This window comes from Centropristis striata, chromosome 3 (genome assembly GCF_030273125.1).
Source record: "Centropristis striata isolate RG_2023a ecotype Rhode Island chromosome 3, C.striata_1.0, whole genome shotgun sequence".
Taxonomy (NCBI): Eukaryota; Metazoa; Chordata; class Actinopteri; order Perciformes; family Serranidae; genus Centropristis; species Centropristis striata.
This window is the reverse complement of record NC_081519.1, coordinates 17,775,148-18,062,033: the sequence shown is the minus strand read 5'-3', so window position 1 is coordinate 18,062,033 and position 286,886 is coordinate 17,775,148. Positions and strand designations below refer to the sequence as shown.

The 286,886-nt window shown below is 40.3% G+C and overlaps 18 protein-coding genes, 1 long non-coding RNA gene and 2 other non-coding genes across 32 annotated transcripts in view; 7 read left to right on the top strand and 14 right to left on the bottom strand.

The window, feature by feature from the left end:
- Positions 1 to 2,253, top strand: part of LOC131968639 (protein LSM14 homolog B-like) — a 2,580-nt gene extending 327 nt beyond the window's left edge. Inside the window, exons 2-8 of one of the 2 annotated variants that reach the window (XM_059329609.1) lie at positions 33 to 196; positions 304 to 433; positions 574 to 756; positions 855 to 932; positions 1,177 to 1,317; positions 1,412 to 1,541; positions 1,632 to 2,253. In XM_059329609.1, coding sequence (XP_059185592.1) covers positions 33 to 196; positions 304 to 433; positions 574 to 756; positions 855 to 932; positions 1,177 to 1,317; positions 1,412 to 1,541; positions 1,632 to 1,788 — 983 coding nt within the window. In that variant the 3' untranslated portion in view covers positions 1,789 to 2,253. Of the gene's footprint in view, positions 1 to 32; positions 197 to 303; positions 434 to 573; positions 757 to 854; positions 933 to 1,176; positions 1,318 to 1,402; positions 1,542 to 1,631 lie in introns of both variants that reach the window. The other variant, XM_059329608.1, reaches the window with a different exon arrangement.
- A 266-nt stretch (positions 2,254 to 2,519) lies between these two features.
- On the bottom strand, positions 2,520 to 11,081 carry cdh27 (cadherin 27). The gene is made up of 16 exons (XM_059329606.1): positions 10,816 to 11,081; positions 10,527 to 10,676; positions 10,086 to 10,227; positions 9,833 to 9,996; positions 9,362 to 9,493; positions 8,378 to 8,560; positions 6,014 to 6,318; positions 5,791 to 5,933; positions 4,138 to 4,362; positions 3,832 to 4,053; positions 3,623 to 3,744; positions 3,448 to 3,540; positions 3,186 to 3,272; positions 3,045 to 3,092; positions 2,890 to 2,973; positions 2,520 to 2,770 (listed from the first exon to the last, which is right to left on the bottom strand). The coding sequence occupies exons 1-16, from the start codon at positions 10,993 to 10,995 to the stop codon at positions 2,573 to 2,575; spliced, it is 2,478 nt and encodes an 825-aa protein (XP_059185589.1). The 5' UTR covers positions 10,996 to 11,081; the 3' UTR covers positions 2,520 to 2,572.
- Positions 4,298 to 13,389, top strand: LOC131968641 (uncharacterized). Of its 2 annotated transcripts, none has more exons than XR_009394049.1 (2): positions 4,298 to 4,419; positions 13,062 to 13,389. It is a non-coding gene; the product is annotated as an uncharacterized LOC131968641 (long non-coding RNA). The 2 variants fall into 2 exon arrangements; XR_009394048.1 differs by having other exon boundaries at positions 4,323 to 4,419; positions 13,059 to 13,389.
- On the bottom strand, positions 11,763 to 28,753 carry LOC131968640 (dysbindin-like). Its single transcript, XM_059329610.1, has 4 exons — positions 28,562 to 28,753; positions 14,623 to 14,775; positions 14,386 to 14,529; positions 11,763 to 13,268 (listed from the first exon to the last, which is right to left on the bottom strand). The coding sequence occupies exons 1-4, from the start codon at positions 28,602 to 28,604 to the stop codon at positions 13,009 to 13,011; spliced, it is 600 nt and encodes a 199-aa protein (XP_059185593.1). The 5' UTR covers positions 28,605 to 28,753; the 3' UTR covers positions 11,763 to 13,008.
- A 3,903-nt stretch (positions 28,754 to 32,656) lies between these two features.
- LOC131962791 (uncharacterized) lies at positions 32,657 to 40,157 on the top strand. The gene is made up of 3 exons (XM_059327873.1): positions 32,657 to 32,796; positions 37,471 to 38,645; positions 39,798 to 40,157. Exons 2-3 carry the CDS (start codon positions 37,605 to 37,607, stop codon positions 40,155 to 40,157), a joined length of 1,401 nt encoding a protein of 466 aa, XP_059183856.1. The 5' UTR covers positions 32,657 to 32,796; positions 37,471 to 37,604.
- Positions 40,158 to 43,167: 3,010 nt separating this feature from the next.
- On the bottom strand, positions 43,168 to 54,916 carry LOC131968575 (bone morphogenetic protein 7-like). Its single transcript, XM_059329519.1, has 7 exons — positions 54,520 to 54,916; positions 48,209 to 48,398; positions 44,811 to 44,959; positions 44,306 to 44,512; positions 43,621 to 43,694; positions 43,410 to 43,520; positions 43,168 to 43,317 (listed from the first exon to the last, which is right to left on the bottom strand). Exons 1-7 carry the CDS (start codon positions 54,914 to 54,916, stop codon positions 43,168 to 43,170), a joined length of 1,278 nt encoding a protein of 425 aa, XP_059185502.1.
- A 3,879-nt stretch (positions 54,917 to 58,795) lies between these two features.
- rae1 (ribonucleic acid export 1) lies at positions 58,796 to 65,105 on the top strand. 2 transcript variants are annotated; one of them, XM_059329382.1, is made up of 13 exons: positions 58,796 to 58,910; positions 60,233 to 60,351; positions 60,485 to 60,589; positions 60,800 to 60,892; positions 61,320 to 61,406; positions 61,491 to 61,577; positions 61,843 to 61,914; positions 62,026 to 62,133; positions 62,316 to 62,422; positions 62,863 to 62,938; positions 63,554 to 63,748; positions 63,867 to 63,952; positions 64,506 to 65,105. In XM_059329382.1, coding segments are annotated over exons 2-13 (1,107 nt in total). In that variant the 5' UTR covers positions 58,796 to 58,910; positions 60,233 to 60,261; the 3' UTR covers positions 64,507 to 65,105. The 2 variants fall into 2 exon arrangements, with proteins under 2 accessions (XP_059185365.1, XP_059185364.1); XM_059329381.1 differs by lacking the exon at positions 64,506 to 65,105 and having other exon boundaries at positions 63,867 to 63,956.
- Positions 65,106 to 66,894: 1,789 nt separating this feature from the next.
- On the top strand, positions 66,895 to 79,119 carry LOC131968972 (RNA-binding protein 38-like). Its single transcript, XM_059330067.1, has 4 exons — positions 66,895 to 67,316; positions 69,408 to 69,531; positions 70,768 to 70,822; positions 77,313 to 79,119. Exons 1-4 carry the CDS (start codon positions 67,104 to 67,106, stop codon positions 77,653 to 77,655), a joined length of 735 nt encoding a protein of 244 aa, XP_059186050.1. The 5' UTR covers positions 66,895 to 67,103; the 3' UTR covers positions 77,656 to 79,119.
- A 19,499-nt stretch (positions 79,120 to 98,618) lies between these two features.
- On the bottom strand, positions 98,619 to 103,665 carry tada3l (transcriptional adaptor 3 (NGG1 homolog, yeast)-like). Of its 4 annotated transcripts, none has more exons than XM_059329378.1 (8): positions 103,338 to 103,665; positions 101,801 to 102,042; positions 101,442 to 101,689; positions 101,204 to 101,309; positions 100,827 to 101,066; positions 100,604 to 100,710; positions 99,309 to 99,500; positions 98,619 to 99,192 (listed from the first exon to the last, which is right to left on the bottom strand). In XM_059329378.1, the coding sequence occupies exons 1-8, from the start codon at positions 103,342 to 103,344 to the stop codon at positions 99,000 to 99,002; spliced, it is 1,335 nt and encodes a 444-aa protein (XP_059185361.1). In that variant the 5' UTR covers positions 103,345 to 103,665; the 3' UTR covers positions 98,619 to 98,999. The 4 variants fall into 4 exon arrangements, with proteins under 4 accessions (XP_059185361.1, XP_059185362.1, XP_059185363.1 ...); XM_059329379.1 differs by having other exon boundaries at positions 101,801 to 102,051; positions 103,171 to 103,662; XM_059329380.1 differs by lacking the exon at positions 103,338 to 103,665 and adding an exon at positions 102,969 to 103,161 and having other exon boundaries at positions 101,801 to 102,051.
- A 641-nt stretch (positions 103,666 to 104,306) lies between these two features.
- LOC131967563 (actin-related protein 2/3 complex subunit 4-like) lies at positions 104,307 to 107,370 on the top strand. The gene is made up of 6 exons (XM_059328654.1): positions 104,307 to 104,405; positions 105,121 to 105,239; positions 105,916 to 106,027; positions 106,129 to 106,224; positions 106,523 to 106,693; positions 106,850 to 107,370. Exons 1-6 carry the CDS (start codon positions 104,403 to 104,405, stop codon positions 106,853 to 106,855), a joined length of 507 nt encoding a protein of 168 aa, XP_059184637.1. The 5' UTR covers positions 104,307 to 104,402; the 3' UTR covers positions 106,856 to 107,370.
- A 744-nt stretch (positions 107,371 to 108,114) lies between these two features.
- Positions 108,115 to 123,608, bottom strand: pfkfb4a (6-phosphofructo-2-kinase/fructose-2,6-biphosphatase 4a). Of its 4 annotated transcripts, none has more exons than XM_059328650.1 (14): positions 123,456 to 123,608; positions 117,706 to 117,822; positions 117,469 to 117,565; positions 117,314 to 117,380; positions 116,921 to 116,995; positions 116,778 to 116,834; positions 116,565 to 116,686; positions 114,705 to 114,912; positions 114,458 to 114,604; positions 114,266 to 114,370; positions 113,398 to 113,527; positions 112,136 to 112,198; positions 111,970 to 112,034; positions 108,115 to 108,886 (listed from the first exon to the last, which is right to left on the bottom strand). In XM_059328650.1, the coding sequence occupies exons 1-14, from the start codon at positions 123,508 to 123,510 to the stop codon at positions 108,827 to 108,829; spliced, it is 1,368 nt and encodes a 455-aa protein (XP_059184633.1). In that variant the 5' UTR covers positions 123,511 to 123,608; the 3' UTR covers positions 108,115 to 108,826. The 4 variants fall into 4 exon arrangements, with proteins under 4 accessions (XP_059184633.1, XP_059184631.1, XP_059184632.1 ...); XM_059328648.1 differs by lacking the exon at positions 123,456 to 123,608 and adding an exon at positions 119,070 to 119,321; XM_059328649.1 differs by lacking the exon at positions 108,115 to 108,886 and adding an exon at positions 109,949 to 110,783.
- A 3,713-nt stretch (positions 123,609 to 127,321) lies between these two features.
- Positions 127,322 to 145,891, bottom strand: mapkapk3 (MAPK activated protein kinase 3). Its single transcript, XM_059328652.1, has 10 exons — positions 145,118 to 145,891; positions 136,910 to 137,049; positions 134,003 to 134,067; positions 133,671 to 133,750; positions 133,439 to 133,565; positions 133,202 to 133,277; positions 132,295 to 132,419; positions 131,724 to 131,809; positions 131,508 to 131,588; positions 127,322 to 128,519 (listed from the first exon to the last, which is right to left on the bottom strand). The coding sequence occupies exons 1-10, from the start codon at positions 145,415 to 145,417 to the stop codon at positions 128,364 to 128,366; spliced, it is 1,236 nt and encodes a 411-aa protein (XP_059184635.1). The 5' UTR covers positions 145,418 to 145,891; the 3' UTR covers positions 127,322 to 128,363.
- A 338-nt stretch (positions 145,892 to 146,229) lies between these two features.
- Positions 146,230 to 181,610, bottom strand: dnah1 (dynein, axonemal, heavy chain 1). The gene is made up of 79 exons (XM_059329353.1): positions 181,457 to 181,610; positions 180,800 to 180,979; positions 180,598 to 180,679; positions 180,317 to 180,491; positions 179,936 to 180,086; positions 179,707 to 179,839; positions 179,450 to 179,617; positions 179,086 to 179,341; positions 178,797 to 178,954; positions 178,484 to 178,695; positions 177,956 to 178,254; positions 177,041 to 177,191; positions 176,668 to 176,861; positions 176,337 to 176,562; positions 176,058 to 176,177; positions 175,880 to 175,962; positions 175,588 to 175,729; positions 175,262 to 175,417; positions 174,909 to 175,107; positions 174,556 to 174,809; positions 173,735 to 173,947; positions 173,457 to 173,621; positions 173,214 to 173,335; positions 172,907 to 173,012; positions 172,626 to 172,805; positions 172,350 to 172,490; positions 171,822 to 171,985; positions 171,605 to 171,718; positions 171,326 to 171,514; positions 171,131 to 171,236; positions 170,526 to 170,639; positions 170,282 to 170,431; positions 169,896 to 169,982; positions 169,579 to 169,765; positions 169,394 to 169,485; positions 169,165 to 169,319; positions 168,900 to 169,077; positions 168,630 to 168,824; positions 168,394 to 168,513; positions 166,634 to 166,792; positions 166,419 to 166,520; positions 166,181 to 166,321; positions 165,792 to 165,952; positions 165,529 to 165,686; positions 164,643 to 164,816; positions 164,514 to 164,543; positions 164,035 to 164,213; positions 163,528 to 163,758; positions 162,869 to 163,065; positions 162,546 to 162,681; positions 162,246 to 162,454; positions 161,927 to 162,098; positions 161,002 to 161,193; positions 160,780 to 160,890; positions 158,750 to 158,935; positions 158,464 to 158,655; positions 158,142 to 158,309; positions 157,856 to 158,047; positions 157,311 to 157,442; positions 156,855 to 156,980; positions 156,571 to 156,690; positions 156,070 to 156,219; positions 155,812 to 155,972; positions 155,089 to 155,314; positions 154,723 to 154,918; positions 154,420 to 154,571; positions 154,102 to 154,298; positions 153,853 to 153,997; positions 153,395 to 153,553; positions 152,065 to 152,196; positions 151,764 to 151,934; positions 151,458 to 151,637; positions 151,031 to 151,207; positions 150,306 to 150,476; positions 149,983 to 150,113; positions 148,171 to 148,315; positions 147,414 to 147,620; positions 146,959 to 147,193; positions 146,230 to 146,534 (listed from the first exon to the last, which is right to left on the bottom strand). The coding sequence occupies exons 2-79, from the start codon at positions 180,974 to 180,976 to the stop codon at positions 146,413 to 146,415; spliced, it is 12,639 nt and encodes a 4,212-aa protein (XP_059185336.1). The 5' UTR covers positions 180,977 to 180,979; positions 181,457 to 181,610; the 3' UTR covers positions 146,230 to 146,412.
- Positions 181,611 to 191,884: 10,274 nt separating this feature from the next.
- Positions 191,885 to 198,155, top strand: si:dkey-202e22.2 (netrin-4). The gene is made up of 10 exons (XM_059329804.1): positions 191,885 to 192,403; positions 193,479 to 193,972; positions 194,058 to 194,360; positions 194,657 to 194,783; positions 195,989 to 196,177; positions 196,321 to 196,537; positions 196,629 to 196,756; positions 196,882 to 196,950; positions 197,047 to 197,217; positions 197,707 to 198,155. Exons 1-10 carry the CDS (start codon positions 192,313 to 192,315, stop codon positions 197,841 to 197,843), a joined length of 1,926 nt encoding a protein of 641 aa, XP_059185787.1. The 5' UTR covers positions 191,885 to 192,312; the 3' UTR covers positions 197,844 to 198,155.
- Positions 198,156 to 198,321: 166 nt separating this feature from the next.
- chchd4a (coiled-coil-helix-coiled-coil-helix domain containing 4a) lies at positions 198,322 to 202,619 on the bottom strand. The gene is made up of 3 exons (XM_059329805.1): positions 202,475 to 202,619; positions 201,923 to 202,021; positions 198,322 to 200,550 (listed from the first exon to the last, which is right to left on the bottom strand). The coding sequence occupies exons 1-3, from the start codon at positions 202,494 to 202,496 to the stop codon at positions 200,174 to 200,176; spliced, it is 498 nt and encodes a 165-aa protein (XP_059185788.1). The 5' UTR covers positions 202,497 to 202,619; the 3' UTR covers positions 198,322 to 200,173.
- Positions 202,620 to 203,673: 1,054 nt separating this feature from the next.
- Positions 203,674 to 209,498, bottom strand: LOC131968788 (protein transport protein Sec61 subunit alpha-like 1). Its single transcript, XM_059329813.1, has 12 exons — positions 209,383 to 209,498; positions 208,465 to 208,532; positions 208,288 to 208,353; positions 208,118 to 208,196; positions 207,757 to 207,888; positions 207,461 to 207,570; positions 206,714 to 206,867; positions 206,449 to 206,609; positions 206,129 to 206,326; positions 205,022 to 205,213; positions 204,850 to 204,926; positions 203,674 to 204,754 (listed from the first exon to the last, which is right to left on the bottom strand). The coding sequence occupies exons 1-12, from the start codon at positions 209,387 to 209,389 to the stop codon at positions 204,568 to 204,570; spliced, it is 1,431 nt and encodes a 476-aa protein (XP_059185796.1). The 5' UTR covers positions 209,390 to 209,498; the 3' UTR covers positions 203,674 to 204,567.
- Positions 209,499 to 221,856: 12,358 nt separating this feature from the next.
- On the bottom strand, positions 221,857 to 227,304 carry LOC131969193 (inositol hexakisphosphate kinase 2-like). Of its 2 annotated transcripts, none has more exons than XM_059330371.1 (5): positions 226,818 to 227,304; positions 225,596 to 225,767; positions 224,567 to 224,736; positions 223,972 to 224,147; positions 221,857 to 223,215 (listed from the first exon to the last, which is right to left on the bottom strand). In XM_059330371.1, exons 1-5 carry the CDS (start codon positions 227,080 to 227,082, stop codon positions 222,622 to 222,624), a joined length of 1,377 nt encoding a protein of 458 aa, XP_059186354.1. In that variant the 5' UTR covers positions 227,083 to 227,304; the 3' UTR covers positions 221,857 to 222,621. The 2 variants fall into 2 exon arrangements, with proteins under 2 accessions (XP_059186354.1, XP_059186355.1); XM_059330372.1 differs by having other exon boundaries at positions 224,002 to 224,147.
- A 30,398-nt stretch (positions 227,305 to 257,702) lies between these two features.
- Positions 257,703 to 257,775, bottom strand: trnaf-gaa (transfer RNA phenylalanine (anticodon GAA)). Its single transcript has one exon. It is a non-coding gene; the product is annotated as a tRNA-Phe (tRNA).
- A 2,980-nt stretch (positions 257,776 to 260,755) lies between these two features.
- On the bottom strand, positions 260,756 to 260,828 carry trnaf-gaa (transfer RNA phenylalanine (anticodon GAA)). The gene has a single exon. It is a non-coding gene; the product is annotated as a tRNA-Phe (tRNA).
- A 1,032-nt stretch (positions 260,829 to 261,860) lies between these two features.
- On the bottom strand, positions 261,861 to 279,801 carry LOC131969204 (G-protein coupled receptor 22-like). The gene is made up of 2 exons (XM_059330382.1): positions 279,417 to 279,801; positions 261,861 to 265,880 (listed from the first exon to the last, which is right to left on the bottom strand). The coding sequence occupies exon 2, from the start codon at positions 265,767 to 265,769 to the stop codon at positions 264,246 to 264,248; it is 1,524 nt and encodes a 507-aa protein (XP_059186365.1). The 5' UTR covers positions 265,770 to 265,880; positions 279,417 to 279,801; the 3' UTR covers positions 261,861 to 264,245.
- A 3,334-nt stretch (positions 279,802 to 283,135) lies between these two features.
- The window catches only part of cidec (cell death inducing DFFA like effector c), a 6,416-nt gene continuing 2,665 nt past the window's right edge, over positions 283,136 to 286,886 (bottom strand). For both annotated transcript variants that reach the window (XM_059330071.1, XM_059330070.1), the window contains exons 4-6: positions 286,448 to 286,597; positions 284,527 to 284,717; positions 283,136 to 283,584 (exon numbers count right to left, since the gene is read on the bottom strand). In XM_059330071.1, the coding sequence (XP_059186054.1) occupies positions 283,404 to 283,584; positions 284,527 to 284,717; positions 286,448 to 286,597 (522 nt within the window). In that variant the 3' untranslated portion in view covers positions 283,136 to 283,403. The remainder of the gene's footprint in view (positions 283,585 to 284,526; positions 284,718 to 286,447; positions 286,598 to 286,886) is intronic.

Genomic DNA, 286,886 nt, shown 5'->3' with positions numbered 1-286,886 from the left:
CATGCAGATAAATGACACTTATTTCCCAACAGTAAAATCCTATGGGACAGAGGACCGGCACACAGATTGTCCAGTGCCACCCAAAGATGAAATTTATGAATACATAATCTTCAGAGGAAGTGACATCAAAGATATCACTGTGTCTGAGACTCCAAAACCACACCATGGAGTTCCTCGTGACCCTGCTATTGTGCAGGTGTGTGACTTTTTAAAGTCCACTTTGAAGATTTATTTGCCATTAATCAAAATACTCAGAATTGGTTAAACATGTTCCTTTGTCTTAATTTTTTCATTTCGTTTCAGTCCTCCCTTGGCAGCTCCCCTGCTGCGTATCACCCACGCTGGAGTTCATACAGAGACATGATGCCCACCTACAACCAGCTGGCTGCAACTACTCTACTCAACCAGCAGTACAATGCAGCACTGGGTCTAGGTACAGTTAATGTGTTTATAGATGCATCTCAGAACTGTCCTATTTAGGGTTTTTTATTCAGCACTATGCAATATCAGTGACGGTTTCTCACATGTGTCTGCCATGGATTAACTTCTTTGTTTCTTCTTCCTGAGTACCAGGACTCCACGGCATCCCAGCCAGAAGAGCTCCCATGGTGGAGCAGGCTGTCCAGACCGTGCCTTTGGCTGGTGCTGCCCAGAAAAGGGGGAAGACTTCAACTCAGCCACAGAGCAAACAGCCTGCACGTCCAACCCAGCGCTCTGGCCAGACTCAGAAAGAGAATATGCCCAGCAGTAAGCAAAGTCAGTGGCTCAGAACATACAAAAATCATTCTTTATTGCATTGCTTCCATTTTTAATCCACCAGAAGAAAACCACTTAAAAAGCTTATTTACATTTAGGTCGGACACCATCTCAGCCGAGTGCAGCCAAGGTTCAAAGTCAAGGCACTGAGAACCAGAAGCAAAGGCAAAAACCAGGTATGAAAATCAGAAATGTACTCATAAGGCTATTTCTGACAGCCAGGCTTGGAACATTAGTTTTGCCATAACTGTTTGAGGGCAGAAGTACAGCAGTTTTGTCAAAGTAAACACTATTGCTCAGCTGTCTATAAGAAATGTAAATATCCAAGACTAGATAAGCCTGCTCTAAATGGTCACTAAGACTTTTTTTACAGTAATGTTTGTGATATTTATCTGAACTTTTACTGGTGCTTACATGCAGGTGGTCGCAGGCCCAGGAACCGAAGCAGAGGCCAACTTCTGGTGAAAAACTCAAAGGCCACTACCCTGCAGTTTGAGTCAGATTTTGATTTTGAAACCGCAAATGCTCAGTTTAAAGATGATCTTACAAAGGAAGTTGTGGGTATGTTTATTTCAGAGGATATCTGTCAGTTCTGTTTCAGTGCAAATTGTATATAACACTTTAAAATGTGTTTTTGTTTTGTGAGTTGCTGCAGTTGAAAAGGAGGTTTCTGCCGAGGCCCAGGACATTAAGGGAACGCAGCAGGAGGATGACGCTCATGGAGAAAAATATTATGACAAAACCAAATGCTTCTTCGACAACATCTCCTCAGACCTGAAGCCCAGGTGATTATGTAACTTGAGCCGTCTGTATTTGTGTCATCTCAGCAGTTTGACATGTTCTAAAATATTTTTACATTCTTTGGACATCTCCAGGAGAACTACGTGGGCGGAGGAGAAAAAGTTGAACATGGAAACTTTCGGAGTTCCCGGCCGCTTCCTGAGAGGCAGAGGATTCCGGGGAGGAGGACGCAGAGGGCAGAACCCCGCTGAGCAGCGACCCCTCCCAAAAATTGGTAGTGGGAGGGTGTGAAAGCTTTTCTTTCAGTTTGTCTTTTTGTTAAAATCTTCTGTAAATATTGTAGTTTTGTATTTATTTAAAACAAAAAAGTACCTCCCTTTTCCCCCGTTTGAGTAAAGATTTGTTTTTTTTCCTCATCTCAAATTTGCATTTAGGGAATTTTGTACCTTGAAACCTAATTATATGAAATGGGAGATCATTTTTATTTTATCAAGTGGCTGTGTGCTAGAAGCAATTCTATTAATTGACAGTTTGGCAAAATACAATATGGAATTTGTCTTTTGAACAGGCCAGCAGGTACATATATTTTTTCTTTTTGCTGAATGTATTCAATTCTTCAGTCTACTTGACTGTCCAAATGTAACTCCAAATAGCTTTTGGAGGACAGCTGTACTTTGTTTTTCTCCCCTACTTGTAAAATGAAAAATGTGGAGGACTTTTTGTATCAATGTTATTAAATAACATATGATTAACAGATCTGCTTTCATCTCTGGTGTATTTTATCATTAGCACCCATCAACCTTGAAACTACAGTTTACAAAATGTGCTTTTCACAGCTTGATAACAAACCTGTTGGCGATGGTGGAATGTAACTAAGCAGATGGACTTAAGCTGCATAACTTTTCCATTTATGTAACTTTATACTTCTACTCCACTACATTTTAGAGGTAGATACTGTACTTTTTACTCCATTACATCTAGCTGCCAGCTTTGGTTACTTTTCAGGCCAAGATTTAACAAAGAAACGATCAATTTAAAATTACACTTTTTTCCTATACACAATTCTGAATACTTCTTACTGCGGTGGATTGCAAATAGAGGCCAGTTCTCTGAACTTGGGGCCCAGGTCTTCCAATGCTTTCTGGAATGAATACCCATCAAGAATGTCTATGCTATCCAACTCTGCAAGGGAGTAAGGGTTGCCCTCATCTGCGTAGATTTGAGGTTCATAGACCAGCAGATCTTCTTCTGTCTCCTGGAGGGAGGAGAGCCTCTGCAGAAGCAGTGGAAAAATCAAAATCAAGCATAAATACAGTAATTTTACTCCTGCAGGTACGTACTTGTTTTACAGTGTATGCTACAGAGTAGACCTGATACAAGTGCACTACCAACCTGATGAAGCAGAGCTAGGAGAGCTGCATCTGTCACATAGCATGAGCTGCTTTTGTTGAAATTCATTGTGTTCATGTTCTCAATCTGTAAAACAAGTTTACATAAGTTTCTTCAGCTTCTGCTTTAAAATGAGCACAAACCAAGCAATGGCTTACCTGGTGGTGGTTGTGGTAGTTGCCTCTGGTTATTAGAGAATTCCAAGTCTTAAGATTGGAGAAAAGAGTTAATGAAGCTGAAAATTATTTGAATGCACAGTTGTGACTTTACGCTTTTGACCTTCAATGAGGGCATATTACCTCGTTCCAGTTCTCATTGAATAGATAGGAAACATGTTGCTCTCTGTAATCTCCAAAGTGTTTGTAGATAAAGTTTTGCTCCACGCCCTGTTTAGAAATGAAAAACATAGCTAATTCTGCTACAGTAGGTCCACACATTAAAGATATATTTTTTGTTTGAACAAGCCATGTCTTCAAAATATGTGTAATTAAAAAAAAAATCTGATTACACAGCGCCTAGTTCATGTCTTGTGAAAAAAGTTTGTCCTATACGATTTCCCACCTTTGTTGAAAAGTTGTGTTGCATTCCATCATGCCAGTCAGATGGGTCTTGGTGTATCTTATCAGTGGACACTGCCAGGACACAGTCAGGCACCTTTGGAATGAAAATACAATTTCAGATTTTTGCATGAAGAGAAACCTAGAAATGTATCACTGGTTTGTTGCAAAATTGTAACCTTGCAGTCTGTCCCTGGTTCCTCAGTGTTTGATGGGAGGAGGGTTTCTCCGGAGGAATTACTGGTCGGCAAAGTGGTGAACTCTTTTTTGCAGGTCACGACCACTGCCATCAGTACCAGAACTGTCCACAAGACGAAGAACAGGATTGTAACAATTGATATTACAGTATACTCTGATCCTAACTAAAGATAAATATTTGGTTTCTTACACAGGAGTAAAAACAGTGAGGCAAACACTATGCCTAGGGCACCAGAGGGTGCTATTGTGGCAGTGCCACGGCGACCTCTGCAATGGTGTGTCACAGAGCAGTCGCACGCGGTGACACTGAGGTTGTAAACACCAAACTCTCCCTGCATGTCAGAGATCTTGATAGTAATTGTGTGTGGGCCAGCATACACACTGGGCTGCGTCACCAGGCCAGCTGCATATCCTGTGAGAAATCATCACAAAATTAATATTGTTTTTTTTATTTTACTTACTCCAATATTTCACTACAAATCATAGCTGTGTCTACCATATGAGGGATTCAGTGTCCATTTTCCATTGACATCTCCTAGAAGTTGAAATGTGAAAGGTCCTCCAAAGGGATTTTCATCCAGGTCAAAGGCTGTGACGTTGGTGGTTGTGGGGCTGTCAGACACACACACATCCACATAGTCCACTGATGGTTTAGGCACGTTGTCGTTCTGGTCAACCACATGGAGGTTCAGTGTGGCCGTGCCTGTTAATGGTGGCTCACCTGTCAAGACAGAAATACAAGAATACGTTTCTACAGCCATGCTAACAGCACTTTGAGGTAGGTGCTAATGTCTACATGCTCACAATGACGATGCTTAAATGTTGATGCTAAGGATTTTTTATGTTCATACCATTTTCACCATCTAGCTACTCCATACTCTGATTCTTTACATTACTAATGCTACCTATACACCAGAAGACATTGAAAAGATTTGGAAAAGACTTCTGGAAGACTACCAGCTCACACCTGCTCACATCTAAAGACAAGTGTTTAGAGCTTTTAGTCCCAGTCTAGTCTCACACTGAGATTTTAGACAGACTGTGAATATTGCAGTGTCACAAGACTACAACTAAATTCTTTTAGCAGTTTTTCCCCATCATGCTCTTAGTAAAAAACTTACAAAATGGAGGAGAAGCAGCTTTAGCCTCCAGCTGCTCTAGTGTATGCAGTGATTTGTGTTGAAAAAAAAAAAAAAACAACAACAAAAAGAAGAGGAGAAGACGCTACAAAATGCCCCCTCACAAAGCTGAAAAGGGGCTGTTTTTCTGACATGAAAAGTTGACTATTTTACAGTAAAAATAGATATAAGAAAGACGGGAGCGCCGTGACTCCAGTAAAACTCCTAGATTTACTGAAGATTTTTAGTCTGGGACTGAGAAAATCTTTTGGTGTAGGCCCAGCATAAGTGAATGCTTTCAATATATATATATATATATATATATATATATATATATATATATATATATATATAAAAAAGATCAAATTCAGACCAGGATTATAATTTATATTTTTAAATTTAACTAATATTGTTTCGAGAGCATCAACAGTATAATGCTTCAGCAAAGTCACTCTTTTAATTCAATTTTATCACACTGAAAATAATACATACATCATAATAATACTTACTGACTGTGCTGAGTGGCTTGTCACAAAAATGAGAATGGATGATCCATCTCAAGGATCAGGCCATCTAAAGTAAGCCTGAACGTCGGAGCTAACTCCCATCACTTTAATCAGCTGGTGGCAGCAAGACACTGGAAGTTGTGTTGCAGCCTGGGTCTCACAAGTCCCCAGGAAGAGTGCCAGGCTTTGAAACCAGTTTTACATAGTGGCCAAATTCTGGAATTACACTTTCCAGCTCCGTCACATGATGTCATTGGGACCAAAAATACTTTTTCATTGGGGAAAAGAGATGTCTGTATGTTGTGTGGAATTGTTTTTTAAATGACTCATTTCATTATCAGAATTAATTAATTTAGTCTTCAATACCTGTACCATAAAATCACTTCTTCCCATTCAACTAGCATAGCAGTAAACTGAAAGTATCTATTCATGTGAGAGCCCTTTTATTACCAGGTTCAAGTACCCCAACAAAAAAAAAATTAAATGTTTTTTTTATCAGTAGCAGTCAGCAACAATGAGTTTTACCTTCATCCACTGCATGCAGTAAGATGGTGTAGACACCGTTAACCACATGAGGAGATTCTCTGTCTACTGTCTTGACTGTTGTAATGTCTCCTGTTTGAGGATCCACTGTCATCCAGCCAGCAGGATCATTTCCTACCTTGTACCTGTGAACAAGTAAAATTTATATCAGTGCAGAAAGTCCCAGATTACAGCAAAAGCACATTGAAAAAAACATCCTACTTACACAAAATCTTTTGCGTGACTGGAGTCAGGATCCACAGCAGTCACTTTCTCTATCCAGGTTCCAATGGGTGCGTTCTCCTCCAGCACAGCCTCTTTAACAGTCACACTGAACACCGGGGAATCGTTGACATCCTCAACTTCGATGGTGACTTTTAAAGAGTGAGACTGATGATTATCAGCTTTACTGGTGTCAACTTTCCAGAGGCCTGAGGACGTGCTCTCCTTCACTTCACAGGAGAAATATGGCATCTCGTTTTCCACTGAGATGGTCAGCTCCCTCTGTGCGTCCTCCTCGAAGTCTAAAGGCTGAAATTGTACAGTAGTTATGTTAAAATGTTTTATGATGACCTCACCAAGAATTACCCCCTAAACATGGTCAAGGGGTTTGTATGCCCCTGTAACCCCAGGAGCTGTGTTATTGGGGGCCTGGTAGGGTCTTTAGGGGCCAGATTATGAGCGATTCACTGATTAATTTTACCAGAGGAAGGAGTCGTAGCCCCTATCTGAGAAAGGCTAACTGGAGCTAGACTTTGCCAGCGAGCATCTGGTGGCCGGGCACTTCCCTGTGGGCCACTCACAGGCATAACCATTAAAGTCGTGTGCATTGTGAGCTGGATGGCAGCCAAAGACGGCAACGCAGGTGAGTTGATCCCTTGCATTGCAGAGTGGCTTTCAGGATGTGGAACGTCACCTCTCTGGATGACGGAACTGAAACTCTTGTGGGAACTAGAACAGTATCAATTGGGCTCACCCCCACATATAGCACTGATTCTGGAACCAAAATGAGGGGGTGGTCTCTTGCCTTCACTGGAGTTGCCCTGAGCGAGAAACTATAGGCAGATGTGGGGATACTCAGAAGCACCTGCCTGAGTGTTGCTGTACAGCTTCCCCGGGAAAGTTTATTCCAGGGTGCTGAAAAGGCTCGTAACGATCAAAGAACCTCAGATCGAGGAGGATCAAAGAGTCCTGTCGTAGAACAGTAGACAAACTCTATCTCTGCAGATAAATCAAATGCATCTCTGCTCTGCAGATGATATGATTCTGTTGGCTTCATCAGACTGTAAGTACCTCCGCTATGCCTCTCTGCTGGGAAAAAATGGATTTGTCCCTCCAGGTTGGAAGTCAGTTTCTGCCCTAAGTGAAGGAGTTCAAGTATCTTGGGGTCTTTTTCACATGCCCGGCAGTGATGTGAGCATTGTACTGGACCACTGAGGTGGAGAGGGTGCTGAGCCGGAAGGCAAAGCTCTCTGCAAATCAGTAGAGATGGATGTATTGATAAGCTCCAACATTACTGGTGTAATTTATTTTTATGCAGCAACCTCTTCCCTCTTGTCTATGCAGAGCCACAGCTACTTCTTGTCAAAAGGGACTGGTTGAGGTGGTACCTCCTGGGTGAGTCCCATAGCATTGTTGTCTGGGTACATGCAACTTGTAAGAGGCCCCAGGGTAGACCCGGAACATGTCAGAGAGATAATATATCTCCTGGGAAAGCCTCACGCCTGGATTCCACTGGATGCGTAACGACTCCGACAGGGGTCTGTCCGCAACGGCTGCGTATCTACGCAGTCCGTCAACACCCACCGGATCCGTCTGTGTCGGAGCTGTTGCGGACAGCAGAGTCCCGAGGACGCACGAGATCTCGCGAATTCACGCCTAATCAATTGATATAACTGGAAGATAATCAACATCTCCTCGTTAATGACTGGAGACAAATCCAGCGACTCCGTCTTAACGAGCGCTAACGAGGTCGGCCGGCTTGTTAACGAGCCGGCCGACTTCGTTAGCGAACCCGAGGTATTTTATTTTGAAAATATACCGGTGTTTTATTTTGTGTCTGTGCAAGACTTCCTGTCCCGAACGATCTGCTCTGTGCTGAATTTATGCGTAGTGCTCCGTCGTCCGACAAAAATAGAAGCTCTGCGCAAGTGTTGCGAGGGCTGTCGGATGGCCCTGCGTTGTCGGACTCATTACGCAGCGGATCTGCAGTCGGTGGAATCTCACACATTGATTATAATGGATGCGTAACGGCTCCGACGACGGATCTGCAGCCGTTACGCATCCAGTGGAATCCAGGCGTCAGGGTTCCTCAGGAAGAGCGGAAAAATGTAGCTAGGGGGTTTGGTATCTCAATACTTGCTTAGTCTACTGTCCCCATGACCTGGCCCAGGATAAGTGGATGAAAATGGAAGCATGGATGGATGTTCATTTGCTTTGTTATTCATAAAACATTACTAAAACCATTAAAGTGCTTAAACACATTGACTTCAGGAGTGAGCAGACGTTCTATGACAAACACATAATTATACATATTATACAAGAGATGGGTGTTACAGTAATGTAAAGCATGCAGCAAAGCAGCACTTACTTTTACGACTGTCAGGATTCCGTCATTGGTGTCTGGGTCAGTTTGTATTTTAAAGTGCCCTCCCTCGTCACCATGAATGGTGTATCTGGCTCTCCATGCTGGGCTGTTTTGGGTGTCTTTGTCTGTCACATGCAGCCGCAGAGGAGACGTCCCAGTTTCATCTTCTTTAACTCTGCCAGAGCCCTGTAGTATGAATCCAGGGTGCAGGGGTCAGGGGAAAGCAATCGGTAGTATTTTCTACTGCTAGTGTAAAATATGCTACACCCTGAGTTAATAGCTGTACATTTTTTCCCTACAATAAGTTGACAAGATTCATTGATACTGTTTTTTTTTATCTATTCATAGAGTTAAAACAGCTTTTTTAAGTGTAAAACTAACTGAATGACTTGTATCATGTAAATTTCAATGTCAAAACAGCACTGAAATTATCAGTTGTTGCATCAGTTGTATACCATGCCCTAACCTTTTTCTTTTCATAAAACAATGTATTTAGGGGTTAAACACCAATATTAAATATACAGGCAAAAGCATATGAAAAACATTGCATCCACTTCTTTTAAATAATTATGAAGTGAAAATGAAAAATCATATTATATTTTCTATTCTATTAACTTTGTCTCTTTTATTTTATTCGTTCCTTTACTGATCAACTTTTCTGTTTTGGTTTCATCCCAGTTACATTGAAATCAATTTTATAATTGTTCCTATGTACAATTATAATGTTAAAAAATAAGTTAATTCAAACTTGGACAATTTATAAATTTCCCACATTGATGTTTTTTATTTCAGGTTTAATATGTTGTTGTTTTTTAAAACATTTTGTCCCTTGTACCCATCATGTTTTGACTAAAACCTGACTTTTACGTTTTTGAATGGCAACAGCAATATAACATGTCTAACATACATCAGCTTCATTGATCAGTATTATTAGTGCAAGTGTGTGTGTGAAAGCATGAAGAACTGTGTGGAGAAACTGCTGCTTACTGTTGTCCCGCTGATGGTTGGGACATGGTTGTTGCCATCCTCGACACGAATAACAACAGTGGTTGAACTGGACAGACTGACTACATCACCATGGTCCTTGGCCTCCACCACCATAGTGAACCTTTCGGCCACCTGAACACAAGCAAATGAAAATGATTTTATTAGATTAACAGGATACAGAAATGGGTTACTAATCCAGTAATGGTAATGTTTTTCTTCTATCATGAAAAGTATATCCTGCATCCTCAAAATGTAGCTATCCATTAAATGTGAAATCTAAATATTATTATAAACTACTAAATTAGATTATTCTTTTTGAAAAGTTGGGGAATGTGCTTGACATACAATAAGTGTTTTTTAACAAAACCTCATGTCACATTTTATAATCTCTAATCAGTTGGAGGCCTTGCAGAACAGGAAGTGATTCTATAATTTGATCTACAGTGCAGTATGCACTCTACAGATACCTGCCTCATGATCCAAACATCCTTTGAATGAGATTACACCAGACTCTTCAATGAAGAATTCGATGCCTGGAGTGCTTGGAGAAACAGACTTAATTTCATAGTGAAATGTTGAGTTTGGTGTTCCTCTCTGGTCTCTATCAAAAGCTACTACAGTCAGGAGATGGGAGCCTGTTGGGAAATAGAAAATTTACAAAATGAGTGTACGAAATAAAAAGATATATATCCTTTTGAGGTATATTCTTTACTATATTCTTTACCTTGAGTGGCTTCCTCGTCAACGCTGATTTCATACAGATCCCTCAGAAAGCGTGGTGGGTTGTCATTGATATCCAATATAGAAATCTCAACCCCTAATCTGGTGTCGGTTGATAAATTTGGATTTTTAGCCTCAAATTTCAGCTACAGATTGAAAGACTGAATGTTAGTCACAGTGAAAAGAAACAATTTTCCCCCTTTTTAGGTGGCTGAAGTGAAAAAGTCATTTTATATAGTCAACCTTTGTGTTTCAGAACAATTTAAAATAGTAAATTTTGTGATGTAAGGTTTTGAAAAATAGTGCATATAGCTGCTGTAAATGAGGGGGGGGGGGTCTCTTGGGTTGACTACTACTGTTATAACATCTGGCTCTCTACAGTATATCTACAGTATAGATAAGAAAGTGGTTGACTGGTTGCTCCCAGATGTTGGTGTGTACTAACCCTAAGCACTTGCTTCTCCTCGTAGTCCAAAGCCTTGTGGACGAACACGATGCCAGAATCTTTATCAATGGACAAAACTCCCTTTGGCTCCTTATCCACTCCTTCCCCATAGAGCTCAAAGCCAACTAGATAGTCCCGCTCAACTTTTATCTACAACACAAAACACTTTTCAGTTGGCATGGGGGAGCCTGATACTTTATTTTCATCCTTTATAAATTTTCATGATAAAAAAATATATTTGAGTTTGAAAATGAATACATAGACTTTATTTGCTGACTGGTTTTCTCACCTGGCCCAGCTCATAGGGGAACGGCCCTGGATGCCCCTCCTCAACAGCGAAGGAGTCAATGATCCAATGCCTTCTGTGACGGTTCAACAGCTCTGAGCATGTTGCACTTGACAAGCAATAAACCTGAAAGTCAAGCAGCCAACCAAACCTGAAATGCAGCTTCTTCATAAAGAAAGCCATAGTATGCAAAGTAGGAATGTTTGTCTGAGGCGGGAGCTCATCAATTATGTCACACTTAAAAATGAACTTGCTTTAAACATGCTGCATAGATGTTTAACCAGTTGAGAAGTGCACACACAAGCATTTCCTCAGAAACAATAATATCACAGCGGGATACCGTACTTTGACCATACAGAATTTTTTTCTGTGGCATATAAGGAAACATGAGTTTAAAGACCAGCAGAGTGATGGAAAATAATATAGATTTTTTTTTTTAAGTGACTTATTGTATAGATAATAATCAAAATTCATCTTTTCTCTGTAAACACTTAAGGATTGCGGGGGCTGGAGCCAATCCCTGCTGCGGGGCACACCCTGGACCGATCGCCAGACTAACACAGGGATGACACATAGAGACAGACGACCACTAAGCTCACATTTACACCCGCAGGCAAGATAGAGTCAACACTGAACTTAGCCTTCATGTCTTTGTACTGTGGGAATAAAACACTCTACACAGGACAACATGCAAATTCCACACCACCACTGCACTAGCCAATACTGCAACCTTATCACAAAATTTTAATTAATCGTGTCACATTTATATTACTAAATTAGGGGAAAGAATACTTTCCATACCCAGGTAGGGGTACAGGTGAGGGTAGACAAAAAAAGCCTATAACAAAGGAACTGTAAGGTCAAAATTCATGTAGACGGTTTTATTTTAAGAAACATCTATATTTCTAAAAAATGTACTGGTTTGGCATTACCTAAACTATATCAGTCATGTTATGTCGTGTTTGCCAAACCCTAACCCTAACACTACCCACCAGCAAGTAGCTGGGTTTTAACAAGTTTGGAAAACAGAATTTAATAAAAAATGTGCATCTATCAAATGAAGTAATAGCGCTAAAAGATTTAAAGTCAGTGTTGCTACATACCAGGAGGACGAAGCTGAGCATGATGTTGGTTAAGTTCATCCAGTCCCGAGTGTTCGAGGAAGGTTTTTCTTTATTTATGTCTGAGCAAAGGAAGACGAGACCCTCCCCTCTCTTCTTTACACACCCATACACTGTATGCAATAATCACAGGTTGCGGTGTGTGTATGTGTGTCACTCTATAACCGTAGACACTTCACTCTTTGCTTATGAGGTTTCATTCAGACCTAAAGAAAGCTTGCACTTGAACTGCCTTATAGTCACTGGGACAAATTATGCAGTGTTTGCTAAACAAGCGTCTATCTTTACAAGATTGTGAGTCAGTAATGGCTTCCCATGTTTCTACACTTGATTTATGTGCCTCAACATACCTTACATGTCATGGTCTCGTCATGTGATTTTTTTGTTTTTTTGCGTTTTTTTTGCTTTTTATGACGCTGCCCTTCAGGTTCTGTTTGTACTGTCCCCAGGAAGCAACTAAGCACATATTTACGATCTTCAAAGTGTCTTGGAATAACAGATAAGAGGTCTGTTGGTTTTTAGAAACACATGAATACATTTTCCTTTCTTACTTTATTGTTAAAACAAAAAAAAATCTTGTTAGAGATTCATTTAAAATTGGAGCTAGAAAACAGAGAATCTGCATTGGCAGGACAATGTATTGCTTTCAAAAACAGCACATTTATGTATGAACTTTTCTATTCTAATATTCTGATTTGACCTCAAGTAATCCAATTTTGTTATTATTCCAGTCCCTGCTTTAATACATTGGGTTTTGTTAATACTGTACAAAATTCATCACAAATCTTGTCGGTCAAAACATGCCAAAATATGAAAGGAAACAGGTGAGAATTAAGAGGAAAATCTCCATATTTACAGTTCATGGTCCCCACCTCAAAAACATACACACAACCCAACCTACAACTGAGAAATCAAAGGAAAGGTTGAAAGCAGTGATAAGAGCCAGTGTGTGGACGACAGTCGCAGCTGAGAGGTCTTTTTCAATAGTTCCCATCACAAAGTCCACCTTTCACCCTTGGCCGAGGTGTCAACTCCCGTGCTGCAGGTGGACGATCTATTGAGGAGAGGGTGCATCCTATGAAGAAGTTGATGGAGTCTGACTTTTCTTCATCTCCTTCTCCGGAGGAGCTGGTCTTCGCTTGACCGTGCTGGTGTGTGTCTCCTCGTCGTCTGACCTGAACACAGGAGTGTCTCCTCCGTTGGCGTTGGTGGCCTGGCTGTCAGAGGAGGAGTTTGAAGATGTGGAGGACATGCGTGACTTGGCATCAAGACCCTCGAGGACATGTTGAAAGAGTCCATTACTGATGACTTCCTCGTTGTTGTTGTTTCCTTGAGCTGTAAGTCAGAAACAAAAAAATGTTAGGGATGTAACTGTGCAGGCTGTTCACATTGCTGTTTGCAGTTACACCAACAAGGAAAAAAAGATGTGTGATGACGTTAATAAAGTTCAAAAGAACAGGACACAGGTGTCTGTTTCCCCTGTGGGACCAAAAGTCAAAATTGTTATTTTAAGTTAATATGTAAATTGACAACACATCATGTTCCATGTCATCTTCCACTTCAACCCTTCCGGTGCCCTTGTCTCAAAGTCAATTGGTTTGTCAAATAGGTTTGTAGTCAGCTGCCTGAAATAAGCTCTGTGGCTATCTTTAAGAGAGTTTAACATAAATATAAAATATGTCAGTAAATTGAAGCTTATTTTTCGCAATAGTCCCATCGGCTTTTTGTCAAGGGAACAAGGGCAATGTAACTTCTGGGTTTGCCAACAAAAATATGTCATCCATACAACAGTGTATGTTGGCCCCACATTATAGGGCAATTGGGTCGATGTAGCATATATTCCGCCCTCACCAACAATCACAGGGGTGTTTCTCATTCAAGGCTCGTCCGGTCTGATTGTCTGCTCAAAATATTCTGTAGTGTGAGGGGTTTACAGACACAATCTTAATGTTACCAAATGGATCTCACTGATGTCGGATCTTGACTGTCCCTATGAGTAAGTTAGTATTAGCTTGTTGCATTCGCTTGCACAATCCCCCACATGTTGATTTCTTCACCTCTGCCAGGACTTCATCAAAAGTTATTTTACTCTGTAATTTTTTTGTAGTTGTTGCAAAACAGAGTACACACACAACTGCAGCTGACTGACAAGTCTACTCCAACAAAGTCTTGTGTCTTTTAAATATTTTAAAGATTAAGGTACTAAAAATATAGTAAATCTGTCCTTATGTTTGTGGTCTCCCACATTTTAAAATCAGGTAAGTTTTCCTTTAGTATGAACCAGGCTTAACCTTGAGCAAGTAATTTTTTCGCCTTAACCTAATCGTTCATAACATCGTACAAACTCTTGTGCATTGGCTTTCTTGAGATCTCATACAAACAGTTAATGGTAATACGATGAATTGCACAGTGTGTCTTGTAGTCTTTGCTCTTTTCTCTGTTGTTTCCACACCTGGCAGCGGGGAGGTCAGCACACCCTCTTCTCCTCCAGAACTGAAGAAGACATCCAAGGCCTCCTGATCAGAAATGTCAATCAGCTCCATCTGGTCCAGCAAGTCCACGTTCACCTCCATGGATGAGATGCTGCCAATTGGAGCTGCAGGAGAGGGGAAGCAAATAAATGATGTGCATCTGTGTGTGAACATGTATATCTGCGTGAGTTTACAAACATATCACCAGTCCAACTCACGTCTCTTATAGTCTCGGATACACAGGTGCGCAGAGGATAAGTAGACGTCCACATCATGCTGGAAGACCTCCTCAAAGAAACGCTGTCTCTCCCTCAACTTGAGCTGCTGTGCTGCATCCACATCTGGGAGCCTCTGGCCACGCTCGGTTTCCGCTGCAACCACAACAGGGAGGACAAGAAGTTAGATACCAGCTCAGGTAAAGTTTGGAGGCCAGATAGCATGCAAGGCTGCATTCAATTATATGCCATGCTTCCACCCAGTGAGATCACCTGCTGTTATATAATATGACACAGTTTGAGATTCATTCTGCAGTCACACAGGGGTCAAATGATGGTAACCAGAAGGGGGAGACATTGAGCTGTAAGTAAGACACAAGGAGGTGGATTCCTCTTTTTAAGGATGTATGGAGAGGTATTGAAAAGCTGACCAAATTGTTTAAAGATATTTTTGAGCATCTGTTTCCATTTTCCACTGAACTTTTTCTGAAGAAAAAAACAAAACTGCGGCTTTTATTAGGACAATAATGAATCAAGCTCACTGTACAAGCATCCACGCTGTATTGCACATTTACTAAATGTCCACGGATCCAAAGACTGATTTGCAAAAGCAAGCTGTCAAGTCCTTTACTAAGTTAATCTTGTTTGAGATACCATGCAATCCCATTTTCTCCCTCATCAGCATCACTGTAATAAGGCTGAGTGCAAGTCCAGTGTGTGCAAATGGAGGAGTGAACTGCAGCAATGTGACTGCAAGAGGAATGAGGAGAGGGGAAATGCTGGACTGTAAATGTCTGAGACTATATATCCTTTAAATGACGAAAAGGAAACAGCGCTTACAGTCCTAAGACTAAAGAGACAAAGTAAAATCTCTCAGAGTCTAAGAGTGTATATTATAGTATACAGAAAGGGAAACAGCTTGGTTCTGTCTAGAGGTGAGAAAATCTGCTTAGCAGCACCACTAAACTTACTATCCACTTACAACAATAAGTTGTATCATAACTCCTGAGCTATAATGTGTAAATTAGTGAGCTTTAGAGGTTATTGTAGGTGGACGGAGCTATGCTAGCTGTTTCCACTGGTTTCCCAGTCTTTGTGCTAAGCTAAGCTAAGCTAAACGTGTCTAAGATGTTGGGTCATTGCAGATACATATGAGAGTGGTATTGATCTTCTTATGTCACTGTCCGCAGGCATCTACCTCCAGGTCTGAAAAGTGAACAGAAGATGCAACTTGCTAACAAAGCTTGTTAGCGAGCGCTATCATTAGTTGAAAACTTCCTTCTCATCCAAGCTCCACCTTCTCATCCAAATACTGTAGAGTCACTTCTGATTTGAAAAAAATAAAATAAAATTCAGCAGCTGAAATGCCAAACTTGAAACTTTAAAACCGTAGTCTAGAAACCAGTGGGAAATGTAACAGTGGCTATGTCAACATAGTAGCAAATCCAAGGATTCGGAAGTAGCTGAAGCACTCAAGTCACCATTACTATTTTTCCTTTAGTGCTTGTGAAGCATTGCTTTGGCTAACGATGTCTAGTAGTTGTGGCAACGTTACGCTATGTTACCACTGCTTAGCAAGCTAATGTTAGGGGACTAACAGTCTCGAGGCTGCGGTGCTCCCACACAAAAAAAAAATTAAGTCAATCGACCTATGGTGGTGATATTTTGAAATGTAACATTAATTTCTCTTACTGACCTAATGAACACAAAGTAAACATCATCCGGTTGGCATCACCAACAGAATGCGTACAATGTTGTCTGGTGTTTCAGCGAGTTACCGTGACGCTCAGCTGAATGTTTCCCTGGTTGCTTGTTGTGTTGAAAACACAAACAGAACATATTTGTATGTGTCCTTGTAAAAGCCTTGAGTTTTAGTGAAATCAATTTTTGTTCCTTATTTATGCTTATTATCTACAGCAGCTAAGTTACTACAAGCAACCATGAACGCTTTTGACTGAACGTAACTTATTTAATCAAAACACTAGCCGACCTATGATGGGATAAGTAGGAGTAATAGCATAGAATGATAACAATTGAAACCCTATCTGGCATTCAGTAATGTCTACACTTTATGCCAACGTTTATCATCAATTTAACTGAGGACATTTTTTGTCAGTCTGACTATTCATGCTGCTGTCACTGTCAGCAGGCAGTTGCACACATGACTTGCCGCAGCAGCGGGCTAATTGGGGCAGCGCAAGATGATTGAACACACAAAACAGCCACTGGATTCATCTATAGGAAAAAGATCATTTGCATCTTTCGGCACATTCGGAGTATGCACTGACAAATGCTGCAGTACTTTATTATAAAGTGTATTTCTATTCTGTTTCCCCTTCCATTTAGAATTGACAAGTTGCATGAGTCATAAGAGCAGTGTCTAAGTTTTGAAGAGCTATTACAACCTGCAGGCAGGGATTGAGCTAATTGGATGAGGCTTTCAAGCCAAGTCTAAACTGGGGGAATGTGAAGATTATCTAGCCTGTGTTGAGAGCAGCAGTCACAGCAACTCTATAAATACACCACTGGGTGATGGAGAACAGGACAACACAAAGTCAGCTCAGGATGTTTACATTTCCAGGAAAGAGCAGGATTCCAGGGATTCTCTGTTGTCTCTGACATTATGAAGTGACTCCCACTGACGTTTATACTGCTATAGTCAGAATAAAGCTGCAAATCCCAAAAATGTAGATGATTTTAAAAGCAGCAACAGGTTGCCATCCTCAGAATGCTGCATCAGCACAGTTGCCCTACAGGTCGTGTCCGGGCACACGTCTGTGGTGACACAGGGACACGCGCCTGTCTCTGCAGCTCTGCACTGCCCTGTTTGACAGCCTGCCTCCTGGGTGCAGGGACCTCACTGAGACTGGAATCAGATAGACAGCTTTGGAGGGAAGAGGAGAAGAGGACAACTCAAACCTCAGGACTGGAGCAGCTGACAGCACCGATGGGCATACAGTATGTGTGCATAGGCAAAATTATAGACAGGATTTCCCAAAGACTGAAAAAACAAACATCTACAAGCAAAGCGATGCCAAAAAGTGATGAGTTCACAATATCAACCCTGACACAGTGATCATACCATCATTGCATGTGTTTGGTTCAAATAATGTAGCTGAAATGATTAATGAACAATCAACAAAGTCTTATTTTCCTCACATTGATTCCTACTGACATCAAAATGACATATATATTTATATTCTTTCATATAATATTTCCTGGATCATGGACATAAATGTGTTACTTAATGTGTTTTATTTAGTTTCAAAGATCCAGCCTTCTCTTATCTACTCTTCTTTTAAAGGGATAGGGTTTTTTGTTTGTTTTTTAGAAAAAGCTTTGTAGAAAATGGAAACAAATGTTCAAAAGTATCTTGAAACAATTTGACCAACTTTTCGTTACCTCTCCATAAGTCCATAGAAAGAAGTTTCCACATCCTTGTGTCTGTCACTTACAGCTCAAAGCTTCCCAGCAGACTGCTTAGAGTGTATTTTAGTACAACTGAATGCTAATCAAGACATTTCAGACATACTCTGCTTTATCATGTATTTTACTCTAAATGGGACCATAATTTGTAAACTGAACATCATGCTGTACTGGAGAAGACTTGAAACTAGCGATTGAGGTAAACTTAGTTGGTAAATGTTTACTGAGGTAATAAATCAAATGCGAAGTAGGGTAATTTCCTCATCGACCTCGAAACAATCTGACTTCTTTTTGCAACCAAAGGAGTCGCCCCCTACTGGCGAATAGACAGAATGCAGTTTAAGGCACTTCTGCATTGGCTTCACTTTACAGTTCTGGGGGTTGCTGCTTGAGAGTGCAATGCTTAGCCTGAGTGATGAGGAGTGATTGCACTGCCTACTAAAGTAACATCACTTGAGGCAAATTATCAGATTTGTTCAGTTTCCTCTGGAAGAAAAAGGGGCTTTATAGAAACCCTTTTTTTTTTTTTTTTTTTTTTTTACATATATATATGCAGTTTTAGGTTCTCGAATAACAGATATAGAACCCCTGCAGGAGGTGATGTTAAGGATTATAATTATGCAATGAAGGAGTCTGATGCTACAGGCAGTCAAAGGGTGTGCGACTGCTTTTTTGTAGCTGCAGTCTTCCATAAGGGAAAGTGATATCCTAAATTTGGCAGGTGGACGATTACAAGTTGTTTATCTTTTGCCAGACGTCTTTATGGCATTTTTTCTCTACAGCTTCTCTGTCTTTGTGTGTATGTGATGTTGTGAGTGTGCGAGGCTCTCCTCTTCTTGCACTGTTACACAATCAGAAGCACTATTGTCTCCAGAGTCTTTCGAAGCGAAGGGAGCAGCGCTGACAAAGCAAGATGTCAGTCACAATCAGGAGCTTTCTATTTGACATGTGTGTTAAAATGAAAAGAGTTTAATGTGACCAGCAGAGGACATCATGTCAAACAAAACGATGGATTTGTACCTGATGAATGACTATTCTTTCTTTTCTTTTCAAGAGGAGAGCAGACATGTTTGTGCTGCAACAAAGAAAATAATTATTTTCATTACAGGCTACAAGTATACACAAATTGCTTATCTTGGAGGTTTTTCCCACTCAGTTAAACACTGATTGATCACAGCATCGATTGTTTCTACTTAAAGTCTGAGGCCTGTGAGAGCTAAAGGTTAGCTACAGATGCATATCCTCACATTGATTTTGCTTCCCTATCCACTTCTTTTTTCCATCGGATCACCTTGATCGATACGGCTTCCCTGGCCGCGGACGACCCCGCTGACCTCTGATTAGTGCAACCACTCACACGGGAAAATCTTTTGGCAACATCGTCCGCTGCTGATGAGATCACATGTCCAGTCTGCTACAGCCCCAAAGTCTTTAGTTTCATACCACAAGATGTCTGAGAGGCCTGTGGCTGCACAAGAGACAACCAGCCTGCAGGCTTCAACTCAACCTCATCTTCTTTCTTTTATTCTCTCTCTTTCTGTCTTTTTTGTCTTACTTTCTCTGATTATTCTGTATATTTCTGTCTTACTTTCTTTTTCTCTTCTTTCTGTCTTTCTCATGTGTGTTTCTATCTCTCTTTATATCTTTTTCTTGTCTCTCTTTCTCTCTATCGCTACTCGACTTTTTTATTGTGCTTTTTCTGTCTGACTCTCTGTCTTTCTCTACATATGTCCTCCACTGTTTTCTGTCTATCCTTCTCACATTTCACTCTTTCTACCTTTTCCCCTCTTTTTTCCTGTTGCTTTATCTCTTTCTGGCCATCTTTCCTGCCTTTGTTTTACTTATTTGTCTGTCTGTCATTGTCTGTTTTCTATCTCTCTCTATGGCTTTCTGTCTTTTTTTCCCGTCTATTTTCGTCTCTGTTCTCTCTTCTCTCTTTTTGTCAAATTTTGTCTCTTTTATCTGTCTTCTGCTCACTCTCTCTCATCATTTTTCTGCCTTCTTTGCCATTCTATCTCTCTCTATCCTTTTTGTTTACTTTTTCCCTGTCTCTTTTTTTGTTTTCTACCTCTCTCTTTTTCTCTTTTTCTTTCTTTCTTTCTTTCTTTCTTTCTTTCTTTCTTTCTTTCTTTCTTTCTTTCTTTCTTCCTTTCTTTCTTTCTTTTTTTCTGTCATGTTGTCTCTCTCGCCGTCTCCCCCTCCAACCTCTCTGCCTCCCCCCTCCTCCCTTCCTCCCTTCTTTCCTTCCTTCCTCTGAGCACTCAGGGACGAAAGAAAGAAAGAAGAGGTCACAGATCAGGGTTCAGAACCAGCTGGACATGTGGAATGACTGGAACAGACAGAAAGACAGAGACAGACAGAGCGTGTATGTGTATGCAACTCCACCTCCCCACATAAAGACAAACCCAGATCCTCCGCTCAGGGGGCAGAGAGAGAAAGAGCCCATTCAAAGGCGGACAAAGGCTCAGATGTACGGGAACGGGACTGGCCTGCCCTCCTTAGACTTGATGCCATTTACAGGAAATCTTTTGGGATGTAGCGGAGGGTGAATACACCTCAACTCAGCATCTAACTTGTTTGGTAGAGTCCGATCACTAATAAGCAGGAGATGTTTGTTAAATTCTTCCTTTGCTGCAGTTTATTATTATTATTTGCTTTTAAAGGAATTCCCATAAAAACTGTGTCATGACTTCTCAGCAGACCCGACACAGCTGACGGCAGATATAATGCATCATCCCCACATGATGATGCCAAGATTGTTCAATGCTTTATTGTCTTCAGCTTGACTATATGATATCTATATTCCAAACTGAGTAAACCCCACAAATGCTAAGAAATGCTAAGACTTTCTGCTTCTGTTAAGTATACATGTCATGTGCCTCTTTCCACTAAGGACAGGACCCTGAAACTCTGCTTTAGAAGCACAAGAGCAGAGGGAACACGTTGATCTGAGGGCTAAATGAAGGGAGAGGAGGGCTTGGTGTCACCCACAGGCTGCCATTAGCCCATCACTGTGCTAAATGAAAATGTGACTCCCCTGTGACGGGGGAAACTGAAGGTCAGGGCAGAACCGTGCTGTGAAAACTGTCTCTCCAGATGAGCCAGTTGTTTTTACATTTGTTGGTTGAAGAAGCAGCTCTGGCTTTAACCCCTCAGTAAACAGTAGTTAAACAGAAACCCCAGTGGGATTCATCTCTTCCTCCTCTGCTTTGATGAGGAAGCAGTTTGCCAGACTCTCAGCTTGAGTCTATTCATTTAAGCCAAGGCTTTTTCTGAGAAGTGGTTTCCTTGTATAAACTGATGAGATCATCCCTGTTTAAATGGCTGTAGTGGTGTTACATACTTCAGTGTGTTGCCTCAGCCATCCCACCATTAGTTTTAAATAGCTCAGTGCCAAGAAAATACACCAAGTGCTGTGGTGTCCCTGGTTTAAGCAAAAATGTGTCCTGACTGTGTTTTTCACAATCTCTGTATGGAGAACGAAAAAAATATGTATTCATCCATATATAAATACATCAATAAATTCTGAAATATATGAAGAAAAATAAATAATTGTGGCAGTAAATAAATACAATTACATAAAGGTGGCATTAAATTAATTAATTAATTAATTTATTAATATAATATAAAAATAAATACATTACATTTTAAATAAATAAATATATAAGTAAATAAATAAATAAATTAATTAATAAATACAATTAAATGAATGTGGCATTAAATAAACATAGCAGTAAAAAAAGAAATAAATTAAGTAAATAAATGTGGAATTAATTAAATAAATATAGCCGAAATTAATGAATACAATTAAATGAATGTGGCATTAAATAAATAACCATAGAAGTAAAAAAAAAGAAATCGATTAAGTAAATAAATGTGGAATTAATTTAATGAATATAGCAGTAAAGAAATATAGTTAAATAGATGTGGAATTAAATAAATAAATATAGCAGTAAATAAATAAAAACATTTGGCATTTAATATAATAAATGTAGCCATAAGTAAATAAATAAAAACATAAGTAAATTACATAAAAAAGATATATGAATAAAAATAAAATATGAATGACATTTTTTTCCACATGATTTAAGAATGTATTTATCTATTTATATGATGAATGGGTCATGTTTTGTCATCCATAACTAGTTTTGCTGCTCTTCTCTCTCTGTTTTTCTCAAACACACTGTGGTTGTATAATGAATAATTGAGACATGATCAGCTGTTGGCACTAAACTGACTCTAAACACTGGGACAGACATGAAACTTGTTTCAGCCTCTACGAATAGACTGGCTGCCCTTTCTACCCAGACACATTTTGTCAGAGGAGAGATATTTTATTTCACCTATGGGCTTTTAAGACAGAGAGGGAGGGAGCAAAAGAAGGAGCGAGTGGCTGAAAACACAGAAAAGCAGCAAGAAGAGCAAGGGAGGAAAGGTCAGGGAGGAGAGGAACAATTACAGAAAGGCTAAAAATGAGGAGGATGTTTCATTTTAAATCCAGAGTTTGACAGGAGAAAGGCTGGCCAAAAGTGAGTCAACACAAGGGTGTGGGGTATAGATATAGAGAGGATAGAGAGAAAGGGCTCATTAGTTAAAGAGGATGTCTTGTTATTTTTACAGACAGTCTCTTCCGTACCTTCCAGCAACATTGACCCCAGCAGCAGCAGCAGGCTGTTAACAGTCTACAGCTGGTCATTAGTGGATCAGTCTCTTTGCTGAGGCTGTTACAGTAATTAATGGTGTCTCAGTGCTCATGAAGAAGAATGGTGAAGCAACTGCTTGGCTACAGGTAGAAGATTTATCCTGCTCTAACAGTAAGAGCAGAGGTGCAACTTTAAATGCATGGGCTAATTTATCACTAACAATAAAGGGGGGGATTCAACACATCCTGAGAGTAAAGTAACTAGTGATTGCAGTTCCATCACATAATGCTTGTATCTTTTTCTTACAACACATAGTGCTTTGAACTAAAGTGGAACAGACAGGTGGCCACGCTTGTAAAGTGGACAATAATATCTCCCTGGAGACGATGCTCTTGCTCTGTCTCATACTTTTATTTTTGGTTCCCTAAAGTCCCTGTTTTCCCTCCAAAAAGCTGCCATTTACTGGGCTCCAGTTGCAAGGAGTGTAAATTATTTATGGCAGCTGTTGGTACGTGGTTGCCCGTCTAATCTATATTTCAGTTCATGCATGTGTGTTTTTTATATGCATATTAGATGTGGTTGTTTTTGCTGGGACAAAGCAGTGTCCAGCTCCATCAGCCCAGTCCGTCAGGACAACAATGACATCAGTGTTAACCCTCTCCATCCTTCCCTCCTGACTGGATTTCACCCAGACTGACAATAGGACTGTTTGTAGGTCAGTGTCCCACTGCCCTCCATAAGCCCGAAAACAGACTGTCATGAGTTCTAATCAACACAATAGGCTTAAAGCTGCTGAAAAAGTACTGTTTTTTACATTTATAAATCCTCTTATCTGGAATAACTAAGGTTCCACATTGGAAAAAGGGACATGTCTTTTTTAAAAATAAATCAGGGCTTTATTAATAATGTGAAAGTATTAATATACTAAATTCATGGAAAAATGTACGCAGTCAATATTCAGAAACTTTGCCATGACTTCAGTGAGGTTGTGATGTCACAACTATACTATATATAGGTAGAAAATGATGCTTCAGTGCCATTACAGTCATTCCCGGATGCAACCCAGAAACACTGACTAATCAGAGCAGACTGGGCTCTTTCAGAGAGGGGTAAAAGAGACAGGCACTAAAATGAATAATTCTGACAGAGAGTGACTACAGGTAAATTCAGACAAACAGAATGATAAAAACAAACTATGTTTATTATATATAATACTATGTATTTTTTAACAATAAAACATGTAGTATGAACCCAATAATGAGCATAATACGCTCCCTCAATCAGAAGACTCAAGCCACATGACTTGGACTCAAGCCAGACTTGAGTCACAGTTTAAGACTTGCAGCTCAACTTGGACTTTAAAACCAGTGATTTGTGACTTGACTTTTACTTGAGACTTTCGACTTGAAAATACATAATATGTTTACCCTAACCCAAAGATTAAAAAGTATGTTGTATTACCTGAATCAATTCATTTCCTAAAGCAACTCACGTTAAAGCAATTTGTTCAGAGCAAGTCATTACTTAATTTCACAGATGCACTTTGTTTAAGTTACAGGAGAGAAACATGAAGAAAAATAGTTATTCTAAAAAGAAAAGGCATGTGACTTGCAAAACAATGACTCGGTCCCATCTCCACCTTTAATCGACAGTCGAATAGGATTACTATCTATTATTGAAGCAGTCCAACCAGCTAATTCTGCTAATCTGTATGGGCAAGCGAATGAATGCTAAAAGCAACAAAATTGAAACCCTTGACCTGGGGGATTAATTGTTATAGATAAAACAACAAAACTCCATGATTAAGAAATATGTCAATGGTTCCAAATGGGGCATTAAAATGTAATAGACTTAAATTTGTGGCTCTCAACAGACAGATAACACTGATACTGATGTTTATGATCTCCAATTAACTCATAAATATTTGATTATAAAGGTTAACTCTCTCTCTCTGTCTAAGACAAAGAGACAAAAAGGGAAACGGTACTTTCCCCATCATATCCTCACATGCTGATTTCTCTCGTTGCAATCACTTCAGCATTCACACGACTCCTTGTTCTTCTTGGAACAGCAGCCTCTCCCTGTGTTTGTGAGGGAGGTTTAAAGCTGTTTTTCCTTCAGCTGGGAGAACTGTAGGAATGTTTGCTTTGACTCAACACTGCGTCTCAGACATCTCTGCTCTGTTTGCAGAGGCTGAGGCAGGATGGCCTGCAGACGCTGCTGGCTATAATTTAAAAAAAGAAAAAACAATTTTATCATGATTTATTGTTTCACTCACTGGATAGAAAGATTAAATTATCACTTCCTGTTATCATAATCACAAGATTACAGTATTTAAATCATATTACAGCAGATTTTTGGTGCAGCTGTAAATTCTGACTATAATCTTGACTTTCTGACATGAATAATGTCATTATTTTACTGATTTTCTCTACTTTTTTTCTCCAGCACTTTCATTTCTTTTATTAAATTTTGAGGGAATAAATAATGCATTGTTACTACAGTATAACTGTATTTCTTGTTTATTACTTGGTCCCATTTTTTAGTCTCAATAATGGATTTCTTCTTCATTGTGCTTTGAAACAGTCCTTGCCACCCACACACCTCTTTCACTTATTGGCTAATTCGACCTCTATTGGACGCAATTGATTGTTAATATTAAATTATTGATTCATTTTAACTTCCCACCTTTTTTTTGTTTTGTGCTTTTTCATTTGGAAATGTGTTCACATGATAAACTGCTCTGAACTCTCAGTGTATGCTGGAGGCGTTGGCTCTGTCTATACACAGAGGATTCAGCCTAACAGTGCGTAGATGGATGTGTTAGAGAACTAATGAGACGAACTGGTCTGTGCCCCAGGGCTGCACAGCTTACACTGTGGAATTGATGGGAACCTTATTCAGCCACCCATGCAAGGCTGTTTAGTATAATCACACACAAACACACAGACACATATAATTAGCCTTAAGTGCTGACATGGACACAAGGCATTGTTTATAACAGAATAACCTGTGTATTTTACCATGTGGGCTTTTCTCACATTGAAGTGCATTGCAAGCAGTGACCCTGTCAGTATTTCGTTTGTTTCTGAAAAAGTAAAGTATTAACTCTTTCCTTTCAATAACAGCTTCTGAATTTGCCCCCTCAAAGAAGTTCACCATTTTTGGGAGCATATTAGTCTGACAGCTATATCTGTTAACACAAAATATGATACATACTCTGTTTTAACCTACATCAACTTACATGCGAGCCTGGCTACTTACATGCTGCTGTGTCCAATTTATTTTTCTGGCTCTTTTATGAAGATAATATCTCCATCATCCAAATTCGATTCTTATGATTCCCATAAGTGTGGGCGAGTAGGAGTCCAGTAGGTTGTTATCTGCACATTCAGTGGGCTGCTATGTTAACATGTGTTGTTGGTGAAGCCCAAGCAATCGTACTAATTATGAATGAGGCAAAGGCAACAGCGACGTTACGGAGTGTGAAAGCAAAGATGGAAGCAAGGAAACAGAGTATACAGTACAAAACGTTGCTCTAAGTGTGGTAGGGAGGGATCAAACAAACACAGGACTTTCACCCAGGAGACCAGGGTTTGTGTCCAATTTGAACACAATGTTTTTTGAAGTATCGTCACTTAACTTCTGTGTTTCACCTTTTTGCATTTCCAACTTAACTATGTCACTTCAGGTACTCACGTCCAGATATTTAGATACTCAAGATACTCAGGAGGTAGTGAAGACCAAAACAGAGGAGGAAAAAAGAGTGAATATCGGACTCACATTTATCATGTGGACAAAAACGCAATTCCCATTAAATGTTAATGTCTGTATGTGTAAATAGGCAACTGTACACTAATAAGTTCACCATAGCAACTTTATGAATCGATATTATGTCAATGTTGTGTTTGGCGTTTGTCGATGCTGCCCCTATGTGGTCAAGAGATAGACAGAACGTAACCTGCCTCAACGGTATTTAAACATGACATTGTTTTCAATGGTAGCCCAAGCTGTGCATACAGAGATGAGCACAAATACATTTTAAAAAATTATATTGTTACCAATGACTAACTCGTTAAATGTAAAATGCAATACAAAGTACTGGTATGAGAAAATATATTGTCATTTGAAAATATAATACATTTATACAAGCTGATATATTCATATCATATTATCATTTAGCCAAAGACTGTGATTAAACCTGGGGATAAAAATGTATGAAATGTATGAATTTAAGAACAAAATTATATATGAAATAATATTTGAAGTAATTGAAATACACATATTCAAGCTTTTCTTATTACAATTTACATCTTTTTTTCTTTTCAGCAAAATACAAATGACAAAACCCTTAAAAGTAATTAAATGTGCATTTTAAACCCTGCCCATCTCTACGTCCACAGGTGCTCAAGAGAAACAAATTAGAGAAAATGTGTGAATTCAACCACCAATTCAGAAGAGATGAAGATAAAAGAAGTAAAAAAGCACCCACATGTTCATCTTCTTTAGTATAGTCCCATTTGCATCTCCTCGAGCTCAGCCATTAAGCTCCAAAGACTAGATAGCAGAGCAGCAGAGCAGAGATACATACTATATCCCTCAGAGTGTGATCAATTAAAGATATACAGACAGTACATGATATGGATTTTTATCCTCTAATTTGCTCATTAAACAGAATCTACTCCTCAGTCCTATCTGGGTCAAGTCCAAGGGGACTGAGCTAAGAATACATGGAGAATAGAAACAAATCCTTCTCCAGCCAGTACCCTTCTGTCTGTAACAGGCTCCCAACAGCTGGCTACTCCTTCACTCCACACACACCGACGTGCCGCTCTTTGGCACACGCCCACAATAATCAAAACATGACAGAGCGGTCCACACAGGCACAGAGGCCGTGGGCAGAGCAACAGATGGGAGACGTCTTCTCTGGAGTCACAGCCCTGATCCTTTTTAGCCTCCCGAAATCACAAACTGATCTCACTGGGACTAATTCAATTTTTAGCTCTCTATGTGTGTGTGTGTGTGTGTGTGTGTGTGTGTGTCCTATCTGGGTTGGTGTGTCTGTAGAACAAGCTGCAGTCAGTGGACTCTGATGAGATCTGCAGGCACAATCCCATTAGAAAGAAGAGATCCTTGTCTGGAGCTCTGTGGTGGCCCCAATCCAAGCCTGACTCTCTCTCTGTGTGTGTGTGTGTGTGTGTGTGTGTGTGTGTGTGTGTGTGTGTGTGTGTGTGTGTGTGTGTGTGTGTGTGTGTGTGTGTGTGTGTGTGTGTGTGTGGGAATGCATCCCTGTTCCTGTACAAAGAGAGTGTGACCTATTCACTTGGTATTAGTGGACATTACTCAAGGTGATGATTCAACATTCCTGTCTGATTTTTGGCTGGCGCAGCACTTGGACCTGTCACTTCAGGGAACATCAAGACAGCCATTTAACACACCGGCTGAGCTGTCACACCGCTTCTATATTGTATCACACACACACAGCTTATGCCTTATTGTACTGGAGCAGCAAAAAGATGTGTATCCATCATAAATAAATAAAACTCTGCTTATTTGACGCCAATTTGACACCAATTAACATAATATAGACACATAATTCAATCTAAAAACAGATTTCTGACACATTAAAATGTGGTGCATGAAGTGGAACAGTGGAAACAGCTTTCATTGTATCTTTAGTTCCTGTTTCTTTGCCTGCAATCTATTCTCTGCGTGTGATGAACTTCTGACAACTAAATATAGTGTCCTCTCTAATGCCCTGCTCTACATCTAAAAATAAAAACTGTGTCAATGGAGCACAACTTCTGGCTACATCCTTCGCTAAAAAGTGAGTTTCTGCAAAAGGGTTTAAAAGTTTGGTAAATAAGACTCACAGGGCAGGCGTTTGCTGTGAAGGTTGGCTGATGAGGAGCTCATGTTGCCGGAGAGTCGTGGAGATAATCAATCAGAGATGATGTGAATGAGAGTTGAGCGGAGAGGATGCCGATCATCTCCCACCTCCTCTGCTCGCTGGGACTGCTCCAAGGTGACTGATGCTGCCGGGGCGGCTGCCTGCCACACTGCTGCTCTGCTTCCCCTCTTTGGCTCAGTTGGACTCTGAGCCACTTGGATGAGGCGAGAACAAGTTTGTGGCTTTGTGCAGCCGACCGGCTGACCAATGACAGGGAGGGAGGGAGGAGCTGAGGGAGACCGAGGAAGGGATTGAAAAGAAGGAAGGAGGGATTTTATGTAACAGAGTGGAAAATACCAAGGAGAGACAGGCACATGCCTTTGTTATTTCTGTCTTCTTACACCCCCTCCCTCCCTGTCTCTTGTTCCCTGTCTCCTCTTTTTGTGGAGATTTAAACCCTCTCTGTTCTGTGTCACCTTCAGAGGGCCAAGTGATGTCAACTAATGTGACATTAACAGACAGTACTCTTAAATAATATGTTGTATAACTGTATTAATAATAATTGTTAAAGCATTGATGTTCCCGAACAATTTCAGGTTTCATCTTCTCAAAGAACATTTTGGTCTGAACTGAATAGTAGATTCATTCTAAAAATAACAACAATTAGAAAAAAACTAAACTTACTATTAAATGTGGATACAATGTGAAACTATGTCGAAGAAAATCTCTAAATATATTGTACATTCAAACATTATCAGCAATGCTTTTACACAAAAAAGTAGGATTGCTAGGTTTTTTAAGGTTGTTTTTAATGGATATCCAACTGAAAGCCTTTAATGAAAGTTGTACTCATTTCACATTAGAGCTGAACTATTAAAAGTTATTTAACATAACAGGAAAACTAATAAAGAACAAAACTATTAAGCTCAAAATTCATCCAAATTGCTTGTTTTTTCACAAACACATTCACTATTTTGTATAATTGTACTATTCATTAATTGCTCTGTTAAGTTATGTCTTGAATATAATATTGCCTGGTGAACCACATCATCCTCATGTTACTAATAAAAACATCTAATAAATCAATAACATATTTAAACAACCAAACAAAACAAAACAGGAGTAGATTACCTTTATGAAAATGTACTGACAGACCATATACCTGATAATCCGTGTGTCTAAGACACCATCTAGTGGACTACAGATGACACTTCCAGTTGTTCTAAGCTAGAGGTGCTGATTACACAATGTTTGCATGCAAAGGCTTTACAAAGCATCATTACATCACTGCCTATTTCCAAAACACTGCATCTGTATTTAAGAGTTGCTTTTAAAGAGAGCGGTGTCTCAGTTGCAGGCAGGAAGAGATGCTGGTGTGACTCATTTCAAGAATGTGTGTTTGTGAGAGTCAGCACAGAGTGGGTTTACTTGTTGATCATCCACTATAACATGGCTCAACAGAAGATGTATATGTTTTCCTTTAGAATAAAATTTGATTGTTCATTAAATACTTTACAATAACCATGGTAGGCCCACATGGTTTTCAGATAAGGCCACACATAAATAACAAAGTTTTATATGTTCTGATTATGTGCATAAGCATGGAAACTTTCACTACTGAAACTCACACTTGTCTTTGCCAAGCTGAAAAGTGAAACTCCGGAGATATACTTTAATGTAGCAGTTGGGAAGTGGTGGGAGTGACTGGTGATTTCTATCAAAATAAACACAGTCTTTGTAAATGTCAGTGGTTGTGGCGGTTTAGCCTACACATGCTGGATGTGGCAAAGGTTGCTGTGATGGGTGCAACATCTTACCATGCTGTGAAACTTATCTATGGCCTGTGTCTGTCTGTCTGTCTGTCTGTCTGTCTGCTCCTTACTGGTTATTATTCATGTGATGAGGACATAAAACTGTTTACACAGTCACATTGTAGACATTCGCATTCCTTGTGGGGATGAAATGCAAGTCCCCATAAGGCAAATCATTACATTTTAGAATGAAGACTTGGTTTAAGGTCAGGATAAGGGTTATGATTAGATAACTAGAGTATTTCGGGTTAGTGTAAGGAAACTAATGTAAGTTCACCCTCTGTAAGGTTTACACCTTGTCAATTCTGCTAGCAAGCAAAAAAAAAAAGAACCCAGAGAGTAAAGAACCCAGAGGTAAGTTTTTATTAGTCTTTAAGAGGACAAAAGTAGATAACACATGTCAGACATTAGTGAAAATGGGAAAACTGTAGGATCCTGACACATAGCATAGCATAAACATGCGCAGCAAGCATTTTGCCACTAAATCAAATATCCTTATTTTAGTTTTAGGCTGTCTCTATGTTAAGCTAAAGCATTTTGACTATACTTAACTTGTGTTATACAGGAATGTGGAAAAGTCACAAAGATGCAGTATTACCTTTGCAAGTTCCTTAGCTTGCTAAGACATCGCTATTATTCGTGCATTAGTTTGCTGACAGCTAACTTTTCCTCAGTAGACATAATCCTTTGGCTTACCTAAAATAAATGTTTTTTTAGCTAGCTATAAACATTTTGTCAGCATTTCAGCTCTTTGTTGCACATTGTGGTTTGCGGCTGGGTGTGGTTTTCCGAGTATTGACATATTGCTACGTTTTTAAGGTTTCAGTTAGGGTTCTGAGCTTCGAATGGGATTTTTTTTTGCACTGACCTACAGATAAGGCTCTGAGGGAAGCTAAGGAGAGTGTCCTTTTTGTCTTGCCAAAAGGGTAAAGGGCAAGACCCATATGTGGTACGGACTAATTAATACACAGTATAATTAGTGTTAGGGTTAGGACGAGGGGTTACGCTGTCTAAATGAATGGAAGTCAATCCAATGTCCTAAAAAGGATAGTTGCGTAAACTAGCTCTGTGTGTGTGTGTGTGTGTGTGTGTGTGTGTGTGTGTGTGAGTGAGTGCGTGCGTGCGTGCGTGCGTGTGTGTGTGTGTGTGTGTGTGTGTGTGGACAAAAAAGACAGAGAGAAAACAAGAGAGATAGTTTCAGAGAGAGAGAGAGTGGGCAGAGGAAGCATGATGTGACTCAAAGTGAGAAATCCTCTCCACCTCAAACTAGATTATGCGTGGGCTTTCTCATGACTGGGGGTTCACCTGCTGAGGCCCTGCAAAATCAATAGATGAGAACTGGGCTGCTGTGCTGCTGAGGCAGCCATGAAGCAAAAGCCAAGTCCTCTTTCTTGTCTTTTAAAATGAGATGAAAGAGGGGAGGCAAGAAAGCAAGCCAGAAGAAAGTAAGGAAAAATGTATAGAAAGCAAGCTGGCAGCGGGTTGTGGGTGATGAGGTCACGGTTTATGTTGTCTGCACAAACATGAAAGGCCTTCTTTTGCTGCAAAGGGTTGGCTAATGTTGACCTTTAAGCGCTTTGCTCAAAGCAATTACCAGCCGTTTCAAAGCATTCATAAGGTATGGTGTCTAGCTCATTCAGGATGAAATATTATTACTGAAGTGTGGGAAAAAAACATCCTGAAGAAATAACAACAAGTGAGGGCTATTTGGTATCTGCTTGCAGATGTGATATCGAGATTTCTGTTTCACAATCCCCTTTTTTTGCTTGTGTGTTTCCACGCTATAAAGCAACGGTTTCCCGCCCTCACTACGCCAGGCAAAGCGCCAAAGCCATCAGGCAGTCATACGCCTACCATCAGCTGAGGAGTTGCACAGCAGTCTCATTTCTAATTATACACCCAACAACAGAGAGCGAAGGAGAGAGTGTGTGGAATATGGAGAGAGGAAGAGGAGTGTGATTACAAATGGAAGAGAGGCTGAGAGTGCTACTCAGCAGCAAACACAGGGTGGACAAGTTCAGATGGGAGAGATTGAAAGAGAGAGAGAGAGAGAGAGAGAGAGAGAGAGAAAGAAAAGTAAGAGAGGAAGAGACATCAAATCTGTCTGAGAAAGGTTAACAGGACTGACTGACTGAGTAGAGTGGGAGTGTAAAATGTAAAAGCAAGTAGGAGGGAGGAGAGAGAGAGGAGGAGGAGGAGAAGAGAAAGGGAGGAGAGCGTGTCTGACAGACAGTCTGTTGAGCTTGTCTGGATGCTTCTGATCATTCTGCTCTGCTTTTGCCTTTTTACCTGCAGCCTGGGAGGGGACACAAGCCAGACAGGTGTGTGAGGAGCGTCTGTGAACATGGATTCATGAAGATGGGTCACACAGAGAGACGGATATATGCTTGGATGGATGGAGGGACGCGTAAGTAAGTCTCCAACATTCTCTGAAGATCTTGATTTATGTAGAATGTAGTTGCCTGTAAATCCACCAACAGAGCCAGTTACGCATTAGTTTAAGTCTGAGTGCACGTTTGAGGAACTCTTTGTGGGATTCAGCAGAGGTGACATTTGGTTGTGTTGCACTAGAGCTCCATAAATAGATACATCAAGCTGACTAAGTGCAATATTGTCACTACTGATATGCAAATAATTCCGTCGTCAGTGCAGATTATGATTATCACAATGACACACTAAACACTGCTGTGTATACAGTACATTTCCATAGATGAGCCACCTGTGGTGAACTCATTGCCTCATAAGGTTGTTCAGCCTAGATAACATTACAGTATAGGGCTGTTTGGTGATATGAAGATATATATAGGGGGAAAAAATTATATAAATATATATATATATTTTTTTTTTATTTTTTTTTTATTATTATTATTATTATTATTATTTTATTTATTTTTTTTAATTAGGTCATATATATTTTAGATTTAGATTTTTTTAACTGTGTTTTTTGTTCTGATCCTTGGACGCAAAGCTGGAGTAAATCACAAAGGGTGCTGTTTTGCTAACATGAAGTATGGAATATACACAAAGTTTATTAAAAGCAAAATTCAAGCACTTTTCAGGCGCACCGAAACGTAAAATGTCCAAAGCCTTTGTCAACACATATAAATTGTTACTATAAATATATTTGCGAAAAATTGCAGGGGAAAAAAAGCTGATGGGCGCTAAAGTTTTCACTGATGAGATAGCTTCACTTCAAATATTAAAACATTTTTGGTTTACTTGAGTGATTGTGTAAATGAGGCACCAGATTAGGCTGCAAAAGTTCCTCTTTAGCGTCAGTTTAGAACATGTCAGGGAACATGTAATATGTAGTTGCTAATTAAAATAAACTTCCTTGTTCACCAGAAACATTTAACTTTAGGCAATAACAGCACTGCACTTACATTACATCAGTAACTCTAAGCTTCAAATCTCATACAAACGCCAAGGAGTGTCGGTATCTGATGAGTTGGAAGGGAGAAGGGACTGCAAATTGAAATATATTAAAACATAAAGGTTAGCAGTTGTTTTTTAACTGTTCATATAATTTCCTATGAAAAGTAATGCACTGCAATTCGAAGGTATCCCATAAAATTTGGTCCGCTGAAGAAAAACCGTAATGTTAACAGCCACTTAGTTTGCCTATCAGGTCGGTTGAAAACAAACCCTGGACTTTCAACCAGGAGACTGGTGTTTATGACCTTTTGTTGGAATTTTTTCCCTTTTTTCCAACCATGGGAGAGTGGTTGGTGCCTCAACTATTTTCCAACATTAACAATGTATTTAAAATAACAATCATGATGTCATGTTCTGAAGAAAAAATATAAACCTTATTTTGAAAACACCAAAAAATATGCTTTATTGTGTTATATATATTTATATCGTTGTCAGGATATGAAATGACCTATATTGTGGATTTTTTTTTCACACCGCCCAGCCCTCTTTGTGTCATGATGTAATCATGTCTGGGCATTGGTCACTGCAGCTCACACGTCAAAGCTTTTTGAATGAATTTACATTTTCACTGCAGCTGACAAATACTTATCTATGTATGTGTCATGGTATACTGCTGATTGCTCGCACAGGAATGTCAGTGTGAGGGTGTTGTCTGATCCCACACACACACACACACACACACACATAATAAAGAAACAACTCATATCAGAGACATGCCTGTCGGGCAGAGTGAAAGAGGTCCATTCAGCGGCGGTGCTCAGCTATGATGATGACATAATACAGAGCATTGAGATGAGCTTTGCATTGACAGGCTGTAAAAGTCCTGCACTGCTCTTCACCTCCCTGCATCACTTTGTATAAATGATGTGTCTGCAGAGTCTTTGAATAGGCGAGAAACTGTTGTGTGGCCACAAGGTGCTTATATTTAGCCCCCTTCAGTGAACTGACTCACTATTGTGCATGCATGTAAGGAGGATGATGGGGTTTCAATAGCTTGAGGTGTTGGAGATCACTGCAGTCCCATGAGAAAAGATGCAGGGTTTAACATCCTGCATGTACTAAATCACTGAATAAATTAAAATCTTAACCTTATGATAAATCTAACCTACATAATGTTACAGCCCCAACCTTTTACTTACATTGTTCTCACCGTGTTCGTTTTTTCACAACCACACTCTCCAGAACAGTGCTTTGTAACCATAGTAACTTTTTTCTTTTTCCTTTTCTTTTTTTTGCAAAGGAAATGTTAGATGTCCATCAAACTAAACCCCTTCAGTATAGCAATTGAGATTGGAAAACCAAAATCCATGCATTTTTACTCCTTCAGTACAAATGTGTTATTTACAGTTTTTCTCAGTCACTTTGGTGCATTTCTCACATCACTATTGACATTTACACAACAGTTAGTTCAACCTCCACAACATTTAGTCATTTCTGCACATCATAGTAGCAGTTTCTCATTCCTTACAACAAATTACAAATGATTTTGGACATGCATCCATTACTTTCATACAACTCTCTGCTGTTTTATAACATTATGATTTGCTTATGTCATGTCAGTCAAAATTAACTATACTTGTGAATGCTGAATAGTCATTCCATATAAAACTAATAATCCCCATTTAATTTCTTGAGTCATCACATACAAAAATGTTGAACTAGTTGTCAAAATCTGTCAAGCAAATTTTATACATTTTTAAAATCCTTTTTTCCCCTAAAAAATGTCTCCTAAATTGAACAATTTCTCAGGTGATCCTCAGATTTCACTGATGAGAAGGGCTGTGTGAAGCATTAGTTGCAACCAATGATAAGCCACTTCTCTACAATCACTCAGAGCTAAATCCCATGAACCCATAAACACTTTAAAAGCATATATGAATGAAACAGGACATAGTGTGGACCATTTCTACAATACTGTGACACAGAAATGAAAGCTCAGCCTCGTGGAAGTGGGGTGAGGGTGTGGGGGGGAAGGGGATGACATGTGATGACATCACAGCAGAGTCCTGCAGAGGGTGGATTCGCCAATCAAGGAGATGCTTTCCTCGCTGCATTGGATGATATTGGCAGTGATGTAGATGAAACTATATGGCCAGACAGAGAGGAACATCTGGATGTGCATGCATGATTTACAGTACTATGTATGTTGCATGTTCAGTTCCAATATATACTGCAATATTGTTTACAGTTGTGCACAGCTCTACCCAAAGGGAGTTTATGTTTGTTGTAAATAAGGGTGTATTTTTTTTCTATTGCACAATGCTGTGAACAAAATAGAATTGCAAAGAGCATATGCAGTAAAAATGCGAAACATACGTATTCACTGTCTTGTACTCAGTTACTCAGTACTCAGCATATAGAGCTGTCTTGAGCATTTTCAGGTCGTGTCACCAAGATCTGACTTTTTTGTATTGGAAAACATTTATAGAGTACCTGTCATAATGAAAACATGACAGAGACATTTGACTATCTTGTTCATAAACAATGGTGTCAGGGCTTTTCATCTTGATGACACTGATTGAGCAAGTATTGACATGAATACTTGCTTTTGAGGAATGAGCTATCCTTTTTGAGCAAGTGACACGCTTTTTCAGGTTATCAACTAGGTTTTGCAGCTTGTACTAATTGTTTTGAGAAATGCATTAACTGTTGTGCAAATGTAACAAGTGATGTGAGAAATGCACCAAAGCGACTGAGAAAAACTGTTGTATTTGTATATTTCTGCATACTGGGGTCCCTAAATAGTCTTGGAATTGCATAAAACTGAGACACTTTTGGATTCAATTGGCCCAATTCTGTGTGATGATGTTAGTCCCCCATAATAGTCATTTCTTTGTTATGAGAGCATTTGACCTCCCTGTATAAAATTACCTGTTGTGACCTCTAGGATATTCACAGCCTGACAGCCAACTTTACAACCACAAACTACCTAGAGACCTAGAGCATTCAGAGGATGGCTGACACTCCTACCTACATTGACAAGAAGCAACTCAACAGTTTTCCAATTCTTGCCAAAATCTCCAAGATGGGCAAAGCTTTTGATACTAGATCAATGCAATAGTTTTGTTCCACAAGTTCTGAATGTCTTAATGTGTAATTTTGGAGGTATTTTTGACCATTTTTATGAATTCTTGACTTGTAAAAAATGGTTGAATTTAGCACCAAATCTGTGTAACAAATGGTATAAATCCCAAAAATGCTGCAGCAATTTATGAGACATAACATGGGAATGACCCTCATCTATTGCCATCATAATATTCTAAGCCCTTATACCTCTAAACTTTTAACATTTAAATAACCGCCTAATTACGGAAAACACATTGTTGATGGATAGATAGATAGATAGATAGATAGATAGATAGATAGATAGATAGATAGATAGATAGATAGATAGATAGATAGATAGATAGATAGATAGATAGATAGATAGATAGATAGATAGATAGATAGATAGATAGATAGCTTTCAGATGGTGCCTACCTATATCTACTGTTGACCTGCTGTTCACCTGCTGTTTAAGGGTTAAAAAAGACTAGGTGACAGACAGAGAGAGAGAGAGTCTGAATAGAGTAGGCAATATCTCCGGCTTGACGCCTTGTTTGTGAAGATATTAAGTGCACTGATATTTGTTTCTTTTACTTTTCAGCTCGTGACGACCTTGGACCTAACTATCCTCAAGCTTGCCAAGATACTGGAGTCTGTGTCACATGACCACAACACCTCCTCAGCTTCTGCAGGAGGACATGCAGTGCTGGTGCGAGTGAAAGGCAGAGTGAGCCAATGAGCTTCACACCAACCCCAGCTCTAGTCCCAGACAGGGACAGACTCCCACTAAAAAAGAGGGACCAAAGGCCGAGCTCGCCGCTGCCACAGCAGCAGCAGCAGCAGTGTGATGCTGCAACATTCAAGGCGCCCTACCCTTACAAGAGCCACAGTGAGTTTAAGACAAAGCACACAGGCCCATTCCAGCCCGTACCAAGACGAGTTCCTGCTCTGTATCAGCCCTGGATGCACTCAACCACCAGGTCCAAACCTCACGACCTCTCTGCATTCAGGGATCATCACGGCTGGGCGGACTGGAGAGGGTTCAACCCCCTGCACCCTGGATGGGTCTTTTCTCACCACAACCACTTGACTGGCACCCCTGCACTCCACCTGGGCCATCCACACCACCCCTCCAGATTCAGCCCAGTCTCCCTGGTCCCCGAGGGTTTCCAAAGGGTGGGAGGAGGGTATGGCTGGGAGCAGCTCAAGACATTAAGGGACAGGAGTTTAAGCACAGACAGACAGAGCAATGGGAGGAATAAGGGACCATATATGAGGAGAAGAGACAAAAAAGAGCATTTTCCCAGGGTTGAAAAAGCAAGTCCTCCATCATTGAGCACATGCCTACCTCTCTCTCCACATGAAGACCTTACACAGCAATGTGATGTGTTGCACAAATCAGCAAAAGCTGTCAAACATCACACTTCTGGACATTCCTTCATAAGAGGAATTTCCCCTGATGTAAACTCAAGCAGAACCTTAGTTAAGGATGATGCACCAAGATCTTCTACTCTCCCCTCTCCTGCTTCCTCTTCCTCCTCCTCTCCAAACCATTTCCCCTGGCTGCTCCCTCACTTCGTGGCAGGCTCTCTGATCGAGCTCAGGGACGGGCGGCTCAGGAGGGTGGAACACCTACAGACGGAGGACTTCCTGCTGGGATCACTGGCGTGTCCAGACCTGCGCCTGAGCTGCTGCACGGTGCAGAACATCTCACCTTCAGCCTCCTCCTCCTCCATCTCACGCCTCCTCATCTTGCTTCACGACCAGCAGTCTCAGGTGAAGGATAATCGCTTGTAGTATTCACCATTCACAGCAGACCCATCACACTATTTTTCTTACATAGCTTATCTACCAAATATTGCATTCTGGTCATATGGGAGATGATCTTTAAACTTGACTTTTAAATACCACTGACTGAATGGTGTTAAGATACATAGGCTGTATTGGCAGAAATGGAATATAATGTTTATGTTGCCCTCGGTGTAAAATCACATGAAACTAAGAGGCACACCTGAGCTGTTTGGTCCGTTTGAAACAAACTCGTTTGAAACAAAACTCAGGAAGACTGTTTAGTTAGGTATTTGCAGACCAAAGAACGGAACCCTGGTCCGCTAAAAAATGTGGGTCTCTGTTTACTCCCAAGTGAACTCCAGAGTTCGGTTCACTGCATGTGAGAACGCATTCCGAACCAAAGGAAGGAAGCACACCAAAACACAACGCATTCTGGGTTGAATTCTGGCGAAAATGTGAGAATCAACACCAGGCAAGGTAGAAGCAGGCCCTTATCCAAATATGGTGATAATAAAGTGTGAATGCAAATCAAACCACATGAAAAATGCAACAATGTTGCAACTTCACCACTGAATCACATCAAGTCCACCAGACTTTATATGTGAATGATTGTGTTCTTGTATAGAATGAGTCCTTAATGCCTACATAGGGAGGGGGTCCTATTCCATGGAGCCTGCCATGTTGCACCAGAGAATAAAATATAAATCCATAAAATATAAGATCTCTATACATCTCTAAGTATCTCAAAAATAATTAGAAACCTCCATACAATGACTTACTTATGTTAAAATAATGCCTTAGCATCTAAAAAAATACTCTGAATCTCAAAATAATGACTAACAGTAAATGACCTAATATCCAAAATAAGAAACTTTCTCAAATGACAATAATTCATTATTTAAAGATAGTTTCTCATTATGAGGACATATATATTATTTTTTCCATCACATTGGTGGAAATGGGCTTCCATATCAAATAATTAAACAGGTTTCTCTCACTATATTGCTATTGGATTGCTACAGGAATCCAGTACAAATGGAGTCTCCACATTGGAATAGTAGCACCCCCTAGTGAACAAGTGAGTCAGCTGCATTTGTGTGTCTAATCTTCCTGTATATATGTAACATCCTCCTCCAGGAGCTGGTGGATGTCTACGTGGAGTACCCGTTCTTTGTGCGTGGGAGAGGCTGGTCCTCCTGCAGCCCTCAGAGGACGGCTCGTCTCTGTGGCCTGCACTGCCGTCAGCTCAGTGTGGGGGACATCTGCCTGGCTCTCACCCCTATCTCACCCCCACAGCCTGCACCATCAGCCACCCTGGAGCCTAACACCTCACCCAGTAAGTCAGTGGGAGGGTGTGAATCCATAAGGCCACCACCACCCCGGGGTCCCACAGGACAAGAGCGGCTAGCAGGGGGAGGGAAGAAGGAGGCAGAGGCGGTCCGCAGGAGACACTATTCAGCCCCTGAGCTGAGAGGGCCAGGGACTAACTGCATGTAGTGAGGAGGGACAGGAAAGCATGTCAATCTCTTTAAGCTCGGCTATATTCAGCTTATATTTGCTGTCTTTCTACCTCCTGAATTATATTTCTGTGCTTCACTGTTGTTTTTTAATTGTATCAAAGGAGTAAAAGCTAAAGAGGAAGATAAGATGAACTCTCAGGATTTCTCCAGAGGTAACTTATATTTGCATATATGTCAAATCAGGGGTCAAACACTGGCTATATGAGCTGAGTTAAACATGACATTTTAAAAGTCAAAGTCAAATGATTACACAGAATTCAGATCTTATGCATGTGAAAGTAAAAGTGGAGAACCAAAGTGTACATCTATGTTTCCACCGGGAGCAGCTTAGTGACTGTGAATCTGAGAAAAACTCTTGTTTAGGTTCTAAAGTGTGTTTCAAAGAAAGCTGATATATTTTCAAGCAGTTCTGACAAATCAACCCATGTTCCTTGAGAAGCACAGAAAAATACTCCCTCAGGTCCTTCACTGCTGATCACATCATTTAAACTTAAATCTCTTCTGTCAAATATTATGTAACACTTTAAGATTATTTAATTCCCAAATCCTACATATCCTTAATGCCAGAAATGTTTCTGTTAATATAGCCCTCAGTTTGAGAGGGAAGTCTCACATTGACAATCGACACCTCCAAGTTTTACGCTTCTACCTCTATTTTCTATTTAAGCTGACAGATGCATATAATGTGTGTTTTTAACAGTGTGGGCTGTGTAATATGTAATATGCTACGTTGGAAGCTCTCAGCTTCTCAGTGAATGTCAGTGTGAATGCCTTTATTTGCCTGGTTGTTACAGTATACAGTATAACTGCTTTGCTTTTGTACTGACGCTCTTTTTCTGTCTCATTGCTGAATGGAGAAGCTGCCATTCAAAGTACTTTAAAAGCACAATGTGTGATTTGGTGTACAGTGCAATATGTAGGCACTGCAATGTGATTTCCTCCTGAGTAAACATATATATACAAACAATTAAAGGTCCCATATTGTCAAGTGAGATTTCAGTGTTTGCTTTCATTATTAAGCAGGTCGAGGTTTAATATAAATACTGTGAATATATCAAAATGTTTAAACTATGGCAAAAATGAACCCAGCCTGTATTCAGAAACTGTCCTTGAAACGAGCAGGAAGCAAGACTTCCATAAGGTTGTGATGTTACAGCTATACGACATATAGGTTGTTTGCATTCACATTGTCATTTTGATGTGCAAAATTCAGGAGGGCAGGAAAATATGATGTATGACATCATACATTATACTTATTGGGATTCTGTGTTGAACATGAACACTTATAGTGATATTCTATGCTACAGTGTAGTTTGAAGCCGTGTTTCCATTAAAGTTGAAGCGAATTTTGAAGCAAAATTTTGAAATGTTGCATTAAAGAGAATGCAAATATGGAACGCTTCCATCAGCTGGTTTAGAGAGAATAAACAAAGCTGCATGAACATACTTTCGTCAGCAGATGTAATGAGTTTCTGTAGGCTCATCCGTCAGTAAACAGTAGAAGAAGTAGAGAATGCGCGAGAGAGTAAACTGTAGAAGAACAACAGGGGAAAACCAACAGCAAAAACAACTTTGGCCACCCATGAGAGAAAATGGAGAGAAGAATTAGATTTGATTGGGCAACTTGTCATTGTTCTTTCATGTTAGAGCAGAAAAAGCTAATCAGTCATGTGAGTTAAATGTTCGCTACGTCAGAATTTATTAAGAAAAAGCATTTCCATCTCCTGTTTAGCATATTAACTATTTATCGAAAAACTACTGACCAATCAGAACAGACTGGGCTTTTTCACATTGAGTGTTTCACGTTGAATACAGCTATGTATAATCAGACATTGTGATAAAAGTGTTTTTCAAACATTTTCTAGTAGGAAACCAAAATACAACAATGAATGGAAAATAAAAATGGGAAGAACGAGTCCCCTTTAAATTGGAAATATGTGAAATAAAGATCATCTGGACTCAACTATAGTATATGATGTCTTTACAGTTTTCTCACATTTAAATAAATACTTGAAAATAAGAACCTACTACAAGGTGTGAAGTCACTGTAAGGAATATTACTGTGGCCAAATTAGGTTTTAAAAAAAACAAAAACACACAGCTGCTCCTTGTTTTATAGTTTCCATTTATTCAACAGCTTTAATCTGACAAAATAAAATTACAACTTCCCTTTGGCCACCTGCAGCTCTGCTCCTACACCAGCTGCGGTCGGGGCGACGGTGCACGCTGTCCCTCCGTCTCGTGAAGATGAATCCCTGACATCCTGCAGATTGCATGCCTCTCACAGGCCTGGTGATATACTGTATGTCTGCACCAGACACTAGGTCCAACAGGCAGGCCTTTCAGTCCCACACTGTTATTTGCACTCACAGCTGCCGTTCTTCACTGAGCTCCTCAGCTGCCAGATGTCTTACACCTGACCTGGTCCAAATGGCCTGCTTCAGACATCAAGTTCATCCAGCTGTTTCAGAAGAAAAGGTGCAGCGGTTCAACAGGAAGATGGAGATTTAAACTTTTACGAGCTGTGAAATCAGTTGCCAAATGCACATTTCCACCCAGGCAATAATTTATAATCTGATGCCTGATGGTCCGAGCCTGAATTTAAATGCAGATAGATATGTGTTGCACATTAGGGAAACTTTTTACTTTCTGTTTCTGGCTCTGTCTGAGTCTTTGAAGTAACTCCACAATGCCCGGAGTCTTTTTAGTGCACTTTTTCAGGCAAAACTCAAAGGAAAACAAAAGAAACCCCTTTGTTCAACCTTTCTCTGTTACCAATAGTTCCAATTGGTTTGTGGTAATGGTTAATACTGCATGGGAGGCTCAGCTGCGGCTCATTAAAACAGTACACCAGAATAAAAGCGTGTTCTGTGGCAGGAGCTCCCTGATGACCAGACACTCAATCATCTCTTGTCTCTGGTCCTTTCACTTCTGCCTTTTCTGTGTCACTCCAGACTTGCAGAACTCACAGGAGGGGGTTTGAGCAGTCAGTGGCAGCCACAGGATCTGACCACCATGTTGCGGTACTTCTTGAGGATGACGTTGGAGCTGTCGTCAAAGTAGAGCACTGAGATGCCGTGGAGCTGAGTAGGGGCACAGCAGGGCTTGGGCACCGTGCCCGGGTTGATAAAGTGCACCTGTGATTTAATAGAGAGAGCTTAAATCAATCCTCACAGAAAGTAGAGGTTGCAGTGAAAGTGCCGTCATCTTGGAGCTGCGTGGGACTTACCAGAGTTTGCACGATGGCGTGATTTGTGGCGTTCATGTAGGAGTTGAGAGGGAAGGCACATTCTCCCTCGCAGTAGTACGCTGCATAGCCCTCTGGTGCTATGATCCAGTCCTGGTCAAGTTAAACACGTGCAAATGTCACTTAAGTGTCACTTTTGGATGTAAAATGAAGTAAAATTATATTCAAATGAGATTGAATGAAAGCTATATACCTGCCATCCCAAATCTCTGAAGCTGACATACAGTTCATGCTTTTTACATCCTTCTTTGGAGAGGCCAAGATTATCTGAAATTGAAAACATGCAAGTATGAGTACCGAAAGTATAACGTACAAAAAAGTATTAAAAGGATAGGTTTTTTTGGAGTGGGGTTGTATGAGTTCATGGAAGCAAGCAGGAGGACAGGAACAGAATCAATGTACTGTTGAAGTAATGAATATCACTTTAAGTGTTTGCTATATTTAGATTATATTCACCATCAGACAGCCTTGTTTGCACAACGGGAGTTAAAGGCATTATATGCTCTCCAAAGCCACCAAACTCCATTGACAAAAACATCTATTTTAAATTTGCAGAACACGTGTGTTGCTGGTCTACTGCTGCCACAGTGGATCAGTTTGTTTGTTTTATTGTGTGACTTGATTTTTAAAATATGTTATGCTGCTGCCCCCATCCACAGCAGTACATCGCTTTGCTTCTGTGTCTGTACTCCTGCCTGCTTCTCCAAACTTTGGGAGTGCTGACCGCCATCTACTGTAGATAATACAATAACTGTGGAGAAGTACCTCATACAACCCCGCTTCAACAAATGTGAACTATCCCTTTAAAGGCCATTGAGTTAAATTCATTAAAACCATGATTAGAGTAAAATATGGTGAGATCTGAAGGGTTCAGGCACCTGTTGCAGCCTCTACTGCCTTTAGTGCATCTTGGACAGTCCTCTGGGGTTTGGAGCGGTTGGATTGGCGTCCTTTGTGGCCGTGAGCAGAGCGGATGCTACGGAAGCGCACCTCATTGGCTTTGAAGAAGGCGACCATGAAGGGCTGCTTGTCCTGAGGCCCACTGCCTGTCACCAGGCCTCCAAGTCGGGGGTTCCTCCTCTGGCCTACAGAGGGAGACAGGGGGAACAAAACCAATGTCTCAACCATTCGCTGAAGATGACAATAACACACATATATCTAAGTCCCTACTAAACAATAACTTGTTCATCATAATTTGACCACAATAACCACAATCATAACTTTAACTCTGTAAGGACCCTCTACAAATATTTACTCAATATGTGGTCGTTCCTGCATTGGATTAAAAGAGTATTAAATCATTACTGCAGACAAAGACTTATTCTTGCTGTTGTTACTTTTATAGATCCTCTCTGTGTTAGTTAATGTATGGCAGTTACTGACCGAGGCTGTCCTCCAGGACCAGGTGCAGGCCGAGGTTCTGCTCAGGGCTGAGCAGCCAGAGGTTACTGGTGTCGGTCAGGTCAAAGATCAGCCAGCCCTCCTCTGCAGCCCACACTTCTCTCTGCTCCAGTAGCAAGAGCTCCACTTCACTAAGAAGAGGACAGTATGTTATTAAATTCAAGGCATTCAAAGCTAAAAGCACAGAGTGTTAAGACACAGGTTTCCAGAGAGGTATCCTTCTTTGGCTGCAGGCTGAAATATTACAAATTTTCCTTTTTATGAACCATCAAAGACTTTTAAATCGCTACTTGCAAATATGTTTCAGTGTTTATGAAATATCAAGTGTGATTTGTTACTCATGCAAATTGATTTTCATTCCTGAAATAATGGAAAGCAACGTCTGTCTGGGATGTATAACAGCAATCTTAAACTGTGTGGTAAGCTAAGGAAAATGGTTGGCAGCCATAAAAGGTACTTAATGAGCTACAAAATGCAAAACTACATGTGTGGTCCTGTAATTGCTACAGTAGTTAGAAAGTATTTGGGCAACTTGTTTTAATGCTGTTTTGGCAAAATACACCAGCACATTGAGTTTAAAATGAAACAAGGATTTTGAGGTTAAACTGCAAATTTTCTGCCTTGTGTTTGGAGGTGTTTACAACCATACTATGGGAACAGTGTGGGAACTATAGCCTTTTTTATATACATATTCTTCCAATTTGAAGACAATGCTACAGGAAAATAATACATTTAAGGCATCCAAGAGTTTTTTATGGCTGAACCGTGGAATGTTGTTGATAAGCCAAGTCAGACACCTGACCTGAGTTCAACTGAGAATGTGTTTCATTTGCTGAAGACTAGGCTGAAGGCAACAAATAAGCAAGATAATAAATAATGCTTCATGGTTGATGTATGTACACTGTGTTACCTTGAACTTGTCAGTAATATAAAAAGGGATGGTGACAGTTCCTACATTGTTCATCAGATGTGGCTATAAACAACAAATGAAAACTGAGCAATTACTGTTGGGAGACACAGGTGACTAGGGTAAAATCCCCAAACTAATAAATCTCATCACAGAACTTCCTCAATTGGTTATTTACATTATGACAATTCATTTTTGTATAACACGTTTTCTGAAACGTTATCTTGAAGATGCAAAGGGGTCATTATCCTATTAAATATGTGCTTATTTGCACACATTTCCAGAACAGAAAGTTGAATATTAGAAAAGGAGGTTGAGCGTTCTTCTCATTTTTGTTGACATATTTGAGTCGAAGGTTTTTACAATGGGAATCTCTTTTTATCACTCCAGAAATCTGAAATCATGTTTTTAGGAATAAAATGTGAATGAAATATAGACAAAACTCTCTGTAATAACCTTCAGAATATAGATAGAAATTATACTGGAATGTTTTGTGTATGTAGGTGCTCCTGAAGTGGAGATTTCTGACTTTCTGCAATTTTATCTAATGCCAAGCAAAATTTACAGACACAAATAGACAAAGTATGGGGAAATAAACACTTAAGTGTGTATTTTGGATGTTTTCTTTCCACTAGTTTGAAAAAAAGACATGTTATCAAGGCAAACTAGTCTAAAAATCTCAAAATAGACCAGTGCATGAAAAAACACTGTTTAGGCCTTTTGTGTTTCGCTTTAATCTCCTGGCCATTGTTTGATTCTAAATTACTTCAGTTCTGGAGCACTGAGCCAACAAAACAGGCAATGTGTCACTGTCCTTCCTGACATTTCTGACTGCACTGTACAATATATTTAAACAGGATAAATGATGTTCAAATCAGAGTAACAAATGATAATGCAACATATTGTGCAAAAAGAACACTATTAACTGTTAATGGACGGATACATTGCAAGTAATAGATTACAACAATAAAGCATGATTAAAGAAGATTGTTTGCCTCAGAACAATATGTAGCAACCTTAAAATCCAGGGCAAGTCCTCATCATCATATAACGCCTTGCATCATGTATCCACCCACAGCAAACAGCCATTATCAAAGGAGCGCTCTGTTAACATCCCAGAAGAAAACTCCTGTACTGATATGCCTTGTCTTAAGGGCAAATTTCACAGACAATAGCTTTGTTTACAGACAGAGTTTCAGACCCTCGGGCAGACGTCTGTCGCCTGCCTGTCTGTGTGGAGGGGTTTGTGTGTGTCTGTGAATGACAATGGTGTTGCCCTTAACACCATCGTCAGCCCCACTGTCACCGGTGAAGGACTGCCTGCACATGATCAGCTGAGGCAGTTTATAATTTGGGGGGTAGAACTTTGATTTGTGAGAGATCTAATTATTCTAGAATCAAATAACCAGTTGTTTTGTTCTCTAATTCTACATGTGGTTTGAAACAAGAAAAAAAGTGTGAGAGTAACAGTGGCTGTGTAAGAGAAAGCGAGTAAAATGACGTCTCAGGGGTTGAGAGTGTTATTTGTGGCTGGAGCTGCGTGTTATAAATGCAGGTCTCCAGGGGACTGTCCTGTTCTGACTGTGTGAGAGTAAACCTGCTCTGGAGAAAACGGCAGTGTTTCTGTAATTGACACTAATGTCTATGTAAACAGCTTGGGTGCTGACACTAACATCGGCAGAAATAACCTGTGAGGAAATGTAGACGGACAGATCCAAAGCAGACAGATCTGTGTGCACGTACAGCAGTTTAACAAGCAGCCAGAACAGGAAAACACACAGTGGGTGTTTGTTTAAACTCGACCACACGATGCATACTATGTCACTAGCACAAGAGGATAATCATATGTAGCAATGAAACCAACTACTATGAAGACTGATAGGGCCAGTGCATCCAAATAAAAAAATAAAACTAATTGCGGTTTGGTTTTATTTATCTGGGTTTTGAGATATCTGTCTGTGACACTTCTGGGTGAATGGGATTTTATACGCATGCTACTAAAAATTACATTAAAAATATTCACCAACAGCATGCCTTTAAAACTTGTTTCTACCAAGTGTCAACCGCAAAAGAAGCCAATGTGGTGGTACCTTAAACCTGCATTCTTTCTTATGGCCAGCAGGGGGCGACTCCACTGACTGCAAAAGGAAGTGTTATTGCATAGTCTGTGGGAAAATAACCCACCATTACCAGCTGCTACATTAAGTATATTTTTATGTTTATACTTTTGTACTTTTACTTGAGTACGGTCTTCAGTACAGGACTTTTACTTGTATTATTGCTACACTATACTATATAAGTGTTACTACTTTTACCTAAGTAAAAGATTCAAGTACTTCTTACACCATTGCCTTTATGCTAAACACTGAGGAGGTTGAGCTGATATATATGGCACAGGATAAAAAAAATCAAGGGGAAGCAGCAGTAAATCAGCAAATAAGTTTGAGATATGAAGGAAAGAGAACAGACATACCTGTTTGGAGGCTCCTGCAGGACCTGGTATACACTGACATTAAATGTCTCGTTCTCGAAGCGCTCCTGGATGAAATCTTTATAAATCCTAAACTCTGCAGCTGTCACTGCCTCTCCCTCTGGAATACGGGAAAGGTCAAATCGAAATTCTCTTCTGTGCTGCTGAGACAGAAGATCCTGATCCTGATCAACTATGAGGAAGAAAAAAAAAGAGACAGCAATAGAGGTGATAAATCAACATGTGATTGATGCGTTCATGATCAGAATGCTTCATTCATAATGTACCGGGATATGATACCACTATGAGAAATTGTTGGCTTCATCAGCTGACACATATAGTGAAATATTATTTCTCACCCTCAGTGGGAAAGTTTGTACATCTGAGAGAAAAGGCAAACCACTGTGAGTACAATCAGATGGTTAAACCGGCCGGTGGTTGCATATCTGTCAAAAACTGTCGCCAAATCAAACGTTGCTCTGATGTGTGTCACTCTGCCCACATCTCGGAAGCACTGTGTCAGAAATAGGAAAAATCCTGCTTCCACGAGTGAAGTGATTGATCTAAACATCACTTAAGTCTACCATACGTGCCAATGTGGGGGAGAAAAAACACACTCAAGGCTCAGTTTGGCTCCCTGTTTAAATTGCACACATGTGCTGACCACAAGAAAAGGCCTGTTAAGGCACTGCCCGGAAAACCACAGCTGCCAGTGAGCTTTTACAAACACACTCACATAAAGTAGAAAGACACACAAATTCATGTGCAACTCAACGTACAGTCCGTACCACCCACACCTCCCTGATCACTTTGCCATGTATCACTGTGTATCCAGTCATTTCACTCTGATTGCAGAGGATAAAGTAACGCAGCTGATGGTTTCCAACCTGCCCCGCGCCAGCTGAAGCTCTCCACCACTCAGACTTTCCAGAAGAATGGTGGTCAGAAAGACCCCGGAGCTTCCTGAAGCTTTCCAGTGTCGTGTTTTCACAGCGTTGTGTTTGTCCTTGGAAAGAGCAGCGGAGGTCTCTGGTGAAGGTGTGCAGAGCAGGGCAGCGATTAGTCACCTTAAAACACATCCTGCCCACTGACATACACCATGACATCATCATGACATCAGCCTGATGGTCCACTATTGTTTCAGTGCGCAGACAACCACGCACACAGCTCTTCAAGACTGGAAACAGAACTCTTTTTTTCTCACACTGAATCAGAGTCTTTTAAAAACATTTCTAACGACACAAAAACACACACATCGTTAAGAGCCGTGCATTCTGAACCCTGCTAGTCATTTGTTTGACCGCAATTAAATGCTGGAAGGGAACGAGGGGTGTTTTTATGAAAGCAATAATTGCTTGTAAGGACTTGGTGTGTTTACGTTAGGGACCATTAGCTGCAGAGATCAGACCTCAGATATGCAAACTTCCCTCTGGGAGGCATTTCAACACTTCAGATTACTCCTGACACTGCAGGGCCACACAGCCACGAAGCTTTCATTAACCTATTGCAATTTTATTTAAATGTTGTTGTTTTTTTGTTTTTTTAACAAATCAGCATGGGTGGTTTAGAGATGTATCACTTTGTCTGCACAAAACAAGTTAAGTCTCTGAATAATAATACCTCCTTTAGATATGATTTATATCATTCTCTGCATCAGTCAACCACTGACTAAAATCAGTTCTAAGTCTATTACTCAAGTAAACATTTTCCGCCCTTTCAAGTCCACGGATGTCTGCATACATTGACAAGTTTGACAGCACAGTTTAAAGCAACTACATGCAGATTTCAACTGGTTATTAAACAGTCTGGATTAATACTGAAGCCTCTGTATGACCTACATAAGCAAACAAGACCATCGGCAAGAAGATTGGCTATTTCTATGTAGTTATTTTTGATGCCTGTCAGTGGGTCCAACTCACTGCAAAATCATATGAAATCAGACCAGATGAGCTTATGTTTACATTTTCCCAGGCAAAGTTTGTAGTACTAGAGGAAGGGCTGACGATGGATGCCCAGTTTTTAACTGGGAGACCAGTGTTCATGTTCCATTGAACGTTGTGAACCTTAAGCAGAAGTTTTGGTTCCTACACCTTACAAAATCCATATGTTTTACTGGTCATATATCATAGTTCATCTAACAAATTCCTGATCATTACTTTTCATAAGAAGTCACACAAACCTGTTCATGAGAATACGTTTCAGGTGTGGTTACGGCCAACAAGATCTCCAACCTAAAAGTTTTGTCAATACCCATCATAACAACACATATGAGCGTTTCACGGCTTGTGGGAAAGAGCAGAGTGTTCTAAAAATAGCACACACTTTCTGTGAATTTTGGCGACAAACCATTGACCTAAGTTTAGGGCAAAGCACGTCCTGGTTAGGCATTATAAAAGACAGTTTAAACAGTAAATAAATATAAGCAAATGCTGGAAGTGAAGCAGTTACGAGAGTTATGTAAAAAGTGTAACTTATGTTTAAAAAAATGGGATTCACAAACCAAGATTCACGGAAGTTACGTAAAAAATAGTTTACTTTTGTTTTCACATGGTACATGAACCCCGTTCTCACAGGTGAATGTTCGACGGTGCTCTTCAAACCACCACCGCTTTTGACCACAGGGGCCACCAAATCAACACAAAATGAAAGTCCCTTGTAGTTGCAGATTATTAAAATCACTAAAGATTTTTGCCAAACAAATATTGCACTTTTGCATACATTTTTAATCAAGAATCTAGCACCATGACATCTTTTCTGCAGAGATTTTTTAAAGAAACTGGCAACTTAAAGTGTCTTCTCAGGACAGCTCAGGAAAGGATTATTTTGCACATGAATGTATAAATAATGAGAAGGTTAATGTGATTTTCTGGTGAAATTCTTAGCATGATCTCCTTATACTTTCTTCAGATCAGCTTAGCAGGACAAACACATTTCTTCCTGCTTGTTCTCAGAAACACAATACACCTTCTGTTCTCCAGCAACACGGCCATTCCTCCAACTGTTAGGAGAGCATTTTGTGCTCTTTCTATTTTAATGAAAGCCAGTGACATTTCTGGTCATTAAGCCTTTTCCCATGCTCTGCAGGTGTGTTGTGGTCAATGCAAAAAACAGCCCATACTGAACGCATGTGTACTCGTCTCCAGGCAAAGATTTCAGCAGCTGCAAACAAGACGGTCGACAGCAGAAAGGCTACAACTGATAACAACACAGCAACAGACCTCTGCAGTGCATTCAATGCATTTCTTTATAAATAAATGTACAAGAGGAACTACAAAGTTTAGAGCAACAGCAGCTGCCCTGTGTAATGTTGCATGACAATGAGATGAATGCTTCCTGCTAAAGTATGACCTGTGGTTTGGCATTCTAACAGGAGTAAACATATGCAGCATATATGTGTAATGACATGTGCACAGTGACGTTTCTGTATCCTTTCCCTCTAACATAATTTACGTTTCGATGGCCCTCCGGCAGACTTTCTCTTTCAGAAACTGTAGTGGGCTCAAAGCTACGAAGAAGATCCTGGAATCATGTGAAACTAGTACCAACCATGTCGTGATATCATGTTTGGGAACAAAACATTGCCCCAAAGTCCTCTGACCTCAATATATCTGAGTGAAAATGGGTTTTATGGGTATCCACATTTGCCGTTTATGGACATGCCCACTGTATGCCAATTCCATGCAGTTTGGTGCAGGAACAGTGCAGTTTTAGTTTTGTTCTCATGAAGTGCAAATTTGTTATTTTCAACTATTGCATTTGAATATTTCTGCAGACTGGGGATCTCAACAGTCTTGGAATTGCATAAATCTGGTATGTCTGCACTGTTGAGGCACTCACCACCCAAATGCAATTTTCCAAAATGTCTTAAGTTTTTAGTACCAAATTACAGCATGGCTTTTTCTATGGTGTTCATAAAGGTCTTGGTGTCTTAATGTGGTATTTTGGAAGGATTTCTGACCACTTTTGGCAATTCTCAAGTGGTTAAAAATTGGTTAAATTAGCACCAAATATGTGTAAATAATGGTGTCAACCCAAAAATAGCAGCAAAAAACTAAGAGACATAATTGATTATAGGAATGACCTTCCCTATAATGTTCTAATTCCTTATACACTGTCACGATATGAGTCAATCAATTAATTTATTAATTTACGAATTTAATTTTACATTTTAAAAACTGATTCATGACGAGAACAACTCAGGCTAGACCCCTTCACATGATGATGTATATCACTTTAATCTGGCATCTACTGTTGACCTGCAATCTCCCCCTAAAGACCCCCTGTCACCCACCCTTCTAAAAAAAGGATCTACCTGGGTGCACTGGGAGAAGGGACTGTGCAGCTCTACAGCAGCTCTCCCTCTCACTGGAAGCTGTGGTCTTTGGAAGGGAAATACCATAATCCAGTTCGGTCTTGAAGCGATCATCCAGGGACCACCAAGACAGAGTCGCGCCAGCATATTGTGGGAGCCTCAGTTTAAAACTCTGCCAATCATCAGCACAGGAGGTCATGGTGGGCTCGAGAGAGAGAGAAATAATACACACTCATTGTGTCCTTTTTTGTCCTCCTTCCTCTTTGTAATCAAACTCTCAGATGTGAAACCACACAAATCTGCTATGAGTTTTCAGAAACAATGTTTCCAGATCTCATTAGCTAAAGACCGTCAGTTAAAAGTTCAGGACTGAGGACATAAAATGTTACGTTATCCAAATGTTTTATATTAGCTACACATTTGTGGGCTGATCGAAAAATAACTCCCTTCATTTAAAGACTCCAGTTCAATCTCAAAGCCATGCAAACAGACAGGAAGGTTAAAGGTTTCTTGGGGACGTATCTATGGTGAATAAACTTCATCTCTTCAGGTTGACCTATGACCCAACTCCTGAGGCATAAAGAAGACATGGGTTGGTTTTGGATGTAACCACATCCGGATTAGAGCCACAGGCACCGTGCCGTCTGCTGTTTCACCATAGTGATATCAGAGGATCTCGAAGGGAAACAAAGGCAGGATTTGCCTTTTATAAATTCAATAATGTCTGAGTGAGCCCAAGCTCCCACCTGTGACCCATGTGATTTGCGCCCTCCCAACAAACACACAAACAGACACATAAACGCAGGAATGCACACACAAACACCTGCACTAACAGAGATCACCACTGCAATAACACATGTTTAGATGCAGTTTGTATCTTGATCTTTAGGCAACTTGTTTCTTGCTCCCCGGGGGTTTAGAAATACCCGTTCAACTCCCAGTCATGCGAAACAAAGCCATGCTAAAGCCTCTCCCCCAGAGCTTTGAAGGGATTCTGGGGAAATCGGATACAGGCATGTTGTCATAACATTTACAGCTCGGAATGCATAATGCCTGATTTTAAGTGAAGAAAGTGACCGAAAAGCCACAGTGTCAGAGACACATGGCACACACACATACACAAACACACACACACACACACACACACACACACATACACAAACACACACACACTTGACTAATGCGCTGTGTTGTAGTGGCTTTGGAAGACTGGAAAACAACATGGAAAGCAGTTAAACCTTGAATCCAATCAGATAACAGGGATGACATTTCATTGGTTGGGACATTTTGAAAAGAACACTATAATAAAAAAATATAACTCATAAACACAATGAATCAATTTCTTGTACCATTAGTGCAGCCTACATTTATATACATGGTCGCTCATAAAGTTGGAATAAAAATTTTTTTTACCTCTTTTCATCAATCTCTTCCAAACATATCACAATGAAGATGAAACCACAATCAACAGAGGATTGTGTCTGAAAACAAAATTATTCCAACTTTATGGGCGACCGTTTATATACAGAGTTCCTACACCTTTTCAAGTCATATTCAAGCACCTTCCAAACATCTTCAGTGTGCATTTTCAAGATTTCCCAGCACCACCCAATGTGGTAAATTACATAAATATATTGAGTACATAAAGTATACAGTGTGCTGATTATTTCACTTCTTCATCACATTAAATTAGTTGTTATTGTGCTATAAACAACCCAAACTTTGTGACAGAAGGGGGATAAAATAAAGGAACAGTTTAATTTAACGTTTTAAAATGTGTCACCTGTTTGGAAGTAGACTTGGCATCCTATATTACAAAGAAAATGGACCAGTTTCAATAACTTCATGCAAAAGACAATCACTTTTAAAACCTTAAAACACCACATTCAAGTGTTTTCAAGGATTTCAGAACCCGTAAAAGAACTACTAATAAGACCAAAGTACATATTAAATACATATTTAATGTTTAAATTGGGGGGAAAGTGTCAGATTGCAAACTTACCGAGATTGGCGAAACTCATCACCATGTCTGCGTCATCTAGGAAGCGGCTGTCCTGTGGGGTCACCATCGGGGAGACGTGGGTCGGCAGAACGGGCTTGTAGTAAGAGTATCCGGGCGGCTCCGGGTCTGTGGAGATGGTGTTGTACAGGTCCAGCATAAACATCGGAGCAGCGTTGTTTTTGGTGTGGATGTGCGGCCGCGGACGATGCGGCAGCCCGAGGATGGAGAGGATCTCCCGCTGCATCTCTCTGCGCTCCTGGCTGCGCAGCCGCCGCTGGATGAAGCTGGAGCGCACTTCGTTGTCCACGGAAAAGTTGGAGAAGGTGACCTGCGTGGCTAACACGCAGTAAACCCACGACAGGAGGGTCGTTAACGTCGCCAAGGCGCTTGGCACCATTTTACCCAAATTTTTACGCGCTGCTGGAACGAGTCGAAAAATTAGACTGGATGTGCGCTTCCTACATAAAGAGTCCCCCTACTAGTCTTAAGAGTAAATCACACTAACCTCTATTTACTCAGAATATGATTCACTCATCATCTGTTGTTACGCAATGTCTTGGAGTAATACGGACGTGCGCTCCTTCTGATGGCAACTTGGGAATGTATTTTATTGAGGCGCTGTGTCAGGGGAGGGGCAGGCCGGGGTTAGAGTGGGATAAACCAAGACTGGAACTATTGGGAGACTGTGTGGGGGTGAGGCAATGAAAAGTAGGGCGAGAATAGCTCAGGGTCCTATCATGAAGTGCACTTCTCTATCTTGTTAATAAGATAGGTGTGGACCTTTCAACCAGAGTGTCCCATCACTGCGTCCTTTGTTTGGACAGGATTGTTTGGCCACTGATGAAAGTTGACTTAATATCTGATTAGCACATCTTTTCACTGGTGGCCTGATCCTTTTCTTTGTCTTTCTATTGGGACCATCACATTTGCTTGTAAAAATTCTCGACAATTTCTTGCCACTGGGCCTAAAAGCTCTGCACATGGAGATACTCCAACACTAAAATAATGATCAGTCTAAAAGTAAAGAGGGAAATCCCCTAACCCCTTCTTCAACACACACACACACCTTTGAACTCAAACAATAAACTCAGCCCACCCTAATTGTGGAGTGATCAGCAGTGCAGGCACATGAAGGGACATGCCAATAGCCACAATGAGTACAACAATGTTTAAAGCACTCCACTGTGACCATTTTATTAGAGAGGTAATGGGAGTGGGGGGTGGACAATGAATAACAAAGCAAGAATCCGACACTGAGGTAGATTACACGTGGGCTTTGAGTTTGGAGGACAGCGGTGACTGGATCAGCACGTAAAACTCAAGGAAGGAAGTTCATGTGTCATAGCCACAAACTGAAAGAGCCTTTTACTAATGTACTTCTCTGTTTTTCCAGTAAACTCATAAATGAACTAAACCAAATGTCCACAAGCACCACAGCCACTTGAGATGATTTACCCAGTAGAGGTCACTTTACATGGCTCATCTCTGCAAACTCATATAAACGACAAGAGTCCTCCTTATCCATTACAAACATCTGTAAACATCTCTGTAACTATTTAAGACCGTAAAAATCTATTTTGCTCAAGGACTCCTGCATGGCAGCAGGTCTTGTAACTGACGGTCTATTCCATCCACGTCAGCATCCCGCACATTACAAGTGAAGGAGGTTTTACACGGTTGCACCATATGATGCTAATTTGCTAAATGTATACTGACTTAGTTCAATAAGAATACTAGGGCTACAGCCATATTGTGTGATATCATGTTTCACTGCACATAGCAGATGAATAAGAATGACTAAAAGTAGTGTGAAAGGGTGTGTGAAGGGTTCGTATTGATCCTGCACTATAATAAATCTTTATAATATGCACTCTGGTCCTCTTCTTCCTTTTTTTCCAATTTCATTCACATTTCAGTGCCAAGAAAAATGAAAGAAACCCCTTTGGAATGACCTACATTTATGCACAATGTATGCATAAAATGTGGTCTGACCTTTAGCAAAGTCATTATAATAGACAAATATAGTCTTTGTAAACTAATAACAGATGACAGTAGATGACAGAACAGAAGTCAGATTTTCCCAACAACGAGCTGAAAGTGTCCTTAGATGTTAGTTCTGCACAAAACACATTAAAAATATGTGTACAGATTGTGTCTCTTGAAAAATATGTCCTTTGAAACATTTTTGTTTTGTTAATTTTAAAGAAATATATATTGGTTTTTCATCTCAAGGCTGCCGTATATTATCGGAACTTCAATACAATTTTCAATCTATTTGACCCAAAAAAAGAAAAATCTTTAAGCAAAAATGTTCAATCAAACTGCCATATTCTGTTCATTATATCATCCAAGGGTAGAAAGGTGCAGTGATGGACATTAAGTTCACACATTGGTACATGGATGTGTAGTAGGAAACCTATTAATGATTGCAAAGAAGTCCCCAATCTGATGACTGAGAGTTAGCAGCTCCAACCATTAAAGCACTGTCGCCCTAAAAACAAGCGGTCCCGAAACCAGGGACCTTTAGATCTTCAGTCTCTCCCAACTGAGCTATTTTGGCATTAAAGGTAAACGTGTGGAGGCCATTGACAGAAAAACAAATCAACACAACTCTCAAAGACGTGACACATATTTTAAAGAAAACAACACTTTTCCACAAATCGTTGGAGAGCTGTTGTGCTTTTACTTAGCATTTAACCTTGCTGAAGTTTACAATTCAAGTTTAAAACAAAGCAATTTTTTTCACATGTCAAATTAAAATACAAAGCTTGCAATATATATATTTTAGAAGACACCCCATTGCAGTGTTGTTGTTTTTGTGTTTTAAATGTTTTAAATGCTGTTAAATTTTCTGAAGGGGTGTCCCTTCTGTTTTGTTGACTAGCTTAAACACATCTAAAATCTCAAAGCAAACACTCACACAAGTTAATTTACCATCCCAATGTAATGCACTCAAATTTAGAAAAAATAATTTTACATTTTTAAGTTTCAGGGTGGCTGTCAATAGTTTGTTCATGATCAAGATATTCCTGTTACATTTATATGATTAAACAGTTTTGTATGGGGTCTAAAATTCCTCCTGGCCATCAGCACATGCAGGAAACATTTGGTTGACGTCACTGTTGTCATATTTGTATAAAACATATATAAAACCCTAATTGCATCAAATTCAGAATGAGAGTAGAAAGAAAACACAGGCAGCCCAGTTGGAGCATTAAATACCTTGTCTTTGTACTGTATGCAATTAGATGTAGGTAGCAAAGGATTTGCAAAACATTACATTCTGTTTTGCATGGTGGATGAGTTAGTTTTTTTTTTTTCCAATGCTTTATTGAAAATTACAAAAATAAACATTTCTGGCACGTTTTTTACAGTACATACCTTGCATAAGTGTAGAAAGAATGCTAAGTGAACATCAATAAAAAGTAAAACATGTAATTGTAAATTCAGAGCAGTTGAAATAAAAATATATATATAAATAGACAAAAATAAATTACATATGAGACAGTCTGAATGTTGTTTTCAATAAGGGGGATTCGAATTAGTTTTAACTGGTCATTTCAGTGGGAATTTTTTTCAAGATATCATATAATTTTTTTGTGCATTTGTTATTGTTAAAATTTTTAGAGATTCATTGTTATAATTTTTAGAGATTGGATGAGTTACATTTGTGAACCATGACAACTTATCCTACACTTTTTTTTTTAGAAGAAACAATTTATCTAAGTGTGAAATAAAACTGTGTATAGGACAAACTGTTTGCATACATCAACAATGTAATTTGCCATTAATCCAAATGTCAACAGACACTGAATTAAACATATTGACCACATAAAACCTTACTAATACAAAACATCAAGGAAAAAGCAGTTGTATGTGTCTCTTTGAACAGCAATAGACACTCAAACACACACAAAGCTAAGCCAAAAGACGGAGTTTGAGTTATTTTTAAGATGAAGTAAATTCCCTTTTTAAGTCAATTAAAAGTATGCACTTGTGTCATAAAAGCAATAATGCTTTTAACGTCGTAAACCAACAGCAGCACTTACTGCAGTAAGAAAGTTACTGGTAGTGTTAAGGTTTTGTGCAAAGTCTCTCATCATTCAATAATAAAATGATGATAAAATGGCTGTTAATCGAGATACAGACTTTCCATTGAAGAATAAATGTGCTTCCTGTGCCCATAGATATATAAACACTTTCTTATAGCTTATGTATGGCTGTGACGCACTGCCTCCAGGCGGTTACTCGCGTCATTGCATGCTTTTACCGGGGCCGAAAACGTCACCAAACTGCGACACACCGAGGAACAAGCGCCACATTTCTGCTGCGCCAAATTGTTTTGGCACTTTCGGCGTTACGACTTATACCCATAGTTTAACATATTTGCGGTATGTATATCCATGTATTCATAAGACGGCTTTGTCAATGATGTGCTGTTTGAATTCGGGTTTTGAAAGTGTTGTACTGTAGAGTTTTTAGTCCAATACATTAGCTCAGCTAACGCTAGCTAGCGTTGAATTATCATGTTATTTTCTGACCCATATGATGCCTTGAATAGTCCTTTAACGTCTTAAATGTATTTTAAACAGTATAAACGGCAACCTGCTCACGTATCCTCATGTTAGCAATTCAGTTTACGCTAGCGTTTATAAGCTAGCAGCGATATCTGATGTAAGGTTGATTAGCGTTAACATTAGCTCTCCCGGCTAACAGTACGTCTTATCCATCGTATTGTCAAGTGTCACGTTTTGATTTCCGTGACTCACGTTTTCCAGATATCGAACCTATATCATTAGTGATAACCTTGTTAACTAAGTGCTTGATAAAGGACTGTTAGCAAAAGCAAGGCTTCAAGGTTAGCCATGTGGCGTTTTACACATAACGTTACTGTATTTGTGTGGTGACACGCCTTCTTATATGTATTACTTCATCCCGTTTGTATCAGCCAATGGATCTTATCTGCTCCCACGAATTTGCTTTTGGTGAAAATATTCAAATTGTCACACTGTTAAAATAATCGCCTAAATCATCTCCTCATGACATCGGCCACCGATGGTAAAATCGCCTACATCACTGGATACATCAGTTGATCAGATCATGTGATTTTACCCCTTTAAGATAATCATTTCTTTGACAATTTGCCACATTCATTGGCATCAGATAAGACCCAGCAAAGAAGAGCTAGAGGGAGATTGTTCAGTTATCAGTTTAGTTTATCAGCTTTTTATTGTTGACACTAATATTGGTAACACTTTACTCTAAGGTGTCTACATAAAAGTGACATGAGCGTGTCATAAACATGACATGGGATGTGTCATGAACATTAATGACACTTTGAAGTAACATTAATGCTCATGATACTTGTCATGTCATGTTTCTGACAGGCTTGTGTGACTCTTATGTAGACATCTTCAAAATAAAGTGTTACCATATCTTGCTTAAGTCACAAAGGCATGTTCAAAAAATTGCCTAAGTCATTTATTTCTCTTAAGTTACATAATTTACACACAGTGTTATTACTATGCCAATAGCCATCTTTTGTTACATCCTTTTTGAGTGAAATGATCAATAAATGTCATATGTTCCACTTTTGGTGAAGTTTTTTGTGTTTCCTGCAAAACTTGAAAAAAATGAGTTAGGCGATTATTTTAACAGGGTGACGAAATATTATATCGTGTTACTTACCCTGTGCCCATGTCTTCTCTCTCAGGTGCACATCAGGTATAACGTTAATGCAGTATGAGTTTATTTGGGACAACCTCCGGTTTTGGAGCAGGAGGGACAGGTGTCTTTGGAAACGCAACAACGGACAGCCACAATCCCATGAAGGTAAACCAGCGGACTACAGGAAAAAAGAGTTTGACATGGCTTTTAAAAATTGTTGTTATGACTCACTGAAAACCTGTTTACTTAAAAGCTTAACAATTTTCTCTGTTTTTTATGTCCTCGACCTTTCCTACAGGATGTTGAAGTGACTTCTCCTCCAGATGACAGCATCAGCTGTCTGGCTTTCAGTCCCCCCACCATGCCAGGGAACTTCCTCATTGGAGGATCCTGGGCCAACGATGTGAGTTTATTTATTTATTTAATCATCATTGTAATGGTGTACACAATAGCAGACTGACTTAGTCAAGGTTATGGATGATAACTTTAACTTTAATTTCAAGGTGTGGGTGGTACAGTTGAGGTGTCCATGACGGACTACTTCTGCACTAGTTTATGACTATGTATCATGATAACAATTAAACCCAGTCTTTTTGGTGTTATGTGACCTTAGGTCCGATGCTGGGAGGTTCAGGACAATGGACAGACGGTCCCCAAAGCCCAACAGATGCACACAGGTCCAGTACTGGATGCATGCTGGAGCGATGTAAGTCTCATCATACGAAGGAATTTAACATCTGCAAAGGCTATTTGCTAAGAATGGGAGACATCAGTCTCAAAGCAGAAAAGTAAATGGGAAATTTAAATATTGAGTGTTTACATTTTCCAAATAAATGAAAAAATGTTTACATCAGTAAACCAAGTTGTGACTAACTAAACAAAAATGGAATTAAATGTATATGTTTACTTTAATTAAGGATATTTACAAATGCACTTTGTTTTAAAAATATCAAGTTTTCTGGGACAAAAATAAATAAAGTATAGAAATCATAATTCTGATGCATCAATAATTATTTTATAAGCGCACCATAGCCCTCTAAATCAGAATCTAATTGTGAAGTGTCTAGAGATTCCCAACCTTACTATCTGCTGGGCCATGGAATAATTTATGATGTGCTATTCTTTTTTACCAGGATGGGAGTAAAGTCTTCACTGCTTCCTGTGACAAAACAGCCAAGATGTGGGATCTTAACAGCAATCAAGCAATGCAGATTGCACAGGTTGGATGAGAGTTTACAGATCAACTATGTGGTCATAAGAATGAAAAAGATTCATCTTACACCTCTCACCATTTCTCTTCACAGCATGATGGTCCAATCAAAGCAATCCACTGGATAAAAGCCCCAAACTACAGTTGTATCATGACTGGCAGCTGGGACAAAACACTGAAGGTACAACAGCACATTTCACCACATCTGTTGAAAAGAAATGCATTCTGTTTTTGCATTTATAGTCCCAAGCACATCTGAATATGAAAAGAAGACAGTAAATCAGCACATTATCTGTCGGTGATGACCACATTTTTTCTTGATGTATTTGCATTAACACCCATGTGTAACCATAATTGTCACTAACAAGAGCTAATCAGAGAGTGACATATCAAACTTTGCAATGTAGCACTGAGAAACATGGCAACTTTTCTGTTCCTTCCTTCAGTTCTGGGACACCCGCTCTCCCAATCCAATGATGTCTCTGCAGATGCCAGAGAGATGCTACTGTGCAGATGTTGTAAGTGGTCTATAAGCAGTGTGACATTATATCTGTAATACCTGGTGAGTAGATAACTGAATATGTGACTTTGTGGGCTTGTTTTTTAAACTCCTTGACTGTAATGTGTAGGTGTACCCCATGGCAGTGGTTGCCACAGCTGAGAGAGGTCTGATTGTGTACCAGCTGGAGAACCAGCCCTCTGAGTTTCGAAGAATAGATTCTCCTCTCAAACATCAGGTGAATTTTCCTCCCCCATTAAATATTTTCTTTAACGTTTCCCACTATTAAAAGCTATTTATATATTGCACCATGCTAAATCTATAGTCAGACTTCAGATAGATGTGAGATATTTAACATTTTATGTTTGACTGACTGTTCAATTTTTTGATCCAATGTACTTTTTTGTCCTGGACCTGCAGCACCGCTGTGTTGCCATATTCAAGGACAAGCAGAACAAGCCGACAGGCTTTGCACTGGGAAGTATTGAGGGCCGAGTGGCCATCCACTATATCAACCCTCCAAACCCGTGAGTGTCTTAAACAATCAACTTATTACTGCTCAATTAATTTAGATGTCCTTTTGCTACAGGTGTCTCTTTAATTTAGTTAAGTGCAAGTGTATTGTTGATTATAACCTAGATTCCAAAAAAATGTGACGCTTAGAAAAATGTCTTTGAAGCAGAATTTAATGATTTGCAAATCCTTTGCAACCTACATTAAATTAAATATAGTACAGACAATATATATTTGTTTTTTCAATCTATACACTCATGCTGAATCTGATCCATTCTGTTTTTTTATTCATGTTGTACATAGTATCCCAATTTTTTTTGATGCTGTGTAAAACGTAAATCAAAGCGAATGCGTCAGATTCAGCATGAGTGAAATTGGAGTTAGAGTATTTTTATTATACTGTTTATGACCTAAAGCAAAATATGGCATGAATGTGTTCCCTAATCCCTTTCAGAGCCAAAGACAACTTCACCTTTAAGTGCCACAGATCAAATGGAACCAACACAACCACGCCACAGGACATCTATGCTGTAAGTTGAATTTCTTGTACAGTGTTGACATTGTGAACGAAGTGTGTCCTTTGTGCTACAAAATGAGATTTCATTATCATATTTGTATTGGAACATAGACAACATTATGAAATAGACATTCTTCTTGTTATAGTAGGAATCAACCTAAGGACATTAGAAATGGATGCCTTGGAAATGACTAGACTGCAACACTTGCATAATCAACAGCATGCATAATCAACGCAACCTGTTTCCTGAGACCTTTACATAGAAATGTTATAGGCAACTTAAAAAGTCATGGAAGGTCTAAGTTTTTAAGTTTTGTTACAATCTGTCAACAGATTGGCAATATGAAGCAATTAATATATGTTAATTATTCTCATAGTACCTTGATGGCTTAACATTAATGACATTTGCATTTTTAAGTACACCCAATACGAATATAATTGCTGTGTCCTTTGAGTGGATGGCATGTTTCCTCTTGTATTTCTGTTGCATTTGTCATATCGGATTATTTTTAATGCAGTTTTGTAGGCACCATTGTGCATCTCCATCATTCCAGACTCCATCATCACAGTATAGTCACTCTGATACACTAAACAGCCTAGTTATAATGTTTGATGTCCATCCCATCAGGTGAATGCCATCTCCTTCCATCCTGTCCATGGCACGCTGGCTACTGTGGGCTCAGACGGGCGCTTCAGCTTCTGGGACAAAGACGCCCGCACCAAGTTGAAGACCTCAGAGCAGCTCGACCAGCCCATTACAGCTTGCTGCTTCAACCACAATGGCAACATCTTTGCATATGCTTCCAGTTATGACTGGTCAAAGGTGGGAGATGTAAAATATTTACAAACATTGTGAGCTAGTGTCTGTATTTTTCTACGTGCACCTCAAGCTGACTTTCTCTCAAATTTTGCAATATTGTGTTCTCATCTAAACTCCTCAGGGCCATGAGTACTACAACCCCCAGAAAAAGAACTACATCTTCCTGAGGAACGCTGCCGAGGAGCTGAAGCCTCGGAACAAGAAATGGTGAGAGAAGGGCAGCCACTGTCTGTAACCCTGGAGACCGCGGTCGCCGTACGGGGCTGCCCCACTTCCTCAATACTCCTGTGACTCGGACTGGGGCCTTTTGAGGCACTCCATGATCCCTGGCATGCATGAATGTGGGCAATGCCAGTAGACATGAGTCAGATCTCAGTACTGCCATGTACTGCTACAGTTAGTCATTTTGTAATGGTGCTGTACTGCTCATTTTGAAGGCTTGTGTAGTTTTTGCTGTAACAGTTTATACAAGCAGCATTTGCACCTGCACACTCAAGAATTCTGGGAAAAAGCTTGTTGGCTTTTTTTTTTTACAGCATATAACTTGTGCGCAGTGAGCCTTTGCAGTGTTTCCATGGCATTTTATAGTATTTAAGTATTATTATAGTATTTAACAGTGAATGCAACTGCAAGGATTGACTTTGTCAGTGATATTGTACAGTTTATTCTGTGCTAAAAAGGAGAAAACCCTTTCAGAAATAAACAAAACAAAAATGAAGAAAAAATGTTCCTGTGACTGACTGCTCCCTCCTGTCTTTAGATTCATCGTGCCAAGTCACATCTCTTGTGGGGAAATGCGGAAGACCTGCTGCTTTAGTGTGTGTATACGCTCGAGACAGACTCCTTCCTTTCGGCAAACACCTGGACCAATGCCGCGGCGCTGTGTACTGTGCATGGACCAATCAGAAGGGCCTTACCTACCTGGCGTTGATGACAGCTGCGTGACAATTGGTTGTAGAGGTCATCATAGAAGGGGAGGGCTTTATGTGTCATTCATCTTGGTGTTTCGACTCTTTTTTTTATGTGTTCAGGTCCTCATTTTTTTTACAGCTTTCCAAAGACTTTTCATTCTCTTTATAAATTGCTGTTACCTGTGGTTTAGCTCCATGAATGAAACTGGGATGTAAAATAAATAATGCATACTATTAGATTTGAAGATGTTTATTCCAACCTGAGGGAATAGGTTAAAGGTTAACCTATTGCGTTTGCTGTTTAAATATTTCTTGGGGATTCACAGAACTGTATTGTGCATGCCAACCACTATCTCATGTTTCAGCTGTAAATCTTTTCATGTGGGTCTCTGATTTTAGGATCATCACAGCATCAAAATGATAAACTTTGGTCAATATGCGTATCACAATGACCCCTCCTGTCTGCTTGTTTTAACCCAAGTTAGCCAGCAGGTGGAGCATTTTGCCCTTAATTGTCTTAACTTCAGCAGTTACCTGTGTGAAAGTCAATGAGCTGCGGTCAGAGAGCTGAAGCAGGGAGGAATGAGATCAAAGCAGGACAGTGGGGTTCTTCGTCCAGGTTAAGTCCTATTGACAGGGATACACAGCTGGAAATGGGGGGATTTATCAAGAGGATATGAATAAGGTAGCATGGGCAGCTACAAAGGCCATGTGTGAAAACTGAACCAGTTCATAGCAGTGAAGGTGTGAATTAAATGCCTGTTTATTGAGGTCATTAGAGTATCACCTCACTGTTAGCTAGACCCTCAGTACTTAGCAGTGGAACTCAAGGCACCGGGGGCGGGAAGATCTGCTGCTGCCACAGTTCACCGGCTCCTCTCAGCTCTCAGGGGTGACACTGGTACTACTCTCTAGACCACTGTCTCCTGTACTGTTCATTGAAGCTGCACTAAGTTTCTTTTAACTAATCCAGGTTGACTGCGCTCATGATCATAAATAAGGCTGGCTCCTATAAGCACCAGCAGAGTAATATTTATTTGGACAGTCAAGCGCTTAGAAGCTTAGTGCTGCATTGACCTGTTGCTTTGGACCCTTGGATGTGCCCTTTCCTGCACAGAGGTTAAGAGTGTTGTTAGTGAGTAACATGTAGGGACATGTAGAAAGCTTAACTATGGCACTTTTTTGACAAGAGCTTTGAGCTGAAGTGCATACTTGCTCCTTTTTTTTTTGCTAAATATGCCAATCATTTGCTTTTATGACAGGGTAATAAGAGGTGGCCTGTTGTGGCGGGCCCAATGAAATTTGTCATACTGTACTTTAACCGGTCTCTTTCCCAAAAGGACACACACCTACAGTATATGCTTGTCTGAACTTCAATATTGCCTCTCAAAAAGGGAGTCAGAAAGCATTAATATATTTTATAGGGCAGCTCTCAACAAAAGTCTACAAAGAATAGTACAAAATCATGTTTTTAAATCTTGTGTTTCCATGTGCTTATACGTTCATAAAAATAAGTAAATTAGCATATAAAAGACTAATAGACTAAATAAAAATGAGTCAACTTAGACAAAAATATTAGTCGACTAAAAGGGGACATTGCTAAACTTCATATAATTATACTAATTTTACATTTATCTCCTGTGGCATGTTATACTGTAAAATTGTTCTAATAGATAGAATAGATCATATTGGGGAGACCACGTTAGGAGGATTTTCAAAAAGAGGTGTCCATTTATAATAAAGTAAACTGCGGTGGGATTACCCTTTAGGTACATTAAGTGATAGGGCATTTTCAAGTGATAAGAAATACAGCATAACAATTAGAAAGCAAGCTTTAAGTTTTGTTTCAGATGCGCTGTGAGTTATTACTGTATTTTATTTTTCAGGGTATATGTGCAATGTCACAATTATAGAGTTAAGTCACGGCAAAATAAGCAAACTCTAACGGTTGCTTTTGAACGTTTTCAGAAGGTTAAATTAAGTTGGGACAATTACTTCCTCATTACAGTAGTACCATGTGGCAGAGCCGCGCTTTCAGTCGTACAGTACGGGCTTTTCTTTGTGTCGTAAAGGACAAAAGCAGGTGCAGCTCAACGCCGCGGAAGGCGGACCAATGGGAGGAGCCGCTACCCAAGTTGGCACTCAACGGCTATGCTGATTGGCCAAGAGTTGTATGCGGGCGTGGCCTCAATCATGGCATATAAAAGCTCCCGGCACTTTTTCTCACAGCGGCAAAGAAGCAACCAGTTTGGACGCAACCAGCGGAGCTCACTCAGCGTGAACCATAGTTGTCATCAGGTTGCTACAACTTTGAGCGAAGGTCATAACACAAGAGGGGAGAACTGCTGCCTAATTTCTATTAATTTCTGTTTTTACTGATGCTGGGACGTTGTTAAGCGTTAAGTGTATATCCAGCGTGCCTCTGGTCTTCTCTCCCCGGCTGACCAATGCTTCTGCATCAGTTCATGAACGGAGCCCTGGAAGTCATGCATCCCTCACCGCTTCAGAAAGACACTACTTTTACCAAAATCTTTGTCGGCGGGCTGCCGTACCACACGAACGATGCCTCACTCAGAAAATACTTCGAGGCCTTTGGGGACATTGACGAGGCTGTGGTGATAACGGACAGACAGACCGGTAAATCCAGAGGATACGGCTTTGTGAGTACAAACAAGACAGCCACGCACCATAATACCCACCATGACACCAACACGTAGCTCTCATTCACAACTTTTAACTCCATAAAACCACATTACAACTTATTAATATCTCCGTGTCAGCTTGTTTTACTGTCTGTATGCCTTGTATGTGTTGCTGTCTTTCCCCCTCTCTTCAATTTATATGAAAACATATCCATACTGGTTACATCTACTGTATGTAATAATTCAGATACATGACACAGCTAATCCTCCACTGAAGCTTACACACATAATTGCACAGCATGTCTGTTTTTTTTCGCCTGGCTGGCTGTTATTTTAGCTTAATAAGGATGAGGGATCACACAAGTTGATGGGTAACTAAGAAGATTATATTTCAACATATGTCTGATGTCCACCCCCCTAAACCCCCCTTCTCAATGGAGTCCCCCCTCTTACTCACCTCTGTGCAGGCCCAGCTTATGGCTTTGGAAGTGTGTGTGTGAGTGTGAGAGAGATAGAGACAGTGTGCTCTCCTTGCTTGCTTTATATGGTTATTTTGGAGCTGTGGGGAGGTTGACCTTGCACACCCTGCCCTCCATTGTCAAGGACCGGAGCAGTCAGCCGTAGCACATGATTTGCATCACATCTTGGCTGCTGAGAGAGAAATTCCTACATCAACAAATTGGCTCTCTGGTATCTTACAAATTTATGTTAAACTTCACTTTGATCTTATCTTTGTAAGTGTGGACAGTCCGAGTTATAGAAAATACTTTGAAGTTCATAAAAGATAAACTGGGCTGTACATGGTCGAGCATGTGGGAAAAGTGCTGTTTACCGCTACATTAATCACAACTTGTTCCTAGGCCACAGTTTCTGTGAGTCAGATTAATCTGATGTCTAATTTAAATCTACAATAATAGGTGACTTATCCTGTTCCAGGGAAATAAAGGTGGTTATTCTCTCTTTGACATGAAGAACAGAAGCAGCACAAGAAATGCAAATATTTACCAGAACTTTGAAAAGGCACATCAGCACTAATGTACTGTCAGGCCAAAGAAGGAATGGAAAACTGTAATGTGTGCATGTTTACTTCTAAAGGCAGAATTGAAAGACAATTGCTCTCGGTGTTTACACATCAGCTCCCTAACTTCGAGAGGAAAGCTGTCCTGTGAGTCTAGCTGGTATCCAACGGCTATACGGAGGCTGGTGTTACAGGTTAAACAGGCTCAGGGCAATGTTGGTGCTGCCAGGGAATACACATGCAAACTCATGTTAGATCAGCACTTTATACATGGCACACTTTTTTTTTGCATGAGGCAACCTGTGTATTCTGTTTCCTGAGCGTTCCAGTTGGAGAGGTAGCTGGCAGCAGGAGGGGAGGGAGGCGCCCCAAAGCTGAGCGCACCTTTTTTCTAAACACACTTTAGAAGTGGATTAGCAGCACCCCCCCACCCCACAGCAAGGCTCTTCACAGTGTAAACACAGCCTCGTTCCTTCCTGTGTGTTCACAAAACAGGCCCTGGAGTGGGCTTTGTTTCGGATCCTTCCACTATGAAGAGGCATACTGCTTCTTTTTTTTTTAAACGTCCTCTTAAACCATGCGAGCCATGGCCTACATTCACTGCTCGGCCCACACTCCGAGGTGACTGAACCCTCTGAGTTGGCAGAATGTGGCAATCAAAACAGAAGGACTCGTCTAATGCCAGGAGGGAGAGAGGAGGGGTGGACTAATACCAATCTCCTTAATATTTTGTCCCTAATTGGATAAGCTCCTTGTTGCTCTTCCCAGAACCATATTTCAGCAGGTCTGCCCGCGGCTGAGTGGCAGTCAAGTGGCTGGCTACTGCTGCTGTGGGCAGTTTTCAAAGCTTATCATTGTGCTTTGTTTGTAGTTTCCCTTCTTCTTCAGACAAACAGAGTCTTAACAGTGGAAAGCCTGCAGGGGGGTGGGGGTTTATAAGACCAACAGCCCAGTTTCTTGCATTTTAAGTGTTTTTGGTTTTGTTTTGTTTAAAAAGTTGATGTGTCACCAGCCAGAGGCGCTGTGCTACAGTCATGAGATCATGTTTTTGTTCTTGTGAACCTAGCTGACGTGTTTGACTCTGTTACCAGGTGACGATGACAGACCGGGGAGCAGCAGAGAGGGCCTGCAAGGATCCCAACCCCATTATCGATGGCAGGAAGGCCAATGTGAACCTGGCCTACCTGGGTGCCAAACCCCGCAGCTTACAGTCAGGTGAGATATATGTTGACAAGCTTAGATCGGGGCAATAACCATCTTTCCATTCTGTCTGAGAAGTCAACTATAGATGCACTAAACATCCTAAACACCCAAATCTGATCTTACCGAGCAGTGCTGGATGATGATACTCACATGATCCTTATTGATTATTCGCATAGGTGATTTCCCCCGAAACACTATGTTAGGGCAGGTGCTGTGCTGTCTGCCAATACTCTGGCACATGATCAAGAATTGGAGAGATGCCATAAAATAAAAAGCTGTAAGACAAAGAACATTAGTAGTAGTGAAATTGCCACACTGTTAAATGAATTTAAACAAACTGATTTTTACAGAGCAACAGTACTGGTGTTAAAGGAACATCAAATGTGTATATAAAACATACACAAACAACACAATTATAAAATATGAAAAAATGTAATTATAATGATCTGAATTTAATTCTAATATTCATGTATTTGTTTTATGTACCTCAATGCTTAATTTGAACCATTATGTTTCCAAGGTTCGGAAAGTGCTTGAATTTCAATTTTTTTTTTTTTTTGAAAAATGCTTAAATATCTACACACTCTGGTGTTTCATCTTCACAAACACTCATGTAAATAAAAATATTTTAATAATTTAAAAGAACCAATCCTTTTGTTACATTTGTTTGCAGTCTCCTGACTTCTCCCAGCTGATGAGCTAAACTAACTAATGGCTAGATAAGTCTTCTGTTGATCCCTGCTCTGGAAATTAGCAAGCGTTGAATAATCATAATCAAAATCTACAACCAAAGTTTAATACATAGTGTCGGTATACATTCATTGCCGTGCTCTGTAAACTGTATTCTTTAGCAAATGCATTATAGTAACAATTTAGATGTAGTGATCAAGGTATTAAGGTACACTGAAAGCGCTTGAAAAATGCTTGAATTTGACTCTTGAAAAGCTGCATGAACCGTGGTACTAACAAAATCAAAAGCAGGTACACTGAGGCCCAGGCAGTCTCTATCCAATAAAACCCCACACTGTCAGTATGCAGCATTTTATTTTCACATTCCAAATAACTCAAAGTTATGTCAGTCATGTTTGACTGTTGCTTATTGCACATTTGTAACTGTTGTTCCATTTGTGTTGGGTCTGAAACAGGCATTGCCTCTGTCTGCGTCTCCATGCCCTCTGTGTATTGTTCTCTGGTCCTCCTCTGTAAATGCAAATGTGTGTGTCTGACAGCCGGCCTCCTATCTTCCAGGCATATCCATCGGAGTGCAGCCCATTCACCCAGCACTCATCCAGAGGCAGTATGGGTAAGTGAGCGGGAGTGGGCGCTTGTATTACCCTCTGTGGGACGCCACTGGGCTACTATTTCTTTGACAAACAGGGCCTCTGGAAAGTACATGTCAGTTTCTGTGTCCACATGCAACTCCACAAGGAGCCTATTAGCATATTTGAGTTTTGTAAGGCTGGGTGATGTTTCACATATCTGTGGTAATAGAAGAGCATTCCAGAGGTGAATGTGTGACTCACTTGTGGACTTGTGTCAGGAGCATCTTGGCTCGTGTACCTGCCGGACTCACTGTGAAGGCTTCCTACAAGTGGCTGTGTTGTAGAAACAGACTGGGTAGCGTCTCAAAGCCATGGTCTGCTGAGCAGTTAATGAGTATCCAACTGCAGTAATGAGTCTTTGCACCCCCTGCAGCTCTCTGATATCATCTCTCACCACTGTTCATATCATATACAGGAAACCTCAGATCAGTCCGGAAGGTTAAAATACAACGAGAAGTGGTTTTAGTGTACGGGTTTTGACACATAGTGCTTATAAAAATACATACTGAAACACAGCACTACATGAAGATATAAGTAGAGCTAGATCAAATGGTTGATTATGATTTTCAGTCCTTTTTACGAATGTCAATATTCAAAATGTCTTTTCTGTTTCTAGTTTGAATTATTGTAAATCGAAGGTCTTTGGTTTACCATGGACTTTATCCAGATTTTACAGACTAAATGATTAGTCCATTAATTGACAGATTTTTTCATCAGGGTACAGCTGAGTTGTCAGTTAACTGTTTGAGTCATTTTCAAGCAGAATCATGAATAAAATGATCAACCAACTAATCAAAAACATGACAGATGAATATAATGAACAGGGTTCCTACAGGTGCTAGAAATCCTTAAACGCTTGAATTTTAATGTAGTGTTCTCAAGATTTGAAAAGCTGCCTGGGTTTTGAATAAAGTCCTTGAAACGGCTTGAAGTTTAGGATTCACAATCAGTAGTTGCAGCCCTGTCCAGTCTACAGTTGTATGACTCCAGAGCATGTGAGTGCTTCTTGGAAATCCCAGGACAGTCCAGAGGGACGAGGGCAAAAGAAGAAGCATTTGGTGGTTGATGAATCTAAAAAAAACATGTGAGAAATATATATTTGCCTCACGAAGATCTTACTGTGCCTCAGTGATAAATCTCAGAGTCCACTAGGGACATGTCCCATCATGTTCCAAGACCTTGGAGGGGAGACAGGGAAGTCCCTTCAATGTCCGTGCTCCTGCTACCATAGTGAGCATGGTTGGCACCAAAACCCTGAGGGTTTGAAAAGTGGAGCACAGTGCTGCTTTAAGGCATGCGCCTGACAGGTGCGGGCTCGTATTACAGCCTGTTACACCCCCTTAATCTCCCATGACCACCACCCCAGGGACACACAGAGAGGCGCACCGGGCACCTGTTGGCCTGCCTTGAGTTTCCTCTGTGTGGCGGGTGACAGACGCAGGCCTCCCTAAGATGCAAGTGGCTTTTCATTCAGCCTCTTTCACCCCCAACCCCCCCCAAACCCCTTGACAACATATGGTGTGAGGACATGTATGGTCTGAAGTAGGATTTGTACCGTGCTGGAGTGTCGCATGTAGCGGTGGTGTGCTGGTTCAGACTTACTGCTGTGTATGTGTGGATATAGCTGTGGTCAGCAGATGCTGTGGACTGTGAGGGCCAGAGGGGGTCACTGAGGCCAGGAACATTGTTTTGATGGGGAGAGGAGGAGTTGTCAGTGCGCTTGCAGATTCATCTGCTCTCATGCATCACCTCCTCCACTCCATTCATTTCCCTGCACTTCCACATCATTCCCTTTTTATTTCTTTTAGCGCTGCTTTTTTAAGCTTTAATTCTTCCATGAAAGTGCTGTCACAACCAGAGTGTCAGATACAGACTGAAAACTGACACCTCTGTGAGAGTGGGAGGGACGAGGCAGGGGGAGGGGGTAACAGAGGAGATTGAGGGGGAGGGTATGTGAGGGTGTATTCTGGGACTAAAGCTTAATGAGCCAGTGTGCTCCCTAGGAAACTCACCTCTACAGGTGCCAAACAAAACACCTTTTTTCTCCCCCTCCTGCTTTCAAACAATATTCACAATCCTCTTGAACAAAGAAGTTAGGAAGGAATATCAAGTCGCCATACAAGTATTGTGAGGTGTTGTTTAATTTCCCCAACCAGTCTAGTCCCGTCTGTTTTCACACTTTGTGTTGCAGTGAGTCATGCGCTGAAGGTCATTTGTGTTATCGTGTAGAAATATTTAGCTGCTCGGCGTGATATCGCCCAGGATTTTCACATTAGCTCATTATGCTGCCTTCATGATAGCCCTGGGTAATTAATCAAATAGTATTTTAAATAAGGTTGTTGTCTTAAAAACAAAGTCACTTATGATTGATTTAATGAAATAATTTTTTTTTTTATGTATCTTTGCTTTATACAGTCAGTATTTGATTTGATTTGTATTTATTTTACATTTTTGGGGTGTGGTGGTTCAGTTGAATCATGTTTAAAGTTTGAGGGAATCCAATTCTAAAAAGACAATTGAGCTAAAAAAAAAAATAGAATAAGAAAAAGCTTAAATGCCTGATATTTAAGTCTGACTGATTTTCACTGGAATACACAAACTTTTTTCCCTAAATCTAGCATTTTTTTTGAGATATCTAATCGAAACAACCCATCACCAACACCCATCATAAATATTTCATGAACGTAGATGACTGTTTTAGATGACCTCTTCGCCTTGTTAAATTAGTGTTAAATGATTTTTTGCCATAATGACGACTTGGGTCTGTATCTGAAATGTTTTTTGGTGAGTACGTCTCTCTGGTATCTAAGGCTGCCATCCGCAGAATGTTGCTGTGTCAAACACACACAGACTGACCGTCAGCACAAAACCAGCTGACCTATGATCTTCTGGCCGTCATCCACATCCCCCTGCCACTGCTCACCAATCCACTTGGCATATCTGTGGCCCCGGGAAAACGCCACTGTCCTCAGCTTGCCATGGTCCCGGTCCCTCTTCTCTTTAGATAGAAGCTAAAATTACAGCTCCATCTCTGTGCACATTAAAGACGCAATACAGGAGAGCTTTGTCTCTCCTGAACTCCCTTCAGGCTCACGTTATTTACATTATTTTCTATTCAATTTTACCTAAACAAGGTCACTCCATTTTAAGTGTAGATTAAGGCAAACAGCCTGTGGCGACACACTGCCAAGGCCACAGAGAGGGCGGGCTCATTATACATGATGCGAGTGAAAGCACATATGCCCCACAGCATTAATGTATGGTCATCATTGAAAGCTGTGTGCCCGAGTGAAAGCCTCTTTGTACGTTGCTCAATAGCACTGTGAGGGCAGAGTGTAGATTGCACCCGTGGGTGGGGGTTACCTTCATTTGCTTATGCTTACTTGTTAAATGCCTCTGTTATCTGGTTTTATGTCCGTCACTCTTTTTTTCCCCTCTAACTCCCCAGATGTCTCAGTGAGCTTCTGTGACTTGTTTCTATCAAACTGTTGTTTGTCAAAATGTTCTCCTCATGGTGGTAAAACAGGGCATTTATGCTGGTTTCTTATTTAAAGCTGCCTTCAGATAGGACTGGGCGATTGCTCCAATTTGGTTTTTCATTATGATTTTGGCTTTCAACAATTATGAAAACAAGATAGTTGAGGTAGAAGGATTATTGTGCCATGTTCCATTTCACAGTGCCCTGGTTTTATGTTTTATAAAGTCAGAGTACCCTTTATTTATTCTATCTATTTTTATTTATAATATATTTTACATGTTTAAGTTTTAAGTAGGTTTTGCAATAATGTTACAAAATAGTTTATTTTAATGTATTTTTATGTTTTTATTCTTTTAAATGGTGTAATCTAGGTATGTTTGTGTGTTTACATTCATTTTTTATCATTTTTTTTAATTTATCTAATTTCTTACATTAAAGAAAATCAGTTAAGTTATGTTTAATGTGGAAAACCAACCCTGAGTTAATGAGTAATCATGACATCATTATGACTTAGATAAGAAGATAGATTTCCTTTCTTATTATGAATTTGATGGGCTCTCCATTTTTAACAGTGACATCTGTATTGACTAAATGAGGACCTTAATGTTACTGCTGACAATAACCACTGCCATCCTCCTCCAATCTTCTGTCACGGTTGCTCTCTGCTGCCAGCTGACCAGTGTACCAGCAGAGGATCAGAAGATGCCCACAGTGCAGGACTAGTCCCAAGGAGGGGTCTGACAGAAAATGTCTGCCCGCCCCCCTCCTCCTCCCTCAGCCAGCCTCTCTCCAAGGTGCCAGTGATGGCTTGAGAGTGCAGTGCAGTGTGCTGTGATGGACTGAAGTGCTGTTTTTATCTTTTCTCTTTTGTGTGATATGAACTGAAGAGGTTTTGTTGATTGCGGTGTGACTCTTTCCCTATTATGGCATGGTTTGGGGTTTGCAGTTGTAACTGGTGGGTGGGTGGGTGGAACAGAGGGGGGTTGGAGTGTGTGTGTGGTGTGTTGAGAGCGTGACGACATCCCTATCCATGCATGCTTCCGTCCTTTGCTGTGTTGACCTCACGGCTGCCTCTCATTACTGATCCTCTTCTTCTACATGGATTGAATCTGTCAGGAGAAAAAAAAAGCCCTGGACTGAAATTTAATACAGCCTATGAAGGAAAGATTTTCATCAGTACTGAGATGCAGCTGAGGAGCGTGTGTCAAAGTGACATCTTGTCTTTGTCTCAGGGTCTGTGTCTATGGATGTTTTTCCCTAAAATGGTAGTGTCTAGGGCCCAACTGATATGGGATTTTGGCATCTGATACCAATTTTACAGGGGGAAAATTCAACAATTACAAATATGGCTGCAGATATATTGTGAATTTTTAAACTGGAATGAAAACAGACATTTTCTATGTTTGTGTGCTGATTTTGCATCAATATGACTGTCATGGTAACCAGAAATCTGCTGTCTCAGACAAATAATTTATTAAAGAATATTTTTCAGTATTATACGTTATACACAATTTGTAAATCATCCTCAGTATTGTTTTTGACTATATATTGTTTTAAAAAAGTTCTTATCCGTGCGTATTGGACAACATGTGCCAATACCATTAGATACAAGAGCCCCACTGATATAGGAGTTTTAAAACCTATACTGCTTTTGGAGGAGACAAATTAGATGACTAATATGGTGGCTATTTTATTTGTGCACCAATTTTGCACAGAAATTACTATTTACTTATAGGTACTCAGAAGCTTTTTTTTTTCTCAAATAAATATAAATAGTTCTATATGTTCAATATCAATTATGACCATTTAGATGAACCCTACCTTAATAAACATCAGTGTATGTTTGATGTAATTTAATTGTCCAAAAGTCCATTTTTAAAATAAAACATTTAAACAGCTATGCTGCGCAATTTCTAAATCACCCAGAGCATTGTTCTTTGCATTATGTTCTGTAGAAAAGGTAGAAAATGTTTTTTTGGAAAACATAAGCTAATACATACTGACCTGCTTGTGATAAAAATGGCGGACCACTAAATCGGTCAGGCTTTAATAGATACCAATGTGTCTTCGATGGGCCAATATCCAAAAATTCAAGAGCTCTAGTAGTATCAAACAAAGGTTCTCAAAAAATAGTCAGTTACATCATCCTATTAATGGAGGAGGGGGTCTTCTTCTCTCTGCCACAACCATCCCTCCCTGTCGACAACAAACCCAGGAGAGATACTTCAAGTCCTGACTAAAAATAGACTCCTCTAACACCCTCTCCCTGTCCCTTTCCTACATGGATAAAGCAGCAAAGCAAAGACAGAGAGAGGAGACACAGCACAGTCCCCAGACCCCACAGCTCTAATCAGCTACATTTTAAAGCCGGCCCATGAGGCCCCGGCAGAGCCTGGCACCCAACCCTGATGAGCTCCCCCGCCACCATTACCTCCCCCTAGCGAGCATCATCACCTGCGATAGTCTGCACAAGATTTACACACCAAGTGAGAACTAGTAGACTGCAACTTCTGCACAGCCTTCGTGTACTTCCCTTTTTTTGTCTGAGCGTTTGTGTGTTTGTGTGTGTGTGTGTGTGTGTGTGTGTGTGTGTGTGTTAGCGAGTGAAGAGCAGCAGCTGTTAAAACACTCTGTTGATGCCTGAGCTTGAAAACCTGCCAGTAACGGCTGACTCTGTCATTCACCCCCCACACTCCTCCCCTCCCGTCTACCTCAGGAGGCCCCACCTAACAGGTTTTGTAGGTTTCTCTAACTGACACAGACAGAGGGTTGAGTCACCTTCGCCACCCAACCTCCTTTTTCCCTCTCGTCTAGTTAGTCTTTAATAACAGTGGATATCCGTGTGAGAACTCTCTAAGTTCAGAACACCAGCAGAGAGTTTATATTCCCAACATACTCGCCCTCTGGGAACAATGTAAACAAAAGAAGCCCTGAGATTTCCCAGCTCTGGTGCTTCAGTGTCTAATAACCCCCCTCTTTGTGTCTGTGTGCAGGTTGGCCCAGCCATACGTCTTCCCACAAGCCTATGTGCAGCCTAGCCTGGTACTGCCCACACAGGTTTCCAGCTCCGTCAGCTCCAGCCCTTACATGGACTACAGCGCAGCCTACACCCAGTACGCCCAGGCCGCCTTTGAGCAGCAGTACCCGTACACAGCCTCCCCAGCTGGCTTCCTTGGGTATAGCTATGCCACCAGCCCAACAGCCAGCGCCGGACCGGCCGCCGCCGCCACAGCTCCAGCAACCGTCCACCCGACTCTCCCCTCCGCCGCCGGTCCGGCTCAGGCCTTCCTGCACTACGCCCCGCAGCAGCACATCCAGCCAGACCGCATGCAGTGAGCCTGTGAAGGAGGAAGAAGGAGCGTTATAGGAGGAGGAGGAGGAGGAGGAGCGAGGTGGATGCGGACCTTAGGATGGAGGATGGCAAAACACCCAACAGGGTGACCCAGCTATTAGCAGGGGCTTTCAGGAAAAAAGGGTGGGACTATTGCACTATATGATCAGGATGAGCCGTTTGCTCATTGGTAAAAGGGTTAGGAGGGGTTGGAGGACTGTCAGGTCGGGAAGCTAAACAGCATAAAGTATGTGGTCGCTTCCAAGGGCTTCCAGAAGCTGACACTTCATTTTTTTAATTATTATTATTATAATTATTATTATTTTTATCGTCCTTTATTATTGTATTAATGTCATTGTCAATGTTTGTTTGTATGCCATTTATTGTCAATGCTATCATGTTTTGGGCTCAATCAGTGGAAGTTATGTGTGTCCATGGTACATATAATGACGACTGGAGAGCTGTCTGGGACATGTCACACCTCTTTCCTCCCGACTCCAGAGCATCTGGGGCGGATGTGAAGGGCACTGCTGCTTTAGGACACCTGGGACAGTAGAGATGTGGGGTGCAGGGTGAAGGACTGGGTGGTGATTTGGGGAGCCTATCTGTGGTCCCACCCTGGTGCCATCCAGTGAGTTAGAGCACTGACTGCCCTATGAACAAACCAGCTCCACAACGCAGGAGGACGATGAGATTTCACCTCAAGGACAAAACAGAAAGACAGTGGGAGCTCTATCCTTTTAAGACTGATGTCAGGACTTCACATTTTTTTAATTCAATTAATTAAAGAGGCCTTAATAAAAGAGAAACTCCTTTTTTTTAATCTCTTGAATTTTCAAGTGCTCCCCCCACCACAGAACCAAGTGCAGAGAGCCCTTTAACTGTAACTGGCCTTTCAGCAGTCAGTCACATTAATCTGGCTTACTTGGATCTTGATAATTTCAAATGGATGTAGATAATCACATGCAGTATGTGGGCGGCGGGGACCAGGAGTACTGTGTATCGTTGAAAGGTAGCTGACACTGAGCTCAAACACCAGTGTATTTTTGTTTCCTCACTGAGATTGTCACAAGTTGTTGCTCTCAAAAGGACATTCATGTACAGCAATTTAAAATGTTTTCAGTTATCAACTACATTTACAATATTTATATGTAGGTATTTATATGAGGTACTAAGTTAAAATAGCTTCATTTTTTTGTTACTATGACTCTAGTTGTGCCACTGATGTCATTTAGCCTGCAGAGGCATACCTGCAGATCCACAGGTGTCGTATTCATTTTGTTATTTGTCCTGTCACCATGTCAGTGGATTTGCCCGGGTGCACAGCAACTACAGTAGATGCTCCTTTGTAGATCCTTCACCGGTTGCATCAGAAATTATCTAGATTTTTTCAATAAAGATGTCTTTTACAGTCCCTTCAAAGAAGCCATACCAAAAAAAAAAATAGAAATAAAGACTTTGTACTTAAAGATGACTCTTGACTGCTTACTATTATGTAAAATTAAGCACCAAAATAAAAGTCAAAGTACCTTAATCCAGAGTTCAAAATATACCACTTGTTCTTTGTGTTAACAGTATATGTTCTTGCAGTGTCACTGAATTCAAAACAAAACTGAAAGGCAGATCCTGCTTTGATGGGACTGTGAAAACCCTGTGGGGTTGTAGGGTTCAGTTATGTGTGTGCATGTGCTTGTTATCAAGGCTGCATGTGCTGTTCGATCCTGTACAGAAGGGGAGCAGAGGGGGGGGGCGAGAGGCCCAGACTTTTATCAAGCCACAACACCACCACCTGCCAGGGGTGCTGGGTGTTCCCTCGGCCAACAATCTTACATTCGTTCTTTCTCACAGAGTTTTGTGTAGAAAAAAAGCAGTTTGTCATAAAATGGTTTGAAGCCCGTTACCCAGGGTTTTTTGTTTTTGTTTTTTTTACTGCTAAACAAGCTCAACTAGCTCTGTTTGCCAGTGGCGTCTCTACATGTTTGTGCTTACTTCAGCTTCTTTAGAAGATGTGTCACTTCTAAACCTAACTTAGGCCCGGAGAACAAAACACAGGCAAGGTTGTTGGAAACAAAAACACATCAATTATCTTTTTTGTCCACACCAAGGGTGTAATCTATCCCCCAGTAATGATTTACAGTACAGCCTTGAGTTCAATAGATGTTTCTGTGGCTTTGTTTGGGTTTAAATCCATTCAGACCTCATTTACTCTTGAAATTCTGACTTTGTTAAAGGGGTACTCCTGCAATTTAGCATTGTGTTGGCACATACCTGCTCTATGAAGCTTTACTCAACACAGCAGTGCTTTGAGCAGCATTCACAATGACAAGAGTAAGAGGCTGATGTTTAGCAGTTGCTATTTTTGCCATGTCTTAGTTTAGCCCATTAGCATGCTAAAATCTGCTTATTATCACTAAACACAAACTAGTTTTGCAGGTTCTTGATCATAAACATCCACCTGGTGAAAGTCACAGGATCACTGAAGTCATTTCAGTTAATCCTGGGGCAATGTGAATGTTATTGATTTTAGTCTGGACCGAGCCGACATTGTCAGAGCCACACCGTTAGCATAGCTAACAAAAATTGTCAAAATCAAAGCAACAGAGGCAGAAGGTGTCCTGGCATGTACAGTATGCCACGTTAGACTGACTCAGCGGATGTAGAATGTGGCTATAAGCCTGCCATTGTCCACATATTTCACACAGCATTCTCCTCCCCTTCCGCTATCTATTCTGGCTGAGGCTAGATGGTAACCCTAGATTTGCAAAACTCTCAAGATGGTTGAGCTTAAGCATTGACCTTGAGTTGTTAAGGTCAGGTTGGTCGTCGGGTAGCAAGTTTAAAAGGTTTTCACAATCAAGGGTAACCATCTACAGGCTCTGTGCAAAGTGTTAATAATTTCTTGACTCTGTTCATGTGCTATGAATTACACATATGATGGTTATCAATTTCAAAGCCAAGAGAAGCAGTTATTGTAGTAATGAACTACACACAAGCGGACATCCCCCAACAAAACACACGGGCATCTTAGCTTTAGCGAGAGAGAAAGTCATGATATAATTTACATGACTTTTGGGTTGTCTGTCTTATGTCATTTTTACAGTCTTATATTTCAACAGTTTTAGGACGAACTCACTTTCTTGTAAAATTATCTTTTACATTGATAAGCATAAATGTGTAATTCTTGCACAATTTCCAAAAATATTTGTCTCTTATCATTGACAATTTTTTTCCAAAAATAATCCCATAATGATCTGGACTTCGCCTCACGGTAAACTCCTTCTGAAATCTTTTTGTTTAGTTTCGAAAGTTTTGGTTGCGGTACCTTAAGTGTTTGAAAAGTGCTAGAGTTCACTCCAGAAACATAGGAGAAGACAAACAACTATTTTCACAGCTTGAGTGAGATGAGTCATCTTTGAAACAGATATAGGTAAGGTATTAAATCTATTACTTTATTGATTAATTATTAAGGTATGTTAATGTATAGAATATATCACCTGTTGTTTTCCACTGATGACAGTGTTTTGTTTTCAGGAGCTGTATCAAGAACAAGACAGCAAATACAAGTTGTTTTTAAAATAAAAAAAAAGGCTTGACAGACTGCAGCACTTTTTATAGCTGAATCATGTCACAGATTTTTAAACACACTTGCGTTTAACAGAATTGATGTCGTTGCTGTTGCTGTGTTTACTGGTTGTTACTGTAGTGAGGCAGCTCTGGTCCCTCTCTCTTCTCTTCACTTTGTCACTGTTTATCTTTCACTATCTCACCTCCATGTTCTCTGTTTGTAATCTCCCTCACACATTTATTTACTCAACTTTTCTGCTTGTCATTTGTGTTTTTTCTTCCCCTAACGTCTCTTCTTGTCTTCCCCACTTCAGCGCTTATGGTCCTGTTTCTCCTCACACGCCACTGTCTCTCTCTTTCCCCTTTCTTCTCCCTTGCCTCTCACCTCTTCTCCCTGTCTCCCTAGCCCTTTCTCCTCCTCTTGTCTCCTTGACCAGAGAGGAGCAGAAACAGAGCCGGGTGTCAGCTTGATGAACGAGGTCACGCAGGCCCAGCAGACCTTGTTATGCTGAGTCACCATAAGGCCCCTCTCTCAGTCTCTCACTCTGCCTCTTTTTCACATGCACATGCAAAGTAGGTCCAGTCAAATCTCACTCACCACACGCTTCTCACTCTGTCGTGCAACTCTGACGTCAAGGGATTCCTCAGAACCGTCATAAAAAAAACAACCCCACCTTATCAGACCTTAGCTCAACTTTAATCACAGCCAGGCAAAGACACCCCTTGTTTTCATGGTCTGAACACAACAACTTTGACTTGGCCTCAGTTAGCATCACGACAAAAATGTATTATCGTTACATCATCAAATTAGTTTAAAATTAGTGTAAAATTATCCAAACTACAATTCGTTTAAGGTAATGTAAGGCAAACATAGCTACCTTGGCAAGGTAGCTAGCTATGGTGGTTAGTTATCTTTAAGTGTAAATAGCTAAATATTATCAGATAAACCATAGTTAGATAAGCTAGTTTTCTAACTTGATGATTTAAGCTACAAAGCCAGGCATTGTAATCACAAATTTCCCTTTAAAAATGTATGAATGTAAAGTCCCCCTAATATTTTATTTAACACAGTTTTCCCACACATGAAGTGGTGAAAACAACTGACTCGACCACCATGCTGATAGGTTGTACGGTGAAAGAGCAGTGAAAGTCGGCCATGGAGCTCCCAGCGAGCGGTCTGCAGTCAGCTGTGGTAGTGTCGCTGTCTTTTTCTCTGTTAGAAAAAACACTGGTGAGCCTCCAGACTGAGAAGGAGTCTGTGGTGCACTTGCAGCAAAATCAGCCACTAGCGTATTAGAATGGTTTAGTGTAGTTAGCATCTTTAGCTTGTTTGTTAGCTTGTAACTGACAGTTGCTGACAAAGCACGTGTGGTTCTGAAACATACAGCTTAATAACATCTGCTACAATGTTATAGTTTGTTTTTGCTCTCTGCACTGACAAGTCCTCTCGGAGGTTTCTTTTAGAACTTTTGATTTGAAAGTTGTGATGTACCTAAGTTAGCTTGCCTGGCACACATTTGAATCTCCCTTTAGTAGAGGAATGGGAAAACATCTCTACAGTGATAAACTTTGCACAGATACAAGTCAGTATAGTCAACTCATACTAGTTTATTTTCAGAATCCAATAAAAAATTCTTCTCTTTACATAGATGTATAAGAAATATTGTGCCACTTAACAAAATTGGTTCTCATTTAAAGGGTTAATTAGCAAAATTGCCATTATTATTCATAATAAATACATACGCTTTGGAACTTAATTTGCTGTGACTTTGTTTTGTTTGGCTACATGTTTGCTGTGTATATAGTAAGCCAGTGGTTCTCAACCTTTTTTCAGTGATGTACTCCCTGTGAAATATGATATAATATAATAAACTTTGGAACTGATAAACACATACAAAATTGAAACATTTCAAAAAAAACATTTCAAACATTTTAAATGTTAATAATCCATGACTAAATGTATTGCAAATATTTCTCAGCACTAACATGTAGTGATTCAAACTAATGTAGTAAAAACAATGACCATATAACTATTTAAAACTATAACTGCTACGCTTCAACCACGACTCCATCTTTGAGTTTTCAAGTGATTGACAGATGATACCAGGTGGCATATGACAGGTTGGGTCGAACCACCCTGGTATGGGGGATACTGGGTTTTTAGGATAATTAAATTGAATAGCCTACTGAATTTAAAATTAATTTTATGAACTTATACTTATATTTTCCTAAAATATTTATTAAAAAATATTTTTAAAGGATTCTTGCATGGATGCTACTTTTTAAATGTATATTTTAAAATCTCACATACCCCCTGGAGTGCCTTCACGTACCCCCAGGGGTACGCGTAACCCCATTTGAGAACCACTGCAGTAAACAATCACATCTAAACAAAGCAGTGTAAGATTTAATGTATGATATAAGATATGATTTATAAGTTATGAGCCCTATTAAGCCCCTTTTGTTTAATCTGATTTTGAGGTTAATGCTTTGTATTGAATCATTAACAACAATTTTATCTACTTACTTTGCAATGGGTTAGAATGCATTACCAAAAATCCAAGACAAACCATTTAAACCCAAACCAAGCAGCCTTGTCTCTTGATCCTCCTGTGTCTGTGTGGCACGATAAAATCCAGTCCACCATGGGTTTGTCTGGGCCTGGAGAGTGTTGGTGCTGTGGTGTCAGATAGGCCTCAGATACAGGCTATATTTACCCAGGCTCTTAGAACAAATGACCAGACCCCAGAAACCCATCACATGCTTTTTTCCCATGGCCTTTTCTCGCGTCAATAACCCATTCAGATAATGTGGTCCAGTCTGGAAAGAGTCAGATCGGAGTGAGAAGTAGAAAAAGTAAAAGTCCCTATTCTAACAGAGTGATGTGCAGGATGAGTTAGTAAGAGCAACTTTTTACTTGGTGTATTGACATTGTTTATTTATTACACCATAAGCTAACAAGGTAGAAGTAGCACAAATGAGATTAACTGTTAGCCAGAGGAACTGGGCCTGATAGAGTCAGCAATGAAGCATTTACACAGCTGGGATAGCAGTGTTATGCTTTGCTGTGTTGTGATTAACTACGATCTTTGTCTGAGATGCCGCCACAGTGTAAGAAATGGCGCTAGAAGGTATTGCTTACCTTGGTTACGTGGTGGACGTTTAAGATTTACTTAAACTACAATAAGTGGAGGAGGAGGAGGAATGTAACAATGATGTTACAAACCTAAACAAAGGGTTGTCAGACGAAGAGAAATGAGGAAATGAAGATTAAAAGCTGTTTCAACTTGTGCAAAGCTGCCAAAAACCTCAAGCTGAGTAACCTGATTCAACTGAACAATTCAGCTGGTTCAGCCAGTAAGACTGGGCACATAGCAGAGTCTTTAACAAATATACATACACATGTCCCTTTGTCCCTGCTATGGCCTGGTGGTGATAAATGAAAGTGAAGCTATGTGCCCACAGTTATAAAGCTAAATGCTAAAATGTACTGTAACAGTAGTGTAAGTAGAAGTAGCAGTAATCCGTATTTTACTAACATTAGCTCCGTAAGCTGCTGGTCATACCAACACAACTCAAGCTGAAATTATACTTTGCGTATCAGAGTATGATAGGGTCCACATGACATAAATTTCATCATGAGAGGGTCCTTGGTCCATGGCCTCTGCAAACCACCCATTTGTTGTGGCCGTGCAGACTTGTCCAGACATGGTAGCACAGTGGTCTATTGCCAGTGTCACTAACTTACTATCTTTTTCCAGAGATTTTGTGACTTTATTTCTAAAAATTCTCTGCCTCTGCTGCCAACAGCACAGGGACTCCCGCACTCCTTTCGCCACGTGAACATGCAGGCAGTCAGCGCACACAACCACTAAGGCTAATGCAAAAACTGCGTCAAGAAGTCACAAGTATGCAAACTAGTGTTTAAAGTAATCTGGCAACTTTTGGAGCTAGTGCTAGCTAATTTCATTGGAAAAGAGCTGGCAACACTGTCTACTACGCATGTGTGAAATGTGTCCTTCAAGTGGTTAGTATAAACAGAACTACTATGTGTCCATGGTGTCTGCAGCTGTCTGTGTACGATTTCAACAGACAGTATAACCAAGGCCTAAGGCTGTAGGAATAAAACCAATGGATGTACTGATTTGAGCAAGGATGCATTTTATTTCTTATGAATTAAACCTTTTTATTTTTTAGGAGAATAAATGGGCTATCTCTTCTTTTTCAAAGTTACATAGTATCCCTTTAACTGGTCAAATATCAAAATATATTGCATTTTATTCACCATCACTTAGTCCCTTATGAGGAAACAATAAGCCTTTGTCTTAAATTCAGTGGAATCAGATCATGATGATACTCAAAGTGAAATAAAAAGTTTATCACATTAATCAATTTCTATCACTTGTAGAGAATGTATCTCTGAAATACAGTACATACTATATTGACCTAACGTCTGATACCTGGAAATTTAAATGTGCAAGCAGCTTGACATCTTTTGTAAGCCAAGCAAATGTCACTGAAAGAAACTAGGAGAGTGTACAACCAGGGCTGTGGAGTCTGGGCGTGATAAAGATTGAGATATTTGTGGATCAGTGTGAGTTTTCAGGGCTCTGGCAGAAACAGCAGGCCTGTAGCCTATCAGCTGCTCTGATGGACCTACACGCCACTCTAACACCTCCTGCTCCTTCTGGCACTTCTGCTGGGGCTGGTGATAATGAGGTGAGCCAGAGGAGATAGCCCCATACAGGACTGATACTTGTGGTAAAGTTTATCCAAGTTGATGGGGGTGAAGAGGATCTAATTAGATCAGGAGAAAGAAAAAGACAGACGCAGGAATAGCTGGAATAGCTGGAATAGGTTGCACTCTGAATGAAGTAATTAACCGGATCTCATGGGCATCTGTGGAACTGTACTTTATAGTTTGTGTGTGTGCCTGTTTGTGAATTAAGAATTGCGTCCCACATTAGCACAGTAGTAGTTCTCTTCACCCTGTGATTTCCCTCTGATCATCCAAGTCTCCAGCTCTGTAATGTGATCTGAGTTTGTCTCACTCCAGCAGAGCCTGGAGAGGCCCATCAGAGCCGCGCTGTAATCACAAGCCCCAACACCCCCTGTCTCCCCTCACCAACAGCCCCCATCCAACCCCCAACGGAAAGCAGAGCTGAGGCGCCACAGACGCTTTCAGCCTCACATCCTCTTCTCATGTCCATTTCACACCACGCCACACCAGTCCACCAGTGTGAGCATGCTTGCACAGAAATTATTTCTCCCCCAGGAAAACAGAGCAGGGCTTTGCACAGAGAGGGTGTTTGTTCATTTGTCACTTAGTGTTGTGTCATTCTGCAAGTGAGCAGCTAATGTGCAAAGTCTGGTTGAAGAGACCATACACAGATATAACGGCTTCAGTTTCCGATCATCTAGGACCGTCTGACAGCAAGGTAAAACAGTAAAAATATTCTGAATATAGGTTTCAGGAAGGCCTTTTTTAAGGTGGCTTAAATACATTTGACTCCTGCCTGCCTCTTCAAACTGTTGGCGTGCCGCCTGCTATCACTCTACAGTCTCTACCCATAAAGTACCAGTCAATAAAGTAGCTAATTGTGTGGGAAGCGGGAGGTGGGTGTTTTGGGAGGTGAGAGGTGGATGGTGGTGGGAGGGAGGGTTGGGTTGATCTGAAATCTATGTGATCCTGATTTTGTACAGTGTTACATTGTTCTATATTGCAAAATCAGTAAAGACAATGTTTAAAAAAAAATGTAGCTAATTATGCTAGTTAGCGTTATCTGAGGCCACTTCTTGAGGTTGTCCTTCCATTCCTTAGTAGTAGAAGGCAGGGGTATAATCACGTATTTCAAGGCGTAACAGGTGGTGTTTTCCCATGTCACTTTCCAATCGATATCGGCTGTGAATTGATCAAACAAACTTTCAACTAGAAGACCAGTGTTCCTGTCCTGTTTGCGTCTCATTAGAAGTTATGTGCTTAATTAATTTTTTGCAACTCCAACGCTGTCCTTTTTTCCAAACAACAAACAAGTATTTTTGGTGCCTTGTCCTTATGAAATAATTCAGTTCCACTATGTTAACCATGTGATTAAAACGGCTACCGGTCATATTTCATAGGATATTATATGTAGTCCTGTGCATTACTTTTAATAGGATCTCAGTCATGAGAATATGTTGAATGTAACATGTGTAACACCCTACCCATATTAAGACAGAGTCGTGCAAAAGATAAGAGAGAAGGTGAGTCGGTAAAAAGTGCTAAATCCATGTGAAGCAAGGTCAAAACCCTGTTTATAATATCACATGTCACAGAATAAATGCCTTGACTTTTGACCTCGATATTTCTGACACTTCTTTGCTCTATGTTTGTAAGATGTTCAGCCCAGAGGGAGGTTTGTTGGTCCTGTGACACATTTCCTTATCTCAGGCCAACATGCTTGCAGAAACCAGCGCCGCCACCTCAAACGCAGCCAGCCACTGTTGGGGGGCAAAAAGAGGAGGAATGAAGAAGAGGAAAGAGGGAGGAGGGGTGAGGTTAACTACAACAGGATCAGCAAAGAAAGAGAAAAGCAGAGGCCCAGCGCCTGACAACTACTGACAGCTGAGCTTCCTCTCTCAGCGGGGCTTTCACGACCACAAACTGACACAGTCACACACACACAGATCGATCCACTTCAGCTGTACACATAGCAACTGAGTGGTCACGCACGAATTATACCCATTTTCTCTCTCATGCAGAGTTTGACATTGACTCTGTCAGACTGTGCTGTGGAGTTGTCTGTGTGGAAGAGGAGCTCTTATGTAACGAGTGCTGTGAGTCTGTATATGTGTAATATTATTCATTTTTCTTGCCTTTGGTGCACAGTCATAGCTCAAACAGCCACAATGAAACCATGTGTGTGTGTGTGTGTGTGTGTGTGTGTGTGTGTGTGTGTGTATCCACAAGCGTCTCGGTGTGTGGCCACAAACACACACACACTGCAGGGGACAGTAAGCAACAGGTGTAAAAGAGGATGTTAAAACACACACTGAACCTTTTTTCCCCTGTTTGACTTTTGAACTTTTGCTGTCACCGCTGGCATACGAGCACAGCTGTGAAAATGACCTCTTGTTTGCTTCACACATTATATCTGTGTCTGTGTGTGAATAGAAGTGACCTGCTTCTGCATCTGAGTGTTGAAACACGTCTACCTGTGGTTTATGTTAACCACCACATGACCGGTATATAACCTATGTTGTTATTTAATGGTTGAAGGCAGCTGCTGATTTCACAGAAGACAGCAGCAGAACACAGAGCAGGCTGTTACTGATAACTGCATTTCAGACGGACAGCAACAGTGTGTAGGATCTGGGAGTAAATAACATTAGCCACGTGCACTGGTGACGCAGCTGTTAGTTTAATTTGTTAATTTGTCATGAGGGGAAGGTTCTGAGTGAAGAGGTCACCTTTATGTTGCTGACTGAAGCCTGATCATTGACAACTGATCAGGCATTTTCTCTTTTGAACAGTGAGGAGCTTATTTCAGCGGTATTTCAGGTAGAACAGGTTTTTCTTTTAAACAGCTGCAAGATGGTCGGCCTACTCTGGAAAGGGCCAGCAAATCTCCGTCATGGTTTTCATTTTTGGGGGGCTACATTTTCTGTGGCAATCTATAACAAAGTTTTGTGCTTATTCTACATAAACTATAAAACTATAAAGTAACTATTTAAGTATAGTAATCCTCCTGTCAAAAATCATTCTCTTATTTTTTGTCCCCTAAAATGTTTGACCTGGACAATACTGACTTGTGTCAGTGCAAAGTTTGCAGTTAGAGTTGTGTTGTGTTTTCACATTCCTTTACCAAAGGGGAAGTTCAATTATATGCTGGGCAGCTAGATTAGGTACATATAGGGGTAGGGTAATATGTATGTTAATGTTGTGCAATGTCAAATCTCTATTTTATCACATCCCAAGATGATAAGATACTATACAGTACGGTAGTAAGTTGAGGAGCTTGATACTAACAATCGTGCGATGGGGCCTGACGTAACTACCTTACCACTGGAGCTGCATGTTAAACAACTGTTTAGCCTAGATTAGCACAAGGACTGGAAACAGGAGAACAGCTAGGCTGGCACTGTCTAAAGGTAACAAAACCTGTAAAGCTCACTAATTAACCTTCTATATCTCATTTGTCTAATACATACAAAAACTTAGGTTTAAAAATAAGTTGGAGTTAATGTATCTACTTTTTTCCGTCTGGGAGCAGTGATTTTCTGCAATCTATAAATATATATATATATATATAATTCCTTTCATCTCTGTCATCTCTGATAAAATCATAAATATGCCCAAAACATAATCTGTTTTGTAAAAGTGAGCTTAATATACATACACAAAATATTGATTTTGTTAATTTTTTTAACAGATCAGTCTTTATGCTAAGCTAAGCTAACTGGCTGCTGGTTGCAGCTTCATATTTACTGTACAAACATGAGTGTGGTATTGACCCTCTCTTGCAACTGACAGCAAGAAGTCAAATAAGCATACAGTATTTCCAAAGAAGCCAAACTATTCCCATAAGATCAAGCCAAATATAGAGAACGGATGTCTCTTTAGATAGACATAAAGACTATAAGTGAAATAGGATAGAAAAGAGACAAAAAGGGCCATCTTTGGACGGAAGCTGGAGATTGTTGATATACATTTAAATGTATATTCCATCCTTTAAGATATTTTTGGACATAAATGAATCAGTATCTTCCTTCCTAATCTCCTCCAATGTCTTGAACTCTCAGGTCAAGAGCCGCCCTCCATACATACACACATACACACACACACACACACACACACACACGCTGATTTCTCCCACCATTTCTTTGTGGAGGTTTCCTAAAACCTCTCCTATTTTAGTATGTTCCACCATGATTTGCCCTCTGGTGTAAAGAAAAAACTCACTAAGCCCCCTGTCTTCTCTCTCTCATAAAACAACGTAGCCGTGTGTGTGTGTGTGTGTGTGTGTGTGTGTGTGTGTGTGTGTGTGTGTGTTTCTATGCACCAATAGTTATGTTCCTGATCCTGGAGGGAGTGATCAGCTCTTGGTACAGTGAGGAGGATCGTCCACCCGGATTCACCAGCAGCTCTTTATAAGGACAAGGGAAAAAAGGCCCTGATGCCTCTATATTTAGATGGACTTTATTGGGCCTCTTGTCTTCGTTTTTCTCCCCCCTTCCTCCTGTGCTGCCGCTGTTAGAAATCTCTCACCAAAGCCATGTGGGCGGTCGGCCCTCCTCTCCATCGCAGCGAGGGGAGAGTGAGGCTGATAATGATCTGGGTGATAATAACAGGGGAGAGGAAACGAAAGAGAGATGGGGAGAGGATGGAGGGAGGATGACAGAGAAGTAGTGGGTGGTGAGAGAAGTGTTTTTCACGGTGTCTTCTTCGCTTCTCAATGACTATTATCCACAGTGCTGGTGATGTCCTCCCTCTGCCCTACCATGCTACAGCTCAGAGGAAGTCCCACAAAAAGGGCATTTTATCCATCCAGTCCCCTGATGTCCCACAAACGATGGATGGGTCTTTTCCAGTACCTTTGCTCCAATTAACACAAAATATGGAGAGAAGCTGAAGTGGCAGACGCTGTAGAATTTGTGTGATAATATGAGCATAGAATCCGAGCATATAAATCCATACATAGTCGTATAGGTCCCCTCCTCATTCCTCAGCTAACTGGCCTTATCTCCAAAGTGAAGCATATTTCTCAAGAGCTTTGACCTCTGCTGTCCAAATTTTCCACCAATGACAAACAGCGCTTTAACATGGCACACTCTTATCCACCTATCTCTCTCCTTCTTATCTTACTTATTGCCTGGTGATTCTCACAAAGTATAGTCAAACACTAGTGGCACCTTGCCAGCTCTCAGGAGACTTTGCTGCAGAGGTGAAAAAGGAAAAAAATAGCTTTGGCATGTATTAGCATCAGATGGGGGCTAATGGGCTTGGCATGACTTGAGCCTTTACAAAGAAAGGACTCATAAAACCTTAAGCAAACATGTGCTGAGAATTGCTCTTCTGAGTAATAACAACTCATGATATCGACTTGTGTTGCAGACCGAGGTCTCGGGTGTAACAGCAATTAAACATAATGCCTGTCTTCAGTCCCTAATCCTGATCTCACAGATCTTAACAGATTTGTATCAAATTTACTTTAATCTTCTTCTAAGATAGCAAAAAGGGTACACCGCTGTGCTAGCAGCTCATTGAGGCTGCACATAATTAGGCAAAGTAGTGCTTTAAGCTAAATTCTAATGCTAGCACAGCACCATGCTCACAGTGAAAGGTTACATGGCCTAGTTTCTGCAAATTATGGCTGTTTAGCCTGTGGCAAAAGCACAAGCTAAACTACATCAGTTGAAAGCAAAAAAGGGCTATTAGCCAACGGGCAAATTGGTTTGAAGAAGTTAACTAGTGTGTTAGCATGCTAACTAAGGCTGTCAAAGTTAACGCCATAAAAAAGTGTTAGCGCCACTAATATAGCACCATTCAGCAGAGTTAAAGCTAATATCGTCTCCGCTAAAATACTAGGAATTGCTTGATGTTCTTAGCAATATACCTGTATGAAGTCGATCAGATCGGATGAACGCTTGTTAAGAAAATTGATCAAGCTGATCCATGAATGGGTAAGTGTGGCCGATGGTTCTCATTACAACAAAGCAGAAGCACACCTGACTCAACTCATTTAACAACCTGAACTGTCTTCACTGAGGTGATTTGTTGTATCAGGTTTACACTCTTGCTTCGTTGGAACAAAAGCCTGCAGCCACATGGCCCCTCTGTGGATCAGTTTGACACCTCTTATCTAGTAGATGTTGAGATATTTCACAGAGGTAAGGGAAAATTTTGACTTGATAAACAGTCTTCTGCCAGACTTTCATGACAAGTGATCCAATAATTGTTGAGATATTTCAGTCTGGGACTAAAACGGCAAACTGACAAATCTACATTTCCATCTATAGAGCTAATGACTTGACTACACTTGTCTATGTGGGTGTGCTCTAATACAGTAAGTGAATGGCTTGTCTGTGGCTGATTGTGCATTATGTTGCACAAACTACCGTGGAGTAGAATGACAGGCTGGAACCGGGACCCAAGAACCTTTAGCTCACCTATGAGTAAAGCCCAAACAGGTGGGCTGATTGAGGCAAAACAATTTGCATATGAGCTGCCAAATTCAGGAGACACACAAGAAAAGCATCAACTGCCATGCAAATGAGAGGCAAATGAGATTCAAACCAGAACCTTGGTAAAGGAGGGGGGGAAAAAGGTGAGCGCACAGTCATGTTTTTGTCTATGTGCGACTATATCTCCATGCATCCATGCAGTCTTTTGAGCCGATGACTGAGGGCTAAAAGGTCTGTCAAGTTTTACCACAGCAGCAACAGCAGCCCTCTGGGGACGGACAAACCATGACATCAGAATAGTGGAAGCAGCATTGAAGACAATAGTTCTCTGTGCAGGAGTAGAGCTGAGGCGTGGCCTGGCTGGACAGAGGGTCTTCTCAGTGGACCGACCAGCTTCAGCAGCTGTCTCAACCTCTGTCTGTATCTCTGTCACACATACAATTTCAATTTAGCATGAAAGCTGACATAGCATTAGGACAAAGGATCGACAGATTTATGGTAAATCACTTCACTTCTATGTATCTGTGTGTGTGTGTGTGTGTGTGTGTCAGCCTCTGTCCACGCTCAGTTCTTTCTCAGGAACGCAGAGACGGAGGTGGAGTAGGAGGAGAGCCCCAGAGAGAGAAACATAGTTCGAACTGGCAAAACAAAGAGCCGATGGACTGAAAAAGGCCCCCACTGACATAAGGTCTGGAGTGATAGTAGCATAGATAAGTGTGTGTGTGTGTGTGTGTGTGTGTGTGCGCTCATGTAAACACATAACACACAACACACAGTCTGCCCACATGATAGCACAGTATTTATACTCGATGTCTTCTCATAATTGCCTGAGGAGATACAAAAAAATCTACCGGACATGCAGCCGCTGCACGTCTCGTGCCAGAAGTTCAACATTTACTCAGACCCTTCAGTGGAGAAGCCCTCTACTTAAACAGCAGTAAAAGTTTACAGGCCATGACAGAGAGGAGTGAAGAAGCTCACCACGTAGCTGAATTTCACATGAGGAGAGGAGAGAGGGACTGAGTGGAGCTGAGGCTGAAGTTAGAGCGTCACAGATCCCTCTGGGACACAACACCTGGGTTGTCAAAAGCAGTCTAGCCAGCCTTCAAAAAACAGCTCAATAAGGGATGTGCAAACAGCAGACGAGCATCATTGAGCGTGTATGAGCAGTGTATCAACACAAAACCCACCTGCCCTTCAGTTTAGGTCTAATGACAACAAATGCAACAAAAGCACTGTGCAATACACCCAGCCTCGAGGGGCCGCCACAGCTATTTATTCAGCCTCTCATTCACCTGTGAGGCGGATTCAATAGGTCTGTGTGTTATTAAAAGCTTTCATACACACGGGCTGATGGCATTATGAATTTGTGTAGAGGACATGGACCTAAACTAAGGGGGTTTTAATTGATGATTGGGCCATTGTTGCAGCCTTCAGTCGGGCTGTAAGCTCTGAGCTCTGCACAAGGACACTAAACATGAGCTTTTATTTTGAAGCAACCCATTCTGAAAAATGCTCTAGCTGTATTATAATCAATTTAGTCAGTTTTCACTAATGGACTAACCAACATGTTGTGTATATACACATGTAGGAAATCATACCTGTGCATACATGTCTGGTGATTTAAAATCAAATTATTGTAAAGGAGAGACAGTCTACAGATTACAGTTAAATAAGGTAACATTTCTAACTAAACGATATCACCATGAAACTTCTTCCACAGTTGATAAGTTGCATTAAGACTATAATTTTTCTGTATGACAAGTTTTCGACAAGTGTTGTGTTTTAAAATGCAAATGATACATCATTTTATTAAATATGTGCTTATTTGCATACATTTCCACAGCAGAAAGTGATCATTGGATAAAGCCAGGTTAAACATTTCTTGTTTCATTTTGTTGACATACTAAAATAAAAGTTTTTTGATTATCTCTTTTAATCACTACATAAGCCAGAATAATACTGTCAAAAGCTATGTTTTAAGAATAAAATGATGTATAAATCAGTCTATTAATGACATAAGAGCAAACCCCTTGGTAAAAACCTTTAAAATATAGATGGGAATGAAAAGTCTGGTATATGTAAGTGCTACAGAAATGAATATTTCTGACTCAGAGTCTGAGAAAATGAACTCATTTTGAGAAAAAAAGCCTTTAAAATGTATTGTGAAATTGCATACTTTTAGTAAGACATTATAGGTGGATAGAGTAAAAATGTTCAACAAATAGATATCACCATGAGACTAGTTGATTACTAACATAAAGACAATTACTTTTGTATTACAAGCTTCCTGTAAATATGCAAGTGAGGCATTATCTAATAATACCTTTTGTTGAATTTAGGAGAAATCTACAGACACAAAGAGGCAAGGAGTGGTCAAATAAACCCCATAATATGTATTTAGGATGTTGTTTTTTTTCCACTAGTCTTAAGAAGTTAACAAGTTATTCAAGCAAAATAGCCCAAAATTTCCAAAATTGACCAGTGCATGAAATAATGTTGTTTTCTCTGTACTGTCACACCTATCAGAGGTGCTGCCTTATACTATGATATTAGAAATAAACATATTTTCACTTAACATGTTGGACAGTAGCTAGTACTCCACTATACTTATGATTTTAAAAGTCACATGATTTCTTGGGCAGAGGGAGTAAAACAAACAATGAGGTGATAGAGAAAAACACTTTCACTTTACTATAAGAAATATTTTCAAAAAAAAGATTTTGAACCACTGACACTGCTGTTAAAACTTTGACACTGGTGGACACATGCCTGCTGTGACCATGCGCTAGTGGGTGAAAGAGCAGTGTGACTGTCTGTTGTGTGGTGAACCGAGTGACCCTCACACACAGCTGCACACTGTGAGACACACAGTCTCCTGCTTTATCCTGGGATCAACATCAGTGAGGATATCTACAAGTGAAAACTGGGCACACACCACACTGACACACACTGTGCTGGGCTGATGTCAACCACAGGAGCCTTTGCTATGTAAATGCTGTGGGCCGGCTCAGTCAGCAGACAGTGACTGACATCTAGTGGTGACTCAGTGAAGAGGAAGAAGACTGGAGACATTATTGAAAATGTTTCTCAGAAATGGGAAACAAAGACTTGCATCCAGATGTCGGCATAGTATGAAACCTCTTAAAAATTAAAATAGAAGATAAAACAGTGGAGTGATACATTCTTGGGCGCTATGTTTCATATTTGCACATTAGATTTTGTCACTTTATACATAATAAGTAATGAGCAATCAAACTAAATGTTTTTAAAACACATGACAATATATGGCTGGCAGTTATCTTTGGGTTACCTCTCAAAATGCTCCCTCCAGCTGTTGTAATAATGTCACTGTAATATCTATACACATTATTCTAATGGCAATACATAAACAGTGGAACAAGTTGAACCTCTGACTTAATTTACCTGAGGCATTTGGTTCACTTTACCCAATAACATGGTCCCCATGCTGGTTTACATCCTATATCCCATAGAAAGGGGACGTAGTAAATAAAAACCTGAATCAAAGAGGGTGCCAGGGCCCAGTCAATGGTTTGGTGAGTGTGAAAATGATTTAAATAAAATGCTATGGCCTTTACAATCAAATCAAATCAAATCAAATCAAATCAAATCAAAATTACTCTATTCATCCCCGAGGGAAATTCAGTTAGTCTGGTAGAATCTCTTAAAGAATGAGACAGCCTGATGGTTGTAGGAGCAAAGGATCTTTTGAATCTCTCCGTCCTGCAACGGAGAGAGAGGAGCCGTCCACTGCGGTTTTTTTGGTAGGTTTTGTGTAGCGGATGATCCAGGTATTTCAGGATGACCTCGAACATCTTGACAGGTCATCTCTCCACCACCTCCACCAGTGTGTCCAACCTGGCTCCAACCACAGAACCAGCTCTTTAGACCAGTCTGTCCAACCGCCTTCATCTCTGTGTCTGATGCTGCCTCCCCAGCAGACTGCAGCATAAAACAACACATTACCACCACAGACTGATAAAACATCTGCAGCATCTTACTACAGATGTCCAGAGATCTGAGCTTCCTTAAGAAAAAGAGGCTGCTCTACCCCATTTTGTAGAGAGCGTCAGTGTTTAGGGACCAGTCCAACTTATTATCCATAATAAGTAATAAGTAGTGGTATACACTTATAACTTGGCACCACCTCCATGTCAACCCCACAGGTATTCACTGGCTGAAGAGGGGGCTTGAGTCTGCGGAAATCTATGATCATTTCCTTAGTCTTTGAGTAGAAGACAGTTCTTGTGACTCCAGTCACTGAAGGCTTTTATCAGATCCCTATATTCAGATTCCTGTCCATTCCTGATACACGCCACAATAGCAGTTGTCTGAGTACTTCTGGATGTGGCAGGACTCAGAGTTGTATTTGAAGTCCGCTGTGTACAGTGTGAACAGGAATGGAGCCAGAACAGTGCCTTGTGGAGCCCCTGTGCTGCTCATTAATATCCCAGAAACACAGTTCTCCAACCTGACATACTGTGGTCTTCCTGTCAGGTAATCTGTGATCCAGGAGATGAAGGAATGATCCACTCCCTTCTCTGTGAGCTTGTTTTTGAGTATGTTAAGACTGTGGTTACAAATTATATGCAGTTCCCATTTCTGTGTACTGCTTTAAATGACATTCCCTCATTTACAAAATGTTGCAATAACATTTTCAAAAATCTCTTGCACTTAAGGTTGCTGACCCCTGCTCTATGAACTGTGGCAGTTATGGGAACTTATCAACAAAAAGCATATAAACATAACACAACACATGGATTAAAGTTAAAAAAATCTTCTGATTAAAATTGTATTTGCGCTACAGCCAAGTCACGTGCAGTGTGTGAAACATGTTCCAGGTTATTTGACACCTGCATAAGAAATACTAATGCATAAGAATTCAGCACCAAATGCAGCCATCACATTTAAATGCTCAACCAATACTCTTTTACAGGAGGATTTTAAACAGCTGTTCTATTGCATCTTGCATTCTTTTTTGTCTTTTCAATACTTTTTTTTTTTGCAAAGCTTGTTCTCTCTAAAATAACCAAGCATCTCCATAACTTTTCATTACATGTTTTTGTTTTCCTTGTTATTTCAAGTCAACCTATATATAAGAAAATAGAAATAAGAAATACATCAACAGCCCCAGGATTAAATAACAACAGGTGCTAATCTCTATAGTGCTTTGTCTTATTAAAACAATTAACAACAAACAGAACAAGCATCAAACAAACCACACCAACTTACCGATCTCTGTTTGTTTACAACAAGCACAGGACACTCTGTGCACAGTTAGGGATGCCGGTTAATTCACGATCAGCATAATTAGCCATGCTGCTTTTGTTTTGCAACAGTTGCCTTGCCTGTGTGATCAGGGATCATGGTCGAAACTGTCGCTAAGCGATTACGCTACAATCGAAAACCATACGTCACCTCCGGAGTCTCGTAAATCCCTCTACGACCTTTTGTGTAATGGAGACACGCAGAGTGAGCGGACATTGTCGTGTGGTTCTTTCCTCGCACCACACGATAATTCTACTCCTTAAAGAATTGTCACTAGCACTTATTGATGCACTAATAGCTCTTTTTGCACTATACCTTGATTGTTTGGTTTTATTCTTCCTGTAAGTCGCTTTGGATAAAATCGTCTGCTAAATGACTAAATGTAAATGTAACTAAATGTAAATTTGAGAGGCCATGGCCTGAGACGTGGCCACTCTTTCCCCTAAAGGAAACATGGCTATTGATCTCATAAGTGGCCTCTGTGAACTCCAAATGATGGAAATCCGTCATAGCTACAGAGAACTTTAATCGATGCACAATAAATATAAATTGATTAAATTATGTTTAACCATTATTTGAGTGAATTATTTCAGAGGCAGTAGCCTGTATTCAGATCTTGGGCTTCTGGTAAACCTGGGTTCCAGGAGGACATTTGGTCTACATGAAGAAGACTACAGCAAGCATTTCCTCTGATGCAACTGGTGCAATGAATCATGTTTTTCATACAAATACAAAAACTGTCTTTCAAGATATATATCTAACTTTTCCACAGTAAAATGTCTATCTTTTAGACATCTACCAATAATTCTGCTCCCAGTAAAATTCTCCCGAGTCCTCACCAGCAGGAGCTGTCGTTTACAATGATGGAGACAATGACTCCCATGAGCCCACGTCACAAAACCCCGTCTTTTGTTATTGTTTTGATTCTAGCAGAAGAAAATGACATACTGTGCCTTTAAGTGATACTGATTTATTCAAACAAACATTCATGTGTATTGTTTTCATAGCATTACAATGGTAAAAAGAAAATACAACATAAAAATACAACTGACAAGAGAAAAATTCAACAAAAAGAGAAAAGTCTCTGATGCGTACTAAATGCTACTGATCATTTGAGCATTTTGCTGTACATGACATAAACATTACTACAGAAATGTTCCTACTCAAATCACAGAGCTGCAGTAAACTGTATCATACACTGTCGTAAATACAGCTGTTCACTGACCATCTAACAGCTGTCACAGCTGCTCTAATCTGTGTCAATCTGAGGGGAAAAGATGTTTTTCCCGGCTTTTTTTTGTGTCGATAAAAATAAGACAAACAGTTTTTCGTGTTATCCATCCAGTAACTTGAGGATGCTTTCCCTCTCCTTGAGTGCTTTCCAGGCCTGGTCTTTCTCCTTCTTGGTTGGAGTGCGTTTCTTCTGCCTGGCTGCCATGATTCTCCGAAATCCCTCCATGACCTCATTGTCGGACACTCTGACTCTCTGCCTCAGCTCCTGCTTGCGCATCTCCTCTTTGGCCAACCTGTGAAGCAGCAGAAAATACAAAGGTTGATGTGAACAGCTGAGTATGTGTCAGACTTTACTTGACATATAGTTTATTTTATGGTAAATATATCCATAGTTGATTCGTGTCCTCACCGGAGCAGCTCCTGCTTACGTGCTCGGTTGTGAGCACTCAGGGCTTTGAGCTCTGCTTGTCTCTTCTGCAGCTCTGCCAGGACCTCGTCCTCAGAGTCTCCTCCTGGTCCTGGTCGCTCCTCTGAGTCCAGCAGCCCCTGAGCCACCAGCTCCTCCTTGATCCGAGCCTCCAGAGAACGTGTGTGAGGCACACTGGAGGGGTAAAAGACAGACCAAAGATATGAGATAAGTAGCATAGAGTCAAGTATAAAGTTCCGGACTGAAACTTGACACCTACAATAAACTTTGTGCCGATCCATTTCAAAGTGTTGAGGACATACAAGACTAGAATAAACCAAACTCACAGTCAATATATGGAGCTGTGACCGGGCAGCTTCAGTGAGACAAGCAGTATAATCTGTGTATATGTTTAGCGATATAAACGTATATTACATACAGGAGATTGGAGCACAGCTGTTTAGTGCTGTAAAATAAATACAATGACCTGTAAAAACAGAAAATCTTATTGAAAAACTGAAAATGTACCAAATCAAAGTTTCAATTGTGACATTTAATCAAATTCACTTAATTCCAGGTTTCTAGGGCTAATTTAAAATGGGAAAAAAAGCAATTCTACTCTCCTCAGTTCAACTGGGAAGTCAAGCATGACTCAGCTCAGTCACAGTCATAATATGATTAGAAATTCAGAAAAACTTTGACTGAACTGCAGGTAGTTTACCCAGATTAGAGAGGAGAGGACATGAGCGGTAGTAAAAAAGTAAATAGTTCAATATCTACAGCATGTTAAGTCCCCATTTTTTTTTTTACCAATATTGTTAAGATTTCTGTGCACTTGCAAAAATGCTGTATATATGGATATGTTTTTATAATGTATTGTAAATTATCAAAAATGTTCCTGCATCCTATACAACCTAATCTCAAAGCAGTTTCAGGTACTTCATACAAAACCCAAGGACTTTTCAAACGTTAAAGATGCCACATTCAATTTAAGTGTATTCAAGGATTCAGGATACAAACTCTGGGCATTGTAACTGTGTTATATAGAACAAAATACATTTTTTAGTTTTTCCTACTTGGAGCCCTGACTATGCAATGTCCATAGAGGTGCATGGCCTATATATTGCAGTGAAAAATGAGGAAACAGTAAGTAAAATTTAGCAGTTTATTGTCCGACGTCAGATATCGGGGTCGTTGTACTAATGTGACTTCTGTGTGAACATGGCTGCCAATATGCCAAGTTATCTAGTGTAGAGAACTCTAGTGATATCTCATACATTCAGTAGTTGCACAAATACCTAAAAGCTTTTCCTTGACTTCGAGGAGAAGTCCCAGCGCCGTCATTAGCATCCTTCCCTGAGATGTCAGGTATAGGAGAATCCTCCATGGGGGATATAATGTTCTCCTGGAAAACAGAAAATAATACGGTCACCTTTCAAAAGTCATATTAATCAGTCATTTGTATTTTCAAAAGCCACAATGCATTTTTGGAAGTTTCATGCTTGATGACAATATACTGACCTCGACAAGTGCCTGGAGCAGGCGCTGTGTGAGAGGACCGAAGGGACATCCGTCTTCTGGTGATTCATGTTGGGACTCTGACTTTTTTAACAGGGAGTCCACATCTTTTGCATCCAGCTCTGACAGCGGCCCCCCCATCAGGCTCTTTTTCTTGTCATTGGCTCGTGCTCCTTCCCTCTGCTCCTCCAGCAGATCCTCCTGAGCCCACCGCTGGGAGTAGTGTTTCCCCAGAGCTGGAATCTACAGTTTAAAACAGACAGTACCAAAGCTCAACACACATCTAAAAGATACAACACCATAATAACACCTAGATTGTTGGCCATGCCTCGAGAGAATTAAAGTCTAACGTAGCATAAGTACACAGCTTTTTGTCGTACTTTGAAATACTCCGCCTCGTCCTCTGGGGGTTTCAGAAGCTCTTCTAGTAATCGTATCTCTTCATTTGTGATATCAGCACAATATGGCTCCACTGATGCCCAAAATCTGAAATTTAAAAAAGCATTTCAAACACAAATACCAAAACAAAACTCACTCACATTACATTCATTCTTACTACAGCACACTTGTATGAGACTAGCCACACTAAAAAGCTGAATAAAGCTGTTGGTGGCTGACCTGTTGGGTGCGTCATTCTTAGGAGTGCGGGGAATGTCTTGTGGATCGTCAGTAAATTCATACTCTTGGACTTTAGGCTGCAGATTTTTGGATTTGGGTCTGCCAGGACCTGGACCTGGTGCGTGTCCACCTTTGCCATCCAACTTCTGTTTCTTTGGTTTGTGGCGAGAAGTGGCAGCTGGGTCTGGGTCTTTTCCCATCTTCAGAAAGCGCTTGTCTCCCTTCTTGTCCTGCCAATCTGTGAGGATCTGGGAGGCAGCAAAGAAGAGGAGTTCAGAACAGTGGTGTCTTCATTTAGGATTCAGTCACAGAAATATATATATCAAAGATAAAGAATGGGAACCCCATTTTTCTCCAACCTGTCTCTGCTCCTCCAGGGCTCGGAGGCGGCGGCTGGCTGAGGACAGCAGTGTCTCCAGCTCCAGCTGCAGGGTGTCCAGCTCCTCGATGCCGATGCCATCGTCCTCTGAGCGGCCGAGCACAGCGGTGTAGCGAGGACACACCTTGACATGTTCGACCGGCTTGAAGTCGTAGTATTTCAGTGGGGGACAGTCCTTCAGCTCACTCATGGTGCTGTGAGGCAGAGACCAGCTTGCAGTGTCTGAATTAACTGCAGACAAGAACAAGGCCGGATTAACCATATGGGCATCTTGGCAATTGCCCAGGGGCCCACGACCTCTAAAGGGCCCAGGGCAGTGTGGGCACAAGCAAAATATCTGGTTAACTCTCGCTTAGATGTTAAATTGCCCACCGGAGCCGTTGCTTAAAAATACATTTTTAAGGTGACAGGGTGATTTCTGTTTAAAATGAGCTGAGGACCAAAATGCTACTTGATTCTAAATTCTTGATTTTTGTTTGTGTCTTGTCTTCCTCTGTGGCAGCTCTATCAATTCAAATTGTTTGTGCTGCTGGGAATAGGTGTTGGTAAATAAATATTGGATGCTTTGAAAGTGGTTACTTACTTATTTTTTTGTGAAAATTGAGGACACTTCCTTCCCTATCTTTTTATATGGTGTCCTTGAGTGCCAAGAAAGGCCCTTTCCAAATAAAATGTATTATTATTATTATTATTATCTATGTAGTGGGTCAGTTTTGCCAGATTATACTGATGCTGATGTGTTTTGTTGTCATAACATCATATGTGAGTGATTGGCCTTGACAAGAGGACATAGTGGTGCATTTGTAGTTCTATGAGCATTTGCATGTCTAAATGAAAATGCACTTGATTTAGTTATTGATGTATTGAGTATATTAACTGTATATTACTGTAATTTATTATATATTTTGCCAGATTATGGTGATTATGGTGACTCTGGGGTCGTGATGATGGGGCCCTTGAATATTGTTGCCCAGGGTACAGCAAAGTGTTAATCTGGCCCTGGACAAGAAGATGGACAGTGTCGGTAATAACAGAAGCTGTAACTTACACAGACAGTGGTATCCAGCTGTGGTTCTGTTTGTTTGTGCCTCGCTATTACATACACATAGTAAACACATTCAAACACGCACGCAGCCAAATATACGTACACACAGGTCTGCTTCACAGACCGCGAGCTCGCTGGGCCCCAACTGCCATAGTTACTCCTAAATTTTAATAACGGTCGTTATAATTTCACGATATTGCACACAAACATTTTACAAGGGTACGTTTCAAAATCACAAGACATGAATTGTACCGACAAAAAGCTCCGATATTAATCTGTTAATGTTTAGGAACAACGATATTTACCGTCAGTGAATGGTGGCCATGATGGGAAAAACCATTGTGATCGGAGAGGGGTGTGAAATGCATTTCCAACGAAAAGATCGGATATTTCCAACAAAATAACAATTTTAAAATAATTAAAAACATTGCGAAACACAGTACGAAAAATAACAAGTATTTTCAATCCTTACCATCCATCAAAACAAAATTAAGTAGTTGTCATTATATTAGCCTAATGCAAGAATGGTATCATCGGAAGGAACCATATTGTTATATTGGTGCATTAAATACAGTTTTCGCTATATCCGGCATTGAGCTTTTTAACTGGGTCATATTTAGGTTATATCGTTGTTATTTCAATGTTTTCTTAAATAACAGATTACAAAAAGTCAAAATGACTGTTAAACCAACGATTGTAGAGCGCTATGCCCCCTATTCACAGAGCGGAATAGACGCGTCTTAGGGTACGCTCGTTTTATAGAAGACGTACTCCCACTTGTGCGGAGTTAGGAACGCAAGCTGCAATATGTGTTGTGTGTTAAAGAAGTATCTTTCAAGATAATTCACAGAATTTACCCATCTAAAGTTTTTTTTTATTTTACAACGATTTAAGAAAGACATAGACTTAAACTGCTCTTTCTGTGAAGCTGAAGATGTTTTTCATTTATTTTGGTCTTGCCCTTTCTCAACTAAATTATGGAAAGATATTTGTAACCTGATTTCTTTTTCGATTAAACCTCATTTGTCACTATGCTTTGAACATATACTGTTTGGTTTCACTGACTTTCCTTTTGCAAAAAAAATAAACAATACTATATCATCAATACAGTTAGCCAAATGGCATTGGCATAAATGGCGTTACGTTAATCAAAAACTTCTCTTTCTTGTCTTTGAAAATGAAACCAAACAATATATTAAGTCTATTAAGAAATCTACCAACATGAAAGCTATAAAAACTTTGAATTTATGTACACTTTACAATGTTTTTGTATGAAAGATTGCCTCTGTATTGTTGAAACCCCCTGACGGCGTTTTGTTGGTGTATTGTCTTGTATTGCACCATGTTGCTTTAATAAAGTGTCCAAAAAAACAACAAAACAAAACAAAACAGTGTGTGTGGTGTGTAGAGTAACTCGCCTCTTCGGACGAAGAGTTAGAGGAAAACGAACGCACCCCGTCTGTACTAGACGATGTAGGATTTACGGAAGAGGAGTCCCAGGCGTGGCTGAGGAACTTCCGTCTTTTACAGCACAAAAATGGTAAGCCTCTTGCAATAATGTATCTTTATCTTTAATTATTTGGCATTTTATCTCCGCTAACTATGGCTACATTTAAGGCGGCATTAGCTAGTAGTGTCGTGTTTCTCGTAGACGGTGTTACTAGTTGGCTACAGTGAAATGAGAGGACGGGCATCCTTGACACGGCTTGCAGAAAGTGATCGAGCTGAGCTGTCTTTTCCTCTCGGCCCGTTTTCCTCCTTGTAAATGTGATTGCTAGCCCCCTTAAAGGTCTGTCAGTGGACTGTGGATAAGTTGTGTATACGTTTGGCATACACCGTGTTGTAAATGGACGTTAATAATTTGGATGAGCTGCAATGTCGGTTACACATCCACTAATGTGAAAGCAAGCTAAATCATTCATGTTTTAAGCATCCTCCTCGCATAACTTGCGCCAACTTTATAACTATTGTGTTTTTCTTTTAAAATGATTGTTGGTTGTTCTATCACCAAAATATAAAGCTACAAACTGTTAGTGGGATGTAACTGAGCAGTAGCCACTGCAGCCCTGGATACAGCTCTTTTCAGTTCCTGGTCCAACATGACCTCACAGGCTGACCCTGTTCACTCACCCTCACTGGACTGGGAGGTTCAGAGTGCCCATGTAGCCTGATCTAAATACCAAATGCGTTTTTCAACAAGAGCTCTTCTGCAGTGTGACCCACCCTTACATTCATTTTATACATTTTCTCCTCAGACAGCGACTCTGCGTCCCTACTTAAACGCTGTGAGGGCCACACTGCAGGCGGCCCTCTGCCTGGAGAACTTCTCCTCTCAGGTGGTGGAGCGTCACAACAAGCCAGAGGTGGAGGTCAGGTATGTTTGATCACGGCATGTGTTTGGAGCAGTCTCACTGGTTGTCCTCCTGCTTTGCAGATTCTCCTGCCCTTAAGCTGTTTGCAGATCATCTACAGCTGTCACACAAGTGCAGGCTTGTGCAAACTTGCATAAGAAAATCTAAGAGGGAAAAACTGACACAAGCATGGACAAGGCTCTAAAATTGGCCGGCGGGGACTTGCTGCAGCCTGTTTGCCTGTGTCTTCCCATTACACTAAGAGTTTTTCAACACGTCACAATAACTTCTAAGTTTTCACGTAGAATCATGCTGGTTCTCCATCAAATAAAAAAAAAAATTAATGCACCTTTTATACAATCATGAAGCAAAAAGTATATCACAGAGCAAGAAATGACACAGAGAAGAAAGTACAACGACAAAGAAATACAATAATACATAAGTAGAATTTTTGCAGGACTAAAATTTACAACAATAAACAAGAACATGCTGAAATTAAATTAAATTTACAAGAGTAAATAAGGGATTTAATGAAGATGCACCCAAAGTAAAAGCTCTGCTAAAAAGATGTCTTATGGTTTCTTTTACAAATGTCCACATAGGCGAATTGTGATAACTTTTAGTATCCAGAAACTGCATTAGTTTAAAACTAACTGACATGTTTTTATTGACAATGTCTGGTTTGTGCTGTGGTTACAGGAGCAGTAAGGAGCTGCTACTTCAGCCTGTGGTGATCAGCCGTAATGACAAGGAGAAGGTTCTCATCGAGGGATCCATCAACTCTGTCAGAGTCAGCATTGCTGTCAAACAGGTGATTGCAAATAGTATGATTTTGACTGTTTTTAGTTGTGAGCCATTTGCATTTCTTCAGTTCCTTTCACAGTCTAATATGCATTAAAACAAAACTTGCAGGCTGATGAGATTGAGAAGATCCTGTGCCACAAATTCATGCGCTTCATGATGATGAGAGCAGAGAACTTCTTCATTCTCAGGAGGAAACCAGTAGAGGTAAGAGAGAGTGGGGTGGAGAGGTAATCTGGGTTTTTTCTAATCTAATTTATAAAGTGACAAAAGAGGAATCAATATACAGGAAGGATTAGAAAAGAAGAGAAACTGGTGTGAAATTTTAAAATGGCAAACATCATAGGGCTTTTGCAGATTTTGTAGAACCTATGTACAAACATAAAATACCTTAGTATTTACAATGTATATTCCCATGATTACAATGTTTTTTAAAAACTGTTACTGTCGAATTTCTAACCAGTTGACCAGCCTCTCTGAATCACTTCTTGCAATGTGATTTCAGGGATATGATATTAGCTTCTTGATCACCAACTTCCACACGGAGCAGATGTACAAACACAAGCTGGTGGACTTTGTTATCCACTTCATGGAGGAGATCGACAAGGAGATCAGCGAGATGAAGCTGTCTGTTAACGCCAGGGCCCGTATCGTTGCTGAGGAATTCCTCAAGAACGTAAGAAACTTTGTTCTCTGGTTTTAAGGCTAAAATGTGTGTATTATGTTTCCTTTCTGCATAAAAACATCAGACTGATGGCTTTTATACTGACTCATTTATTGTAAAAGAGAGAACTGTTCACACAGAAAATAATTGGACTTCTCCTCTCCATAGTTCTGATGACAGTGTTGGTCCCACACAAGCCAGGAAAATGCTCCAAAGGGCCAATCAGCACAAGAGTGGAGTAAACAGCCAATCAGCAAGGAGATGAACATGACCAATCCGGCGATGACACCATTTGCCCCCGTCTCGGATATTTCCCTGTACTCATGAATATCAATGACTGTATATAATGAAATATTTACCAGTTTCATTTTCAGCCACTTAGAACAAATCCCCAAACAAAGGCGGGTCCTTAAAGTATTAATTGAGTTGATAGTCATGAGTACAGGGGCACTGAGAACGCGTTGTTGCAAATAACACGGCCAGGTTTTTGTATTACGTGTATGTGAGTCTGCGTGTTCTGTCACTGTTGTTTCAAATTTGTCTCCAAAATTTCTCTGTTCAGGAAACCCATGTTTTCAGAAAGTCTTTGTGGCGTTTAATCACGGACATACAGCAAGAGCTGTCTGTAAAGAAGCCACCAAAACACATGTATGAAAATAATGAAATCTAATAAAACTCAGTTGTTTGTACAGTTGGTGTTCCTGTTTAAATTCTGTGAGCCTCTGCTGCGGCTGCTGAGACTATAAATGGATTTGTTGTGCTTCTGAGGAAGTTGTTTTTCGTCAGCAATCTGGCCACATTTCACCTTCTATAGTCACTGTTATTACAGCTGTGAGGAAGGGGAAGTTATAAAGCAGAGTGTGTGTGAAGCATTTTGGTTTACAGCTCTGTTTCACATATATAATGTCATCCAAATGATTTAACTATATATTACAGTAATCTATAACTATGACTGCAATCCAGAGAATAAAGTGGCATTTTCAAAATAGGATGAAATATTGTTTCACCCTGTGCCTTTAAAAAAAAGCTGCTCTGATGTTCATATAGGACAAAAATGTCCAAGAGACTGCCCTAAAAGTTATAAATGATTATTTTCCCCTTTCACTGAGTTTAACCTTTTATTCAACTTAATCCGTGGTCATAACTACCAAATATTCAATCATTTTTATAATTTTAACTGTTTAAAGTTTTTTTGTTTTTTTTTACACAACACCACTGTTTCTGTATATTATTTTTTTTCTGTCAGAATATGATGATTTTTATGCATTTTTTATGTTTTGGCAGTAGGGTTAAAGAAAACTTGTTTATTTTTTAACAATAGTTTTCACTATTGTCTGACTTTTCTTCACCGAGAAAGTACATTCAGATTAATCAAACATGAAAAGAATCATCAGTAAATAGTTAAACTCATGATGGAAATGATGACAGGCTGCTTTATAAAAATAGTGTCTTTATTATACTGAAGCTGGGCAGACATTAGAAGTCATGACTCGAGAACACCAACAGCTTTGAGTTAGTGCATTTTTTTGCATTTTCAATACTTAGTGTACTCAGTTGTGTTCTTAATGAAAAGTGTTTTAATTTTAGTTTGGAATCATCAGAAGAAAGCCGTGATTTGATTCAACCCATTGGTATAAAATTTGTTTTGCCGTGTAGAAAACAACATAACCCAGCTTATTCAGTCATTCATTGAATATCCACATAGTCAAAATAGTAAGCTTCATAGCAGGTTTTTAACCTTCAAATTGCACATTATCACTGAAGTCACAGTCACATTAAACAATGATTGCACAACGGAGTAACAGTAACACGTAGCAGAAATTAAACCACATAATACTTTAACCTTCAGTGTTAATTCTACATCTGAACAATATCAACCCACTGTAACTTTACTGAATATACAGTAGTAAGAGACAGACTGTTGAAATCCTCTCTGAGCACAAACAGATTGATAAATCATCAGGACCAGACATGCTGAGTGCCACACTGAACACAGAGGCTCCTTCACATCAAAACAAGACTTCAGGTTTACAGGGAGGTGTGTGTGTGGCGTTGGAGGTGGACGGAGGCAGACGGTCACTAAGGTGAGCAGGTTGTGCGGAGTGGAGAGGTGAAAGGAGTCTGTCAGCAGAGGTCAGGGAGCAGTCAGAGGTGAGCAGGGACGGTCTGCAGGGCGTCTTGAGTTGTGCGATGGATGTTCACATTCTGGAAGAGGAAGGATTCAGTGTTAGATGCACTTTCAACGTACATTTATAGAGGGTGAAGATGGGTTGTAATTTAGTTACCACATATAAACACAAGTTATATTCACGTTCATAGTCAGGGCTGCACGTTATGAGAAAAATATGCAATATACGATAATGTTGATTATTCTGATAACGGTGACTAAACAGACACTGGAGTATTCAGTTCTGCCTTTCTGCTGCTAAAATAAAAATATTTGCTTGTTGAATTATGGAAGTTAATTCAACAATTCTTCTTCTGGAAAAAATTAACACTGAACACAAAAGGCACTCATTCAATTAAAGTGCAATAAACACTAGTGTTTTGCAATTTGTTTATTGCACAATTGACATTGCAATTATGGAAAAAGAATCGGATATTTTGCTCGTCCCATTGTGAATTTTGTTGAAAGAAAAAAAAAATCAAAATCACTGCATGTTTTTTTTTCAGTGTCCCAACTGTTTTTATATTCAGAGCTCACTAACTTGGAGATCACCAAACTGATTTTACAGATGTTGCCATTAATAAAGTGATCCATGGTAGCAGCATTTTTCCCCATTATGTATTTATTTTACATCATGTACACGGTGTCCTGGAAAACTTTTACTTTGTTTCAGTCTCTCAGTATCATCTTTTATTGTAACTGACTTTAACGAAGACTGAATAAACCTTTAAACAAAGTGCCAGTGTTATTAGCTGTAAAAATCAGCGCACGTTATCATCACTTGAGGCAGAAGGAAATGTGTGTGTGACACAGTGAGAGTTTTGTTCAGGCTGATGAATAACAGCCAGTGGAGTCTCTGCATATAAATGAATGGGGAACCCTCTGAGAGTTCAGTTTGTAGTAGAGTAAGCAGGAAGGCCGCTGCACTGAACATCTGATCCATGGAAGGAAGCAGTGAGCTACCTTTGATCTCCGAGCAGTCAGAAATATTCAGCTCAGTCTAAATTTATTTTATCTTAAGCGTTACATTAAAGGCAAAGAACCCTAACTTTCTGATATTAAAGAGGAAAACTGTTTTCTAAAATAAAGCACAAGAAGAGTGTGGTAATGATCCATGAAATGGTTGAGTGGAGTTTATTTAGAAACAAACAGAAATATCTCCTGTTACGTCTGTTCAGTGATATGGATAAACTGTAATAAACTTCACATTGAACAAATAACAATAAAACAAAGTGTCTGTACCTAGAGTATGTTCATTAGACAGTGTTAAAACGGGAGACAAACTGTAATAGAGGACATTTAATAAGGAAATAAACAGTTGATTTATGTGCAAAATATAAAAAGTCACAACCTTGCCTTGTGTTGTGCACTGCTGTAAAACTGATATGAGAGAACCTGACTTCTTCACAGAAATAAAGTAATGAGACACTGCTAAAAGTGAACATAGTAAAATCACTTCAACAGACAAGATCAATAGGAAAACAATCACTAATAATTACTTCAATAATTAAAAAAAAAAAAAAAAGGTGCTGGAGTTTCATTGCTTCACAGTTGGGTTAACAGCATCAGTTCAAAAAAACTCTTCATAGATTTTCATTCATTCTCCAAAAATGGGAGAACGTGCTCGAGATCCGTGTCATAGGATCAATAATCAGAATTAGAAACTGGATTCCAGTCAATTACCACCATCATCACATCTTAAAGTAAAAGTGGAGAAAAAAAACTGAAGATCAGAGCGGTGAAGAGTGATTCAATCAAAGGAAGGTGGAGAGGAAAGACTAGAGGCTGCTGACGGCAGGTACATTGTGCGTCTGAAGGATTACAGTGTGCGTAAAGAGGGGAGAGGAGGGGGGGGGTGGGGAGGGGGGTACTGCCTCATTGGTGAGCTGGCACTGTTAGCAAAGCCTCCTCTGACATCCGCGACACGTCTACGTTCTGTTTGATAAAAAAAAACACACACACAAAGGGGGAGGGATCAAAACACATGGGAGATAGAAATCTACTGCACAGACTGGGCCACGACTTAGAAAGACGGATTCAGTTTAGAGGAGTGTTCTTGTTTCAGTCCTTGTCTTAGTCCATTATGTTTAAGCAGTGCAAGTCAGGAAGAAACATGCTCGTCTCTAGAAGAGCGACAAAGAGGCTGTATGTGTAATGGACAATCATCTCAAAACCAAAAACTTCACCTGTAAGTGAATAAATTATCCAGATGGTATTGATTTCCTAAGCCTCACCTCACATTACTCATGTAAAGGACATACGGATATACACCATCACAACATTAGTTGCGAAAGCAAACATTTACACTGTGTGAATACTTTTATCAGTGCTTTTTCTAGCATCAAACCCAGTAAAAAGATGTAACATGATCTACTTGGAGGCATATTGATTTAAAGGGTGTGAGGTTGAAAATGTGGAACATTAGAAGAAGAAAAAAATGTTGTGTTCTAATAACATACAGTACTTTTCAAAAGTTAGTTTTTTTATTGTTTTTTGTTAATTCTTTCAAAAATGGCTATTTTAATCAATAAAATCATTGTACTTAAGACACCATGAGTATTAGTTACTTTTAAAATAGTTTCGGGCCCTAAAAGAAGAAGAATGACAATTTAAACTTCCATTTAGTGGATGTCTCCACAGTGCTGCATGACAGGCGAGAATACTGTTGGAATACTGTTTAACCATTTTTTTCCAGTCAAGAAAAGCATAATGGACCCTTGATCAACATTAAATCTGACAAAAATGCATTGCAATAAATGATGTTACTAACCATTGACACATTCAGTGAAACAATAATCCTAACACCGTAGCATGTGGGCACACTGCAGTGATCAGAATTTTAGCGGATATCCTCTGATCCAGTTCCAATAGTGCTAACCCTTCAACATAGTTTCTTTAACCAGTGAGTGCAGTTTCTTCTGTTCTTACTGAACTGTTGCTCTGTCTTTCTGCCCTGCCACTTGTCAGTTGAACTAATGTAAAGCGCTTTGTTCTCCATCTATTATGTTAAATGTGACACTGATGTTCAGCACCTGAGGCTGTTGGCCTAACCTCATTGTGACCCATTTCACCTTTCACAAAGTGGCCCAGCTGTGCTGTGTGTGTGAGACATGATACCCACCTCTGGTTTTTCCCTGTGTGTGTTGACGGCTTCCACATTTAAGCAGATGGACTCCACCTTACAGCCTGAACATGCAGACAGACATTTGGTTCATTAGTTTAGGAATCAGTAGTTATTACTCTAGAAAAAGATTCATGGTTACATGCTAATAGGAATCCAGTCCTACCGTAGGCCACTGGCGTTAGCTTCAGCACAGTGTGCAGCGGGCACTTCAGGTAGGGCAGCTCCTCTGTGTGAACACAAACACACATGTTCAAGAAACTACCCAAACACACGAGGAACTCTCATCCCAGTACAGTATCTTTAAGTGTTATTTTTAAAGCAGGGACAAGGTGGGAAGTGAAAAATATCACTTGAGATAAGAATGTTTGAGGTGAAAGCTAAGATGTTTTCAACTTTTACATATACAGTTTCCCTTTCACTACTAGTCTTTCTTGGCTTTCAAATGAAATATACACTGTGGTATTTTGTTAGTTTGGTTTAGTATTGTGAATAAAAAATAAATGACAGAAAAAGAAATGTAATTATTTTTACATTTTGCTTCAGTGCCTGTATGTCACAGCTTTACACTGAATGTGTCTCACTGTACAAATACATTTTCATTTTCACTAACACTACTAGGTGGGGTTTTTTCGCTGCATTCATGTGGTATCTGAATAGTCAGAAAAGTAAGTTGCCATTCATATTTCATGGCTATCCTGATTGGTTTCCTTTCCTCATTGTTGTCCTCACACAAACAGCAATATAATGCATGGAGACAGTTAAAAATCAGAACAAACGTGTGATGATTTAAATCGGTTGAGACGAAAAATAAATTGTGATATTCTTTTTCAACAGCAGAGGGCAGACAGAGCACATTTCAGCCCCGCCCCCACCGGGATTGAATGAAGGAGCCTCCTCGTCAGTTGCATCTGTTAGCAAACAACAGAATAATGTCTAAACGCTGTGTGGTGAAATGCACTACCACTAAGTTAAAGAACCAGAACTACTTTTTTAAAATCTGACAAACCGGAAAACTGAACTTTTAAGAGGACAAAAGTGGATATTAGCTAAAATTAACATACCAACATATTTTTTAATTAACATTAAATATGCATTCATTGCATGTTCTGGAGTTACACCCTAACTGAAATGTTGTGTTTTTCGTCTGATCGTGAGAAAACTGTATCGTTAACCCTGTAATTTGTACTGAATCATGAGTTAAGTGTATTGTTACATCCCTAGCAATAAAGGAAAATGACCAATCTAATAGAAATATGACATAATAAAAATAAAATAAAACTTCAAAACTTGGGAAATGGAACCATCTAGGTGCCATTCTCGTTTAAAGCATTTTTGAATTCACTTTTTCCCCAAACGACTTTATCCCCTCTTCTTTTTTGTGTATATTTCTATATTCTGTCCTTGAGGTTCAGCTGAAGCTCTGACCTGCTGTCTTGTCCAGGAAATAAGCCAACAGGCAGCGCATGACGGCCTGATGACAGACAACCAGCACGTTCTCTTGCCGCTCTAGCTCCATGATGACCGGCTCCAACCGCTGCACCAGGTCCTCATAGGACTGAGTAAGGGGACATGAACAGAGGTAAATCAGACAGAAAGCATGGGACAATTTAGTCAGAAATGTATTATTATCAGCTCACAATAGTTCTATTCATATTTTTTTGTTTTGAGCATATATTTTGAGATCATCACTAAGAAAGAGCACACTGAACACCTTTACAACATCCATTTCCTTCACACGTTCTGATGAATAATCAATCTCAGTTAAACAGACTGACATTTCAGCAAGTGGAAAAATCCATACAGGCCGTCTAGACCGACACGAACCTTAACAAGATTCCCCAAAGCCTTACATCAGCACTGGAACTAATGCCCAATATCCATCTTCCTGTGTTAGATTAATGGAGAGGTAATGGGATGGACTTAAGGTGAGAACACACCCACGGAGACACACGCGCACACGCACACACACCAACATTTCTGGCGCAAACACACACACTCAAAGACTAATGTGAAGTCTTTGTTTACTGTAATCTGGTATTTAGCCAAATCTGTCTTAGAGGCTCATTAGCAGAGAATGAGTGGCCAGTAGCCATCTGGACGCAGTTTAATTATGTTTGTGGTTACGTGTGAGTTTCTATAAAAGAGTGGGTGTATTCACTGAAAGGAGGGCAGACTTTGGGAAATTCCGAAATTTTAACAAAGACATACTGTCCACAAGCATGCACTTGACACCCTTTTGTTTAGTTTTGTTTTAATGATGGGATGTATTCATGTAAAAGTTTTAGGCACTGACCTCTCCTTTCGGGTACCGATAGCGATATTTGTCCTGGTCCCTCAGAGCAAACTCCAGAGGATAGTGCTCCTGGATCTCCTCATACATCATCTCCTCACACACGCCCTGAAATGACATCACACACACAGATTAAACTTCATTAATACTGCACAAATGTCAGCTAACAGCTGTGCTTAGCAGACAAGTACTCACTGCATCGATCTCATTGAGGACCTTCCACTGTTCGTAGGGCACACTGAGAGCTTCAGCTGTCTGGATGGTTCTCTTCATCTGACTGGTCCACACCTTCAGGTCACTGATGCCCTGCGACTGAATGAAGTTGCTCAGTTTCTTCCCAAACTGCAGAGAAGAAAACACATTTTGTTCATTATTAACCCATCTGGCAAAGTAAAGAAAACAAATGACGACATCTTTCCCTCGTTGAAAAAGTTTGATGTACCTCTTTGCCTCTCGGTGTGAGGCCTGAGTCTCCTCCGATTCGACCGTTAACGTTGAGCTCGCTCTCACCGTGGCGGCACAGGTAGATGGAGCGCGGTGTGATGTGAATGTTCATGAGGTAGTAGACGATCCGGCTTTGGATGTGGTCCAGCACCCTGTTGACCAAGTACCGCTGACCCACGTCCATGATTTTAATGTAGGAGAGGTCCCTGAGGGGAGACCACAGACACGTTAGCCCTTCTGTTCAGCATGGTTTGATGAGACTGAACAAAAATCCGTTGACAGAATTGAGAAGCCCGGCATAAACAGTTGCCTAGGAATACAAATTATGTGAACCCATATACAGAATGATGGTAAAAAATTGTAAGACATGAACATCATTTATTTCAGCTACTGTAAAAGGACTGCTACCAAGGATTTCAATTGTACTTCTATCAAATTAACTCTCCGAACCCCACAACTCACCGACCAGTTTGAAAGACATGCTTCTCATAAAAAAAACCATAACCGTGTGTTCAGACCGGACGCGTAGCGAATTTTCGCGTCGCATTACTCGCGTGAGTAGTTGAATTTACTCGCGTCACTCGCGCGAGTAAATAACTCGCGAATTTTCGCCCAAGAGACTATTTAGCGCCAAATAATTCCCTCCATTTCATTCTGTCATCAACCATGACAAGCATAGCGTCCCTGTACCTGCTCTGGAAGTCCGAGATACGTCGGAAAACACGCCGTCGTGTCTGGGTGAGTGACATCATCCCGAGGCACACTCAGCACGGAGAGAGGACCGCAGAGTACTTCCACCTTTTTCCCTCCTGCCGACCCACTCCTCCTTCCTGCCTCTTTTCTCCTCTCTCTCATGTATGTATCTCGGACACTGTCGTCCAGAATCTCAACGCTGATAGGCTGTCCCGACACAGCGTCACGCGAATATTTCGCCAAAGTTGAATTTATTGAACTCACGCGAATTCGCGTTGTTTCATTCGCGTCGCGCGAAACCCGCGATTCGCGCCGCCGGCAAAAATTTGCGTCTATTCGCGTGTTTGCATTGACTTTGTATGTAATCTTGTCGCGCGAAATATTCGCTACGTGTCCGGTCTGAACGCACCGTAATAAAACAAAATTACACCATTTTTCATGGCCAGAATCTGTAAAAATAAAAATCATCATAGGTTTTTTCCAATAGTCCTTGAAAGAGTTGTGTGATGAATGATTCTGCCAGAAGTAAATCTAGGCAATAACAGTGATATTTTATAAATTTTTATTTATTTATTCTACAAGTCTCATTTAAAATTTTGCCAAAACAATTACCTTTTGCACAAACCAGATCCTGTAAAAAAATAAAATAAAATTCTGCGCTAATCAGCAAGACTGGGAAGCCATAAATGACTTGGTTGAGACAAGGAGTCACGTAACAACATTTCAGCAAAGCTTCAGCTGAATTGCAGAAACAACAGTTTTGAAACAGAAGTTGTAAAAATGGAGCCCCCATTTTTTTCACTATTGGTAACACTTATGGGCACTTGGATAAATGTTTTATATAATTACATTTTAATCCAATATTTCTAAAATAAATTAGCAGACATTCAACCTGCGTTTTTGAGTTCTCCCTACTCCTAACCATGTTAAAAGGTGTGGCACTAATATATACATATATAGCAGTTAAAAAACAAGGCCACAGTGAGTAGAATCTGCAGGAGAAGAAAAAAAAAAAAAGCTTACATTTTTCAACTCACAGAAAATACTAAGCTGCTGCCCCATTGTTCTGGTGACCACAGTGGACTTGAAAACGCTAACATGCTAAGCTTGTTATTTGCATATTTTTGCACAGCTCTGACATCATTCCTAACATGTTTCACCTCACCTGTCCAAGACTTCATCAAGGGTCTCGTAGGAGTTTTCATAACACTTGATCCTCTTCATGAAATCTTCCACTGCTTCTTCTGTGTTACAGTTGGTGTAGTCGGGGCTACCTAGCTTCACTTGCTAAACACAGAAACAGCAGAGGAGTGAGTACAACATGGACAGAAGGTCATTTTCTCTTCAGATAAACTCAGAGATAAACTCAAACACTTACCACTATGTTCTCCTGTATGACATCTGGATCTTCACACACAGACTCCACGAAGAACACCTGAAACAGAAGGAACAGGTCAAACTTAGTGAGAATGTCAACCAAATGCAGTATGTCCTCCATGAATCGTGATACAAACAAGTTACCTTAAAGCCATTTTGCTCTGCAAACTGGATGATGGTTTCCCTTCTTTCTCTGGTAGTGTTTGTTGCATCAAAAACCTGTTTAACAGACAGAACAAACACAAATAAGCTGTTTAGCATTGCACGGTGTGCATCTAAACCTTAACAGTGTTTGATCTTGTTCATCCTTTTTTAAAAAGTTGCTCTGATATCCTTACAGGACTAAAATGTCTGTCAAAAAACTGCTATAAAATCCTTTATACATATCATTCCTTGATTTCACCTTGAGCCTTATTTTATCATAGACTTACTATACGAGCTGAGGTTCAACTTCTAAAATTATTCCATGGGCATTAATGCAGACAAACATTTTAAAATTAAAAAGACAAAAATGACAAGGGTAAATATTTGACCTACCGCCACTTGGCCTCCTTCTTCTGTGAGATACTGTCGCACATCGTTCAACGCTGCTGAAGCACACTGTCTGTAAAGATCACACATAATGTTATTTAAAAAATGCAACACGGTTGGTATCTTAATAAATTGTTAAGCATTCATTTTCCCACTCTCACCGTCTGATCTTCAACCCCTCCTCGTTATCTGGACGGAAGAACTCAAAGGACTTGTAGATCTTCACAAACTCTCTCCTGTACTGCCCGACGTTAAACTCTGGGAAAGAAGGAGGCAGACACTTGAGATCATCTTTGGGTTTAGCGTGTAACTCGTGACACACATCCTAAATCAGTTCCCTTTATTCTCCAGAAGTGATGTTTCTACAATACTTTTCATTGGAGCCCAAGAAGTCTTACCTCTGGTGGGCACTCCAATCCAGTTCAGATAGCGGGTGAGCTTCTTGGAGATATAGGTCTTCCCTCTGGCAGGAAGACCAACTGTCACGATCAGGGTGGGACAGTTGGTCATACATACTGGAGTGAGAGAAAGAGAGGGGAAAGAAAGCTTAAGTCATGTGCTGATCACACATAAAGCACATGGAAGATGTCAAATTTCAGTCAAGTGTGTAACGCCTCAGAACAAACATATGGAGCATATCTCAAAGTTTTGCTCAACAATTATTTTCACAGCTGCAAATCAATTTCAAAAACTGCCCTCATACTATCTTGCACATTACATCATTTATAAGTCATTAATATTTGATTGTCCTTATCGATGTGTGTATAATCCAGTGTTATCTGCCATGAAGACAAAGTCACATCACACCACTCTGAGAATGTAGTCAAGAGCAGAGGTCACTGTGGCACCAAGCTGTGCCCTAGGAGTTGTGAAACAGTATATTTTAACAACTCAAGACATCTGGAGAGAGCCAACAGCTAGTTTCCACACTCAGTTGCAGTGTTTGCACACTAAGATAACTGGGTCAGAGGGTTTTACTTCATCATATGTAGTTTCTTAATAGATAATATCCATGTTAAACATGCATCGTCTGTAAAAATGTGTAAAAAGAATTAATTTTCATAAGGACTCAAACTTGTCCAAACAGGTCTTGTGCATGCATAGCATAGGTAGCTTTCACCACCTCCCTGGTTGTGTTGTGTTATTGACTTTGCCAACCACATTCACTCCACCCAAAAAGACAAATTTTCCGCCACGAGGTCATTAGTTCACTGGCATTTTAAACTCTATTGGCCACAGTGATGAGACACTGACCACACCACAAGTGACCAATGCGAGTGCAGATAAAATGCAGCCTCCACAGGGGGCAAATCACTCACATGACTGCAGGGACACAATTCCTGTTTACCAACAACTGGACTTGGCATTCAGTAACAATGAGATGGGCACCAGACCAGTCCTTTCCCCTCGATGCGAGCAGCCTTCATCCGCGGCATACATCATGTGAGTCCTTATGTAACGTGTGAGCCAGATGGCTGCAGCAACGGCAAGACATCTGAACTCCGCTAACTGTGGTCCACACGCGTTGATAACCGTGAAATGTTAGCTAAAACTGGCATATCGTTAAGATAACGTGACACGCAGAGAGTTGGACTAGCGTTCATTTACATTATTTAAATTACAACAGTGCTTCTGGCAACGTGCTTGCAAATTCAAACGGACAATAGACGAGAGAAACGGTAGATGTCTGATGATATTCATTGAAACCCCGCTGAAATAGCTCTACTAATGCTAACAACTGTCGCCACGTCGTCATACGCACCCTTTCTCTGAGAAATGTGTTTTTCAGGAAGGCCATTTTTACACGGCATCCAGATCTTCTTAAGCGGGTTTTGGGTGAGTTCCCGCGGATTTGACGGTGCTTTGTCCTCCATTCCGTCAGGCGGTGATATGGAGGCAGCCGCGGCGGGGACACGGGGCCTTTTCCCGTGATGCTGCTCTGGTGATGACCGGTGTTTCATCCGCGCTGCTCTGCGGAGGTGATGGAGATGATCCTGTCGCCCGGTCTCTCCCTCAGCGCTGCTATCACGTGCTCCGATCTGGCCACAATGGAAGCCAGCGGCCGGCCGTAATGAATGAAGTACGGGCGCGATGCATCTTCTGCTTTACCGTAAGTGACTGAGTTGTGCTGAGTGCTCACCCACGAAACACAAAATCGTCAGCCTGTTAAAATAATCGCATAACTCATTTTTTCAAGTTTTGCAGGAAACACCAAAAACTTCACTTCAAGTGTAACATATGGCATTTATTGATCATTTCACTCAAAAAGGATGTAACAAAGGATGGCTGTTGGCATAGTAATAACACTGTGTGTAAATTATGTAACTTAAGAGAAATAAATGACTTAGGCAATTTTTTTAACATGCCTTTGTGACTCAAGCAACATATGGTAACACTTTATTTTGAAGGTGTCTATATAAGAGTCACACAAGCCTCACGTATCATGAGCATTAATGTTACTTCAAAGTGTCATTAATGTTCATGACACATCCCATGTCATGTTTATGACAAGCTCATGTCACTCTTATGTAGACACCTTCAAAATAAAGTGTTACCATATCTTGTCACATTTTATTTTGACTTAGGCATAATAAATCTGCTTAAGTATATACACACACTTGACATAGGCCATTATCTTAAAGGGGTAAAATCAAATGATCTGATCAACTGAGGATGTAGGCGATTTTACCATAGGTGGCTGGCTCCATGAGGAGATGATTTAGGAAAAAAAAAATTTTGACAAAAAACGACTCAGGCGATTATTTTAACAGTGTGACGTAATGCTTGAGGGCGCAATGATATCTTAGAGTGGGAAAACAATGTAGCAATGTGTGGAAAAATGCATGAACATGGGTTACATTGCTACATTGTTTTAGATGTATTGTTACCAAAATTACAGCAAAATTGTTTGACATGTTAAAACAGGAAGTGCACAGCATGTGTAACTTATAACACTAATGTTAAATACCTTGAACTGAGGCTTTTATGTCACAACCAATTGTCTGCTGTAAAAAAAAAGGCCTATTGTCTGGTTGCCAATTATTCTTTTGCCCTCTTGGGTGCAGCTGACCACCCAATGTAGGTCAAATATTCATTCTATAACTCTTAGCTCTGGTTTCATCCTTATCAACTCCTGAGGGAAATATCTGGTTCCTTTGCTGCTAAATGCTCCATTATGTTTACCAGATAGTAACTAAACTAGGGGGTTTTTTTCCCACTAAGAGCAGCTGTCTGCTGTGGCTGGAAATTGGGTTAATTGAGCATAAGCAAACACAAAGGTTTTTGAGCCAAAATGACAGCAGCTACCAGTGTTGGCTGTGCTAATGTTGCTAATATAGTTACAAATGCTAACGACAGCAACCATTTCAAAGAAAGAGACTCACATGTATTGACATGGGCTAACTTATTTATACAGTCTACGGCACTAACATGCGCACACGGCACAAAGAACAGAGAAACTTTACAACACAGAGGGATTGTGACTTCATGCTCTGCTCAGTACGCCATTACTCCATTATATCTTTACACAGCAAATATTTGTTTACTGCATTATAAATGTTCTTAATGTTGGATATGGCACCTTTAATTGGCAACTGCAAAAAAAACAACACATGTTTGCATGTAGCAGAGAAAGATAACTTATACTGAATATAAGGACACCTCATGGTGCTATCTAGGGGTCAAGGTGGTAAGTTGGTGTTTAAAAAGTGTTCATTTTTCTCTTTTAAAATTCTTAGAATTTGTAATTAAAAACACTTTCACATTAAATGAAGTGAATTCTGAGAGCGCTTTAAAGAAAATGTGCTAATTCAAATCTTAAAAATATATATTTTCTACACACCCACAGTCCACTTGTTATTTTTCTACCTGTATAGATGTGTTCAACATGTTCAATCATGCTTAATGGTCCTGTGAATAGGATTTAGTGACATCTAGCAGTGTGGTTGCATTACTCCACTCACCCATGTCTTTCAAAATGTGTCAGAGAACTACAGTGGCCTTCGGGAAACATAAAAATGCAAATGTAGATATAAAGGGCTCAATGAAAACACAGTTTTAGTAGTATAGTAGTATCAGGTGATTATACACTAATACAAACAGACATATGAATATTCTATTTTTGCCAATAGATCCTCCAAAAATCCTACACACTGGTCCGTTTAAGTTCACTGTGAAATGAGAGCAGAAGACAACATCTTGTGTGTTATGTGGTGTTATGTTGACAAACTCAGCCAATACTTTGAGTATTGTCTCTTTTTTAAAGAAAACTGTCCCTTTTCAGCCTTTCTGTTGATTCTAAAATGTACTGGCAGAAGGCACTTTTCCGCAGTAATAATATCAATATTATCATCAAAGACGACTGATTTAATGTAGCTGCTTCAGTTTCAGTGTCTTAATGGAGCATTAAATAGAATAGCTATTGTTAATGTTATTAGTAGCACTTTTACTATAACATCATGTCAAAATATCCTCTGTGAAATAGATCTATTGTCACATGATGCTGTCTACACAATCTGTTGGCACTGCAAAACAGATAAAATCAGCTACAAACACCTTATCCCCGTTCCTATTGAGGGCATTCAAGGTAATTCCAACAAGCATGAGCTGACAATGTCCATCAGATGGCAGCATTACTCTCCCACTCTCCTACTCTCCCAGCATTACTTCTCTAGCTTGTAAACCACCAGTGTATAAGAAACACCTGTAATGCAATCCAACTTAAGAGCCCTGCAACAAATTCTCTCTAATTTCATTTCCTATAGACATTATGCTTATAATGTTCAGAGTTTTGTGGGGGAAAGCTGTTTGTATAAAGGATTTGCATGATAGTGTTTCCAATATGCTGTCCATTTCAGGTGAACAGAGTGCTCGAGTAACTCCACTGTTGCCTAAGAAACTACCATGGAGATAAATCCACACAAACATATAGTGTCAACAAATGCTGAACATTATATGCTTTATAAGGACAGGACATTTTGATGGGGTGTTGTATTTGACTGTGTGGTAAGTTTCTCATTTTGAGGTTAGTAGGCCTGTGTTAATCTGTTTATATGTTCTTTATCTGATGCACTGATTATTCAACGCTCTAGAGTCAGTCTTTACAGCAACAGGCCCTGTGACCTAAATGGAGGTTTTCTAATTAAATAGCTCCTACGCTCTCTCAAATTCCCTGACTGCTAGTAGACTGTAATATATGTCAGGTTCATCAGGTCCACAAAGAAATGGCACACTAACGGATATATATTTTTAGCCTTTATAGCCATAAGCACATACTGGCAAAACGTTGGTCAGGCAACATTTATAAAGTCACTTATCTTATCTGCACAACGCTTTGGCAGCCTGTGTGAAAAGTCATTCATGTTAGCCCTGTGGGGATATGTCAGATAGTTTTGAGTGAGGGTAAATCTTGTGCATACTTTACAGTGGGACACAACAGGAAACAGCTCTCCTCCTGAGCTCCTCCTCCTCCCAGCAGCTGCCAGTCTCTGATTGCAGCTAGCAGTCTTTAGCCCGTACTACAGCCTGCTGGACAAGTCATTTCCCAATATAGTATGTTAACATTTACACTCGGCAGGAAACCAACATCCACCACTCTGAGAGATCGCTTCATCTCACGAAGCAACACTCAGTGCTTAGAAGACCTAAATGTGATCGCAGCTGCCCACCACGAGCTGTACATTTACAACAATCATAAACCGATAGAAAAGGCAAAGCATCAATATCTGCAGCAGCATCCCCATCACGATCAATGTGAAGGAAATACAAATGATCACTTTAAAGAAACATAGAAGATCAGCTTCAGGCTACAGGAAGCATCTAGATATTTTGTTGTTTTTTTATTTTATTTCGGCAGCAGCCAATAAACATCCGCCTGTCTTTTCATCCTCTGTGTTAAAACCCAACTAGTGCTGTTACAAAAGAGGCTGTTACTATAATAAAAGCAGAGATCCTCGCCTGTTGTTGTTATGTAGGGGAAAGGTCTCGGTGACAGCGCCAACACAGCGACAGCACATCGGCTCTTGTTTACGTCTTGAAGGGCTGCTCGACCTCTCCCCTCTTCTCTCTCTGTCATCCGGTTAAAGATGCACACATTTAAAACGCCAGCATGCACAGCTCTGCTAAAGCCCCTCAAAGCGACATCTCTTACCCGCTCTGTCCTGGTTCTGTGTGAGCTTGGTGCTGCTGGAGCAGCCTCTCATCATGGGCGTCTGTCTGATGGAGTGCAGTGGCTGGCGGTGTGTACGTGCGTCCCAACAGCAGCACTGCTGAGCGTTACACTGATGCTACACACACCCACTTTTTGTGTGTATGTGGGACCTCGGGCCGGGAGGAAGGCTTTCTCCAAAACTGGATGGAGAGAGGTGGGAGCCTACCTGCCCCTCCTGTCCCCTCCTATACCCCACCCACCCTTTGACTGCTGAGAAATGTCTCCACAGGTCCTGACAGGGCTAAAGTTATATAGTTTCTTATGACACTTATATGGTTGAATTTAAGATACTACACTATACGCATTGCTGGAAACATTATAGCATGCAGTCATGCAGCTACACTAAAAAGGCATATCATAGTCAGTACCAAAAGTATAATGTCACCAATATTCATCAAAAACTCAGATAATAAGGAATAATTATTTTACTTACCTTTTTGGTAACTCTTTAAATAATACATAAAATAGTCAATACCATGTTCAGGACGCCCCATGTTCACTGTTGAATGCTGCAAAGTTAAAGGGAACCAGGAAAAGACTGGACTTTACCAGCAGCAGTCTAACTTGCAGAACTTGTTTTCTGCAGTTCCTATAAATGTATTCACCATACCTTGAACTCGTCCATGTTTAATTGTGTAACAACTTAGTCTATATTGATTAATACAGCTTTTGCATATTTTGGTATCTTTTTTTGCTTTTTTTTTTTTTTTTTTACATAAATAAGCAGACCTCAGAAACTATTTAAGACCAAAAATGGAGGCAACTTTCTACAGTTTCTTCAGTAATTGCTTAAAATTGGATTACATAAGTGTGCAGCCCTCTATTATGACACACCTAAACCATTGTTGGTGCAGCCAATTGTTTTAGAAGTTGTTTTTCTATGTTCATACAGATCAGCTGTGTTAAATGAAGGTGGGGCAGTGGATTATAAGGATAAATAAACATTCCAAACAAATCTGTGACAAGTTTACTCAAAGGTACTGTATCACTCATCAGAGTACAGTTTGATCAGTTATGGGAAATGGGAAGAATTATGGCACATCTGCCTAGAGAGGCAGGCATTAATGATGGAGGCCAACAAAAGGCTGGCATGTTGATCAGAAACAGGGGTTCATGGCTCAGATGAGAGAGATTATTTATATATATATATATATATTCCATGCAGCTCGCACTAGAGTTTCACTAACATCCAGAGTCTGGGCCAGGACAGCTCTCACCTCTGACATCACAAGCAAACATGCAGGTGGCTGAGCCAAAATAATCGCCAAAATGGCAGTGGCTAACACTGTTAAAAAAAGGAACAGTGTAACAGAGCTAACAGTGTAAATGAGGGTTAGCTCACAATCACCAGGGTGAACTGTCTTCCGTAAGCGCTATCAGCAGTGCTAACAGTAGCAACAGTACTAACAGAGCTATCACTATTATTCTGAATAGTCATGGGTTATGGTTTATGGACTATAAAAGTGGATACAACGCTACCACTGAGCCTTGCAGACATTTTCCTAGTGGCCACTCGCGAAAAAAATCCACCTGTGGCCCAAAAGTACTTCCTCTATAGATCATAATAGTAAAAGAGAGTTCTGTAAAACTGTTGAAAGGACACCTCAAAATTTGAAAAAAAGTCAGTAATGACTCTATCTATTATGAATTTTGATCATGACAAAGCAAACTCTTCATGGTTAACTCACACTCACTGGGGCAACCTGGCTTTCACAACTACAACGCCCCACCATTGTGGGTAAATGTGTGTTGTTGCATTAGCCAGGACGTGATCAGCAGCACCTCGCTATATGAGTACCACACTCCAGCAAATACCCAGCCTGGGTGCTGCGCAGAACAGGGTGTTGACGATTACCAGCTAGTGGGACGTAAACATGATGGGAGAAGAGGAGCGAGGAAAATTGGAAGGGCCAACAGTATTTAAGGGGAGGGATTCACACGCACTCACATGCATGTGCAGCCGGCCTGGCAACTAAAACAAAAACTTGGATTACAACACACACACAGGCCCCTCAGGTCACTATTATTCCACTATATCTTTTCAGGGCAAATATTTATCTTGTGCTATATTATTTTTGAGTGTCATACAGGCCTGCAGCAACTTTAAATATTCAAGTGGCCTACTAAATTTAACCCCCATATATCACCAATTTCATGGAATTTACCAGGCTGTCTTACCCTAAAGTACAGTGATATGAAATAATGCACATTTGGTGGTAAAGGAAAGAACATTTATTACTGGAGGCAATTCCAGTAGCAGTAATAATACCCTTATCAACAGCCGCTAATTATCAAGGACAAGACCTGTAACTGCACATCTGTGTATGAATGTGACAATCATACACACACACACACACACACACACACACACACACAAAATTGTTGATGTCTACAAACCGTAAAGGCCATGAAACCTATAGAAAGGGATTAAATGAAAGTCGAATGGGTTCACACAACATGGACTGAGCATGTCAGAAACAGCTGAAGGTCAGCTGGATCTCAACTGACCTCTAGCACATTCCTTACTTAAAGGGCAATGTGATCTAACCCCCCACCCCACATCCACCCATCATACATTCCCTCTGCACATCTCACACCCAAGCCTCAGGCAGCATGCCCCGCACATTCACTGGGTAACATACTAGTCAGACCTGTCTCACTGGACTTTATCACAGAGCTTAGCATTAGATAACACATTTCAGATAGTAGTGTAATGACCTGATGTAGGACATCCACTTTTTTATCCTTTATTTGGAATTTTCCATTTCTGAGGGTGACTTTGTGGCATCAACCTTTAATTTAACAACCAATTGAAAATAACCTTACATGATCATGTAATAATCAACATTCAAGTCTCTTTCTGCTCCACACGACTGTGTTTTTCATACTTCCACAACTTTCATTGCACAGTTTTGAGAAAAAAGGTGTTGTCTCTCACTGTAGCCTGTATGACAGTAACAGTAGACGTCATGAATCAGTCAATGACATGATCTTTGATCCATAACTGGGCCACTGCACAGGCTGGGACTTGCTCTGAAGCTTTTTCAAGCAAGACAAAGTCAATCATCAAACAGTTGATGAATCAATCTAACTATCAAAAGTATCAAAAATCAAGTAAACAAGAGTATTTAAAGCATAACCTTTTGTCTCTGTTGTTAACAGTGTGAAAAAAACTGAACCATGACTGAACCTAACTGTTGACCTTTGACCTAATAAGTATTGTTGTTTTCTGGCATTCTCTGTGTGTCAATGCCAAGGACTCTGGTGCTTGAAAAGCTCTGGAGGGGGAGGATCATTGACTTGTCGTGTGGAATAATACCAGTAGGAAGTTTAAGAGACGCTGTTATGTCAACATATTAGTGTTACAGATACATGCTGTAATCATGGCTGGGGCTGACTAACAAAGGAAAAGCATACGCCACTAGCCTCTCTATGAGGAAGTATATAATTTGCAGCACACTTGTAAAATTCCACCTGAAAATACAGTCTTCTTATTCTGAGAAATGTTATACTCAAAGACATGGAGTAGCAAACAACAGCTGAGAGATCATGCTCTATTTGGGCCACATCTAATCGTGGCTGACATCCCATATTTACAGCACGGACGCCAAGTAGTTTTTATGATAAGCCGCGGAACCATGTGATCGAAGTGGGGGAAAGGTCCTTACCGTACAACCTAAACAGAATAATGTTGACCTTTTCCAGTGGAACTTCAAGTCAAATGGCTGTGTCCCAAATAACTGCTCAACTGCTGCTATTTATATCGGCCTCACAACGCCTGAAAGGCACGATTACAAAAACAATTGCTCCAAGGTCCTCTGGAAAAAAACACATCTCGCACAGGAAACTTTACTTTATAAACTTTTATTTACAACCATATGGACAAATCCAGTCTCTACATGGAGAGGACATACCTGACAGATGAGGTTTCTACTATCAAAAGGCTGCACTGTCTTGCTCATGTTTTAATGTGAAGTGAAACTATGGCCCCTATTTACCGGAAGCAGTTTACTCAACCCCCATAAACACACACACACACACACACACACACACACAAGACCTTTCTCAAGATAAAGTGTCACAACTCATCTGTGTATCACAACCAACCATTACGCCACTGCTGCTCACACAAAGCTCTCTGTCTTCACTCTGACAGGAAGCAGGCAGGTTGTGTGCCACCACAGATTAATCTGCAGCAGTGACAGAGTAAAATGTCCTGCTTGGGGGCCATTTTAATGTTACTTCAGTGAAAAAAAATTCCTTTGGTTGAAGTGTATGGGCGCTATACATTATTGACAAGACAGCCAGTGTCAGACGTTGCTTTAATTCCTCAAAGGAAGGCAGCAGAAGACAGACAATGTTAAGACAATGCAGGTAATAGTCAGTGTTCTAGTTTCTGTTCAGTTGCTTTGTCTGTCTGTGTGTGGTTTGCACACTAGTGCACATAGTTACAAAGGAAATCTCAAACTCAGCGTTCAAATACACAAAACATGATCACTACAAATACTTCATGTCTGCACACAGACAGTCTTACAATCACAAAAGGTCTAAAATGACTTAAAAATAATTAACAACCCACAGTGAGCAGAGCTGTTGATTCTACCACTGACAGGAGATACACACGATATCATGTCTTGATATGTCTTATAAATGTCCAGCTCTGACTTTGCTGTTGTTCCTGTGATGTCCCTTTTAATTTTCTCTTCAATTTCCAGTTTCCCCAGAGTCCAAAGCAGGTCTCTACACAATCCTCCTCCTGCAAAAATCAACTTTTCCTTCCTCTTCTGAGCTGCTTTTTTTAAACATTATTATTGGCTATCCCGTCTGGATTTCCACCAGCAGCCCATCTCACTGACTTTGGCAGACTGTGGAACCACTCTTGGCCCCCGCTGCGGCCTTCTTGCGTCTCTTGTTGAGTAGTGGGTTGCTGGAGGTGTCCAGATCTTTGATCTTCACCTGGTCGTAGTCCACGCGCATGGTCGCTAAAGCGCTGGTCATCTCTTCCTGTGAGGGACAGGGCAGAGGCAGAGTGTGTTAGTTCAATGAAGACTTGTCCAGCTATATATTAAAAAAGTCAGAAAGAATACTACACAGGGTAGTAAATGATGATAACCCTATCATAATAACAATAATAATATAATAATTGTAGGTACACATCGACCAATCTTTTCAATTTTGAAATTTCAAAGATTTAAATAATTAACATGGCCACTTTTACCTCTCTACATCATATTGTATAAGAGACCAAGACTCAGACTATATAAAAGAAGTGGATTTAGCTTTCAGCTGATGGGGAAGTGTTTTAAGCCTGCATTCTTTCTAATGGCCAGCAGGGGCGACTCCACTGGTCGCAAAAAGAAGTCAGCTTGTATAGAAGTCTATGAGAAAATGAGCCTCTTTCTAAGCTAATTTTGACCTCAGTAAACATATTACTAATGAGTTTATGGTCTCAATCACTACTTTCGAGTCTGTCCAAAACAGCATGGTGTTCGTTTTGTTTGTATGTTCTTTATGTTCCCATTTAGAGTAAAAACAGAAGATAAATCAGGGTATGCTTTCAAACACTACCATGACAACCTGTCATTTAGGACAGAGGCATTGCAATGCTTATCCATGGCACTGTGTACATTTAAGTAGCCATCATATTGTTTTTCGTTTTAAAGCTTTGTTTGTTTTAACTGTAAGATTTTGGTCGCCTAAAATGTCTTGTTTTGCGCTTGGTTGTACTAAAAAACACACTAAGGAGTCAGCTGTTCTCATTTTTCAGAAAGTGCATTTAGTTTGAAGCCTATTTGTTGCCAGCCAAAATGGAGTATTCATCCATGGCTATTGCTAAGAACATTAATTTTGGATGTACCTTGCTAACCAAGCTAGCTAGCGCTAGCATTAGCTGGTAACTAAGCGTTTGCTATGCTCATGGTTACCTGGCCCCGTCAGGCTGGTAACCAGCCAAATACGGTCACTTCTGGCTCCAAAAAACCAAGATGATGGCAGTCAAAATGCCAGACTCAAAGCTTCATAGTCCACAAAGCTTTTATTTAACATACAGACTTAAACTCTAAATTCTGGGAAATGGATATAAGTTTACTACTCATTTAAGGGCTTTTCCAATATACATAATAATTTACCAAATGATTTGTAGTGCAGGGTAGAGCTAGACTGGGTAGAGAGAAACGTATCCAGGAACATTTTATGAGCTGCGTAAAGGTCAAGTCAAGAGGAGCTAGAACAAATACAGGCCACAGACTGTAAAGAAACAACTAAAATGTCAGAAGATGGGCCTGCAAATTGGAGCTGAGACCTAAAGCTGTGGATGTGTTAACCCTCAAACTCTTCATCCTTTATGGTCCATGACTTGAGGCCACTTGTCAGTCGTAATCTATATGTTGAAATAATGCAATCTCTTTGTGCTTCCTGAAAAGTGGTTGTTTAAGAGTGCAATCAGTGACATTTTCACGCAACATAGCACTGCCCATTGCAGAAATGAACAATGGTGTACTGTGTGTATATCATTTTGGAGAAGTGTTCTTTTCATACCTTATCGCTTCAAACTTGCTCATTCAGCTGTTGTGAAGGAATGTCTCATTCTACTCATGATTTCTACTTTATTTATAGCCACTGAAATAATATGTGATTGCACCACTGAGACATTTTGTACAATACTGGGGAATCAACCCTACACTGACTTAACAAGAGCAAACAGTCTTCTTGTTCCTTAAACACATTTCTTTGTTTAAATCATGGAAACAGAGCTGGAAGAAATAGCACAAGAGGCTATGCTTCTTTGTGTTTCAATGTGTGTGAAATGTAAATTCAGTGTGTGTGTGTGTGTGTGTGTGAGTGTGCTAAATGTGAAAACTTTTTCTGAGTGCAGACTGTGATCACTGCTTCCACCTGGTGGCCACCGAGGGGGTATCATGATGTCATGATACACAAAATAAAAATCTTTACATTTTTTTAAATTTCAATTTGTTTCATTCACTGAAGAATGTTAAAAATCTCTATAATAATCAAGGGTTACTTCTCTGATTCAACACATGAAAATTAATTCAGTTATTTAAGGTTTAATATGTAAAATTTCCACACTAAAGTTCCCAAAATTGACTAGACCTATGTTTAGTATTTACTGATATATATTGATATATATCAACCTTGATATATATTATTAATACTTAAATACAAGTCCAGTTTGTGTGCTAGTATGATATGTACAATAACACTATAACATTACAACATCAAAAATACTTTTTACATTTCAGGATGATTGTTTTGAACACAGATAACAGTGCTGCACTACTCTGTAAGTCAATAGCCACATAATATTAGCTACAGTAGCTGCATGGGTAGTCCACTCATCTAGTGGTAACTAGCTAGTAAACGTTTCTTGTGTCTAATTTATTAGATATAAATGGCATGATGTGAAGAAACATGACCAAATGTAACATGGATAAAAGTTTAAGACTTTAACCTTATTTCTGCCAGGGTTGTTTAACAATGAAGACAACAACTCCCACAATCCTATGATACTTCTTAAGTGGTGTATTGTATGTTTTATTTGGCTCTGGAGGAGCTGTGTAAAGGCTGAGAAAATGACTCCCATGATGTCATAGTGATGTCATGTGGCTAGGAGACATCAAATTTGAACAGAAAGTGTCACTAACTGAAGGAGAGGAATTTGAAAGATGATACTTATACCATGTATGCATGACAGATGCTTTAGTTGCATTATGTCAAACGTAGGATGCAGCACTTTTGGTGCTTATCCCACACAAGAGACTAAAAGTCAGGATATCACTCTCTTTGCTCCATTGATTTTAGTTCTTTTTTTAAATCTGTCTCTTACTAGCCCCTAAATCTTTAAAGATGTCTAATACTTAATTACTGGAGTGCCACTGCAACACTGGGGCCAACTTAAAGCATTGAGTGCCCTGATGTGACAGTTTATAATGTAAATATATGTCCAGAGGGGGGCAGTGTTGATGTGCTTCTGACCTTCACATCCTCCCACATCTCTCTGTCTTCAGTCAGGACCCGGGTGGTGTGGAGTGGAGTGGAGGGAACCACCATGGACTTCTGCAAAATGCAAACACCCACACACATACACATACACATATGCAGATTTAGATGTAAGCAAACAGATGCAAGGCAAACAGGAAGTAGAACAGGAAGTATATACTTTCCATCTGTACATGACACACAGTTACTTACATTAATCCAGGGGTGGTTCATAAATTGAGAGATGGTCATTCTCTCATTAGGGTCCGTCTTCAGCAGCAGATGGATCAAATCTTTGGCTAGAAAAGCAAAGATAATTGCATTATTAGTAGCAACACATAGACACAAATGCAAATCCTGTGTCTCGCGAAGCTGCTTCTGGTCTTAGACAGACTGGCCTATCTTTACAGAAAATAGCAGTACTTGAGAGAGAAGAGCCAGATTGACTGATAAAATTGAATGTTAGTCATGCACTGTCATCGCAGGCTTGCTCTTGAGTTCTCTGTATGATGTCTCATGGGGGGTTAGGGCGATTCATTTTTCAGTCTTGAGAAGTAAAACTCCAGGAATAGTGGAACAGGAACAGTGCAGAAATACACTCAGTGATTTCAGGAGATGAGCCAGAGTGACCCGCCAAGCAACAAACAGAGCCCATAGTTTACCTAAACCATGGCTGAAATATGCTGTCTGTTTGCAGAGGCTGCACTTAGGTAGAGGCTTATTATCAAATCAAGTGTCAGTGTGGACAAGGCTTGTATATTTTATTTTGGTGGGAGCTTCTAACCTTCCTGTGAAACCTCAGACCACTCTGGGTTGGGGAATTCATACTGGCCCATTCTGATCCTCCTCTTCATCCCTGGAGAAATAGCCTGGCCAGTGTTGGAGTAAAATGGAGGGAAGCCACACAACCTACAGGTGAGACAGACAGAGTAACTTTAACACCTTGAAAAGATTCACTTACGTTTGAAGATGTCCACATGCAAAATGCATCATGTACAAAACATTTGTGGTGAGATCCATGCTGGCCCCCACCCAGTGGTGGAATGTAACTACGTATATATATATACTCGAGTACTGTACTTAAGTACAATTTTGAGGTAATTGTATTTACCAGAGTATTTTCTATTTTATGTAACTTCTATCTATCTATCTATCTCTCTATCTCTCTCTCTCTCTCTCTCTCTCTCTCTCTCTCTCTCTCTATATATATATATATATATATATATATATATATATATATATATATGTATATATACACTATCTATACTTCTACTTCACTACATTTTGAGGCAAATATTGCACTTTTTACTCCTACTACATTTAGCTGACAGCTTTAGTTACTTCTCAGGTCAAGATTTAACATAAAAACATGCATTTTGTATAAATTAAACCTCATAACAGTGTATATAGTTAAAAGGAGCCCTACCTTTACAAAATTAAAACACTGCTTACAAAAATACATCACGACAAATAATCTAATAAAATATTTAGACTATGCATAACAAGTACTTTTACTTTAAGTACATTTTGATGCTGATACTTTTGTGCTTTTACTTAAGTAAGATTTGAATGCAGGACTTTTACTTGTAGTGGAGAAATTTCACAGTGTGATATTAGTACTTTCACTGAAGTAAAGGATCTGAATACTTCTTCCACCACTGCCCCCACCCAAGCCCGCACCCAGTACTCACAGGATGTACATGATGACACCCAGAGACCACATGTCACATGACTTGTCATATTTCTCCGGGCCCAAAACCTCAGGAGCTTATCAGTAACAAAACACAAACACACAGAAACAGATACAATTATAAATGTAGATCAGTGGTCAAAATATATATTATTTTTACTATTCTGTCAAACCCTGTTAACCATCTGTGGTAGAAAAATACCATATTATTGTTAGAAAACAGCATAAAGCAACTTACCCACATAGTAGGGTGTATAACAGGGGGTCTGTAGAGGGTTGTGTAGCGTCGTCTCCTTTGCAAAGCCGAAGTCTGTCAACTTAAGGACCCCGTTTCTTTCTTTAGTGGTGTAGAGCAGGTTCTCTGGCTAGTTAGGCAGAAGAAGAAAAATACATTTTTTTAAATGACCTTTAATGTACCAGAATGAATTATATATTTTATGATTTGGATGGTGATCTTGATCTTTCTGCACCTTGATGTCTCTGTGCGCGATGTTAATGCTGTGGAGGTACTCGATGGCCGTGCCGATGTCCCTCATAATCTCAGAAGCCTCTGGTAGGAAAAAGACAAAACATACTCTCTCAAACCACAAGCAATACCAGTATCCCACTAAAAATATACAAATAAAACAGAGATCATGTGAAAGAAAGGAACAAACGTATATATTATGTTCTATTCTGTACTTCCCTGTCTGATGTATTCCAAGATGTCTGCCTTATATCCATCTTCCCTGGAAATAATGGTTCATTCTTTCTCTCTCACACATCCTGTGATGTGTTTATAACATAGCCCACCAGTCCTCACCTTTCTCAGTGAAAGCCTGGTCTCCTCTGGCCTGGATCCGGCTGAACAGCTCTCCTCCCTCCATACTGAAGACACACACACACACACACACACACACACACCACACACATTGTTAATAACGTTAAACATTTTTGAACATTTCTAAAAACTTTGATGATTACTGATTTTGGTTATCCATTTTCTGATCTGATTGAAATAGTTTTCCATTCTTTGTTTATAACGTAAGATCACATGGAATTATTTTCTGTGAAAAAATGTTTTGGCAGGTGAAGGTTTTTTTTTTAATGTTATGATCAGGAAGAAAACACGAATGCTTTTGGTCCTACTTTGAATATGTGGTAGAGGTGCACTTCAGCCTCTTGTGGTTGAAATGAGTATTACAACAACAAACACAAATTTTTCAAAAATTAAAGTTTTCCACATTTGAATCCAAGTAATTTCTACTTGTGTCATGCAGTGCAGTGAAGACACTGGGAAACAATAATGTGATAGATAATAAATCAAGGCTCAATGTGTTTTTTAGATGACAGTATAACAGGTAAAAACGTACATGTAACATAACCATAGAGATGCATAGAAACACATTACAGTGCATACAAAATTGCAAGTAAAAACAATACCACAATTTAAAAAAATGTATTTTCTACATCAACATTGTGTTTTATACGGTGAACACTGGGTCAGATTTCAGTGTAAGTCCTTTGAGTTGTTTCACAGCTAAAAACACTTTGGGCTTTCACCTAAAGCTTTCAGTTTCTGTTCGGATAAATTACATGTGAAATTGAAATTTTCCAAAATACTGAGTGAGGGTCATCTTCAAAAGACGGAAGTGTGGTAAAAGTACGAAAATCTTCTTATTCATCATTTGTTCTTATAACAACATTAGTTTGACAGTAAGATAGTCATCACACAATTCAACTGCTGATGAATAGTGAGACCTACAACCTTATTCTATTAAAGTTCTGACGTTCTCACTTTGAAAAATGTTACAGCTTCAGGATCCCAACTACCCATCAAACAGCAGTCAACTGAAATTTTTCCTTTTGATTCTCAGAAAAATGTGTTTGTGCTCAAAACCACAGGGGTGTAAGTCACTGTGAAGTAAGAGTGTACTTTTTGTGGTTCATGAGTTTACAGATGAACAGATAGCTGAGAGAGAAATGTGTGTGACTGAGTGCTAAACTGATTGCACTAGGCCGTACTGCAGTTCCTCTGACCCTGCCTCATAGAGGAATTAGTGAGAAAAGACAGAGAGCACACACACAAACACAGACACACACACACAAGGCCACTACATACGTTACAACACAAACAGTTGCTCTGTCAATAAATGTGAGGATGAGAACCAGTTACTGAGTGACTATTTAAAAATCCCCTTGAACAGAGGACAGTGTCATTTCTCACTTTTACCCACTGTGGTTTCTCTCTATTCCTCTATATCGTTGTTGTTTTTTTCCATTCAGAAGTAAAAGAAGCTGCAGTAAAAAGTGCAAAGTTCAACTACTTTTATACACGTCAAAGCCCACACACACATACACATGGTTATGGACTGTTTGTCATGACATGTGAAGCCTTGATGGAATTCAATCCTTCTGTCTCATTATCACTACTAATGTCTTCGCTTTGTCTCGTCTGAGTGTCAGGTCTAATGTCCGACCTTCAGTGTGACACAACGCTTATGCTTAATGCTCTATTTTGTTAACATAGGAGCACATACATAAATTGTAGAAATGACTTTCCTATATTATTTGCTGGTGTAAAAACATGTTTTAAATGTATTTTATGATACCTGTGTGATTTGAGCATAATACTAAGTGTCTACTCTGTAAAAAGTATTCACCCCTGACCTTTGATATGTATCATAATGTATTTTGTGTAGTGCCCTCTTTCTTTTAACATATATATGTTGCCCATAAAGTTGGAATAATTTTGTTGCCAGACACAATCCTCTTGTTAATTGTGGTTTCATTTTCATTATGATATGACTGATTAATACATTTTTGAGAAGATATACACTTTATCTGTCAAGAATAAATCACATTGTCACAATCATTTCATGGAATGGGGTAAAAAAATATTTTATTCAAACTTTAAGAGCAACCATGTATATATTCTCTATGATATCTTTTGTAACTTAGTATGCATTCTGGATCTACTGTTATACCTTGATATTAATTGTATGTCATTATCTTATTAAAAAGTAAATGTAACACTTACATCTAATTCAGTACAGTAGAACTATAGTTTCTTTTGTCTTTCATTGTTGACCTTTTCAAGTGCATTTGTCATGGGGATTTTTTAAAGGCACATCTGTTGGCAATCAAGAAAATAGCGAATCTGATAAAACACATACGTAGTTCACTCCTTATGTAATCTGTTAACATATCAGTGTAAAGCACAGTATCATAGTGTGCGCTTGAACTTACATTTTTTTGCTTTATCATACACAGTTTGTTGAGATGAAAGTATCAGTATAATATATTAAAAGAAATATAGCGTCACTCGTTTGTATTCACTACAGAGGTTATATTTTTGATTTATGACAAAGCAAATATTCCAGTCGCAACCTGTGTGATCTGAGCAGAGCTGCTGTAACTTCCCCCTTTTCTGGTCAACCTTTTTTTAGAAGAGGGTTGGGGGATAAATCCACATTATAAGTCATCAGCTGTGACTTATGGGAATTTGTCGTCACTTTTGAGCCTGATATTAAAATAGCAAGGGACAGCACTGTCTAATGGAAATGATTTATATGCTTAATGTAAAAAATAATCAACATTATTTTTCTAAGCCATAGCAGAATTTAACCATATTATGTCTGATAACTTGCACTGAATGTCACTTAAAAGGGAGACATAATAAGGAAATACATTGTTATCAAAAAAAAGTATCCAGAGTGTATAATCTCACCACTCCATGATGATGAGCAGGCATTTCTTCCCATGATGCATGTTCTCATACAGGCTGAGGATGCGGACGATATACGGCCCTCCTGATACTCGCCAGTGCAGCTCCACCTCTCGTCTGGCTTTGGGACTGTCGTAGAGAATCTGGAAGACACACAAAGATGTGTTATTATCAATATATAGTTCATTTGTGAAGAATATAAATTAATTTTCAATATATGACAGGATGTATGAATTCAAGATAATAAATTGCATTGCTAAATTCCATACAGGGTCGATATTGTTGTTGATCAACTTCAGTGGAGTCACATTTAGTTTTATATTTACACATCACACTTATTTTATTTATATTATTTTAATACACATAACATTTCTGTTTAACAAAATTAACAAATTAATAATAACAAAATTATATATATATATATATATATATATATATATATATATATATATATAATAGCGTTTTTTTGTTTCAAGTAATAACAGGAATATTTGACTTTGAGCACTGATTCATAGATCAATTGTGAGGATTTTCTGCTTCTTTACATTCTCTAATATTATAAATAATATCTTTGGGTTTTGGACTGTTGGTTAGACAGAACAAGACATTTGAAGAAGTCCCTTTAGGGTTCGGGAAACTTTGATAGATATATTAAAATAATTTATAATACAAACAATAAACAGACCAATCAAGAAAATAATAGGTAGATTAATTGATAATGAAAATGATAGCTAGATGCAGCTCTTATGTTGATATCAGAAAAAAATGGGTAATAAGATGATGACATACAATTAATGTCAAAGTATAACAGTAGATCCAGAATGTATACTAAGATACAAAAGATATCATAGACAATATATACACTGTCGCTCATAAAGTTGGAATAAATTTTTTTTTTACCACTTTTCATTAAATGATTGTGACAATGTGATTTATTCTTGACAGACAAAGTGTATATATTCTCAAAACTCTATTAATCAATCTTTTCCAAACATATCACGATGAAAATTAAATGGATTGTGCCTGAAAACTTTATGGGCGACCGTGTAATTTCCTCATTCTTTATTTTGTTACATACTGTATATCCTCAATGTAGCCTTATATGGTAAAATGATTTGTATTATTGTCATATGGTGAAAAGTGACCCTCAACAGTGTAGACCCTGGAAGAGAAAACTAATGTGGAAACCAAGGTCGAACACACATAGTCCTTAAGGCAGTCCGGCCACACGACAGGTTGTGTGTTTGACATAAGCAGATGCACACACACACACACACACACACACACACACACACACACACACACACACACACACACACACACACACACACACACACACACACAGGCACACACATACAGCAGGTGGGGGCCTTGACATAGCACACATCTTCAGTCAGAATGTATTTTTGGATGTGACAGGACTGGAGTGATCTCCTGCTGTTCACATGGCCTGAGCCTGGAGTACATAACACACACAGAGAGGCTGACTCACTGACGTATGACAGACACACAGACACACCAAACCAGTGCTCTCTAACAGGGGACTTTCAAATTCTCAAAATGTGTAAATAATATCAATTTTCCTCCCTAAGGGTGGAAATAATTTCTAATTTGTCTTTTATTCTAAAAACTCCAAGTGTCTGAACAGCTCATGGCTCGCAAATGTCAAAGAGGAAGTGAGGGCCGAGTGTTTCTGAGCAGCAGGGTGTTGAAAGTAGAAGTTGAGGGTTTCCTGTGACATTTTTTACTACATGTGTCCTAGTTTGTCAAAGCAAAGCAGTGTGCAGGTTTGTTTCTGCTGTGTCATTTATAGCTTTATGACTTTGATCAGAGCAGATTGCATGTGAGCTGCTTTCTTTAATTTCCTGCAGTGAATCAGAATTGGCTACAATAAAAGAGGACTGTGTTGGATTAAATACACATATAAAACACTGAGGGGGAGATGGAGAGATGATTAAGAGAATGAAAGAGACATAGTTAATCTTCTGATGGACTCTTCTTATGTGAGGCGATATCATGGAGACTGATCCTTCTGTAAACCAATCAACTTCACACTTCTCTAAACCAATCAGACCAATCCTCTGTCCATAGAGACTGTAACACACACACCTTGACCTGATACTGCCCACTAAGTTTAACAACACACTTCCTCTCTGACACAGACTACACACACACACACACACACACACACACTCATATGGCTGCAACAAGCTACACTCTATTGAATATTAGTAGCGCTGGTGTGTATGTCTTAATAAAAAGGTGGTTTATCTTTACAACCTCTACCAATAAAACGCTGCTCATAAAGTCTACGGCAAAGTGGTCTACAAGTGTTATTATACACTTTGTTCTCACGATTGTCTATACCTGCTCTGTGCAGAGATAATTGTAGAGCATTAGGGGTGAATAATGCTATACTACTCCACTTAACTTAGCTTGAGGCAGGAGGCAGAAAGACTAAAGTCATGCTAGCAGCTCGGTGAGGCTGTGATTAGGGACAGTGGTGTCCCTAACAGTCCCTAACATTAGCAAGGCCATGAGCTCAATCTTAGTTTAGCATGTTAGCATGCTAACATTTGATAATTAGCACTAAACATGAAGTACGGCTGGGGCTGATGGGAATGTAATTCATTTTGCAGTTATTTAGTCATAAAGCAGATTATTGAAAAAAAAAAAAGTTTATTTGGACCTAATGAAAAGTTAAAGGGGACCCGTCAATCTAATTTTAAGGTTCTTACTTGTATATGTTTTATTTTACTAAAACATGTTAAAATCCCTTACTATTAATAAAAAACTAAATTTCTCATATTGTCTGTCTGAATATACCTATATTCCCCCTCTGTCTAAAATGCTCCATTTTAGTGTCTGTCTCTTTTAGCTCCCCTCCTGAAAGTCCAGACTGCTCTGATTGGTAGATGCTGCCTCTGTGCTGTCAACATCTTTGCACCATCATTACAGCCGGGGAATGACTGCAACGGCACTTTAGCGGTACTTTCTACCTACATATAATATAGCTGTGACATCACAACCTTATGGAAGTCCTGATGTCTTGTTTATGGCTGAATACGGGCTGTGTGCATTTCTCCCTTGATTGAGCATTTTGATACCGTATTTATACACCATGTATACCTACTTAATAATCAAAAAAGATGTGGAAATCACATTTTTAACAATGCACGACCTTTAAAGGATTCCCAAAGTTGCTGCAATATGACCTAAGGGGGGCATGAGGAAAGAGGAAAAGTCAGGGAATCAAAATCATTAGGATTCACCCTCAAAGAAGATTTTTTTAACAATAATTCATGTGTAGTTTTTTTTTTGCACTATTGTAATGCAATTCTTTAAAAAAAAAAATGAAAAACACATAATACTGAACTCACCTAACAAAGTCAATATACAACACACTTTAAACTGAAGTAAGAATTCATCATAGGAAAACTGCAGTGTACTTTACACAAAACAATGACATGTGTAAAGTCCCAAGCTTAAGTCCACACCAAGCAATGAAAACATGGATTTGATTGTAATTGTTATTTTAGATTTTTACATTAACTTTGTCCAGCAAGTTCTGACTTATCAGAATGAACTGAACGGACAGCAGATATTTAGTAATTGACAGCAGCACAACGTACAGCTCTTTGAATACTACGAAGATCCTTAACCATAAAGGACCTCTTCTTGCATTCATTCAAGACGACCTCCTGGTGCTTCAGGACTGCAGCATGTTTCATCCATGCTGCTGTCAAAGTACATAATGAGCTTAAATTGCTCAAGGAGCAGCCGAAGAGAGTCAATGGAGATCATAAACCCAAACCTCTCAGACTGATTAACTTCTTTAACAGCACTGTTTGCCTGGAGCGAGCCTGCGCAAGATCTGATTGAAGTTTTAAAAACACAAGAGCTCTTCCATGCAGTGTCTGATGAACCGCTGAGAACTTCTATGACAGTTTGGTGGGTCCCAGAGGAAAACCAGATGTGCCACCATGATACCGAAGACTGACCTCAGAGACAAACACACACAAGCACAGTGATGGGATTTTGACTATGAATGGAAGCCTGTACATGGAGATCGCACAGCTTTCCATGCGCTTAGCTGGAAGGCACTTTAGGCACTAAAATGGAACAATCAGTGGCCAAATACGTGCTTCCATTGGTATTAACAGCTAATGGGTGTGCTTAGGAGGACTGCCGTGCACCACAGGGCTCTCCCAGGTCTCTTTCTTCCCAGGAGTCAGACAAGTTAAAAGAAGCCTGATGACTGTAACTGAATTACATTAACAGGATGGCTGCCCTCCAGCTCTGCTGCAAAGTGGATTAAACCTATACCCATCCATTACGTTTAGCGCTCAGAGAAACACTTAATTAAAAAGCCAGTGAGCTAGTCATCTCTCCTAACCCCCTCCACATCAAACACCCTCAGTCCCCTTTCTATTTGCCTTGAGATTAAAGAAATACAGGTCGTTAATGATCTTGAATGACAATAAAGTAGAATAAAAATGATCGGATACACTCTGTCACTTACAATCCAGTTCACACGCAAACCAACAGACGCCAGTAAGAGTAACTATAAGGAAGGCATGTTGCGATTTCATGAGTGTTTCCTTTGTAATCTCTCAAAGCTTTTAACAGAGTCTTCTGAGAGCAAAAGGGGTTTAAGACACTAAAAGTGTTGGATTTGTGGTGTTTACTCAAAGCTGGGGTCACCCTGACTTGCTGCTAGCATTCTCTGGGGGAAGCTGAAGTCTATCAAAGACCAGGTGATGATGTTATGGATGCAGTCGGCAGTTAAATGACTACAGAGAAAAAACATTTTCACAGCTTAACAAAATATTCAGTGTGCAAGATTCAGAAAGATTTTTAGTTTAAAACATCCTAAAAATTAACTTTCGTTATTAACAGATGTGTTGAACACATGTGAAGAACTAACAGTGTTGACGTCTATTTATTGCATTGCAGGGATATTGAAACAAGCATGCTAAGCAGCTAGCCCCACCCCTTCATGTCTTGTAACACCACTTGTGCCTCAAGAGGCATTAGTGGGTCACTGAAACGTCCACGCTGCCATCAGAGAGAAAGAAGTAGACTCAGCTATAGTTAGAAGTTAGCCTGGGTATACCCAGACTGCCTTGCGTGCTCGATTTCATTTCGAACTGCGAAAGGGTCTGGAAACCAGAGAGGTTTCTTAGCCCTGTTTTAGGGATCCAATCACAGAACGGGGAGGGACGGCAAGACGATGACGCGTACTACCCGGCAGACGGAAGCTTGTAGTTTTCTTACGGATCCAACATGGCTGCAGCAGATGCGAAACTCTCTTTAGCTGTAGATGGTGTTTTAAATAGTTTAGAGCGAAAGTTGAAAGGCGAAAGGTCTCTTGGCGGCTCCGCTGTCCCCCGGCTCATAGCCGGGGGACTACTGCCCCAATAGCGGGGCTACTGCCCCGCTATTGTAACGCCGGTGATCTCGCTACGAGCCGGGGGACAGCGGAGCCGCCGAGAGACCCGCAGCAGCTTGTTTATTGCCCATAAAATCAGTGGATTTGTGTGGCTGAATGACATGAGGGGGAATAAAGCGTGAAAATAAATAATCTTGCAGAAAGCGAGAACTGGAGACGCAAAGCAGCAAGCAACACTCTCTCACAGACACACACACAACAAACATCAATTTCTGTTGCTCTACTACGTCATGTGGTATAACTGATATGATTGGCTAAGAGCTACCAACAGACACTTTTGATAGACATTCTAAGCGCCCAATAAACGGCTCCGGAGGATCGTAAACCACACCTCCTCTACAGAGAAATGAACGGCTGGTTCCCAGACTAAATCTCATTTGAGATTGTCTGGTGTTAGCCAGGCTAGTTAGAAGTAGCTACAACAGTTTGCAGCTTTGCATCTAAATCTAAAATTAAGACCTAACCCTGAACTGAAATTCTGCATTTAAGACGGGTCAACGGAAAGTTTAGCTCCATCCAGGTGGAGATTTCCTGCTCAGTGGAGCGCATGGAGACCAAAGGCGCCAAGGCAAGAGGAAGCAGAATCAAGGCCAGCTAGGCTAAGAGCAGCCCTGCATAAACCTGCTGTACAGTGTTTCTCTCGCCAACTCCTGCTCTCTCGTCAACAAGCTGGATGACATGACACAGTGGATAACCAACCATTGCACAGGTAGTTACGTTATAGTGATATTAGAGACGTGGCTGCATGAAAACATCAACAACTTAGCTTAGCCATGGAGCTAGCAGGCTGCAGACCCCACATCTAACTGCATTCGACTGTGCCTCCTTTCTGCCAGGCTGTTGGTCTCTGTGCTCTCCACTGAGAAAATATCTGCCAGGATGGAGCTAGACACTCGGGACCTGTGTTAGTTTGGAAAGTTCACTACACTTTTGAGGACATTGTGAGGTTAGTTACTTGACTTGCTTGAACAGTGTCATCGCTGCATTTAGTAAATCATGCAATTCTTTTTTTTTTTTAAGATGTTTTTTGGGCATTTTGTAGCTTTATTGACAGTAGAGATATAGAGAGTGAAAGGGGGATACAGAGGGGAAGACATGCGGGAAAGGGCCCCGAGCTGGATTCGAACCCGGGCCGCCCGCTTACGAGGACTGGGCCTCTGTGGTATGCGCTCTACCTGGTGTGCCAACAAAACTTTTTTCTACAAAACACTTGTGTGCTGTAAACAGCTCAATGTCTTCTTACAAATCCTGTTTTTCAGCTCTGACATAAAAAAAATCAGTTTCAATTCAGCAAGTAGCCTGAGGATTTTTTGGCAAAATCTGCTGTCATTTCTAAACCGTTATTGTGTTTTCCCCCCTCATAGTCTGACATGAGGCTATCAAGCATCATATCCCTCTTGGCCCTTCATTTAGTTGTTTGTGACTTCCTATTTTCTGCAGCAGTTTATCTCTTTTTCTCATTATCTATTTCCCTTCATTATATCAGAGCCTGGGTCTACAGCTTTGCTTGTGCCACTGCTGCTGCTTGCTTTGGCAGCTCAGATCCAGATGGATTACTGTAAGCCAATAAATCTCTCCGAGTCTGTGCCCCAGTGGTGACAACCTGAAGACCCATGCTTGTGTGCCCCTACCCGTGTATGAAGGCGGGCCAAAGTTTCCATTACTCCCAGAACCAGGTGTCACTGTCAAAATCCACGTGTCTCTATGAAGCAGCGTAACATTTCATAGCATATGTCTGGGTGACTGTTCCACGAAACACAGCTCCATGATCATGTTCAGCCTGTCCACATGTGCAGCATGTGAGCTCTGTGGGCAACATGTACAGTACATGTCAAACCCATGTGAACAGAAGGTACATACACATAAGACAAAGCATAGACATCCTTCCGCACAAAGAAGGATGCACAAAGATGGGTTTTGTTTGTCACCATTAAAAGCTTTAGTTTCAGTCTGCGTCATGGATGTCTGGCACAAATCTGACATGGATGGTGATATCGTCTGTGCAAGTCATCCAAATAAGTGCGTTCGTAAAATAATCTTTTACTTTGAACTCATTTCAACTTGTTTCGGGGGAAAAATTACAGTCCTTAATGTCCACCTTCAGTTGCACTCGCAAAATAAATCTGTGCACAGTTGATAAATCAGAATAGTTACTTTTTAAGCAATAAATGAATTCCACCGCAAACCCATGCCCTGGTGTTGGTGTGGGCATTTAAAATCACAAAGTTGGACTCTGTGTTCAATGATAATCTTGGCTATAGAATTAAAAGTGAACTCACTGTACAGCTCTAAGATGTTTACATATCAATATGTATCAAGATGACTCTAATAACAACAGCAATTGTATTTCCAGACAGGTATAAACATTCCATACTTGTATATAACATACAAGTGTTTATAAAGGGTCAGTTCATGGTCTACACTTAAAAAGAAGTGTAGATTTTTCACCAAAATGCTTTTCTGCTGTCTGTTATTCCAAACTGACAGGTTTGGACAAACAGTTTGTGAAACTACTTCCAGTACTTCATGTCAAACATTTCTTAAATCAACTTTGAGTTTGTAAGCATATATGTCATGTAAAACTATTTGAGAAACACAAAAACTTTTAAGTTGTGCTCTAAGTGAATATATCTTTAGCTTTAATGGTCAAGTAGGGACTGGCCTAACTGAAGTTTATTGTGAGGTGTGTAAGGTGAGCTGAGGGGGTCCTCTACTACCCTGTTTATAACATACTGGTAAGTGTCAGGTGACTTCAGTACCTTCAGTGCGCACTTCTGTCCAGTCTTCTTGTTGAAGCATTGGAGGACTTTGCCATTGATCCCTAAGCCCAGAACCTGAGTGGAGATCTTATAATCGTCCGTGACTGCGTTGCGTTTAATGTCCAGTTTAGGGTGGACGGGCATGGCGAAGTGTGTGGGCTCGCTGTCCGCGTCCTGTGTGTCAGTAGCTGGAGGAGCGGGCTGCTGCTGCTGCTGCTGGTTGTCAGCCGGAGAGTCCGGCTCTGCCTCAGCCTTTGGCGCTTCAAGCGGCTTCTCCTTCCCGTTTCCATTTTGTAGCATGTTCAAACAGGCTTTCTGTCAACAGTGGTGCTATGGAGGAGAAAGCGTGAGTAATTCACCAAAGTAATGCGATGACGCCCGCTGCCCTCCGGTAATCACAAAGCTGAGAAGGATCCCTGAGCACTGCTGGAGCGTCTGGGTGTCCTGGGCACCGCAGCCCCTGTATGGACTAATCCCACTGTTTCTACAAAACAGAGAATGAAACTAAATACATTTGTTCAAGCTTACAAAATAATTATTTCTCTCACTGAACTTAAATACCAGCCTATTTTTTAGAAGAACTGTTCTGTCAATCAGTCAAAGCTGTCTCTTCAGAGAAATCCAAATATTTGATCATCTGAATATTACACAAATTAAATTCCAGTTAGAAGAGTCTTTCACAGACGGGTGAATATATTCTGCTGATCTCAGCTTCCCGTTGATCTGAAGTCATTTGGTTGCTCACATGGCCAGTCAGTGTCACTGTTTGCTTAGGCACCACCCTCCTAAGTCATATTTCTCAACTGGCCCTAGGTGAAAGTCTTAAAGGAGCAGGACGTATATTCAGCTCAGTGAGCAGTGTGGAGGACAAGAGAAGCTAGTTGTTGGCTTAAGGAGGGGAATAGATTATAGAGCAAAATGTACACATGGATGTATGGTCCTGAAAGGCAACAGTATAGTATGTAGAAAACCACCGGGGCAGGATTTCTCAGACCTGAAGGTACTTCTGCTGTTGTAACTAATGTTATATAATAGTGAAATAATAATGTTTTGACTCAATGCCTCAACAGGTAACCAAAAATATATGTTCTAATAATAACACACTAATGTGGCACTGTAAAAACTGTTTATTTCTAAGAGAGCTTCACTAAGCTCAATTTAAGTGACATAAGCTGCAAAGACAAAGTATTTGTTTTGAAGAAACTGCAACTGCAGTCACAATCATTGTGGGCTGTGAAACAAAGATACATCACACAGGTGTTTTTTTCTTGTGTTTGAAAAAGTCTTGTTTATATTTAGTAGTCCAGCGCACAGATGAGGGCAACTCCCCGTTTGATCCAGTGTCCCTGACTGTGATCTGTTGGCAGCTCCACAGCAATCACGTAGTTGGTTGAATGACCAGTTGTAGACAAAGTTCCTACAAAAGGATCACAAAGCAGCTCAGTGTCATGCAGACATTTAAGTTTTTTAACAATTTTTCCATCTCTGCACTGGTTTTCTGGCAGTCTACCATCCATGCCAGCACAAGGTGTTGGCTATGTGCTGTGGGTGGAAAAAAACAGAGCTGCACTTTCAGACTTCGTGAAACAAGACACTAACTGGAGTCTATTTTGGGTGAGTAATAAAACCACCAAAAGGAGATACACACAAACACTACGGCCAGCCGCCCAGCACCTAGTCACTCTGAAAAAAGTTCAATACATTGAGCAAAATTTTAAGTAAATTGATTCCCTTGACTGGAAAATGTATTTTAGAACTGCTTTAATATACAAGTTATTTGCCAAGTACTATCTAATCTAAAAAAATATTAGTTGTAGTATAGAGATACTGTGTGTACTAACCAGCACGTGTGAGGGTCTTGTAGATGGGGCAGACGTAGACCCCAGAGGTTGGAGGTTTGCGGTCGGGTTTGGGGATCAGCCATATGACGGCCATTTCTGTGTAGAGCTCCTTGGGCCGGGACTCGGTGAGTTGACCTGCCTCATTATCCCAGCGAGCCCCCTCCAGGAATAGACCATGGATGTAGCAGCCTGTGTTTGGTTTCTCAGTTATCTCTGACACTGACTTCACTACCACCTGAGGGAGAAGGGATTACAGAAGAGACGAGGTAGAGACATAGTGATAATAAACTATTAAAATAGACCTTCAAAGCAATGCCAACACGGTGTATGCTCATATTCATATGGAGTCAATTTAGAGTGGTAAATATGTAGCGGCATCCTGAAATCAACATGTTTTCAGAAGGGGGGACAGTGTCAAAGAAACAGACTGTCAGACATTTAGCTTACTATCTGACCTCAAAGTCAAATCCGATTGTGTCGATGGAGGTGCCGGAGCGACGGGCATAATTCTGGAGGGTTCCAGTGAGAAAAGCCTGGGGAAAAAAGAAGCCGCTGATCCAGAAAACAGGTGGAATGCTATTATAGATCCATCTCTGCAGGAAATTGATCCTCTGAAGCAGATCTGACACCCAGGAGGCCAAAGGCTTCAGAGACGGGTAAGCCTGAAGGGAGAGAGACACGTGGCCAGTGAGCTGTATATTCTTAGAAAGCAGAGCCTGGAATTATTAGAGCAGGACAGAAATGTCACCCAAAAGTTCATCTGATTTCCTGTATACTGAAATCACTACAAAATGTCAAATGCCCAAGTCTCATCCCCACCAGCGCACAGATGGATGTCATAATATCAGTTCAGTTCAATGCATATTGCAGTATACTGTACTTTGACATTTCTGGGTTACATTACCTTAAAATTCCTCTAAAAGTCTGTGCATGCTTGTGAGTCAAGGTTTCTCTTTTACCTAGGATGAGCCACCCCGTCTACATAATTGCTCAATGCATAAAAATATGAGAAAGTTACTTAAAAAACCCAAAACCCTTAATAGGATTTTAGTCGATAATGTATTCACATATCTGCAGCATTTTGGGATGTGGGTCGTCTTCAACATGTTATGCTACATAATGTTGTCCAGTGGATGTATCAGGCCATCTGCCCACTGGGCACTGGTACTCAGAAGTGAATCAGAACGAAAATAACTGTTGTGTGTGTCTTGCCTTGGCTTTCCACATATCAGGCACCACATTGTTGAACAGGCTGTTGGCCATAAGCTCCAGTTCAGATGACATCACCACCAAACCCTTCAGAGCCTTCACAATATCACTGAGACTCCCAGAGATGACCGCCAGCAGCTTGTTATACCTGTGGGATAAACGATACAAGGACTAAAGTGCTAATGATTTGGACTGGCAATACCTGATTCTGTACTACAAAATGTTAAGACGAATACATATTGTACTACTGTCATAAAGGAAAGTGAAAACATAATTCTAACCTAATTAGGGTTAGGGTTGAATTCTAATTCTCTATCTTAGATTATTTAAATAATTCATTCTGAGGGCCCAAAAGAATCAAAGTAGCGAAATAATTTTCCAACCAGTTGTTACATCCTGATATAACTTCAATTTAATTCTAATACTGCTAATGTATCTGTTAGATTTAGTTACAAATCTAAATAATACATAAATTACTAATAAGTAACTAATGAACAAAAATTGGAGTTCATAAAACTGTACAGAAAATGTGATCAAAGGGCATTCACAGACACACAAATTAAAAAAACAAACTTGTTCATAACACAAGGACAACAACATTTTAAGGAAAAAAATAGAGAAGTGTTTAGTACTCCACAGTATGAAAAGGAAAATAATATATTTGGACGCGGATAGGACTGTTGACCAACACAAATGACTCAGCAAACAAACTCCAAAACTCTCTTTGGACAAGTCGCTGACATCACAAGGTGCAGAGGCTCACACACAACCGAATGAAAAAGCTGTTATTATACCAGTATGATTACAAAGCCATATAATTATGATTACTGGATGTGAGTTTTGAAGGGTACAATTTCAGCTACTGGACTCAAATAAAGATGTTACATTAACAGTTACACATTTAATTCCTTTTACCTCAAGAGTGAAACAATTTTACATTTACATCAGGAAAAATCGCTTAACTATTCTGGGAAAAGCTATATATGGTGAGATAAATATTGTCAAAGATGATTTCAGTGCAGCACAGATGTCAGCTTTTTATTTTTGATCTCAAAGAATTACCAAACTGTAGACTTTTGTTCTCCAGCTGGATGAGCAATTTCTTTAAATAATAAAATAATAAATTAATTTACTACAAAGATAAAGGTTAGGTAAGGATAGATTCATTTGCTGTTATGAGTTCTTGGGAGTAATCCAAGCTGATCCCAGTATGACTGATACAGAGTGCTTTCTCAAAGCACTGCCAACACAGACAGAAGAAGGAATACTGTGCAAGAACAGTGTCTAATACACAGTACATAACATACATGACAATACAACAACTACTTTCAATTGCACATTGATAAAAATTGTGAACAAGCAACAACCTCCTCGTCTGTGAAGCCAAGTGCCGTAAGCCTACATTCTTTCTAGTGGCCAGAAGAGGGCAACTTGACTGGTTGGAAAAAGGATTGTTTATAAAGTGAGTGAGAATATGACCCTACTTCAGACATTAATCATCTTAGTAAACATTTTCCTAATGGGTTCATGATCTTAAATGCAATTTTCAAGTCTTCTGCAATACAGCATGATATTCATTTTCTAAATTATGGTTCCATTTAGAGTAAAAAAGATAATAAAGCAGGGTATGCTTTAGGGTGCAGATACCTTGTGATGTCACAGTGGCTATGTCCACTTCATATACACGGCTTACCATTTTTAAAATAAAATTTCATTCAAACATCAGAATGTTCCTCCATCTTGTCACATCTTTTCAGCGCTGATCATAAGTGTGAAGCAGAGCTGACTGGTGTGTGTTATAATATCTGATGTTACCTGATGACCTCCTGGATGAGCACTGTGTTCATGGATTCTTCATAGAGGACCGGGTACTTTTCCATTACCTCCTGAATGCTGAAAGGCTGAGGAATCTTTTCAGCGATGCCTGCCACTATCTCCTCCACTATCTATGGAACAGGAAGAGGCACATCACCAATGAGGCACAACATGTCTCAGCTGTAGTCCAGGCATTTAAAAATGCACGTATTACAACCAAATTTCTGACAGGCTGCTAAAAATGGCTCAGGTAGTATGATTGCCTGAAAACTGTTTGCACATACTATAATATGATGCAGTAGCACAGATGGTTAAGATTGTACCTCCTCCAGAGTTTTGCCCCCAGCAGATGCAGCGCGAGGCTGGAGACGAACGACGGCTCCCAGCAGGGCGAAGGTCTCATTCTGGGCAAAGCTGATGTTAGCGTTGTCATGGAGACCAAAGATCTCAGGTGTATCATTGATGGGCAAACCACGAATGTATGCCAAGTAACCCTAGAGTCAGAATTGCCATGACAACAGGTAATTCGCTGACACCAATTGTCATCAATTAGTTTGATATTCAGCAGTTCATAAGTTGATTTATGTGACCATATTCCAAACTGCATCTAATAATTTTTATAGTCATATTGAAAAAAAAATATATATACACAATCTGTAGTTCAGTACATTTCATTTCAAGTTAAAGTCAGTCTTCTCATTGGAAAAATGATGCGCATGTGTCAGTGTTGCTGTGTACTTATTTGTGTAAGGCTTATTTGACCCTTTATTGCAATGATTATAAATTGCAGGACTCTTTTGTTTTTAAAATAATGATCTGACCTTTAGTGTATTATGTTGTAATCACAACGATATCATCATGTTTTAAAGATAGCTGTTTTGCAATACATCAGCTTAAGACTCACCATTAGTTATAGTGAACAGCACATAACCCTGTGATCCCAAACCTTTCAAAATAGATGCAGTTTTGGAGAACAACAACAGATGTAGACAAAGGTCACATCTAATGCACTACTCTTATCTTTTTAATGCTCCTGCATTTATCTGACCTTGAGATCCAGATTTGTGTCGATCTGCCGGTAGACTCCAGACGAAGAGTAGACATGATCATCAATAAGCACAGCGGGACAATAGAAATCCTCCAGCACACTGAGCAGACATCGCCTGTCCCAGTCATCTGTCACGCGGCCACCATAATTGATCTGCCCTGCAGTATATTTTAGCACCTAGAGAGGTAGAGGACAGAAAGGGGAGACAGATAGATTAACACACACACACATCCTCTGGCTGAGACCAAAACTTGTGTGTCTAACTAAAGGGCCTATGTGGGTATGTATGACACATGTCACAATTGCAAAACAACTGTGAGGAATGGATGTGTGTAGGGGTTACAGTGACTCCAAATCATGTGGCTTTGGAGTTATGATTGTCTTACTGTAACAGATTTAATACAGACAGAAGCCTCCTCTCCCCCACCTTGTATGGGACATCTTGGTTTTCGTCCAGGAACATTTTGAGTTGGCTGATGCAGATGTTCAGGTCTCCGTCTGTGAACTCGTATGGAATGTTAAAGCCCAGTGGGCCAAACTTTCTTCGCTCCAGAGCAATTCCATGGAAGAGGCACAGAGACAGGAGCAGAGACTTGAGGTGTGACATCTGTAGAGGAGAGGAATAAGTTGGAGACACTATGTGATCTCAAAAGCAATAATGCAATATTTCTAATCAGAAGTTTAAGATGGTAAGCAGTAACAGACTCAGATAGTGACTGAAGATGAGGCAGACCTTAGTGGAAGAGGAGATAAAATCATTGGTGAGCCTCAGGTAGGTTTTCTGTAGATTGGCTTTGATTCCCTTAGGAGGCTCAATGGTCATCTTTGACCCATTTTGGAGAATGGACACTGGGAACTTGTTGCTGGGAAGACTTGTGAGCCAGACACGGAAGTCTTTGTGCACCTGTTTAGAGGTTGTGAGACATGTGGTGCCCGTGGAGCAGTAAAGGGAGTAAATGAACAATGGCAAAGTAGATGAAAGGCTTGTCTAGAATACGGTACTACTACAGTGTACAGTATTTGTATGCTCTGACCTTTACTGGGTTGATGTTTTCAACGAGCCTCTCCAGGGAAGGCATCCAGCTGGGTGCTAGGTGACAGTTCTGAAAGAAGACCCACTGACCTCTTTCCATAGCAGTGTGCATCAGGGCCTCAGCCCAGGGGCCCTTAATCACACAACAGCAGGAGAAAAGGCAGGTGAAGACAATTACAAGGATTGTGCCAAAAACCGTAGGCTTAACATTGAATATATAATTTCCTGACACTAGGGTTTCTCAGACTAAGAATAACAAGCGATAGAGCAATTCCGTCAGTACAGTTAATTTATACTGGTAGGAAATCCTTCAGTGATTGTTGTTTAGGAGGTTTTTACCGTGAGCCAAATAATCCACAGAGGTCTCCTTTTCTGCAAAATAACTTGTCCCACTGATTAAAACCAGTTAAAAACACAGAATAAAGCTGTTTCACCTTTCCCGACATTGTTCGCTAATGTTTGCTCAGCTTGTTTCTTTGATGACTTAAGATCAGGTTATCTAAAAACCTTCATATGTTTAAAATATAAAGTTAGAAACTACCAAGATCTAAAAAGTTTATTGTAAAAATGTGGCTAAAAACTGAGTCATAAGTCCATTTTTGACAACTTCTGGAAAACAATTACAGATCTTTCTGGTTTTAAGACTTGTTGGAAACATTTGGGATAATGTAGGTACACAACTCAGCACAATATATGACTCAGGGTGGTCCTTTCTAGACATTTTAATGTGGAAATGTTATATATTATACTTTTAACATAAGGCTTTAATTTAAGAGAAACCATCTACATTTTCATAAGGAATCTCCCTACAACCAGTTTGACATTCTAGCAGTCTTTCAGAAAGGCATTAGAGCCCTCTGTCAGACAGAATTTGAGGGCAGGGTGATCTAACAGTCCAGCATGAGCCAGGATTCTAACTCATCTAATTGCAAGTAATGTGATAAACAAAATGCTAACACCTATTGAACAGCCACAGGGAAAATGTCCGGCTGGGAGAGATGTTTGGCCGGCCACTAGGTTTCAGCTTTGTGGAGGATGAGTCTGCGTTTATCAAAAAACCTGCACATCAGGTTTTTATGGTGAGTCTTTGAGATTATTTCTCTCTATTTGTGTCCTGGAATCTAGCATCTGTCAATGTAGTATTTTACATTGTCCCAGCCTATGGCCATAAATAGAGAAAACAATTAGCACAGAGGTGGCCATTCTTAACAGAGACAAATGAGAATGGCCTGGTTCTGTGAGAAAGTGTTTTACAGTGCCTATCCCAAGGGTCACAGAGAGTGTACGAAAGAGAGAGTGGAAGAATTCCCAGGCACCCCCCTGGTCCTGACCTGGCCCTGGCCCAGAGAGATGGCACTCATTTTCTTGGAGAACTGCATGACGTCAGCAAACTTGTAGAGGTCAGCAGCCGGGTCAGTGCCAGGGGACAGGACGAAGATGAGAGGAGTGGAGGGGGATGATTCCTTGAATACCACGGCCAGGTCTGACGTCTGTAAGGGGATGGAGAGAGAGGGAGTAACAAGCCATAAATACTGCTGTCGCATACTGGAGAGCAAGCGACCGGAAATAATTTTGAGCTGAAGTTAGCATAGTTAATTCTGTACTCCAAACATTAACCACTGTTTGCACTGCTGCAGGCCCAGCCAAAGCAAAGGGAACCATTATTGCCATGTTAATATCACCAGCAGTTAGGCCAGTGTCAAACAGATAAGACAAAATCTGTGTATATATATATGCATATATAACCCTTAATTTCAAAATAAGGCAAAAGGCAAGAGAGTGATTCTACCTGAGGCTCTATGAAGCGTTGTCCCAGCTGAGCTGAGACAAAGTCCTGCAGGCCTTGAACAAGACAGTCTGCTCTCAAACAGCGCAGGACCAACAGCTTCTGGAATGAGTCCAGCTCTGTGTCCCATTCTCCTGGTAGAGGCTCTCTATAGGCAAACATGCACAGCTTGTTAGAAGTTGACAGCTTCTGGACCGTACAAAGCAAGGAAACAAGTGAGCATTTGTTAACACAGTGGTTATGTATGCATGCCTATGAGGTTGGTTGCTGTCAAAAATTCTCTTGAAACCCTCCAGATGTTTGTTGAAGCTCTCTGCCAGGTTGCTGAAGTTATCCAGAGCACTGAGGCCCAGGATGTCCTGCCAAGCGCGCTCCGACAGCCAGCTCACTGCTGGGTTGGTCAGCTCCTGAACAGGCATTCCTCCAGAAAGCAGGTAGCGCCACTCAGCCTGCCACAGAGAGACAACGCAGACTCATTAAATGTACATGGATTAACTCAACATCTGTATTCCTATTAGTTCCTACAAGAAATTAAAGAGGGGAGGGAGACTGCAAACTCCAGTTTCTCACCATATTAATTTTGTTCTCGTTCATCATGATGCGAGCGCACAGGAGAAAGGCGAACATGAGTTTGTGCTTCTCAAACAAGCTGCGACACACATTACTGTACAGGCTGAAGGTGAAGAATTCATTGATGTTGGCGATTCTCTCGTTCACCGTGTCTGTGAGAAACATATCAAGAAGAATATTTGTACATCTGGTTTCAATACCATAAACAAGTTCTGAATGATTTTTGCCATCTGCACAGATATATTTCTGTGTAATCTTGCAACTAGGAAGCATAATGAAATTTACTATGGGATTTCTTTTTACCTGCTCTCTCAGAGTTGGCAATGCCAGCCATGAAGATACCAAGGAACCACTCCAGTGAGTATTGGTACATGGGGTCAACATTGGACAGGTCCGATACACAGAAGAAGAGTATCTGTGTGCGCACAGCCACCGGCACATACTCCAGACGGGTGGCGTCGATGTCCTTCTCTGTCTGCTCTGCTGCCATCACTTTGGCCTGTCAGTAAAACCATCTTATGTTAGTAGAAAATCCAACAAGAGTTTCATGGTACATTTCAATAGTATCATATATAAGATTATAGAGGTAGTTGTCAATGAGAAGAAAACCTTCTATGCTAGTTGTTTAAGAAAGTAATTTGAGTAATAATATCTCTTGCACTGTCTGACCTTAATCTCTCCAGCTTTGATTTTAGAAGCCCCCAACACTTGGATTAGCTCCTCATTGTCCACGGGATTTCCCTCTGTGGAGCTGAGCCGGAACAGGATCTCATCCTCTATTTTTTTTAGCTCCTGTTTCATCTTTGCATTGCTGATGATCAGCTGGTTCTTGGCTTCCTCCAGGTCAGGACGTTCCTCAGCCACCACCTGGCCCAGCAGCTGGTCCTCTAGACCACTGGAAACATTTACAAAAACACAGACAGTAAGTTAAAGACATAAGTGGTGAAATAAAGTTCATAACTTAATTGATTCTGAAAAATGACTTTATTTCAATCTAATACACAGTCACAAACAGTTTGTTTTTTATTTATCCTTAAAATTGTCAGCTTGCAATTTCATTTTGAGATGTAGAATGCAGGTACAGTAGTTACCAACGATCAACAATCAACCAACAGATAAGACTGAAAGAAAAGTTACATAAACTTGCATTATCATTGCTTTTAAACTTAATTTACTATTGCATGCTTTGCACTTATATTTCAATATTACTCCACTGTGTATTTTGGATCATGAGTATTAAAAGGGCTGAGTAAAATGTGATCAAAACTGATAATTATTATATATATATATATATATATATATAAAAATGTATGGCAAATGTACAAAAATAAGATTAAAGTTTGTTAAAAACTGAATTTTGATTTTATCTGTTCAAAATATGCTCCAAGTTACCTTGGAGACAGTGTGAAGTTAATGAGGGTGACTTTGGTGGAGACCTCTGGAGAGTAGCGTGGGTTAGGCAGCTTGGTGGTGATGTACATCTTAAAGCCTTCCTGGTAAGGGATGACTGAATCCCCGAGCTTCAGCACTGTGTTGCCTTGCTGCTTAAATGTCTATGGGCCAAAAATGTGAACTAAGCACACCAATGCATGGTAGATATTTGCATAACACTGCCATACAATACAAGTGTTTTTGTTTGTGTGTATTCACCTGTTGCAGCAACACAGGTTCAAGAGCAGGATCTAACTCCTCTCCTATATTCTCCAAGAGGCAGGGTTTACCAAAGCGAATGGCGTTCTCAAGACTACGGAGAAAGTCCCGGTCACTTAGCTTCATAACCTCCAAAGCATTGTCCTGCTCCTGGGGGACAAAAACAAGCAAGTGTGAATAAATTCCACTGGAGACACTGAAAAGCTTTCTGGGTTGTGAAAAGAGTTGTGAGTGATGTGGAATAAGAGGGAAACCCAACAATATACCTACTGTTTTCCACAAAGCCAAAGCAGGAACACATGAATGTACTGAACCAAGTATAACGACTTATTTTCACTGAATAGTCTGCTACATTATACATACATTACGTAAAATTACAAGCCATTCATGTAATGGGAAGAAATACATTCACTTCTTGATAGGGCTACATCTCATGTCTTGTTTTCTCACTGGCACCCTCTGCAGCTATGGTCGGATCAGCACACAGATAAGATTCCTCACCATGTTTTTGATCCACGTGTTGGCTTGTCCCTGAGGATCAATGAACAGAGCCCAGCGCAGAGAGAACTGGGCAATCACACCATTCTCCACTGAAAGGTTATCCTTGGGCAAACCTGATATCTATGCACAAAGAAATGACGATGAAGGTTAATGACAAAAAGTTAATTCAAGTAAATAAAAGCATACAAAAACTGTCAGTCTGATGATTAAACTATTACTGTAACAGTAAAAAACTGAAGAGGCTTTAAACCCTGAAGGTCAGCTGATGACTAGTTGGTTCTGACCTGCCAGGAGCGGATCTTGACTGGATCTCCTAAGGTGTTGATCAGGTTGGGTTCGTCAGTGTGTGGAACACTTAGCTCTGTGAAACATTGCAGCCACTCCTCTGCCATGGCTGCCCTGTACTCTCCCTAAAAAAAAAAAGCAAAGCCCATTTGTGCAAATCATGAAATAATGCTGCACTGATTAGAAATAGAAATAGACAGAAAAGCAGTGAGACAACATGAGGAACCTACTAAAAGTTACGACATAAATACTTTCAACAATACTTACCGGTAACAATTACGTTCAAATTGTAAAACTGTAATTGACTAGAGCTTTAGGTGAGTCTACTTTAACAACCAAAACAAGAGTTACATTTTTTTTCTCTACGTTGGCAACTTTCTGTCAATCCAATCTTAATTCATATTCACTAATTCTTAATGGATTCACACTCACGCACTGATTTACAACTCACTTACAGTGAATGGTCCCAGGTATGCTACATATCCTGCAGATAGAAGCACATCGCCTGCCACATTATTGACCATGTAATCCAGATGTTGCACTGTTTCCTTCCAACGCACCTTCTCATCTGCCAGTCCACCAATAAGCTGGAGGAGATCAATGCATCATTATAGTAAAATAATCAATATTATAGAAGCTAAATGTGTTGACATTTGACATTATCTGAAGAAGAAGAAAAAAAAAATATTGTCATCAGATAATATTACACTGTAGTTTGTTTTGCTTTGCCATTGACGACTTCCTGTATTGTCTTATCACATACTTATTATTACGTCTGCCAATAAGGTTATGTCTTCTCTGAGTGCCATTCTTTTTGTGTGTGTTTTTATAAACAGTATATATACAGTATATTGGAGGATATGTAGACAGCATCAGCCTTCTAACTTTTTTGTCACTGTATATAAAACCACCTCTGTGGTCTGTTTGTTGTGCTGTTGTAATGCTGAATTCCCCCCCTGGGATCAGGGAAGTGTTATCTTATCTTATCCCTCCGTCTGACCTTGTCTGCTCGAACAAGGCGGGCCTCGCACAGTTGATACTTGTTGTCTAGCTCCTCTTTTTTAGCCAGACAGGCCTGGTACGTGGCCTGTAGAGTGGCAATTCCGGCCTCCACCGCTGCCAGCTTTTCATTGGCATCATCCAGGATGAGCTGGGTCGCTGCTAAGTCCTCCTGAGCCTCCTGGAGCGCTTGCTGTGCAAATATTTACATTTTTAATGTTAATTATTTTATTTGAAAAACAGCTAGATGGATAGTGCATGGTTCAAATGTGAATTTCAGTTTTTACCCTTTTAGGTTCCACAGCCCTGGCCACAAAGTGATATATATGCATGGCTCGCACCCACTGGCAGATGGAGGTACAGGCTTTGGAAACCTTGGCAATGGAGGCTGGCTGGAATTCCTCATTATCTATGTAGGGCTGGACTAAATTGATCACACTATCTGGGATGTTTTCCTGCAAAAATGATTGTTGGCAGAAAACGAAGCTTTTAAAACGAACAAATAGGAACTTTTGAGTTTAAAAACGAATCTGAAAGAGACAATAATCTTGTTCTTGACTGACAATGACAACATACGGCATAAATCATAAAACTAGATGAGAACTTTACCTTATCGTACTTGAAGAGGCTCTCCAGAAACTTGGCAGGATCCTGCAGCAGACCCTTACCAGGTTCCCAGTAATCGTCAACCTTGGTGCCAGGCTTCTCTCCAGGCACCCTTTTGGGTTTAATGCCTCTCATAATGCACACCGCCTCAATAACCAGCTTCACCCCCTGAGGAGGTCGCTGCATGGCTCGCACCTAAGAAAAAGAAACATTAAGGAGGTTATAGTGAAAAAAAAAAATTAGCAATGTAGTACTATTTGAAAAATATCATATCATCAAAATCTCTGACCTCAGTGACATCATTCTTGTTAAGTGACTTGAGGCTGGTGAGGGCAGCATCCAGCGCTGGCAGAGCCTCATCCAGGTCTCTCTGGGCATCAGCTGCGATGGTTCCTGCAAAATTGGCTTTCTCTGAAGCCTTGGCTTCCTCTGCCTTCACTGACTTCCGAGTTTCCTCTGCAACCACTGTGTCTTTCTGGCAACAGAGTATAAATCACACTCAAGGTCCATATAAATTGGTAAGTTTGGTAACTCATGCACATACAGTAGTGTTCAAAATAATAGCAGTCCAATGTGACTAACCAGATTAATCCAGGTTTTTAGTATATGTTTTATTGCTACATGGTTAACATGTAGCAACAGTAGGTGCAGTAGATTCTCAGAAAATCAACAGGACCCAGCATTCATGATATGCACGCTCTTAAGGCTGTGCAGTTGGCCAATTAGTTGAAAAGGATGTTTTAAAAAAACTGCCGTTGACTTTACAAACTCAAAACTATTTTGGACAAACTTTTTTGTTTCTAGGATTTAGCAGTCCTGTGAATCACTAAACTAATATTTAGTTGAATGACCACAGTTTTTATAACTGCTTCACATCTGTGTGGCATGGAGTCAACCAACTTGTGGCACCTTTCAGCTGTTATTCCACTCCAAGATTCTTTAACAACATACCACAATTAATTTACATTTCTTCAAATGTTTCTGCTTCAGAAACAGCATTTTTGATGTTCTCAATTGGATTAAGGTCCGGGGATTGGGCCGGCCAATCCATAACATCAATGTTGTTGGTTTGGAACCAAGATTTTGCTGGTTTACTAGTGTGTTTGTTGTCATTTGTGGTTGAAACACCCATTTCAAGGGCATGTCCTCTTCAGCATAAGGCAACATGACCTCTTCAAGTATTTTGACATCTGCAAACTGATCCATGATCCCTGGTATGCGATAAATAGGCCCAACACCATAGTAGGAGAAACATGCCCATATCCTGATGCTGCACCACCATGCTTCACTGTCTACACTGTGTACTGTGGCTTGAATTCAGAGTTTGGGGCTCGTCTCACAAACTGTCTGCGGCCCTTGGACCCAAAAAGAACAATTTTACTCTCATCAGTCCACAAAATGTTCCTCCATTTCTCTTTAGGGCAGTTGATGTGTTCATTGGCAAATTGTAACCTCTTCTGCACATGCCTTTTTTTAACAGAGGGACTTTGCGGGGGATTCTTATAGATTAGCTTCACACAGACGTCTTCTAACTGTCACAGCACTTCCAGGTAACTCCAGACTGTCTTTGATCATCCTGGAGCTGATCATTGGCTGAGCCTTTGCCATTCTGCTTATTCTTCCATCCATTTTGATGGTTGTCTTACCTTTTCTGCCACGTTTCTCTGGTTTTGCTCTCCATTTTAAAGCACTGGAGATCATTTTAGCTGAACAGCCTATAATTGTTTGCACCTCTTTATAAGTTTTCCCCTCTCCAATCAATCAACTTCTGAACAATGTCTTGAACGAACACATTTTCCTCAGGCTTTCAAAGAGAAATGCATGTTCAACAAGTGCTGGCTTCATCCTTAAATAGGGGCCACCTGATTCACACCTGTTTTTTCACAAAATTGATGACCTCACTGATTGAATGCCACACTGCTATATTTTTGAGCACACCCCTTTCAACTAATTGCCCAATTGCACAGCCTTAAGAGCGTGCATATCACGAATGCTGGGTCTTGTTGGTTTTCTGAGAATCTACTGCACCTACTGGTACCTTGTTTGCCATGTAGCAATAAAAAATATTCCAAAAACCTGGATTAATCTGGTTAGTCACATTGGACTGCTATTATTTTGAACACTATAAAGAAAAAAAAGTTTTTGTTTCACTATTACGGTACTAGTTTTCTCTAATGTGGTAAAGAAAACAAAAACATCAATTTAAACACTTGAATTAAAGAAAATACATTATATGCAGTTCATATCATATCAGTATCTAATTAAATCAGAGAAAGTTTAGAGACAAACCATAAGACGTAACATCTTAGTTTTCCTTACTTTGATGGTCTCCATTGTGACCTCAGTGTCCTTCGAGGCCTCCTCCAGAAGAGGTCTCATTGCCTCTAGCTCCTCTTGCATCTTGCTCACATCCTCTGCTGTACTAAGAAGCTACAGGATCACAAAACAGCAGGTAGTCAGATAAGTGTGCTAATTAAGCATATGCACCCAACTTGCAAATTGAAATTCTATTATTGCTATTTTTCCAGTTCAGTGCCTTGCCTTGTCCAGGCCGGTCTTCATGCGCTGGCGAGCACCACACAGTTCTTGCTTTTTGCGTCCAATGAGATTGGAGAAGATTTTGAGCAGCTCCAGGTAGCTCTTTGGTGTGACACAGTTGTGTCGAGAAAGCTCAGCCAGGTACTGCTCACACTTTTTGGCAACCATCTCGTGGATCTTCACACACATCAGTGTCTGGAAAAGGAAATCAGTTAAAGAGACTGTGTTTAATGAAAAGTAATTTCAGTATCTTATATTTTTGATTGGAGTGGTTCCTTTTCTTTTCAGGCAGCTAATAGTTTCTATTTACTTAATCCAGATATCAGACAAAACATTTGCAGAGCTAGTGGGTGTCTTAAGACTAGCCTGGGTATACCCATACTGCCTTGCGCACTCATTTTCATTTCGAACCTACAGGCAGTCTGGCAACAATGGCCGTTTCTTAGCCCTGTTTTAGGGATCCAATCACAGAACGCAAGACGATGACGCATACTACTCGACAGATGGAAGCTTGTAGTTTTGTAGTTTTCTTACGGATCCAACATGGCTGCAGCAGACGCAAAACTCTCTTTCGATCTAGCTGACGGCGTTTTAAATAGTTTAGTGCGAAAGTTGATTTTAAAAGAAAAACAACGTTTGACTTTACACTCCTGTTTCACCACAAAAAAGGATATTTTAGCCTTACTTCCGACAGGATTTGTCAAAAGCCTAATCTACCAATTAGCCCCGCTACCGCTCACTGCTGTAACGCTGATGATCTCGCTACGAGCCGGGGGACATTGCCAGAAAATCTGTGTGTGGCTGAACGACATGAGGGGGGAATAAGTCGTAAAAAGAAATAATCTTGCAGAAAGCGAGAACTGGAGAAGCAAAGCAGCAAGCAACACACACACACACACACACACACACACACACAGGGCATCCTCACCAGTCCCCTCATGACTGTTGGGCTGGCTTCTAGCTCAGGCAGCTCATTAAGAAATGATGTGGCCACAGCCTGCAGAGCCTCCTCTGGCCAGGCACTGAACCAGTCTATAGTGCAACATGTCACCAGTGAGGGAAACTGCCTTAGCCGTGCACGAAACACCTCACCGATTGGACTGCACAGGAAGAGAAGAGGAAAGGTGTGAGTAGGAGAAAGGCAGAGAATAAGGATGGGTAAAACAACAATAAAGATGAAGCCAAATTTATCAACTGCTTTAAATTTTCTTTCGACCATTTGGTCAAAACTTTTTTACTATTCTTACGTCATGCAGAGTACAGTGTGGATGTTGCTGCGGACCCTCCTGATGTAGGCAGCCATAAGGTTGGTTTTAGTTGGCTGCTGGCCCAGGTCTTGCACCACCGGTTTCATGGCTGTAAGGATGCGCTCCTGTTCGTCTGATGCATACAGGTTGGGAACATCCCCAGAGTTCAAAATGTTGTTGATATCCTCGAGGAATGACTCATTCTTAATCTGGGAGATGAGTAACATAAAGGTATTGATCAGTTAAATGCATTGTCTTCTGGAGATTACAGAGATGACAGGTGATAAGAGAATGCTTTACCTGTGTATCGACAAAGAGAAAGGTGATCTGCTGGTCCTGAAGGCCGGCCTTCAGCATGATGCTTTTAATATCTTCTCTCCACTCTGGCTGACCGTAGTTCTTAGACAGCTCGATCTGGAAACACTCATATTCTGATCTGAATATAGACAAAAACACCATGAGGATAGAGCCCAGGTACACTTAAAGGAGAAAGATAGATAATATTCAAAACCAGCACTGTGATCCTTTCAAAAAAGGAGATATTTTGAGAAAAAACTTTCTGTCTCATGAAAGTTGTATTTAGCCTGTTGGCATGGAAGTTGTACAAAGTGGTGGAAACTCACATATATGAGGCCAGCTTAGTGAGTGACTGACGCCCGCTCCCACCCACTCCAAGCAGCAGGGCATTGCCCAGAGGTTGGCGCAGGATGCGGCTAATACGGCACACATGCTGAATGGCGTCCATGAAGAGCACCAGCTTCATCTTGGTGGTACTGGTCTGGTTGAAGTCATCCATGTATTCCTCCATCACTTTCACTAACTAAAATATTTAATAAAGGGGTGAAATTTTTTTCGGTAAAGTATACAGTCACTCATTTTTCTGTAGAGTGGAAAATTACAAATTATTACAGACATAGCAAAATGACGCACTTTCACAAAGTACAATGTAACTAAGCTATGTCTTAAAAATATTACATAGTATCTTAAAACTAGAACATTTCCAAAGAAATTTTGAGTGTGCTTGACTCTGGCCCGTGACTCTCAGCTATACATTGACATTGACACTGCCGAGTAGTTTACAGTATATTACCTCTATAAGTCCGTCATTTAAAAAAAAAAAGTTTCATCATTTTGTGGTACTAAGTCATTAAAAATATAAAGTTTTCATTATAATGACTTTCAGAATCTTTTTTTCATCACATTGGCAGAAATGGGCTTCCATCATTCAGCAACAGAAAGAACATGCCTAAAAATATTTCCAATACTGCTTGGCACCCCTGACCTTTTCCTTGTCTTCTATGAGTTTGTAGACTTTGATGTCAGCTCCAGGAATCATGAAATCTCCAAACAATACAGGTTGGCAGGGCACAGCATCTTCAAAGTTGCAGTCAAACCCCTGAATACAGTCTTTCAGGAGCTCGTTGAACCAGTCTCTGTCCTCAGCACACACAAGGCGGTCTTGGAAAATTCGACAGCTTTCATGGTACCACAGTTGCAGCAGCTGCAATTTATCCTGAAATAACCAAAGTAAGACTACTTTTATTCTGAAATGTACTTTCAATCCTTACGAAATTTCACCTTAGTTCAAATTTCTTCATATATGATTATTCTAGGACACCCTATTGCAAGGGTGGCATGAGCCATAATGTGCACTACTGATACTAGCTGCTTCACAATAAATTGAATTTGTAACTACTTAATGGATCAAGTGACTAAACCTAAAAGGTTAGCAATATATTTCATAATGTGATTATATCATAATAATTCGATTCAGGTGGGATGTGACTACCTCCATCATTCCAGCCTCAGCCATGAGGATGCCCTGGAAGACTTTGGACAGATCTCTGAGGTTGAAGGTGTAATGGGACTTGGCTGGAGTTGGGAGGAGCTGGGAGGTAATGGTAGAGTAGACTCGGATCGTAGCGTCTACAAGAGGCTCATTCAGCGGTTGGATTGCTGGCACAGGTCCTGATGAAAAACAGCAGGTCAGAAGAGAGAAGAAAAACAAAAACAAAAATTAAATTCATGTAAAATCTATTAACTGTAGGACTCTGAGACAATACTTTATCAGAAGACACTTCCACAAATGTTGGCCAACACATGTTGACTTGATAGAACTAATGTACTCTATGTGCTCTGTTGATAAAATGACAATTATTCAGACACATGTTTTGAATCTTCTACCATACAAGCTCTCCTAACTGATCCTGAGCATTAAATGTCATTTTGCACTCTTCATCTACTTCCTTCTCTGTGTCCCTGACTTACTGCCTGGTTCTTTTTTACTCATACTTCCATCTGAAAGAGAACAAAGATTCAGTTAAAAACTGTTTTAAGTGGGGTTTTTTCCCCCACAAGCCAATGTAAGTATTTTCTGCACTGCAACATCTGACTTACCCATCCAACTGCCCAAAATGGTGGAGAAAATCTTTTTTTTGCTGGCATCATCCATTTCAGTGAAGGACAGGAAGTTGAAGTGGCGTGTGAAGCGTGGGGTGATGGGGTTCCGGCCTCCACCTGGGGGCCCCATGGCACAGGCAAAATTGATGTCCACTATGTGCTTGAATGTCCCTGTGGATGATGTTCAGTCTAATGAGATGTTTCGCATTTCTGACAACAATAACAAAACCCAAATGTATATATTAAAATAGTTACAATTGGTAATTTAGACACAAAGAAATACAATGCCATATTGAATATGAAAAGCTTAAAGGAAGTTGTATGAGGTACTTGCCCATAGAGAGTGTATAACCTACAGTAGATGGCAGTTAGCACATCCTGAGTTTGGAGAAGCAGGCAGGAGTACCAGCACAGAAGCTAAGCAATGTGATGCTGTGGACGTGGGCTATATTGAGAATATTTTTACCACTTTACCTTGCTGTCAGCCCGCTCTTTCGAACTCCTCTGACAAAAACAGCAATGTTACTTCTCAGAACACGGGAGTTGCTGGTCTTCTGCTGCCTCGGTCGACCAGTTTGTTTGTGTTATTGTGTGACTTTGGTGTTTTGAAGTGTTAGTCCGGATTCACCAAAGTCATACAATTACACCAACCGATCAAGGCAGCAGAAGACCAGAAACTCCCTTGTTCTGTGAGGTAAAATTACTGTTTTTTTCAAAGGAGCCTGGTAGCTTTGAAAAGAGCAAAGATAATGGCTCTAGTTCCCTGTTGGAAAGCGCTGTCTGACAGTGTTGCCCCCATACACAGCAGTACTTTGATTAGCTTCCCTGCAAGTGTGCATTCTTCATCAAACTGGGTATCTCACGCAACCCCACTTTCTCTCACCTATCTGTTTCCTGTCATACCAGCCTGCATGGTCCATCCACTGCCTCAGCAGTTCAATAGGAGGCTGAGCACCATAGGTCTCCAACATGGGCATGTTTAAGTCATCAATGAATAAGATGAAGTACTTCCCTATTGGTGGTCCAAACACACCTTTCCGCCTGACACAAAGACACATGCATCACTGAAATGGTGGGTCACAACTATATTGTTGTATTGTAAATAGTGTGTAGGTGAATCAATAATGTATAGTGGAGCAGGCGTACCTTTTGTCTAGTTTACTATCAATGTAATCTTGGGTCTGGTTGGCTGAGGTGCGGGCAGAAAACATGAGAAAGTGTGTGATGTATTCAGCAGGCATATTCTTCAGCAGCTTGTCTGCCATGGTCAGGGTCTTTCCTGTGCCAGTTGGCCCAATACAGAGCACCTGGATCATACAGATACATAGAAATCTGATTTAACGGTGCCCATTCAAGGGAATGTATTTATTTAAATGTACAGCATTTTTTACTGGATTCTAAATAATTGCTTCAGTTTAAAATGTTCACAGACTGTACTGACAAGTGATACTGTTTGAACTTTTTTTTTCTTTTTTTTAATATTTACATTATTTGCAGACAAATGTGTGATGCTCAACTACAGCCAAAGTACTCACAGGTTTCTTGTTGGTCAACAGCATATCCATGAGGAAAGACATTCTCACTGTGTCAGCAGTGGGAACGATGATGTCAGCATAATTTGTCTCAGGGGTTATTACAACACTCTTTGCATATTTCATCCAGCTGACCCACTGGACCTAAAGTAAATATGAAAAAAAAGTTTGAGTAAAAAATTATTCATCTGCTGGTGTTGGTTGCATAAAAAATCTGTATGACTGTGCATAATCTACTTACTGTTCTTTCCTCTTCTTCATTATCATCCCCAAAATTACTAATCCCTGCATCATCGAGCCTGTAGTCGTACACCAGGCCCTCCTCTGGAAAGCATAACTCAATCTGGAGGAAAAAATAAATTCACATTTATCTCTGTCAAATAATCAAGCTGTCAATACAAACAACATTAGGACTATTCTGGTATTTGGATGCTAAAGTGGAGATGCTGATATGACCTTTTCCTCTGCCATCTTGTTCTTGAGCCAGGCACTGAAGCGCTTCCAGCTGGCTGCGTCTCCTGTAGCTCCCACACTCCACACCAGAGAGAAAAAGAACCAGGGCTCAATCAGTTCGCTCAGGCGGTCCAATTTCTTTTGGGGCGGTGGTCTCTCATCCTACAAGACAATAAAAGATTGGAGAAGGGATCTCAATCAACAAAATTCACATATACAAAAGTAAAGAACAGGGTTTTTTAAAACAATTTTAAAGGTGAAATCAGTCATTTCCTGCATATTAATTTACACTCATGACGTTGTTGTTGTTGGAAGGCATAGAAAATGTTATTGACGGATCACGTAGCATGAGTGCAGGTGCAATGGAACAAACAAAGTCAGTGTTTTTCAACAGCAGAGCATCTCCTGTATTGTTTCACCACACTTGACCATAGAGATGGATATGATAATAGAGTTTTTCTCAGTCGCTTTGGTGCATTTCTCACATCAATATTACAATTAACAGTTAGTTCAACCTCCAAAACATTTAGTAATTTCTGCACATCATAGTAGCAGTTTCTCATTCCTTACAACAAATTACAAATGCTTTTGAACATGCATCAATTGCTTTCATACAACTCTCTACTGTTTTATAACATCATTTGCTTGTGTCATGTCAGTAAAAATTAACTACACTTGTGAATGCTGGATAGTCATTCCATATAAAACTAATAGTCCTCATTTCATTGCTTGAGTCATCACATACAAAAATGTTGACCTAGTCGTCAAAATCTGTCAAGCAAATTTTATAAATTTTTTAAATATTTATTTTTTACGGAAAATGTCTCCAGAATGAAATACATTTTCTCAGGTGATCCTCAGATTTCACTGATGAGAAGGGCTGTGTGAAGCATTAGTTGCAACCAATGATAAGCCACTTCTCTACAATCACTCAGAGCTAAATCCCATAAACCCATAAACACTTTAAAAGCATATATGAACCAAGCAGGACATAGTGTGGACCATTTCTACAATACTGTGACACTGTACTGTGCACAGCTCTACCCAAAGGGACTTTATGTTTGTTATAAATAAGGGTGTTTTTTTTCCTCTTGCACAATGCTGTAAACGAATTAGAATTGAAAAGAACATATGCAGTAAAAATGTGAAACATACATATTCAGTGTGTTGTACTCGGTTACCTCACTAAATACAGTAATGTGTAACTCTACTGTAGTTTTCAAATGCCTGTGCAAATAGTATATAGTGGTGTCTTGAGCATTTTCAGGTAGCGTCACCAAGATCTGACTTTTTTGCATTGGAAAACATTTTCAGAGTAAACTGTCATAACGAAAACATGACAGAGCCATTTGACTATCTTCATTCATAAACATGGTGTCAGGGCTTTTCATCTTGATGACACTGATACTTTCATTGACATGAATACTTGCTTTTGAGCAATGAGCTATCCATTTTAAGCAAGTGACATGCTTTTGCAGGTTATCAACTAGGTTTTGCAGTTTGTACTTGAGAAATGTATTAACTGGTGTGAAAATGTTAATAGTGATGTGAGAAATGCACCAAAGCAACTGAGAAAAACTGTAAAACAGTATTAAAAAAAAACAATGTTGTTGTTAAGATAGATGTAAACCATATGTTTTAAAGTAGCTTGTCCAGCTTCCCTAAAGTACACAATATTTACCATACAAGGCTAAAACTTGTGTTTTAGATATTTGCACATATATATTAAAGGGGTCAATCTAACAGAGAGAAACTGCACACACCTCTTTAATGTTGAAGGGACTGAAGAAACAGTCCATAAGCTTAAGCAGACTACAGGCAAGGTTGCTGTCCAAAGATGTGATGACCTCCTTTACAGATGTGCGGACAAATGTGATGCAGTCCTGGGTAAAATACAAATAAAACAAAGTCAGCATACTGTTTATTATATCACAATACACTATAATTAAAAGCTTTAAGATTCCCTGCTGGTGTATCTCATTTATGTATCCCCTCTCACCTGCAGAAACCTGGCAAACAGGGAGTTGAGCTGCTCTGTGAATGGTTTCAGGGCTTCAGGGATCCGCTTCAGCCAACACTCTGTAAAAGGGGTGAGGCCCAGAATACTGGGCTCCAGGTAGACCATACCACAGCGAGACACTGTGGCTGGAGATGCCACTGCCAAGTCTTGCACCTCAAACATCATGGTCATCACCTGCATGACGAACACAAAATGTCTGAATGCACATAAGAAAACAGAGGCAAAATAATGAATGAAAGTTAAGCATACATCAGTCAGCTTGATGATTTCTCCAGAGCTAAGGCACAGTTTTTTGTTGTCATCCAGCACAGTGTTCATGTTCTCAATCCATACAGCGTCCACTGGTCCATCAAACATGTACCACTTTTTCTCAGTGTCCATAGAAGCTGCTCCTCCACGGATAACAGATGAGAGGATACCATCTGTCCTATATGGGTGGAGAAAGTGTGTGTGTAGTATAAGTCTGACTTTTTCTGTTTCTTCTGTACTTTGTGAGAAACAAAGCATCACTTACCATTCGTGTGTGAGCAAGTCATACTCCCCGTAGAGCTGTCCCATGGTGATAGACTTGGGGTTGAGGACATATATCTGAACCGCCTCATACACACCACCGCTCACAGAGGACTGGCCCCTCAGAGCTGTTATTGCTGCACCTAGTATCTCATAACACTAACACATGCAACAGTGTGAATAAAACTGTAAACAATATCTGTTAACAATATCATGACATGTTAAAGACTCACCTTGGTTTTGCCTGATCCAGAGGGTCCAACCAACATCAGACCATGTCTCACCACAGTGGTCTCATACAGCTGAATGCACTTACTAATATACCCTGCAATCAACACAATTCTGTCATCTATTCGTCTTAAAAATACAGGTTCCTGCTTATCAGAAAACATACGTTTGTAATTCCAGTAACACTAACCATCCACATCTTTGAGGTTCTTCTTGGTGCAGATATTACGCATGGACTCTTCAAGTGTGCCATAGTTGATTGGCTCCTGTTTTGTCTTCGGGAAAAGATCGGACACAATACCGTTGAAGAGCTTCAGGTCGTCCTGTAAGAACTTGGGCACATTGACATCCTGGATGGCTCGCAGGCAGATCAACTCCTGGGAGACAGCAAGATGGCAGAAGAATAACTTATATATAGTCAATGTAATAAGTTATATTAATTAAACAGGTAGTTTTTTAATACTCCATTCCATTTTTTTCATCATAAACAAAGGAAACATTTCCAACCTCATTCATTTCAGGATTTTCTCTCTTCAGGTTTCCAGCAGCTGATATCACAGTTTTCACAGCTCTCATACCAAAGTCATAATGATCCTTCATATAAGCAAGAGCAGAAGTCAGCACAACTTGATACGATGTATCTTTGTTAATATTCTATACAAACATCTCCCATCCTCTCAGGAATGTATAAATTATGTAACTGTGTTGTATGCCAATATTTTATAGACTGATGTTATAATATTTTAAAAAGTAATATCTTTTAAAACATACTCGTGCCAGTTTAACTTGTTTTTTCAAATCCCACACAGCCTCTTCCCTTTTCTTGGTAGATAGAAATGTATGTGGAGAATAAACTGATTTTAATTCTGATCTTTTCTAAATCCATACCATACCTGAGAGCTTAGCTGTTCAGAGGAGAGCTTGAAAGTGGTGGTGATCTTCTTGGAGAGGACTTTGGCATCACTGAAGCCAAATGAGTACAAGGAGATCTCAGCTATCATAGCATAGTCAGGTACCATCATGGCCACAGGACGAAACAGGGCCTACAGGAAATATAATCTCCTTTGTTAAAAAAAAACATTTTCTGCATATCCTCATCGCTATACAGTTTTTTTAAATTAAATAATAATTACAAACCTTGAGATTGTCAGGTAGTTCAGTGCGTCCAGCGTAACCAGGGTTCATAGTGATGAATACAGCGCAAGAAGGGACAAGAGGGATCTCTGCTCCCTCAAACACAAACCGCTCTGCCTAAAAACAAAACATACACACAATTATCTTGGATATACATAAGGCTGCCTCTTAATATTTGGAATGCATTGGTGGAAAAAAACATATAAAATGTCCTTTTATAAAACAATATATACAAAGATACACATTTTACAACTTCAACTACTGTAAAAGCTAGCAATGCATGATAATCATTTACTAATATCACAGGCAACTGTCTTTTTTGCTGACACATAAAAGCAATGTGCGTCATTTTCGTGCAATACCATCATATTTGATGCTTGATTCAGATATGTGCAACACAGTAATTTATTAGTGCCTGTGTTGGTTTTTACACAACACTATATAGTAATGCTTCTCTGTAATGCTGAAGTTTATTCAACTCAAAAGAATAATAAACACATTTGTTCTTTCTTAAAATGCAATAGACATATATACATTAAATGCAAATAGTCACTGTACTCATGCACAAGTATTTGCACCAGTGAATTTCAAGTTAATGAGCTTCTCACCCTCTGCTGTTGGGCCTTTTGTATAGTGGTGATCTGTTGTGCCACCACAGACAGCACTTCCACATCAATACGATTAAACTCATCAAAGCACGCCCAGGCTCCAGAGCTGCAAAAAGGAAGACAGACAAAAATGCAACATGAATGTGACTGATGGTAGAGCAGATATCATATCACACTTTAACAACTGCCTCTCACCTGGCCAATCCTTTGAGAAACTTTCCCATAGCAATGAAGTCCAGCTGATCCGAGCAGTTGAAAACAACTGTCTGGATAGCCAGCGCCTTTCCCAGATCTTTAGTGGTTTCTGTCTTTCCTGTCCCTGCTGGACCTGCAGGAGCCCCTCCAAACTTCAGATGCAGAGCTCCTGTTAGGGTCAGGTAGCATCTGAAAGAGGCAGGAAGAGTGGTGTATTCAAAATGAGCATATGACATTCAAGAAAAAAACAGAATAGACTACATTAGACTTAAAAACTACCTGTCAGTGAGCGGGGTGATGACCAGACGTCCGGAGTTACCAAGGTATTCATATCCATATAAAAACTCTGCATTCACTGCACGGATGTACAAGTCATCTTTTGCCCAGTAATACCTACAAACATCAATAAAAACTTATTCTGCACCAACAGTAATGCATAATGACAGTATATAGTAGACTTCAATGTCAGGAGTGATAGACAGACTAAACAGATAACCTGAGCTGGCTGATCCACTCAAAGTCATTGACGCTCGACACCTCCTGCTCCACCAGTTTGGAAGCAACATCCTTAGCATGGACCTCTATGACGATAAGAGCAGACAGTACGGCTCGTTGCATCCGAGACAGACGTCCTCTCACCAGCTGCACCAAGTCACCCAGCTTCAGAAACAAAAGGGAACATTTAAAGAATGTCAGTATATTGTTTGGTGTAGTGTGAACAATGTTCAGTGCAATTAGCATATGTATATTTCTCACAAATTATGGATATATAAGCCATGTGCATATTTTGAAGATGTTTTGCCCTTCAGGTTTTAAGTGTCTGGATTTCGGTTACACAGTTTATTCAAAAAAACTTTCTATAGGAACAGACTTCCAAAATTTCAAAAAGGATTTTTTTTTTAAACAAATGTACCAACATTTATGCCACATGCTTTAAAACAACCAAAAAGATGAAAAAATCTCTAGTGATACACAAGGTTAAGTTTGTTATTTAATTGAATATTGGCCAGTAACAGGTCCACACCTGTGTCTGGAGTTGCGGATAAAGGCGGTCAGCTAAGTCTCCCTGCTCCAACGCCTCAGACACCTCCACAGTCCAGAAGACCTGACAGCCAGCTATCACCACCTGACCAGGCCACGATAACACCCACTCTGCACGCGGTTGCTGAAGGGTGAAGAGAGCACACACAGATGGTACAAAAACTGGACAGTTTAAATATTCCTCTTATACTGTACAAACAAGCGTTACAAGAAGAAAAAGGCGTATCAAAAACATAAAGTAAGATTCAGAGTCGCAGACCTCAGGGTAGACTTTGAGAGAGCGGTCAATGTTATCTCTCAGTGTGGCCTTCATAGATTTCTCTACATCCCTGAGCCAGTCCTCCACATTTCCAGTGGGCCACACCGGCAGGAACAGCTTCACCTCCTCTCCTTCTCCAGAGTACATATGTGTGATCTGTAGATCCGACTGGAATTGAAGCTAAGGACAAACAGAGGTCAAAGTCATATATTGTATGCATGTTATATTTTTGGTAATGTATGAGCAGAGTAACTGTAAAGAAACAACCAGCCAGAACAAACCCGTGCAATGTTCTCAAAGCATTTGCGCAAGTGTGGTTGTACAGCAGTGGGATCTTTGGTCTGGGACAGAATCTCCAGGAGCTCATCATCTGATAGGAAGTAAAACCTACAAACAAATATTCACTGTACAGTACATTGAACTAAGTCTCTATAATCAACAGTGTCATCATTCAGCATGGAAACTCATTTCTGGCCACAAATCATCCACATACAGGTCACTGTATGTGCCTTTACTTTATTAAGCCATTTGCTGGCTGCTAGAAATTTAGAGCCAGGGCAACTTTGTGACTCTTTCAGTGAGGCTTACCTGGGGAAGGAGCCTCGTTTTGTCTCCAAGTATTCACTGAGACCCTTTTGCACCTGTTCCAACAGTGTGTTGCACTCTTTCAGTTTGTCTAGCAGACGAACATCTGGACACAGCTCAATCACCTGATGATCATATACATCAACAGTTTATAACAAACAACTGAGCATCATTACTATCTAGGTCTATGTTCATCTCTGTATGAAAAAAACCTTTGTCCTCATGAAGTGTTGTGGAAGCTCTGACCTTTCGATTATTAAAGGCATTTTTCATGACTCTTCTCCACGTTTGATCCATCTGCTGGTATCTTTTTCCTTCCACAGGCAGCTGCTGGTTGATATCATCAGAACTGAAGATGGGCTCCAGGTAGAGCCAGGAGCGCTGGCATGTCAACCACTCCTCCAGCACATCCTGCAAGCACCAGAAGAGGGCAGTAGCACAACATAAGACACTGCATCATATGACAAAAGACACAAGACTTTAAGTGAGTGTGTGTGTGTGTGTGTGTGTGTGTGTGTGTGTACTTGAGTTATTCTGAGCTTGCTCTCCCAGGTGTTTATACGGCCCTCAAAAGCTTTTTTGAAGGGAGAGAAGGACATGCTCTGTGTCATGACAATGTGATCATCCAGCAACTGCGATGCCTCATCTGGGCTCTTCAAGATGTAGGTGCCCGTCTCCTTGTAGGGCAACACATCAAAGACTACTGTCGACCACTCTTGTTCCATCTTTTCCAGGGCCTGAGTGAAAAGGGGTAAAAAAAAAAAGTGACAGTCAGCAATCTTAATGCTAATATTCACAACCTAAGAGTAATCATGAGCAAGAAAGTACCAGGGGTTGCTTTGAAGGCTTACTTAGGGCCTGTGTTCACCAAAGCGAGAGGACAGACCACCTAGTCCAGGTGGGTTCATGAGATTTTGTGGGCACCAATCTTAACTGCTCCTTTTGTGTAAATTATGTTTTAACTTAAATGCATACTATGTCTGAACCTTGCAAACTTTGTCCACTTGGCGTTTGACCTGCTATTTTTGTGTTTTTTATGCACTGTGTCTGCTATTTCCACAGCTTCATGCACAAAGGTTGACATCAAGAAAAGTCCTGAACACAGCAAATGAAGATGCAGATGCAGACACCACCAGACACCTCTAGCGGGGTCATAAGTGATGCTTGAGAGGGATCATTTATTAAATGGGTCTGTACATTGTTTTAAGGCAAAGTCCTGGATAGTATACCTTTAATAAAATACTAAATAAGATGTAAAAATGATGTTTGTAGTTCCATGGCTCATTACATGCTCTTTATAAACACAATTTAACACTAGAAATAAAACACTCTCTTTGAAAGGTACCTGTTCAATGGCGTACTCTTTCCCAGCCACCTCACCAACATGAGCTATGTCATCCACGTAGTTCTGTAGGCCGAGCTCCAGGCAGCGGGAGAAGGTCAGGTTGGCTTTGGGCTTGACTTTCATCTGAATGCGCTCTGAAAGCATCTCCCAGTGGCGGCTCCTCATACCCGGGTTCCTCAGGCCCTGAATGAGAGGAATGTAAGGCTGGAAGTCCTCAATCTTGCTGCGGATTACAGTTGCCACCATCTGGCAGTCTAGTGTTGTGTAAGAAAAAGAAAGCGAGCCCATAAAAGATCATGTCAGACATATCAATAATCACATCAAATTTGAACAGTAATAGATCTGTCACCCACCAGGAATGTCCTTGAACTGTTTAAAACATTTGTGCATGGTCTTGTGGGCATCTGTAACATTGCGCTCAAGTTGCTCAGGATCAATGGAAGACAGTGGGTCATTGTGCCAGCTCTCGTGCCAACGTAGCCAATCAGAGGTGGTTCTCCAAAGGTCTTTAAAAGGCTGGAAGTCCTTTATCAGCTTCTGCAGCCGATCATACTGTAATACACGTTTACATTTCATTGTCAGAAAAAGCATGACAAATGTATATTTTTACCCACTATGTTTAACAGTTCAGTACAGTAGGAATATTCTGACATCTGGAATGAAAAAATGTATCAAGACACCATTTGATGGATTATCTTTCACTTACATTAGTGGCGGGAATACCAAAAAGACGTTCTCTGGTGTTGTAGGTTTGGGCCATTGTCTGACATTCCTTGAGTTGCTTGCTAATACGCCTCACCTCGTTGGCCACCTCATGGGCATGATTAATGTCTACATGACCCGCAAAGCCAGCCACCGCCATCTATAAACACAGTTGTGGTGATTTAGAACCAGTTAACATACACTTTTTTAACCTTAGGCAGGTGAACTATCAAGAAAAAATACAAATCATAGAGGGGTCTACTTTCAGGCATGTTTAAATGAGGTTGTGAGTTAAGTTGCTGTTTAAATGAAAAGCTTGTTGGCTCAGACCTGGAGATAGTCTAGATGCTCCTCAAAGTTGTTCTGGTCGACCAGCTGGATCTTATGGAAGCGCTGCTCGTCTTCCACATGCTCTGCGGCTACTGCTTCCATTTGGCTAATTATTCTGTGAGGCCACCCAATTGCTTTCCACCTGCAAAGATATAGCAATCACCAGAATAACTCCTTAGTTTCTTCTATTTAATCTAACCACTATGAAACCATCAATTCACTCTATATCCCACATTAGAAATTCAATTCCAGATAGTTTTTCTAAACACTAGCATGATGATTTTACACTTACTTTTTATTAGCATCCTCATCTGAAAGGCAGTAGAAAAGCTCTTCCAGAAGATCATAGTCTGATAGCGTTTTGCCAATAACTTCCTGTTTTGAACAGATTTTAAAAAGTTGTTAAAATTATTGAAAAGGAAGCTTTTCATAAGACACATGACAGTTATAGCCAATTGATGCATGTGCACCTTGAAACTCTTTAACTGTTCTGGGATTTGCTTCATCCAGTCCCTCTTTTCAGTCAGTTCCTCAATGCTGTTGGGCTTCTCACGAAGCTTTCTGCTCATAGTGTTGCACTCTTCACATGCCTACACACAACAGGACAAAAAAACTTAAAACTTAAACAGTAGGGAAATACAACTTTCAAACTTGAGTAAATGTAGGTCAAAACACTTCAACATGTTACGTCCATACAGTATATACTGTACGATTTAGTACAAATACGTTTTCGTTAACAAATTACTTACTTCCTCAACCAGCTTGCGTAGCTTCCGAACAAGGTGATCTAACACTGCATTAGCTAAAGCCTTTCTTTTGTTAGAGAGAGCCTGGCGTACAGCCTCCACACGGACATTAAATGGACCAATGATGATGGAGGATGGAAGAGATTGTTCCAGCATTTCCTTTTCTTTGAGATGTTGTTCCACCTCTCTCTTCACTTCTTGGGATGTCTGTTCAGCAAGCGTATGAGATCTGGCAGACAAGATTTAAAGTACTTAATTTCATGAAGAAAGCATGCTGAGTGGACCATAAATCCTTGTGGTTGAACTTACATACTAGACTTACTAACAGACTTACTTGAGAAGGGTTTCTAGATCTGTGTTGTGTAGCTCTAAGTGTTTCTCATATTCAGCAGCATACGCCCTAAGAGGTATGGCTGCTTGTTTCAGAGCATTGCGGACCTTTTCTCTCAGCTCATTCACTTCAGGTTCCCACAAACACACTGACTCAAGCCACAGATCGTCACCAATGAACAACTTCTGCATTACAAACTGGCAGGGACAAAAGAGGAACACTTGAATCAGCGCCCCTTAGAATTAATCATCATTATCAGCATCAATGGACAGAGGAACTTGGCATGAACAAGTTCAATATTTAATTTAATTTAATTTAATTTAATTTAATTTAATTTAAGGCTCTGTGATTCAAGCGGTTACAGACTTTATATTACCTTATCAAGCTGTGGGACATGGAGCGTGGCCATAATGGCCTTATCAAACAGGTTGATGATAGTTGTCTCAAAATTCTCCAGTGGAGTGCTGTAATGAACCCCAGTTTGATCCAGAACCAAGTCCACCAGGAACAGAGCGTTCTTTTTTGGCCTGTATATAGAGAATGAAGTCAAATGTTAAAGCCCAGTAAAAGAAAAAAAACGATGAAAACTTAACCTTATGATGAGAAAAGATCCTGTATACCATTATAATGACATATTTTCTTAAAACAATGACATAGTACCTAAAAATAATGAGAAATAATTACATACTTTTAATAATAATGACAGAGTAACTTAAAAAATGAGAAGCTTTATTATTCACTTAGTATCTCAAAAAAATAACTTAATATCTCAGAGGAACGGGAAACTGTCAATATTTTGACTTAGGCTTATCATACTATTATTAGATACAAAGTCATTATTTTGAGAAAGTTTCTCATTGGTTTAAGATACTTAGTAATTATTTTGAAATGCTGTGGCATTATTTTTTTGATGCTATGTCATATTTTGAGAATGTTTCTCACTAGTTTCAAGATACTAAGTCATTGTTTTGAGAAAGTTTCTCATCATTTTGCATTCAATAAGTACTCATTATTTTAAGAAAGATTCTCATAAAATTGACTTGCAGGATCATTTTTTCATCACATCGTCAGTGGTGGACTAATATTCCAAACATAATTCAAAACATTCAGCACAGTGATAACTATAAGTAACACTCTTTAAAACTGGAAGAACTGAATACATAATATATAACTGATTCCAAGATATAGGAACAGCATAAGAAAACACAGATGCATATGAGCACAAAAGTGTGTGAAGATGTTTATATAAATGTGACTGTGTGCCCATGTGTTCAAGTGGGTGATATCCTACTTGTACGGGCTGGTGATAAGGTTGTTTCCCCAGACCAGGTTCTCAGGGCATGTAAGCATACTGTGGCAAGCGTTTAACAGCAGCCGAGTCAAGCAGACCAGTGAATTCTGCACAAGGGAGCGCAGGGAGTCCTGTAGGTTGAAGCGCACCACACCCATCAGTCTGTACATCTTGGAAAACTTGTACATTTCCCAAAGAGACTCATTCACGTTGTATGCGCCCGGGCCAATACTCCCCAGGGTGGAATGGATGATGTTGGTCAGCGTGACCATCCATGCCTCCCTGAGAAACAAGCTTATCTGCCGAGGGGGAAAAAATATAATGCTTCTTTATTCATGTTAAATTAGAGTATCTTTGTCTGCAAGATTTCATCAGCAACAAAATGTTTCCATGGTTTTACTGAATACAGGCCTTTTTACACCAGCAACATTGTTTTTGTAAATGTTCAAATTGTTATTTAGAACAAAATTAAAGCATAATGCCAGTACTGATATTGACAAAAGAAAAGCTCTCCCAGTGCTACCATACCTGAGTCTGTACTTGAGACTGGATGACGTCAAACTCGTCAAGTCGCAGTGGTTTAATCAATGTGACATTGAATAGCTTCATGTTTGCTACTTTGTTACACTCAGACCATATTTCAGATAATACACAGATCACTTCTGGCTTTGTTAGCATGGAGCGGAAGACAAAAGCAGCTTGGTTCTTCTTAAAGTCAAAGCCAGGAACTGAAAAGCACCCTGAACATAGATAAAACAAACCAGTGTTTAGATTCTGAGGGAGAGTGTCAGGTATCCTTAATCTGGACTCAAACATGTGTATATAAGGCCATTTGTCCTACCTTGTTGTGGTACATACTCTGGATCCTTCTGTGGAAGGGTGATATGTGAAAACTCCTCTGGGTTGCTCATCACTACTTTGTCAAAGCTCATACGGTTCATTGTACGGTCATATTCCAGTTTGACCTCCTTCTCCAGATACCCTATATACTTCTCCAAACTGCACACATGAAGTTAAATGTAGTATCCCTATAAGTTAATTAACATTTCAACACAGAGGGATATCTCATAAAGCAGACCATACTGAACAAACAAGCACGACAGCATTGATAGGAAACTGACATTACTCACATTTCCAGTCTGAGCCCAGGGGCTGACAGGGCTCTTTTTTTGATGCACGTGAGCCTGTGGGTTTGAAGAGATGGTGTTCCGCTCCAGATGGGCATGCAGTCCACAGACAAGTGGTAGAGAAGCAGAGCTTCTGTGTTCTCCCGCAAGCGTAGGGCAAACTGGAGCCGTTCAACAAAGACACGTGGGTCCTCAGCAATGAACACTAATCTGATCCTGGGTACCCAGAACTTTGAGCCTGGTAGTATGGAGTTTACTCCTATGAATCAGAGAAAGATGAAATACATTGTCAAAAACACAAACAGAGACAAGAAGAAATAATGAGACATTATTGTGTCAGTACAGTGTAAAGACATTAAAAACCAACCAGATCTGATCTTTTTGTGTTTTTCAGTTAGAATAGGATTTCCTTCTTCATCTGTCAGTTGGCTGTTTTGGTAAACCTTCTGTACAAGATACTGGCATTTCTCCTTATTATAATCAATAACCCCAACTAAATGCCAGCTGTACTCCAAGGAGGAGCTTTTTGGATCGTCTTTATAAGAGAGAGAAGAGAGATATCAACAACGAACAGAAAATAATACCTATCTCTGTTTACACAGTATATTTCTGTGGACATTTTACCAGAAGGAATATTGTCATCTGTAGGCAGTAGGGCTTTTGCAGGAATAGGTTTTCGATCAAGTGATTTTTCAGCATAGCCCAGAGCAAGCCAGTCCTCTGGAGTCCAGCAGTCATACTCCTCATTGTCAAATATCTAAAAAGAAATGCAGGGAAGATGAGTGTGGGGTGTTGTGCTGGAAAATATGGGATGTATACACCAAAGAAAAGACTGCAGCAGTAACACACTCACCTCTAGGGGGAGGTAGGAGGATACAGAATTGTCTGTCGTAGTCACATGCACATCACAACTGCTTGAAAGTCTTGGCATTAAGAGATTGGAGTCTATGCCTTTTTCAGCCAAGAGCTGTTCAAAGTCTAACTTTAAATATTCCCTTCGACATCTATAGAAAAACAATATCAAACAGTATAAGTCTTTAAAACAGGCAGTTAAGATACACCAATTACAGGACCCCACTAAACCAGCTAATGTATAATAGGAGAAAATCCCTACTGTATGTGAGTCTGGCCTTACAGTACGTACAGTACACTCACTACAGGAAATGCAAAGAACGGAAAACTATACAGCACTAGATGTCTTCTGTCATATATGGCGCACACAAACACTGCGTACCTCTCTATTGCTAACTTGCGGGGGATCTGGCCAGGAACAGTCTGGTAGGGTATCTGGACCTTAGGTCTATCTCCACCCTGGCAGAAGTAAGAATTCTGTAATTGCTGTGACGTGGCTCCACGGTTGTCCTTTTCAACAAGCTTGCACTGTTCAGATGGAGTCTTGAAGGTTGTAACTAAGGAAAACAGCACAGAAGGACTAATACTATACACACAGCATATAAAATGTTGTAAGCTTCTATTAAATACATAGTTGACTTATGAAAAACTTATGTATCATACCTTCTGTTCTGTTGAGATCTCTGAACTTAATGGTGGACTGGCCTTGTGACCTATGCTGGATCTTAGGTACCGCTGTACAAGTCTAATCAATAAAGAGTTACTTTTTGTCAGAGCACAACAGAAGCTCAGTGTTTTGCATGGGCTTTTGGGTGAAAAGTTTGTCAGAATTTGAATAGTCAGATGTATAAGTTTATGCTCTTACCTGGAACTTGAATGTACTGATGCTATCTGAGTAGATGCCTTTCTGCTCATTCACAGAGCATTTTCTTATTGGGGGGAGTTTGCACCTGTGACTTAGTGTTGGAGGCTTGGGCTCTGGAGGTTTGCTGGGGGGATGAGGCACCAAGACACCAAAACCAGGGAAACATCTCCTCTCCATCTTCTAGCAGGATAAAAACATTTCTATAAATGAACACCGGGGCCTGTAGTAGCACTGTTAACGTTATCTGCTTCTAAAAAATCTGAACTGTAATTTATAGACTTAAACATGATTTAGCTAGTGTTACATTAAAAATGTAACGTAAACGTAGAACATAAAAGCTGTAGCTTCAATATGATTATTTATCTCCTGGGAGCATTTAACGTTTGTTAACCAGCTAACGTTAAATTGTTGGAAAGGAGAGTGGGTAAACAACATCGTTTTAATCGACTAAATATCTTTAAAAAACACAACAAACGAAAACATCAGACATTACTATCAAAACACGCATCCCAAAAATAAAAAGACTACAACCGTAAGCTACTTAGCAAGTGTTTGTGTTAGCTAAATCATCTGTCTGCATGGGTCGCTTGAAACTCACAAGCTGGGTTACGTAACGTTGCTAATTTAGGAAACCAGTAAACAATAATTTCGACATACCTTATTTTAAGTTCAACTGCGAATTATAGTACTCTTTTTAAGTAACCTCTGCATAGTTAAAACATAGCTGCAAATCTCAGTTTCCAAGTAGAAGTTAAGTACTGGTATGTAAATGTTGGACGCTGAAACAGTTGTCATGGAGACAATGTTGTTCCACACGTGTCATGGAGAGAGAGTAGAGCAACACCACTGAGAAGGAAGGAAGGAAGGAAGGAAGAAAGGAAAGAAAGAAGGAAGGAAGGAAGGAAGGAAAGGAAAGAAGGAAAGAAAGGAAAGAAGGAAGGAAAGAGGTAAGGAAGGAAAGAAGGAAAGAAAGAAAGGAAAGAAGGAAGGAAAGAAAGAAGGAAAGAAAGGAAAGAAGGAAGGAAGGAAGGATAGAAGTAAAGGATGGAAAGAAGGAAAGGAGGAAGGAAAGAAAGGAAAGGAGGAATGAAAGAAAGGAAAGAAGGAAGGAAAGAAGGAAGAAAAGAAGGAAAAGAAAAGAAATAAACAAGGAAAAGCAAGAGGGAAAGAAGGAAAGAAGGAAAAGAAAGAAAAAAGAAAAGAAAGAAAGAAAGAAAGAAAGAAAGAAAGAAAGAAAGAAAGAAAAAGAAAGAAAGAAAGAAAGAAAGAATAGTAGAAGTAGTAGAAGTAGCCATTCTCCACGGCTCCAATTAGTGCATACAGTAATACATATTTAAAATTGTCCATCCCTAAAAAAACACACATTTAAAACATGAGTTTCCTCTTGACAGGTGCTTAGTTTGTGAGTGTAGGGAGGGGACACAGTCCATTCGCTATCCGTACAGTTTGTGGAAAGAAGCTATTCAGCATCAACAGGACAACAGGCCACAGGGTGGTGATGGTTCTTAATGATGGAGGTAGCTCTTCTGTCACATCAGGATGGACACAAGGGCACCAATGATCCTGCTGGTTCTCTTCACTCATTGAGGACTCATTGAACACATATCATATTTATGCTTACACAGTAATTAGTCAGTAATCCTATAATAGGTTTTGAGTATTTTGATTTACTGATACCTCAATAAAAGCCATATTTTGCTACTTACATTCCTAAATATTCAGCATTGTTGTTCTTTTTACAAGACGGTATTACTTCTTTTGTGTAAGTAAAATATCTTAAATACCAATCGGGAAAAAAGTAATAGTATTTTAGAGAATAAAGTAATTAAAATTTCAAATAAAGCCTGTCCCCGTAGAAACGGACTGTTTTCCCTGTAGTAGTGTTCCTTGAGAAAGACCGTCTCTCATTCAAACCACTCATAGTCCCAAACTCCCAGTTTTCCTGTCATTTAAACAGCAGAATAAATGCTAGGGTATGTTTGCACCCGGAAGGAGTAGTAGAAGACCATAGCTAAAAAAAGATTATACATTTTTAGATATACATTACATAGTTTACTAGAACACTGTTCTCCACAGGTAAGCACCAGAACACTCACATCCCATGCTGTTCCTGGTGAAGATAGTGATGGTAATGGCAGTAATGATAAACTAATGGAATTTGATTGGAATGCACACTTCCCTGTGCGCAAATTTCCAATCTTGTCCTTTCACACTCATGACAGCTAGAATGTGTCCACAAGGGGGGAAAACCCCATTGACCCGTGCGATCCCCACACTCCAGGGTCACAAGGGCATCATAACCTCGTCTGTTTCCCATGGCAGATCACAGGCATCATGCACTGCGGCCCCTGTTCCTGCCCCTGGCCTCTTCAGTTGAAACCCATCAGAGCAGCTTGAGATTGGGAAGCCAAGCACAAACGAATAGTCTCATGTGTCTGACCCTCACGTGTCACTTGCAAAGAACATGCTGCCACGCAGATAGGGATAAATAAGGTCGAGAGGGGACCAGAGAGTCACTGAGGAGGTATAGTGTGGCTGGGCTCATGAGGACAAAGGGGTCAGGGGTGACCACTGTACTCAGCTCTATGAAAAGGCCATTAACAAAATTATTTACAGTGAAAGCAGACAACAACGGTCAAATAGATTGCATATGCTATGCAATTCTGTGCAGTGGTCATAACTCAGGACAGGCCTGTTGAAATGTTTAGAGGCCATCCGCTTCATTGAATTCATCTCAGTGAAGCCTCAAAGCAATGACCTCACCAAATAAGGAAGCCTTAACCAAATGAAAGACTTCCCTAAGGGTCCAAATAACCCACATCTAATAATGACATTATCATATCCGATGGTCTCAGCACTCAAAGCTTTCTGACCACAGCAATTTATTAATCATTAACACATGTAGCACAGAGAGTTTCCAAAGAAAACCTCAGGAGAACCACAAGTCTCTGAAGAGGTGGTGGTCCTCAAAACATGGTCGCCTACCAATGTTTGGTTGGCAGAACTATAGCCATCTCTGGAGCCAGGAGCCCACCATGGTGATGGGATGTGATTGGACAGATGTGGCCAGCAGCTCTGGGTGAGTGGAACTGATTAAATCCTAACAAGCTTTGTTGCAGCTTTGATCCACCCTGTACTCGTCTTTTTTTCTCACTTCTCATTCAGCAGCAGATAAATTCTGCCATGAAAGATCTGGCTCAACATTAACCATTGAAAAGGGATCAATATTAGTCGCTTACATAATCACCCAGATGTCTCTCTCATTTATCCTGAAATCCTCATATTATTCATCAACTTCTCTTCCTCCCTCTCTCCTACTTCCACGATATTGCAATGTTGTGAGAGTCATGACTTTGTGAATATAACTCCCATTTCACGCTAATGACATCAGCATGTGCCGCTAACTTTATCTCCTCCTGAGGGCCAGATGTTGGCTGGTGGGATCAAACATTGGCTATCCCCCTCTTACTGTCACATTGTTGGGAAAGGCCAGGAGGGTTTACACATATTTCCACATACCTCCAGCAGAAAGCCACAATCCAACCTCAATTGCGGGCACACCCCTTAAGTTACAGTGTGATTTTATTTTTGCATTCGCACACAGGAATGGATACAAAGGCATGCTGTGGTTTCCAGTAAAGTGCAATCTTTCTCATTTTTCTTCATTACCCACATCTTGTTTAGTTACATCAAAAAGTGTGAAAACATGCAGGGATCATTGGCAACAGAGCTAAAGTCTTCCTCATGACACATTGACTACTACATATGACACTCGTTTTGTACATAAGAAAATGCAATTGTTCTTTGTTTTAATGTCACTCCACACGTCAGTGGAGACATTAGGTGTGCCATTAGCTCCAGAGATGTCCCGGCTAGTTAGCAAGCCAGTGCTGCTGTCCGGTCCAGTCTCTTCTCCTCACAGCAGGAAGTGAGGCAGTGGGACTGTTGCATCGCAGGCTGGTGGGCTCAGTGTAGCATGAAATAATTGTGGAATTAGCAAACTAGCTAGTTAACTATCCGCTAGTAAGCTAGCTAGATTGCTAATCCCCAAAACACTTTCATGCTGCACTGGTTACAGAAAATGAGCCAAACAAAGTTGTCACTCATCTGATGAGAGAAAGGTGCTTTCCTACGCTGTGATAAGAGTGTGTGGAATAAGCTTTAAGCTCAATTACTTGTTGAGTGGCTGCTTCATACTACTCAACTCCATTTTATTGTTACCACAAAACCTCACGTCAGTGAGTCTGCCACCATTAAGTCAGAATATTTTGTAGTTTATACATGAGTTAGTCATAAGAAGACTTAAAGGATTTATAGGTTTATGTATTAAGTCTAGTGTCCTTGCTTAGTCTGCAATAAAAGGTCGCCAATGCCAACGTTACTCATAAAAAAAGGCTCCCCTGCTCTGAATGTCGCGCTATGTTGATTTTAATGGGGATATCCTTTCTACTCTTATTCTATTTCTATGTTTAAACACTTACAACCTAATACCCATCACTGCACCCCATGTTCAAAGACTTTTTCTCTTTTAAAGGGCATCTGAGCTGACACCGCTGTGGTCAATAAATGTCACTGGTGCTCATAGATGAAACAGAAGCATCATGAGGGCAGCAAGTGTCACGTTGATGTGTTTTGTGGCAGTGCATTTTACAAGAGCAACATTCGTCTAAGGCTGCCTCCATGCAGATTTGATTTTTGACTTTGTAAGAGTCATATGAGGTACTGTTGTTTAACAACGACCGTTGTACTTGGCTATAGGCCTACATTGAAGTTGCTGTCATGGCTTGGATGACTCACAGGTGGACTTTTGGCATGCCAATAAAGACTTGTTTAATGAGCTGAGAAGGGCCTCAAAGAAGCAAAATGGCCAGACATGAGAGACGGACTGGAACCCCAACCTGTGGCTCAGGACCTCAAACAGCTGCATTTGATTTTTCCTCTCATTTGCTACATTTGTTAGTGTGACTTTAAGGAGGGGAACCAAAGTCAGGAGACATGGGTCATAGAAATATTCAATGTATGCCTACTGGGAGCATCTCAGTTAAGAAGCTGTTTGTGTATATTTTGGTGTATATAAAAACTATATTTATATTATTATATTAATATTATATTGTGTCTCCCCGTATCTCCCTGATGTCGGACTCCAAAAACAACCTCATATGTCATTTGTACAGAAGCTTATTATGACCAGGGATGTATAAAGAGTAATGGATACAGCATTGGAAGTGGCGCATTATTATGAATGCTGCTCAGTTGCGCATGAAGCTGAAAAAAATAAACTTCTGTGTATAAAATTAGTGTTCATACTTGGAAGTTAGTGTACCAAAAAAGAAAAGATCCGCTGATTTACAGACATCTCTTTCTCAATGTAATTCTATGGGGGAAAAGGCCCAATAACATTACGTGCTGTTCCTGGATAATGATTACAACAACATGTATTTTTAGTTGGTGCCCTCGAGTGGCTGTAGTTATTATGACAGATTACAAGGCAGAAACTTAGCATATAGGTATGTCAGATTGAACGTCACCTACATAACTCCTATAACTACCTCACATCCAGTAGTAGTTACTTTATGCAAAACTATCTTTTCCCAAGAATAACCATGAGTTTTCCCCCTAAACTTAACCAAGTGGTTTTGTTGCCTAAATCTAACAAAGCTGCGACTCTTAAACATGTGGTTAACATTGTGAAGGATGTGTTGATCTCCTGTCATTAGTAGGGAGTAGGTGATGCTCCTGTGAATCATATTAGAGAGTAGAAACAAACAACTTATGTGGCTGAATTGGTTGGAGGACTTCTTGTGCTGACCTCTGACACCAGGCACAATTGATATTAATTAGATTGTTCCGCTAGTTTATCCTTGGGCCAAATCACAGTGTACTTGAATACATTGAAGTACTTTGTGACAGTTAAAATAAATCTTTATGTAAGCCTACTTGCTTTATCTAAGTGGGTGTGTGAATATGAGCTGGAAGAATAACAAAGCAGTGAGTGGAATCTGTAACGTGTGTGTGTGTGTGTGTGTGTGTGTGTGTGTGTGTGTGTGTGTCTGTGTGTCTGTGTGTCTGTGTGTGTGTTTGTGGGTAAAAACACAGTGTGTGTGTGTGTGTGCTGGCATTCCAGTTTTATTTTATGTGGGTGAGTGATGGAAAGCCAAGAATGAGTTATCAAGGAATTGTTTCTGTGTTTTTGTATTTGCATGCTTGTGCATGTGTGTCAGAATGACAATGTGTTGATGTGAACAAGTTGGTGCCGCACAAGAGTAAATCTTGAGCTTGTTAGTTGATGACATCATAAATAGTTATAAAGAAGTCAGACTGGGACATGACACTGAGGGAGGCAGTAGGAGTGTGTGTTTACAATTGTGCTTGTGGGTGGGAGGTTAATTTCTTGTCCAATATTAAACAGAGTTTCAGCTATAAATAACTCATCACAACTCAGCTGAAGCCTCCTCAAGTGAGCCACTCCTACATGATAAGAATTAATAAAGAATAAATGGACACAGTTCTGCATAGTTTCCACCCACACATACCCACAAATCCACACACAAGCTCACAGATGCAAACATTATTGGTTTGGCAAGCTGCCCCTTTGCTTCACAGAGGCCTTGATTTGTCATCCTGCCTCATCTGGCCTCTATCACTTTCTGGTCTGACAGCTTAATCTGTGTCATTCATCCTTTCACATCAAAGAGGCAACATGCAATCGAGACCTATCATGCAAGAAATCTCACACACAAGGAAGATATGCGCATGTTAACAGACTTTAAATTGTCTTTTTGTACTTATTAAAAACCCCTCCATGACATGAGGATCATAGCAAACATTCCCAGTGATGAAACTTTGTCTATTTAGCTGTCCACAGTCATTACTGTTCTCATGGTGATAATAAATTAAAGCAACAGACCAACTCAAACTATCCTTTTATTGGACTTGAACTGTAGACCTATGCAGTTGCCCTTTCACCTTGACCTTTTAACTTCAAACTGTCATTAGACAGGCTTACCAGTAGAGTATTTAGGAATTGCTATATGTTTTTTAAAGTGATAGTACAGATTTTTTAAAGTGGGCTTGTCAGTGTATTACTTTCAGTACATTGTAGTTGGCAAGCCCCAAGTTTAGAGAAGCAGGTAGGGGTACAGGAATAGCAGCAATACTTATTTTTAGCCACCTTAGAAAAATCAATTATCACTTTAAGTTTATGCTATAGTTAGAATATTTTCATCTCTTTAACTTGCTGTCAGACAACCCTCTTTAAGTTTTAGCGGGGAGAACTGAAGCTGTTATATGCGGTCTCTTCAAAGCAGAGCATAGAAGAACTTCAGTTCCCCCATGTAAACGTATATATATATATATATATATATATATATATATATATATATATATATATATATATTGCTGCATCCACAGCAGTACATTGCTTAGCTTCTGTGCCAGTACTCCTGCCTGCTTCTCCAAACTGGGAGGCGTTCCGGTCACAATCTACTGTACGCACAACACTGACTATAGATAAATACCTCATACAACCCCACTTCAAAAAATCCAAACTATCCCGTTAAAGAATACAAGTATCAAAGCTGGAATATTTTGGATCTACAGTATACTGTATATCAGGCATGAGTACTGTAGTCTTTGTATTCTTAAAGCATTGAGTCCTTCTCCAAAAATTCAACAGGGTAATTACCTCTGACCTCAGTGCTTAACTCAAGCACACCCTATTTACTATGGCACTTATTGGTTGCTCTTGTGTGGCTGGAGGATAACGTCATATGAGATCCAACTGTGCGTCGTTACAGTCTCCATAACAACAACGCCACAACAAACTGAGACATTTAATTTAGACTGGCATAAAGGTGACCGTTCCAAATCCACACACCCTAACTGGACAGACTATTTGAAGAAACAAATCGAGGCCTGATCATGTTGGCTTGTGGGGCCTAAATGTAAAATCATGTCAGGAAGCTGCTTAATCCTCTTCATTCCTGGAGGAATATATGAGCTGACATGTAGAACACAGAGTCCAAGAGAGGACATGGACAGAGAGGAGATGGAGAAGTGTGGAGTGACGCCATGTGCTTGACACACAAGCAGCCTGGACAAACACTGCAGATTATAAGGACAGGAAGGGGGAGTCCCTGATTTGCCCGACCCCAGCTCTCTAACCCCCAGCCCCCATTAAGCCCTGTAAATGAGAGAAAGAGGAGCAATTAGAGAGGCAGTCACGGGGCAGGTAGGAGATCCCCGTGACCTTTCCTGGCTGGTATTTGACCTCTCACAGCTGGGGTCCATGATGAATATGCTACACCCTGAACATTGGAAGAATGTATTCACTGGAAGGTAATGTAAGACATTTTTCTCCCAGCACTTGTACGAATGTAACACGTGTTGTTAACTCTGGTATGGATTCTGTTTATCCTCCGTTATATGCTCACGTTCTAAACAAGCACTTTATTGGATGTGGCTGGCTCCGCATTCCTATATCACAGAAAATTACCCTTAATTACAATTTAGTCAATTAAGAATTCAATGTGTTTTGCATTTTGAAGGCAAAATGAGAAACTAAACATAGTTTACTTGCACTTGAAGCAGCTGCCCTTAAATGTTTTATGGCTCTGCTGCAAACCTTGACCTCAAACCTCAGTGAAGTGAAATGTAGTGCCTTTGTAGAAATTCAGTTACATACACCCTTCATGTTCTGGCGGCCCACCAGCTAAACACTTTTTTTATTTCAGAGACTGTAGTTTGTTTCAGCTTCAGTTGAGATACTGGTATCATATGAAACTAGAAGATCTAAGGAATGCACTGGTACCTACCAAGTATATGTTGTGATATCTTGTTAGGGAAGGGGGGGATGGCATGACCATTTTCAAAGTGGTGCCTTGACCTCTGACCTCAAGACATGCAGACATGCCCACTTTATGCTAATCTCATGCAGTTTGAGGCAAAAACCACATTTTTTTTCTCATGCAGTACAAATGTGTTATTTTTGCCAATTGTATTTTAATATTTTTTGCATGCTGGCATCCCTAAACAGTCTCGGAATTGTATAAATTGGATATGACAAACAAAAGTTGCTCACCATCCAATCACTGAAAAATGTGATTCTTGCAGAAATCTCCAAATGTCTAAAGTTTCAGTATGTATTTTTCTTTGGGGTCCTTCAATGTCTCTGTGTCTTACTGCAGTATTTTTATATATTTATTTTTAACATTTTTTACATTCTTTTGTATCAGTGGTAGGTATATATATAGTTCTATTACCACAGATCATTTCAAATTTTAAGTCAATAAATGAACTAATATATATTTCAGATTTATGGCTAGAACAATTTGACAAACAATGCATATCAAATTAGTCTTCAGTTCTCAGCTTTCAGATGATGTACATCCCTTCTATGTGCCACCTACTGTTGACTTGCTATCTCCCCTTAAAGATCCCCAATCTCCTACCTATACCTCTCAAAAATATTAACAGGATACAGTATGAACTTCTTCCAGAACCTGATTCTGTCAACGAAGGCAAAACCACAGCTGGACCACACCGATGATTTGACTCTCTGTTTTATCCATTATCCCTAACACACAGGTCCTCCCATCCTGTAACCTGGGAAAAGGATGTGAATCTCATTTCCGTGTGTCAGAGAGGCACAACTGACTCCAAATCAGCAGCCATAAATGATGTCTGTAACCCACAAACACAAGCAGATAACAGGCAATTCGCTAATCTCACATAAAGCTATTCTTAGCATCACAGAGTGTGACGAAAGGAGAAACAGAAATATGTCAGAAGACGGAGAGCCTCCGGGTTTTATTGTGTGGAGCTCTGCCAGACACTATAGCTGGTGTTAGAGTGGAGAGCAGGAGGATGGAGAGATGAAAGGAGAGACCAGCGAGGGGTGAACAAAGACAAATGTACAACACATAGAGATGGAGTGATATACGAGCTGAGAAACTGTGGAAAAGGAAATATAAACTTTAACATGGAGATACATTTAAAATCAACACAGATGGACAAATGTCACAGTAATAAGGATTGATGACTGGGACAAAATGATGTGATTAATCCATTGCTGGCTGCTCTTCATATTTTCTGTCAGTGCAAACATAACAGGCCATATGCCATTCCTTAGTTACTCTGTTTTTGTTCTCCATTCTGGGGAAAAGCAAGCAGGCAGGTCTGTAAAAAATTTGTATGGCATTAAGGACTTTTATGGAAACCAATCCAATCCTGTGCGTCCAGTCCAATTTTCCTGATCCCCCTGTATTTGAAGTCGAGCCATAAAACTGCAGAGACACTGTTTATTCTTCAGGGTGCCAGGAAGGGAAAATACATCAGGCTCAGCAAAGGACTTTGAGATTTCCTGACGTGTGTGGTTAAAAAGAATCTAAAAAGAAGGGCTGCCATGTATCAGAGCATGTGTTTATTATCCAGTGCTATAATGAAGAATGGCAGAGTAATCTATCCAGTCAGGCAGACAGATGGGAGAAAGGCCCTTTTCTTGTCCAAGTCATTTGCATGAAACTCCAAGCTGTCAGATTCTTTTGGTGCCACAATGCGCCATCAAGCTGCAAATAACTGCACTGGGGACTATTTTTGTCTCACTTCTCAGGTTTCTTCCTGCGAGACTTCAAAGAGACCTGTAACTTAGAATTACTGCAGCTTAAAACAGGAGGGCAGGAGCAGATAAACTAATTTACTCGCCCCATTACGAGGCCCTGGTTAGTGGAGGGACCTGGTTTAGCTGGTATGTGCGGCTGGTTCACATTAACTGCGGCGACGAGCCCGTGCAAGTCGCCTGCGCACGATCTTTTGCAGAATCCCAAATGGATGAAAGTTGGTGAAAGTGGAGAAAAAAATACATCTTCTCAATTCGCAGTAGTTTTATTTTAGTGTTGTCGCAGTGCAACGTCCTCACAGTGTGTGTGTGTGTGTGTGTGTGTGTGTGTGTGTGTATGTGTGTGGGCGGGCAGGACCGCGGATAAATAGAGCGCACACTCCTCTCCTGTGCGTAAACGCATAGAGCACTGGGTGCTGACTGGGACACGGGGCTCTCAGGTTGGCTGTAAATTAAATAAAACATTCACATTAATTGATTGGCTGAGAAAAGGACCTATCGTTTTCCTCTTTATCACTTTTTAATGCGCAAAATTGATGAAGACAAACATATATCAAATGGAAAATAGACAGATTTTGTCCCGAATATGGAGCGTTCATTCTTGGACTAACTCATGATCCATCTTTTGCTGCAGCATTGACGCACAATCCACTTCTGTCAGAAAGATGGATTTCTACTCCTGAGGATGCTTTGAACTTTATCAAGGATTTTGTTCAACATTTTTTAGTGAAGGACGTCGGGGAAAATATTCCTGAATTCACCTTGGACGCTTTGCGCATTGCGTAATTGGAAGGGAAATGCGCTTGTCCGTTAAATAGGTTACACATAATGTTGGGACCAACCTCTACTGGACGGCGTTTATCGCAGCGTGTATATTGTAAACACAACAGAAACAAGAATGAGAGTGTTTAGCATGCTTGGGGAAGGTCAGCATCGGATGCTGGTCGCGCTCTGTTGGCTGGTTTTGGTTGTGGAGAGGAGCGGAGCAGGTGAGCTACATCTTCATCTCTGTTGATGCTCTTTTTCTGGAGCATTTGCGTCATTGTGGTTGAACTTGCCTCCTCGTTTTTCCCGCTGCGTTCGATTAGTTATTGATTGGACAAACGGTCATGGTGACTCAGCTGGTTTAAGTATCCACGGCTCTTCATTTGCAGGTTAAGGGCCATACCTGTTGATACATTTGATATGAGGGCTACTTGTGTCTTGCGATTACATGTAACCTGAGAGTATGAATGCTGTCCAATGGGGAAATGACAGGATTGTATGTCACCTCAGAGCAAGCAGCAGTGGCATAATGGTCAGGCAAATTAAATATTCATGGCAAACACAATGAAGAGCACTTCGGTTTTGTCCATGGTGTTAGTGTTGGAAAGTGCTTGTTCTTTTTGTTCTTTTTTTAAGGGGTTTCTGACAGCAGATATACTGTAATAGCCCTGATCTGACTATCCATATTTGTTAAAAAATAATAATGATAAAAAAAAGACTGTATTTATGAATTAATTAATTATGTTTTTATGTAATAAAAAAAAGTTCATAACAAGGAAATTTGCTTTATCTGTGTCTTAAAACACACAGCAAATTACATATTTGATACAACATTAATTAGTGTTCGGGTAAAGAACAAGTTAAACCGGAAATGCTTGGGGCATAAACCGGAAATTGGTCTTTTAAGCATAAAATTAATATTGTTTGACCAGAAGTTGCTATATGTATTATTTTTTAGAAAACTATTTACAGAACAGACTAAGAATTAAGCTTCACATTAATGTTTTTGATCACAAGATTAAAAGAACCATTTGCATTCTCACCCCAACTTTGTCACAGTCCTCTGCGTGTGATACTGATGCACATTGAACCCCTTTGCTTTAATTTTGGAAGTATCAGGGACAGAGTATAACAGCTACATATGGCTTATCAAAATAAACTTCAGTCAATGAAAGCTGGATGTGTCTTATACACATGCTAAATACCTTCTGGATACTCGTTCCATCAGAGTATTATGTCAACACTAAATAAATGCACTTTTCTATGTCATAAGACTGACTCTCCATGTCCCTGTGTCAGTATCCAGATGTGTGGACCACGCCTGCAGTCCTCCTGTTGGGAACCTGGCGAGTGGCCGGACCCTCCTCACCCACTCAAGCTGCTGTGGGAACAGCTCCTTCCACCGCAGCCCTTGCCCCCATTCTCCTGCAACGCCCCACCTCCTCTGCCCCGAGGACACTCACCCACCTGCTCACATGACTGATGACCCTTTCTTGCATCCAGATACCTGGTGGGCATCAGGTGCAAGCACCACCACGCAAGAGCAGCAGGATGAGATCCGGTTGGACCTGGAGACATATTTCTGTCTGTCCCATGTAGTTTTAGTGTTCAGGTCACCCCGGCCTGCTGCAATGGCCATCGAGCGTTCAGCTGACTTTGGAAAGACCTGGGACGTTCTGAAGCTATTTGCATACAATTGCAGCTTAGAGTTTGGTTTGCCTGATGATTTTACTCAGCCAGGCTCTGTGTGTACATCCCGTTATACCAGTGCTACACCCTGTAGTGGAGGCGAGGTAAGGGAATATGTGAAAAGGTTAATCGTGTGGCAGATCAATAATAATGTTTCAGTGCTGATTGGTGTTCTGTTTCTGTCCCCAGGTAATATTACGGACATTAGACCCCAGCAATGCTAAAACCCTGGATGCTTACAGTGCAGAAGCCCTCAACCGCCTCACCCTCACTAACCTCCGCATCAGACTGCTTAAAGCTCAGACCTGTTTGGCACCTTTAAATCCTCCCACAGCCTCAGCTCTGACTGCCACATCCACCACAGAAAGCCCCGCCTCAGCACCTTATGCTATTTATACTTTACTGGCCAGAGGGACCTGCCTGTGCCATGGTCATGCTGAGTATTGTGTACCAAACAACAGCAGCCAAGACACAAAACAGGACAGCAACATGGTGAGTGGTTTTCCTGTGTGCATGTGAAAAAAAAGACAGAGAAAGTTTCTCAGTTTTTTGCATTGGCCTGTGTTTTATTACAGTCTTGTATAACACACATGTTAGGATGTTCAGTCCAGATGTACGATGTACTTACTGATGGAAAAATGTTCAGTTAAAGAGCTTTAAATAGCCTGATTTACTATTTACACCACCTGCCTGGATCTATTTTATAGCCGTCTCCATTCCAGACAGCAGGTGTGTGTGTAATGTCTGCTAGTGTAGGTGAACTGAGCAGCCCCAGATGTGTTTTCCAGGTGTCTGGTAGGTGCCTGTGTACTCACCACACAGCAGGGGATCACTGTGAGAAGTGCGCCCCCCTCTACAATGATCGTCCCTGGAGGCCTGCCAACAGCAGCAGCGGGGAGTCCAACCCGTGCCAGAGTAAGTGACCACCAACAGGACTGCACAATATTCAGCTTGCTGACAAAGAGAAAGCCAGAGAAGAGCTTTAAACAGGGTTTGTACAGATTTTAAGGGACCAATTTACAGACTCCAAAAGCCTTTATCATCACAGATAAATTGTCAGGATGAATACAATTATGGATAAAATAAAGTTTACATATATATGGCACAGTATGTATCTGTTCAAACAACAACAACAAAATTAAAGAACATAATTATCAGATTATCCCATGGGGATATTTCAATGTCATAAATAATCTACATATTTACATGTAAAAATTAGTGCTCCTGGCAACTCATTCAGTCCTTTTTACTTTCTCATTTAAGTCAACCAAATATGACAATGGGATTGCTTCAAATATTAATATATTTCTGGTTTACTTGATTAATTGTGTAGATGAACATCAGATAATGCTGAAAATCAATCCGTTTTTAAAATTTAAATTCAAGCATATTCCTAACCTTGAAAACAACAAGCAAACAGCTAAAATTAAGCATTTTCCAAAACTTTGTAGAATCCCTGTTTAAAAGTGAAATAAATACTCCATACAACACAGTTTTAAATAGTCTCAAAAAGCATTTACAAAGTGGGTTTTTACTGCAGATGAGCAATATAATTTCCCTACTTAATTTGTAAATAATGCCCAAGGCATACAAACAAAAACATATTTAAACCACGTTCTCAAGACCTAGTTAAAGAAGAGCTCATACTGCTTGTCACATTAAGTCAGTGCACATTTGGTTCTGGGTGCTTGGATCCTGGTATACCATGAAGATCTCATGTGTAAAGGCATACTATGCAGGAATTGTTGCTTACTGTTTGAAAACACATCATACAAACTTGACTCCTCCCCCCTCGACTTAATGGAAGTGAAAGCCAACCTTAGGTTCACTCTCTTTTTGAAACAAGTTGTCTGTTTGGCTTTTCATCTCAATATAAATTTGTGTTTATTTTGCGCCATGTCCACTATTTTCAATGGACGATTGAGATCATTTTTGAGTCCATATATTGTATGAAAATCCTGCACGGTATACCTTTAAATTTTGTTCTTTATTGTCAGTGACAGCACAAGATGCAAATAATTTTGACAGTAAATACAGACAGTTGCCTCCTCCCATCCTGACGTCACTTTGTCTCTCTCATTTCTCTGTTGCTATGACATCACACCTCTCTGTGACTTCAGAGTGCCAGTGCCACGGTCACACAGATAGCTGTCACTTCTCTCAGCGGACATGGCTTTCCTCTGGTGGCACCAGTGGGGGCGTTTGTAATGACTGCAGACACAACACAGTCGGGCGCAGGTGCCAGCGCTGTCGCCACGGCTACCACAGGCATCCATCCCTCCCTCTGAACTCCCCCCACGCCTGCACACGTAAGCGGCATGGTTATAGTGGAATTAATTCAAAGTTAGGGAGGTTTGTGGATGAAATAGGAAAGAGCGATGATGTCTTATAGCTCCATCTGCTGGAATGTGTTTGTAAATTCAGAATTTGAGAATATTTGTGTCTGTTTCAGGCTGCTGGTGTGATCCACTGGGCTCTTTGCCTCCTCGTCCTGGAGAAGAGGGACCCTGGTGCCATCCTAGAAGTGGGCAGTGCCACTGCAAATCAGGCGTAGGCGGCACAGGCTGCAGCCACTGCCTGTCTGGTTACTGGGGTTTTGGAGAGGAGGGCTGTAAACCCTGCACCTGCCCTCACAGCTGTGATCCAGCCACTGGGCAGTGTCTTGACAGGTTAGCCATATGATTAATCATTTGCCAAATTCTTTACACATCAGCATGGAAGTAAAACCTGACCTGGTGGGTTATTTTACACTTTTTGCAGCTACTCAAATAATCAAGTGTTCAGTGTGCCCATTGGTGGAAAAATCCCTGATCTGGATCACATGTTCACCATAGAAGACGAGGTACAGTGGTCAAAGGAGCTTGCAGTCTCTGCGCTGCATTACACAGGTGAGCAGTATTTTGACACTCAGCTGTGTTGCTCAGTTACTGTGATTTTTAGGAGATCAAAGTGTTTCATACAGTGTAATGGTGGAGATAACAGTGGATGGGAGCATAACTCACTGTGCCCACAGGAAAGTGCAGCTGTAAGGAAAAAAAGCTGAGAAGTGCTTCCGACCTCTGCAAGACCAAACATGATTATGGTAAAAAAAATGTTTAAATACATTTTTTTTGTTATTATTTGTACTTGCTTTAAAATGCCTTCTCAGTCTTCTGTTTTTCTGTGTGGCCCATGCTAGTGATCAAGGCCAGTGTGCTGTCTGCTCATGACAAAGGCAGCCATGCAGAAGTTCAGGTCAAAGTTCGCAAAGTCCTTCGATCAGGCCAAACGGAGCTCTACTTAGGGACCATCAGCATCTTTCCTCTGTCCTGGACCAGCCGCGGCTGCACCTGTCCCATTCTTAACCCAGGTAGGACAAGCTCACAACTTGACATAGAAAAAGAATTTGGGATTTTATTATATTTATTTATATTTAATTAAAATATAGCCACAAGCAGCAATTAGAGGGGTCCAAGCAGACTGGCCTTAAGTACTTGAAAGCATACTACATGCATAAATTGCGACTCTACATTGTTAGCAAATGGTACTTGGCCACTTTAGGATTCAGCCCAAAACAATTATATTCTCAGAGTAGGTGACTAAGAATTGGGCCAATTGGTTTTATTTTAGTAAACCTGAGAAAAGTTTTAAATTTTTAGAGCAGAAGACCATTGAAACAAAGATGCAGAAGAATTAAAACATTGAAATTATGAAAGACTTTTGACTAAAACTAAGCTGTTTTTGAGATAAATGTGAAAATGTGAACTTGACTTTTGGTCTTTTAGATTTTAATGAGAGAAAAACATAACTAATTGTTCTCTCATTAGATCTATGAACAATGTATTACCTTTTATACCAGGTATGGAGTACTTGCTGGCTGGCCCAGAGGAGGCTGGGACAGGACGTCTACTGGTCACCATGCAGAGTGTTGTGGTCCCGTGGACACCCAGACTCGGCCTACTTATATCAGAGGGCCTGAGGAATGGATGTACATGAACACAGATCCAAAAAGGCAGGACAGACTTCAGAAGACTTAACAAGAACATTTGAGTCAGTGGACAATTCAGAGAAGGGACTGAAAATCACTGAACAACATGCAGAGTCAAACTCATGATCAGTCTTGGGACACAACATTGAAGAAAGATACTCACAATGTGTGAGAGTGCAACACATAAGACTAAAACGAAAACCTGGATTTGTTTAGATCTGACTCAACTTCAATGTTTTATCTCTCAGAAAGGATTATAGAAAATAGAAAATATGTGATGGGCAAAAGATTTCTTGAATATTATTTATAACTTTTGATATAAATAATAAATACATTTTGAAAGATAAACCTATATATTTTAATTCAATAAAATGCTACAAAACAAACCACATTACTAATATACAGGCAATTCAAGGTAAGTGAAGGTTGAAAATATGACGTGTATCTGTGTGTTTTGACTTAAGAAAAACAAAAGGGAAATATAAGTTGAAATTGTTTGACGATCATTTAATGTGGACATGTTTGACAAAAACTCTTTTAAGGCCTGAATGTCATTGAATGGTGACCAAAGCATCCAACTGTAGACTCTACACAGTGTCAAGACAGCAAAAACATTTATGCAGTGACAGTTAAATGTGACAAACCACTTTGGTCTAGGCCATATACAGTGTCAGTTAACAGACCATTGTTTGTACGGCAACAGATGGAGATGGAGACCCTAAAGTTTCTCCAAGACAAACACAGCTGAAAACAACTCTTTAAGGGATGGTTTGGATATTTTGAAATGGTTTTATATAAAAAGGTACTTATTGATAAGAATGGATAACTTCTAGCAGATGGCGGTCGGCATGCACAAAGTTCAGAAAGGCAGACAGGAGTCCCAGCATGGTTATCAGAGCTAGCAACTTGGTAACTCTTTTTGTTGAGCTGATGATGGAAATAGCTATGGATTGAGCCATGTTGCTTACCATTTCAAATGTAAAAAGTCAAAAGTACTGCTCAGGCACCTGCAAGAATTTGGTATTGGGTAAAGACGAAGCATATGAGCTGAAGCGCAACAAAGTATCTCAAGTATCCTGGAAACAGGAGTTTACTTGGGTGGTGTTAGAAGATATGTGCAAAACTCCAAACATGTACTGTGCAGTTTGATGCAAATATGAGAGCGAGGTTTATGAAACTTTTTTTTAAGGCACATCAGGTTTTCTAAACTGTCACTGAAGTGCCACAACAAGAGCCAACAGCATCTCACTTACTTGGTTGCATTGTTATTAACTATTTATAAATAAAACTATTTGTATAAGGGCAAGTACATTTCTTGTCCAACCAGCAAATTAAAAAAACTAAAGAAAACTGAACCCTCCACAAAGCTCTCTTCAAAGTCACCAGACTCCATTGACAAAAACAGTGATTTAACTTTACAGGAGTTTCTGGTGACCCCTGGGGGCGCACTATGCCAGTAGCTTTGACTTGAGTTTAGTTTGTGTTATTGTGTCTTTTTTTGGTTTTAAAAAGGTAAGTTTGCAGGTAAGTTTGAGTCTGCAGTAGACAAGAAATCGGTACATTTCTTCGCTTTGTGCTGGTACTCCTGCATACTCCTTCAAAACTGAGGGTGTGCGGACAACCATCCACTGTGTGTAAAGACCTTACACAACCCCAATTTAGAAATCCAAACTATCCCTTAAATGTAATAGTCACTGTACTGAAGTTGAAGCAGTAAGCTTCTATTTTGTGACCAGCTGATTGTGTTTTGGTCTCTCAAGTGATGGACAGCAAATGGATTAACTGTTAAGTTAGTATGTGTCAAAACTGTCTTGAGTTGAGTTGTTCCATAAAAAAGCTAAACATTGCTGAAATAAAAAAAAAAAATCTGATGATTACTGCTTAGATTTCAAATTGAATTAGTGAAAATGAATCAGTGCTAAGTAATGTTCCTGGCCAGTCAAGATTAACAGGACAACACACATAATGAACCTAAACAAACAAGCTCTTCTGATTGACATGAGCACACACACAGCAAATTAAATTCCTATTGCATATAAAGTGAGTCCTTCAACTAATGTCCCTGCAGCAAATAGCTTGGCCCGCTGTCATGAAATCATATTATACAATGATTTGAGTGCTCAGCAAACCTATACTTTTGTATATATGCTATGTTTCTCTGCATTCACACAGTCCTCCTCTGATGGCCTGTAATAATTGCCCAGTGAGTGTCAGAGCTACATCAGGAAGCTCTCTGTGGCTTAAACATGAGGAGGGTCCAATCAGAGCTCCCCGTGGAGAGTCAGTTAAGCTGGGCAGTGCTCACACACAGAGAAGCCTGGATGACAGCTGATTGACCTTAGCTGGCAGTCTGGTTGTCTGTAGGTGACGTGCTGTCAGATGAGGCAGCAGACTCAGCTGTTGAAGTGGCCGGGGCAGAGTCAGTGTCGGGGGGTGAGGCAGAGTCCTCAGTCGGGGCGGCGGAGGCAGAACCAGAGTTGGACTCAGCTTGGGAGGAGCTTTCTTTATCTTCCTCCTGAGGATAGAGCTCAGGGTACCTCTGCATGCACTCTTGCATGTTACGGAAGTTGTCGATGCACTCAGAGCCCTTCACCTCTTCCTTGCTGTAGTGGAAGCAGGAAAAGGCTTCCTTGAACTGAGAGCCACATGGTCCACTGGCCATGCCACCAAGGCACGGGCAGTTCCAGTTGATGTCTCCATTTGGTAGGATCAGACCTAAAGAAACAGGAAACCAGACAGAGGCAAGTTAATACAGCCAGATTCAGATCAGCATTATTATCCCACACAGGGGAACTGGTTTGGTCACGAATATATTAGAGGTGTCATGATACTATAAATCATATTTTGATTGCACTTTCAATATATGTTTTTCCAGCACTGATGGCTACACCATGTTAAACTATCATCTCTTGCATTGTGAACCAACAACTAGCATTCACATTTTTAATTTCAAAGATAGGCTACTATCAAGTGCGATATGACTGCCATATTTTTTGGGGGAATGTATCATCATATGGTGTAATTTCGCTGATTCCCGATAACTGAAAGCTAATTTCAATAAATTTTGGACTTGGAATTGTCACAGCCCTTCATAGTCCACTGCACAAACAACAGCATTAGCTACAATATAAGGCCACAATATAATCATACTAAATCACATTAAAAACACATTGATCATATTGAGACAGTATACATTAAAAAATAAATATAACAAGCTATCCTCAATGTTAAAATCAAATTGAATATAAAAGTTCAACAGTGCCAGTGACCTGCTAAGAGACCTGCATGTTATTCAGGCTGGTGGCTAAATGGATAAAGGAGTTTCCTAATCCACTTGTTTTTAATTTATTTTGTAGAAATCTCTTTCCCTTAATAGGTCAGGTTGTTGCTGCCACTGAATTTGGAGTGAAGGTGACTGTTTCTTGGTTAATGCTTATGATTTTTCCAGCCACCCTGATTTGTCATTACAGCTTGGCTTGGTCCTGTTTGTGTATGTCACCAAGCAGACAAGACCAACAGACAAAACAATCCGGATTAGTGAATTATGAAACATTTGTAAAATCTGAAAGTTAACAATAAGATTTAATTTTAAAAAGGTACATTCTGTAACGTGTTTCAATTCCAAAGCATTTGCATTTTGTGACCAATAACAGAATACCTTTACGAGGTAAGGAATGTTTCCACAATGACTAAATGACTAACCCTGCTTCCTAATCCACTTGTTTTTAATTTATTTTGTAGAAATCTCTTTCCCTTAATAGGTCAGGTTGTTGCTGCCACTGAATTTGGAGTGAAGGTGACTGTTTCTTGGTTAATGCTTATGATTTTTCCAGCCACCCTGATTTGTCATTACAGCTTGGCTTGGTCCTGTTTGTGTATGTCACCAAGCAGACAAGACCAACAGACAAAACAATCCGGATTAGTGAATTATGAAACATTTGTAAAATCTGAAAGTTAACAATAAGATTTAATTTTAAAAAGGTACATTCTGTAACGTGTTTCAATTCCAAAGCATTTGCATTTTGTGACCAATAACAGAATACCTTTACGAGGTAAGGAATGTTTCCACAATGACTAAATGACTAACCCTGCTCCTCATAAGGATCATTGGGGTCATCTGCTATGAGCTCAGCGTTGCTGGGAGCCTCATGGTCCTCCTTGGTCACAAAGATGATGCGATCTTTACCTTAAATGACAAAAACACAAACATCATCACAGATTACAACGAAGTACACGTAGAAGTACTGGTCCTGGAGTGTGTCGTTGCACTATTTGGTTGACACTGACAGTGACCCCTGGGGGTGCACTATGCCAGTAGCTTTGACTTGAGTTAACCTGTCTGACAGCAAGATGTTAGCCTGACAATCTTACCATCAGGATCACAGCTAGCTTTTTCTCCCACTGTGTGACTCACGTGTCAAATGACTGCAGTGTATTAAGTTTCTCCAATGGCAGACCACATTACAAATCTACCTCCACTGCTGCTGGAGGCGTAGCTTCCCTCGCAGCTAGCCATATCGCTAACCTGCAATGTACAGTAAATTAACGCCGCTTCTAGAAAGTTAGCCTAGCATGGTGGCTCGCTCGATGACATTGCCCAGCCGTGGAGTGAAAATGAATGAAAGAAGATTAAATTTACCCTCTTGTCTGCAGTACGACATGTCTGCCGGTGTTTAAGTCCGTCGAGCCTCGACCTCTGCGTTGAAAGATGTCCAGTGTGAGAGGAATTACTCAACAACTGCTGGGATTTCATCTGACAAGCTACCGGCGTCCGAACCCCTCCGTCTCTGACCCCCTGGTCACATGTGGGCGCACGATAATGACGTCACCAGGCCTTTTTAAACACTAAATATTGGATATTAATGTATTATATAAACATAATTTTTAACATTAAAAAATAATTTATTTTGAATGAGATATTAGTCGTTTATGTGCTACTGATAACTTAAAACCAAATAAAAGCTACATTTCTAAAGTTGTTTGTGATTTAAATTAAACGTTATTTTGAGTGTCTCCTAAATTCGTAACATATAAGAAGTACATGGGGCTAAAAACTTATTCAACCTTTCACTAAAATGATTTTTTTTTTTACTTTAAAAAATAGTAATAAGTTACCTTATTGTGTTGCAATTATTTTTGGCATGGCTGTCTGGACATTACTATAACTTAAACCCCATAAATGATGTTATTAGGTATTTTCTTTTTCATTTAAATATGCAGAACCATTACTTCTAGACATTTATAAATAGAACTCTAAACGTTTGTGAATTTTGTTTATTAATTATATAACTGAATTTACAAATAACTTAAAAATAATTCTCCATTTTAATTTTGATTTACCAAGTTTCCTCTTGTTTTTCTATCCAGTTGTTGAGTCTTATGACATTGACTCAGTTAACCTGAACACCTTTACATTGCACCCTTTGACATTTTCTCATCTTTACCATCGTTACATTACATTGTGTACCAACGATCAGGGGACATGTCGTGTTTTATGATTGTCCCTCGGGAGGTGATTCATTTCTGCCACACTGCTGTCCACGGGTGATAACCATAAGGTATTAACACACTACTCACACATAGTTTATCCTAAGCCTAAACCTCTAGCGGAACTGATTGCATGGAACAGCTACTGAAATAAACTGCAGCTGAAGCTTGTTCCTGCAAGTTTGTTTAAGTCTTTCAGCTGGAGTGTCAAATCCAGTTTTAAATATCCATAAAGTGTGCTCAGACCACTCAGCTGCTATGCCACTGTATGCTCTCTTCATTTTTTTGATGCACAGGTAGTGTAGTGTACTCTAGTGGTCACAGAACAAGAAGGACAAAGCACAGCAAGAACACAATATAAATCAGGAGACAATTTCCAAGCATGTTGGAAAAAATCCTTTTTTTTAATAACACAATTATGTCTGTTACATAAAGTAAAAACCAAAATGAAACCCCTTTTCGTCCCTATCAAACCCACCCTCATCCCGACCACCTCGGCAGTATTGTGCAGCGATTCAGTCTGGGAATAAAAGCATGATGACACAGACAAGACTTTCCTTGTAGGACCCAGAGACAGAGGACAAACACTGTGCCCTACATAAGACCAGAGTGAATATAAACATAGTCCATCATTTAAAATATCAAAATAAAATCCACCAACAGCTTGTCTGAGATTACCAGAAACCTTAGCAGTAGTACAAGCATAGTTTATTTATACTTTCCACATCCTACTTAAGGCCCCAGAAACTTCAAGCATGCTTGCTACTTGTGATGAACCTGACATGGCTTTCTTTCAACTCCCCCGAAATGTCCAGGCAGTGCTTTTTAGCTTGAAATAAGCACTAAACATGATGTCGCTGTCTTAGTGTTCCTTGAACATGCTGCAATGAACAATGCCTGAGGTAAGTCAGAGACAGCACCTCACACTTTGTGTGCTTTTAGGCATTCTTCAGCTGATAAGACAGTCAGTGGAGACTTAGGCAGCCTGCAGAGAGATGGGTCACAGCTATTGGAGTAAAAGGGCTGAAGTCTCACAATACTATGTGCAACACTGGGAGGGCCTGAAACCGTTTTCTCAGCATTGATAGAGAGGTAATGGTGGAAAACACAGGTGGTAGAGAAACATTACCTATCCCAGCTGCAAAATGTACTGATTGTGCGAACTGCAAAAAAATGCGGGTAAAAAAAATAAATGATGGAGGGTGGATGCTTTGTGTCTCGTGTGTGTCACAAGGTTGGTATTTTCTAGAAAAGCAGTGCTCCCATGCTGCCCACTTCACTCTGCTCCTTTACAAAGATTTCAAAGTACTGGTAGATGATGGTCACAGCCAAGAGGATTCCTGTACCCGAACCAATGGCACCCAGGAAGTCGGCCATGACAGACAGCCCTCCTATGCAGAGGCCACCAAAGGCGGCAGCTGTGGGGATGTACCTATAAAAAGTAAATCAGTTAGATATACAGAAATATTGTTGAGGACAACTTCCATATGTTGCAACATGAAACTTGATACTCTGTTTGCTTTGTACCTGTTAAGCTCGTGCACCATAGAGGTTTCTCTGTGTCCCCTCATTACCATCTGCTGCTCCTTCAGCTGCTTGGCCACCTGAGACACACACAGTGAAAAATGCAGGTTCATTTCATGTGGAACTGACACACGAAGCAAGTTGCAAATGCATATAGAAAAAAACACAGCCTTACATCTTTGGCAGAGGATCCTGAGACCTCAATCCAGGTTTTGGAGAAGAAGGCGCAGGAGCCGAGCATGAAGACGATGTAGATGACAGCGTGAACCGGGTCGTCCAGGACAGAACCAAATGACTCCGGGGGAGAAAGGTAGTAGCAGAGACCGCCTACTGGGTACGCTCGAGCTGGTCCACCACTCGTGGTGTCCTAAACAGAAAAAGTCTGTTAGTAAGATGCTACAGGTGATACAGCACAAGAGACTGAGCCCGATTGTACCCTCTTTATAAAATAATTAATACTCCTTGATCAAATCTCCTGTAACCTGTGAGCTGTGTGCTAGTTTTCTCTTAAGTTTGGGTGTTGAAACTGGGTGTTGTAGCTGTGTCAATGTTTGATTGCACCACAAAGTTTCACCAGGCATAAAGTCCACACTAACCAAAATATTGTTGCAGAAACTGGCGTTTTAACTTCCTGTGGTCAATCATTTAACAGCAATATTATTGATGCAGAGATTATTACAGAGTTGTCAAATCACATCAAACAGAAAGAAAACAGTGGGGCTGAAAATCTGAGACATTGTCGTTGCTTGCTACAAATTAGGGGGGTCTTATATTTGCTACATTATGATCATCTCACAAAAATAAAGAATTTGTTTGGTTGTCAATCACCATGTTTGTTGTTTTTAATTTAACATTATGCTACCACCTGTCATACTCACTCATGTCCAGTTGTCACATTGCTACACTATAACAAAGAGCCTAAAATTAGCTAAAGTCAATAACCAAACACCAACAAATGGGTACATAAACTCAGATACTGCATAATGATTAGGTGATAACAGACCTGCTCCTTATCCTCATCTCTCCCACCTTTCAAAACAATGCGCCATGACAACCACTAATTTACAGACGACATCGCACCTACTAAGGGCTAAGATTGACCTTGTAACTTAAACCCACGTTGGAACTATTTCAGCAGCTGCAACCCTTATGTTATACATAAACTCCAACATATGTTATAATATATCTGAACGCATAAGCTGGCGCAACCCAGGACAGTTTTTAAGCGTTTTGCAAACAGAGATCGGGTGTTCCCTAGGTGAGGCCCCCATGTTGTACTTACAGACCAAGTTCCCAGGAGGTTGACAAGGAAGTTGCCGCTGAAACGCGTTGAGAGCATCTGAGAAATCACGTAGAGATTGGAAACCAGGGCAGACTGCAGGATGATGGGGATGTTGGAGGTGTAGAACAGTTTGATCGGATAGGTGTTGTATTGACCACGGTAGCGTGCTGACTTAATGGGCAGATCCACCCTGAAGCCCTGGTGAGTTAACAAAGTGTGCTCATCAGAAAGCTGATATTTGTTTTGTTTAAATCGCTTTAGTGCAGTATCAGCAGGTAAGACACTGGGCTGTACATATTTAGTTGATGTTGCCAGCTCACCTGGAAGTATATCACCACAGCAAACACAAAGACGGTGGCGATGAGGTTCATGAGGTTAGGCAGGTTTTGTCTGTAGAAGGCCTCTCTCAGGGCGCGCACCTTGTCCGTGCGGGTGGCCAGAAGATGAAAGAGAGCAATGATGGCTCCCTCAAACTCAGTACCTGGATAAACAACAGGAGTTACAGTTAGTTATTATATTAAAGACCAAGATGTATCTCCTTTGTCACGCTCAGCATTAAAATGTGTCTGTTCCCAGTGCCCATACCTCTGCCCGTGTTGACAGTGGTGGGGCTGAAGGCTTTCCAGACGATCGTCTCACAGATGTTTGTTGCGATGAAGAGAGAGATACCCGAGCCCAGACCGTAACCCTTCTGGAGCAGCTCATCCAGCAGCAGGACAATCAGACCTGCGACAAAGAGCTGAAGAAACGGAAAGGAGGTTTGTATTGAGACGATTCAGGCAGACAACTAAACATTATGACAGTCACAATGAACCAAATAATAGAAAAGGACAACAAGGGTGCTGATTACTGGATGTAGACTTGAAACTCAGTGTTACACACTCTGGCCCCATAGGTATTTATCTTCTATTCAGATGAGGTTTCAGCCCTCAGACCTTCTTCAAGAACCATTAATTGTTATGTGATGCATATGGAGCCAGAGTGTGCAATAGTCACATGAACCATTAACTGTTTTTAATTTTCTGATTTTGTCTGTCCCTCTTAGGGAGAAGGATAACATGTATTTAAAATGTCTCTGTTTGCCATGAAAAAGAAAATAAAGTCAAAGGAAAACCTACACTGCCCAAAAGCCAACATGTTTACATTTAACCTTTAAGTGCTTCACACAACACCTGACTCTAAATAACACAAGGTTGAATGACTGACTATTAATACTGTTAACTAAATATGTTGGCAGGTAACGATTAAGGGTTAAATGTATTGTTTTTGTGTGTTTTTAACGCACAGTTTCAGTATAATAACAACAACAACAATAATAACTTTGTTATTAACCTGAATGATGATGAGCAAGCATATCCCAGCACCCATCTCTGAAGGGTCTCCATACATGCCAGTCATAACATATACAATGGCCTGTCCAATGGTGATGATCATTCCAAACACTGCAAAAAGGTAGAAAAAAATGATTTGCAATTAGGAATCTTGCAGGGATAGCTTCTACTGATGTTACTGAAAAATGAACAGCATATCTTATCTGCTAGCTTCAAAGCAAATAAAAAATATTCTCAGTTTCAAAGGTACGTGACAAGTTGTCTAAAAATAGCAAATACAGTGAGTAGTAGACCTACATTTCTGAGCTCCGTTGAAGAGGGCTCTGTCCTTGGGAGTGTCTCCCACCTCAATGATCTTTGCACCAGCCAGCAGCTGCATGATAAGGCCTGAGGTGACAATGGGTGAGATGCCCAGCTCCATCAGAGTACCTGGGGGTGAATAGCATTAGTGTCACTGTAAGTCTTAGTAATAACAACAATTGCAGCAGCACAAGAAACAATGCATAGGGACCTATGTCTGTTGACCTTTGACTTATCACATGTGATTGTGTCAGCTCTGATAACAACACTGGATTTTGATTATTTCTACTTGTTGGAGCTGCACAGGACACAGATGAACCACCTAGTTAACTCTGTTAAACAGTTACAATTCAAGCACCTCTGTTGGAAGCAAGGATTACTCTCATCCAGTAGAAGGGATCTGCTGAATCTGACGACATGATGCCAAAGAGAGGAATCTGAATTGAGAAAAAGATGTGTATCAAACAATTATCACCACTAACAGAACCAGCAGGCTGTCATTAAGGTCTGTCATCAACAGATACTAACCTGGCAGCACACCAGAAAGATGAATAGCGTGATGGCGGTCCATAGTACTTTTTCTCGAAACTGAATCTGCAAGGATAAAAAAGGAACAAATGTCATTCATGTTCATAGGTATATGCACATGTACACATCACAGTCATGTTGGAACTTAATCATATATGGTAAAAAGCCTATAGGTACCTTTCTTTCTGGTTTCTGAATTTCTGGCAAGACCGCACAGAAGGGCTTGATAACCTCCAAAAATTTAACTGCAGAGAGAAAATAGCAGGTTAAATGACATAAGCAACATTTCATTTAAAGCACTCACTTGCAGTATCCGAAAAATGTGTGTCTTCTTTAAGTTTTGGTCTTCTTAAACCAAGTTACTTCAGATGCCTCGTCATCACTAACCCTGACCACCAGCTAAACAGCTGCCAGCAGTCAACTGGCCAATGCAGCGACAAGCGGTATTTTCTAAGCAATATCTGGATCTTCAAACAAATAAGCCTAAACAAGGTTGGAGTAACTAGTATCCAGTGTGCAGTTATTTTTAGACAGTTTGCGAGCTGGCTGCTCAGTGTTTCGTCTTGGTGTTGATCAGCTGTGTCAATCACTGAAATTGACTTTGACAGCAAGCGATTTAACATATGACACAGATGTCTTATCTGCTACTGCACTAGTCAATTTGGTATCACAAATCTTTCAACATGCTCATATATAAGGACGAGAAGAAACCAGCATCAACTTGTCTTGACAGTAAACTATCCTAGTCAATACAGCTAGCCTGCTGCTAAATAGCGTTCAATCACTAAACGAGTGAGCAATCACTTAAAAAGCAGGAAGCTTGGACGCCTATTTGAAAAAAAAGGAAGGCAATGTGTTAGAAATGCGCTGATTGTGAAGCAAACGTTACTTAATCACAGAAGAGAGTATTTTAAAAGCTTCAAATGAGCTCCCGTTGTGAGCTAGCTACAACTTGCCACCTAGCGTTAACCTATCCAAGGTTAGCTAATTAGCTCCCCGGCGATCGCTTTACGACCATTATTGTTCGAGATAAAACAGACAGCAGGTATTTTTACCACCCTGTGTGCGCGTATAAAAGAGAAGAATGTCACGTACTCCCCATGGTGTCCTAAGGCCGACTCCTCCGTGTTACTGGTACCAGTGTGAGTGCTCAGTGGAGTCAGTGTGGCTCCATCAGCCGCTCCGTAAGAAAAGAGAGAGCAGGAGAGACACGTCACCAGACAAGCCGCTAACACACGTCACTTCTCTGAGACACACACACACACACTACATGATGTACACTGAGGGACGGGCACGGTCCTGTCAGTGAGGACACTTTATTCAGGGTGACAGACAAATGCAGACAACTCGAAACATGCACGATTAAAATTCACTTATTGATTAACATTTATAATTTAACCTCCTGCAAGACAGAGCTCTCCCATCCGCCAGAGGGCGCACTACTCCAGACTCAGCAGTCGCTCTGAACAGTACACACCTCCATGTTTGAGCCCTTCCTCTGAGAAAGAGCTACTATTATTATTATGTATACTTATACAGTCAATGCTTTTAAGTCAGTATTTAAAAATAATAAATTACTACATGAATAAATAAATATGCCTATGAAATAAATTAAAAATATGGCTGTATAATAAATCCACAATAAATCAACAAATGAGACAATATAATATGAAATATATTTTTTTGTAAATAAATAATAAAGTTAGTCTAAAAAGTAAAGTAAATACAATGATAACAAATATTTATAAAATAAATGCAAAACACACACACACACACACACTCACACACTCACATCAACACACATCGGATATATTTTTTATTTAACTATATGGACTCGTGTTTTGACATTTATTTTGATATTCATATTTGCATTGCCTCATTTGTGTATTCATTAATTATTTTCATAGGTATGTTTATGTTGTAGTCATATTTGTTCATTTATGTATTCATTCAATATTGACTTATTGCATTCCATATGAAAATTGATCTATTTATTTGATATCTATCTAAATATGGGGTCAGACCAGGAATGGATGAAGACAAGAGACATGTATAGAAAACAGTGCAAGATGATACAAAACTGTCATAATGAGCCCACCTAACTTCCTCTATTTGCTTGCGTTATTAATCCATCCTTGGACTGACTGAGTCATGGCTATTGATTTTATCAAGCACATGATTTAAATGATTAGATGGAGATTTGTTCTATGGGGTGTTGTATGAGTGTTATCTCAGCACTCCCACTGTTAATCCACTCAGTAGTAGCCTACATTAAGTTAGCTCCACCTTCTTCTGTATCAATAATCATGATCAAATAATATCAGAATTATTCTTAAATGAGAAATTCTGCACAATGAGTATGATTACTTTATATATGTATATATATATATATATATATATATATATATATATATATATATATATATATATGGTTCAGTGACTTCTTTGTGCTGTTACTGAAGTGTATAGTTTCTCATGCATCATTTTCACCACTAGAGCTCAGTGTTGTTCCATATTTTTCCGTGCTTGTGTATTTTTGTGTGTGTGTGTGTGTGTGTGTGTGTGTGTGTGTGTGTGTGATCTGATCGTCTGTCAGATGAAAACAAAGAAAAGTAAGGTTCATATTGTGTAGATTTATTGAAGAAATGTTTGTTGTTGTGGTTATTTGTGTATAATGAGAAGGTTTCATTTCTTTGCCACAGTTGTCAGCTTTGGCTGCACAGTGCTGGTCGCGCACTTAGCCACTGACCCATAATAATGACACAATAGCACAGTGATTGGGGCCTTCATCAGATCAGCCTAAACCCTCTGGACCTCCTATCATCTATCAATTGATCTGTTTTCCAGCAGAAAACCCACACTCATTCAGAGGCTGCATATCTGCCGTCAGATAAAGAGATATTTGTTCATGTGGTTTTTCGACCTCAGCTTTGATATGTTAAACAGAAGTTATTTTTAGTTGATGGGAATTTATTTCTGAATTAATCACACTCCATTCCTCAATAATTGTTTAATCTGCAGTGTTTCTTTAATGATCTGAAAAGGATAACACAGCATGTGCAATCAGTCCCCTGGCGCCAGAAAATTCAAATAGTCTGTGGCAATGCACAAACACATTTATAATCTTTTTGTACAGAAGAAATATCCATGCAAATAAAACATGACTGCTGATCCAATTAGTAATGTCTCCCCTACAATAAGACTGTCCATGTGTGTACCTGTGGAGGACATTGTGTCTGTCTGCAACCTTCAATTATGTAACCTCACCAATATTTCAGTGTATGCCTCGCACATGGAAAAAAAGCCATCACCACTCTATTTACACTCTACATTTCCCAAGAGCACAGGATACATAGGGTCTGCAAATAATATTTACATTTTTCATTAACATCATATGCAAGTATGGCATAATTTTACAGCTGCTAATGTTTTGTGTAATTATTGATTAATTTGACATTATTTTGTTTATTGATCGCTTAATTGTTTTATCTATAAAATGTCAAAATTATTTTATTTTTAATTCACAATTTAGCATGTACATTTTATGTAAATTTTATTTTTACATTATAGAAACTGGAGCCAGAAATTTGTCTTTTTTTACTCAAACATTGTATGTTTTATCAAAATAACAAATTCTTTTTAATTTAATCTCAACCAGTTGCTTCTGCTCTGCATCATTTACCAGCTTGTTCATATTTGGTATTAGTATTGGTATATTTCAGTTAAAAGGCTAAAAGATGAATAACATTTTCATCTGTGGTTGAAATGAATTTATTCATTTTATTTATCTATTAAGAAATGACAATGATGATTGAAACTAGAAGGAACTAGAAAGAATTTATATTTCGTGTTGATATGTTGACAAATGCGGTAGTGTTACCATGAGCACCGTCAACTCCTGCTATAAAGATATTGATCTTTACAAGATGGAACAAAGCTTTTCTTTTGTTCTTTGGTAAACTCTTATTTTTTTCTCTTTGCTGATCCAGCCAAAACCCACAAAATATAATGAAAAAAAATCATCTCCTGCTTCCTTTTTTCTGGCTAAGGTATAACTCACTGCCAAAGTTTACATGCTGGCAAAATGTAAACATAAACCCTTCAGGTCTGCGTGGTGTGGATTATTTTGTCTAATTTTGAGTGGAAAACATAGAAAAAAGACAATATTCTTGCTGATGTATAGAGGCATCATTTCTAAATTAAGACTGGTTCATAATCGGTTAAAAACTCCTTCAAGCTGCTTTAAAAATAAATAAATGAGTCTCTTTGAGCACCACTACTCTCTCTCTATTAGTAGCTGACATGCAGTACAGTGTTTAAATGGCTAATGAGTGCCCATAACTTCTTTCTCAATGAAAGAGTTCCTTCTTTAATCACACGCTCTATTTCCAGTAAAAAAAGATGTAAGAAGCAGAAGCAAACTCTTTGATGTGTTCATCGACTGAAGCCACTTCTCTCCACACACTTCCGCTGTCATAAAATACATCATCTCAACCAAATGTGCTCTGATTTCATTTTCAGAAAAAAAAAACCCACACCATCCAGATTTTCACATACAAATTACCTGACACATATGCCTCCACACAGTGTTATTATTCAGAGCGAGACATACAGTCACTGTGAGGAGTGGGGAACTGAAGTGAGCAGGAGCACACACTGATGTCGCTCTGTGGCTACTTAGCTAATTTGCATCTATTGCAGATGAGTCAGACTTTTTCTTCTTTATTTTTAGAGGTACATTAATGTAAACAGTGATTCCTTCTGTGAGTGTGGAGGCATGAGTATGAGTCAGTGGGCAGTTTTATTAGAACATAATGGATGGACATGAAATAACAGTCTGAGTTACTGGCAAGAGCAGAAACAAGGAAACCCTGTCTGCTGAAAATTACTTTCCAATACAACTAAACTCTCTATCTTTCAAAAGAAATACATTTTCTACAGGATTACGGTCATAGTTTTAAACACATGGTTTATGTTGCAAAACTGTTGCAGTTTGGTTAGGTTTAGTCAGCAAACTACCTGCTAAAATTTGGTTATCTTTTAAAAGTATGTTGTTGTTTTTTAAAGTAAGTTAGTTATGTAATGTTACGTATGTGATGTAAGTCAGTCAACATTTTCTCATGAAGGGGTTTCTTTGGTTCTTTACAATAAGAAAAAGAAGTCCCATGGAGTACTGTGTAACACATTATTAACATGTGACAATTACTGTATCACCATTTGAACATCATGATAAATCCAAGGTTAGGAAAAAATACCAGGATTAGGTTGAAAACAGAGTACTGAACACCAGTCTTCAGGCACCGCTTGATAGTGGTTTTACAGAGGCTTTGACAATTTTGAGAGATTCCTACAAATTCCAGTGCCTCTGTTTGGTTTACCCCAATATTCTTACCGTAACCTTAAACAATCTCACTCTTCGAGCCTTAACCTGTCCAACCCAGTTTGTTGCATGGAAACATTATGAATCAAGTTATAAATATTATTGAATCTGCCCCATCAGTACACAGCAAGCTTATCAAAAACAAAATGACATTTCCCACCCCTTTCGAGTTTCAGAGTTTATCCGAGGTGAGGGTCAAAGGAGAGCGAGTTATAAGCTATACAGACTGTAAAGCCCTCTGAAGCAAATCTGTGATTTAGGGTTATATAAATAAAATTGACTTGAATTGACATATCTGCATTCTGCACACTGTCTTAGCCATGTTTAACCCTAACACATGGTCTTTCAGTGGACATCAGTCTATCAGCGGTGAGCATATTAATAGCTTTTGTTTTTTGGTTTGAAACTTCTAGATAATCATGTCACATTCCTGTCAATCGGTGTTCCCAGAATCGCAATGAGTGCTGAGCTTTTCACCAGCTGAGAATGAGCATTAAAACACATCATACGCTCATCCGTGCAAACACTATTTATGTAAATGAGGCACTTATGTAAACCCACCACTGAGGACAGTCTTGTCTTTCAGTAGGGGAAGGGGACAGAGATATCAGTGGATAAAGAGAATCCCACGTTAGTTTGAAGGATAGGGAGAGCTAAATTATAATCCTTGGCTGCATATTTGAATTTTGATTTAAATTCATAATAAGTTAACAGCATGTCTGGCGCCTGTTTACTACTATGAGCACATCAGAGTGGACAGCTGAGGCTCTGTTGGGATGAGCCAATTGTGTCAGAAAAACTGTTTCACAATGGGTTTTATATATTCACAGTATTTATTTGTTTTTCATGCGTAAACCCCAACTGCTGTAATCCCCAGCTAATCCAATCGAGGCCTGGCAGTGTAATAGTGTAATGCAAGCCAGAGTGGCACCCATGGAGTGATTTAAGAGGGCAGAAAGTCTTCCTTTATTTGACCTTTATGGGTGAGCTTGAATAAAGAGTGTGTTAATTGTTAATCTGTGCCTCTGATGGTTCATTATACTAATTAAGAGGTCAGTGTAAATGAGTGTGACAGAGTGAACCAGCATGCTGTGGGTACAACAGGGCCCTCGGGCCAGGTCAAGGCCTGACGCCTGGCAGACAGCGTCACTGCCACCGTTATATAACGCACCAATTACGTCTTGGCTCCGTTTAGCTTTTGCTCTCTTGTTTTTCTCTGCCTCTGTGACTGGACGGGCAGACCCAGCCTTTGTGCACTGTGTTGTCATTTCATGTTCTTATAAACTGTCAGTGTGATTCTATTAAGGGGTTAAAACCTGAGCTATTAGATGTTGGTTCTGTTAGTATTAATATGATTTAACTGCAGTGGCGGCTTTGTGTGAGAGCAGGATCAATGAGAGAGAAAGGATTTTATGAATTGAATGATTTATCTTGGAATGGGGTCATGCTGATAAATAATTTTTGGTTTCTGTTACATCATGATGTAATATTTGTGCTGATTATTTGACAAATTATTCCTGGAAGCATTGTAAGCCCCTTATGATTAAGTTGTTTTTTTAAATCTGTATTTATGTTGTATAGATTTTATATATATAAAATCTATACAACATAAATACAGATATATATCTATTTATGTTGTATAGATTTTATATATATATATATATATATATATATATATATATATATATATATATATATATATATATATATATATATAAATCTATACAACATAAATACAGATTTAAAAAAACAACTTAATCATAAGGGGCTTACAATGCTTCCAGGAATAATTTGTCAAATAATCAGCACAAATATATATATATATATATATATATATATATATATATATATATATATATATATATATATATATATATATATATATATATATATATATATACAGCTCAAATATATATATATATATATATATATATATATATATATATATATATATATATATATATATATATATGTAATATGTCTATTGATGTCATTTTACTTCAGATTTGGGCTGAAAAGTTCATCAGAAGTTTAACAAACTAATATATATTATTTTATTTCCTGCAAGCTCCAAAAAAGGCAGTAAGTGGATTATGATTATTTTAGTCATGCAAGCAGCAGGATTCAGGATTCTATATTCCCAAATACAATAATCTGCTCAGACATGTTAACTCTCCCATTGTGTTCAGGTCAATTTGAGCTGTTTCAAGTTAAAACAATTGATACATTTTTTCCAGTATATCCTGACCCTAACCCCTAAACATTAACCTGTTTGGGATTAGCAATACACCCTTTTTTATGAAATACATCTTGTCTCGTCAAAGAAGCAAAAGCACAGGTGCATTAACATACGGTTAACAAATTCCAGCGCTTTGGCTGACTGGGACACTTACAATGAAGTGGAATGGAGCCATTGTAATTGTTATAATTAAAGCTGTGCTTTTCCTGCTCTGACAAGTCAAAGTGTCTGCTGTAAAAAGGGTCAGTAGTCAGTTGTTCTGGATACCTTACTTTAATCTTGACCTTTGAACCTCTTTCCTAACCTTTACCAGTTACTGGGTACTTGACCCTGGGATGGCGCCTATTCAGTCCGAGGAGAATTGCTCGTCTTCACCCATAGACTTTCCATTATGATGATGTCACAGCAGGGAGGTGAAGAGAAAGAGACATGCTGTTGATTATAATATGTACACTTTATTACATTATTATTTATAAGTTATATAGCGTTTGAATGTCAGGTGCTGAAAATGTTGATGGATTTTGATTGACTGTCAGTGTTTCTGTCATTCGTTAAATTGATCAAAAAGTAATCCTAACTATATTCACTACTGTTTTAAGGTTCCCATTATGTGCTATATGGAGCTGGAGAACATTTAAATCTGAAAACATAAAATAAAAAAAACACAGATGTCATTTGAGTCATCATGTCTCAAGTCAAGTCACAAGTTTTTAAATTCCAAGTCCAAGTCATAATGCCTCAAGTCCCCATATCTGATGTCTGAAGACTCTTAGCATTGTTTCAGATTCATAGCTTGTGTCTTTTAGAGTTGTGACAAGTTGACCTGATTCTAAAAATTCCAGTGGTCGTTTAATCAGGGCAGCAAATGGGAGCTGAACTTAAAAATAGATCCTTTGTACAAAATGAGTGCAGCCTACACAATGTCTTTTTCAAATATCTTCTCTCAGATTTTATGTGTGGGAAAAGGAGTCCTTAGGAATAATTAATAAAAGCTGCAATTCAATACAAATTCCTTAATTTTCTGTCAAGAACTTAATTAGGAGATAAGTCATGTCTATATATAAGTCATTTAAAGTGATTATAAGTTTTAGACACACCTTAATCATTACTGCAGCCAGTTGATTTTAGAACACATATTTAGTAAAATGCAGTTCACCTTTATATTCAAAGGGTTTCAGTTGATTGTAGTATAAACGCACCTGTACTTGTGGAATACTTGTGCGAACAAGTGTTTTGTATTTGTACTTCATTTATATTACTCTGGAGCGTAAAACAAAAAAGTTTCAAGTAGGACTGGGTGTGAATATGAAGGCACACAAAGAAAAGCTGTGACAGTAAGAAAACTACAGAGTATTTCCAGTATTCACACACAGCTGTCACTCAAACGCAGCCTTATGAGGGAGTGCTGTGGATGTATCTGTAGCATACATTATCTGTCCTCTCATAACACTATCCTGACACTAAAGCATAGCTGCCTATAATCTCTTCTGGCCTGACCTGAAAACCAACTTTGGTGCACACTTCTTCTTTGGTGGCTGAATCCCAGTCAAATCATATAGAGATTTTTAAGCAGGTCAGGAGATTAATCCCCACATCTACCACCATCTTAATCACATGAGATTTTTTTAAACTTTTTTTTTTACATTTGAGCGGGAAGGAGTAACCCGCATTATGTTTCTGTTTTTCATCTCTCCCTCATTACATCATCAACCTGTTTATGTAACTGCCTGTGCAGAGTTTGTCACCATTCAATAAACTCAATTTAGCACCTGTCAAATCAGGCAGGCTGTATTCCTGAAGTTCTTGCTTTCCTTTGACATGACGTTGCTCATTTTGGAAGTCTAAGTGTAAAAACTCATCTTTTACAAATTAAACAACAATTAAAAGTTAATGGGAGGTTTTGGTATGAAGAAACCTGAATGGCACCATGTATCTTGGTCACAGCAGTGGTGACTGGTTTCAACCCCCACTTTGTTTTCACAACCCGGGGCAGGAGCGTCCGCTGCTTGCTTGCACGCTAAATTGTGTGACGGACAATGGCGCAATTCTCAGATGGCGGTGAAAGGATGCGGTGGTGCAGCAGATCATAAGAAGAATTCATCAGACAGTTGTTGTCTGCAGACCACATTGACTGGTTGTGTTCACAGATTTAATTTCTTCACCAAAGACACTAAAAAAAAGATCTGTGTGATATTCTAGGCCATGTGTTGTTGTTGTTGTTGTTGTTGTTGTTGTGTATGTCAACAAGCATAAAATCAGGGAGGATGTGGGTGAGTTCATGCAAGAGGAATTAGGCTTCATTTATTTGTCATCTATCAGGCTTCATGCAAACATTCAGAGTGAGAAAATTACAATTATATTCAAGGATTTACAAACGGTATGAAACACACATAATCTCGAAGACACATAACCCAAAATGCAACCACCCATGCAAAAAATAGAAAGCTTTGCAATGTTTTTTTTCCTGATGGTTGCGTGTCCTGTCATATCTCTATGTGTCAGGCAGTCAAGGGCAAATCATATCAACATCAGATTGCTGGGAGGAAAGTGAAGCTGTGATAGTGAAAAACACATTTGGTCTGAACCAAAGACTGTGAAAAAAAGAAGTGGACGTAGTCATCAAGATGTTCCACATGGTTTGTGATTTTGAAGCCTCAGGTTTAGCATTTTGGTGGTCGCCATCTTGGCTTTTTGGAACCAGAAGTGATGCTAAGTTATTAGCTAATGCTAGAGCTAGCTAGATATCTTGCTTAGCAGGGGCACGCGTCATTCAAAATGAAAAGTGGACTCCTTAGCCCTAATGCTGAACAAGACATTTTAGACAACCAGAATGTTACATTTGACTTTGAACTGAAAACACACTGTGAAAGGGTCAAAGTTTGAAAACAAACAGAGTGCAATGCTGGCGACCTGTCACTTATAAGGTAGCCCCAGCCTAAACCATAACCAGCTTTATAGTCTATTTTACTCGGGCCATAATTTACTGAAGGAATATCATGCAGTATTGACTTGAAACTAGAGATTTCGACCATAAACTCATCAGGAAAATGTTTACTGAGGTAATAAAGTGGAGTCGACCCCTGCTGGCCATCAGAAAGAATGAAGGTTGAAGGCACACAAACCACATTGGCTTCACTATTCAGACCCAGAGGTTGTGGATTGGACTGGAATGAGCCCATATGCAGAAGAATTGTGGAATAGTTAGCTGCCTTTCAACAGTGTAATAAGCGAAAGTACTTCACAGTTATGAGATAAACATCAGTCTGCTGCCGATAATGAGTAAACTGCTGAGAGATAAGGAAATGACTCTATGGCAGAGAACAAACAAGGGAAATTAATTCTACATCATGCACAACCTTGAACTTCAGCTGCGAAAGGATGACTTTACACTGCAAAGGAATGAAATTATTGTTTTTGGAGGTGACATGTGCATCAATCACAGGACTCTGTGCTTTTAACTGCAGCATGCACCACTATGTGAGAGCGATCACAGTCTGAATGCTTATGAAGTGATGGAGCGGATTTGATGAATGAATAGAGTATTCATATTTTGATGAACGGGGGTGTGACTCTCGTGGCCCTTAAAGCTATGGCACTATTTCATTCCCAGTAAAGGCTGCTGTTGCCATAGCGATATTAACCGCTGTTACGCAACTGCTCCACTTACAGTGGCAACCTTCACAAAGCAATGGGCTACAAGCACGCACATGCACACACGTGTCACACAGTGATATGCATGCAGATGCTATAGTATAGAATAACAGTGAATCTACAATATGTGAATGGTGTATGATACATATGCATACACTAACAATGTGATGACAGAATGGGATCATTATGATGGTTGAAAGAAGCCCACTGACCCTGAGGCTGTTACACAACATTGGCTAACATCCCCCCCTCTTCCCACAGAGTGCAAATGGAAGAGCTTATATTCTTCGCTAACCATCCTCTCACCCATCAATCTTTCTATCCCTCTGCAATCAGACAGCACAGAAACACCACATGCATGTCCTACTTCTGGACTGACTCTGGTTCTGCATGCAGCTGACCTTTAGCAGTCTATTAAACATACATTGGGATCTGAAACTGGCATGTAAACAGTATGTGCTCATAAACCACCCTAACCCTTTCCTGACCTAGACTCTTAAAGATTAAAGTGTCTGCCCTTTACTGGGTTACAGTAAGGCGTATGACCTTTTATTGTACTGTCCTAAAGCACCACAGGATTACAGAATAGGCAGGTCGTAGACTGAGACATACAGAACATATGTGTTGACAGACAACAGTTGTTGTAGAGATTATGACATGTATATAACAGCCTACTGAAATATTTATTTCAGTAGGCAAGTCACATAAAAATTTGGCAACGATGAGTAAATATATATATATATATATATATATGTATATATGTATATATATATATATATATATATATATATATATAGTATACATGCACTATACCAAAGTCTTCCAAAAGATGTTGTTATTACCCATTTCAATGTGTTGTTTGGCTATATTTTCTGAACAGAGCCACTCATTATAGTTAGTATGAATGTGTATATGTCAGACCTCATAGGGAAAACTATTCATGGCCCAAACCCAGCAAGCATGTGACAGATGGTGACTTACAGGAGGCCACTATTTTCAGCATTAATCTATGAAAGCATACAGATTACATTATATGATGAACTTCAACCAATATGTTCAACTGTATCAGATCATTTTAATGAACTACAAGGAGTATTTTTTCTGATTATGAAACAGTTTCAATTTAATACTGATTCCTCTATATGACCTACATAAACACACAAGACCATCAGTGATGTCATTCATAGAGACACGTACCAAGTAGGGAGAGACTCAAAAGTACTTGAAAGACACACAAAGCAGCTACAAAGAGACACAAAACAAGTGCATGTGTGTGCCCAGGGGCTCATTATCTTATAATCCACCTATGGTTTCACATATGCATTTACACTGGTGTCTTTTTTTCACTCACTTCCAAAACAAATGCACCTGCTAGCCAGATTAAGACCTTTAAGACTGGAGGCTGTGGTGCTCATGGAAACACTACCACTTCGGTCCACAGGGGCTGCCAAATCAACACAAAATAAAGTTCACTGTTACTTTGTGTAGCTGTGTGCAGGTACCGTACACCATGCGTTAAGACTGACGGACATCAAAATGTGTGTTAAAAGTTGTTCATGAATATAAACCTGTGCTCTGTTTATCAGATTGATGTGAAATTGAGATGGATGTCTGTGGCAGCAGTACAGTACATTCCAGAGAGAAGACGCTGACGTGGTAATGGCCCGTGCTCTCTGTTGACACAAGCCTGTGTCTGCCTAATAGCTCATCTCCACGCAGACTGCCGGTACTCCTCACATGACACAGAGCCTGTGACTCTGAGAGCAGATTGTTCAGCTCCTCTCTGTCTGCCTCAGACTGGTTAGAGATGACCAGGACTGGCTGAGGCAGCCCAGGCTGCCGTCATCCTCCTCCTGCCAGAAACAAACCCTGTCTTTTAAACAGATAGATTCTTCTAGGCTGATGGAAACAAGTCCATAGATGTGTTTGGGTAATCTTTTTAACTGGGCTGCTCTCCACAACAGTACATGACATTAGAAGCCTGAGGCTCTGCATTTGCTCTAGTTATTTGTCTGCACAGCAGGTGGTAAGAGTGGGCGTGCTCTTTGTGAATGCAGTCCTATCATGCTTTCCAAAGTATTTGTAGAGATATTAATTATGCTGTCATCATGTGCTTGCACTGGCTGGCACTCAGAAAGCAGTCATGTGTATGCACCCAATGGACGATCTCCTGGATATTTACATGACATTTGATCACTGCGGCATTTACATGTTATTAAGTCTGTGGTTTCTTTCTTTAGCCCCGTGATGACAAAGCTCCTGACCTTGTCAACAAGCAAAGCAAATACAGAAGAAGAGATACAGATGTTAACACAAACCCAAGTCTTTATTATCCCCAACAGACTCTGGACAACACATACATAAACATAGAGGTATCCAAACATGTCCAATAACAATATTAATGAATATCATTATTATAACATTAATAACATGGAATGTAGTACTCGTCATTCTTTTTTTTCAACTTTCAGTTTATTTTATGAAACATGTAAAATAAAGAAACAACTCTATTATCATCTGTCCCTGATACCTATATGAATATAGTCTCTTTGAGTGAAAAATGAACAGGGAAAGAAAAATGGCAGAATGAACAGGCAAAAAAAAGAATCGGCTCTGTCCTCAACCCCTGCTCTCTCACATAGCCCTGTCTCAGAGTAAACACACACTTGTTTAACAGAATGTGTTTGTGTGTGCAAAATGCGGACACCTTCTTTGGAATCAGACATGTGAAAACATTTTTACTGTCCCCAGACTTCAAATTGCTTTTATTTGCTGCCTACCCTTTTGTCCTATATGGTTTAAACAGAAGGATGACAATGAGTAAATCACTGCATCAGTCACACAGATGGCTCGTCTATGTTATGTGCAGGTCTCTCATAGCCCGAAGATGGACACAAAGAACAGGAACATAGAGAAGCACCAACGCCAGAAAACAGGAACTGGGTCCTCTGAAAGGCCACCTACAACAAGGTCTAAATTTGAAGAAGAGAGGGGAAATCTCCCTCTGCTTCTGTAGTCCAGTACTCCTCTTTCTACTCCATGTTACTGTGTGCCATGTCTTTATTTAGTCTGTGCTGCGGTTCTCCAGTTCAGAGAGGATGGTGATCAAGTTCTGAACACCAAAAATGTAACCGCTGTCCAGGCCCTCGTACACCACGCTGTCCCCCTGGTAATGTCTGCATGTGGTGTGGGCAAAATCTATCATCCTCACATCCACCAATGGGGTTATGGGGTCGGAGTGGGTCAATCGAGCCTGGCCGACAGCTGAGCTCCCACTACTGACGCTGCCGTCGCTACATGTGGAGGACCTGCGGGGGAAACCAGGTGCACCTGCTACGTCACCCGCCTCCTCCTCCTCCATATCTGGTTCCTCCTCCTCTTCCTCTTCATCAGAGAGGTTGTCCTCGGAGTGTTTTTGGTGCGGCGCTCCATCGTAGATGATGAGCAGGGAGCTAGAGTAGAAGCGATACGATTCACAGGATTCCAGGGCGGCTTGCAGCTCTCGGAGCCTGCGCAGCACCGGGGACAAGAGTTCACGTCGTAGATGCCGTCCGCTGTGGAAGAACTGGAACATAGCCTCCTTGAAGTCGGGCACACTAAGCCTGCGGCCATGGAACTTGTTCATGAACATCAGCTGGCCCGTGTCACACCTGTACACCTGAAGGGATGGGGAAAAAAGAGAAGTCAGTGACTCACCACTAATTCCTAAATAACACATGGCAGTCAGGTTATTAAAGGAATAGTCCCAAAATGAGAAAAACAAGATTATAGCTTGTTTAAATTTACATGAATATTACGACTCAGAAAATTCAGATGGAGGGCAGGAATCAAATTGGAATATAGGAAAGTGACTACATAGTAGGGCTGGATGGATGCGCATGCAGCAGTTGTCACCTGCTGACACTGAAACTAATATTTGAATCAGTCTATAGAAAATGAAGAAAAGCCCCATAGGACTTATTTGCTCCTACTTCACGTAAAAGGACTATTTCATGTTCAGTTTGGTACACAACATCGTAGCCAAAGTAGTGTTGAACAACTGCAGTCTTGAGTGAATGTGCTTGACAATTACTGTCTTTTCATGCAGTACATGGATGCACCGCTGGCACCAGGCTCAGAACTGCCTCCAGTTGCATGCCCTCAATCTGAAAAGCACACTGATGCAATGTTGCAATTAGCAATGATGCTATTTTAGACCTTAAGAGGTGCTGGTAGGTGGATATGTAACTGTTTGTATGTTAAACAATGCTAACCACCTGCTGGCTGACATTTTACATATAACACACTGATGCTGACACTGATATATATCATCTCATCTAATTCTCCACAAGAAAGTCAGTCAACATAATTCCCAAAATGTCCATCTATTTAATCTAGCCATGAACATTGGAGCCAGTTTTGGTTCAAGGCCCACCTGCATGCCAGAGAGGCAGACTCCTATTACCGGTGCTGTGCTGGTCTGACACTTGCGCATCTTCCTGGCCTTTTTCTCCTCTGTGACGTCGTCTCCATGCTGCTGCGTGCCCATCTTCAGGTCCAACACACACGGCAACGTGTGCCGCCATGTCAGATTTTCCAACAGGATGAATTCTGGTAAGCTGAGTCAAGGAGGAAAGAGGATAAAACAGTGGCCTTCTTCTACACTAACCAACATAAAACTACTTGACAGGGTTAAATAAAAAACTGTGTACATGTAGGCTTTTCCCTTCACAGGTTCATGACATTGTCATTAATGCTATAATCCTTACAACACTGTATTTACACAGCAATATCAAGTAAGTAATGGGAACTCCAACGATATTGATAACTAGATTGTCATATATATTGGAGCTACTGATAAGTATGTATACATTTCAACTGCATGTAAATAGCAGGTGCTGAGGTGTTCTGATGGCTCAGTTGGCAGGGGAGCCTCTGAACAATTAATCTGGTGTTGTTCCACCCTGATACTGAATGTTGGCCAAATAGGGAGAAATTCACAATGCATTTCCCAGTCAGTGAAAGGATACTGTATTGGTTGCAGTGCATGGCCTCCTTTAACCTCTGCAGGTGGTGCTGCTGACTTGTGAGGGTCCAGGGGATGTGTTTAAGCTGTGGCACACCGTTACTGTGACTGCGCTCCAGTCTGTAGTAGTGCACCTCGGCCTCCTCCTCCAGTTTATGAACACTAGGCGGCAGACTGAGAGAGAAAACATTCGATTTAGACATAAAGAACTGTTGAAATGTTGTATAAAAGCAGAGCTCAATGGAATCATGTATTTCACTCACTATCATTCATCCAATACATTTACAATCAAACCATTCAAATGATTTGTTGTCAACAATTATGCCTTCCAGTTGTTTAGGCCACTCCAGGCCAGGGCTGACTAAGTTTTGTGCTTGTGTATATGGGTAGGGACATGCATCTATTGCAGTTACGCAACCCTGAGCCTGTGACCCTCTAGCTGGCTGCCAGAGCCGAGGATCAGCCTCTCACAGTATTTAGAGCCAGTTTTGCCTTAGGTTGTATCTGTAAGTCAATGTGTGCGTCACCAGATGATTAATGCGAATCTCCGGGCTATAGCTTTACCATTCATGTAAGAATGAGGATGGAGTTTTAAATATACTACGATTGTGTAACCACCATCTTCAATTTAATTTACATGAGCCTCGCTTTACGTGTGAAAGTGACTCACTTTTCCCCCGCCTGTTGATGCATTGACTACACCTTCTACTTTATCATGATTAACAGGTCCCTCAGTGTACTGCTGTCTCTGTTGGGACATTTTCTTTCATCTCACCTCCTGTTCTTGTCTTTAAAAGAATTGCATTCATAGATATGTCACATCCTATATCATTCAACTCTGTCCAGTAGATACATTTGATTGTAGTCTTTTTAACTCAACCTGTGATATTTTCTCTAACTTTAACCAAGTCATTTTGGAGCTTGAACTTAAACTTGACAATGTTAACTACATGATTAAAACAGCCAATTGTATGACTTTTTGATAATGTTAAGAACATATATTCTGTCATATTTCATCAGGTATTATACGCACCCGCTCAGGAGAATATGTTGATTTTCACTGTCCACTGAGAGCTGAACCTTCGGCTCACAGTCAGCCGAGAGGTCCTTGTTCTCCTGGTCTGCTGTTGGGTCACTCTGGAGGGGGTAAGCAATGAGGCAAAGGTTCCCTTCGTCATCCTCCTCAAAGCTCACTGACACCACACCTGAGAGTGGGAAATAGAGGGAAACAGAAATAAATCTGTTAAAGATTTGTCACGGAGCGGTTAAGAGACTCTTATAAAGAATCAAAGCACAATAGAGCTGATACAATTATACAAGTACTAGTGCTGCTGAGAATCTGTTATCTCTAAATCCCTAAATCTCTTTAAGATATATGTCCTAACAGTACCTTGACAATACTATAACAGAGGATGGTATCGAGCTATCATTAAATGAATATCAATGTGCATGAAGTGGGTTTTAATTGTGTAAAATCATACACAAAAACAAACCATGCTCTTATGCACGTCTGATATTAATAAGCTTACATCAACAGCATAGAGAAAATATCAGTCCAAACACAAATGACACAAGGCTGCAAAATTTTAACTGTTTATTAGCAAAAGATGGAATCTCACACAACATAACAAGTAATATACATCATACCAAACCACAAAGTATCACCACACACATAGACAGAAAACAACAACATTATGCTAGTTTACAGGCTTTATCTATAGAAGACCAACACAACAACAGCTTTCCCAAAGCTTTTTTGTATCAGAATAAAGCCTTTCCCCATGGTATGTTAAACCAGTCCATCACACTCTTTGCTGATGTCATCTAATTGTGTTTCATTTTTGAAGCAGTTAAAAAGTGTCTGGTAGAAGAATCTCACTTTGCATCCTTTTTAAAATGCTAGCTGTGTGCCAGAAAGAGAAATTGACTTACCTGTGCAGCCCCCTACAAACAGGACATCACAGCCAGTTGGCCTGTTTGAAGGAGGCCCACTTGCAGTCACAGCTGCAGCACCCTCCTGTGGCACAAATTGGCACATGCACAAGCACCTAAAAACAACACTTGAGCAGAAAGCTCTGTTTCCTAAAAATCTCAAACTGTACACTTAAATGTACACTTTACACACAGCCTGCAAAAGAGCATTTCCCACCTGACCTGCACACATGCACACAGAGCAGTGAAATAAAGAAAGAGAGATGCACAACAACACAACACAGCACAGCACAACACTGGTTAGAAAAGGATAGTAGGTTTACCTCTATACTGGGGGATAAACTTCCTCACTGCAGCAGGCACACTTTTGTAGAACTGATGTTCACGGGGGATGAGGGGTTTGCAGATGGTCTCCTCCCCGAGGCGTAGGACGCAGCAATGTCCCCCCACTTGGTGTAGGAAGGGTTCAAGCATCACCCCTTTCTCCATGTAGCACTGCTGGTGCTGCAGCTGGTTCTGCTGATGCTGCTGCTGATTTTGCTCTGCATCCATGGCCTTCTGGACCTGAGCCTCCACAGCCGGACCCATCCTCCTCTGGCCCTGACCACACTGCCTTGGGCATGAGGACAGGGAGGAGGAAATAGAAGAGAAACAGAATAAATAGCCAAGTTTTAGTGGATGCTTAATTCCTTTTTGACTCCTTGTCTGGCAGTTCTTGTAGCTGAGTAGAAACAGGAAGTCCTGTAAACGCTGTGGTTTGGACTACTGCTGCAGCAGCAGCAGACGGAGATAGATCCTGCTTGTGCCTCCACTGCAGACTGGATGCTCTCTGACAGCTGAGAGCTGGCTCTCCACTGGTGAAGCTCTCACAAGCCTTAAACTGGGCCCACCCCCATCACAAGCAATCCACCAATCAGGAGCACCCAAAGCAGGTTGTTGGGTGGTAACCCTTTGAGGGAAAGGAGCAAGCAAACAAAGACAGTGGTGGGAGGGGGGAGTCTGGGGGAAGGGAGAGAGACAGAGAGGAGAGCGGAATGTTGCCTGGAGCACACAAGAGTATTTTAAAATCTTAAATGATTTAAAAACATATGAGGCCAACAGACATAACAACATATTTTTTTGTTTTTTTTAATTGTAAGAACACACACACACACACACACACACGCACACACGCACACGTACACCACATTCAATCAAGTCACAGGACCAACTTATCGCTTATGCAAAATTATGTCAGAGTGCACGTGGGGTCTCACAAAAACTCGCGTGACCAAACAAACAAGCATGGAGGCAGACTGTCATTGTCACATGGTTGCACTTATGTGTGTTGTTTTTTTGCACTGAAAAACAAAAACAACAAACAAACAGGATATTTCACAAAAAGAGATATTCATTGATTGGATTTAAATCCGAAATATTGAAATATTGACAATATGTGTCGTTTGCTAACAGTGAGCAGATTTCCAGGAACAAAAGTGTTCATTCTGAAAGTTACATGACTGATGCTAGAAATGTCTGAGTTTGCTGCAGTGTAGTATCTCCAGTCGCTTTCTTCATTTGTTGTTAAATGTACTAAGAGTGAACTGTACCCATAATGTCATTCAGTGGTTGACAGAAGTTGAAGAAATGAAGAAGTTGAAGAAATGAAGAACATTTACCCTCTCAATATACTATATAATCTGCACATACCAGACTACCAATAAATTTGGCTGTAAATCTCAAGAGTTTGCACTCAACACTGCACTTCCTTGGGTGAAAAGGAAAGAATGGACAAACAGAGACTGCAGACAGAGACAACATGAACAATGATTTAGCCCTACAGGCTATATGATGTTCACACTGAGTGAAATATTCAAACCAAATACTCCATGGAAATACTCTCAATGTCTTGTGCATCGTTTTAGACAAACTTCCCCCAAAATTCTGTAGGTGCTGAGGGGCTACAGCAAAGCAATACAGTAAATAGGTTTGCATGGACCATTCATAAAAATTCTGTATTTTTTATTTATTTGACAGAGTAGAAGTTGTAAATTTAAATGGTGGCAGAGTTCAGGATGTGGACCAGGTATGGTTGGGGGTTTGCTGAGAGCTTGTGGTGTTGCCAGAGTGGAAACTATAATCCTCATCTCTCACCCTCTAACTCTTCTTGACACAGATTATCGTAGCAGGCAAAATAACATCTGATTAAGACAGTCACTCACTTCTGCATTCATGTGAGTCTACCTCAGATGAGTGCAAGGTTTATTACCAAAACATAGTGTAGGTTTCATTACATGTATGGTTTCATGTTTGTATAAAATCATCATGTAAATGTGTATGTGTTTATGTACTTGTGTGCGTGTGTATGTGTTTGTGTGTGCTATACATTACAGTTGGACACTGGCTAGTTGTGCAAGGAACAGAGTCAGAAAGCCCGGCACTAATCTCTCTAATCCTGCCTCTTGGAACACAAGAGAAAAATAGGCCATGACAAACAAGTAGAAAATAGCCACAGTTACACTTAAACTCACGAGTTGTGTTCATACACACAAACACATCTTAAAGCTTTCTTTCTGGGGGGATGGGGTGGATCTGGTAAGTCCTGGGCACCCCATACAAACACCCCTGCTCTAAAATTGGCACTGAGTTGGCACTCCTGGCTCCCAGTAGTCACTTCATGTTTTGTTTCAAGATAGTCCAACACACAGCACAGGTGTTCTCATTAATATATTTTTATATTTGTGTTGTCTGAAGGCTGCACAAGCGTAAAAGCATGATTTGGTTGTGAGTAGTAAATGAAATCTGTTAGCCAAGGATAAATGTAATCCCTTGGCACATGCTTGTCTTGCTGCGTAAACATACAGCTATGTCAATGTAAATGTCAGCACCTGCATTGCATGCTGTATTAAAATTAGAAATCCGAGAGTTTGAGATGGCAGATTGTTGGCAAGGGGCCGACATTAAAATCCGGGTAACCTCCATAGTTCATGATACAGATGATGAAACTGCTCAGACCAGAACAATCATTATGGGCGCCACTTACATCCTGAAATAAATACGACACTTACTATTTTAAACTCAGACAGTTCAGGCACTTATTCACAGACTAGCTGGCATAAACATAAATAATCATAAATGTATGTTAATCAAACAACCATTTAAGTAATTTACTTTATAACCAATTAGCCCTTCAATGTTTGCAGAAGAATATAATAGGCGCATGAACCAGAACATTTGCCATATTCCCACTGCTTGGTACAGCTTGACTCGACTCGAATTAACTTGCTTTGGGTACCAGGTACTCTTCTTGAGATCGTCTTCATCTTCATCACCATAGTGACTTGTGACATCATCTTCAAAGAGATACAAACACAGTGAGTTCTCTGAGTAGATCTGTTCAATCATCAACCCAACAGAGGTTAAAAAATCTAGGTCAAGTTAATAAAAGATGTAAGGTTGCTATTGACAGTACCTTGGCTATTAGAAATGTCAGGTTTGTGCAGGATATCAAATCATCCATTCTCTCTGACCAATCTGTGGCCTGCGGTGTCCACTTTTAAGCTGAGCTTGCATGGAACCTGAACCAAGTTGGAACCAAAAGAAAGTATCAGGTACTATTCACAACTTTCGACACTGAATTTAAAAAAAGAATGGTTCCAAGCGAGTCGAGCCGTGCTAGACAATGCAGTGGAGATGTGGCAATTAAAGCCCAATTTGAAAATGAATAAAGAACTTTGCAGTGGACATGATATGTTATAGAGGGGTACAAAAATAAAAATTAGAGACAAGGAAATGAGAGCCATGTCCTTGACAGAAATGGGTTGAGGATAGCATGGGGCAGTTAGCAGGGACTTTTCACAGTGCCAATGAGGTGTGTGCCAGTCGCAAACAGTGACATGGCATATGCAGCCAACAGGAAGTTGGAATCCAGCCTCACAGTACAACAGCCGTGCAGCCTTGACAAATGGAGAGGACTGATTTTAATCTGTCTAATAAGGCACATCAAGGAAACAACTTTACTAATTGATTTCAAAATCCTTGGCCGTTTTCTTCAGCATGCTGATCATAGGTCAGTCAATGACAATGTTAGTTTCTTCTATGACAGAGGCTCAAAGTTGATTTTTATGTATCTCAGTTAATTGTATGCAACACTGTAGCTGTTGCTGTGGATATTATATGAGCTACCAAAAAACAGTAGCTAAACCTTAAAACCAAGCCCATAAACATAGTCTTATTCTTATCCTCAGGCTTTGTTGTTAGTTGTTTTTGATAATATGCTTCACATTGGAAAGCTATTCTATAATTGGTCATTTAAAATCAAAGGGTTCACTCCCAATTTACCAACCCACAACCCACAGATAGCCCTTTTGCACCAAAGTAGCTTTGGTTCTTGAACTGGTTCCGTTCAGGATTCTCGGCGTTCCAACCCAACAGGTTGGAGTGGAACCATTTTAATCAAGGATCTGTCGTCAAAAGGGGGCATTGCACAATGAACAATGGATGTAAACCGTGGTATTGCATTGATTATCTGAGAGCTTTTGTTCTGTTGTCACATATACGTGACATAAGCATGGACCAAATTTGAATTATAAGAAGACATAGAAGACCATTACATGCAAGACTCTGTCCTCTTTTTCCATCCTGTAGAATATGACACTCCCCACTTCGGTTCACACTTCAGGTCAAGGGAAAGGGTTACAACTTTTTTTTGGTTAAAATGCACCGAAAAAAAATGCAACCTGAAGCCATCTACAGTGCTGTAATAGTCAACGTGAAGCTACCATGCCACCTTCACTACAATATTTTACCTTAAACGTCCTTTAACTGTGCATTACCTTGCGCTACATATTAGAGTTATTCAGAGACCAGGTCCTGCAGAGCATCCTCACCATGATTAGCAGATTTGCAGAGATCAAAGGAGTGGTTTTCACATAGTTAATCTGTGAGCTTTAATCTATCAACAATACCAGGCCATCAAAGGGGACAGAGGGAGAGTAGGTCAAGTGGGTCGATCTTTTATTGAATCAAGTCTGCGGCAGCTCCACAGGGCTTTACAGCACGTTCACACGTTCCAGAAATGTGATCGGCAGATATGTGTGAATAAAGAGGACCTGTGGAGAGGAGGATGGCTCGGTGGGAGTGAGAGGAGGACAGTGCAGGAAGGAAGGGAGGGTGAGGTCTGTCTTTTGCCCTTGTGTGGCCATGGATGTGTGGCTGGCCGAGGTTAATATGGAGGTGCTGAGTGAATTTAGATACAAAACAAATGCAAAGTATTGATAGAGTCATTAAAGGGGAATGTGAAGGGCAAAGTAACAAAGAGCACACACACTCATAAATATAGTTGAATTGTTCCATCACATGGCTCCAAATTCCAGTAAAAACAACTTAGAAACAACTATTTTTTTATACATAAATAGCTATGATTAAATTATGTGTATGTTTAGTATTTTCCATGGTTCTGAGAACTAGTTTGTTGTGTGTTTTCATACTGCTGACCTGACCTGCTTCAAGAGCCTTAAAAGATTTAGGATGAGACAAATAATCTGAATGAGGTGTCAGGGGTCTGGATTTACCTGGACCGATTTATGGAGCGGCCAAGGAGAAACGTGCGTAGGCACATTGAGTCATATTCATGTGTGCACAAGACACACAAAAGCCATAATGATAACAAGTGCGGACAGGCAGAAAGAAAGCAACAAACACAAAAATCTAATAAAAACACATCCACTAACACAAAATGCTTTCTGGCGCCTTGCATGGGTGCAGTGGAGGATGGCTGATCTTACCTGTGCGGTCATTTTACAGATCACCTCACATGACATCACACCAAGCTGCCAACCAAATGATCCTGGGTCACCATGCACCTAAGCCCCCACTAAAAATACCACATGCTTCAAGTAATTCAGGCTACAGACCTGCTATAAATAAACACAGTTTGCTCCATGCCAAATGAAAGAAGACAAATAAACACAGGGATCATAGAGAACGGAAACAATTCAGTGGCTGCTACCACAGGACAAGAGGACAGACACTGAAGGAGACAAGCGTCACTTGTCAAAACTTATTTGCCCTCAAAGGGTAATCTATTCAGAGTGATGTAAAATGTCATCTCTACAAGTCTTCAAATATATATATTTTTGTTCTTTTCTGAGTGATGCACACAAAAATGTCAGTAGATCCACACCATACAAGGTAAAACTATTTGACTCTGACAGCTAGAGGTGGGGCAAGAATGCTCTGCTTTGTGACAGACGTGCAAGTGAGTGCATAAGCAATGAGTGTCAGTAATGAGGTCATCCCACCCTCACACACACCCATCCTGGAGCTGTTTCCTTTTCAACATCTCAAGTCTATTCCTGAACAGGATGGTAGAATATGCTAAAAAGGACAAAGGGAGAGGAGGAGTAGACAGTATAGAGTACGGTTATAAAGAGAGATTATGATGAAACAGCAGGTACACCAGGTTCTTGAAAATAAGAAGTATGACTCCAAAAATGTTGTCATGCCTCAATTAATTCTTCACTTTTGTCCTCTTTTGCATAAACTACGGTGAATGATATTGTTGCCAATATTGTGAATAGCCTGTCCATAAAACTTAATAATATTTAAGCCTCTTTTATACATGCACTGCAAGGATGGACGTATCCAGGCATTACCCAGAGGAGCTGTATGTCAGAATGAAAATAATTTCTACAAAAACCAATGCATTGAATTTCATAGCTATCCCACAACATTTTGCCTGTTTATGGAGCATACAGAATGCAGATGAGAGGGGAGTTGGGTGGTACAAAGAAACCCAGGGCTGGTGTTCGTGTTCAGTTTGAAACTTCTTTAGTCTTGTTCTATGTCACCATTCTAACCACATTATAGCTTATTGTACGATGATATATAGATATAAATCTATAGTATTAGGCGGTGACCTCTAGTGGCTGTAGTAATTATTACGGGATCAAAGTAGGAAGTCAGGTGGTGGACTATGAAGAGCGAAAAAGTCCGTGGAGAGAGGACGCTTGAATGGAAAGATGGCTTAAAAAGACAGGTCTTTGACCCAGGAGATGAGTTTTTGTTCCCCCTGTGAAACCGAAAGTCAGCGTGAGTAAATTTAACATATCTGTGGACATAATCTAGCTATGTCACGCTCTACGTCACATGAGTAACTTTTGTAGAATTAAATGGAAGACTGGGGACAGGTGGATAATTTTGGTACATTTGCATTTATCGGGTACATTGAGCACAAGATCTTTCTCACAGCAGACGCTTTGACCTGCCAAACACAGGTATACATGTCTAATAGCATTAACAATGGCTGTATTCCATTTAGGTGTGCCAGTTCAATGGCCCCTGTTACTGCCAGCTCACTGGTTTACTAGCACACTGAAACATAACAAGGTCAGTGTTAATGCTGAGTAACATTGATATATTTAATATTAATATTGATGTAATAGCATTTCAACCCTAGATATGTTATAGGTCAGTTTCTGTAGTCCTCAGTGTAGTCCTAGTTGATTCAAGGAAAAAGGGAAGTGAAACAGGAATATGACATAATGGAAATATGTCATACAGAATGTTGAGTTTGGTGGAGATATGATGGTTGGTAAAGAAGATGGTTTTGGAATGGAGCAGTCTAACTGGAGCAAGAACACAGTTGTGAGGCAGATGGGATTAACGCTATGAATGCTCTGAGGAAGAAGGACAGATATAACACGCCAACCTGCCAGTGGCAAATTATCACATTAATTATCCAAGTATTTATACCCACAGCTCTGCCAAGAGCATGGGACACTCTCCAACACAGTCTTTAGTCTTTGCAAATAAGATGTCTTTTCTTACTGTACAGACTGTATAAGGAGGTCTTCCTAGCATCTGATAATCCAGTAGTACTGGCAAAGTTTGTGACTGATCATGAGTCATTGAATGAAGGGAGTACTTATTAAGCCGTAAAGCCCATCGACACTGGACAGGAAACAGGGACGTGTACATCACACACTTCCTGGATTTAGGCTTAAACTGTCCCCACTTCTCAGAATCATTAGACAGACACTCAGCTGGCTTAGAGCCAAAGACACAATGCAGCTCACCAGCTCGAGTCTGCCAGAGAACTGCTAACGGCTTCTTACACTAATGAATGCCTCTTACACACTGGTCTTATTACTGGAGTAAGACTCATCATTCACTGACTGTATTGTAAGGGACAACACAACTAATAAGTAATTTGTCATCTAGCTAAAAATGTAGGAACATATTCTGTGTCCCTCCAAGATTCCCTTGGTATTATGCAGTTCTCCGAGGTTGTTTTGTTCTGTCGTTCTCCTCACAAAGGCTAGGACTGGACTGATTCCATGGCCTTTTGGCTGTGCTCCTCCTCTGCATCTGAGGAAGGTCAAAGGGCATTGGCTCACCCCGCTCTTTGGTTCAGTTTCTAGGAAGCTTCACAGATAGGACAGCAGAGCAGTCTCTTTTCTCCCCCAACAGCAATTTGCTTTGTTCGGACCACGCACAGACCAAAATCTGTAGAACAATTCTACTCAAAGGAAAACAACACAATCATAACATTTAGCCAACAGATGTGCAGCCAATGAGAATTGGAGTGAGTGGCCCATTCCATGAAAACGAAGAAAACAGATGTTGCAGAAACAATGTGATGTAATAGTTTCTGTCCTTTAAGTCTTATGGCTTTTGCACACCAAGGACGTTTTATACGTGCACACATGCACTTGTCCTACTCTGATCATGTATGTGTGTGTGTGTGTGTGTGTGTGTGTATGTGTGTGTGTGTGTGAGTGTGTGTGTGTGTGTGTGTGTGTGTGTGTGTGTGTGTGTGTGTGTGTGTGTGTGTGTGTGTGTGTGGTTGTGTGCAGTTAGTTCGCACATCAATACTTCTTTTTTCAAAGTGTTGTTTTTGTTATGAGTACTTGCAGACGGAAAGCAAATATTACACAGCCAATTTTTTAAAAATATATTTTTTTAAATATATTTTTCTCTGAATAAAGGCATCAACCAGTCACACATCTTAGTGTAGTTTTATTAGTTGAGCCCATACTTATGAGGATTATAAAACAACATGGAGGCTCCCTAATCAAAACAAACATGACCTCCTTTCAACCTTGACAAAAACAGCGCATACCAGATCCACTCTCTATGCCTAACTATTTACCAGAGGTAACTTAATACACACAGAGCATTTTGCTGGAGGAAACTCAATAAAATAGGGGGGGAAAGTGCCAGTTTGAGCTGGCATGAATCTGTTCACAAAGGGTTGCAACTGTTGCACAGGTGATTATTTAACATTTTTGTTTTGTTTATTTATCATGTCCCTGTGTTGTAAAGGCCTTTACTGCCAACATCTTCCTAAATATGAGCCCACAAATGAGTCTAGTTAGGTGAGACAGTAACATGGTATATACTATTTGTCTTAATGTCAGACTACCGAGCAAGGCTGCGGGCAGGTAAACATGAGGTCAGCCCCAGATAACCATTATAGTCACTCTGTATTTGGCAGGGACCGTTGACTTGGGTTACATTGTGTGAGCAAGTGATACCTGTTGACATATCAGTATCACGAGCACCCAGTCAGGCTCCTAACTCAGCTGTTTTGAGGCTGAACCCTGTCTTCGGTTGGTCTTAAAGGTAGGGACCTTGACACAGCTGTATGTCAACAACACTCAACACCCTATCCATTGCTTGGCATGCAGCACTACAACACTGTGGACACTTGAAGGCCAGCCAGGACAAAAAGCAGATTCTGCAGTTGCAAAGGCACGAACCAGGGGTGAATCTGCTTTGAATGCAGTGGCAGTGACATTTCCATCCAGTGGCAATTCATCTTCAAAGACAGATTTTCAATTGAAATGCTGGTCTGACTTGTAATAGCTTTTCAATGCATTTCAACAGCCTAAAGAATGCACAAGTACTAGCTTTATTCAATCTGTAAATAAAACCATCTGTACAAATAGCATAACTGCTCTGATTTTTCATCACCAATGCAATGTTTGATACTTTTTAAAATCCACATCTATTGTGCCTCTCACACAATGCAAAAAATCTATTAAAAAGAAAAAAATAATTATTTTTTTTGTACATATAAAGCTATAACTTTTTTCAAATGTTCATGTATAACCAACAGTCTGTACACTGTTAAAGCTGTAAATCCTCGTTATAAATGACTCCGGTGATCGTGATCATCATATCAACCAAAACAGTGATGTGACGTATAAAGACTGACGTTTGTAGCATTACATAATTTATTGTTAACATTTCCAAATGGTATTTTGCTAGCGATAATGTTAGTGAGCTAGCAAGCTGAGGTTAGCCAGCTCGCTGTAACGAGCGAGGCATGGATCTTGTGTTGGTTGCTTCAGAACTTTAACTGATTATGTAATTTGCAAATGTCAGATCAGCCCTGGGGGATGAATTAGCTTACATTATCCACTCTTGACAGTATTTTGCTACTTTAGCTTGCTAGCATTTGTCCATGTTAGCAGCAATCTCCGTGCCTGAGCATGGAGGCCACTAGGAAGTGCATAAAGCCTGCAATTCACCGAAAATTCCAGTAGGGGGTGCTAAGTTTGGCTGCAAAAGAAATCTGCCCATTCATTTCAGTGCTAAATTTGAAAACTTCTCACTTCATTTATTACCTCAGAAAAAATGTTCAGGGACAACATTATGGTCTCAATCGCTAGTAAAAAATCTTCTTGAAGACAATTTGATGTCAATATTTCTAATAATGGCCCCATTTAGAAGAAAATAGAAGATAAAGAATCGTATGATTTAGGGCGTTTCTAGCTTTGATTGGCAGGTCACTGACAAGGCTAGCCGTCACCAGGAGAGAAGCAGAGCAATGCGTATCCATGGAAACGTGTCAATAAAGTTAACGTTATATAGATAGAAAAGAGGACGTTTACCGATTTGGTCTCATAACTTTGACCCTTTCACACTGTATTTTCACTAAATGACAGTTTATTTGAACGTTTTGTTCAGTAAAAATGTCTTGTTCAGTGTTTGGCTGGACTAACAGATGCTCCAAGGAGTCGCTGCTCAGTTTTCTGAGGTAAGAAAGATACATTTTGTTTTAGTTTTTTTGCTAGCCACAACTAACATCCCAGTTAATGCTCTAATTAATGCTAACATGAATTAGCAGCGGCTTCTCTCTTTCGGGTTGCCAGTGTAGAGAGGCGTGTAGTCAGTGTCGTCAGATCCCTCGCGCTATGTTAACACATGGACATGCTGGTGAAACTCTTACAGAAGGTCCCATAGCTGTAACTTCTAAATCTGACCCAGAGGCTATCTCCCTGATGAAGCATTTCGTCTCAACACAGGGCATACCAATCCTTCCAATCCTTTTATAATGTCCAACCCTCACTTATTTCTACGCAGAGCCAGGACAATATTTGATATTCAGATGGACTTATCCCACCGGTTGGTGTTTAGTTAAATACAGCGGACCATAATGTTCTGGCTCCTTTTTACCCCCTGGTGAAGACATTTGGATCTACAGCTATCCACAGGGCTGTCTGTGCCCTCCAGTCCAAACTACAGTTACACAACGCAAACATGACATGGGTTAGTACAATCACACCTGAGACAGGGTCAGGATCAAATGGGGAGGTCGACAATGAGCCCACAGGGTGGAGATGAGGCAGACTGGTGGCAGAAGGAGAAAAAAAAACAGTAGAGCAGCATTATGGGGCTTGTGTTGCAGACCTACATTTGTGAGGTGCAAACATGTTTGGCCTGGCTTAGTGTGCTCGAAGACAGCCCCTGCCAGCCTCTGTCTACCTGCAAAACACAGAAATGAATGAACATCACTTCAGCTGTCTCTTTCCATTCAACATGCTCATGATATGGACGCATCCTGCGTGTGTGATGTGTGTGATGCAAGTGTGTGTGCGTTCGTGTGTGTGTCAGTATGTGAATCTTTGACATTTTCTCACCTCCAAAGTGTGTCAACTCCCGGCATCCACGACCCCACGTGAGATGACGGATAGAGGGCTGAACGTATCCCTTAACACGTTGACACATCTCTCTCACACCAAATATAAACAGAGGCACCTCTCTTACCAAAAATAACAGCACTCGTATACCTTATTTTGTAGTATTAAAAGCTGGACACTGAAACAAACACAATGGCATGCCATCAGTGTCAACAGACAGGAGCTCTTTCCAGACACTCACATTGTTGTGCATAGTTAAACAGAATGTGTAGACAGTCCTCCACGTGCCCAAAGAGGAAAGGCTACTGCAATGCCATATGTATCTATTATGTTATGTTATTTTGAAAGGAGGGGGCAAAGCAATAATCAGACATTTCAGAATAGGAAGAAAAATGTTCAGACAATAAAATATAAGAAATATTAGATCGAGACACTAAAGGAATCAGTGAAGGAAGAATAGGATTGCTTGATGGGGGAAGGAGTGGAGCCTAAAACAGGACAGGCTGAAGGTAAGGTGAAGCCATGGTTTGAAATGTGAACTCAGCATGCAAAGGCACACAGTCTCAGCGCCTGCAGACTGCTACCCAGATAAATATTAATCCTTGGAAAAAGCCGTGCACGTGCAAAAGCATAATACGGCAATATAAAGCTCTAAGACGGAGTACCGTTACAGTAACTTAGAGGCTTGTTGGTGCAGACTCTTTGGATGCACAAACAAATGCAAGCATGCACAAACACACCATATTGCATACTGTAGGATACACACCTGAAAGTTAGTAGGTCTACTCATCGTGACAGAACTGAGAGATGCTGGGGGCTATCAGACATGAGTCCTGTGTGCTACCATGATACTGTTCTGGATGGTTTAACTCTGCTTGCAATGCAGGCTGTATCTGAACTCAGAATCTCAGTACAAGAAACATAAAACAGTCCCATAATCAGGATGGGAAATAATCTGTCAACTGCAGAATGCTTGCTGAGAAAGCTGCTCTCTTTTCCTACTAAACTAATTTTTTCAATTATTTGTTATTCATTTTCCAAGCCAAACAGATATTTATTGGAAAGCAAATATGACACACTTAATGATTCCACAACATGATTCCTGTAATTACTGCTGCACCCACTGCTACAAAACTGTAGGAAGAAGCACCCTTCAGAGTGGCCTTATGGTGCAGGCTTAATGTGTGTAATTTCAGCAGGTGATGGTAAAAGCCATGAGGCTCCACTGTAGCACGAGTGAGAGAACAGTGGGGAGATTGATGGTGAGGTCTGGGATGAAATGCATAGTGTGTTTACAGTGTGTGTGGGCTGGGACGTTGGCTGTTGATATAAAGTGGTGTGGGCTGCGTTGGCAGCAGTGCAGTGTGTTTCTGTGCCACAGACAGCTCTGCACTGCAGTCCTTGTGTGTGCACGTGAGGAAGAGCGCACATGTCAGCGGATTACAGAAGAGCCCATCCAAAAACCTTCCTCTGAAGACCCCCTCCCCCGCTTCAGACAAAATCTACATCCCGTGCTGCACTAATGCAGCAATTTCTATCCCTTTGTCAAGCACACATAAAGTCCTCAATATTACCCCAAATAGCAGCAGTTATCTACCACAATAAGCACTTTATACCCTCAAAATGACATAATGTAGACAACATTCAAACTTCCTTTCTTGAACAAAACAGGATCTCAGTGTGCACATTTTCCCTCATAATATTCCTTATTTATACCTGCAGTCCGCTGCAGTATGTCCCTTTATCCTCTCATCCATCAATCATGATGAAATGTAGGCCTCATGTCCAATGCATGGTATTCAAATCACTTTTTTTCTTTCTTTTTTTCCATGAGCAAAAGTTTTAGACAGTACAGCTTTTGGTAACACCTCAGTCAAGGTTAAAACTGCAGTTAAAACAATTCAGATCACTGATTGGTCAGAGAGAATCTAGCGGTACACAGGACATCCTGCAGAAACCTGCAATTTAAAAAAAACAAACAAGCTGCCATCAATGGTGACTAGATTTTTTTTAAAGGCAGCCTGCAAAATTATGCCATACAACTGATGAAGTGCAGTTGTTCCCCTGTGTTTGTTTGCTGAAGGAAGGATTAAGCAAGTGTTACGTTGTAGATGATGGCATGGCAGTTTCAGTACTAGTTTCTGCAGCAGAAAACAAAATAGAGAAAGGGATCTGGTACCATGAGTGAGTCAAGCTGAGGTGAGTCGAGTAAAGCTGAGCCGTCCCATGCAGTGGAAACACATCTTTAGATACCTTTCTGACTCTCCCCCAAGCTCTCTGTCTCGTTTTCTCCTGAGCTAAAGCTCTCTCTACCTGGATAGTAAGCAGTGCAGGTGATACATAAGCAGGGTGATGGAGGGGGCGCAGGGACTCCTGGGGTTTGTGGTGCTGGACCTGATAATGGTTTCTGAGTAGGTGCTAATGGGAAAAGTTTGGCCCTGTTCCAGTAGGCTGACTGAACAACACCTGAGGCCCACAGACAGACAGCAAAAAAGCACAGATAAATGATGCACAGTGGAAAAGTACTGCAGCCTCTTCTCTGTAACACTGCTGTAAGAAAAATAAAATACAAACATGCATAAAGAACACATACATACATATGCTAGATCCACCTGTGTGTCACTGTTATCCAGACAGTATTTGCCCGAAGCAACAGACACAAGTAACAGGTGCTTTGCAGATGCAAACAAGTTTAACAAGCTGCCATTCCTGAATCCAAGCACTATTTGCAGATTATGAGTTGCAGTATTATGAATTGAGACTTATCATTTTCCACAGCACCACTATCCTAAAAGTACAACAACCAAAGCACACAAATATAGAGGTGTCACAAATTTCAATCTAATTTGAAAATCAACCGAAAAGAGCTTTCAATTTCAGTCTTGTTGAAATCAAAAGTAGAATCTGTGATAATTTATATCTGACTAAGAGTCTAATGGAATCATGGATTTTGAGAATTGTGATACCAGTACACACATAGTATATCTGTGGCTCCATCTGAATAGAACATAAGATATTAATAAGGTATCGAGTACAGATACCCAGGGGTATCTTTCACATTATTGAACTGAAGTGTGCTCAAATCTAAATCTGAATGTGAGAACAAGAAGCTTGATTCTTTATGAGGACCCTGCAAATGAAAATACATTTACTGACTAGTAAATACTGACTAGTGCAAGGTGTAGCGATAGAATGACCAGATCATCTCATTTGTGATGTAACACTGATGTTATGACACATGGACATGCTGGTGAAACTCTAACAGAAGGTCACATAGCTGTAACTTCTAAATCCGACCCAGAGACTATCTCCCTGATGACTTCCTTGTGAAGCATATCGTCTCAACACAGGGCATACCAATTCTCCAAATCCTTTTACAATGTCCAACCCTCACTTATTTCTACGCAGAGCCAGGACAATATTTGATATTCAGATGGACTTATCCCGCCGGCTGGTGTTTAGTTAAATACAGCGGACCATAATGTTCTGGCTCCTTTTTACCCCCTGGTGAAGACATTTGGATCTACAGCTATCCACAGGGCTGTCTGTGCCCTCCAGTCCAAACTACAGTTACACAACGCAAACATGACATGGGTTAGTACAACCACACCTGAGACAGGGTCAGGATCAAATGGGGAGGTCGACAATGAGCCCACAGGGTGGAGATGAGGCAGACTGGTGGCAGAAGGAGAAAAAAACAGTAGAGCAGCATTATGGGGCTTGAGTTGCAGACCTACATTTGTGACGCGCAAACATGTTTGGCCTGGCTTAGTGTGCTCCAGGACAGCCCCTGCCAGCCTCTGTCTACCTGCAAAACACAGAAATGCATGAACACCACTTCAGAGTTACATGGAGTTACTTTTGTTTCTTTATTATGCAATCAAAAAATGATTTGAGAGAATACTATCAGCACTGCAATCAAAAAATTGCAAAAAATATTTTTTCAAATAAATGTATTATTGTGGATCAAAAACTTTTGTTTGCAAATGTAAAAGTTTGATTTGCAAATCAAACCGTTTTGTTTTGCTGAATCTCATTGTAGGACCTAAGCTGACAGACATAAGACATGTCTCTATTGCCTGTCAAGATTTGCAATTTTTTATTTTAAACTGCAATAATACATTTTTATCACAAATATATTTGAATTGTAGTGTGGAAACTTTTGCTTTAAATCATATTGTGTTTGATTGCATAATAAATACACAAAAGTAACTCAAACGCATTTGCTCAACAAAAGGTCAACAGGGTTAAACACACACGCAAAAACAAACAAACAATCACCAGACTCTAAAAATAGAAACTGTTTCCATGTGATTGACTCCTTTACCCTGATAGTGTTTTCACCATGAAGGGGAGTTGCTAAAGTGGATATCTCTGGTGGCCAAACCTCACAACTGAACTCTACCAGTCTGGAGCTAGTTAGAATTCATTCTGCATAACTCTTTCATGCCTGCTAGGAAGGGAACAGCATGTTCCTCAAACACAGCACACACACACACACACACACACACACATACATGATTAGAGTCGGACAAGGCATGAACAATACGTGTGCAAGCACACAGATGCAGCACAATGATGGGAACACTGACGCAGTAATTCTCTGACTGTTCAGGTGCTGCACGTGAACCGCAGCTGGAGACTCCACAGGGAGAAAATAGGTCTTGCACTGACAAAAATACAGCCCAGTCACCAGAAATAAGTGTCTTACAAGTTTCTGAAAAGCACAGATGAGAAATGTTTGCTGCACCCTTTAGTATCTGTATGAGACTCACCGGGTTGGGGACATAGTATAATGAGCGACATAGTCCGTCAAGGGAGGTCTGAGTTTTTCAAAAACAATGAAATCTTTACTTAATACTGTGTCCTGGCATTTTTTTAAAGAACCCAAACCTTATCTTTTTCCTAACTTTAACCAAGTAGTTTTTGTTTGAATTCACATTTAACACACCATGTGTTGTGACCCAGCGAATCACTAGTAGGGAATGAGAAACATTGAGATTCAACATATATGTGTTTTTCAGAATGTACAATGTCAATATTTATTTCGGTGACTAGGTTACGGCCCAAAAATAGATGAAAGAGTGACTGTATTATCGAGAGGGAGAGAAATCCTTGGAACAGAGAGATATGAGACAGACGGCCTGAAAATGTGGCGAGACAGAGAAGGGAGTCAGACGCCAGGCGGACACAGATATGGATTCTAAATGAGCTGTCAGTGCCAACAACTGCTTCGACAGTCCAGTGATAGTGAACAGAGGTTAAATATAAACTCAGTAAATCCCTCAACAAAAGGGCACTTAATGAGAGTGTGTTTGAATGGTGAGGTGGAGGGAGGAATGTCGCTGGCAGAGGCCCAGGATTGTGCCACTGCTACTCAGAGCAGGTCGGCCGCTCATTGAACGGAACGGCTTCATGCTCAGTGTCCTCTCAATGACAAATACCGCGTTCTCATTCTCTGTCCAACTGGTTTTCCCTGGCATAGGCCACCAGCAGCCCACCTTGATGCCGAACATTACAGAATCATACTTCTCCTTTCAAACTGGCCTCACAGCAACTAATCACAAACTATAAGCCACTGAGGAGATTATCGTATGCAGTCTGAGGATTAAAACTTGTCACACTTTCCATGACTGAGAGATGGTGACTAACTGGTAAGTCCTGGCCAAGGGGGAACGATAGCCCTGAGAGTCACCCTGTTGGATTGGGGTAAGTACCTGAATTATTCAGAGAGGTCAAAGAAGCTCTGCTGGCTCAAGGCCTAGGACACGCTTCAATACTTGGGACTCAAATGAGGTGCCGGCACAGTGTTACTTTCTCTCTATAACACAACATTATCCAGTAACAAGTGTCTATTTCTTCCTACGTTGTCATCCTAGAGGGAAGCTCCTCTTTGATGCAAGGACCACCTCCCTTAAAGGGATAGTTCAGATTTTTCTGAAGTGTGGTTGTATGAGGTACTTATCCATAGTTAGAGTATGATCTGCAGTGGATGGCATTGAGCATGTCTCCAGGTTGGAGAAGCATGCAGGGGTTCTGGCACAGAAGCTGAGGAATGTACAGGAGCAATGAAGCAGTTATTTTACTTGCACAACATGGGAGTTGCTGGTCTACCACTCGCTCTTTCAGATAGTTTAGTTGTGTAATTTAGTGACTTTGGTAAATCCGAATTAAACCTTCAAAACACCAAAGTATCACAATAACATAAACAAAGAAAACAACGGAGCCAGTGGTGGACCTTCAACTCCTTTCTTCTAAGAGGTAAAATTACTGCTTTTCTCAAAAGATTCTGGTGGCCATGTTCACATTAGTACACTTGTAAAAATCTACACCATCCCTTTAAGACAAACGACTGAGGAGAAGCATGAGGAGATCTATTTTAAGTTTTTTTGACACAGTACATTTTTGTTCATCAAAGAATCTTTCCGTCACTAAGCCAATGTTGGCTGGCCTCATCTAAGTGTGACCTTATATGCCTGAAGTCAAGATAAAAGTATGTGACCATGTCTCCGAAACGACTTGTAGAGTGTAGAGACCTATACATAGGATCCCTGAGATGCCCTAAAAAGGTAAATCAGCTCAGACACATATACATAAAAAAGCATATCCAGCTTGTTAAACTGGTTGGTTTCCCTGCTAAAATCTCTAAATCCCACGTAACATGGTGCCAGTAAACATGGCAGTGCGTATGAATATGTGTAATAAGAGCTCTCAGATCAGAGGTTTAGGAGATTAACAGGAGCTGAATGATTGACTGTAAGAAGCAGCATGCCTACAGGGGGCCTGAGATTTAGATGGTAGCCCTGCTGTGGCTCAAGAGGTGGGGGCAACTGACTGAGAAGTGGCACCATGAAAGAAAGAACTGTTACAATACCTTTAAGCATTGTTCTTAAGTAGAATTTTAAGGTGCTAGACTTTACTGAAGTATTTCCATTTTATTTCACTTTATTCTTCTGGCCGAATTTCCTTCATTTCAAGGGAAATATTGTACTTCTGACTCATTACATTTACTTGAAACATTTAGTTGTACCTTGCAAATTCAGACTATTGATACAAAATGTAAGCAAAAAAGCTTAGCTGTTATTTTGGATTCAGATAAGGTTTTATTTAATACAAGGGGTTGAAAGCTCCCTCTTTACTAGGTTTAACATCAAAGTTATGCACACATTAATGTATCAATAATTATGATTCAATAGGCCTCTAATATAAGCAGATTATACATAAATTGACCATTCTGCATAATGAGCGCTATTACTTTTTGTACATTAAGTACATTTTGATATATTATAATCATCTATAATATTATTCATTGGGCAGCATTTGTACTTTCACAGAGATTTTAAATGCAGTTCTTAAAGTATTTCTACAGTGTGGTATTGCTACTTTTACTAAGATACTTATAGTATCTTAGAGTACTTAGAGTACTTGCTCCACCACTGCCATTATGTGGCATTAGGTAGGTTGAGCACTATGGTTTGGTTATGCAAAAATACAAATTTGCAATTACTTTAAATATTTAAAAGAACACATGAGTGTCCAATGCAAGTACTATGTGTGAGCCTGTGAACCGTGAACTGTGAACTGTAAGCTTACAGCATCCACCATCTTATTTATTCAGCTTTTTGTTTGAGAGTATATTTTCGCTTGATCTGAACTGCCACCAGCCTTATCAACACCATAACATACAGGCCGTCAGCAGTTTGTGTCTCTTTCCCAAAGTTTGTTGGTACCAGGTGAACAGGGGGAGTCCAGGAGTCAGAGGAAATCTTCCCATTAGGAAAGAAACGTGTACACCTCTGCATTCAAGTACTAAAGACTGCAGTACATATGACTTAAATCCAGGCCTTATGCCACTGTTAGAAAAATTGCATGAGGAAACCTTGAAAATTGATAATCTGTCACCAACAGAAAAAACCTCACCATTTTTCTGTGCAGATCGTTGATGGGGAATGAAAAAGCAGGAGGCCGTCCAAGTTCTCAGTTTAACATAGTTTTATTACAATACGTCAAAAAATGTGCACTTTACAGAGAATCTCCGGGTTAAAAAACTAAACTAAAATTTGTTTACAAAACATGCTGGTCGATTTCCTCCAGGAAGTACCGCCCTCTTGATCCGCTGATTCGCCAGTTTTAATCAATACAACGGCATGTCAAGCCACCTGGTTGCTTGCTCCCCCGGACAAGGCCATCCTGACCTGGCCTCTTCTCCAGAACATTCAACAAAAACCTCCTGCCTTGTTATGTCTTACAAAGATAGTATGTGTTACAGAGCCAAAGGAGTTTCACTGTCTCACATAGATTCTAAAAGTCTAAAAAATATGAACCAGACAATGAAATATATGTTATAACATTAACACACAAACATAATCCTTGTATCAAAATCATATTGCCTGATTTAATATAAATGCATAGAGAGAGATATTACACCCAAGGTTTGACCTTTGATAGTGACCTGCTTCACGCACAGAGACAGAAAACAGGGACAGACACCAGGGAGTCAAACAGAGAAGCAGAAATCAAGCATAAAATCATTTACCCATATAGAAAATAATCAATTATTTTAACACCACTTGGAAAGACAGGCTGATTATCAAATAACTTAAAAACAAGCCCTCCCTGGACATGCTTACTCAGTTTATCCCTGACCCCAATTTTTCAAAGACATTTTTATCCACATTTGGCTCCAAAAAAAACCACAAACTTGGATGAGGCTGTGTCAGGTATTTGGCAAAATCAGCTTTACAAATTCTTATTTTCTGCTCCGAGACGTATTCATTATTAGGGCTAAAACTAGTAATTATTTTCATATATCGACAAACCCATTAATTAATTGACAATTTTGTCAATGAATTGTATGACTTCAATCAATTCAATCAATAACAATTAGTAAGCGAATCATGTGTCAGTGGATGCATGGAAGCATAATATACTGTAAATGTATAACTAAACATTGTGCCAGCCTGCACAAATAATCTGCTGTGAGAGATCGTGCAACAGAAAATGAGAAGTGCCTGTGAAATATGTTGTGCTAAAATTTATCTTCTGTGAAAAGACAACTTGTCATCATCACTGTAGCCACCTGGCTCCAGTTTTCAATCACACTAAATATCATCACAGTATGGGGGAGGCCAGCTGAGCCAGTCAGAGCCCTTTTGCCTGCAGGGGAATCCTCACTATGATTTGTGTTACGTAAGTGCAGAGAAGAGTCCTATCCATTAGTGGAGATCTCTAAGGTTTCTAATAGACTCATGTGAAAAAGGGCATGCTCACTTGCTGGGCTGGATTTTAATTAAAGCTGCAGGATGCCAAATCAACATCTCAAAAAATCAAATGTTTCAAACCACATGTGGTTTACCAGTTTGAACCCATGTGGTGGAAGAGAAGTTGAATTGAATGTTTTGTAGGAAGAACAGGCACACTAGATGATTAGCAGATTCATCATTTACTCAAACAACAGAAAATTACCAACTAATGATTAATTGCTGAAGTAATTTTGTAAGCAAATAGTCCTAACATTCTCCAATGCTTCTCCAATGTGAGACTTTGCTCAGTTTTATATCCATAGAACATCTTTGGGGTTCTGGGCTGTTGGTAGGTCAAAACAAATTACAGCCCCAATTCCAAAAAAGATGGGATGCTGCAATAATTTGCTAATCCTTCCTGTCCTATATTCAGTTAAACTGTAGAGACACATGTAATGTTCAAACTGATGAGCTTTGTTTTTGAATACACTCCAAATTCTGAATTTGATGCATTCTCTTTTCTTAAAATTTTACACAGCATCCAATTTTTAAGACATTACCTACTGTTTTCCGGCATGTTGTATGGAATCAAGTATATAAGTGGAATCTTAATCAGTACAATAAGTATTAGTTGCAGCCCAAGCCTGTAAACCAGGTTACCTATATTATCCTTTTGTCAAAAAAAAAAAAAATTCCCTAATATTATAGTGACTGGGATATTTTTTTAACATAAAATGAAAACAGCTTAACAATAATATGATAAGACAGGGGATGCTGGTCTCTCTGTTGTGGTACTGTTATTTCAAAGTATTTGACAACTTTATCCAGATCAGTATGAGGAAATGAGTACACTTAAACCATTTCCAGATAAGTAGTTAATCCTTTCTTTTGCACTGTGCAAAGTGGTTGACAGAGGTTATATCTGTTTTAGGTCCAATCGTGTTATTATATCCATTATAATGGCTAAGGAGCGGAGTTACATAACAGGTCATGGATTTGAGTCTGTAAAGAGGGAGTGAGGGGAGACGAGCAGCCAGGCTCCAGACAGATATCAATAGAAAACACTTTAGAGGGACACTCAATCCTGCCGTGTGTGTGTGTGTGTGTGTGTGTGTGTGTGCGTGCACGCATGCTGGTGAGAGAGTGTGAATAAGACACTTTCTCTCTCTGCAAAATGTTTTTTGGATCCAGCCCCATAGTGATTATTTGCCTCAGCTTCTATTTTAAATTTCCTCATTCACTAGAGCCCTTGACGGTTGGTGGGAAAACCACAGATGCACCACCAACCATGTGACAAAATACACACACACGCTCAAACACACACTGACAGTGACGCACACATTCGCACCAGAGAAGGAAAGAACCAGCATGGCAAGCACAACAATACTGTCATTGGAAAGTGTGACTGCTCTGCTGACAAATGTTGGCATGGTGCATTAGGTAACAAGCAAAACCGCAGTCATTAACCTTTATGACCTCTGTGAGTCAAGGGGGACAGACGTGGTGTGGTAGTGAATGTGATGTGTGTGAGTTTTCGTGCACCTGGAAGTGTCAGTCTCTAGTAGATGATGTCAGCCCATAAGAAAAATGAGTTAGAGATCTTCATCTGGTTTGGAACATGCAGAACAGAGGGTCAGTGAACTGCTCATACCCTGCATGTGATCCTGCTGGTTTACACTGAGTGGAAGAGGAGGAGAACAGACGAATTAAATGTACTAAATCTTGAAAACAAGTGTTAGATTATTGGGAGCACAGTGTACTTTGAATGACAAAAAAGGCTTTTTTCTGTCTCATTGTTTTGGTGAAGAAAACAAACTTTTCTCAATTGTTGCTTTGATTTAATGACGTAGATCAGCACCCAGGCATTGGCAAAGGTCAGTGCAGTTCAGAGAAAGAACAGCAGCAATCTGAACAGCAGCATCTACACACATTACACAGACAAACAAGCCTCCCCACTGTGTCTGGAGCTGGTTCATGGAACAGTGAGTGGGTTCGTTACTTTCTACTCAGTCAGTCTGCAAAGACAATGCCTTCTTTTTATCAAAAGGACAAAAGCGAGGTCATACTGTGTTCCCTTAGACAACCTTCCCTTGTCACAATTAGACTGTGTGCATCATGCTGGGTTATGCAACAAGAGCTGAACAACAAGACCACCGTAGAAATACTACTTCTTCTTTGCACAGTACCTTCACTGGGCCGGAGTACCAGCACTTCTTACTGTCCCCTTACTTGTAATTTCTATTGACAATATCATTAATAGGTTGGAATTTATACCAAAATAGGCTATATATTATTAATTACTGGGAGAAATTAATTAAATCAAAATCAAATCAATCAAAATTACTTTATTTATCCCCGAGGGGAAATTCAGTTAGTCTGTTAGCTCTTGAAGAATGAGACAGCCTGATGGCTGTAGGAGCGAGGTGTTCAATAGGAGATAGTTCTTGTGACTCCAGTCACTGAAGGCTTTTATCAGATCCCTATATTCAGATTCCTGTCAATTCCTGATACACGCCACAATAGCAGTGTTGTCTGAGTACTTCTGGATGTGGCAGGACTCAGAGTTGTATTTGAAGTCTGCTGTGTACAGTGTGAACAGGAATGGAGCCAGAACAGTCCCTTGTGGAGCCCCTGTGCTGCTCATTAATGTCCCAGAAACACAGTTCCCCAACCTGACATACTGTGGTCTTCCTGTCAGCTAATCTGTGGAGATAAAGGACAGATCCACTCCCATCTCTGTGAGCTTGTATTTGAGTATGTTGGGTTGGATGGTGTTGAATGCGCTTGAAAAATCAAAGAACATGATTCTCACATAAGCACCAGTTTCCTTCAGATGAGCAAGGGCACGGTGAAGCATGCAGATGACAGCATCGTTCACTCCCATGTGTTGTTTGTATGCAAACTGCAGGGGGTCCAGTTTGTCTTTGACCTCAACTCTCAGCAGGCGTAGAATCAGCCGCTCCAAGGTCTTGATGTGAGAAGTGAGGGCTACTGGTCTAAGTAATTAAATAAGTAATTCTATGTAAAATTTGACATTCATGCAACAGCTGTACTAAACCAAAAACATCAAATTCAAGCACTGGTACAATGACTCGGATATTCCTAAATAAAGGTATATACTCTTCCAAAAAAGAATCCCTGCAGACCCTGCCTGTATTTTCTCCTTTGAGACCCTTATGGGTGTCACCCCTCAGGCTTTGGGTGTGACAACCCCAGGCAATTGCTGAATGGCTGGGTGCCAATGGCTGAACTCCAGCAGTGAAAATGTCAGATAAAAAAACATAAATAATGCAAGGTGAAATGTCAAGGGGAAGGCTCGTTCCAAAACAAAAGTGAACCTGGGGTTGGCTTTTACCCATAGTGAAAACTGTGGACGGGGGACAGCTTTAATGTATATGATTTACTTTGTTTTCATTCTTACTTTTGTAGGTGAAAACCTACTTGAAACTAAACCTGTTGGTCATCCTGAATCTGGCACTGACAGAAACATGTTGAACCAGGGTCATTGGGTCATCATCAAGTTACATAGGACAACTGAATACTGACAACTGAACTTGTTTCTCAACAAGTTTTGGAACTTGTTCCACTACCCCTGAGGAATTAACAGAAAAAGTGGCTCAACTAACCATACCCAACAGGTTTACAATACAAGACCAGCATCATTCCCTAGAACACCATTAAACAGCAGGTATAGGCTACATGCAATGTTACATTATTACATTAAAAAACATATATATAATGATTTAAATGGAAAAATGTTGCTATGATAGGGTGTGGAGGATAGACATCAAACATCTTGAATTACAGTCAACATAGGATCATATTCCTTCTGTAACTCAACAGGACTTTTGATTAGGAACTGGAACTAAGCTGAGGCGTTTATTGGAAGATCAGGAACATTAATTCAAATGACTGCCCACTTAGTCAATGGTATAATCCTTAATCCAGAGGAGTTGGAAAATTGTGAAAAATGTAAACAAAAACAGAATGCAATGACTCACAAATACTTCAACCTCCATCCATTGACTTCTATTGTCTTTAATATTTTCCAAACAGTGTCTCTGTATATTGTTTTTGCATGAGTGGACCAACAGGCAAATAGTTTACTGTTGTCAGCTGTGTTTGGGCCACTTAGGTGTTGATGGGATGCAGTGAAGTGAGTAATGTGACTTTTCTTTTTTGTGACTTAACACATGCAGGCACAAAAGAAAGGTGTCATACCTTCTGTCACAGGCTCCTGATGGGTCAAGTGGGTTAGGAGTGAACTCACTTATCAGCATGATTGGCAGCTGATGAGAGCAACATGACCTTTCATACTTTTCATACTTTTGCAAACTAGAATGTATAAAGTATTCGAAACTCAAGAACTATTTGCAGGGCGAGGTAAGACCAGGGAATGCATGGCATTTTCAACAGAAAGTACAGATAAACTTAGTGTACACTGGTTTTTGACTAAATATCTGTTTTTTGCGGCAAAACATGACAGTCAAAGACATCACCTTGGACTTTGAACAGCTAGGACAGACATATTTCACATTTTTTTGGGACATTTAACAGACTAAATGATGAATCGATTACTGGCAAAAATAATCAGCAGATGAATCAATATTGAAAGTTTTCATTATTTCCTGCTCTTATGCATTTAGTGACGTCTTTAACTGCTAAAGAGCCCTCAGGAGTTGGTGGAGACCAAAACAGAGCAAGAACAAGAGTGATTATTGGACTTCTACTTGATGAGTGGCCGGAAACACATCTCCAACTGGTTGCTAATGTTGCTCTATGTCTGCTAAATGTGTAAAAGCGGAACTGTATGCTATCATATTTACCATACATATGTTATATGGTCAGAATATTTTCATTGTGTGTTTACAGCTTGCAACTTGTTGTCTGCTAACCCAAAGTAAAAAAAAAAGAAAGAATGCAGCTAGAAATATATTTGTGGGAGGTTGAGTCTGTGGTAGAAATATTGGAGGAATTGGTAGTGTGGGAATAGCTTTACACATTTGACTCTAACCAATATGACCCATCATTCCTAAAGTCCTTAAAATTAGATTGGGAGCCAGAGTGTTCAGTTATCAAGCTCCTCTCCTGTGGAATCAACTCCCAGTCTCAGTACGAAAGGCAGACACCTTCTTTTTATTTAAGAGTAAACTTAAAACGCTCCTCTTTGACAAAGCCTATAGTTAGGGCTGGCTGAGGCCCGCCTTAGACTAGCCCCTAGTTTTGCCGCTATAGGCTCCTCTTTTCTTCTCTCTCTGATGTCCCAATAATACATGTCACAAGCTTGCATTTTCCCAGAGTACTCACACTTTTCTTCGCTCTCTCTTTCACAGGGTGTGGAGCTGTGGTCCTGCTCGGCATCACTCCTGCTGGTCTCACTGCCGTGGACGTTGTTGGGCCCCAGATGGGAATGCTCCTCTCCTTGTCCACTCTACACTCACCCCATCACTACTGGCTAATGGTGGTGCTTCATCACCTGCTGCTGTGCCCCTCCCATAACTCCTGCTCCTCTCCCCTCTCTATCCCCCCCCCCCCTTCAACCTCTATCTACTCTGTTGATCACTCTGTACAACGACATCCCTGTCCGTCCTGGGAGGGGGATCCCTCCTCTGTCACACTCCTTGAGGTTTCTTCTTCTTTTTCCCCTGCTAAAAGGGTTTTTTGAGGAGTTTTCCCCAGGGGCGTCTCTAGGATTTTAACACATCCGGGGCTCAGCCCAGAAGAGTCAAGCAGATGCGCGTGCAGAGCGCGCCCCAAAATTTTTAGTCATAGAGACATTCTCCACATAGCCTACGAACACACAATTTACACTACACTTGCATTCATAGACAAACACTTGGGCCCCGTTCACACGAGGACGCTCGCGGGTAAAAACAACAAAATATTTTATCGGAAGTGCCTTTAGTTTAGACGGTGACGGCGTTTTGGGGGCTTGAAGATGCAAAAATCTGAAACCACCTTCCAAAGTGGAAAAGTTAAATACACTCCGCCGTAGCGTGTCCGTCTACACCGCGAAGACGCAAAACTCTGCTCAGATCTGCTCACGTCACGTACGTGTTAACGTCACATACATGCTCCAGTAAAGGAAAATAAACAAACGTGGGATTATTTCCATGCGTCGGACCTTCAAACTGCTCTGGCAGCTCTAACAAACTTACAGGAGTCTTTCCACCAAATGTACAGGATATGTAGAGATAGTATTAGTGAACAGAGAAGGATCTGTAATTACCTCTATCACATTTTGGATGCAGCAATTTGTCGGAGGTGAGCCAGACGGCTGTGAACGAGACCTGGGAGATCTAGTGGATGGTGGATAACTTTGTGGAAGTAGTAGCGGATGAAAATGTGTGGCGTGAAAACTTCTGCATGCCCAAAGATGCTCTTATCGCTTTAAGTGATGCCGCCTGGAATGTATACAATCGAATTTCACACACTTTTGCGTCACTGTATGCACGCAGATTCCCTCCCGAAAATGCTCGTCTAAACGAGGAATAAAAAGTGAAGACGCGACCCACTTTTGCGTCTTCTGTTCAGACCGTCCTCGTGTGAACGGGGCCTTCGTTAAGTACAGGGGTGCACTGCAAACCTGTCCTATCACCGGTGAAAAAGGTGAAAACGATGCAATCCCATAACCACAGATCATCAAATGAATGACCCCTTTTGAATTTGGTTTGCACCCATGTACTGACATTAGTTAGCTAGGTAACACATTGTTTTTCCATTTAACACATTAGCAGCTACAGTAAAAGAAGCAGACTGTGCAGGATCCCTGTATGCTAGCTAGCTGCTATCATGCATGAAAAAGAAAATAAACACAATGGTTTGACGTGAAAGCCTAACATTAACATTAGCTACTTTCCCCTCTAGATTCTAATTGTGTGCCTAAAAATAATTAAGCTTGGGCTTCTTCTAGACTCTAGAAGAAGCCCAAGCTTAATTATTTTAGGTACACAATTCTCACACACTACAATTGCATTTACAGACAGATGCTAATAATAAAATATCGTTTTTTTTCCCCATGTAATATCAACTAGCTGCTAGCTAGCTAACGTTAGCTACTTCCCTCTAGTAGTTCCAGCTGCAACACTCTTTTCGAAATTATACAAATAAAATAATTAATTGTTACTCAAACCTGTCCCAAAACACTGTTTTATCGAAGCATCAACATAAGATAACCGAAGTTTGAGGATTTTTTTAAATTTTTTTTTTGAAAATTAATATTCGGGGCTAATTAAAAAACATCCGGGGCTGTAGCCCCGAATGTTTTAGCCTAGGGATGCCACTGGTTTTCCCCTGGCCGCTGTGAGGGTCTAAGGACTGAGGGTGTCGTACCATGTACAGTCTGTAAAGCCCTTTGAGGAAAATCTGTGATTTGTATTTTTGGGCTATGTAAATACAATTGACTTGACTTGACTTGACTATTATTGCAATGGTTGCTTCCTCTCAGCATTGATGATCTTTCTACTCTTTTAATGATATTTATATAGGTTGAGGTGAGGCTCCATACTGCCTGGCAGTGTGACATCAACTGCTCTCCTATTTAGAGCTCAACCTCTAATGGAAGTAGGACACAAACAGGGCGAAGGTTTGCTGCTTAGACGTTATGTAAGCCTTCAAGCAATGCCAAGTTGACTGGGGCGTCTCTGGGAGCTGCTTGGAAGTGGAACTCGTCTGAATAGGGTTTTGATTAATTAGAGCAAAAACATCCTCTTCCCTGCAACCATGCATCCGTCCGGCTGTCTGGACCGCTCTCCACCTGCAGATTTCATTCAACCACCTAACTGAATTGGTTTGGAGCTTGACTGGCATCTTCAGGAATACTTTGTAGGTTTCCAAGAGCAGTGGGGACAAAGCCACCAGGAAACCAACTACAACAGTGGAAAGACACAGAGAGAGGCACAATCAAGAGGGAGAGAGAACAGATAGATCTTGCATAACCAACAGCACAGGATATTACACGGCAACAAATTACATAGCAACAAATGAGAAAGCAGAATGTCCATTAGAAAAAAAGGCACACAATTACTTTGCAATCTGTGTCTACTTATGTGCTTAAAGCAATCAGGGGTGCATTGAAGCACACATTATGAGCCCAGCATCTCCCCCTCAGATACACAAAAACAATTACACAGTGTTTCAAAAGCACAAACTGGTATGTTTCACAGCCACAAAATGTAATACAGTATGTCCCTTTTAAAGGTGTCCTGGAAAAACAGAATGTTATCGTAGCTGATCTTATTGTGGCCAGTGTTAAGATACTCACTTCGAAAGCAAAGGGTTTGCAGGAACAACTTGAACTAGAACAGAACTCAGAGAGTGCAAACCTCCACCAGGGCCAATGGCACTGAAAGTGACTAATAACTTGTGTATCTGCACATGGTTCTGATCCACTCCAAAAACAAATGTGTTCTTCCTTGACCCATGACACACCTTTACACCCCATTTCATGAAAACCAGGCCAAATAGACAGGTGGAGGTAAAATCTGTCTCATTCTGCAGGACCTTCGAGGTCATTTTCAAGTTACATAGGACGTGCAATCTAGTATTCTCGTGTCAACAACTAAACTTGTTTCTCAACATGTTTTGGAACTTGTTCCACCCCTGAGGAATTAACAGAAAAGTGGCTCAACTAACCATACCCAACAGGTGTACAATAAGACCAGCATCATCCCCTAGAACACCATTACACAGCAGGCATAGGCATAGTATGTAACACATACAGTATATATACTTATTTATATGGAAAAATGTTAATGTTAAAATGCTAAGGTAGGGTGTGGAGGATAGCTAGGAAACATCTTGAATTAGAGTCAACATAGGAATCATATCTTTTCAGTTAAATTTTCTCAGTTACCTTCATATTGTTTTTTCTCTTCTTATGATTGTGTATTGTACACACACTCATTCACAGACACAGACACACACTCAGACACACACAACCACATAATTTCTTCACATCCCTGCATCTCACCAGAACATTTTGCACCTTCTTTCTCTCCTCCTGCCAATCTCCTGCTTTGTTAGTTTTCTGAACCACTTTCTGTCTGTTCATCATCAGTGCACTGCTGATTAGCACTTCACCACAGAGAGCCGGTTGGCCATTCATTCAGGTTTCAATGGGAATGACGCAAATCCCCGACCTGTTCGGTTCCCCGTGGCCTGGACCTGCTCTCTTGGACCAAGGCTGTCTTGCCTCTACATGCCTCGACTGGCACTCAGACAGACCAGAACAGCTGAGAGACGGACTGAATGTCCAAGTGTACCATAGGAGGTCTCATAAACCTGCTGCAGTCCTGCTGAGGCTCTCTTGGCATGATCTCATGTCAGATGTGACCTGAATTATGTGAGACAAGTTGGTGTTTTATTACATAATAGTTTATTTTTCACCCAAGTGTTTCCATTAGCCCAGATTGAAACACAGTGAACCAAATTATTCTCATAAATGTTGTTTCTGTCCCCCTTGTGTCTTTACAAGTATTGAATGCAGGACTTTTACTTGTAACATAGTGTGGTATAAACACTTTCACTTTCAAGAAAAAGTAAACAAGTACTAGTTGTTAATGTGTATTTTTGTGTTGCTATGTGGTAAAGAAGACCTTAATTTATAGTTTAAGCCATTTGTTGTTATAAATATTTGACACGTGCATTTGCACCTTTCCAGGGTAACAGAGCTACTTCTGCTTGCATTGTCTGCAGGTGCAAATATATATAAATGATAAATGTGTGGTTGTTTCACAGTCTCCATTTCGAGTCTGAAGCTCTGCATGAATCCTGCCATCTACTGGCTGCTTAATGTACTACTCCTCCATAACGTTTCGTCCTCTGAAACATATAGAATAAATACAGTGAATGAATCAAGAACATTAAAATAAATATTTAAATACGTGAAAAGTACATTTCACAGTCATATTCACAAAGGAATATAATAAACCATTCACTGTGGTAATCGTGAATGGTTTTTCCTCCAAATGTTTGTGCATTTTCTACCTTTATTTAATAACCTGTGCATAATCGCGGCGTATTTTAATGGCAGTGTTTTCAAAAGTGTCCCATTTGCTGCCGAAACCCGGGATCGAACCAGGGACCTTTAGATCTTCAGTCTAACGCTCTCCCAACTGAGCTATTTCGGCGCCTATATGTCTGTATCTGCCTGTGCAATTTGTTAGAGTACCCACCAGAGGTCGGTCTAGTATAGTATATGGTGGAATAGTCAGGACAGATATAAGAGATAACGAGATGAGATAGATAGATTTTCCACTTGTGCATTCCTTTCAAGCAGTTGCTCTGATGTCACTTAAATGACATATCATTATTATATGTCATTATATTTCTTCATTTTCAGAAGTCCAACCCTTTAAATGTCAATTTCTTTACAAAGTTTTGTTATGGAAAAAAAGTTCGTAGTATCGAAAGTATCGAAAAAAGCTGTATATATATATATAAATGCTAGCGGGGATTCTTCTTATTAATTGTTCATAGTCTGAGATATGTGAATAATTTGCAACAACATTGATTTTGATGCATTGCATCAAACAATGCAGTGCTCCATAATACAGCAGCAATAACCTGAGTTGAAACCTTATGTATACAGTCAGTGGTTGAAACCAGGATAAACGCATATATTTTCCCCATAGGGCAAACGTGTGAAAATGACTCTGGTAAAATTAGTAAAAAAAAAAAAACATTTTGAAACTAGTACTCTAAATTGAAAGCATTATTGTGTATAATGCTGTTATGGCAATTGGATTAAAATATGTTGTTTTAATGGGTTTCACTGGGGATATTTTTGTCTGAATGTACTTTACGTATTTCCACTTGATTTAGCAGATACCCAAACATGACCTTGAGCTGCACTTGTGCAAGTTAGGATGTTCAAATGGCAAAGTTGAAATCTCAGGGTGATGACAGGCTGTGGCCAGGCTGTGGCGGACACTGGGCAGAAGATGGCCCAGATGTTGCAACATATTTTGCCAGATACCAAGGGAACAGGGAGTCTATGATGGAAGAGGTCAGTCAATATGCAACCATGGGTGTCTGCAGATGTTAAACTGAGGGCAGACGGGCCCAATATTAATTAATTTTTTACTAACGACTGAGAGTCCAAGTGTTCTGAGCGGATGTAATTCAAACAGTGATAACAGTTTTATGGTGTCTGAATGATCTCCAACAATGTCTAGTTGTTTGTACAGATCAGCAGCAGGATATGCCCAGTGGCCTGTCAGCTAATACATCATCATATGAGCTTCTAATGCACAGTACTGTCCATTATCATCATGCTGTTTGCCTCGCAGTGGGGTTTCCTTCTTCCTTTCAGTACTACATGTACCCTTTTACAATTCAGCTTAAAAATGCCTTTAGAGAATGTTGTAAAATCAGCATGCTATACACAAGTAAGCTATGCAAAGTATGCAAACATAACCAAGAGTATTTGTTCATGAACAGAGATGTATTCACAGCAACATGCACAATATTAAGTTCTCTATTATTTATTGACATAAATACATTTTATTTAATTAATTCATTGATTCATAATTCATATATGCAATCTAAATCTCATGTGACTATATGAACAATAAATTAGTCTGTAGTTGTTGTTTTTTAGGTCCAATGCTGTTACATTAACAACAATTTTAATAAACCACATAAACCACACATTATTCTTCCTCCTCTTCTTGACTGATTTTCTGTGCTTCTTGTTCTAAGGTCCTTAGTGACTTCTAGTTTTGAATATCATGCTGCAAAAACACTAAGTTGGGAACTTTACTTTGTTGTGAGTTTCAGCCTTAAAGCATTTTTGCTTTGGTAATCAGTTCTTCAAATTTCTGCAAAACCAACCTTTCCCAGAAAACAACTCTAACAGTGCATCTTGTGCTTCTCCCGTAATGGTTGTGACAGGACGCTGATCCCACGGCTTGTCAATAAGACTGCACATATGACTCGACAGTTTATGGCACTTTTTAGATAACGTGTCACTTTTGAGCAATCTTTAAAAGTGAGCATTTAAAGTGAACATACGGTGAAATAGGTTGTCAGTCAAAAGGCTGCAGTGAGAAGTTTCTGTTTTGTATGAAAAAAAACTTTAATATGACAAAAAATAACTAAACAAACGAATGCTTAAATAAAAGTTGCATAAATAAACAGAAAAATATTACATTTAGGTAAACCTGCTTCACAGCAAGAGGGTCGCAGGTTCGGATCTGGCATGCAACTCTTCTGTGTGCATGTCCTCCCTGTGTCAGTGTGGGTTCTCTCTGGGTCCTCCGACTTCCTCCCACAGTCCAAAAACATGCAGCTTCGGTTTAACTGGTGACTCTAAATTGCCCGTAGGTGTGAATGAGAGCGTGAATGGACGTCTGTCTCTATGTGTCAGCCCTGTGATAGTCTGGAGACCTCAGGTCAAATTTCTTGTTTCTTTTGGATTTTGTGATGCTTTCCCGATTTCACAGTCGAATGTAAATTGTTTGCTTCCTCGTGTGTGCCCTGTGATAGTCTGTCGACCTGTCCAAGGTGTACCCCGCTTCTCACCCAAAGTCAGCTGGGATCGACTCCAGCCCCCCGCGACCCGAATCCGAGTAAGCGGTTAAGGAGGATGAATTTACTGAATAATGTAGCAATTCATTAAAGCATAGCCTACATTTATTTAGGTCTTGTCTAATTGTCATGCTGTATTAATACATTATTGTATTATTCTATATGTTTATGCATTAAATTATCTCTGTCCAAGGAAGTCAGCCTTGCTTGTTATTTACCACCATAATGTCTAGATTCTGCAATTAGTGAGGTGTTGATATTAATCACAAGAAACTATCACGTTTTAATTAAAAACATGGCGTAACACCTGCCGAAACCCGGGATCGAACCAAATAAATATATAAATAGGCCCACCTACGTGAAAGTACATTTCAAAGTCATATTCACAAAGGAATAAAATAAACTAGACCTACTCATTGTGGTAATCATGCTTGAGACTGAGGAATTTAATGTTTCGACCATAGACAAATATAGATTTTTTCCCCTCCATATGTTTGTGAATTTTCTTTTTTTATTTAATAACCTGTGCATAATGGCTGTGTATTTTAATGGCAGTGTTTTCAAAAGTGTCCCATTTGCTGCCGAAACCCGGGATCGAACCAGGGACCTTTAGATCTTCAGTCTAACGCTCTCCCAACTGAGCTATTTCGGCTTGACGTACAACGACGCATGCAATGTCGAGGTACAACTGAAGGGGTCGCTCTTCTGTGTATGTGAATCTGTCTAACTGTCATTATCAAGATATGTGTTGGGATTTAAATGTTGTTTGATTTTATTAAACCAAAAATTATATTAAAATGCAGAAATCATCAAAAGTAGTAGCAGTGGCCTGATTGTTCTCGCTGGGTCTAAGTGCTGCTGATTTACTTTGCCCTGCAGGCTTCATCCCACATGGATGACCTTTTTTTTCCCATACTGTAGAGGTCTGTATCGCCTCCCTCCCACGCAACACAAAGCCCACGCAAAGTTTTCAAACAGCATGCTGGCAACACTTCAACTAATGCGTACAGTATAGCTCATTGGGAGGAGCATGGCATGAAAACTGCCAGGTACTGGAGGTGCTCAGTGCCTACTGAGGGCACCCATATTGAACACGGATGCACCCACTTGAAAAACTAAGGATGCCATCTTACCAGAAAGCACAAAGCTAGATCCGTAGTGAAGTTTGATTTTACCATGCCAACAGTAACAAGACAATGCTAAAATTAACACATACAATTTGCACCACCCACTCACTATATTATTGGCTGTTTTCTAATTGTTATGGGTGCACTAACAGTTTATCATATGCAACATGCAGTCCTTTTTCACCACAGACCACAAAGACCCACAATAAATGTTAAATGTTTATTTATTGCAACAATGTATGCTTGTGTCCTGGAGGACTTGGTGTTCTTTAGCAGCAGTATATCACTGCATGTCCCTTCTGTTGCCAAGGGAATAAACATGTGAGCTATATGGACAGTGGTGTACATTGTCCTCATGGTGTTCCCATCACAGCAGGTTTTCCCTTAAGTCAAATGGAGGGAAAAATCCATCACAGCTACACCCGAAGCTAAAGGCTTTTAGACATAAATGTGGTTTATACTTTGGATTTTTCTCAGTACAGTACCTCTTAGTCACTGAACAAACAGATAGTAGACATGAATTCATACAGACATGAGAAGAAGACAAAGGCAGCAAATCCAGAGCTCAGTATTTTTTATATTTATTGATATAATTCAACATTGCATGGTGATACATTCACAAAAAAACAACACCATGAAGAAAACCTATAAAGATAGCATATTCTTGGTGTACATACAGTATAATATATATTCATTTCATGTGTTTACATTCAAGAACACATCAATCGTGTGTGTCCCAGTGTGAGTACAGCGTCAGAGCGGTGAACACACAAGCAGGTAGAACAAAGTCAACAGGAAACACTATTAATAATCCCACGATCTGTCAGCGCTCGGCTGCAGTGACAGTTACTCTCTTGTGTTTGCTGGACACTAAGGTTGAGTTGACCCATGGGACCACATGTTTGGACAACCAGCTGCAACTGAAACACTCCTCTAAATCTAGAAAAGTCAGTCTGAAATCACATACAGACCAAGTGACTTGTACTGTGGATCTTGCATGAAATCAATTTAATCTGGTCAGTATTTACAACATGTACATGGATGTTAATTCAAAATAGGACTAAACCACAGGGACACCTGAAATATAATGCAATCCAAATAAATAGACCTGCAATGAATACTCTTTTTCTTAAGGCTGTGTATATTCAGTTTTTGTTGACAATATGTCATAGAGGTGCTGATTAAACTCTTTGAGATTGTAGTTTTTGGGGATGTACTGGACTGCATTATATTGAGTGGTTTTCCTGTTATTTTGTCCTTTCCATTTTACAGTGTCATCCGAGCTAGCTATTGTAGCACGGCCAGCTGACCTTACCCATAATTATGTCAACATTTAATAAACAATAAAATTCTTTTTTGTTGTAATATTCAAAGGACTAGTTTGGGGAAAGCGGCTTATTTGCTGTCTTGGTGAGAGTTTGATGACAAGTTTCATAGCGTTCTTATGTCTGTACACTGAATATGAAGTTAGTCAGCTGCTGGTTATCTTAGCTTAGCTTGGTATAAAGACTTAAAACCAAGCAGCAACCTCCTGGGCTAAAAAGTGAGGTCAATGCAGAAGTGCCTCAAACCAGCACCTGGCTGCAAAGAAGTCCAGTTCTGTAGAAGTCTATGAGAAAACCTTACCCTGGTTCTCCCTTGATTTATTACCTCAGGAAACATTTCCCCAATGTCTTTATGTTCCCATCCGCTAGTTTAAGGCTTCTTCAGTACAGCATGATGCTAATTTTGTAAATTATGTTCCCAATTAGAGTAAAATAGACAATAAAGCAGGGCATGCTTTAGGTTGGGGCTACCTTGTGATTGAGAAGCAGCTTCACAGCACATTTCTGTGTTTTTGTCTTAAACTTTCAAACCCTTTCAGTGCATGAAAGTTAATAGAAACCTTTTGGTTGCCTAAAAATGTCTTCATCAGCTGTACTACAGGACATTCTAAGGAGTTTGCTGACTGTTCATTTTTGCATTTTGCTAACCAACCAACCAACCAACCAACCAAGCAAGCTAGATAGTGCTAGCTGATAACTCAGCTAACTAACTGTTAGCTGTAGCTTCACAACGCATTCCAGAGTGAAATCTATCACCTTATCTAAATCTCTGCAAGAATCCAGTTTCCCAAAATTTGAATTTGACAAACTAATTAATGTGCTTACCTTCTCCAAGCAGTACACAATAAACATCAATAAGACATTGCACCATTTGATACAAACTTGGGAGAAAAAGAGATGCATTTATATGAAAGAGTTTTTAAACACTGTAACATTGACCGTTTAATAACTACTTAAGATAAAGCAAAACTGCATTTAATATTTCAGACTAGCCTTTAATTATTCTCCGACTTGTTCCCTTCCTAAACCCTGACCATTTACATCCCATCATCATATCATTACTGGGCTTGCTTTTAAATATCCAACTTTTAGTTCAGAATATACATCAGAGCAAAATTAAGGCAGAGACAATATTAAATACATTCAAAGAGTTTTGTGAGTATTATTTTGTTAAAAGTCTATTAACATGTTTTTAAAGCTGCCTTGGAGCATTTGTGTGGGTGGCAGATCAGATCATCTGCTGGCTAAACACATTCTTTGGAGCAGTTAGGTAAGCACCACTGTAACGCTCATATAACTAACGCTATCATACAACTCCATATGAAAACAGACTTTGACAGAGTGCAAATTATATACACTTGTGTGTTTGCTGTTGTCTGATTTCTTCAGAGGCTGTGTGCACCACAGTGTCGACTGCATCCTGCTCTCACTGCTGCCTGAGGTGAACGTTAGCTGTGTATAGCATGAGCTTGCTGCTGGTGGTTACATTAAATCATCTCCCAGAGGTGGAAATGTGTTTTTCACATTTCTTACACTGGCTTCACGCACCAGTGAGTTTCATTATTGAACACACCTGTGACTCAATTCTGGTTTTTAATTACACTCAGTCAGTAAGTCTCACAGGACCTCTGCCAGGCAGCGGTCAGTGCCTTCGCTTGCTTCTAGCCGCACCTGCCGGCTGGTTTTTCTGTTCTCCACCCAGGAGTTGTGTATGACGGTGCCCCCTGGTGAAGGGTCTACCTGCAGCAGGGACACCACCCTCTTCTTAACCTTAGCACGGAGGGCACGGCGTAGCTTCTGTCGGGTGAAGGCGTAGAGCAGAGGGTGGGACACGGTGGTGCCATAGGCCAAAGCTAAGAACCAGAGCCGTAGGCTGACCAAGGCGTCACTGGGGCCTATGCCTAGAATCAGCACGTTGGTCACAGAGAGGGGAGCCCAACAGCACAGGAAGGTGGTGATAATGATGAGGGACATCTTGAACACCCGCCTCTGTCGCTCTCGACGATCCCTGTGTCGCCGCACTGCCCGCCTCAGGGCAATAATGGCCGACACAGATGCCTGGACACCCATGGTGGTGGGCATGGCGGTTGCAGCGCCTGTGTCAGAGGTGACGAGCGGGGCGGTAGAGGACAGGGCAGGGGGGGAGGTAGCTGTGGGGGTGGGGGACGGGGAAGGGATGAGGGGAGGGTGGCTGAGCTGTTTGGTACCATCTGTGGTGCAATGCTCCCCTCCCACCTCCCCGCCATCCTTCATCCTGAGCATCGTCTTTTTTTTCGGTCTCTTGGGGTGCCCCCTAAACCGCTGGCCCTTCTTCATGTGGGAGCCAATGCGAATGTTTAAAGCCCGCAGTATTCTGGAGTAGGTGAACAGCATGACTGCCACTGTGGTGAAGAAAATGGGTACCTGCAGGATAAGATGGTAATACATACCCAGGCCTGTGTGGTAGCCTTGCCCGCCAACACACAGCAGTGTCTGGTTACGCCACGCTGGCACCACGGTGGCGCTGATACCATGTGAGGACAACGACAAGGGTGTCACCTGCCCTCTCTCCTCTGCTCCATCTCCACTGGACCACTGCACCTCCAAGAATGGGATAAAAAACACAGCTACCGAGGTGACCCAAACAGCAGCCAGGAGCAGCGTTGCTCTACGTGTGGTCAGCAGCCGATTGGCCGGCCGCACTGAGATGTCATATCGGTCCAAGCTGATGACCAGGATGTTGATGGCTGTGGCTATGCTGGCAAAGGTGACACAGGCCTCATGGAAGCAGCAGAGCAGCGCCAGGTTGGGTCCTGGCGGCAGCAGCACAACCACCAGAGTGAGGGGTAGACACAGCACACACACCGCCACATCCAGCACATGCAGATTCACCGTCACCATATTGCTCACCGAGTCCACTAAATTGGATTGAGAGCAGTAGAGCACCAGCACCGTCAGGTTGCTGCTGAAACCCAACACCAGCTCCAGCATAAGGAAGGCGGTGAGCGACACCTGGAAGCCCATCGAGTAAGGCGTGTACCAGGACGCCGGGCTGCTGGGGAGACCCCCTCCTCCCTGCTCCTGAAGCACTCCCTCCAGGCCGGCCACCGGCCCAGCCCAGTCAGTGGTGGCTGGGCCTGAGGTGTAGCTGTCAGTCTCCATGGCGACCTCTCAGCCCTCATATATTGTATCTGTCACACCGTTGATGAGCTCCCATGATGCACCAGGCTGAGCCTCCATGACGCAGGGATGAATAACAGCTTGGTGACAGCGCTGGGAAGACAGAAACACAATCCAGACAGATGAGAAATGAACTGTGGAGGTGAAAATCAAAACACATTTTCTCACTCAAAGAATGTCAGACCAATACTTTGAATAGAAAAGTAATATCTATCTATCTATCTATCTATCTATCTATCTATCTATCTATCTATCTATCTATCTATCTATCGATTGATCGCTATAAATATGGATATATCATCTGGCGTCTGCAGATTGAACAGGTGCTGCATTATGCATCAGCCCCGCCTTCAATCTGTCTCCTATCAGAATCTCTGATTACCATTTTGGCTCAGCCACAGCCTGAGACAGGCTCACAAGCTGTCAGAACCGCAGGCTGCCACAATAGGCCATCACTAATGTGTACTGGAGGCTCAGGGGAACGGCCGTTTGAATGAAGATAAGTAATCAGACCAATCAGCTGCCCTCTCAGTGGATCTGCAAAAATAACACATTCAGCAACTTACACTAAATTGGTTATGATCTCTCGTCTGCAAGCTGTAGCAGAACAGGTTTTACTTAAAATACCTCTACTGCCAGAGGAGTATATTTATTATATTAAGTGTTGGAAGGTTTGGACCAAACTACGACCACTTACAATATTGAGTTAATTCACTAAAAATATACTGTGGAAGGAAGTTTATGAATAGTGCATGAATAGTGGGTTTAACTTGTTAAACCCACCAAAATATCTCATTTACTGAAGTACATTGTACACATGAACAGAATTTCTCTGCATTTTGGGAAATATGTTTACAGCTGGAGTCAGGCGGTGTTTAGCCTAGCTACCACAAGGAGTGGAAGCAGGGTGAAACAGGTGGCTCTGTCTAAAGTTAAAAAATGTGTCCACCAGCACTTCTGAAGATTACTAACTAACATGTATCTCATTTGTTTAATATGAACACAAACAAAAATGTTAACATGGTTTTAAGGGAGCTACTGTACATGCCAGCGCTCCCACAACTTAAAGGACTGTTCACTGAGTGCAGGCCTAATTCCCTCAAATCCAATGGCATTTTTTAAAGAAAATATTTAATTTTGCTGTAGAGGTTTATTTATAGGGCCACGGGGAGATCGCACAGAGCACTGGCCCCTACAGCAATAGCCCTGAGCACTATTGTTATACTCTGGATTTTTTCTTCTTCCTCTTCCGGATACAGTTTCGTCCCGCTACTCTTTGAGTTGCAGGACAAATTATATATCAAAACATGCGGTTTGATCGGGATCGGTGTGCTATTACTTTTCTCTATGGAATCCGAATTTTTTGCAACGAAAACTGCGCACAATTTTGCGAGTGAATGGGACGGCCGAAAAAAAAAGGGTGAAAAAGAACAATAATTGGGGATTTTCAAAAGTCTACTTCTCCGGCATAATTTCACCTAGAGACTCCATTTAAACTTTAAACAGTAGAGACAAGTCTTGTGTATTGGTGTATTAATCCACGTTTCGATAGGTCATATAGCTTTTTATCAATCCCTGTTCAATGACCATGATCATTTTTGGAGAAATTCTGAGATTATAATGGGTGTGTATTGCATGGAATGTTTGTGTCAGAGTGTGTGACATCATCGCTCAGAGTGTAGAGGGAGAGAAAAAATGTAAAAACTGCACTAAAAAATTCCACTCTACAGAAATAACATAGAAACGTAGGAAAATTCTTCTTCACCGTCAGGTTGCTGTCTTCACACACACACACACACACACACACACACACACACACACACACACACACACACACACACACACACACACACACACACACACACACACACACACCGGCAGTAGCCCCCGTGGCCCTTTCAGAATTTCCCCAGAGGAAATTTTGTAGTTACAGTTATAACACTGAGAATGTTTATAATGAGCAGGGGCGGAAAGAGTACCAAAAAATCTACTCAAGTAAAAGTACTGTTACCTTTATGAAATTTTACTTAAGTAAAAGCATTATTAATGAGGAGCATGATGCTTCTCACTTAATAGTTTTTAAGTCTTCTTTAGTCAGCCTGGTGTTCATTTTGTAATTATGGTACAATTTAGAGTAAAATAGAAGATAAAGCAAGGCATGCTTTAGGGCGCATCTATTAAGCTAACTAGCTAGCTAGCGATAGTGTTGATGTAGCATAATTTCGGCCTGGGCGATCCGTTCTACCGGTTGCAAAAGACAAAACAATGGGTGACGTCAGGTGACTACATCCACTCTTACTATTTACTTCACAGTAGACAGAGATAATACTTTGCATTATGGTGAGAACCATGACACGCAGTAATGATTTGCTTATCTGTCTGCCTAGCACATACTGTGTGTCCAATGTCTCCATTGGTTGACCAACAAACTCACTGTAGCAAAAGTTATTGATCAAGAAATGTTTACATCACATATCTCTCCATAAAACCCCAAACTATCATTGCTACTTCAAACTACTAACTATCACCTTAAGACTCTAGCTTTATCCATAATACACTAACATGAACAAACAAACATGATCACATGCTTTCTTCGGTAACATAATAAATGACATGTGCGCCGCTGTTCAGTGCTCCAGCTCACGGGTCACTGATGACTTTTGTTGTGCTTTTCTGTTACACAGCTTGTTGGTACTGCTATGCACACAGATTGTATCTCACTGTTGTATTGTCAACCACATGATTAAGGCAGTGTGCAAAACACAGCTGATTGGAGGGTAGCCACTGATTGCACCTGCGGGAAATCGATTGAATGATTAAAATCACACTTTTCCTTCCTCTTAGAGCTGAAAATCAAAGCTGCAAGTATTTAAAACGTGTTGAAGAGTCAAAGCGCAGGAAACAAACCACACAACAGATCAACTCTCAACTGCCGCCAACAACGCATGAGGTTGGGTGATGGGCTCGTTCTCACAGTTTCTGTTGCCACGGCAACCACACTATAAGAGTAAAGATAATTGAGTACACCGGTGCCGTAGTATTGAAGTGTTTGACACTAAGCTCTTTGATGACGCCATTCTAGTGACAAAGAGAAAGAAGGTAGAGTTAAGACGTCTCTCAACTACAAAACATAATAATAAATAACTAGTGCACTGCCTGTTGACTTTCATGTGTTCCTCTTCTCCCTGGGCATTGTAAACAGCAGGATGGGGAGGAAATGGAAATCATCCCCTGAGACCATGGCCACTCTTCTTTAAACTATTTTAAGAATTATGAGCAAGACACAAACATTGTAGCAAAATGTTAACTTATTTGTTTTATTTGATTGCTTTGATTTATTTTAATTATAAATTGCAGCTTTTATACCAAGTACATTAATGCTGATAAACCTATGTATCATCTTTTGACTCTGGTATCATTTAGTAATTAAAAAGTAAACATGAAATTATATGTAGTTTGTTATATTAATATTGCATAGGCAGAAATGGGGCTTATAACTGGGCTCACACCCAGCTAACCTAACAACTTTTTGTGTCAGTGTGGACAGAGCTTACAGTCAAATTCCCCTAAGTTTGTGGAAGACTTAAGAGCACATATTTGTGGGCGTTTTCAAGAAAATTTTACTTTTTTAATAAGAAATATGTAGCGTCAGGAAGTTTTCTGTGAACAAAAGTTTGGAAAAGCTATAACATTTATTTGATAAACAACCCCCCCCCCCCCCCCCCCCCCCAAAAAAAAAAAACTTGCTAAAGAAGTCCACCGGGGACCAAAGACAACCATTAGATGTGTGAAAATTTTGATGCTCTCCCCATTGATTTTACATTAATTTGGCTTTGGTGTTTCACAAAAAGGCTTTGGCACCATGACAGTGTAACCTGAAGGGGAACCAGTTACTGCCGTATGAAAACAGTGCAGAGCAACTAACATACGTGCACAGCTGGACTGGCAATTTGTTGTTTGTATTCAACAAAGAACAGAAAAGCTTGGATTAAAACACACAGTGAGGGAGCATGGCTTCATTCTCCACTTGATCTTTATGGAGAAAATAGTAGTTTAATGCTATTAATGTTCTAAATGTAGTGTACAGCCCATTTAAGTTTAAAACAGTAAGAGATATCTCATGGGGATGTAAGGAGACATGAAAGGAGAGATGGAGGGATTGTAAAGGGAAAAAACAGCCAGTGAAGAATTGAAGGTGTGCATGAATGCGGCTTCTGCAGCCACTTTGCTTGACTCATGTTGCAGGTTTCCAGCTGGTCTGTTCGTGAGCAGACTGTCTGATTGCCACCAGAGGGCTGGAATTGGGAGAGAGTGAAGATAAAGGAGGGCGAGGGTTGGGGGTTTGGTAATGGAAGCGTAGCAAAGTAGTAGATTCTTATTTAAAAGAGGGCATTGATCACCTGGAATTACATCTGAAATGTCCATTGTAGAGCTGAGACAGATTACAGGCAATAACAGGGAAGGAAGTAGAGAAGAAAGGTGAGCCAGGAGCACTGGTAAACAAGATGTCCCAGGGTGCAGAGGTGGCAGCTCTTTTTTCCACTCTAAACTCTCACATCACCATAACTGCTGCTGGTTTCCTGGCTGCCTCCAGTACCCAGCAGACCACTTCTGTCCCAGAAGACTATTCATGATTGCCTGAGTGAAAAGCATGATGACTGCATCGGATAGATGCTTCGCACAGGAAAGGTGGACAGATATTGCCAGTTTTAAAACTGTGGCGGAAAAAAAGCAATCTGGTCATAGAATGGCACAGCAGCTGATGGAGACTGGAGCTCTATATTATACATAGGCTTTCCTGTAAAATATGTATTTATGGTTTGACTGAGCTGAGGTTGTTTACTCTATTTTGGTGTGATTTTATGTTTTAAGCATGAAACAATTCAGTTACATTGCTTTTCTGTTTGTAGTCTTGGTGAATTAAATGGTTGCAAAGGGCATCTATGTGAAGCACAAGTGTGATCACTTCAATCAATATGACCCTGCTTTGACCCAAAGTGCCTCATGTCTCACCAGATATAGCAATTTCACACTCTTCTTTATCCAGAAGCTGGTTAAGAATTTTTCGCTCTTTGAACAACTTGAATATAGTAAGTGTATAAGTGTTTTCTCTCATGGAGGGTTCAGTTAAGGTCTCATAAAGTGCTTTTTTTTCTTTCCAAATCCAGATAAAATCAGAAATAGTAAGCCAAAGGCCAGAGAGAGTGAAACTAGGTGCATTTCTTAAGATGGCTTCCTAATTATGTCGGCTGCAAGTGGAAGACGCTCACCAGGGAGTGCACCAAGTGTGTGTGTGTGACCATTTTCTCACTTTGCAGAAGGCAATAATCTCGCTGAAACCCTAATATACTGAGAACCGTGAAAAGGTCACATCAATGAGGTTGCATTTAATCATTGGACGCTCTGTCACAGCAACACCTTCTCCAGTTACCCTCTGAAAATGTAATGAGGTCGAATGTGAGAGCAATGAGACATCTTCATAGAAAACTGAATATCAGGTGATAATGCTGAGAACCAGGAAGTCATGTGAGGCATATGATTTTACTGATTAAATTCTTAACTCAGAGCCTTCTGAGAGGCAAACACTGACACAAGATTGGCACCACCATGTCTGTGTGGTAACTGGGAAGTTTAAGTCAGCGCCTGGTTATCTTAGCTTAGCATAAAGTCTGGAAACAACAAAACAGCTGGCCTGACAGAGTCCTCCTACCAGCGCCTCTTCAGCTCACCAATAATGAGTGTAAAAAGACGACCTGTGGTTTTATGGGGGTTATGTGTTGTATTATTTCTTGGTTTTCTTCCCATGAAAGGACATTTGTGCTTTTACTAATCAGCAACCTCTGGGTGCAAAGCCAGTGCTGAGGTGCATTAAACCTGCATTCTTTCTAATGGCCTGCAGGGGGCGTCCCCACTGGTTGCAAAAAAACTTCCTTGTATAGACTTGTATAGAAGTCTTTGAGAAACGACCCTATTTCTCATTTGATTTAATACCTCAGTAAAGATTTTCCTAAAGAGTTTATGGTCTCAATTTATAGTTTAAAATCTTCAATACAGCATTACAACAGGTGGTTACGCCCACTTCTCTCATACAGCCTATGGTTGTAATAAAATAATGTTATTCATGGGCATATCTAGCTACAGTTAATGCCAGACCTTTTAAATGCTAAATTATATACAATACCATGTGCAATATGTAAATGTATTACTTTTATTCTGCACAGCATTTGACATCACATCTGGGTCCTAATCCCTAATCCTGTGTTTTTGATTCATTTGGGAAGAGAGTCTCTGTCTTTTGTTTGATCGGATTTCAGCCCTATTTATATGTAAAGAATTACAATGTTTTATCCTGTTTATGAATGGCTGTTTTATTTGCTTTTTGGCTGGATAATCAAGTGGAATATTTAACCTTTTCAGCGATTATTATTTCCTTGTGTCTTCTTGTACAATAATCTTCAACAACCACACAAGGAAAAATCCTTTACAAACTGTAACACCAATAGCAAACATTGATTCTTCACCTAAACAGTCACACTTGAACGTAACAATTTATAACTGGGGATTGTAGAAAATAATTCTACAGAATGTAAGAAATCAATGCAAGTTGAGGAAATGTGAAATAAAAATGGATTAATCTGATAAAATGGGTAATTCTTAACTTTAACAGTGCATAAAGCCTTTTAATTCACAAACCACCAATTCCCCCACAGATCTTAAGTGATGCCCTACAACCTTTCCCCTTCCGTGTAGGAAGATAGAAAATATGTGTCAAAAGACTGTATAACATGTATAATTGAACAGCGATCACATCAGCATTCCCCAGGAGCTGCAGCACAAAGATTAAAAGGCGGCGAAAATAGTGTTGTTATTCCTATGAGACAAGCTGATGTAACAGGTTGTCAAAAATGATATATAGTGAGAAGACAGGAGTACAGAAAAAGGGGACTAGTAAGGGATCATATGTTAAGTATATATATATATATATATATATATATATATATATATATATATATATATATATATATATATATATATATAAAGCTTGCTATTATACTCCTTTGTTTACTCCATTGCTCTCAGTGGCTCTGTATGGTGAATGTAATTCAAAATTAATTTTTAAATGTAATGTGTTATATTATGTACAATGTATGTACATGAATGTAACAGTCATGCTAGCAACTCTGTGAAATGGTGATTAGCCACAACAGGGCTTGAAGCTAAATGCTAATGTCAGCATGCTAACATGTTGATGTTCAGAAGGTATGATGTCACCATCTTAATTTATCATGTTAGCACAGTAAACCAAACAGTAAACCAAAGTATTAGAGGAATTTTTGCTAATGGTGGCACTAGATGAAAAGTCAGGTGACTTCAGAAGTGATTACAATTCATTCTTAGTTCCAAATCTGTCACAAATTTTATGTAAATCCTTCCAACAGTTGTTACAACTACACTCTACTACACTTTACAACAACTATTTATTCCCTACTACAATGTTTCCTGGTAAATTACAGTAAAGTTAGGTTTTTTGAGGAGTTTGTCCCTGGCCGGTGTGAGGGTCGAAGGACAGAGGGTGTCGTACCATGTACAGTCTGTAAAGCCCTTTGAGGCAAATCTGTGATTTGTGATTTTGGGCAATATAAATAAAAATAGACTTGACTTGACTTAGATTGCTTTGCTTCTAAAGTTTGCTGATACAGGGGAATGCAGGACTGGTACTTGCAACAGCGTATTTCTACATTGTGGTGCTACTACTTTTACTTAAGTAAAACATCTGGGTATTTCTTTCACCACATTAAGCTATCAACACATTTAGCAAAATGCATTTCAGCATATTCTCTTCACGTAACTTGTCTTAACATGAACTCTATAAGCATCACAGGTTTATAACAGCTTGACGTAAATCAGTTTTTTTTCATTAAGATGCAAAGATATGCAGCAAGGTGCCTGAAAATCTAATCAGACCGTCAACTCAACCGAGGGACGCTGTGGGGAAAGTATGAAGTTTCTGCCATGTTGAGAGTCAGACTGCACTGTGGTGGCAGAACCGAACAAAGTGAATATTCATAATTTAACTGATCAGATTTGATTTAATGTATTTGTAATGAGACTGCAATCCAATCAAAGATAATTTCAGGAGATTTTATAATCACTGCAACAGAAGAAAGAACAACATCTGTCTATCATGCCGAAGTCTGATTATTTCTTTTGTGCCAAAAAGGCAACTTCAATCTCTTGCTATGACAATGTGTAGTGGATTATTTTGTCCACTTTAGTTTCTTCAAATATTATCAGCACAAAGCACTGGCAGAATGTTGATTCTAATGAGACATCACTTTGGACAAAGCAGTACACAAGAATAGAAAGGATAGCATTCTGCAGTGTGAGGGGGTGAGTGAAGACAAAACAGAAATGCTGAAGCTGGAGCGAGGACACAGAACATATACACTCCCGCTATGCAATAAACACCCACCAGCATGTGTACGTGTGCACGAGTGTGAAAAGACTCCCTATTGAGACATCAAGCTGTTATTTGAGCGCTCTCTCCAGTCAACGTGCCATGATGGAGACAAAATGTCATGTCAGAGCAAAACACTTGGAGGCCACAGCTCATCCTCAGCACACACACGCACACGGATGCATGCACGCGTGCCCACACACACACACACACACACACACACACACAGCACAAACCCACACACACACACACACACACGGCACAAACCCACACACAGGGTTGTACAACAGGACACCTGCTGAGTCTAAGTGGTCTTGTAGCTGCAGATGAATACAAAGAGGACCAAAGTCTCCTCCTGAGCAGCACTGGAGTGGATTACAGGGTTGTAAATGTTAGAAATTATTTTCCCTGCCAGCAGATGAAATGTAAAACAAATATGAATTGAATAAAAAATTCCCAACCGAATGTGACTTCCAGCTGTTTGTCCTTGCCTTTAAGACAGCAACTCTTTGAGACATGACTCCGACCTTCAAATGTGAGGACAAGTGACATTATGTTTGCCATTTTCAAAATGACTATTATCATGTAAAGTGTTATTTACTGCTTACAATCCATTTCATTCCTATTTGTGAAGCCCTACTGGGACTGCAACAGCACATTCTGAAATGATCACACATATTAACGATGGTCGTTCAACAGAACAATCCCAGCTCAAGGTCCATTTGCTGGCCTTTTCTTGAGATTTCAACTATATCACTTGGTCTTCATGTCAGCAGATGCATCTCTATGTCAACTGAGCCATCCACTGATGAAGACCATGTGACCCAGTTCACGACAGGGGTGAACTGTCCCTTAACGTAGAGATTGCTTTGTACATCCAAGATTAAGAATTCACTTTAATGTTTGTCCTTGAGGTTGAATATGTGTTTAGTATACTATTATAGCTTGTAGGTAGTGTAACGCACCAGACATTACAGCCTTAAAAAGGTTTGATCGACTGCACACTTAAAACTTGAGATTTTAAGCACCAGGTTGTGTTGTTCCACGGCTGTTCTATGATCGCAATAAATTGTAGGGGTGCTGAGTTGTTGTGTCCACAATCTGTGCATCCTGCTGTGTTTATAAGGGGCCTATCACACTGTGATGTGTTGGGTGTTTTGTTTTTCTGGAGGCTTAATTAAAGTGTGACTTAACCCCAAACCACTTTTCAGCTGAAAAAAATGATATATATGCGTGTTTATTAGTGTTGTTCATTGATTCAAATATTGTCATTTTAATGCTATTTGAATTCTGCATATTGTGTTATAAACATGCATATTGATGTCTCTCTACTGTTGAAACTCGGCTATTGCAATTTAATTTAGCTATTGGCTGATCTGGAGGCATGTGACATATGTGGTGCCAGCTTTCATCACCAACTGTCAACAACCACACAACCGCAAAGCCTGTATGTGTTTGTCTGTGTGTGTGAGTGACTGGGCATGTGTTAGCGAGGGAGCCAGTGCGATGTTAACTTTCTGTTGGCATACAAAAATACATCCCTGCACCACTCTATAAAGAGAAGTGGATACTGAGTTAGAAGCAGCGGAACTGTTCAATCCTATGAAAGTTGCTCAGTGATGTATGAAGTTAACTTCCATGGAAAATTATGACTGCAATCTCACGCATCTATGGGCCCATTGAGCAAGTGCACTAGAGACTTTTGCTGGTCAAGCCAGCTAACTTCCAGTTTAGCGATCCGCAAGATTTTTTTGGATTGGCCATGCAAGGTTGAGGTTTTTTTTTTTTGAGTATTGTGGTGCTATAGAGATGTCCCAGTCTACAAATGTTATACAGAGTTAAGACAAAATCTTCAGATCCTTGCAAAAAGTCACGCCAGGATCATTTTAATATACTTTTCGATGAAAATGAGAATAATGATGCAAAAGATCATTCCCTCCAATATCATAAATCATGAATCAAGTGGATTTGTTTTCCAAAACCATTCAGCTCTATGTACAATACTGTATGTCTCATGATCTACACAAAGAAATACACACATACTGCGTCTGCACACCTTAACTCTAACTGCGCTGTTAACACAGCAAGGGTGTGAGCAGGGTCAGAGGTCAGCTTCATTCTGATTGATCTATTGACCCTCTGCCCAGGGTTTATAGCCCTTAATTATGGTTGTTGATGCTGCAGCTATACTTTATATGCAGAAATCCAATAATCATTTTGGTCCAAGCCATACATATTTCGTCTCATTTCGTAATGGAGCTGAAGAGCAGCTGGAAAAAGCGAGCATCAAATATGGAGAAATACAGAGAGTGTTTTAAGGTAAAATATGAGGGAGAGTAAAATCAAGGAAAACCTTCCCAGGAGACTCATCATCTTAAATGTATGGTTGTGTTTAAATGACCGCTGAGGAGAAATGAGAGAGATAACGTGCACACACAGTGAGTGCACCTATTGCCAGACATTGACCAGAATACACCACAAATCCATTATTCAGACAGACTCTCCAAACGACAGGCAATCCAGGTTGGAGCAAAGCATCCAGGCTCTCACCGAGGACCTTTCTGTTGTCCTGTTAGCTGAATTATTTATTGCTGAGCTGAAATATGGACCTGAAATAGCCAGCCATTGCAACCCTAAGCTTGGGCAAAGAAACAGAGAAAACAAAAGTAGGGGGAAAGAAGAAATAGAGACTGAGAAAAGGTGTGTTGCAACCGACGGCTGACAAATGCTGAACACCACTTGGTGAAAAACGATGTGGTTACTTAGCAGAAGGAGGCAATTAGAAGACAATTTATCCGTTTGAGTGTAAGCTGGCATGGCTTGCGACAGCCAGGCAGAAATGATGGTGTGACACACACGCAGACACACTTCCTGCCTTCAGCTGGATTCTGTTTCCAGCCTTCATGTTCACAATCAAAGCTGTCCACAGCAGAACACAGGGACAGCGTGGCTGAGAACCAGCTCAGACCCAAATGCTTTCATCAAGACTTCTCCCTTTTTCTCTTCACTTTCTTCCACCTCCACACCGTTGCGACCAACCCTCCCTTCTCTGTTACTCCCCATCTCGCCTGCTGTGTCTTACTGTATTTAGTTTCACTTTTAAAGTCTTTTACATCTCTCTTTTTTGTTATTTTGTTCTTTGAAATAAAACTGTAAAAAATAAAGATGTCGCTTGTGATAAACAGCTTGGGAGAGAAACTGCATGATACAGCACGTTGATTGTATGAGAGTATAAATCTGACAATTTTGATTCTGTGAGGGCAGATTGCAGTTCTGAAATGCTGAGTGGCATATTGTCTCATCTATAAAAACTCAAATAGGGACTGTTTGCTTTAATCGGCCTGCAAACCCCAAAAGCTTTACCAAACACAACACCAGCATTTATACTGAAACACTACATGTAACAATCATTTCATTTAATCGTTCTTAAAAAATGTAAGTATTTTCTTGCTAAATCATTTGGTCTATAAAACAATAAGAAAAAAAACGAACCAAATAACTGCTTGTTTTTTGCCAAATAGAAAGCCTTATAAAAGTATAAAATTGCAGTTGATAAACTGAAATCAGATAGGCTACTTCTTGGAAATTTGCTTCACAGTTCATTTGCTGATGAACTGGTTCATTAAACCTGATTACCACACTTGGATAAAATAAGTTAAGTTCTTCACATGAAAGTCACCAGACTCCATTAAGAAAAACAGTAATTTTACCTTGCAGGACATGGGAGTCACTGCTCTACCACTGTCTCAATCAGTTAGTTAGTTTGTGTTATTTGTGTAACTTTGGATACAGGAAAGTCACACAATAACACACAAAAAAACAACAATGAAGGCAGTGGTAGAGCAGCAACTCCTGTGATCTGAGAGGTATAAGTCGTGTTTTTGTTAATAGAGTCTGGTAACTTTGAAAAGAGCATAAAGGGGCATCAGTTTCCACACAGGGAGCCCTTAAGAGGATGGTGGCAAGATAAAGTTGTGAAAATATTCTGATATTAACTGTTATTTACTTATTTGGGCGGCTAAAATGTCGCTGCTGCCCTGACCACAGCATTACACGGCCATACTATAGGTTATACACTGTATGAACCCCTTACAACCCCATTAAAAAAATCTAATTTTTTCCTTCAAGATATGCCTGCTGTGCATAATTGTAGTAACATTTCTGGTATAACAATTGAATAGCTGTTTTAACAGACCAGTGCCAAGTCCTAAATGTGGCTTATGCTCTGTATAGGGCCTACTTCCTTTGAGTGAATAATTAAGATTTAACTATTTTAACTGAAGTTGTATTTAGGTGATTATTCCCTGTAGGTAGGCCTACCTGTACTCTGTGCAATGGCAAAAAGTTGGATCTAATCTAATAGCCGAGGAAAGTGAGATAAAACCACAGTTCAACAACCAGCGGACCCTGACCGCCAGTGAGAATAGATTACGCGAGGTTTCAGGCATTTGAAAAATATTTTAAGACGTGTTTGGCCCCTAGGTTGTTGGCACACACAACAAAACACAAATGCAAAACATCGCAAACACGCACAGCATCCAAACAGACAACCACGCTTTGATGTAGCTACAGTATGCATGGTGAGATGCTTCCAGCGGACTGCAGTGAGGACTCCCTCGGGAGCGTGGGAGAAATACACAGCCTCAGAGCCCGTAACTGTGTCAAGCACCTACTCCCACATACAGCCCGTGGATTCTAATAAAACCCAGAGTCCTCTGCTCAATCGATAATTCGTAGAGATCTGGGTGCCAAACAGCACACAGAGCGGTGTGCTGCTGTGCACTGCACGGGAGGGATGCAGGTGCCCATCCTCGCATCAAATAAACAGAAAGTTTATGCATTACCAACACACTGTTCAAAGATTATAAAGATTTTGTTCAACATCTATAGGAAAATATTTAATTTTGGTTCAAATCCGCTGCGTAAAAGTCCAACTAAAGCAAAAGTTAAACAGGCGTTTTAATTAGTGTGATTTAAGTGCGCGTTCCTGTCATACTAAATGATTTAATTGGCAGTTTAAGTTAGTGTTGGGCTGAATGCTATACCTGGCTGCGTGCCAACTGCATGCCAAGCGGCTGCGTAATTTTACACTTAAATGTTTTCACGGCTGCACCGAAAACCAGATATTGCAGTCAAAAACACAAGATTCTTTAGCAAAACTGCACTCTTACCTCTTGAGTCGGAGCCGTGCGCTCAGCGATCCATGCCCGCAACCTGTGTGTTGATGGGAAGCGTCCCTTCTGTCCTGTGGAGCAGCCGAGCACATGCTCAGCAGCAGCAACAGCTCCACCAGGGGCCACTGACAACAGCACAGCTCAGTGGGACTGACGGACAGACGGACTGTCCGCAAAAAAAACTCAGGCTGCTGCCGGATCCACAGAGGACCCTCCTGTCAGGATGAATTCAACTGACAGACTGAAGGAAGAGAGAGGAGGGATCTACTGTCGAGGTCATTCAAATCAAAGGTTTAGAGCTCAACTCGTTTGTGATGCTGCTCTTTGAGATAGAACTTGAAAGCCCCAGACCAACATTGTTCTGGGCTATATGAATATTCAGATTATTAATTACATATAGCCTATGGTGGCGAAGCTTTAAAAAGCCTTTTGCACCATCTGTATCAAAGAAGTTGGCTTATCCCCCTGGTTTGAAAAGCGAAGCCAGTGTGGAAGTGCTTTAAACCTGCATTCTTTCTAATGACCAACAGGGAGTGACTCCACTGGTTGCAAAAATAAGTTAAATTGTATAGAAGTCTATGAGAATATTATCCTACTTAGCATTGACATTTTTGTTTTGGTATATATGATCCTATTGATTTTATGGTGTCCATCTCTAGTTTTAAGTTTTCCTGAATACAGCATGATGTTTATTTTGTAACTGATAGTAATTTAGAGTTAAACAGATGATAAAGCAGGGTATGCTGTAGGGCATGGTCCTTATGATTGAAGTCATGGTGAACTTTTTTCATTTTGTAAATTAGGATCTTATTTAGAGTAAAACAGATGGAAGGGCTGGCCAATATAGCCAAAATGTTCCAGGTCATTTCATATCTCAATAAAGATACATATCGCACTGTAAAATGTTTCTCGCAATTAAATAAATACTTATTCTACAGCTTTAAAATAACCATAAAGCCTATTTTATGTATAGCCTTGTGTGAACTTGGCAAATGAAACGTATTGATTACTTTCTCCTTAAAAAAAGAACTTGTGCAAAATGAACATACCATGAACATAACAGTGAGATTATAGAGAAATAATATATATTTTCAGAGTCATTTCATATTGAATTGTCGCTTTGCCCTACAATAAAACACAGTTTCTTTGAGTGCTTGGCTATCTTGTGATTGACAAATTGCAGCCACAGAGTACTGTGTAATTTCATCTGAAAAAATTGGCCCCTTGACAGTTTTTCAGCTCATGAATGTTAAATGTTTGGTCGCCTAAAAATGTCTTCTTTAGCGCTTAGTTGTACTAAAAGACTCTCTTAGGAGGAATCATTTAGAATTACGGATGCACCTGGTTCTGCCGCTTCAATTTTAAATGGAAAATAAAGAATGAAAATCTTCAGAGGTGGCTGTTGTTTGCAGAATTAGCTGTGAAGCTCATTTTGAGTTCAAACTTCAAGCTTATCAAACAGCATGGTTGGATGTTTTCAGTTGGAACGTCTGCACACTGAAGGAACACTGTGAAGCACAACAACCGTAGATCAGAGCACATGAGACTGTCAGCATGTAGCAGGACTCATTTCAGTTTACAGAGAAATGGCCCATGACCATGTTGTGTTCGCATTGTATGCAACTATTGTTCATGCATCCATGAGCGATGTAACTGAATGGATGCAATGCAAATGCAAAACAAAACTTTGTTGATTATCCCATTATTCATTGCCTTATTACTTTAAACACCCATGTCCCTGAATACATTAGCAAATGATAAACCAGTTGGTATTATTTGGGGTATATATTATATATTCCATTTAATTGAATGATAAATTACCAACTCTGGCTAAGTTTCTATTCTTTCAGGTTCTTTTGTACACAGAAAAAAGAGCCAAAAGGAGAAGAAGCCAGCAGATGTTACAACAGGGTAGTGGACCACAGTCTTGACCTACTGTACTGAATATAAACCTCAGACATTTCTTCCTAAGGGTATATCAGACAGCCAATTTGGTTCATATCTTCCCTCAGATTTTTGCTGCCACCTTCCACAACAAGATGGTAAAAGTGGCACTTCTCCCCCCAGCTGAAGCCATCATGTGTCCTTTCTCTCTATATAATAGTTTGCTTCCGTCCCCTCACCCCTGCAGCTGCTCGCTCTGCCTTCATTCTCTTCCTCTGATGTTCTGAGGCAGAGGCAGGCTGCAGCTGACAGGACAGTACAGACCAGGGGACAATTAGGGAAGCGTGGGAGAGACAGCTGGACCTGTTACCAATTACACTGACTTTGACCAGGAACCACATACACACATACACATATAAAACCAGCCTAATGGGAGCATATAAGCCCACTTGTAGACCAACTGTATGGGTGCTTTTCATTATGCTATAACATGTCTCCACGCTTCTATCACTTAGCTCCTCCCAGAGATTATGTGAGACAGCGATAGAGAAGCAAACGCTGCTGAATGAGAAATACCTGGTTCCATAGCTTCAGTCTGAAGTGACGTCAGTTACTTGTGTCGTGCCATAGAGCTCTCTCACCTGTAAAACGGACCGGTATGAACATCCCACAGAACCCCTTAAGAACAATTTCAAAACCCTCACAGAATCTTCCATAGATCTGAAAATATGAGATATGCAAATTTTGTCATAATGGATCTCAGTTATCACTAGAGAAGATAGTGGTATCATTTGAAACATTTTCTAAATCCATTGATACCAATCATATCTTGTTGGGAACGCTTCAAAGTACATTTAACTTTCAAAATAGACCTAAGGAATTGATTGGTGCCAACCATGGGGTGAAGTAATGCTCTAAAGTTGGGAAACATTTTTTCGAGGTAAAAAAAATTACATGGCCATTTTCAAAGGGGTCCCTTGACCTCTGACCTTGAGACATCTGTATTAAAATGGGTATTAATGAGTCTCCCTCTCACAGACCTGCATACTTTGATAACATGCAGTTTTTCGAATGCAGTATAAATGTGTTATTTTCACCCATTGCATTTAAATAGGTCTGCATATTGGGGTCCCTAAGTCTAAATAACATATGACTGTTAAGCTAAGAGTCTTGTGAAGTCAATGAGCCCATTTTATTCAATTGTGTTATTGTTTTGTAAAATTTAAAAATTGGGTGATGCCACAACACTTCTGCAATTAAATAATCCTATATTTTCAGCATATCATTTATCACACACTAGGTGACAACATATTTAATTTTTACGATGTAACTGTGTCCTTTCTGTACATCCCTGTACACAACTCAACGTAAGTGCTGTGGGAATAAAAGCTAAATGTTCCTGCCACGCTTTAAACTGTGTGCCACATGTGGAGGTGCGGTATTTGTAGGCAACATCCATGGAGGGTAAAAAGAGAAGTCACAGGGTTCAATGGCGTCATATCACCGGGGTACAACACATGCGCAGTGTAACTGGAGCTGCAATGTTGGATGGTTACAGCATGCAGCGCTAGGACTAAATGAACGATTTTCTGTTCATGTGCTCTTTTTAGCCTCAATGGGTACATCACACCTGATGAAAGGCTTCAGTGTGGGATACAGCTGTTTCTTCACTCAAAGTTTCCCCTTAAGCTTCCTCTCTCCTCAAGGTGCATTAAAGGACTTGGAAGATGCTCCATGAGGGCAGAGGGGGAACGACTTGCAGGTCACGAGAGAAAAGAGGACTCAAGGAAGCATACGTTAGCATAATTAAAAGCACTCTATGTAGACTTAAATGGGCTTTTCATTTTATTTATTTATCTCCATAAGAAAAAGTGAAAGTAGTGCGTAAAAGTGCTTTCTGAGGAATAACTTGTGGAATCAGCTTCTACAAACATCTTGGGCGAAAAAAATGTAACAGAGCAAGAAAGTGACTGTTGCAATGTCTGAAAGTCCACATGGAAAACTGGGACATGAACACGTAGAGATCACCAGTAACCATCTACAGTGTGTCCAACATCTGGACAAATCGTTCACTCCACCGTCATCAGCTCAAGTCCACCATCAGAGGGATATCTTTCCCAGCAGCATGCTCTGCAGCTGTCTGATCCTGCCTTCCTGCGGCAGCGCCAGGGTCTTCTCCGCTTGCTCCTCCTCCTCCAGCAGCTGCTCGATGTAGCCAGAGGAGCCCAGCAGGATGTGGCCTGTGGCCTGCATGGAGAACACGGTCCATCGCAAAACCTCCCTACAAGCACAGAGAGGGAAAGAAAGTGGTTAAACATAAAGCTGACGTCATGTCTTGAGTAATATAAAATAGAATAGACATGGCACATAAGATGAGCAAATAACCGACACAACCTGAGAATCATTTCTCATGTCAACTGAAAAAAAGACATTTAAGAAACAAACCTCCAATACTGCAATGTGAGCACACAAAGCTTCATATTTGACAAGTCTGCAAAATGTAATCCTCTGACTGGAGCTTTGTGCCAAAGCTGAAAACCAGCAGATCTCAGCAGCGATGACGCAACTCCTCCCAAAATTAATCTCAGTAAAATCTAGCCTTTGTTCTTTTGCAATCTGATCATTTCATCTCCATCACCCACACAGGTATACACACTAAAATATGATGTCATGTCAGGGGTTGTGGACAGAATACTGTTACTGGTCTTAAAATGGTAGTAGAGCAGCTGAGATACAGGAGAACAGGGATACTCAACTTACATTGCCAGGAGGCTGCTTTTGCAAATTGACATCAGGCTAGATGTTAGTTATATTTATCAGATCGAATGACCAAACATTAAAGTCCCATAACTCAACTATTAATAGCATATCTGTTGGGGGCTTCAGGGATCCTACCATGCCACCTTTTTATCCATTCTGGCACCTTATTCACACATTACAAAATAAAATTAATTTATTTTTACTGCGAGTTAGAGAATGGTTAGCAGGTGATTTGAGTATCACTGCAATAGAAAATTAACCCAAAAAATGGCTCGCTGGTGTTTTATGGATTAGCAACTCATTAAAATGCATACATTTTAATCTCTAACTGGATTAAACTGTTTCTACTGATCCAACTATTGCTTAATTAAAGTGTTCAGGTAATTATTTTGGCGTGAAAAAAAAAAAAACAGGCACAAAAGCATAATAACTACAGAAGGTTTCAGATATCCGTTTTACTCACTTGAGCATTGTTTTGGCAGCGTAACAGCGCAGGTCATAGGACACAGAATAAGCACCGTACAGGGTTGCTTTCACGTTCAGGCAGCCAATGAAATCCTTGGGGTTGTTTTTGTAGAGGTCAAAAGTCAGCTTGGCCACATCTGTCCGGTGCTGTGGCCTGCGCTCGCTCAGCTGATCTCTGGAGGGGCTGTTCTGTGAAGCAACGATACAGAAACATAAGTCAGGTCAAAAGAGTCAGACACAGACACATTTTGTTGGCGAGACTGCAGCCAGCAAACAGGACCAAATGCCAGCACCCAGCTTCACCAGCAGACATATGGATTACAGACTGAAGCCGCTCCTGCTAATGGTGATGATGAGAAAGGCAAATGACAGTGAAACAAGGTCAATGTGAGGTCACCAGAGTAAACATTTATTGTGGGATGCAGATCACTGCGTGCATCAACTTCTATAGAAATGAATGGCTTTTAGGTGAAAACCATTCAAATTTGATGATACCTCTGGGTCTTATTATTATTCAGCCCCAGCCTTTGAGGAAGGAAAAAACTCATCTCTGGTGTTCTGCGGTTGAAAATAACTGACATATTAGTCCACTATTCAGTCTGAAAGATACAATATTGGCTGATTAAATTCCACCGAATATTCAGTGTATTATTCCCAAGTCTACAGACCCCTGTACCATCCATAATCATGGATGCTGCATTCAAAAAGCAGATATTTGTATCTGTTCAGTCACCACATCAAAGAATCACTGGCATAACAAACACTGAATAAAAGTATTCAATCGATATGTTGAGTATCACACTGTGCAGCTGATCAACAGAGCCACCTAGTGGTACATGTGGAAAAAGGTCAAACACCATCATACAGGATGAGCACAAACATTACAAAATAAAATAAATAAATAATAAGTATGATAAATCCAATCCAGCAAATTCAAAGATTGTTTGGCAAGAATTACATAAAGAGCAATCACTTATAATAAGAAGAAATATACATTCATATGGTACAACCCCAAAATGAATAAAGGTAACTACCAATTTATATTGAGCTCTGTGGCTAACAAAAAAGATATACATGGGCTCTCACATTATCTATAGATTGACACTGCTTAACGATTAATTTTATTCGAAGTTGTGTCTCTTTTTGGGCAAATTAATAACACCCAAAATACAAGTGTAGGGAGATGGAGAGAAAGTCCATAACATAACTGTAAAAGCTGTACAAAAACAGTTATAATACGTCCACAAGATTTCATAGGTGCTAGATTATTCCCACAATATGATATGTTTATTAACAAAGTTAATATTCCATTTTTAATCATCATGGTTATCGTCAATACTGATATATTATATGCAACACCCCTGCAGAACACCAAGTGATGCATTCGGAGAGGGCAATTTCCTTTCCTATAACAATTAGAGAAAAAATTAATCCAGAGGGACATGGCCATATTTGGAAATATTTTACAGATTAGATTCATAAATGAAAAGTTCCCTTCCATCAACAAAAATCAAACAAAACTCCTAATAATGTTGCATTAAGCATCGGAGTGGTATGAGATATGTCTTTGGGTTAATAACTATGGCTGTAAACACGGTGACATGGTGAAAGAGGACGTGGTATATTTGATTAAAAAATATTGGGAAATATATCTTAAGAGCCAGAGGTGAATGTATTAAATATAAAACACATCATAGATATTGTTACTTCCCTAAAAGACTCAATAAAATTGTTCTAAAAGTGCATACATGCAAGTCTCCTTGGAGGACAAACACTGTGGTGTCCAGTATTAACTGGATTAATAACAGTTTTGAGGAAAACATTTGATTTGTGCTTTTGGGCTATATAAATACAATAGATTGTTTAATATTCTTTTTATAAAAGGTTCAATTAAAAACAAAAAAGAAATACTATCATACCGGATGTGGGGTCCACTTGTGGCCCTTCTCCAGGACCATGAGGACTGCGTTTTCAGGCAGCGTCTGGAAGAACTCCTCTGTGTCCACCCCTGTGCCATCTTCATCCAGCACCAGGGCGCTGGCACACTGAGCACTCAACGAGTCGCTGGCCTAAGAGAGCGGGCCCAGAGAGGAGTATAACTTGGTAAATAAATGTGTCACAGGTCATGTGGGCACATTATTCTTGAGAAAACATTAAATATATGCTCCATTATGCAAAGCTAGAGCATTATTACAGTCATAGTTATTCACCTCAGCCTTGTGAACTTTTACCTGATTGAGCCTCACACAGATGGTGCAACAATAAGTGAGTCAAAGGCCAGTGTGTCAGTGTAATCATCTAAACGAACCAGGATGCATGTTTTCAACTGTTTGAGTCAACGTTTGCTCATCACCCACC

Excerpts from the sequence above, each read along its gene's own strand:
- rae1 (XM_059329381.1), top strand. The coding sequence starts at position 60,262 with ATGAGTTTATTTGGGACAACCTCCGGTTTTGGAGCAGGAGGGACAGGT. Across the intron at positions 60,893-61,319 it reads TGGATGCATGCTGGAGCGAT|GATGGGAGTAAAGTCTTCAC; the intron begins GTAAGTCTCATC and ends CTTTTTTACCAG. Across the intron at positions 62,423-62,862 it reads TATATCAACCCTCCAAACCC|AGCCAAAGACAACTTCACCT; the intron begins GTGAGTGTCTTA and ends AATCCCTTTCAG.
- chchd4a (XM_059329805.1), bottom strand. The coding sequence starts at position 202,496 with ATGTCGTACTGCAGACAAGAGG. Across the intron at positions 202,022-202,474 it reads GTCGTACTGCAGACAAGAGG|GTAAAGATCGCATCATCTTT; the intron begins GTAAATTTAATC and ends TTGTCATTTAAG. Across the intron at positions 200,551-201,922 it reads TGATCCTTATGAGGAGCAGG|GTCTGATCCTACCAAATGGA; the intron begins GTTAGTCATTTA and ends CTGTTTCTTTAG.
- pfkfb4a (XM_059328651.1), bottom strand. The coding sequence starts at position 119,268 with ATGAAACACCGGTCATCACCAGAGCAGCATCACGGGAAAAGGCCCCGT. Across the intron at positions 116,996-117,313 it reads AAGAAGGAGGCCAAGTGGCG|GTTTTTGATGCAACAAACAC; the intron begins GTAGGTCAAATA and ends TCTGTTAAACAG. Across the intron at positions 114,913-116,564 it reads CTTGATGAAGTCTTGGACAG|GGACCTCTCCTACATTAAAA; the intron begins GTGAGGTGAAAC and ends GTCTCCCCTCAG.
- LOC131969204 (XM_059330382.1), bottom strand. The coding sequence starts at position 265,769 with ATGGAGACTGACAGCTACACCTCAGGCCCAGCCACCACTGACTGGGCT.
- LOC131968788 (XM_059329813.1), bottom strand. Across the intron at positions 207,889-208,117 it reads AATCCTTGCTTCCAACAGAG|GTACTCTGATGGAGCTGGGC; the intron begins GTGCTTGAATTG and ends ATTCACCCCCAG. Across the intron at positions 204,927-205,021 it reads CAGGATCCTCTGCCAAAGAT|GTGGCCAAGCAGCTGAAGGA; the intron begins GTAAGGCTGTGT and ends TGTGTGTCTCAG.
- si:dkey-202e22.2 (XM_059329804.1), top strand. The coding sequence starts at position 192,313 with ATGAGAGTGTTTAGCATGCTTGGGGAAGGTCAGCATCGGATGCTGGTC. Across the intron at positions 194,361-194,656 it reads CAAAACAGGACAGCAACATG|GTGTCTGGTAGGTGCCTGTG; the intron begins GTGAGTGGTTTT and ends TGTGTTTTCCAG. Across the intron at positions 196,538-196,628 it reads ACTGGGCAGTGTCTTGACAG|CTACTCAAATAATCAAGTGT; the intron begins GTTAGCCATATG and ends CACTTTTTGCAG.
- dnah1 (XM_059329353.1), bottom strand. The coding sequence starts at position 180,976 with ATGGAGAGGAGATGTTTCCCTGGTTTTGGTGTCTTGGTGCCTCATCCC. Across the intron at positions 162,455-162,545 it reads TTCTCTTTGTCGATACACAG|ATTAAGAATGAGTCATTCCT; the intron begins GTAAAGCATTCT and ends CTCATCTCCCAG. Across the intron at positions 146,535-146,958 it reads CAAGACCCTCACACGTGCTG|GAACTTTGTCTACAACTGGT; the intron begins GTTAGTACACAC and ends ATCCTTTTGTAG.
- mapkapk3 (XM_059328652.1), bottom strand. The coding sequence starts at position 145,417 with ATGCTACAAAATGGAAACGGGAAGGAGAAGCCGCTTGAAGCGCCAAAG. Across the intron at positions 134,068-136,909 it reads CTGCTCATCATCATGGAGTG|TATGGAGGGAGGAGAGCTGT; the intron begins GTGAGATTATAC and ends GTGTGTCTTCAG. Across the intron at positions 128,520-131,507 it reads AGATGTGGGAGGATGTGAAG|GAAGAGATGACCAGCGCTTT; the intron begins GTCAGAAGCACA and ends TGTCCCTCACAG.
- LOC131968972 (XM_059330067.1), top strand. The coding sequence starts at position 67,104 with ATGCTTCTGCATCAGTTCATGAACGGAGCCCTGGAAGTCATGCATCCC. Across the intron at positions 69,532-70,767 it reads ACCCCGCAGCTTACAGTCAG|GCATATCCATCGGAGTGCAG; the intron begins GTGAGATATATG and ends CCTATCTTCCAG. Across the intron at positions 70,823-77,312 it reads CTCATCCAGAGGCAGTATGG|GTTGGCCCAGCCATACGTCT; the intron begins GTAAGTGAGCGG and ends GTCTGTGTGCAG.
- LOC131968575 (XM_059329519.1), bottom strand. The coding sequence starts at position 54,916 with ATGGTGCCAAGCGCCTTGGCGACGTTAACGACCCTCCTGTCGTGGGTT. Across the intron at positions 44,960-48,208 it reads CTGCAGGAGCCTCCAAACAG|TGAAGTGGAGCTCTTGCTAC; the intron begins GTATGTCTGTTC and ends TCCTCTTCTTAG. Across the intron at positions 43,318-43,409 it reads ACGCCATCGTGCAAACTCTG|GTGCACTTTATCAACCCGGG; the intron begins GTAAGTCCCACG and ends ATTAAATCACAG.
- LOC131967563 (XM_059328654.1), top strand. Across the intron at positions 106,028-106,128 it reads TCAGCATTGCTGTCAAACAG|GCTGATGAGATTGAGAAGAT; the intron begins GTGATTGCAAAT and ends CAAAACTTGCAG. Across the intron at positions 106,225-106,522 it reads TCAGGAGGAAACCAGTAGAG|GGATATGATATTAGCTTCTT; the intron begins GTAAGAGAGAGT and ends ATGTGATTTCAG.
- LOC131962791 (XM_059327873.1), top strand. The coding sequence starts at position 37,605 with ATGAGCTTCACACCAACCCCAGCTCTAGTCCCAGACAGGGACAGACTC. Across the intron at positions 38,646-39,797 it reads TTCACGACCAGCAGTCTCAG|GAGCTGGTGGATGTCTACGT; the intron begins GTGAAGGATAAT and ends ATCCTCCTCCAG.
- cdh27 (XM_059329606.1), bottom strand. The coding sequence starts at position 10,995 with ATGGCTTTCTTTATGAAGAAGCTGCATTTCAGGTTTGGTTGGCTGCTT. Across the intron at positions 9,997-10,085 it reads TGACGAGGAAGCCACTCAAG|GCTCCCATCTCCTGACTGTA; the intron begins GTAAAGAATATA and ends ATTTCCCAACAG. Across the intron at positions 3,273-3,447 it reads AACACAACTTTTCAACAAAG|GGCGTGGAGCAAAACTTTAT; the intron begins GTGGGAAATCGT and ends ATTTCTAAACAG.
- LOC131969193 (XM_059330371.1), bottom strand. The coding sequence starts at position 227,082 with ATGGGTCCGGCTGTGGAGGCTCAGGTCCAGAAGGCCATGGATGCAGAG. Across the intron at positions 225,768-226,817 it reads GTTTATCCCCCAGTATAGAG|GTGTGGTGTCAGTGAGCTTT; the intron begins GTAAACCTACTA and ends TCCCACTCTCAG. Across the intron at positions 224,148-224,566 it reads CATGCACTGCAACCAATACA|AATTCATCCTGTTGGAAAAT; the intron begins GTATCCTTTCAC and ends TCAGCTTACCAG.
- LOC131968640 (XM_059329610.1), bottom strand. The coding sequence starts at position 28,604 with ATGAGCTCCTCATCAGCCAACCTTCACAGCAAACGCCTGCCCT. Across the intron at positions 14,530-14,622 it reads TATCCGAGACTATAAGAGAC|CTCCAATTGGCAGCATCTCA; the intron begins GTGAGTTGGACT and ends CCTCTCCTGCAG. Across the intron at positions 13,269-14,385 it reads GCTGACCTCCCCGCTGCCAG|CTCAAGGAAACAACAACAAC; the intron begins GTGTGGAAACAA and ends TCTGACTTACAG.
- tada3l (XM_059329377.1), bottom strand. The coding sequence starts at position 102,938 with ATGTGTTTACTATGTGTATGTAATAGCGAGGCACAAACAAACAGAACC. Across the intron at positions 99,501-100,603 it reads AGTCAAGGAAAAGCTTTTAG|TGTGCCTCACACACGTTCTC; the intron begins GTATTTGTGCAA and ends TTACCCCTCCAG. Across the intron at positions 99,193-99,308 it reads CGTAAGCAGGAGCTGCTCCG|GTTGGCCAAAGAGGAGATGC; the intron begins GTGAGGACACGA and ends GCTGCTTCACAG.